Consider the following 288,358-nt stretch of genomic DNA (forward strand, 5'->3'; position numbering starts at 1 on the left):
CTAGATATTACTTCTTCTTAAGATTTATTTTATAATAATTTGAATAAAGTTTATAGAGTTATTTGCCTTGATATATCAAATTTTAGGACCTTTAAATGTAGACAATTAGAAGGGATGAATGTTATATTAATCTAATAATATTATCTTAACTAGCTATAATAATGATATAATAATATTACCTTAACTAGCTATTACTTCTTCTTAAGATTTATTTTATAATTATTTCAATTAATTTAAAGTTTTTTGTATTGATATATCAAATTTTGGGACCTTTAAATATATATATTTTAATAATATTAATTACCATGGATGAAGGTTATCAAGAATATTATATTTTGTTAAAAAAAGTTAAAAGAGTGTATTGGCTTACCTACTAGCATACTTTTATCCACATAAAACAAATATGTATCTTTAGTCCTACTAATGAATAATTGAAATTTATAAATGTGTCATTTTAATAATATTAATTACCATCCTAAACTAAAGATTATGTTATCATTAGTTTATTAAAAAACTATATATTAATGTTAGTTTATTGTAGGGTCATACTCTTAGTTTATTAGTTTATTAATGTGTTTTTAAATGTATACATTTTAATAATTTTAATTGCCATGGATGAATAATAATAACAACTTGATCTAAATAGGCAATACAAATTAGTTGGAAGTTACACAATTATTAGATAGATATGTATCAATAATAAATTAATATGTTAGAATTCTTTTATCAGCTTCTTTTCAAACTATTGAATTTCATCTCATTATGTGTTTTTAATTTTCTATATGCTCATTATTCTAATAACGATCAGATACCTCTTTATTTTGCATGATAGTTGTATGCTAAGTTCTACATAGGGCTCAATGTCAACTACTTAGACATTTCATTATTGCGAACAAAGGCCTGGTTAGATTATAGATCATGACCAGTATTGTAGTGCACAACATCTACTACCTCCAGGTGTGAGATAGTGTGTTGGATAGAGACTTCTTCTAGTGACTCTAGCACTAGCACCTATTGTAGATAGAGTTTTCATTGCTTCCTGGAGGGGAGCAATTAACAGTGTTGGACACGTTGCATCTGCAGCTACTAATATCACATATGATTCCCTTGGTTACTATATTCACACTCGATAGAGTTGTCTAGGTCGACCATCTTCAAAGGCATATAGTAGCACTTTAGAAACCTCCTCTAATGAGGCATATAGACTATTGGAATACAAGTACCATGTGGTGTTCATGCTCTTTTAGGATAGCACACACATATGGATTTAGCATTGTATTTTTTGGAGGATCTTTTGTAGAGTAATAGTTATATTTCTGATACACAGGGGATACTAGTTCACTTAGTGATGGATGCCATTAGATAGCATCAAAGCCCCATAGTTCCATAGGCATAGACCACACCAATGAAAATCACCAGACAACATAGCTCACAACATTCTACACCAAGCTCACGACACTCTACAGATGACTTAGGCATATGAGTTGGAGATGTCAAGATCACAGCGGAGGACCTTGATGATTTTGTTGAGCAGTTATGAGATGCTATCTGAGATTGATACTAGTCTGAGCATGGGATTTTTATTGTACATGGACATGTTATTCCGACCCGGCATTGATTCTACACCATTACCCAGCCACTTACACATGCCACTTCACTCATCATTACTAGTAGTTAGAGATTGTGGCCTCGAGGGTGGTTCGGTAGGTGTTGGAGTTTCATGAGATGATGTTGGTGTATTAGGAAAAAATGTTGACAATAGAGGTGCATCAATAGATGATACGATGGAGTTTGATGATCATCCTCCACCTCCTGAAACCCCGATACATACACACACACATATAATATTTTTAAATTTAAATATATAAAATTAAAAAAATTAGTTTAAATAGATATTTAAAAGTTATAATAAATCATGGAGGCATAGGTCATCGAGCACATGATTACATCTATTGTTGGGTTAGGGCATGTATGTTAGAGAGAGGATTCTACTGAGACACCCAGTAGTACTCAGGTACAAGTTTTAAATAGTTTGTAAAGTTATTTTTGTTTCAAACTATATGCACTCATATTCATGTACACATGTATATATATGTTTAGATAGTTCTAATGTATATATTTGTAGGGCTCAGTTGTTGCACCTTGGCCATAGGATGTATAGGAGACTCGACCAAAGGGTTGTTTTGTTCGTATGCATCTTGAGGGGTCCCTCCAATAACTTAGTAGATTTATATATATTTTGATGCATTTATATATTGGAGACTTTGTATGTTCTAGAGACTTACATACACATGTGTATTTCAGTACCTTGATGACATGTACATTTCACTATTTATTTGACTATTTAGCACTTAAGTAGTTGGATGACATGTATATGACTTTTTATATTTTACTACATACATGTTTATTTGAGACTTACAGTTTGCATATGCATGCATTTCAGTAGAGATATTAGATGTAGATGTTTATTCTTGAGATGTACATGTATGTGTAAATTTTTGTATTTTAGTAGAACATTCTTCATGAATTAGATTATAGATTTTAAACTTTAGATTTTTTTGTGATCATTATAAAATAATCAAATTAACTTCTCTTTACCTACTACAATAGTTAAATATGAAGAAGTTCCAAATTGATCTATGAACCTAATTTATAATTTTGAAAAATAATAATAATATAGGGTGATTGAATTGAATTACAAATTTAAAACACTATATTTATTTTTAATCATTATAAAATAATCAATTAGTAGGACTAAAGATACACATTTGTTAAATCAATTAGTAGGACCACAGATGTAAATTTGTTAAATCAATTAATAGGACCAAAGATACATATTTGTTAAATCAATTAGTAGGGATAAGGATAAATATTTGTTTTATTTGGATAAAAATATGCTAACTAGGTAAATCAATACATTATTTTTTTAAAAAATTACAAAATATAATATTCTTAACAACCTTCATCCATGGTAATTAATATTATTAAAATGTATACATTTAAAAACACATTAATAAACTAATAAACTAAGAGAATGCTCCTACAATAAACTAACATTAATAAACTAATGATAACTAAGAGTATGATCCTAGGTGAGCCCACAATAGTGGGTTACACTTTTTTGCCTAAACTGACACTGAACTCTGAATTTTCAAGAGAATGTTCACTTTCAAATGCAAATTCTTGTTTAACGGTTAGGAATTTGAAGATGAAGTAAACTATAGTCTTTTAGGATTTTGTGTCTAGATTCTAAATATATATTTTATTTTATTTTTTAAATTGAATTTATTGAATTATTTTTTCTCCTACGAAAATTGGTATGATATCAAAAACTTGATTTTTAAAGAGTGACATTGTTTTTGACACACATAACTTTTTTCCTACAATAGATATCAATGTGATTCTTTTGAATTTAGTTTGTTAACATCCATACCTAAATCGTAGAGTTGGTCTTATATCTTTATCGTTAGTATTTCATATTTTATTATAGTTTAAATTTGGCATAACACTAATTTAGACATATGTGGCTTTTGACACATGTAACTTATTATATATTTACCCAATTTTTAAAAAGAAAATTTTTATTGAAAGGTGACTCAAATACAGAGACCGTACTTATTTTTCAAAAAAATTTATTTTTATATTTACTATTTTTCCATGAGTGTCGAATATCTCAATTTATTTTTTTATAATAAACCTATATTTAATCCATGTAAAAAAATATATACCTAAAAAATTTGAAAAGCACCAAATTCATAGTCATTAGAAAGCTAGTTCAAAGCACTTCAATCATGTAAAATTTCAAGTCTTCAGTGCTCCATTTGAACCTGGTAATTTAGCTCTGAAGAAAGGAAATCATTGAAAAAACTTCAAACTATTCATGTGGGCTTCTATCTAGCTAGTTTCAATAGAAACTAAATGCCTTAGTTTCTATAAAAACTATCTGTAGTTTACATGAGTGGTTAGCAAACCACTTTCATAGTTTTGATTGAAACTTCTTAATAGTTTCAATCAAAACTATCAAGGTAGTTTCGTTCAAAACTATAAAAGTGGGATCATGCCTACTCTGCCCATAGGGGTGTTTCTCTAGTTGGCTCCTTGGGGTTTTTCCCTAGTCGGCTAATAAGGAGGTTTTTTTTAAATTAAAAAATTGTATATAAACATGAGTTTCATTTTTTACAATTTGCATTTATGTGAAATCAAGTTATTGACTTTTGAATTGGGAAAAAAGAAATATTTGACAAACTTCAACCTATTTTCAAATTTTGGAGGAAGAATTTATGACATGGGCAATAAAGATAAAAGAGAAAATAAATATGCACGAAGAAGAAATAAGGAAAAATAAGATGAAAATCGTCGAAAAATGCTAGCAAGATACTATCTTAGATCAGGTACATATGCACAATCTTTTTTCCAATGTATTTAATTAGTTTATTTAGTTAGGATTAGGGTTTAAATCCAATTAGGAATATGATATTTATCTTAAATTAGCATTACTAGATTAACTTAATATTAAGAGTTCATTTGAAATTATTTTCATATTTAGGCCATTAGGGTTTATTCAATTATGTCCATATTTAGTCCTTAGGGTAAATATTACATTATGAATAAATTTAAATTATGAATTTATTTAGCATGGGAATTACCTTGTTTATTCAATTATGTTAATAATTTATAGTCCATTAAGGTTTATTAGATTATGATTAAATTTAAATAAATGAATTTATTTAGGACGTAGTCAACCAGGACAACCTACCAACATTGGAAAAGGTTCATCCCAAGTTCAAACAAGTACATGTGCATCTCTTGCAAGTATATAATATAGATCTCTCTAGATTTCTAGGTCTGTATCAAACTTTATATCTTTAATTTTTAAATTTAGTGAGCGATATTTCCCCTTATAAACTTACTTGATTTTATTTGTTATATCGTGCATGTGCAACTCTAGTAGATGATGAAAATGTTGGACATGAGGAAATTGAAGATGAAGCAATGGATATTGAAGAAGGACCATCTGAAGGTTAGATAATTTAATCAAGTACATAATATTTCACTCAAGTTAAACATGTATATATGTATACATATATGTCCCCTAAAGAGATTGTATCTTAAGACTTTGTTTCATTTTTTCTTGTGCAGCCTGAGATCAAACAACAAATGAGAATGTTAATTTAGCTCAAAGATTGAAGAGAAAAATTAATCATAGAAACATAGATCATTTAATTGAAATGGATGTAAAAAAATTGAGAGAATATGCTAATCAACCTACACATACTACGAAGAGGAAATTGAATAAAAAGTCTAAAGACATAATTGCACAATTTGAGAATCTATCAACAGTGGAGAAAACTCAACTATTATCAATTTCACTTCTCAAAGATGAATTAAAAGAGCCACTGAGACTATTGGGTATAGATACAAGTATAAAAAAGAGGAGGACTTCTAAACTAGAAAAAGATATTGTTGAAAGTGTTAAGGAAGGGTTACATTCCATTGGGAAAAAAACTAGATCTACAGATAAATCCATTGCACGAAGAGTGCTACGAACATCTATTTTAAATAAGAAAACATCCCAAAATAGATAGATCTCTTCATTATCATCTCATTTTGGGTATATTCGGAAGACGGTACTACATTATCTAAAAAGGAGAAATAATTTGAATGATAGTACATTAGAAGGCAATTGGGCACTAATGTGTAGAGCTCCTCGATCTGACATGATTGGGGAAATAGTTAAGAACTTAGTTATTCAATTTTGGATTGATAATACTCACCCTTTACCAAATAGAAGAGATATCATCAAGCAGAGGATTGGGCTTATATATTCAACACGCAAAACATTGGTTGGATGTCACTCAACATGAATTGTATCTCTCATTTTGTAATTTAAATCCTAAAATAAAGATTGGACAAACAATGTTTGAAAGATTAAAGCCCTATTTTGTGAAGATAAATAAATCTTTCGAAACATGTTGTTGTCGATATCATGTTGAATTTGATCTATACTATGAAGGATTTTGAAAGATGATAGAAGAAAGTGGTGGAAATTCTAAAAATAATTTTCCTAAATGACCGAGTCAATTCATAACATCAATCTTATGTAACAAACCAAATGATTGTGGAATAGGTGAAATAGATTGCATAAGAGGAACTTTTGAAACATGTGGTAACTTGACTAAATTTCCTTTGACAGAAGAAGATACTAATATGACAAGGATGGTAAAATGTAAGAGATATGAGTACATAAAGTCAAAAACAAAAGCTAGAAAAGAATCAACAAGGTTAGACTATGTAGAGGATGAGATATTGGCTGGAGAATTTATGTCAAATTTTTGTAAATTTATTCAACCATATATATGCCATGCATTTTTTGCTAAGTGGCAAGCAGAACAATTTCAAACACTAAGAGAAACTTTCCCACTCGGAACAATTCTATCTATTGTTGACTTTGCAGAGAATTACTCTTTCGTATCTCAAAAACAACTTCAAGCATAATACTACTATACAGAGTAGGTTACTATTATGGTTCAAGTATCTTATTGACATGCACAAATTGATCTAGAGACAGATCAAGCACGAGTCATTAAAAAATAGTATCACTTTTATATTAGTGATGACAAAGAACATGACACACATTTTGTGGAAAATTGTTTTATGACATTTTTTGAATATTTGAAAAACAAAAACATTAAAATAGAAAAACATTTTGTATGGTCAGATGGATGTGCAGCACAATTTAAATCAGCTAGACCATTTTATGCATTATGTAGATATCATCGATACCTTAATATACCACACATTTGGAGTTTTTTTTAGAGTGGAAATGGAAAGGGTGAGCATGATGGTGCAGGAGCTTGTATCAAATGTGCTTTAAGAAAGTATCAAATGGACTATAAAGGATATCACATTAATAATGCTCATGATGTGGTTGAGTGGTGCAAAACACATTTTTCGGTGCCAACAAATATAGATAACACATCATCACAAGCAGATTGAATCATACCATTTAGAGTGTTTTGGGAGGTATCAGGTATATATAAATTAATTTGTTTATATTTTTTAATTGAATCTTAAATTTATATTTAATATGTTACCTTAGATGATCTTTAAATAAATTATGGACCTTGTGTACATTCAAGTGTTGATAGAAGATCAATGCATGCATGCAAGAGGGCAGAGAAGACACAATCTTTGCATTCAGTTATGAGTACAAATAGTAATGTGTGGTCATTGTACACAAGATAATACTCATGTTTTTGTCCTAATTGTATTGATGAAGACTATGGTGGTTTCATTAATCAAGAACATGGATATGTGGGTGAATGGACTTTGGTGCCACTAGATGTTATTAATACGAATGAGTTTGAGGACGAAAACTATGATGATATTCCATTGATTTCTAGTGATTATAACCATATTTTAGGATTGATCAAAGTTGGTATGTATGAACTATATATATACCTGGATCATGTACATGTATAAATTTTTCATAATTTTGGTTAATTTTTATTATATATATGTACTTATGTACATGACGTGTATCCAAAATTTTGACATATATAAGTTTGTGCAGGAAATGTTTTTGTAGTCATAGCAGAATCAGAAAATGTAGAAGGTGCTAGCTATTATTTATTACGTTGCACCATGGAAAGAGAGAAGCTAACAAAGACTGAAATAAGTGATGAAATTATTTTTCCCACATGTTAGTATATAGTTAAATAATGTATATATGTATGTCAAGTATCTATGTTTTTAATGAATTCAAATTCTTTGACTTAAATTCAAGATTGATGTATTTTTTAAATGTGTACATGTGCAGGTTCTGTTGTTGTACAAGGAACATATTTGAAGAAAATAAAAGTACTTAAAAATGGGATTCATTTCACAAATTATCAACCTAACAATAAGGTATATCAATATAGTAACCATGTTATTGCCACTGGTCTAACTCTTCATCCGGTCAAAGGACTTGGAATACATAAGTGGAGGCACCATATTGATGATCATGAGAAAATATTAAATGTTATCCAAGAACGAGTTGATCCACTTGATATGAGATAGAAACAACTCCTAATTTGAAATGTAACTCAAGAAAAATTTGAAATTTGGTTCAAACTATTTTAAATTTGGTTGAACAATCATTTGATCAATTTGAAATTTGGTGCAATAACTAATTTTCTAAATTGAACTTTTACTCTTTCATTTTTAACTCGATGTCTTGAATTCAAATTGTCATAAAGTAACTAATTATAGAAATTATGAACTTATATGTATGTGTGTACACTAATTACCTGACATGTGCACCTTCAGGGAAAGAAATTCGAACACCACTTTTCTTAAGGGGATGAAATTAGGAGTCCGTAAAATTAATTAAATTGAACTTTCTATTTCACTTAACTTGTCAATTTTAGGACACATGTACGCTTTCAATTTAACTAATTAGGACATGTGCTTTCAATTTCAGGACATGTGAGCTTTCAATTTAACTAATTACCTAACATGTGAGCTTTCAATTTTAGGACATGTGAGCTTTCAAGTTCAAATTGTGATTTGTTTAACTAAATTTTGAACATGTACATGTTTAAAATTGGACTTGAATTAGAACATTGGGCTTAAGGGCCTGATAAAATTCTAGAATATGTGTACAAATTAAAATTTCACGATGATTAAAATTTGAAATGTAACTCAAGAAGAATTTGAAATTTGGTTCAAACTATTTCAAATTTGGTTGAACAATTATTTGATCAAGTTGAAATTTGGTGTCCAATAACTAATTTTCTAAATTGAACTTTTACTCTTTCATTTTTAACTCAATGTCTTGAATTCATTTAACTTTCTATTATATTGAACTTTCTATTTCATTTAACTTGTCAATTTTAGAACACATGTACACTTTCAATTTAACTAATTAGGACATGTGCTTTCAATTCTAGGACATGTGAGCTTTCGATTTAACTAATTACTTGACATGTGACCTTTCAAGTTCAAATTGCAATTTGTTTAAACTAAATTTTGAACATGTACATGTTTTAAGTTGGACTTGAATTTTAGAACATTAGGCTTAAGGGGATAAAATTCTAGGATATGTGTACAAATAAAAGGGATGAGTTCTATAGATTTACTCGAGTTAGGAATTATGTACAACTAATTACCTGATACTTGAAAATTTAATACATGATATATTATTAGACATTTAAATTACATGAACTATATATATATATATATATATATATATATATATCTAAATTTAACCAATATATTAAGCATGTGTACATATCTAAATAAATTACTTACATATCTTAGATAGAAACAATTTATAATATACTAGATCTAGATCTATAATGTACATTAGATTCCACAACATAATGTAACATGTATCAATCATCTCGAGAAGAAATAACAAAAACATGTATCTATCTAGAGATCTATCAGAAGATAATATCAAATATAAATAGTGTGCACACATGTAGACATGTAGATCCAGGTACATCTATATCAAATCAAATATAAATATAACATGCATCATGTGTGCATATAAAGTGTCTATCTAATATATGAATGTCTCTCTAGATGAAAGTCTAGAACAAATAATCTAGATAAAAAAAACTATAGATCATCAGGTGCAGGACTATCATTGTCATGCCTCCTCACAACGCAGTCTAAAGACTGACTAGTATCAAGGTGCTCACTAGGATGTGTTGACCCCTATATAAAAATTCAAGAGAAAGTTATATTGAAATACATGTATACATAATCAAAACATAAATAAACATTACCTGTCCACTACTGACATCATCCAATGATTCTCGATGATGTACACAATCTGGCATCAAAGCTGGAGTAAAAAGAGATATGTCCCCCTACATTGTACATGTGCACGTGCAACACATCAAATTAAAATTTCTCTACATGATTACATTTGAATCTACGTGCATGATATACATACATGTGCACACATGCACATGTCTAAATTAAATTAATTTCAAATGATTGAAATTTTAACATGAACAAAAAAGATTTCACCTATGTAGATGGTGGCATCTGATAATACTCAGACTGCCTAGCATCAATCGTTTCCACTAATGCATCCAGATTTCGCTGGATCACATCAAGGTCAATCTCTGCATCTACGCGGGCCCCATGACTAGTGACTAGCACATGTCCTAGTAATGAAGAGCCAAGTGGACTATGTAGATGAGATGGCATAGAAGTAGAATCATCATGTGTCAACAAGTTCATCCATCCTGTCGTTGACAAGGTCAAATCAACATCATTAAGGCCCACATCTGAACTCTGAGTCTGCACTATAACACTGGTTGAAGGGTTTGTGGTATGTATATGTCTCTCTAGAGAAAAAGAGTGGTCAGTAGGTGGATCATCATGTGCACTACCACCATGACCACTACCTAATCGATGAGAGGAATATGGCTGACCTAGATGTGTCCTAGTACTACCATGGACACGACCTCGAACATCTAATATGGGTATGCCAAGATGCTCTGATAAAAATCTATATGTATCTAATAGACCCTCAACTAGACCAATCATAGTATCTCGTGCCAACACTTGAGTAAGACCCTCTAAGCTAGCCACTAAAGGGATGCCTGCTACAATGTACAAGTCTCCTAAAGATGAAGCATAGGATGATGATCTGGAACGTCGATGAGACATCAAATACTGACCAACCTCATCACTCAAAATAGATCTAACAACTGCTGCAATCTCTCCAACTCCCTGAATGACCCCACGTAACTGAGTGTTATGCATGGCCTCATCAGATGATGGACCTAACACAGGGGAAATAGCAGGTGCCCTCTCTCCGAAAATTGATCTATGTGCCAGTGGGGGATGACCTGGCTGCCTATCAACCAGTCTACCATGCCCCTGTCCTAAATGTCCTGGTAAATCTGTGTAGTTCACTGCCCTGCATAAGCGAACCTCTGCATAAAGTTGTTGGGCAAAATAGAGTGGAATTTGGTTGTTATTTGGATAATGACCATGGGAAACAAGGAAGCATGGGTATATCAATGCAACCATCTATGGATCTGTACACTTAAGGGGAGAATACCCCTTCACATACTTTTGTGAAAGATAATGAGGGAAACATTCCCTCTTCAGGACATCTTTGGGCACCAAGCCCTGCACCTTCTAGAGTGAAAGACTAGAGGAGACCTCTCATCTCTTACTGTCAAGGATAGTCTATATAGTATGTACAGAATATGGGGTAGCGCCATGAATCTCATCTCGAATAAATGTCAGGCTACATAAGATACTCTAGCATGTACCACTATAAACACTAGAGCATGTGCCACTAGTCAGGGATTCCTGAAGTCTATGAATCTCCTGGTTAGTGTGATCATAGAGCTCTTGAGGTGGGATAGGCAGCTGATTACGGGGGACATGATGCTACTCAGGGGGGGATAGGTTGCTACTCAAGGCTCGGGATAGGTTGCTTGGGCCTGGGTATAGGCTGCTCGAGGGGGATAGGCTACTCGGGGGGGATAGAAGGTTGTTGATCAGCCATGTCAATGTATGTAGGTGCATGTATAATGTGTAAACCTGAAAATTAAAATTAAAATGTATGACATTTAATAAACTTGAAATTTATATTAACATATGTATGTACAATTTGACAAAATTAAAAAAACTTGTATCTAAATTTTTTTAATAAAATTAAACATGTGTACATGTGTACATATATATAGAAGTCCTAAAACATAAATGAACATATACCTTAAAAAAACTAAATTTTAAAACACACATGTTGTTATATATAATTGTTGTAACTCAAGGACCTTTTAAGAACTACATGCGTGCAAGTTATATTTCTATCTAAGTTAGATTGAATGTTCAAAGGTTTTAGATATGTGTGCACATAAACTTGTCAAGTGTAATTTAGGTCCACGAAGTAAATATGTGCATAAATATGTATATATAGATATATGTGTATATGTACATGATATGTATATTTGCACATATATCTATCATGCGTGTGTATATATGTGCATATGTGTGCATATATATACACACACGTGCAAATGATATGTGCAAATATACATATCATGACACATATGCATATATAGATCTATATATGTACATATATACATATATATATATATATATATATATATATACACTCTCTAGGATAAAGTTTAGGTTTAGGGTTTTGCATTGAGGTTAAATGGTGTGGTTGTTTAAATCATGGTTAGCAAATTGCAATTAAAAGTTGGAATAAAAATATAGTTAGGTTTGGGGATGGCTAGCATAAGTGTTACTATTAATATTAAGCTTTAGGGTCAAGGTCAGGTTTAACGTCATGATTAAGGTTTGGGCTAGGTTAAATTTTATTAGTGATATAGTTAGGTTTAGAATTATTCTTAGGTTAGAGAAATACATTTCTTAGGATTATTGTTAGTGTAACTTTGGTTATGATTAAGATTGTAGTTAAGGTCATGGTTTATGGTTAAGGCTATAATAAAGGCCAGTGTTAGGATTCATATAATTCACCATGTAGGATTAGAGTTATGGCTTTGATTAGGGATAGGGTTACCACTAGTGTTTATATTATCTCTTAGTTAGGGAGAGAATTAGAATTTGGTTGGGTTGAGGTTTAGATATAGTTTGAAAATATTATTTGAGGTTAAGGTTAGGGTTTACATCATGGTTGGTCACGAATAGGGTTTCGGTTAAAATGACATACCTAGGTTTTATGTTTGGGTTATGGCCAAAGTCAACATTAGGCTTTATAGTTGAGGTTTTACATCACATGGTAAGGGTTTGGATTAGTGATATATAGTTAATTTTAGCATCATCTTAGGTTAGAGAAATAATTATATTGGGGTTTTAAAAAATTAGGGTTAGCATTTCAGTTATGATTAAAATTGGAGTAAAGCTTATAGTTGAAGTTAGAATTAATGTTAGAGATTTTTTTAAAGGTCATGGAAATATGGCTAGTTTTAGAGTTTAGATTAGGTAAAATAGTTAGAGTGTACTTGAATAAACTTTAAATTAAAAGATAATATTATATCTTTAGATCTAATATGGATGAAAAATTATCTTTAAAAAATATTTTATTTGTGCATTAAGAGATCCACAATGACATTAGAGGCTTAAGCATGAACAATAAAATAAAATATACAAAGAAACATATATAAAAAACAATAAAATATACAAAAAAAAATAAAATATACAAAGAAACATATATTTAAATACTAAAATCACATAAATTTTAACTAAAACAACATAGGAAGGGGAAAAAAAAGTGTTTCATACCTTTTTCGGATGGTTGATGAGGCGGATGCCGGTCTCTCTCTGACTTTCGATCGAAATAATGAGAAGACAACTAGTTGTGCCCCTATTTATTCAAGCAGATTAGGGTTTCAATCAAAACTTTGGTCAAGTTTCGATCAAAACTTTGAAACCCACGCAGAAACCCGCGTCTCCAAGTTTTGATCGAAACTTGACCAATGTTTCAATCGAAAATTTGGTATTAAATGGGTTTAAATCAAAACTAACATTCGATTGAAAGTCGAGTTTTTCGATCGAAACTTTTTAAATTAGTTTCGATCGAAACTTCTCAAATGATTTTTGGCCTCCACACTTTTTTGGAGGAATTTCTTCCTCCAAAAAAGTGTAACCCACTATTGTGGGTTCACCCATGTATGGCTAAAAAGCGAGGATAGATCATATTGGTTATAATAGGATCTCTACACTATGTCACTTGATAGCCTCTCATCCTACCCTATGTACCCTCATATGATGGAAACAAATCTCATTTGATAACATCTTTGGGGGCCACCCTCTTGACATCATCAAAAGATGCATCTCCCTAAATCTTAGCTCTAAGCTTCCTAGATATGGCAACTAATAAATCAGGGGTAAATGAATGATGAGGTATAAATCTAGCAATGAGATCCTATAAACTCCTACATATGGTCCCACATATGTCTCTATATAAACCATCATTGGAGGACAATATAGATTGCTCTAATCTAATAACTACCTACTCTACAAATGAAAATAATGCATCGATATCAATGTGTGGAGGTGGTGCAGCAGGTGCAGCAACAGTACCTCCAGCAGGAGCTACACTAGGACCTCCAGCAAGAGTTGCACTAGGAGCTACAATAGGAGCCATAACACGAGCCCCACCACGAGCAACACCATAAGCCGCAGTAGGAACCACAACAAGAGGAGTCACAATAGGAGCCTCATCACCCTTAAGATGATGAGCAAGTTGATCGTGTGAAGTCATATCTACAATGATGGAGCTAATATATATTGTAAATACACATATACAAATACATGTGGTCTAGTACACAAATTTTTATTTAAAAGATTTGTAATTGTACATCATCTAATATATAACACATCAATATATCATACATGAGAGTTGGAGTTAGAGATAGGGTTTGAGTTTTCAGTTAGGATTAGATTAGGGTTTGAGTTAGATTAGGGTTTGATTTAGATTAAAGGGTTTGATTAAGGTTTGATTTCTAGGGTTACGGTTAGATTAGGATTTGATTAGGGTTTTATTTAGATTTGAGTTTTAGTTTTCAATTAGGATTACATTAGAGTTCGAGTTAGATTAGGGTTTGAGTTTTTAGTTAGGATTACATTAGAGTTTGAGTTATATTAGGTTTTGATTAGGGTTTAAGTTTTCAGTTAGGATTACATTAGAGTTTGAGTTAGATTAGGGTTTGAGTTTTCAGCTAGGATGAGATTACGATTTGAGTTAGATTAGGGTTTTAGTTTTTAGTTAGGATTATATTAGGGTTTGAGTTGGATTAGGGTTTGAGTTTGAAGTTAGGATTATATTAGGGTTTAAGTTAGATTAGGGTTTTAGTTTGAGTTAGTGTTAGATTAGGGTTTTAGTTATAGTTAGGGTGAGGTTAGGGTTCTAGTTAGATTAGGCTTGCAGTTAGATTAGGGTTTGATTTAGATTAGGGTTTGAGTTAGATTAAAGGGTTTGGTTAGGGTTTAATTTATAGGGTTACAATTAGATTAGGGTTTGAGTTAGATTAGGGTCTGATTAGGGTTTGATTTAGATTAGGTTTTGAGTTAGATTAGTGTATGGTTAGGGTTTGATTTCTAGCATTACGATTAGATTAAGGTTTGAGTCAAATTAGGATTTGATTTTTCAATTAGGATTAGATTAGGGTTTGATTATGATTTAATTTAGATTAAGCTTTGAGTTAGAGTAGGTTTTGATTAGGGTTTGATTTAGATTAGGGTTTGAGTTAGAGTAGGGTTTGGTTAGGATTTGATTTCTAGGGTTACTAATTGATTAGGGTTTGTGTTAGATTGGGGTTTGATTAGGATTTCATTTAGATTAGGGTTTGAATTAGATTAGAATTTGAGTTTTCAATTAGGATTAGATTAGGGTTTGATTTTTCAGTTACGATTAAATTAGGGTTTGAGTTAGGGTTTGGTTAGGGTTTGATTTCTAGGGTTATGATTAGATTAGGGTTTGAGTTAGATTCTAGGGTTTGATTAGGGTTCCATTTAGATTAGGGTTTGAGTTATATTAGGGTTTGGTTAGGGTTTGATTTCTAGAGTTTCGATTAGATTAGGGTTTGAGTTAGATTAGGGTTCATGATTAGGGTTTGATTTAGATTAGGGTTTGAGTTAGATTAGGGTTTCAATTTTTAGTTAGGACTTGATTAGGATTTGAGTTACAATTTGAGTTCTCAAATTACAGTTTGATTTAGATTAGGGTTTGATTTAGATTAGGGTTTGAGTTAGATTAGGGTTTAGTTAGGGTTTAAATTCTAGGGTTATGGTTAGATTAGGGTTTCAATTAGGGCTAGATTAGGGTTAACATTAGATTCTAGGGAACTAGAGTTTTCAAGCTAGGGTTAGATTACAGTTACAATTCTAGGGTTAGATTAGGGTAACTTTAGTTAGGGTTAGTGTTAAATTAGAGTTTGAGTTTGAGTTAGGGTTAGATTAGGGTTTGAGCTATAGGGTTAAATTAGGGTGTCAATTACAATTAGGGTTAGGCTGGGGTTATCTAGTTAGATTAGGGTTATGGTTCTAGGGTTAGATTAGCGTTTTAGCTATGAAAATCTAGGGTTAGATTAAGTTTAGAGTTTTTAAGTTAGGGTTAGATTAGGGTTAGAGTTTGAGTTAGGGTCAAAAATTATGGTTAGAGTTTGAGTTAGGGTTAGATTAGAGTTTGAGTTAGGGTTATTGTTAGGGTTAGGGTTGGAGATAGAGTTCTAATATTTTCTTATTTTCTACACTAATTTTTTTTTGTTTTTTCTAATGTTTTCTAATATTTTGTAAATGGTTTTCAAATATTTTATAAAAATTTTATAATATTTTGTAATATTTTTTCTAATGTTTTCTAATTTTACACTAGTTTATTTTCTTTAATGTTATACTAATATTTCCTAATGTTATACTAATTTATTTTTCTAATATTGTAGATTAACATTTTTTTAATATTCCAAGTTTAAATCTTTTTCTAATATTCTACACTATTGTTTTTTCTTAATTTTGTAAGGCTTTTCTAATATTTTCTAATTTTCTAAACTAATATTTTTTAATTTATTTTCTAATATTTTTAAATTTTTTTTCTAATATTTTTCTAATATTTTCTAATGTTTTTTCTAATATTTTCTCATGTATTTTTCTAATATTTTCTAGACTAATATGTTTATATTTTCTAATGTTTTTCTAATATTAAATTTAATGTATTTTTAATAATATTTTACTAATATTCTACACTATTATTTTTTTAATGTTTTGTAATGTTTTTCTAATATATTATAATATTTTTTTAATATTTTTTATACTAATATTATTTTAAATTTTTTCTAATGTTTTTCTAATATAAGTGTAATGTTTTTTCTAATGTTTTCCTAATAAAACTAATATTTTTGTAATTTTGTTTCCTAATGTTATACTAATATTTTTCTAATATTCTAGATTAATATTTTTTAATATTTTCTATTATTTTCCTAATATTCTCTAATATTTATCTAATTTAACACTATTTTTTTCTAAATTTATTTCCTAATGCTTAATTAATATTTTTCTAATATTATAACCTTATTTAAACCAAATATGTTCACGCAAACATAGAAGTCTTAGATGTTTGTGTAAACATGCTTACTAGGTTTGCATGAACAAGCATAAAATTGAATATGGAAATTTTCCATCATTTCACGATTTCCTTCGTGCCACAAAAGTGGTACCCAGTATTGTGGGTTCACCCTATTTTATATTCTCATTATGATGATATCTACATAATGCATAAAATGGTCTAGGTGATTTGAACTATATGGCACATCCATCAGACCAACCATAATGTTTATTAACATTTATGTCTCTTTTTTTCAAATAAGAAAAGAACATATTGAAGCAATGTTCTACATAGTGAATATTAGGTTCTTTATCATCACTTATATAAAAGTGTTATTCCTTTTTAATAACTCGTGCTTCAACTGTACTCTGAACACGATCCAAATCTAACTATACATGTCTATAACAAACATGTACCATAATAGTGACTTGCTTAGAAAAGAAATAATCTGATTGAATTGCTTTCTGATGAACAAAGGAATAGTTCTCTGCAAATCAATGACTAATACAATCATTCCAAATAGGAAATTATCTCTCAAAGTTTGAAACTGTTGTGCTTGCCACTTTGCAAAAAATTTGTGAAAAATATAAGGTTGAATCAAATTCTTAAATTTGTCCATAAATGTTACAGTAGGTAACTCCTCTTCAACATATTCCAACATTTTTGTCTCTTTCCCCAACTTTGTTTCATTCTTCACATACTTGTAACTTTTTCAATTCAATTTTTTTGCTACATCAATATTTTCAATTTCCAAAGGAAATAGAGCCGATTCACCACATGTTTCACATAATCCTTTGATGCAATTTATTTGACCAGCTGGATTTTCTATTTTGTCACATAGAATGGATGATATTAACTCACTTCAATTGCTAGCAGGAGCAACATGAAAACCATATGTGTCTTCTACAAACTTTCAAAATACCAGATAGTGGAGATCAAACTCAATATATGATGAGGACAACAATATGTTTCAAACACTATGTTTGACCTCACAAAGTATGGCCTCAATTTTTTAAACAACATTTGCCCAATTTTTACATTAGGATGTTCACTACAAAATGACACATTTAACTCATGTTGTGTTGTATCAAACCAATGTTTTGTATGATGTTCATATTGACCAGATGCAATTCTATACCTGACAACATCTCTACTATTTGATGAAGGATGAGTGTTATCAATCCAAAATGATATGACTAAATTTTTCAATCCCTCGTCAATCCTATCAAAATGAGGTGCTCTACACATGATTGCCCAATTGCCTTCCATAGTACTATCATCCAGAATTAATCTTTTCTTAACATATTTTCTCATTGTTTTCCTACTAAAACCCATTTTAGACAAAATTAAAGATATTTTTCTATTTTGGGTCATATATTTATTTACAATAGACATCAACATCACTTTTCTTTCCATGGACTTATCTTTAGTTTGAGATTGCTTTCCTATGTTTCTCAAACCTTGTTTAACATTTTCAATCACATCAATTTACATGTTAGAAATCCTTCTCTTCTTTGATGTTGTGTCTGTTGGATAGAATTGATTAATTTTGTGTATTGTCTTTGATGTTACGCAAATCTCATATCATTATTAGTTAGTGGGTGACAAGCTTGCTTGGGCATTGAAGATAGTTTACTGTAGCTACTAAGTAACCCAAAGTTTTCCTAGTTTGGAGGGCAGTATCTACCAAGTTCACTCAGGCATCAAAGGGAAGTCTGAAGAAGATGAGTGTTAACTGAGCTCACTTGATTAATGAAGGAAAGTTGGATGGAACCAGTGTCTATTAAGCTCACTCGATTACCAAAGGATCTGTGCAAGTATGCAATGTTGACTGAGCTTTACTTGGTTAACACAAAAAAAATATTTCTAAGTTAATGTCTACCGAGTAGGGTCATCTAACGAATGATTTTCTTATTTTGGCATATTGAGTTTAATTAATTTATCTGATGGTTCTAGCTGACTAAGGATATGAATATTGATTATCGTAAGTTGTATTCTGGCTGACTTGACAATATGAAAGATATATGTAAAAGGTCAAGTTGAGGATTTGAATGTGTATAAGATTGTGAATGCATGGAAGATTTTGAAGATCTAATGATGCAGTAAGAAAGAAAATCAGAAGGATAGCAGAATATCCTTGTGGAGCTGAAAATATATATTCAATTAAGAAGGATCAAGTAAAAGCCAGAATTGAGATTTGTAATCAGCAATTCAATTGCATCCAAATCAGGCCATCTCATTGTTACTCTCTAACCGTTGTAGCAATGATCTAAATCTCTTAACAAGGTAGGCTTAATAGCGATTTGTAAATCCTCTAACAAGGTGATAGTTCTATTGAATTGTTTAAAGACCTCTTATAAAGCCACTCCTAACAGAGTGATTTAATCCTCTAATAGGGTCACACCTAATAGTGTGTTTTATAACCTTTAATAGGGTTGGCTTCTAATAGGGCTCACTTCAGAAGAGTGAAAACAATAACTAGTTGCAATAGGTGGTTTTTCCTAAATTGGATTTCCATGTCAAATCTTGGTGTCAAATGTGTTCATGCTATTTTTTTTTTGTACTTGTAACTAGGTTAAAGTAATGATAATCATAGACAAAATCCTAAGATTTTCATGTTAAGTAGTTATCAAGCATTCTCAGTATTTACCTAGTTACAACATTTCTTTGTTTGCCGAGCATTAGTAGAATTAAGTTTTGACAAAATTATTGTGTACTAACATCTAAAAGATCTGGGATTTATTTTTTTAGTAACTGATTCATCCCTCCCCTCTCAGTTACTCCTCTCATATTTCCAAAAATTGGTATCAGAGCTTTTGGTGCTTGTAGAGAAGGTTTTAAGGACCCAAGCTAAAGATCAGGTTGTCTTACAAAAGCAAGATTCCCAAGTTGAAAAAAGACAATTTTGTAGCATGGAAAGGACTTATGAGGTTACATTTGGCTATCATCAGTGATTCAGGTTGTAAATATCTTGATGCTAAATACAAGACTCTAATTGGAAAATTATCAATTGAAGATATTGTTGAAAAGAAGAATCATAACATCATGATGATTGATATTGCATCTACTCTCAATTATGTTGAATTTGATGAAGTAAAAGACTATAAAATTTCTCATAAAATGTGGACCAAACTGAAAGACATATATCAAGGGGATGACAATGTAAAGAGACAAAGCCGAAAGTCTTAGAGGTCATTTTGATCAAATGAAAATGAGAGAAGATGAAAACATTGCAAAATATGTGGAAAGAATCAAAGCAAGTGTAAGTGCAATCAAAGAATTTGGAGGAGACATTGATGACAAAACTATTATAAGCAAGGTACTCAGAACTCTTCTTCCTGTTTATCCAATTAGAGTGTATGTTTTTCAAGAGATGAGATGTAATCCAAATAATAAAATAATAGTTGGATGCTCTAGTTCGAAGATTGATAGCTTTTGAATTGGATAACTATGATAACTAGGTTCCTAGTTCCAAAAATATTGAGTCTACATTTGAAGCCAAACTCTCACTCAAGGAAAAGAGCAAGAAATCAAAGGCCAATCAATTAGGAAGTGAAGAAGAAACTAAAGAGGTTTCTGACAGTGATCATGAAATTGTTGAAGCCCTACTTGCAAAGAAATACCTCAAAGCCAGAGGAAAGTACAAAGGAAAGATTCCTCTAATCTGCTTTTCTTGTGAAGAAATTGGTCATATTGCTGCTAGGTGTCCAAATAGAGAAAACAAGGATGAGAAGAAAAGTAATAAGTACAAAGACAAGAAGGAATTCAAAAATTACAAAAACTACAAGGACAAAGGTAATAAATCTTGTTTTATGGCTAAAGATTATGATAACAGTGAAGATGAAATGGTATATATTGTTGTAAAAAATGAATCTGATGATGAAGAAGATAACATGGCACTTATCTCTCATGTTAGCAAAAATGATACATGGATTATTAGCGGTGGTTCTTCACATCATATGACTAGAGATAAAACTAAATTTGAACACATGGAACATTATGATGGAGGTAGTGTAAGATTTGGAAATAATGAACTTTGTTGTGTAAAAGGAAAAGGTTGTATCTCTTTGACCAATGAATTTATATGTGATAATGCTTATTAGGTTGAAGGACTAAAGCATAATCTACTAAGTGTGGCATAGTTGAATAACATTGGATTCAAGGTAGAATTCATGGATGGAAAGGCCAAAATGTTGGATAGTAAAGGAAATCTAGTTGGATCTATCAAGCAAACAAAAGGTAATTTATTTTATCTTGATCTCATTGAAAGTTTATGTTTTATTACTCAAGTAGAAAAAAGTTGGTTATGGAAGAAAAGATTATGTCATGTAAACTTTGATAATTTGGTAAAGATAAGAAAACATAGAAGACTAAGAGGTATTCCTAGTTTGAAGAAACCTAATATGGGTTTATGCAAAAATTGTCAAATTTGTAAGATGTGAAAGACTAGTTTCAAAAGCAAGAGCTATCATTCTGAAAAAGTCTTAGAACTTTTACATACAAACTTATGTGGACTTATTGGAATAGATTGTTACAGTACAGAAAAAATTGTAATTCTCTTTGTTGATGATTATTCTATAATGATGATTTTAATCTATCTAAAAGAAAAATCTAAAGCTTTTCCAAAATTTAAGTGGTACTTGGCAAAAGTAGAAAAATATTGAAATGTTTGAGATAAGACAAAGGTAGTGAATTCATCTCCAATGAATTCAATAATTTTTTCATTGAAAGAGGGATTAAAACACAAGTATCAGCCCCTGGTACACCTCAGCAAAATGATATAGCTGAAAGAATGAATAGATTCATCATGGATTGTGCAAGAACATTGATGATAGAAAATAATATTGCAATAAAATACTAGAAGGAAGCAATTAGCACTGCAGTTCATACCTTGAACAGAGTATAGCTAAGAAAAGATTCAAATCAAACTCCTTATCAACTATGGTATGGCTACAAACCTAATGTAAGTTACTTAAAAGTATTTGGTAGCAAATGTTATATCTTGAAAGAATCTAGAAAAGGAAAATTTGATGTCAAAGGTGATGAAGGCATATTTCTAGGATACTCTTGCAAAAGTAAAGCATAAAAATGTTTGAATTTTTCTACTCATAAAATCATAGAAAGTGCACATGTGAGAATTGATGAGTTTGTAGAAAAGAGAGAAGAAGAAAGCAATAAAGAGTCAAAGGATTATAGAAGATTTGTTTACTATGAACCCGATGCCCTGCTAAATGTATCTAAAAGGAAGGAGGCTTCACCTCCCAAGTCCCCAAAATATCCAATGGTTACCAAGTTATAGATAGTGCAACCCGAGTCACAGTCTAAAGGAATCGAGTCACAGTCAGAGGCTACCAAGCTACTTCAAGAAAAAATGAGTTTGATGGACCTGAGTCACAAATAGTGGGGCCTGAGCTTGATACTGAAGCTCATGATGAGATCATTGAAACTCATTCTAAATCCAAAGAACCTATGTTAGCAAGATATGTTAGAAGGCATCATGCACCTAATCAAATCATTGGAGACAAAATAGATGGAACAATAACAAGAAGAAAATTAAAAGGTACATGTTTACTTACTGAATTTGAACCTAGAAATGTTAAAGATGCATTGGATAATGAAAGTTGGGTAGAAGAAATGAATGAAGAAATAGAACAAATAGAAAAGAACAAAACTTGGACTCTTGTTCCTAGACCCAAGGATAAAAATGTAATTGGCACAAAGTGGATGTTTAGAAACAAGCTAAATGAAGATGGAAATGTGTCTAGAAATAAAGCAAGGTTGGTATGTAAAGGTTATTCTCAAGAAGAAGGTATTGATTATGGTGAAAATTTTTCTCTTGTTGCAAGATTAGAAGGTGTTAGAACTCTACTAGCATATGTAGCACACAAAGGATTTAAAGTGTATCAAATGGATGTTAAATCTGCATTCTTGAATGGAATTCTTGATGAGGAAGTCTACATTGAATAGCCAATAAGTTTTGTAGATCCTAACAAAAGAGACATGGTCTGCAAATTACAGGAATTATATGGTCTCAAGCAAGCTCCCTAAGCTTGGCATGAAAGACTTCATAATTACTTGATACAGATTAGTTTATAAAGAACAAATGATAATAGTAGTCTATATATCAAAGAAGAACTAGACAAAAAGATTGTGTTGGCAAAAATAGTTGTTGATGATACCTTATTCATAAGAAATGATGACTTGTACAAAGCATTTTTAGAAGAAATGAGTAAAGAATTTGAGATGTCCATGTTTGAAGAGATAAAATTATTTGTTGGATTATAGATTTAGTAGAAGAAAGATGGCATCTAAATTACTCAATCTAAGTATATTAAGAACGTACTAAAGAAATTTGGAATGGAAGATTCAAGACCTTTTGGAACTCCTATGTCTACTGGACATAGGATTTCCAAGAATGATGATTCCAAAGAGGTAGATAAGACCACATATAGATCAATGATTGGAAAATTGCAATATGTAGTGCATACAAGGCTTGATATTACATTAGTAGTCAGTATGGTGGAAAGAGTCTCAACAAATCCCAAAGAAAATCACATGATGGAAATCAAGAGAATCATGAGATATCTAAAAGGTACTGAAGACTATGTCTTATGGTACAAAAAAAGAGGCAATTTAGACATGAAGGTATTCACTAATGTTGATTGGGCAGGAAGTCTTAATGACAGAAAAAAGCACTAGTGGTGGAGCATTCTTTCTTGGTAAAAGACAAGTGTCTTGGACAAGTAAGAAACAAAATTGTATCTCTTAGTCCATAGCAGAGGCAGAATTTGTGACAACAGAAGTCAATTGTTCTAACATTATTTGGTTCAAACAATTGTTGGAAGGAATGAAGATAGAGATCAGGGATCTAGTAGTCACATATTGTGATAACACTAGTGCAATCAATATATCAAAGAATCCAATGATGCATACCAAAATAAAGCATATTGTGATAAAATATCACTTTTAAGAGAATTGGTGCAAGATAAAGAAGTCATATTGGAATATGTAAACACCAAAGAAAAAATTGCAAATATATTCACCAAGCCATTACCTAAGGATGCATTTCTCTATCTAAGAGGTAAGCTAGGGGTCATTCCCCTATCTGAAGCTCACTAAAAGAAGTTTAGTGATGCATCAATCGGAGCATGTTTAAAATCAATCAGTTCATGCAGTATTGATAAGAGCATATTGCAAATGAATTAGTACTTAAGGTAAATTAACATTCACTGAACATTGTCTTTGGCATGTGTTTTCAAAGAGGGAGAATTTTACTGTCATATTTCATAGAATTTTTTTTTTTAAAAGGAGAATTTTTCTATCAGAAGAAGTTGTTGTAGATAGAAGTTTTTTGACAAATGGAGAAACTAGAGGCAGAAAGAGTTCACACTAGTAGAGAAATTTCTCATGAATGTGAATCACAATGAAATTAAGGGTATGTTCCTTACTTTATTCTTGTTCCAAAAATCTCATTGTGTTATGACATGTTGTGTTGCCATCAATGCCAAAAGAGAGATTATTGGATATAATTGATTAATTGTGTATTGCCTTAGATGTTAGAAAAATTTCATATCATTATCAGTCATTTGGTGACGAGCTCACTCGGGCATTGAAAACAATTTTCTGTGGCTATTGAGAAATTCAGAGTTTTCCTAGTTTAGAAGGAAATGTCTACCAAGTTCACTCAGGCATCAAAGGGAAGTCTGTAGAAGATGAGTGTTAATTAAGCTCACTTGGTTAATGAAGGAAAGTTGGATGGAACCAATTTCTACCGAGCTCACTTGGTTACCAAAGGATTTGTGCAAGTATGAAATGTTGATCGAGCTTTACTTGGTTAACACAGGAAAATTGTTTCTGAGTTAGTGTCTACCAAGAAGGGTTAGCTAACAAAGGATTTTCTTATTTTGGCATATTCAGTTTAATTTAATTTATTTGATGGTTCTAGCTGACTGAGGATATGAATATTGATTATTGTAAGTTGTATTCTAGCCGACTTGAAAATATGAAAGATATAAGTAAAACGTCAAGGATTTGAATGTGTGTAAGAGTGTGAATGCATGGAAGATTTTGAAGATCTAATGATGTAGTAAGAAAGTGAATCAAAAGGATAAGTAGAATATTCTTGTGGGGCTAAAAAGATATATTTGATCAAGAATGATCAAGTACAAGCTAGAATTGAGATCTATAATCAGCAATTCAATTGCATCCAAATCAAGTCATCTCATTATTACTCACTAACCATTATAGTAGTGATCTAAATCTCTTAACAAAGTTGGCTTAATAGTTATTTGTCAATCTTCTAGTGCTTGTTCAAGGTGACAGTTCAATTGAATTTTTTAAAGACCTCTGACAAGGCCACTCCTAACAGAGTGATTAAATCTTCTAATAGGGTCACACCTAACAGTGTGTTTTGTAACCTTTAACAAGGTTGGCTCCTAACAAGGCTCACTTCAGAAGAGTGAAAATAGTAACTAGTTGCAATTGGTGGTTTTTCTCAAATTGGGTTTCCACGTTAAATCTTGGTGTCGAATATGTTCATGCTATTTCTTTTCTATACTTGCAACTAAGTTAAAGTAATGATAATCATAGATAACATCCTAAGATTTTCATGTTAAGTAGTTGTCGAGCATTCTCAAATTTACCAAGTTACAGCATTTCTTTGTTTGCCAAGCATCAATAGAATTAAGTTTTGATAGAATTATTTTGTATTGACATCTAAGGGATCTTGGATTTATTTTTGTAGTAACTGATTCACCCTTCCCCTCTCAGTTACTCCTCTCATATTTCTAACAGTGTCTACACCTAAAAATTTCAATGTCTCTTGCAACTTATTTTGTGTAAGAAAAAGTGAAAGCAACTGATCTTGTTCAAGTGTTTCAATGTTATCAAATTTAGTAATTATTTCTTTTATCTTCTTATTCATTGACCTTTTCTTAGAAAAACTTAAGGGTTGAACAGTAGCTATGAGTTTTCTCAATTTATCTACATCCATTTTAAATAAATGATCTAAATTTTTATGAGAAATTCCATTCTTTATAGATTGGGTAATATTTATGAGTTTTTCCATACTAGTTCCTACACCTAATCCTAACCCTTCTCTGACTTCTATTACTAGAATTTCTACAGGGAGTGATCTTGAGCCTTCTCCAACATTCATTGTTTGAGATTTTGTCGAGAAAGATTCTGACCCTTCTTTGACTTCTATTATTTGAACCTTTGTAGGGAGTGATCTTGAACCTTCTTCAACATTCATTGTTTGAGATTCTGTAGGGAGCATTTGTGACCCTTCTCCCATATTCACTTCTTCCACTTCTGTTGAGCCTCCTTCAACATTTTCTTCACCTTCATCTTTTTGATTGTCTACAACAAATTTACAAATGAATCAAATTAGATTTAAAAAAAAAGATTGATACATATTTAAATTCAAGACCATATATATATATATATATATATATATATATATATATATATATATATATATATATATATATATATATATATATATATATATATATATATATATATATATATATAATTACAGACCTTGTTTAATTTGATGAGATTGTGCAAAAGTCTTCTAAAGATTTCTTTGTTCTACTTCATGAGATCTCTTCCTTGCATTTTTGTTTTGTCTTCCTTTCTTGTTTCCCATCAAAAAATTTCCCTTGCCCTAAAAAATTTGCAGTAACTTTATAAAATTTGGCTTCACTTTCAAACTTTTGTCCTCACTGCAAGTGACATCAACATTTTTTTTTTGGCATGTTCGCATGAACACAAAGTATTTTACATGTTTGTGCAAACACATTAAATTAAATTTCTGGCCACTAGACTATTTACAATTATATTTTTGTGTGAACATGTGTTCACATGAATATATTAAAAGTGTTCGCAAGAACACTTTAATTTACAACATTTTGGTGTTGATTTCTTTATATATAAAAAAAAATTGGCTATTTTGCCCCCCCAAATTTGAGATTGAATGATCTCCTATTCTAAAATTAAAAATGCCAACTTGTGCTACTTAGAGCAAGCTTTCCAATGACTATAATTGTAATACATATTATATTCATTAAGACTTTCAAATATGAGTCTAACTCATTATAGGTTCATTAATGATTGAATGTCAATTGACTTCGACACTTTGGAAAAATTTGTAAATTAGGTCAAAAAATTTTGAAAAATATCTAGGAAATAGGTTATTGAGATAGCTTTCTATTCAAAAATAAAATTAGATTTATGAAAAATTTATTTCAAGTTATCCATGTCAAAATGAACGTATGTCTGAATTATGATTGATGTCACTTCGTAACTTTATAAACTATACAATATTCAACCAAATTGAATCAAACCAAATGCATCCTCTAGATATTGACGTTACAAATCCAACATTAAAAGAATTACCTCATTATCATTTCAAGAAAAAAAATTATGCTTGTCAAAATGACTACCACTCTTTAAAAATATTGATTTTTTCATATGTACCACTTTTTGGAGGAGAAGAAAAATTTGACTTAAATAAAAAAAATCTAAATTAAAAAATATAGTTACAAAATAAGAATAGGTATTAGAAATCACTAGTTTACATCATCTTGAAATTATTCATAATTTTAGAGATATAGTCACTCAAATGTGAGGTTTCTTTAAAAAATATTGATTTCAGTGTCAAAATTGGTCAAAAAGAGGCACCCACTATTTTGGGATCACCCATATCAGTTCTGCATGAAAAAATACTAGAGCAACCATAGTAGCCAAATTGGCTACTATCACTTGAGCTCTAAAGTTTTCTCTCTACATGTTTTTTTTGCTTCCAATGTCAATTGGGAAAGGCATATCTAGCACTACTCTTACAACCTACCTTCCCCTCTTGTAATAACTCAAACTATATCATCACTTTGAATTTCTTCTCACAGCTTGATTAAAACCCAATTAGGATGGAAATACTTAGAATAAAAAAAATAATGGTTAATGATGCGCAATAAAATTCTTAAGGTTTACTCCATGAAATGACATGGTTAGTGAATTCCTAACTACATAACTTGTCTAACCTATTATGCAACAAAAGATTCAATTTTTTAAAACCCCAAAAAAAGCCACACAATTTTAGTGTTCTAGAATTGTTTTTGAAAAAGGAATATCTATTCATGTGACTAAGCTAGAACATAAATTAGTGAACATTCCTACTGCTAGAACTAGAAATGTCAAAATCCCATCCTATTTGTTACAATTTCTAGTGACCTATACAATCATTTCCTTTTACTTTGAGAGAGAGAGTGAGAGAGAGAGAGAGAGAGAGAGAGAGAGAGAGAGAGAGAGAGAGAGAGAGAGAGAGAGAGAGAGAGAGAGAGAGAGAGAGAGAGAGAGATGTTGTTGAATATTCACCTCTCATTCCCCAATTTTCAAGCTTAAGGATGAGAATTTAGTAGCCTTCTTCTTGTCCTTATCCTGATTCATCATTGCTTGAGTGTTTGCATCTCTTTTTCTTGCATCCTTGCTAGGCTCATTGACTGCATTTTCTTCTAAACTATTAGTAGATATCTCTTACATAGACTCCACTGTAGAGATCTCTTACATAGACTCCACTAAATAATTTCTACCAAAGAAGGGTTTTTCTTCAAGGTTAATCTCAGAGGAATAGGCTCCTCTGAATTACTTATACATACACTTCTTCCTTCATGATCAAAGGGTTATAAATTTCCAAAGCAATAGCTCCAATCAAGGTTATCCACTATAGTCCACATTCACATTAGTAGCTAATATAAATTCATTTTAGTTTTCATTCCCCAAGATATTTTCATTGAACATAGTCATGGAAAACAAAATCAAAGACACTTAGAAACTCAAATGAAAGAAAATAAATATCTAGAGCAATAGAAGCTGGAAAACCCATATTTATTTTTCCCTATTCTATTTGAATTAAATTGATATCTAGCTTATTCCATTAATTCTTTTCTATCACTTTTATAGTAAGAAATTTACAACTATCCCAAAGAAATGCCTATTAAATTTATAAATTTATTTACTTTAGATTGCTAGGTAATATGAAACATTGGATTTTCTATTCTTCTAAATGAAGATTACACAATTTGGATACCTGCAAACAATCATGACAATTGTTATAAATTAAAATTACTTTAGTATCAACAAAAGACGCTTTCATGTAACTTTTACAAATATTTCTTCAATTTTGTAGTGTTCTATGATGGTTGTCTAGCTTAAAATATTAAATATTTGACTACTAAAGATGGTGATACTGTATCAATACCCATTATATTTCTCCTTTAATAAAAGTGAAAAGAATTAGGCCAACATAACTTTTCATACTAAGTATCAAATACATACTTTTTCCATAATAGAAAACATTATCTTATGTCAAAGTTGACATTGTAATTGGTGTCATCTTTATTAACTGTTGAACTAAAAATTGTTGACTACTTCAAGGAATTGACATTTACTTGATTGTATAATTCTCAATTCCTATTATTCAATATTAGATTTAGTAAAAGAAAAATTAGTAGAATATTTATTTTTTATTATTTAGACATAGATATAAATATAATAATATGATCAAATAAATAAATAAAGATGTTTCCTTCCTTTTGCTATGGTTTCTTGTGACTCTTGTAGGAAAATATCAAATAGTTCAAACTTTTAATTCTATTCTAGAAATTTAGTCTTTCAATTTTTCTTTTGTAAATAGATAGTTTAATAATATAAATGAAAACATTATTTCATTAAATGATATACAATAATTTAATATAAAAATTTGAATTTAAGTTTAAAAATATTTTCATTCCATTTGACCATATTAATTTATCTATTGACAAATTTAAATATTTTCCAATGGAATGGGAAATATGGTAACCAAAGATGGAAATAGATATGCAATAGAGATAAGAACTATAGTGCCTCTTGTTTTTGTAGTCTATACCTTGTTTATTTTGATTCGAGAGATACTTGATACTCTTATTATTTGTACCTTGAGATGACCTAATTTCAGTACCATAGATGTTGTTGAGATTACAAATGGGAAATGTATACTTCTAAGAGGGGGAGGGTGAATTAGAAGTACTAAACTCTAAACAATTAAACTTTCAACTTTAAAACATTGCATGCTTGAACATATAGAAGTAACATATAAAGCAAATGCATCCATATAAACACTTGACACCATATATGATTACCCAAACACCCTCCAATGAGAAGGTAAAACTAGGGTGGGGATGACACCCGCAATTCTTCACTACTATAGCAATAAAATTCACCTAATAAGGTTACATATTTTGACCATTCTCATGATTTTCCCTGTGAAAGGCCTACCCTATTATAGGCTTACAAAGGATTGTTAGATCCTACACTGTTAAAGGATTTTAACACCTTGTTAGAAGTGTGGTTGGCTAAAGGACTTTAGAACACTCACTTGGAATGTCACCTTGTTAAAGGATTTCACAATGACTTAAATCAACCTTGATACAAGGATTTCATATTGTTGATATAGTTGTTAGAAAGTATACTAGAATGTTTGATCTGATACACTTACAATCTTGTATTTTTGATTTCAAATCCCAATTCATTTCATCTCGATCCTCTCTGATCAAATAGGAAAATGTTGTAACCTTGATCCTCTATTCTGCTAACTAATTCTGCAATGATGTCCTTCTTCTAAGTCACCTCGATTGTATGCTGATCAATTTGCCCCTTTCACTACTATCATCACCTTTTTCATATGCATTCTCTAATGTTCTCTCATACACACTATGAATTATGGGGCTTTATCTTCCTTTTAAAAAGACTTTGGTGGCTTAGGGTTAGGTATGAATCTACAATTGAGATTCATCCAACTTTCTTGCTCAATTCCCTCCATATTTCTAATTGGTAGCACGTAGATCACATAGGGAATCTAAATAGATTCAATCTTATCTTCAAAGCTTCAAAATCTATCCATATGTCAGCTCAAAATGGTTTACATAGTTGTTTGTGCCATCACAAACAATGAGGCCAATTATGTGTTACTCAACACTTGTTAATTACTGATGCTCAACACATACTATAATTCTATCTAGCTTAGCACTTGAACTTGCTTGGTATCTATTTTTCACTTGGCACTTTAAACTTGCTCAGCACTATCTAGTTTCTCAACACTTACCATATTTCTAACTCGACAACTATTGCAACTCGACACTTGTATATATTATTCTTGGCATATATTGCTAGCTCAGCATGAACTTAGAAAATAGCTTAAGTGTTTTGACACTCAATTTTCAAAACCATTCTGAGATCAACAATCTCCCCCTTTGACATGAGTGTCAAAAACACTTATCTATACATGATGAGTCTATCTTCCTTAAGTATAATATAATTACAGTTTGGTATATACACAAAACTTCAAAATTGTTCAAAATTTTGTGAAGGACTATATACCTCAAAATTGTGTCTCCCCCTAAGTTGATGTGCCTTTTTCTTTATATCAAAAATTTTACTCCTTTGAGTGAATTTTCATTATGTTGATACTCTTTGTCTAATATGCCCTATAATTTTCTACTTTTTTTACTCTTTTACATGTCTCCCCTTGCAGATTGTCTCCCCCTTTCTACCTCAAAATTTTGTGTCTCCCCCTTTCTTTTATCTCCCTTTTATTTATCTCCCCCTTTTTGACACTTATGTCAAAGGGTCTATATGATGTATTTAGCTAGAAAGTTCTTATTAACTTTGATGCCAATCTTTACAGTAGCATCCTAGTTTTGTATAGTGACTTCTAGGGATTTAGTTTGTATTGTTGTCTCTGTTGCAAGATGAACTAAGCCATCTAATGTTGAAAGATTAGGATCTTTCTTTAACATTGTCTCAGCATAGGCTAGTTCCTTCTGCAGTATCTCCATGTGTGGGGTAAGGGTGGCTTGTATTTGTACTAGCTTGGCTCTAGTATTAGCCTCTTCTACTATGAATATAGCTATTTCCTTCTATGTGTGTAGGATGGTATTGAAGTGTTTTTCACTCTAAGCTAGGTCTTGTGGAAATTGCATCCTTGATACTTTCAAATTTCTCTCCAAGCTCAGTAACCTTTGGTTGGTCTCTTGTGTGAAGAGTGTGGGGTCACACAATTTAGTGTACAGTGAGAATATATTCTCAAGTACCTTCTTCACTTTTTCAATTTTATTTGCCAGCTCTACTTGAGATAGTGCTATCTCACTAGATATCTTCTCATTGACCTTTTCTTGAAATTTCTTTTCAGACCATTCCATAAGTTTAACATTAGCATTTTGGTCCTCACTTGTCACCTGCTCAACAATATCTGACAATTGTTTTAATATGTTCTTTTCTTGATCAAGTGGCTACAAGCTAAAGGCATCTAAGAAGATGTCCTTAATCTCATGTAATGCTTGTTTTTTTTTATAGTCATTTCTAAGTATCTCCTACTTCTTTTTCTTTTCCAATGCCTCTTGCATGCTATTTATTTGTTCAAGTGTAATATTTTCATAGTCATATTTTGGAATGACTATTTCCTCATCTAATGTAGGGTCTCCATAATGAATTACCCTTGCAACTCTTGTCGAGCTCATGCCCAGTACTGAAATTTGGAGTGGCATAACATCAGTGCTCGGCTTTTGAAGCATTCTTGTAGGAGTCCTAGTAGTTGGTAGATTTACCAATGTTTGAATTGCTTCCTGCTTCTTTTCCTTTGGAATCTCCTTCTCCTCTTTTGATCCTCCTTGATAGATTATAACTATTGATGGTGCACCTTGAGTTTGTGTTGTAGGAACAAATACTTCTACCTATCCTATCTGTTCTTTTGTAGGCTCCTTGGCAGTTATAGCAACTTTAACTATGGTATCAACCTTAGTTGATGTATCTGTTGATGCTTGCTCTTTAGGTTGTCCACTGGTAGTTGTAGGGATGATAGAGAATGTTTATTGTATAGCCACATTGTCCCTAGTTAGGTGATCTACTACTTTTTGCAACTCATCCACAAGGATGTGCAGGATCATGGTGAACCAAACTATGGCCTTAAGTGGTAGTGAAAAACTAGCAAATCAGGGTTATGTCAACTTGACACATAATTTTAAAATGGTTATGGACTTTATATCAAAAAGTTGTAAGAAAATAATATGTAGGAAATTGAATGTAGTTTCTAAACTACTAGGCCTTATATGGAAAAAGAATTAATTGATTGGTCAAAAGTTTGGATTTTAATGCAGTACTAAAAAAATTTTAGGGCGAAAATAAAAAGTAGGTATATGTCTGACCACCTTAATCAAAATCAAATGATATTTTTTTCTAATATAATTATAGATATAAAAACTACACTCATACTCGGATGTGACACATATTTGTGGATATTTTTATTCCAAATAAATAATTAAATATGAATTTTCTGCTAAAACTTTTTCAAAAAAAAAAACTCTCGTTTCTGACCATCTTAACTAATAAAAAAATTTGCCAAATTTTTCTTATACTAGGCGAAGCATAGAATGTGATGCAACTTTTGGATTTAAAAAATGGTATACTGTTTGAAAGTTATAGCTATTTTTCAATCAGTATGTCAATCAACACTTTATAATAATCTTCATTAAAAATTAACTAATAAATACTTATGAAACTCAGAATTTGACAACAATTATATCAATAGAATCTCGAGAGTGATATTAAAAAACCCTTTTCATTTCATTCAGTTTCGATGAAAAAAACATTGTCAGATGGCTACCTGAAGTCTGAGTGTCAGTGAAACCCTTCTCAAACACATTTTTTGCATTGACCGAATAGGCCTTGTAAATACCAAGCCTAATCTGATATCTGATTTGAAATCAAATATCCATTTATGTCTAGAAGCTTTCCACACCAATTTGGAGGGAAATTTGAGAAGGGAGATTTTTTTCAATTTTAAATTTGGAAGGAGGGAAATTTTAAACTGTTTTAGAGGGAAATTTATTTCGAGAAAATGTGGACATTGATATTATTATTATTATTATTATTATTATATTATGGTAATATGTATGATTATTATTATTAAATATAATATAGTTATATATATAATTATTATTATTATAACTAAATATAATATAGTAATATATATTATTATTATTATTATTAAATATATATACTAATATTATGACTAAATTATTATATATAATAATATATATGGTTATTATTATTATTAAATCTATAATCTAGTAACATATATGATTATTATTTTTATATAATCTAATAATATATTATTATCATACTTAAATATATAATATTATTTAATTATTAAATATAATATTGTCATACAATGCATCATTTCAATGCATTTCATGACAACATATGTCCTTAGGGCCCCTAGTGACCCCTTTCAATGCATTCCCAATGGGTCCCTAGGGGTCCTACAGGTCGTAGGGATATACATTATCATGGAATATGTTGAAAGGGGTCATAGGTCATCCTATAACCCCCTTCGACCTATATAAACAACTCTACTATGTCCTTAAGGGGACATATGTCATCATGGAATGTATCGAAAAGGGTCATAGGTCATCCTATGACCACGTTCAACCCATATAAATGACTCTAATATGTTCTTGAAATCCTAGGACCCCCAGGGACATATGTCGTCATGGAATGCGTTGAAAGGGGTCATACGTCATCCTATGACCCCGTTCAACCCATATAAAACAAGTCTAATATGTCCTTAGGGTTCTTAGGACCCCTAGGGACATATGTCATCATGGAATGCATCGAAAGGGGTCATAGGTCCTCCTATGACTCCCTTCAATTCATATAAACAAGTCTAACATGTCCTTAAGGGTCCTAGGACCCCTAGGGACATATGTCATCATGGAATGTGTCGAAAGGGGTCATAGGTCATCCTATTACACCCTTCAACCCATACAAACAATTGTAATATGTCCCTAGGGGTCCTAGGACCCTTATGGACATATGTCATAATAGAATGCGTCGAAAGGACCTATGACCCCCTTCGACCCATAGAAATGATTGTAATATGTCCCTAGGGATCTTAGGACACCTAGAGGGGACATATGTCAGCATGAAATGCATCGAAAGGGGTCATAGTCATCTTATGAACCCCTTCAACCTATATAAACAAGTCTAATATGTCCCTAGGGGTCTTAGGACCCCCAGAGACATATGTCATCATGGAATGCATCAAAAGGGGTCATAGGTCATCCTATGACCCTCTTTGACCCATATAAACAAGTCTAATATGTCCTTAGGGGTCCCAGGACCCCTACGAACATATGTCGTCATGGAATGCATTGAAAGGGGTCATAGGTCATCCTATGATCCCTTCAACCCATATAAATGATTCTAATATGCCCCTAGGGGTCCAAGGACCCCTAGGGACATATGTCATCATGGAATGTGTCAAAAGGGGTCATAAGTCATCCTATGACCTCCTTCGACCCATATAAATGATTCTAATATGTCCCTAGGGGTCTTAGGACCCCTAGGGACATATGTCATCATGAAATTTGTCGAAAGGGATCATAGGTCATCCTATGGCCCCCTTCAACCAATATAAATGATTCTAATATATTCTTAGGGGTCCTAGGACCCCTAGGGGCATATGTAGTCATGGAATGTGTTGAAAGGGGTCATAGGTTGTCCTATAACCCCCTTCAACCTATATAAACGATTGTAATATGTCCCTAAGGGTCCTAGGACCCCTAAGGACATATGTCATCATGGAATGTGTCGAATGGGGTCATAGGTCGTCCTATGACCCCCTTTGACACATATGAATAATTGTAATATGTCCCTAGGGGTCCAAGGACCCCTAGGGACATATGACATTATGGAATGTGTAGAAAGGGGTCATAACTGGTCCTATGAACCCCTTTGACCCATATCAACGATTGTAATATGTCCCTAAGGGTCCTACGACGCCTAAAGACATATGTCATCATGGAATGCATCGAAAGGGGTCATAGGTCATCCTATGACCCCATGACCTATGACCCCCTTTGACCTATATAAATGATTGCAATATTTTCCTAGGGGTCCTAGGACCCATAGGGACATATGTCATCATCAAATGCATCGAAAGGGGCTAATAGGTCATCCTGTGACCCCCTAAGACCCCCTTCAACCCATATAAATGATTGTAATATGTCCCTAGGGGTCCTAAGACCCCTAGGGACATATGTCATCATAGAATGTGTTGAAAGAGATCATAGGTCATCCTGTGACCACCCCTAGGGACATATGTCATCATGGAATGTGTTGAAAGAGATCATAGGTCATCCTGTGACCCCCTTCGGCCCATATAAACGAGTTTAATATGTCATTTGGGGTCCTAGGACCTCTAATGACATATGTCATCATGAAATGTGTCGCAAGAGGTCATAGGTCAGCCTATGACCCCCTTTGACTCATATAAATGATTGTAATATGTCCCTAGGGGTCCTAGGACCACTAAGGACATATGTCATTATGGAATATGTCGAATGGACTCATAGGTCATCCTATGACCCCCTTCGATCTATATAGATGATTGTAATATGTCCCTATGGATCCTAGGACAACTAAAGAAATATGTCATCATGGAATGCATTGAAAGGGGTCATAGGATGACCTATGACGCCCTTCGACCCATATAAATGATTCTAATATGTCCTTAGGGGTCCTAGGACCCCTAGGGACATATGTCATCATGGAATGCACTGAAGAGGGTCATAGGATGACCTATGACCCCCTTCGACCCATATAAACGAATCTAATATGTCCTTAAGGGTCCTAAAACCACTAGGAACATATGTCATCATGGAATGCATTAAAAAGGGTCATAGGTCATCCTATGACCCCCTTCGACCCATATAAATGATTCTAATATGTCCCTAGGGGTCTTAGGACCCCTAGCGACATACGTCGTCATGGAATGTGTTGAAAGGGGTCATAGGTCATTCTATGACCCCCTTCGACCCATATAAATGATTCTAATATGTCCCTAGGGGTCTTAGGACCCCTAGGGAGATATATCATCATGAAATGTGTCGACCTATGACCCCCTTCGACCCATATAAATGATTCTAATATGTCCCCACAGGGACATATGTAGTCATCGAATGTGTGAAAAGGGGTCATAGGTCATCCTATGACCCCATTCGACCTATATAAATGATTGTAATATGTCCCTAGGGGTGACATATGTCATCATGAAATATGTCAAAAGGGGTCATGGGTCGTCTATGACCCCCTTTGACCCATATAAATGATTGTAATATGTCTCTAAGGGTCCTACAACCCTTGGAGATATATGTCATTATGGAATGTGTCAAAATGGGTCATAAGTCATCCAATGACCCCCTTTGACCCATACAAATGATTGTAATATGTCCCTAGGGTTCCTAGCATCCTTAGGGAGATATGTTGTCATGGAATGCGTCAAAAGGGGTCATAGGTCATCCTATGACCCCATGACCTATGACCCCTTTTGACCCATATAAACATTTGTAATACTACCTTAAGGGTCCCATGACCCCTAGGGACATATGTCATCATAAAATTCATCAAAAGGGCTCATAGGTCATCCTGTGACCCCCTACGACCCCCTTCAAACTATATAAACAATTGTAATATGTCCCTAGGGGCCTTAGGACCCCTAGGAACATATGTCATCATGGAATGTGTAGAAAGGGGTCATTGGTCATCTTGTGACCATATTCAACCCATATAAATGAGTCTAATATGTCTTTAGGGGTCCTAGGACACATAGAGACATATGTCATCATGGAATGCGTTGAGAGGGATCATAGGTCATCCTATGACCCCCTTCGACCCATATAAACGAGTATAATATGTCCCTAGGGGTCCTAGGACCCCTAGGGACATATTTCGTCATGGAATGCATCGAAAGGACCTATAACCCCTTTCGACTCATATAAATGAGTCTAATATGTCCCTAGGTGTCCTAGGAACCCTAGAGACATATGTTGTCATGGAATGCATCAAAAGGAGTCATAGGTCATCCTATGACCCCCTTTGACCCATATAAATGATTCTAATGGGTCCTTAAGGGTCCTAGGACACCTAGTGACATATGTCATCATGGAATGCATCGAAAGAGGTCATAGGTCATCCTATGACCCCCTTCGACCCATATAAAGGACTCTAATATGTCCCTAGAGGTCCAATGACCCTTATTGACATATGTCATCATGAAATGTGTCAAAAGGCCTATGACCCCCTTTGACCCATATAAAAAATTCTAATATGTCTGTAAGGTTATTAGAACTCCTAGGGACATATGTAGTCATGGAATGTGTCAAAAGAGGTCAGAGGTCATCCTATGACTTCCTTCGACCCATATAAATGATTGTAATATGTCCCTAGGGGTCCTAGGACCCCTAGGGACATATGTCATATTTGAATGCGTCGAAAGGAGTCATAAGTCATCCTATGACCTCCTTCGACCCATATAAACAATTGTAATGTCTTAAGGGGTCCCAAGAACCCTAGGGACATATGTCATCATGAAATATGTCGAATGGACCTATGACCCCCTTCGACCCATATAAATAATTATAATATGTCCCAAGGGGTTTTAGGACCCCTAGGGACATATGTCATTATGGAATGTGTCAAAAGGGGTCATAGGTCATCCTATGACACCCTTCGACCCATATAAATGATTGTAATATGTCATCATGGAATGCATTGAAAGGGGTCATAGGTCATCCTATCACGCCATGACTTATCACCCCTTTGACCCATATAAATGATTGTAATATGTCTATAGGGGTCATAAGACCCATAGAGACATATGTCATCATGGAATGCGTCGAAGGGGTCATACGTCATAATATGATTCCTTTCTACCCCCTTCGATCCATATATATGATTGCAATATGTCCCTAGGGGTCATACGTCATCTTATGACTCCCTTCTACCCCCTTCGATCCATATATATGATTGCAATATGTCCCTAGGGTTCCTAGGACCCCTAGGGATATATGTCGTCATGGAATGTGTCGAAAGGGAATATAGGTCATCCAATGACCCCTTTAGACCTATATAAATGTTTTTAATATGTCCTTAGGGGTCCTAGGACCCCTAGTGACATATGTCATCATGGAATGCATCGAAAGAGATAATAGGTCATCTTGTGACCCCCTATGACTCATATAAATGATTGTAATATGTCCAAAGATGTCCTACGACCTCTAGGGAAATATGTCATCATGGAATGTGTCAAAAGGGATCATAGGTCACCCTATGACCCCCTTTGACCCATATAAATGATTGTAATATGTCTGTAGGGGTCTTGGGACCCCTAGGGACATGTTGTTATGGAATGTGTCGAAAGGAGTCATAGGTCATCTGATTACCCTCTTCGACCCATATAAATGATTCTAATATGTTATGTCATTATGGAATGTGTGGAAAGGGTTCATAGGTCATCCTATGACCCCCTTCGACACATATAAATGATTTTAATATGTCCCTATGGGTCCTAGGACACCTATGGACTCATGTCGTAATGGAATGTGTCAAAAGGGATCATAGGTTGTCCTATGACCCCCTTCGACCCATATAAATAATTATAATATGTCCCTAAGAGGCCAAGGACCCCTACAAATATATGTCATCATGGAATGTGTCGAAAGGGGTCAGAGGTCATCCTATGACTTGCGTCGACCCATATAAATGATTGTAATATGTCTCTAGGGGTCCTAGGACTCCTAGTGACATATGTCATCATAGAATGCGACGAAAGGGGTCATAGATCATCCTATGACCCCATGACCAATAACCACCTTTGACCCATATAAATGATTGTAATATGTCTCTAGGAGTCCTAGGACCCCTTGGGACATATGTCATCATGGAATGCGTGAAAATGGGTTATAGGTTATCTTATGACCCCCTTTAACCCATTTAAATGATTCTGGTTGTCCTAGGACCCCTAGGGACATATGTCATCATGAAATGCATCGAAAGGGGTCATAAGTCATCCTGTGACTCCCTTCAGCTCATATAAATGAGTCTAATATGTCTGTAGGGGTCCTAGGACCCCTAGGGACATATGTCATCATGGAATGTGTCGAAAGGGGTCATAGGTCATCCTATGACCACTTTCAACTCGTATAAACGATTGTAATATGTCCCTAGGGTTCCTAGTATCCCTAGGAACATATGTCATGATGGAATGAATTGAAAGGGATCATAGGTCATCCTGTGACCCCCTTCGACCCATATAAATAATTCTAATATGTCCCTAGGTGTCCTAGGACCCCTAGCAACATAAGTCATAATGAAATGCGTTGAAAGTGTTCTTATGTCATCTTGTGACCCCCTTCGACCTATATAAATGATTCGAATATGTCTTTAGAGGTCTTAGGACCCCTAGGGACATATGTCATAATGAAATGTGTCGAAAGGGGTCATAGGTCATCCTATGATCCCCTTCAACCCATATAAACGATTGTAATATGTCCCTATGGGTCCTAGGACTCCTAGGGACACATGTCATCATGGAATGCATTGAAATAGGTCAGAGGCCATCTTGTGACCCCCTTTGACCCATATAAATGATTTTATGATGTCCCTAGGGGTTTGAGGACCACTAGAGACATGTCATTATGGAATGTGTCAAAACCTTTGACCCATATAAACAACTCTAATATATCCCTAGGGGTCCTAGGAATCCTAGGGACATATGTCATCATAGAATGCATCGGAAGGGGCCATAGGTCATCCTGTAACCCCTTTCAACCCATATAAATGACTCTAATATGTCCCTAGGGGTCCTACGACCCCTATGAACATATGTCATCATGGAATGCGTCGAAAGGGGTTATAGGTCATTTTGTGACCCCTTTTAATCCATATAAATGACTTTAATATGTTTGTAGGTAGGACCCCTAGGGACATATGTCATCATGGAATGTGTCAAAAGGGTTCATAAATGATCCTATGTCCCCCTTCAACGAATATAAATGATTCTAATATGTCTCTAGGAGTTCTAGGACCCCTAGGGACATATGTCATCATGGAATGCATCGAAAGAGATCATAGGTCATCTTGTAACCCCATTCGACTCATATAAATGATTATCATATGTCCCTAAGAGTCCTAGGACCCCTATAGACATGTGTCATCATGAAATGCGTCAAAATGGGTCACAGGTCATCTTGTGACTTCTTTCGACTCATATAAACGAGTCTAATATGTCCATAGGGGTCCTAGAACCCCTAGTGACATATGTCAAAATGGTATGTGTCAAAAGGGGTCATAATTCATCCTATGACTCCTTTCTATCCATATAAATGATTGTAATATGTCCGTAGGGGTCCTAAGACCCATAGAGACATATGTCATCATTAAATGCATTGAAAAGGGTCATAGATCATCCTGTGACCCCCTTCCACCCATATAATTGATTTTAATATTTCCCTAAGGGTCCTAGGACCTCTAGAGACATATGTCATCATGGAATGCGTCGAAAAGGGTCATATGTCATCCTGTGACCCCCTTTGACTCATATAAATGAGTCTAATATGTCTTTAGGGATCTTAGGACTCCTAAGGACATATGTCATCATAGAATGTGTCAAAACCCCTTTGACCCATATAAACGATTATAATATGTCCCTAGGAGTCTTAGGACCCCTAAGGACATATGTCATCATGGAATGCATTGAAAGGGGTCTAAGGTCATCCTGTGACCCCCTTTGACCCATATAAATTATTCTAATATGTCCCTAAGGGTCTGAGGACCCGTAGAGACTTATGTCATTATGGAATGTGTCGAAAGGGGTCAGAGGTCATCCTGTGACCTGCTTTGACCCATATAAATGATTCTAGGACCCCTAGGGACATATGTCATCATAGAATGTGTCAAAAGGGGTCATAGGTCATCCTGTGACCCCCTTCAACCCATATAAATGACTCTAATATGTCCCTAGGGTCCTAAGACCCCTTGGGACATATGTCATCATAGAATGCATGAAAAGGGGTCATAGGTCATCCTATGACCCCTTCAACCCATTTAAATGATTCTCATATGTCCCTAGGGGTCCTAGGATCCCTAGGGACATATGTCATCATGGAATGAATCGAAATAACCTATGACCCCCTTTGACCCATATAAATGATTCTAATATGTCCTTAGGTAGGGACATATGTCATCATGGAATGTATCGAAAGGACCTATGACCCCTACGACCCATATAAACACTTCTAATATGTCCCTAGGGGTCCTAGGACCCCTAGAGACATATGTTGTCATGGAATGTGTCAAAAGGACCCCTTTGGACCCATATAAACGATTGTAATATGTCCCTAGGGGTCCTAGGGACATATGTCATCCTTTGACCCCCTTCGACCCATATAAATGATTGTAAAGATATAGTAAAAATATAATAATATAGTAAAAATAATAATAATATAGTATAATAATCATATATATATATTATATTTATAGACAATAATAATAATAACATAATATATAATTATATATTAATAACATAGGTCATAATAGTAATAATATATTACAGATTATAATTTATAGATGATAATAATAATATATATTAAAATATATGTATTACATTATTATATTTAATAAAAATATAGTAAAAATAATAATAATATAATATAATAATATATATTATATTTATAGATTATAATAATAATAACATAATATATTATTAGATATTAAAAGATTATATATTATATCTTTATGTTACGTTATTATATATATTATATATTATATAATATATAGATTATATATTATATTATATATAATAGTTACGTTATTATATTATATATTATATCTTTACATATTTCATAACTCAAATTAGTCATATAACTCATAAATTAATTTTTCATTCCAATTTTTTTTGGGCCAGTATCAGATATCCAATATGAAATCAAATATCCAATGTCAAATCGGATATCCAATATTACTGGTATGATTTTTCCAAATATTCCCTGTCACTACAAACCCAACAACATCACTTTTTGGGAGTTCTTTTCAGAAGTTCTACAAAAAAGTCATGGTTTTGGGCCCAACCAATCAAAAAAAGTTTGATAATATAACCCTAGTTTTCTAATATTGTCATTTGAATGGGAAGTAGCAGTCGTTGAAAGGCTAAATGCAAAAGGAAGGTATCCAATGAAGACATTGTGGCAGATAAGGAAAGGGACAAAATGGAACACCAAAGGAAAAGACAAGGTATGTTAAATGTCAATCAAGTAGACGATGAATTAGTCGAACATGAAATCATAGAGTCAGATAATGAATATGTGCAGTTGGGGAATGAAAATGTACCAATTGAAAACAATAATGCCAGAATTGAAAATTTAGAGAATGAAAATTTCGAGGAAAAAATGCTACCAAGTCATAATGTAAATTGCATAATTGACCATGCCAAACATGACAATGCACATGAAACTAATGCATAAGAACCTTACATATCTCTAATTATAATCGACATGAAGGTTCTAGAACACCAAAATGGATAATTGAAATTGATGAAATGATTATTACCAGTTTGGAAGGGAAAAAATGAGAAAGAACCATTTGGTTATGGGCTTCAAGACTATATAAGATATTTTTCGACAACAAGACAATGGTGGAGCAATGTCAGCTTTTCATGCACTTATTAAAGATGCAAAAGATGAGACCTATGCTTTCCAAATTGAAGATTTGTGTCAATAAAAATTTGGAAAGAAATGCCATTATTATGAAGAATCTTTTTAGTGCTCTCAATAGCATTGGAAAAAATAGTAGGGAGAAGGATAACAGAGCTGCTCAAAGGGTTATTACAACCTCTTTGGTAAGTCATCATTTGAGAAAGGGTAGATATATGAGACAAACTTGTATTAATTTGAACCCAGATCATACTACTTTGAGAAGAGCACTTAGTCGACGAGAGAGAATTGATGATGCTCTTCAAAATGAAATATGGGCATTTGGTGGGAGACTTCCACATTTTGTTAAGAAGCTATTCGATGATGTGAAGGAAGAAATTACACAATTTTGGCACTCTAGATCACGAGTATCACTCAATGCTAAAGACATGTTAAAGTTGAGAATTGGCATTAGAGACCGCATGCCATATCCTAAACACTATTTGGAGGTAAGTCAAACTATGTTGTTCAAATAATTTAGAGAGAGTCATCCAAGTCTTCATATATCACAAAGGGTTTTTGAATCTTTGAAGTCATTTTATTATGTGCCACTCAAAATTTGAAATACATGTTGTTGCAAATATCATGTTGAGTTTTCTATGCACCATGAACTATTATGCTCCATCCATTATACTTTGCATAGTAAAGAAATGTTGGAGGATTGTGGTGCTAGTGGGCTTCCAAAATCATCAAGAGACTTGCTAGATCAATTTTTATGTCGTAGAGTTGATGATTGTTTCTTTTATAGAAATGCTTGCTTAAATGAGAAGTGTTCAGAATGTGGTGGCTTATCCAAGTTTGACACATGTTTCCATGAGGGGTACAAACAAGATCTTGGAAAGACAATAGTAAAGAAAAGGTATATGAAATGGTGAAATACACATTGAAGAGTGGGGGTGAGGGCTCTAGATGTGAATTGGTTGGAAAAGATATCAGTGTGGCTAGTTTTATTTCATATTTCAAAGAAAATCTTTTCTACAAGTATGCAAGACATAGTCACAAGTCTCAGTGGTTGGATCAACAATTTAGAATGTGTAAGGAGACTTTTCCCCTTGGCACTATTATATTAGTTGTTGATTTTGCTGAGAACTACATATTGCAACCTCAAAATGAGACACAATCTCAGTATTAGAAGTCCATTTAGATTTTTATTTTCATTCACATAATATATAGACATGCCCCTGATAGAGAGTATCATTTTTATATGAGTAATTATAGATCTCACTCTCACGAGTTTGTGCAACATTGTTTCAAAAATTATTTTGATTTCTTACATGAGCATGCAATTGCTATGGATAGACATATCATTTGGTCAAATAACTGTAAAAGTCAATTCAAGAATGCTCACATGTTTTATTGGTTGTGTAGGATGCACGTAGAGAGGGGTTGCCTCATATTTGGATTCTTTTTGAGTCCGGCCATGGAAAAGGGGAACATGATGGAGCAGGGGCATGTGTGAAGAGAGCTCTAGTTAAGGAGCAACTGAAGATTTCACCAGCAGAGCTTCTTGATGCTCATAGCATTGTCGATTGGTGTAGTTTAGCATTATCACAAGGGGGCACTCTTGATTCAGTGATACACAAGTTCTTTTAGTTGGTTGAGGAAGGATCCATAGGTGATAGATTAGATTGTGCTATAGTGAGAGACTCATCAAAAATGAATTCATTTCAAAGCTTTGATTCTAGTACATGGACCATTGGGACACAACAGCTAGCTTGCTTTTGTCCTAGTTATTTTCAGTGTGATTGGGATCACTGTGAGTCGAGTGAGTGGGTGGAGACATGGGCTTCACATTATCTTACACAATTGTCTATCATACCCTCTATCAGAAATGATGACATGAAAAGTTCACTTGAGCATAACCATCTATCAGATCTACTTCAGCCATGACATGTCTTTGCATTGGTTGCACCGTAGGGGAATGATGAGAAATCCAATTATTGGTTAGCATGTTGTGTAAGAGGTAAACAAAAACTTGCACAACCAATCATAGATGATGATGGATTCACATATCCTACTGGTTCAGTGGTTGACGCTGGTACATGGCTACCGACATACATTCTTAGAAGGAACAAAATTCTTGCATTCGAAGAGTATCAGAAGCACAAAATAATTATCATATATTTGCATCTTATTATGGCAACAAATGTAAAATTGTTGCAGCATTAAGGAAGACCAAAAGTAAAAGAACTTTTTACTATTACTAATGTTGATCATGAATCCCTATTGAAGACCCTAAAATAGAGAGAGGACCCTACTGGAACACTCGACTAGGTATATTTACTTCTTATGTTATTTTCTTCAAAATGATTCAGTGAACCATTGATTATCTTGTTTAATACAATAAGTTACTAATTTTTTTATGATATTGGAATGTAGGTACACCATGAAGAGTGGGGTGGGGGGGGGGGGGGGGGAGGGGGCGAGGGGATGTTGGGGAGAATTCCTAAGATTTATGATGTATTATGATGTAAAATGTGAAGCTTTTTTGCATATGAAATTTGTAATAATGAAAAAGACAAGTTATTCAAAATAACACATACACATCCAAATACATGCAAAAGATTTGAATTATTCTATTTTTATTTATGATGAGTGGTCTAAATTACATGATATAATTAGTACTTTAAAATAAATGATCAATTTAATTTTTCCCATGATTGTCTCTTTTACATCATTGTGATATATTAATTTCATAGAGAGGTGGTTTTTCAATTTTTATAAACTTTCTATAAGATTTTTACTCTTTAGTTACATTTCAGATTTTACCTTTTACATATGAAGGGGTTGGTAGGCCCTTGAAACCATTTATAGTGAGAAGATCCTTAGAACAACAACACAACATAAAAAGAAACTTAGTTGAGGAGGTAGGCCTCCAAAGACAAGTCCAATGGATTTTTGAAAGGAACCTAAAACCTTGTAGGGTTTTGAAAAGTACCCCAAACATTCAATGATTTTTTTAAGGATCCTAAACATTCCAAGTCTACCAAAATTTCCATGTCTTCCCAACCAAAGAAAACATATTTCTAGAAAATGCCCTTTTAAATTATCAACGAGAAGCACGAAAACCTCATTATTTCTCTTCTTTGAGCCAATTTCCTAGTGCAAAAATCATACCATGGAAAAAAAAATGATCTTCAACCATACAACCTCCAGATATCCAAAAAAAATACTATTAAATAAATAGAACACTTCCCACCCTTTAGTAAGATTATCCACCAAAAACAAGCATAAGAAATTTAATCTTCTGAGAAAGATGAGAAATAGAGACACTGTAGAAGAAATGAAGAGTCCTCATAGAGAATCCCCAAAAAGTTCTCAACATTTGCATGGAGAAAAATCAAATGGAGGAGAAAGACACATACTACTACACCATACTTCCTATTAAAGTTGAATCCCAACTACCACAAACATAGACTTTAGAAAAGAATAAACCTTGAAGCACAAAGGGTATTCAAATATCATCACCAAGATAAAGAGAGAGGGGGCCAAAGAAATTGCATAGAATCTTGATCTCTCACAAATTGCCTAACATTATTCTCACATATCAACATAGCCATTTACCATAGGTAAGAAAAGATAATAATCATGAGTAAGAGAGAATAAAGTCACCACTAAGAGAAGAAGCAAGAGATTCAACATAGAGCTAGGTTGTATTAGGAAACAAAAAACCTATCTCAAGCACTCCAACATGAAGACACCCTCCAAGCTAGAAAACTAAACCCTATACAAAAAATTGTGTTGCTTACATAAGCCAAGACCCCAACCTAGTGAACACCAGTGTAATCCAACCTAGCCAAGACCCATGATGGTTCTAAAGACAACTTGATCACAAAGCTAGGGTTGATGTTAACATACATTAAATGTATGAAATATTCTTTTTTCCCTTCTTATAACACCATGCTTTTGTAGCCACGTGTTATACAACTTTCTCTCTAAATGATTATTTGTTATAGAATATGTTTATTTTAAGTAACAATCTCAAGATTTTGTTCTGGCAAATTATAGAATCTTTCTTGTAGTATCACAAGAGATTGATGCAATGCATAAATTTTTTCTAAAGAATTTACAATAGAACATAGTGTGCACAAGCTTCATTAAATAAGATCCTCCATTTTTACTCAAAAATTTTGGCTTTGAATGTTCTTTAACAATAAAAGGGGCATTCATCAAAAGAAACATGCAGAATTCACAAAACATTTGTAGGTATCCAATTATATCAAAAAAATAAAGAAAATTATACTTTTTAATATTAAACATTAGATAATATTAATATTATTAAATCTTTAATTAAAGAGTTGAATTGCTGTCATCAAATTATACTTCTGATGTTTTCTTCATTTCATAAGTAGTTCAAGAAATGGGCATGTGGGAAATGTTTATAGCCCTTGGTAAGTTGTTATAGCCACTGTCTTTATCGATACACCCACCTAAAGAGATATATACATCCATCTAAAGAGATCTATAATATAATATTGAACTGACTAGACTACTTAAGGATTACATTCATACTTATTAGTCTCTATCTTTTAGACATGAGACATTAGTTTCCATGTTTTTGAATTATTCAATTTGCAAAAGTTATTCAATTTCCAAATATACATCCATAAAAGTGCATAAAAATAACATTCTAGCATTAAAGGATCACTAGAGCATAACTTTGAAATCGCTGATCCTGGCATCAAATCGTCAGCACCATTAGCTCCGAGTGGGTAGGTGAACCCTAGTAACACCCTTGTTCTGGCCACAGAGGTCATCCATCATCCACGACCACCCCGTACCGAGGAGTCTCCAAGGTGCTCTAAGTGCATTTTGAGGTCAATCTTCTAAGGGTCATAATTCAGAGCTCGTGAGGGTTATCGATGAACTATCAAATGCTACAAGATAGTGATGCTAAGAACTAAAATAACCTATCTCATTTTTGAAAGATCATATTCTATTTGGATTTGGCATAGTGATCTCGCTCGATGCCAAAACTCGCAGTGTGTCTCAGTTCATAGGTGCACTAGAGTGTAACTTTGAAACCGGTGATCTTGACATTGAATCGTCAGTGCCATTGGCTCTAGGTGGGCTGGTGAACACTAGTGACACCCTTGTTCTAGCCATGAAGACCATCCATCATCCATGACCACCCCGTACTGAGGAGTCTCCAAGGTGCTCTAAGTGCATTTCGAGGTCGATCTTTGGAGGGTCATAACTCAAAGCTCGTGAGGGCTATCGATCAAACATAAAATTCTATAAGACGGTGATGCCAAGGCCTAAAATAGCCTATCTTATTTTCGAGAGATCACCTTCCATTTGGATTCAGCACAACAATCTTGCTCAATGCCAAAACTTGCAATGTGCCTCAATTCATAGGTGCACCAAAGCATAACTTTGAAACCACTAATCGTGGCATTGAATCATCAGCGTCATTAGCTTCAAGTTGGTGGGTGAACCCTAGTGACACCCTTGTTCCAACCATAGAGATCATCCATTATCCGCGGCCACCCCGTATCGAGGAGTCTCCAAGGTGCTCTAAGTGCGTTTGGAGGTTGATTTTATGAGGGTCATAACTCAGAGCTTGTGAGGGCTATTGATGAACTATCAAATGCTATAGGAAAGTGATGCTAAGACCCAAAATAAACTATCTCATTTTTCAGAGATCACATTCCGTTTGGATTAAGCACAAAAATCTTGCTCGATGCCAAAACTTGTAGTGTGCCTCAGTTCATAGGTGCACCACAACGTAACTTTGAAACCATTGATCTTGGCATCGAATCATCAGTGCCATTAGCTCTAGGTGGGTGGGTGGGTGAGTGAACCCTAGTGACACCCTTGTTCTATCCATAAAGATCATCCATCATTTGTGGCCACCCCATATCGAGGAGTCTCCAAGGTGCTCTAAGTGTGTTTCGAGGTCTATCTTCTGAGGGTCATAACTCAAATCTCGCGAGGGCTATCAATGGATTGTTGAATGCTAAAAGATGGTGATGTTGAGACCTAAAATAACCTATCTTATTTTTGAGAGATCACATTCTGTTTGGATTTAGCACAATGATCTTGCTCGATGCCAAAACTCGTAGTGTGCCTCAATTCATAGGTTCACCATAGTGTAACTTTTAAACCATTGATCTTCACATCGAATCGTCAGCACCATTAGCTCCAAGTGGGTGAGTGAACCTTAGTGACACCCTTTTTTTGGCCACGGAGACCATCCATCATCCACAGCCACCTCGTACTGAGGAGTCTCCAAGGTGCTCTAAGTGCATTTCAAGGTTGATCTTCCGAGGGTCATAACTCAGAGCTTGTGAGGGCTATTGATGAACTGTTGAATTCTATAGGATGGTGATGTTGAGGCCTAAAATAACCTATCTCATTTTTTAGCAATCACATTCTATTTGGATTCGGCACAATGATCTCGCTCAATTCCAAAATTCACAATGTGCCTTAGTTCATAGGTGCACCACAATGTAACTTTGAAACCACTAATCTTGGCATCGAATCGTTAGTGCCATTAGCTCTAAGTGGGCAGGTGAACCCTAGTGACACCCTTTTTTTGGCCATGGAAACCATCCATCATCCATAGCCACCTCATACCGAGGAGTCTCCAAGGTGCTCTAAGTGTGTTTCGAGGTCAATCTTTTGAGGGTCATAACTTGGAGCTCATGAGGGCTATCAATGAACTATCAAATGCTATAGGATGATGATGTTGAGCCCTAATATAACCTATCTCATTTTTGAGAGTTCACATTTTGTTTGGATTTGGCACAACAATCTCGGTCAATGCCAAAACTCACAATGTGCATCAGTTCATAGGTGCACCACAGCGTAACTTTGAAACCATTGATCTTGGCATTGAATCATAAGTGCCATTAGCTTCGGGTGGGCAAATGAACCCTAGTGACACCCTTGTTCTAGCCACATAGATCATCCATAATCTACAACCACCCAGTACTAAGGAGTCTCCAAGGTGCTCTAAGTGTGTTTCGAGGTCTATATTCTGAGGGTCATAACTTGGAGCTCGTGAGGGCTATCAATGAACTGTCAAATGTTATAGGATAGTAATGCTGAGACCTAAAATAACCTATCTCATTTTTGAGATATCACTATCCATTTGGATTCAGCACAACGATCTCGCTCGATGCCATAACTCGCAGTGTGCCTCAGTTCATAGTTGCACCATAGTGTAACTTTGAAACCATTGATCTTGGCATCGAATCGTCAACACCATTAGCTCTAGGTGGGTGGGTGAACCTTAGTGACACCCTTGCTCTGGCCACAGAGACCATCTATCATCCGTAGCCACCCCGTACCAAGGAGTCTCCAAGGTGCTCTAAGTGCATTTCGAGGTCGATCTTCCAAGGGTCATAACTTGGAGCTCATGAGGGCTATCGATGAACCGTCAAATGCTACAAGATAGTAATGCTAAGGCCTAAAGTAACTTATCTCATTTTCAAGATATCACATTCCATTTGGATTCGGCATAGCGATCTCACTTGATGCCAAAACTCGCAATGTGCCTTAGTTCATAGGTGCACCATAGCGTAACTTTGAAACTGTTGATCTTGGCATCAAATCGTCAATGCCATTAGCTCCAAGTAGGCAGGTGAACCCTAGTGACACCCTTGTTCTATCCATAGAGATCATCCATCATCTGTGGCCACCCCGTATCGAGGAGTCTCCAAGGTGCTCTAAGTGTGTTTCGAGGTCTATCTTCCAAGGGTCATAACTCAGAGCTCATGAGGGCTATCGGTTAACTATCAAATTCTATAGGATGGTGATGTTGAGACCTAAAATAACCTATCTCATTTTTGAGAGTTCACATTCTATTTGGATTTGGCACAATGATCTCACTCGATGCCAAAACTCATAGTGTGCCTCAGTTCATAGGTGCACCACAGCGTAACTTTGAAACCACTGATCTCTGCATCAAATCATCAGTGCCATTAGCTCTAGGTGGGTAGATGAACCCTAGTGATACCCTTATTCTATCCATGAAGACCATCCATCATCCGTGGCCACCCCATACCAAGGAGTCTCCAAGGTGCTCTAAGTGCATTTCGAGGTCAATCTTCTGAGGGTCATAACTCAGAGCTCGTGAGGGCTACCAATGAACCGTCAAATGCTACAGGACGGTGATGTTAAGGCCTAAAATAACCTATCTAATTTTTGAGAGATAGTAACAAAGTGAAAAAGGTTTGATCCAATCAAGTCTCTTAAGTTGGGATATTTTGAGGTTATCTTTAAATTGAAAAGTTGTAGTATGAGGATAGTAACAAAGTGAAGTTCTAGTTATCAAAGATTATGAGTCTAGGAATGAGTTCATTGTTGGGAATAGAATCCATGGTTGAGGAGTGGAGTTCTTAACTGTGTTGAGATTAGATTTGAAGCCAAGAGTTAGTTTCAAGGTTGAAGGTGGAGTTTAAAATCAGATTTGGGGTTATCTGAACCTTGTGTAGGAGGTTAACAAGTGTGTTTATGTCATGATAGCACTTCAAATTAAACATTGCATCCAAATGTGATAATAAAGGTTGTTAAGTTGTTATTCACAAATTATTGCATTTGAACCAAATATAACAAACATAATCAAAATTAATGATATTCCATAAAAATGAACAATACACATGATCCACGATAAATTGAACAATACTAGACACTAAATTAATATGTATATCATTGTGCACATAAATGACAAAAATACATATCAAAATGCATGTATCAATAGACAAAATTTTACACAAATATATATATCAAAGATCATGTATCTGTATAAAAAGTACTCAAATATATATCAATATACATAGATCCATATACAAAATGTGGCTAATCATGCCATCAGAATGTGTATAATATCAATGTTTCTGTAAACAATGTGGCATATGCCATCTCAAAATATCTCATAATACATCCTATGAAAAGATTACTATCTTAGGGTGCTGGTGGATGATCAAAATGCAGCCTCTTTACTACACTAGGTGGATCGGATGCCTCCTACATAAAAAAAAAAAAAAGGAAAACCCAAAGTTAGACTACTAAATTTATATGATTCTTTGTATCTAACACTGAATTGCTCAAATGCATAATGATCTTTTTGTAATGAATATTTATACTATTAAAATTTCATAATAAATACCTCTCTCATTGACCTCCTACATCGTTCAAGAGTCCTCTTGTATGCCCTTGATAATGCTTCTACCTCGCTAATTATGGGTTGTGTATGCTCAAATACATTTGTCAGATGATTCTACAACTTAAACTATAACATTATAATTCATAGCATGCTAAATTTATAACATATTTAATCATGAACTCAAACTAAAACTTACTATTGTAGTCTCCTCCTTAGGATAGAGTGGCCGCATCATCAAATCTACATAACTCTCCTATTGAACCTCATGTGCACTAGGAGTCTCCTATGAGATACAAAATAGTAGTTGTTAATATCACAGAAATCAGTTTTGAATTTATTTATGAAGATAAGGAAAAAAATTTTAAAATGATACTTATACGTACAATGGGGCTCTTGGTGTGAATGGAAATGCCTGATCATCTACGATGCAGAATCTGTATAGGCTCATCGCTAGTAGTCACCCCCTATTTACAATAAAGAATGTAATTAAATTTTATTACCACAAACATTTTACAAGAATGCATTGATATTTAATCGAATAGAAAGCACCTAATTACCTTTCCTTTTTCAATGTGTGCTTGGTCATCCCTTGCACTTTGTCCCCACCAGACAAGTGGTACCTGCAAGATAAAAGAAAGATTAGCAACCATATATGCTACAATATCAAACAGAAAAAATAATGTGAATACAACACAATGTATCATAGATGTCTCAAGGCCAAATGAAATGGTCGAGAGCATGGCATCATCAATCTATTTGAGCTCCTCCTCGATCATCAACTAAACATGAATGAAGATCGCATACATGTATAAGTCAATATGGCTTAAAAATTAAAATTACTCTATTATAAAAATTAACTTTAAATCGCATATGTCATAACAAAAAAATGTATACACCTGTGATAATTTATCTGAAAGCCACCTTCCTCAACAGTAGCAGGGATACCCTCATTTGGGGGGATTCTTCGAGTGGGCAGTTCACTGTTGCCTCAAGATATTTCTCCATATTGGATAGGATGGAGAAGCCAATTTGGGCTAAAGCCTAGATTTCTGGTCTCACTCCTAAAATCAACATTTTCTTCTAGCTTCTCTTGCAAGACAAAATCCTTACCCTAGACAATTTAGCCAAGAGAGGCCAAATTATCCCCAATAGATGGAGCCTCTGCAAACATGATCTAGAAACAGTTAATCATTTGTTCATTCACTACCCTTTCTCTTCCAAGGTGTGGAACCTCCTAACCATGGACCTTAGTTTCAGTTGGTGCCCCCCAGTTAGTTTCTAGGACTTCTTTAGCCAATGGAAAAGCCACCACTTTGGCATGAATTCACATTTATTTAGCTTATGGATTCTCCCACACTTCTGTTGGGGAATCTGGAAAGAGCATAACAATAGAATATTCAGAGAAAGGGAATCTCCAGAATTCATAATTGCTAAGAAAATTGAAGGTCTCACCTTGGAGAACTATGCTATATTAACCAAGGGTCGAAACATCAAGGAAGGAGGGAACTATAAAGCTAGAAAGGAAGACAGGGATAAGAGGAGATAGGAAGCTAGATGGTCCTTTCCCTCTGAGGACTGGCACAAAGCCAACTTTGATGGGGTAGCAAAAGGGAATCCCAGTCCCGCTGAAAGTGGAGGCATTATTATAAATAGTTCGGGTGGAGGAATTGCCGCTATATCCTTCCCTCTTGGTCACCAAACTAACCACTTTGTTGAAGCCAGTGCGGCTAATGATATTGTTAAACTGGCTTTGGCTTGCAAATTTGAGCATCTTCGGCTTGAGGGGGATTCTTTAAACATCATCAACTATATCAAAGGTCTCACCATGCCATCTTGGACTATTGCCAACATCATTGAGGATATCAAATTTGACCTGGGAAATTTCAAAAAGACTTATGTTAGCCATATTTTCAAGGAGGCCAACCCAGTTGCTGACTGGTTTTCCAATAATACAGTCACAAGAAATTCAATGATGACATGAAGGAAAGGTGACAAATTTCTGGTTCCAATGATTGAATTACTCCACTTGGACCGAATCTAGGGCATGAATATTATCCCTTTTAATTATGACTGGATTTTCCAAATTGCATGTCGGTAGAAGAGTAATAAGAAGTAATGCGAAGCCCTTTTTCAAGATATAATTACGCATACAGAAGGCACGCTTTGAAGGCAAGCTCAAACAGAACCACTAAAAATCATTAAAACATTTTCATTTTTTGCATCCCAACCAATTCTGTGCTCTGTAATACTACTAGTGGTTTCAATTTTACTGAGCCAAAGACAACCATGGTGGGTGAAAGGATTAGAAGAGAGCCTTCGGGGGAGTCAAAGAGTTGGAAGGAGAAAAAGAAGGTTTGGCGTAAGCTCAAAAAAGGTGGAATAACTAGGTTCATGGAGAAGCTACATGGTTTTGACGCTAGGGTAATGAAGGTCATGGTGGACTCTTGGAGCAATGGGAGAGTCAAAATTGATGGTTTAACCCACCAAATCACTGAGGGCTTAATCGTGGAGGTGACAAAAATATCGCTAGAAGGCATAAAATTTTACAAGGACAAAAAGATATCGGCCAATGTTGTAAATGATTTTGTCAAGGATGACAAGGAGAGAGACAAACTCATCAAGATAGACACCTCCTATGATATTGAATCCATCAAGAAATTATGGAGGTATGTTCTTAGAATCCTTGTTGAGTACATTACTCTTGATCCTAGGTTCGACAGGATAAGAACACACCATTTTGCTTTGCTGAACCACTTTAGGCATGGTGTTAAAATTTCTTTTCCCTTCTATATTTAAACTTCCATGTCTAAGGGTATTAAAGGTTTCAAGAAAAAAACTGTTACTAATCCCACCCTCCACGAAGGCCTTCTTCTCCTGGTTTATAAATTTTTGAAAACCCAAACTAGAGGAAAATCCCTTGGTGACCTGAGTAGTGAATCAGACAATACTGCCAATTCAGACTCAGAGGATGTTCAAGTCATTAAAATGGAGGATGCCAAAGCCACCTCTATTTCTTGCAACCCCAGTATGCCTAGTAGAAAGAGTCCTACAAGCCTCCCCCCCCCCTTCCCCCTAAGCCTGAGCTTGAGGAGGAGAAAATTGACAACAGGGAAGAGGAGAAGATGGAAACTGATTCTAAGGAAGAGGACAAGGAGCTGGGGAAAGATAATGTGAGTGAGGAGGAGAAGGGGGGGGATAGTTACAAGGAGGAGGCTACCCCTATTTCCCCTCTGTGTAACCCCAAGAAAAGAAAGGCTAACTAGCCCCCGATTCGAGAAGAAGCCCAGATTCTCGAAACCCATTTCCCTAACTCACCCATATTCTTGCTTGAGGAGATGAATGAAATCATGGTGGAAAGAAGTGGGGAGGTGGTAAGGTAGAATAGGAGGAGGGCTTGGAGAAATTTCAACATGGACATAGCTAGGTTGGGTATATTCAGAGAATTGGTGAACATCTAGGTGTTGGAGGACCTTGATGGCACAACCCACTATGATGAGTTAATTGACCCTGCTATGTTGATCATCTCTGACAACACACAAGAAAATGGCTTTAATTTCTTGAATCATGTGAAGAATAGCTTGGTAGATAATTTTTGCTCTATCAACTGGCTATTTTAGGAAATTGAGGCCCTTAAGGAAAAGAACAGCTAGGACACCAGTCAGAATACTCACAAGGTTCAGGAGACCACAGGAGAGAACACTACCCAGGTTGGTAACTAGAACATCTATGATGGCTAGGACACTAGGGATGAACAAGAGGACAGACTCTCCTTGGTTGAATAGAAAGTCTAGAAGTTCAAATCCATCCACCAGGTGCTGACTAAACAAATTATGGACACCCTACACACTCTAAATGAGAATATTGTCAACTTGGGTGACTCTTTAATGAGAGTCGGCTTAGGTAGGGACACTGCACAGAAGATTGGGAAGGATTTCAGGCAAGTGGAGTTTTCTCAAACTAAAGCCAAGGACCAAGTGAACAAGGCAGACCAGGTGGAGACCCAGAACAAGAACTAGAAAGGAGTGGATAGTCGAAAGGACAACGAAGTTGCAAAAACTCTACAGGACCTGGAGAAGGACAACCAATAGTCTACTTCACTTTTGGTTTTGTTCTCTATTTTGGTTTTTGGCCTTTGCCTCCTAGCCTCAGGCCTTTTGTTGGTTTTTGGCTTTTAGTAGCAGTCTCTTGTTAGCTGGACTTTTTATTTTCCTTTTTGTTATGTTGTAACTTTCGGGTTTCAGGATCCCTGTAAAACCTATTTTACTTAATCAAAAACAAAAAAATGTATACATGTATCGACACTGAAGGAGTCGATGCCTCTGCATTTCCCTCCTCTCTCGCATTAGGCTCTGTAGCCTCTACGTGCGTGTCTGGTGTATCCTCGTCTAATACAAAATGATACTCAGGAAGATCACCTATGGGACCCAGGAAAATATTATTGCATGTAATGCAAGTGTGAGGCACACAAACGTGTGATGAGCTAGCCGATGATGAACTGGCACCAGCATCATCAACACGAGGAGGCAGGACTGACCTAGCCTAAGATATCATTAGGCTACTCAGCCTATGAATGGCTCTAATGGTCTAAGAGCTAGCCTCTACCATAATATCAGGATGTTGCACTCGAGGAGGGGGGAGATATCAATGGGGGGGACAAAAGTGTCAGCTTTCTTCTGCTGGGAAGAGGGTCTATCTTGAGGAGCTCCTAGTCCTACACCCATGTTGGGCTTCATGTTCCAATAGTTCATTTTAAGTTTTAACACAAATTCTACATATAATTTTCTAAGGAAATAAAATGGCATGTCTAAATTGCTATGTGGACGGATATCAAAAACCATCCACCAATGATCCCAAAAGTTTGCACGTATGGCATCATTTGTCCACCATTTAATCGATAGTTTGGATTTTTTTGGGTCGACAAGTATACCCATTTTTAGGTTCGCAAAAAGGCTAGCCAAATCCTCTTTGGTTATATTGAGGACTGCAACCTCATCATAGTCCAAACCATCATCAAACATCTTGTGCATTTCATCACGGCAACAACGAGTGGCATTTTTTTGGTTGGTAAGGGTTTCAATGTTAACCACTATGGTATTTAATGTGGATAACATAGGAGCCAATGTGGGTACATTATTATATGTTCTTTGTAAACCCCTCAATTTGGTGAGATTTTCATTATCAAATCCTCGATTCGAGGAGGGTTTTGAGGGGATAGAGGATCATTTGGTGGACTATTTTGTGTAGGCATTGGATTGTTTGGTGGGGGGTTACGAGGAATATTATTCCCTGCCTCAGTGTCATCATTTTGATTAGCCATTCCTATTAAATTGCAAAACGTAATATATATTAAAAAAACCTTAATTTTAAGATTTTTTTTAAAAAAAACCCTAGATTCAACTAAAACTAACAAAATCATGATAAAATCTATTGAATTTATGTTTAAAATGATTTTTAAAAAAAAACAAAAAAAAAAACTTTATATCGTATATCCAATTTGGTATCCGATATCCAATCGCAGGCTTGAAAATTGGTGTTGAAATGAGCCCGCACGTCTTTTTTTTAATATTGTGTTATAGATATCGGATATCTAATAGCTTCACTGGTTCATATAATGCTAGATATATTATATATTATATTATAATATACTTTTTTCTTATATATTATAGTATAATATATTACTTTTTTATTATTATATTATATTATATTATATTATATTATATTATATTTTATATTATATTATTATAATTTATAATTTATAATACTATTATAATATAATAATAATATTATATTATAGTATTATTATTATTATAATATTATATTATATAATATTACATAATATATTATACTATTATAATATAATATTTTTATATTATACTATTATATAATATATTATACTATTATAATATAATAATAATGTATTATAGTATTATTATTATTATTATATTATTATTATTATATTATATTATATTATAATACATAATATATTATACTATTATAATATAATAATAATATTATTATTATATTATATTATAATTATAATTATTATATTATTATAATATTATTATATTATAGTATAATATATTATATATATTTGTTCGTGTTATCGGATATCCAATATCATATTGGATATCTGATAAGGCTTGGACCTTACTTTCCAGGTTTGGTACCTAAATAGGTGAAAAAAAGTCAAAGCAGATTTTGAAGGGCTTTTAGATGTCTTCAAACTCTATTTTTTCACATCACCAATTTTTGACACACCATGATCTTGCACATACCCCTACACTGACTAATACTGGATTGTCACACAACTTTGCTTGTAAAGTTGATTGGTCAAGGATCTTCTTTAGATCCTCTATAGTGAGTGGGTTGATGTTCTGAATTGAGCTATCAGGAATGTCCTTTACTTTGATTGTCTCTATAGGTGTGTTGCTATCATGTGGAGGACTTGGTGGTGGCAATTATGTGTCTGGCACACTCTGATCTATTTTATGCTCCTCGGTAGTTGTCATATCATCTTATTTTTGTGTTCCCTCCTCCACTGTGTTATCATCTTTTTCTTTCTCAGTTTCCTCTTCTTTATCATTCTCCTCCTCTTCTTCATTATTTCTTCCCTCAAAGGGGTCTTCTTCTCCTTCCTTGATAGTAGTTAACCCATTTATCAATTTCCACATTTGAGTGGACTTCTTGACAACATCTTCGATCTTATTTTGAAGAATGTTGAAGGCCTTTTACCTAGGTGCAAATTTGCTACAATGTTTCTTATTAGCTTTTTGTTATTTGGCCTTTTGATAAATATGGCATCACTTATGCCAATGTGGATTCCCTTATTTCTTTCTCCATGTTTAGGCAATAATGCCATTTATTTTCAATAATGGAATATAAATCCATAGGTATAGTAGTGTCAAATTCAAGTGGGGTGTTCTTGAATTTTTCCATCATGGCATACACTGACTTCTCAATCTTATTCTGATCCTCTCTATTCAATTTATTGAATTCAATTTTTTTCAAACCAGTCAAGTCTACATTATTCTTAATATGTTCACAAATATTATCAATATTGGACTTGGGTGCATGACTTATCACTCTGAACTGGTTGTTGTCATTTGACTCAGTACTTTCTTCATTAGAGTCAGGTTGTGCAACATACTTTCTTCTTAATTTCTTCTTTGCTAAACCTTGCTGCTCGATAGCCTTCTTATTTTCTTACTCCTTAGCCTTTTGAGTTGTGGCCCTTGTGCTAGATCTTGTAGCTAGTGTAGTAGGCTTTACAGGGCTTCGTTTCACAACTTTCTTACCCTTTAGCTAAGTAGTAAGCTGTATCTTTTCCTTTCTCTTCTTGGGCTCTATTTTTTTGGGTGCTTCCTCAGCTTGTTCTTCCTTGACACCTTCTTCTTCTTCAACATATTTTCCCATGCCTTGTGTCAAGGCAAGTGGCTCCTAGCCCTGTACTTTCTTACCCTTTAGCTAAGTAGTAAGCTGTATCTTTTCCTTTCTCTTCTTGGGCTCTATTTTTTTGGGTGCTTCCTCAGCTTGTTCTTCCTTGACACCTTCTTCTTCTTCAACATATTTTCCCATGCCTTGTGTCAAGGCAAGTGGCTCCTAGCCCTGTTCTTCTTCTTCATCTTCATCATCTTCTTCTTCCTGAGCAGTTCCCTCTCCAAATTTGGCCTTGAGTTTCTTTACCAACTTGTCTTTCTTTTTAAGTGTTGATGTTGTTTTCAACTCCATTTCTACTTTTGATTTCACAACATCATAAGTACCAAAAGGTTTTTCTACTTTATCAATTTCCTCTGCTAGCAATGTTGTGATTGTTGTTGATGCTTCATCAATGTTTATTTCATATCCTAGTGGCCTTAGCCATCTAACTCTTGGTACTACTACTTGAATATAGGTGTAATCAATATCAACTAGAAATAAAATATCATTGATGTGTCACTCTACTAGGGAAACTAGAATTCTCAATCTTTGCTTTATGGACTTCTTAAAGTCCTTAGAATAGCTAGTCATTATGGTTTCAAAATTGGCTCCCATCTATTCGATGTACTCATTAATTTGTACAGCTATAGACCTATTGGTCTTCCATCCTATCTTTCCAAATGAGGGAAATTCATTCTAAACATAGAAGAATATACACATCAAAATTGAACCAAACTTACATTGAGCTCCTTTTGATCTCCGTATAGCTCCTAGGTTCTCATTGATTTGCTGCAACTATAGCTCTGCAAGATCATAAGTGTGATCTTTCTTCACAATTTTCTACCCTACATCAACTACAATACATGGTACACTATTTAGTTGGCTTGACTAATAAAATTCATAAGATATGATCCTCACTACAAATTCTAGAAGTGGATCTTTGATGGTGTCAATAGTCATTCCCCTCTTATTCCACTTTGCCCCTGTATTCTTTTCAATTGCTTCTTTAGAATTGCTCCTCGAGGTTTTGGGCCATTCTAGAGTTGGAAATCCTATAACCCTATGCACAATCCTTTTTGACAACTTTATGGGTCCTCCTTCTAACCATAAACATCCATGATGGATTCTGCTTAACACAATTCTTATCCATTCAGCCTTGAAGATAGTGGGGAAATCTAGGGCATGAGTTAAGCCATTCCTCTCAACAATTTGAAATTATTCCTTCAACACTCCATTCTCACATAGTTTTTCATATGCATGTTGAATCTCCATGTTTCCAATTGCTCCAACCTTGTAGTTATAGCATTTTCATAAATCTTGGCCCATTATGACCTTGGGTGGAATGATTGACAATGCTCCTGGTGGGTTGTTCTTATATGCAAATTCAGGAATAGGCCTAAAATCTAGTTGCCATACCTCATTACTAACCAACTAAACCTCATACAATTCCTTATCCTTAGGGTTTTCAGAACTAGAGGCCATTTTGCAAGCTAGGGTTTCAAAGGATATTAAATTTCATAATTGTATAACTCAGCTAGTGAGGAATACCTTGAATTGAAGAAATCGTGTTCGATTGCCATTGGAATTTTCTCAAATGATTTGTTCTTCACTTGAAATTCACTTCTTTTCTCTTCTTACCCTTGCTCTTTATTTGTAATGATGAGAAATGAGTGAAAAAATCTTCCTTGTACACTTTCAATATGTTGCATTTAATGCTTGGTGCTTATATAGCTATAAACTTGGCTCCTATGTAATTTTTGTTTCACTTGGCTTCCATTAGTTTTCCCATCACTCAATAGCTATTAGAATTGCCTTTACTCGGTAGCAACTAACATTAATTTTTCTTGGCAACAACTACTCACTCAGCTCCAACTAGTCTTGGCTAACAACTTGACACACATTATCATTCACTCGGCATGTAAAGGCAATTTTCCTTACTCGGAAACAATGTGAAAAAATTAAAGATTTAACTTTGGATTTTTCTCATAAACTTGCATCTTTATTCATGCTAATTTTTATCCTTTACAATACTAACTTATCTTGGAATTTACGTGTAATGAAGTACTTAAATATCAGTCTCACATACCTCTTGTTGCTTAGTTTGATGAAGTGTGACCACTTGACCTTTCAGGTGAAGTGATCCCTTCATTTGATGTGATGCATCCATCTTTCTTCTTTCACGTCTTGTTCATCTCTCCTCTGATGTGCTCAACACCTACCTTGCCTTTTCCTTTATTTAACTCTAAGTTAGGTGTCTTTTTCCTTGTTAGGTAGTGTTTGCTAATATGACCAATCTTCAAACAACTAAAGCATGTAGTTTGAATCAACCATCTATTGTAGCTAGCTCTGAAATGTGTTCTTATGCAATTCTCAGGGATGTGTCCATGCTCTTGAAAATAATGATAGCTATATCTTGTATTGTAATACCAATTATAGGAATTTTCATGGCTTCCCTTGTTTTATGTCCATGTAGACTTGGATCTGCATTCAAAGGCTTTGTGCCCAAACTTCTGACAATTGTAGCAGTGTCCTTCAAATTTTGGTGCATGCATGGTCCTTGTTCTGCATTCATGTGCCCAATGACCTTATTTGTTGCACTTGTAACAATGGATCATGTTCCTTGGTTTGGCATTCTAGCAAGCATTCTTTCTCTTGCAAACATTAGTTGTGTGTCCTTTCTTTCCACAATGATGACAAGTAGGTTTAGAGTTCTTACCTTTATTGATTTTTTCCTCAGCAGCTTTGGATGATTTTCCTTCTTCAATGCTTGTGTAGCCCAATCCTAATTTGTCTTTGCTGGATCTAGGGAATTTTAGTAATTGTTCAAAGTACTTGATAGATTCATTTGGCTTGTTGAAACTTTTAGAAAACTCCTTTTCTCTTTTCAAATCATTTTGCAGTTGTTCATTCCATAACTTCAATGTAGTTGTCTCAATGTCTTTGACATTCAATTCGTGATGGGCATTCATCATTTGGCTTAGGGTGTCCAACCACATGTTTGAGATTCTAGACAACTCTGCTAGTTTTTCTTTCAATCTGTTTGACAAGATTTTTTTTTCTTCTTCAATCATGGCCTTGTCTTCTATAGCTTTCTTCTTTTGCTCAGTCACCTCACATAGCAGTATTGCTTGTGATTCTTGCTCCAACTTGAGATTTTTGATCTCCTTAGCTTGTGCTCTATTCTTGTCCATGAGATTTGTAATTGCTACATCAAATTCACAAGAGTTACCATCTGTAAATAACTTTTTGGTGTCAATCTCCTTGTACTGAGTGTCATTTTCAACTATGGAAATCTCTTTCGTTCTCTTTAGCGAACTTCTCAAGGAATCTCTGGCTTCATCCAGTTGCTACAGTAAGAGATATATCTCAATCTCCTAATTTTCAATGCTCTTTCCCAACTTGTAAACCTCCATCTCAAGATCTTTTCTCCAAGCTGTAAGGCTTCTCCTATTGAGAACTTAGCTTTGATACTAATTGTTGAGATTCCAAATGGGAAATGTATACTTTTGAGGGGGGGGGGGGGGTGAATCAAAAGTAATAAACTCTAAACAATAAAACTTTCAACTTTAAAACATTGCATGCTTGAACATATAGAAGTAACATATAAAGAAAATGCATTCACATAAACACTTGACACCATATATGATTACCCAGAAACCCTCCAATGAGAAAGTAAAACTGGGGTGGGGATGATACCCACAATTTTTCACTACTGCAACAATAAAGTTCACTTGTTAAGGTTACATATTTTGACCATTCTCATGATTTGCCCTATGAAAGGCCTACCCTATTAAAGGCTTATAAAGGATTGTTAGATCCTACCCTGTTAAAGGATTTTAACACCTTGTTAGAAGTGTGGCTAGCTAAAGGACTTTAGAACACTCACTTGGAATGTCACCCTATTAAAGGATTTCACAATGATTGTTAAATCAACCTTGATACAAGGATTTCATCCTGTTGATATAGTTCTTAGAAAGTACAGTAGAATATTTGATTTGATACACTTACAATCCTATATTGTTGATTTCAAATCTCAATTTAGTTCATCTCGATCCTCTCTAATCTAATATGACAATGTTGTAACCTTGATCCTCTTATCTGCTAACTAATTTTGCAATGTTGTCCTTCTTCTAAGTCACCTCAATTGTATGTTGATCAATTCACCCCTTTCACTACTATCATCACCTTTTTCACATGCATTCTCTAATGCTCTCTCATATACACTTGGAATTATCTGGCTTCATCTTCCTTTTAAAAATACTTTGGTGGCTTGGGGTTAGGTATGAATCTATGATTGAGATTCATCCAACTTTCCCACTCAATTCCTTCCATTTTTCTAATTGGTTGCATGTAGATCATGTAGGGAATCCAAAAAGATTCGATCTTATCTTCAAAGCTTCAAAATCTATCCATATGTTAGCTCAAAAATGGTTTACATAGTTGTTTGTGCCATCACAAACAACTAGGCCAATTCTATGTTACTCGACATTTGTTAATTACTGATGCTTGGCACATGCTCAGCATCTATTGTTCACTTAGCACTTTAAACTTTCTTGGCACTGTTTGGTTGCTAAGCACTTACCATATTTCTGACTCAGCACCTATTGCAACTCGACACTTGTATATATTATACTTGGTATATATTACTAGCTCGGCATGAACTTGGCAAATAGCTTAAATGTGTTGACACTCAATTGTCAAAACCATTCTGAGATCAACAGATGCTTTACTACCATGTTGTTTAGTTTATCATATTTGCATGTTGATGTCATTTTGAGATGATAGTAGGTCTATGATGATATATGGTTGTCTGGTATTTTGGATATATCTATGATTCTATTATATGATGAATTTTATGTTATGGTGATTTAGTTCATTCTTGTTTCATTATGCTTTGTGCAAATGTGAGTGATGTAAATTGATTATTTAGGTATAAATTGAATAAATGGTTAAATTAGTCATTTAATGCATTTATTGCTTGCACTATGATATTATATAAAATTGCACTTGATCATGTGTTTTAGTGTGCATGATTTATATACCTGGCAATGGCACATGGAGTTAGTGATTCAACTATTCATATTTTACCAATGTCGTCCATGTATGGTTGATGTATCCTTATTTAATTATTTAAATTAAAACTTTCAGTGATTATTTAATTCGAATTCATCTACATTATGTGATTAGACCAATGAGTATGTCTATACATTTAGAGGTTTGCATTGTCATGAAAGTTGTTAAGGAGATTTCTGTGATTTTGGGTTTTTTGACTTTAAATTTTATTGAATTTAATTTTTGGCAGCTTTTCCTTAGGTGAATTCCTATTCTGAGGCATAACCTAATTTTCTTTGGGTTGATTCAAAGTTTAGCTAGCCTAACTGGCTATTTTCCCTAATCAATTATTCACTCAAAAAGTGAATAAGTATTGAAAAAGGAATTTGTTTTCTCACTTCTCACTTTTGCAACATACAAATTTGAGAGTTTTTTCTAAGAATCCTCTTGTGGAGGATTTTGTTTCTATTCATTGTGAGAGCTATGAGCATGGGATCTTTGCGAGGTCAATCTCGTTGGATCCAGTTCGAGGAGAGCTTGCTTCTCTGTCACTTTCAGTAGTATCAATGGGTTATTTATTTTATCAAGTTGATTTTAGTTTTTTCCCCTTTTTTTTTCAGGTAGGGCCCTCCCATTTTCTTGTTTCTACTTCATTTTAGCTTTTGTTCTAGTAGCAGTTTGTTAAGAGGCTGAGAACTAGTATTCCCCTCCATTTCTATTTGCTAGTTCTGCCCAGTTGGTTAGGTATTGACATTTTTCCTATTTTCAGGATGGGGGTTTGGGGTTTCATGCCATTACACTAGCCTTTTTTTTTTATAGGTAACTGGTTGAAGCCTAGACTATTTATTATTCATTTTATTATTATTGTTATATTAAATATTTATTATGTCTTAATCTCGAGTTAATTCGAACCCAAGATCTCTCTAATGAGAGGTTCACAATTTACTGATATGTTGTAGGCTCTTGCCTATTATGCTGGTCATTTTTGCATATAGTGTCCGAACCCAAATTTTATTGAATTTTTGAGGTTTTGGTACCCAAAGAACAATTGGGTTTTAATTTCAAAGTTTCCCAAGTTTGGGGTGTTTTACCTCATTTTGCATGCCGCCCTATTTTCTTGGATTTTCTTGGCATGATTTTGGTCATGGACCTGGATCATCCATTTGGATGTCAATCAGACCATTGTTGCACATTTATGTTGTATTGGAATGCATGTCACATCTTCACTCCCGAGTCTATTTTTGATTGAGTGTATTACTGCATTGTGTTCTCATCCAGTCCTTTTGTTATGATCTTTGTGATGGTGGTGCACCACACATGTTTACGTGTGCATACATTTGTTGAGTGACTTGTGAGTCCTAATATTTTGTGGTGTTTCCAAAAGTTATGATCATTAGGGTTGGGTTGAGAATATACATGCCTATGGGCACTCATCATTGGATGAGCATGGGTAGGGTAGGGTAGCATATGGAGGGGGCTTCTATTTGCAACCTAGTGTCTGTGCCTAGAGTTTTGTGTGGGAAGTCTTAAGTAAGTGATAACTAAATAAATATACTGTGTGGTAATAAAGTTAAGATAATTAAAATTGGATTGTGCACCTTTTTTTGGGAAGAGTAGCCTCCAATACTAGCTTGGGCTTTTGAATGCCAAGCAACTCTCCATGATGTTAGCCCCTACATAGTAGCCCATTGAGGGTTTGACCAAGACCTATAGTTTATGCATTGTTTATGTTCTTGGTTTCAGTCATCATACTATCTAGCATGAGTGTTAGCCATGGATGTTTGTTTTATATGTGTTTGTGGTTGGATCATTATCTCCATCAGCATGGTAGGAGTGGACCTATGGGTTCCACGTGGTTGGGAGGCATAACTACCTTCACCACTGTTGAGGACCGATGTACAAAGATGATTCTTTATTCTAGTATGACTGTTGTTGGATGTTTTTACTTGGTTCTTTAGGTTCTAGAGTATGCTTCCTTGTGATTTATGCTTTCATTGGAATTCTTTTATATCATGTTTAAATGATGTTAGTTTTGACACATTTCCTTGTTATGATATTTAGCATATGTTAGATGATAAGTTTGATTTGTAGGATTATCTTATGTTTTACTTTTAGCATGTTAGATTTCCTTCTTTTTATGTTGTAACACATTTTAGTAGTGATGTCCTCATAAGATAGCTCCAACGATCTAGTTGGAAGTTTGGGATGTTATGCGTGGAGGATAGCTAGGACCCACAATGGTTTTATGATGTTATTATGGTTGGAAGGAACTGCATACTTAGTTTGGTTGTTTAGTTTATTGTGATGTTAATTTTGTACATTGTGATGTTGCTTTTAGTTATTTTCCCTTCATTGTTTATTAGATGGTTAGATTTAGCTTACATCCTTCAGTTATTCATTCGAGTGTCTTTTCCTCGATATATGGATTTGGTACTCCCAAGTGTGGAGGAATTCACTTTCTAGCTTTCTTTCCTTAATTTTTTTTGGCTTGTTGTTTTGGATTCTTGCATGAAATTGCAATTTCTCATGTGAGAATGCAAGTTCTCATGTGTTGTGTTGGGTTTTCTCGTACATCTTCTAGCACTTTCTCATGTGAAACCCAACACCAATTTTAGGTGTCTTGGTTGTTGGGCCAAGTACATTCTCATGCCATTTGGTGCACTTCCTCACACGGATGGAAATTTCTTACATGGCATGTTGCACTTCCTCATGCAAGAATCTGTCAGTTTGTTGTCCTCATGCAAAAAATAGAGTGTATCTAGGATTGGCTAAGGAAAATTCAAAAGTTAGTTTTGGACACCCTATTATGTTTTACACCTTCCTAGTTCAAAACATATTTCCTATGGGGTTTAAAAGATATCATCTAATTCCTTATACTTAAGATATATTTTAATATATGTGATGAGTCTTTTGGGATAGGTTCTAGACCTCTGCGAGCTAAGCTAAAGATTCTAGGAAATTTTAGGGCTTCAAAAATTCAAACTTAGCCAAATTGTAGGGCTTCAAGATTTCAGACAACCAATTTTTAGGAGTCGACTTTTTTCTTTCAGCATGTTGTTCAGTAGTTGAGTTGTGCTTCCTTTGCATCCTCAATGTGTGTGAGATTATGGTTGGTCTCTTATGTTTTCTTTTTTATGTTTTGGTCAGTGGTGATGTTTGGAGATCTTTGGTGTTTGGTTGTTGGTTAGTCTTTCATTGCGATCTTCATGGTCCACATAAGATGGTTATCTTGTGCTTTCATACATGTTCAAAAAAAAAATTTGTTTGGCTTTTATCTATCCTTGTTCCAAGGATCTTTGGGTGAGGCATTACATTTGGTATCAAAACCCATGTTGCAACATTGTGATCTCTGTGTTATGCTTCCACTATGGTTTTGTTTTTTGTTTTTGTATTTTCATATTATGGTTTCTATTTTGATATCTTGGTTATTCATGCTTCTGACTCTATGCTTGTGATGTATGTTTCTAACTATGTCTTGTTGCTTTTGTTAGTGATGCCTCTTGAAAGTAGACCTAGTGGTCATGGTGGTACCCATAGAAATAACTATGGAGAAGAACACTAGGAAGAGGGACATCAAGGTGGAGAGGGAGAATAGGGTAATAATAATAATTAGAATGGCATTGGGGCATTGATGCCAGTGCTACAGGAGATTCTTGCTCGATTAGACCATCATGTTGAGGAGTGACAACAAGACCATAATAAGGAAGAAGGATCTCATCATGGAGATTCCCATCAGTCAAACCATAGAGAGGAGGATTGTGAATGGAAATGTTCTCATACACCACCTGGTGGTAGAAGGCACCAATGGAGAGGTCATGGTTATAATGACAATGATGATTTCACTCGGGTCAAAATGATGTGGGAACTTCAAAGGTCCAAACCACTTTTTTTTGATGGCCAAGGACAAGATTCAAGGCTTAGACCTGGTTGCTAGATATGGGGTTTTGTTTCTCCTTACTACCTTACAAGAGCAACATAAAGGATCATTGTACTATCACGTAGCTGAGGGAACATGGTTCTATTTGGTGGGATTCAAAGAGAGATATGCTTGATATCAATGTTGCAGATCTCACTTGGTAGATTTCAAGGAAAGGTTTAGGGAGAAATTCCTATCACCACAATACTATGAGGTTCACATTGATGAATTTCATGAGCTTAAGTAGGGCTTCATGATAGTAGATCAGTATGAGAAGAAGTTCCTTGGGTTGAGATAGTACTTGAGTTATAGGCATGATGAGGCACTCACCACTCAGCATTTTTTCAGGGGCCTTAGAGACTCTATCATTAGGGATGCTCGTGCTCATCAACCAAGGACACTCGCACTTGTCATGGAGAAGGCAAGGATCATAGAGAGAAATGTGACCAAGGGGTTCAATGGTAGATTTGATTCTCATAACCAAATTCATGACCTTTAGGGTAGGATGAACAATATTCTCAGTCTTCTAGAAAGGGCCATGCCCAATTAGTACCCTCTCAAGGTGGTGATGGTCATCATTTTTGGCAAAGGGGAAAAGGAGCTAATGGCCGATAGAATGTAGGCAACTCAAGAAAGAAAGGATATAACTAGAGTTGTGAGAAAAAATCTCAGTAGGATCGCCCTTCTCAGAGTGTTCAGTAAAACTCTAGCAGGGGTAGTGCACATTACCCTAGTACTACACAGGGTGGTCAAGGGATAGGTTCTGACTTTGCAGGGAACTATTATTCTTGTGGTCAGCTCGGCCATAGATCATTTGAGTGTTCTATCAAACCATCAATAGGACTTGGTAAGAGTGTAGCCAAATTGGAGCCTATAGTGGGAGATGCTAGTAGGAATCATCAAGTTTGTAATGCCTCGCCAAGGGATCCAAAAGAATTAACCTAAAATTTTACTACGTTTCCCAAACATTTTTTTTTTTAAACATGAAAGATAAGCCATTCATATCAAACACATAGTAGCAGAAGTAATAACATACATACAACTAAAAATATACATAATAGGTTACATTCCTTAAGGATCCCAAGATGTTGAGTCACATTTGATCTAATTAATACTAAGTCTAACCACTACCACATCCACATGAAAGAATAAATAGAAAGTTCAATGTCCATATTACACATTTGTTTCGAACACCTCTTGGTAATTAAATTCAGAATGCTCAATCATCCACTGTACATGCCATAGGGTACGAAAGGCTTAAAAGAATATACATGTGTGAAAATGAAGTACGTCATCCTATTCTAAGCCATGATGCAAGTGCAATAAAGTAAATGAAACCAAATTCCATACATGATACATCATCATAGAAGATATAAACATCCATCGTAAAGTATAACCATAAATCATAAACACAACACATAATTATCTAAATGCACGGTTCCTCCCAACCGTAAATAGCATCATTAGACCATCATGGGCCCTAGCCATCCCTCCATGCATAACATCCCAAGTCACTAAAGATATCATCGGTATTATCATAGTAGGGACATCACTCCTAAAACATACTACATCATATGCAGAAAGCAATCTAACATGCTACAACATATCCATCAGAAATCTAATCATGCAAAATAAGGCATATGATAAGTAAACAACATCATCTATCATATGCTAATCATCAATATAAGGATACATTTCCATCATCATAATCCAAGAATACAATTAAGATAGATGCCATCAAGGAATGCATCAGCCACGGTGTCTCAGACGGATCTCAAAATGGTAAGAGTGAAAAAGCACTACCACCCGACCACATGGAACCTAAATGGTCCACTCCCACTGTGCTAAGGAGATAATATCAAGTCCCAAATAGGCTATCAAATCACATAGCACAAAAACTCTCTCAGTCCAGGAATCCTAAAAGTATGCTAACTCAAAGGTTCCAACACACAGACCGACATCTAGTTCCCAAAGGCACAACAAAGACATGTAGGAAACCTACTATGCAAGAAAAAAAGTGTCATCGCACAGATCATGCTAGAGTTACCTTGGTAGTCTCTCGATACACCCCATCCCCCTAGTGATCCCTATGTGGCCACTAGTATCCTCTCGTACTAACGAGGCATACTACAAAATGCAAGGTCGCAACCAAGCATTCTCTCTACTCCCATCCTAGTCTGTACTAGCACTCAAGGCATGGGCAAGAACATACAATTATCTTATTAGGTTCATTTAATCCCCATTTAGTGTAAATGTTTTCACTTATCAAAACAACTTACAATGAGTTACCCTAGCAGCCACTTAGGGCCCCGGCCCCATTGCAAGCCACTTCCCGACACTACAAGTAGATAACCTACCCTAAGCTCAAAAAATCACAAATCACAAAATCACCTCATTCCTATACAAGTGACTAAAAAAATACCAAAAGATAATCCACAATAAGAACATCAAATCTCCATGAGCAACTGAAAAGCATCCATTGATAATCATGACCACAACAGTTCGCTATTGGCAACTGAAGGTATCAATGATAATCACAATATTCATCGGTCCTCATTGAGAAACCATATAGTATTCCAAAATAAATTTCAATATCCATATCAATGATAAATCACAAGATCCATCGGTTCTCAACAAGCAACCCTAAGGAATCTCAAAATAAATCATACTGATCGAAGACTCCAAAATGGTCGAGTCAAAACATGTCACAACATGACAACATCAAGAATAAATTGACACTTCAGTCCCATCAAGGCAACCAGAAAGTGATTCAAGTATGATTGATCGATGACTCAAAAATGGTTAAGTCAAGTATCTCAAATACATACACCTCAACTTCACACAAGAAGACTAGAAAGAAATAACAATCAGTAAATACAAACATCTCATAGAGCATACCATCACATTACCATGGTTGGGATTAGAAAGATCGAGATTAAATAAGATCAACATGCCATCACATCTCAAACCCTCGAACCTCTGGTAACAACCTAAGACTGGTCAAAATTAGGACAAACCCCAAAACACATATAGCATAGAGAAACAAGATACAAACACATGTTTTAGTTTTCTTTCGCAATCACATGGTTAAGTCAAGTAGTAGGTTTTATTTTTTTTGTATCAAGTATATTTCAAGTGTATAAGGTTCTTTGTTTAATCTCCAAGTCAACCCATTTGTCTCTTTGAATCAAGCATAGAATTATCTCTCTGTTATTTTAAAACAATTATCTAAAATAATCATAAGATAATTATTTACTTATTTAAATCATTGAACTAGTTCCCATTGACTTTTAGATAAAATCATTCACATTATTCAAAACATTAGAATAATACTTATCAACTTTCAAATAATTAGTTTACAATTTCCTTTAAACACTTCAAGGATAATCATTTATCTTAAAATAATCTTCATTGATTTTAAGTAAAATCAATCTCATTAATAATTCAATTATTTAATTCCACTAAACACTTATTAATTTTTCTTTTAATTTTCCCTCATTTAAAAATCCATTTACTAAAATTGACTAATAATTAATTACACTTCTTCTACTATTAACTGGTGCAGGAGCACTAGGGCCAAGGACAAAAGGCCTAGAGGAACTAGGGTCACTAAATAGATCCTAGGGGTATCAAAGGATGAACATGACCTTGAAGGATCATTTGATTTTAATAAGTCCACAATGGTCACTTAATAATGTTTCATACAATACCAAATTAAATTCTCTACAAAGTCCTAGCTTGCTACCGTAAGAGCACAGTTTGCTTTTTGTATTGAAAAGACTTCTCATTTGGATAAAATCTTGAGTATAAATGTCTTAGATCTATGTTGGTTTAGTTTTTAATTCATTCCATGCTTTGATAGATTATTTTTTTGAAGTTTAAGCACAAAGAACTTCTAGTTATGGAAAATGGAGGAATGACTGTCATTGAATAAAATAGTCTCATTTCGGGGGCCATATCTCCCTATTGAATTGTTGGATTGAGCCAAATTTGAAATATGTTGGAGAGGGATAAGTTGTGCCAAATCTGACTGGAGCGATCAAGTAAATTTGGTCTAGCTAAAAAGTTATGAATGTCTGAGTTCAGGTCTATGTAAGGGGCAACGACAGGGCAATTTGTGATGAATTTCCTTCATAAATAAAACTAGGGTTTCCTAATGTTTTTTTCACAACCAAATAAAAATTAACATACATATCTAGATTCTAATTTCAAGATTGAAGATTCATTCATGGAGTATATTCAGACACATATAATAGACACGATGAAGATAGGAAGAGAAAGAGTGCAAATGGAATATGCAAAAATCACAAGTGCACCTGGATACTGATGCTAATTTGCTATGCTTCAGAAGTCCATAGAAAAATCCCTTCCTTCTCCGGAATTCACCATTCCTCCAAGAATCAAACCAACTGAAACCTCCAAGTGACTAGAAGTGCTTGTAGAAGCATATGAGTATGTACAAGCATATGAGCTTCTCAAATGCATGTAAGCTTGTCCAAACACACTAGGAGAGCCTCTATATAAAGGCCTCTAAGATGCATCTAGAATGTGTCTAGAAAGAACTAGGAGATAAGTATGACAACTAAGCACATAACTTCCATGATAAGAGGATAAACATGACAAGGTTTCTAAAATGTTTTAGACACCATGTGCTCAAATAATGTGCTAACTCCTAAGTGTAGACAACATGTGCATAATGAGAGTGCAAACTCCTATGTTGTCAACATGACAACTCACGAGAGTTCACATACTCCTATGTGAATAAATATTAAAATAATACACATTAATTTATTAAATTTCTTTATTTAATATTCATTTGACTCCTTTTTAAATTAATTTATTAATTTTAAATCTCATGCACTCACTTTATAAAATCCACTTGTTTTATCTTAATATATTTATATTTTAATCACATGCACACATCATGTGATCTAGAATCTTTTAATAATTTTAATATATTTTCCACTTTTAAATTTATTTTTGAAACTTAAATAATAATATTATTTAGCATTTATTTAAAAATGAACTCTAAATATATTAGTATTAAATTAAATAAATATTATCACATTCCAAATCTAAACTTATAACTTTCATCTCCAAATTTAATTCTTTTATTTAATTAATTTTCCAATTAATAAAATATTAAAATACCATAATAATTTTTCATTTAATTAAATCTTTTAATTAGACTTAATTAGTAGAAAATACCCCAAAGACTCATAAAGTAAAATAAAAAAACCCATCATAGCAAAACACATACAAAATCAAACCAAAAGAGTTAATATCATGAATTACGTCATCCGACATATTCGAAGGGTACTCAATTCAAATACTTGTCCTTATTTTCAATTAGGACAAATGGCTTAAAGGGTTGGGATTTGGACTTGAGAATTTATCTCCCCTCTCTTACCATTGAGATAATGCAATAGGGTATGCTCATCCTAGCAATTCAGGGAAGTCGATACCTAGTACCTGCATCCTACATAAAATCCACGCATGTACAAGCACAATATATACTAAGCTAAACAGGCAATGGCAGGAAGTGATGCATCACGTAGATCCCAACTAGCAGGTGACTACGACTCCCTTCTTTAACCACATCAAAAATGCCATACAGAAAGAAAACAAACACGCACACCATACACATGCAAGTATGGGGTAAGTATCCATATGAAAACACACACAAAATAAACCATCTATCTAATCATCATCAATAACTAAAATCACTTGAATAATCATCATGCATACATGAACTATAAAGTACCAAGTAATCTTATCATATAATAAACTGAATCTGAAACAATATCTGATAATCTCAAAATAATGTTACTAATAATCATCAACATAAAACTAGCCCTAAAAGAGTTCAACATTGATAACAAAAATGTGACCTAGGGGCAGGCACTACAAAGTCTTTGTGGTGGTTGATAATTGTTAGGCTAAGCATCAAGGTATAGTAGTTGAGGCTATAGGTACATTGTGTAGCATTTCATCTTTAGTTTTGTTTGACTCTAGTGCTTCAGATTCTTTTATTTCACCATCTCTTGTCCAATGATGTGAGCTAGTGGTAGCACATCAGGTTGATAGGTGGCAGGTTGAGTTAGCCAAGGGTTCCAAAGTGGTTGTTAACTCATTGGTTAGAGGTTGTAGTTTGAATTTGGGAGCCTTCACCACCATAGTGGATCTTTGTATCGTACCTCTAGGATCATATGACATTGTGTTGGGCATGGATTAGTTAGCCACCCATCAAGAGAACATAGATTGTCATTATAAGTTAGTACAGTGTGTTGATGACACAGGTGGGCAAGTGGAACTTTTGGGAGTCCAAAGGAAATCTCACTTTGGATAATCTCAGCTAATCAACTGAAGCAGAGTGTGCAGAACGGTTGTTAGTTGTTTCTTGTGTTTGACAGTGATCTTAAGGAAGCTGAGGGCCATACAGTGACACTTGATGATCACCCACTCCTTCATGAGTATGCAAATGTGTTTCCTAATGAGATACTTGGTATGCCACCATAGCATGACATTGATTTTTGGATTGATCTTGTACCACAAGTGGAGTTGATTTCACAAGCTCCTTATCGCATGACTTCTCAGGAATCGAGTGAGCTCAGATTGCATTTGGAGGAATTGTTGGCCAAGGGTCACATTCATCCTAGTGTATCCCCATGGGGTGCAATAGTCATCTTCATGAAGAAGAAGGATGGTTCATTGCATTTGTGCATTGACTAGCAGTAGTTGAATAAGGTGACGGTGAAGAATTGATATCCTTTACTAAGGATTGATGACTTGTTTGATCAAATGAAGGGGCATGAGTGTTCTCAAAGATTGATCTTAAGTCGAGATACCGTCCACTTTGTATCTAGGAGGCTAACATTCATTGAACAACCTTTTTTATACGGTATGGCCATTATGAATTCGCGGTTGTACCCTTTGGGTTAAACAATGCGCCATCGGTGTTTATATGTTTGATGAATGGAGTATTTAGCACTTACCTCAATCAGTGTGTCATTGTATTCTTGGATGACATATTGATCTATTTGAAGAATGTTAAGGAGCATGAAGTCCATTTATGTCAAGTATTGTAGTGCTTGAGAGACCATCAGTTGTATGGAAACTTGAGTAAATGTGGGTTCTTCTAGTCAAAGGTGAAGTATTTGGGACATATCATCACTAGTGATGGAATTGCAGTGGATTCGGAGAAGATCCATTCTATCATGGACTGGCCAGTACCCACTAATGTCTCTGAAGTTTATAGTTTCATGGGATAGGTAGGTTACTTCTGTCGCTTCATGAAGAATTTCTCAATTGTTGTTCATCCCATCACTTCTCTTCAGTCAAAAGGGAAGAAGTATGTTTGGTCAGATCAGTGTGAGGTAGTATTTAATGCTCTTGAGGAGAGTTTGAACAATGCACTATTCCTTGCAATGCCTAATCCTATAGGGGATTTCATGGTTTTCACAGATGCTTTTTTGGAAGGTGTGGGTGCAGTGTTGATGCAGGATGGTCGAGTGATTGCGTATGAGTCTAGGAAACTCAAGAACCATGAGCTTAACTACCCCACTCATGATTTGGAACTTGCGGCCATGGTGCATGCCCTTTTCCATTGGAGGAATTTTCTTTTGGGACGTAGGTTTGAGTTGCATAGCAATCATGGCAGCTTGTAGTATATCTTAACTTAGCCAAACCTAAATGCACGATAGCTTCACTGGATAGAATTTCTATGTGAATATGACTTTGATGTTCATTAAATTAAAGGGAAGGAGAATGTTGTTGTAGATGCCTTGAGTAGGAGATGACATGAGGTAGTAGTGTTGTCATTGGGAGTAGAGTTTTGAGGTCATATCTTGGAGGCTTTTCCTAGTGACACTTGGTAGCAGGAGGTGAGGGCAGAGATCGAGTCTGGACGTACCCTTGAGGGGAGATTTTTCAGGTTATATGCGTAAGTTTGATGGGCTACTACGACACTTGGGGCATATCTATGTACCCTTGTCTAGTGATCTTCGTACATTGGTTTTGTTGGAAGCACATCATGCACCATATTCTACACATCCCAATGTCAAGAAGATGCATATTGATCTTAAATAGATGTACTTTTGGGCAGGGATGAGGCACAATGTTGTTGATTTTGTTGCTAGGTTCCTTGAGTGCCAGAGAGTGAAGGTAGAACATCAGAACCTGATGATTCTTTTGCAACTGCATACCATTCTAGAGTGGAAATGGATACGATATCCATTGATTTTATCACAGGGTTTCCTATGTCATTAAAAAGACATGATTGTATTATGGTGAGAGTGGAGAAGTTGTCCAAGGTAGCACATTTTTCACCCATGAGAGCATCCTACACAACTTCTTCTATAGCGCATGTTTTCTTGGAGGATATTATTTGTTTGCATGGGATCCCTCAACAGATTATTTCAAATAGATATGTAGTATTTACTTCTGCACTATGGACGTCTCTCCAGCATGCTTTGGGTGTGTAGCTCAATTTTAGTTTGGCTTATCACCCAGAGATCGATGATCAAACGAAGAGAGTGAGCAGGTTTTGGGAGACATGCTTTGCATGTATGGTATGGATATGATGCAGAGCCACACCTTGGAAAGCTCAAGAGGAATACTCACTCAACTGAGTTACTTCAAGGGGCACGACATCAATCAGTCGGGATCGAACTCGAACCAAACTCAAGATTGGATTAATTAGAATATATAAATCTCCATAGTTTATCTTCACTCGCACACCAAGATCTTTAACCCGGAATGTCCTCAAAGAAAATATATTTTCACTTTTACAAGAGAGACCAAGATCGAATTTCTGCCAAACTCCATAGTCGATTATCTATATCCTTTCTAAGGCAAAAACTGAAACTTTCTCTATTACCCAAATTCGAATGCCTCTCTTACATAGCTAGCCGGCTTATTTAAAACTGACTCTCCTTTTCTAATAAAAGGATGAGAAATGTTTTTTCGTCTTCTATCCAAGAAAAGGATAAGAATTCGGAACTGCCTACTACCTATTATTGGAATCTGACAATCATGCAGTAGGCCACATTTTAAATATCCACATTTTTTTCGTCTTCTATCCAAGAAAAGGATAAGAATCCAAAACTGCCTACTACCTATTATTGGATTCTAAAAATCATTAAACACTCCACCTACGAACTAAAAAAAACTATTCTAATTTAAGATCCACACACCTGGTCCTAGGTGGCTATATCTGGAGAGCTTATCAAATTGCTACTCTAGGTATGCCACCACATGTAGGACGTTATTACAAACTTCAAAAACTAAAAGCATTTAAAACATAACATTAAATTCCCTATTACATTTTCAACAATGTTGCCTCCTATAGCATTTCTCTTCTCTACCACTGCAGCAGGATAGGCAGGTGAAGTGGGAGGACTATTTATACCTTGTTGAGTTTGCATACAACAACGAGTATCATAGTTCTCTTAGTATGTCACCTTTTCAAGCTTTTTATGGTAGACCGTGTTGTACCCCATTGAGTTGGGATCGTTTAGAGGAAAAAACTCTTTTGGGTCTAGAGATGCTTCAGGATATGGAGTGGTAGGTTGTTCGGATTAAGGAGCAATTGGTTACTACTTAGGATAGGAAAAAGTATGTAGATGCCCATAGGTTGGATCATCACTTTTCTGTTGGTGATTAGGTGTTTTTGAGAGTGCGGTTGAGGAAGGGCCCCATTTTTTATGGGAAAGGCTTTGAGTTGGTGCCACATTTTGTCAGACCATTTGAGATCCTTGAGAGGATTGGTCATATTGCTTATCGAATAGCATTGCCACCTAGCCTATCACGCATCCACGATGTCTTTCATGTTTATGTTTTGAGGCAGTATATTCTCAATGTGACCCATGTTCTTGAATGGGATTCTTTGCAGGTAGTGGACGGGCAACTTACTTTGGAGCCCATTCATATCCTACAATAATGGAGGCTGACCTCGTGAGGTTGGGACATCGAGTAGGTAAGGGTCCAATGGGACCCGAGTGATGAGAACTCTACGACTTGTGAAGATGCTACATGATTGAGGAGATTGTACCCCTATCTTTTTGTCAGCTTCCAGGATTAAACCTATGCGAGTAAGGGAGGATGTAGTGCCTCTTTTTTTTGTAGTCTATACCTTGTTTATTTTGATTCAAGTGATACTTGATACTCTTATTATTTGTATCTTGAGATGACCTGAGGGCTAGATGTTATACTTTGATTTCAGTACCATAGATTTGCTTTACTGCTATGATGTTCAATTTATCATATTTACATGTTGATGCCATTTTGTGATGACAGTAGGTCTATGATGATATCTGGTTATCTAGTATTTTGGATATATCTCTAATGCTATTATATGATGGATTTTATGCTATGGTGATTTACTTCATTCTTGTATCATTATGCTTTGTGTGAACATGAGTGATGTAAATGGATTATTTAGGTATAAATTGAATAAATGGTTAAATTAGTCATTTAATGCATTTATTGCTTTGGCTATGATATTATATACAATTGCACTTGATTGTGTGTTTTAGTGTGCATGATTTATATCCCTAGTAGTGGCACATGGAGTTAGTGATTCAGCTATTCATATTTTACCAATGTCGTCCTTGTATGGTCAACATATCCTTATTTAATTGTTTAAATTAAACTTTTCAGTGATTATTAAATCCAAAATCATCGACATTATGTGATTAGACTAGTGAGTGTGTCTGTGAATTTATAGGTTTGCAATGTCATGAAAATTGTTAAGGAGATTTCTATGATCTTGGGTTTTTTGACTTTAAATTTTATTGAATTTAATTTATGGCAGCTTTGCCTTAGGTGAATTCCTATTATGGGGGATAACCTATTTTCGTTTGGGTCAATTTGAAGTAACTGGCTATTTTCCCTAATCAATTATTCACTCGAAAAGTGAATAAGTATTGAAAAAGGGAGTTGTTTTCTCACTTCTCACTTTTGCAAAATACAAATTTGAGAGCTTTTTTGAGAATCCTCTTTTGGAGGATTGCATTTTTATTTTTTGTGAGAGCTGTGAGTGTGGGATCTTTGCAAGGTCAATCTTGTTGGATCTGACTCAGGAAGACCTTGCTTTGCTGTCACTTTCGGTAGTATTGACAGGTTATTTATTTTACCAGGTTGATTTTAGTTTTTGCCCCTTTTTCTATTAGGTAGGGCCCTCTCATTTTCTTGTTTCTACTTCATTTCAGCTTCTATTTCTAGTAGCAGTTTGTTAGGAGGTTGAGAACTAGTGTTCCCCTCTATTTTTGTTTGCTGGTTCTGCCCGATTTTTCAAGTATAAACATTTTCACTATTTTCGAGATGGGGGTTTGGGGTTTCGCATCGTTATGCTGGTTATTTTTTGCATACGATATCCGAACCCAAATTTTATTTGATTTTCAAGGCTTTGGTACCCAAAGACCAATTGGGTTTTACTTTCAAAGTTTTCCAGTTTTGGGGTTTTTACCTCATTTTGCGTGCCACTCTATTTTCTTAGGTTTTCTTGGCATGATGTTGGTCATGGATCTAGATGATCTGTTTGGATGTTAGTCAAACCATTGTTGCACTTTTATGTTGCATTGGAATCTGTGTCACATCTTTCCTTCTGAGTCTATTTTTGGTTGAGTGTATTACTGCATTGTGTTCTCATCCAATCCTTGTGTTATGATATTTGTGGTGGTGGTGTACCACACATGATTACATGCGCATATATTTGTCAAGTGACTTGTGAGTCCTGATCTTCCATGGTAATTATAGAAGTTATGGTCATTGGGGTTGGGTTGGGAATATGCATGCCTACGAGCACTCATCGTTGGATGAGCATGGGTAGGGTAGGGTAGCATATGGAGGGGGCTTTTATTTTTGCAACCTGGTGTCTGTGCCTAGAGTGTTGCATGGGAAGTCTTAAGTAAGTGATAACTAAATAAAAATACTAGGTGGTAATAAACGTAAGATAATTAAAACTAGATTGTGCACCTCCCATTAGGGAGAGCAGCCTCCAATACTAGCTTGGGCTTTTGGATGCCAACTGACTCTCCATGATGTTAGCCCCTAAATAGTAGCCCATTGAGTGTTTGACCAGGACCTATAGTTTATGCATTGTCTGTGTTCTTGGTTTTAGTCATCATACTGTTTGGCGTGAGTGTTAGCCATAGACATTTGCTTTGTGTGTGTTTGTAGTTGGATCATTATCTCCATTAGCATGGCGGGAGTGGACCTACAGGTTCCACATGGTTGGGAGGCATAGCCACCTTCACCACTGCTGGGGACCAGTGTACAAAGATGGTTCTTTATTCCAGTATAACCATTGCTAGATGTTTTCACTTAGTACTTCAAGTTCCAAAGTATGCTTCTTTGTGATTTATGCTTTCATTGTAATTGTATATCATGTTTAGATGATGTTAGTTTTGACATATTTCTTTGTTATGATATTTAGCATATGTTAGATGATGAGTTTGATTTGTATGATTATCTTATGCTTTACCTCTAACATGTTAGATTTCATCCTTCTTATGTTGTAGCACATTTTAGTAGTGACATGCTCATAAGACAACTTCGACAATTTCGTCAAAAGTTTGGTGTGTTAGGTGTAGGGGATGGCTAGGACGCATGATGGTCTTATGATGCTATTATGGTTGGGAAGAACCGCGTACTTAGTTTGGTTGTTCAGTTTATTGTGATGTTAATTTTGTACATTGCAATGTTGCTTTTAGTTATTTTCCCTTAATTGTTTGTTAAATGGTTAGATTTAGCTTCTGTCCTTCAATTATTCATTCAAGTGTCTTTTCCTCTATATGTGGATCCGATACTCCTTGGTGTGGAGGAATTCATTTTCTAGCTTTCTTCCCTTAATGTTTTCTGGCTTGTTGTTTGGATTCTCACACAAAATTGTAAGTTCTCACATGGTGTGTTGGGTTTTCTTGCACAACTTATGGCACTTTCTCGCACAAAATGCAACACCAATTTTAGGTTTCTTGGTTGTTGGGCCAAGTAAATTCTTGCACCATTTGGTGCATTTCCTCATGCAGATGGTTGTTTCTCACATGGCATGTTGCACTTCCTCGTGCGAGAATTTGTCAGTCTGATGTCCTCACGCGAAATATAGGGGTTATCTAGACTTGGCTAGGGAAAATTTGAAAGTTGGTTTAGGACACCCTATTATGTTTACACCTTCCTAGTTCAAAACAAATTTTCTATGTGGTTTAAAATATATCATTTATATTTAAAATATATTTTAATAGATGCGACGAGTGTTTTGAGATAGGTTCCAAACCTTTGCAAGCTAAGATAAAGATTCTAGGAAATTTCAGGGCTTCAGAAATTTAGGCTTAGCCAAATTTTACGGCTTCAGGATTTCAGACTTAGCCAATTTTCAGGAGTCAGCTTGTAATGCCTACCCCTAGTTTAGTTTTATCTTTCTTGTAGGTTTCCAGGAGTAAGCCTAAGTCTATGGGGGAGTGGATGTAATGCCTCCCCTAGTTGACTCTTTTGATTTTTTTTGACTAGATTCTTTTAGGCCTGCTCTATTATTATGTTTTATGATTAGCGGTGCTAGATTACTGGAATTGATTTATTGTATTTCGTACTTCTAGTTGATATATGTATGTTCAATTAGTTATTTCAGTTATTTCATTATTGTTTTGATGATGATAGATGTATGTTCATTCAATAATTTCAATTATTTAATGATGTTAGTTAGATGAATAATTTTTATACTATTTCTATGGATACTTACCCCATACTGCATGTGTATGGTGTGCATGTATGTTTTCTTTATGTTTGACGTTTCTGATGTGGTTGAGGAAGGGAGTCGTAGTCACCTACTAGTCGAGATCTACATGATGCACCACTTCCCACCATTATCTGTTTAGTTTAGAATATATGTGTTTGTATATGCATGGATTTTATGCAAATTGCAGGTATCAGGTATCAACTTCCTTGAATTGCCAGGATGAGCATACCCTATCACAGTATTTCAATGGTATAAGTGGGTCACATGGCAGGGCATCACACAAATTTTGTCTTTCAGCATGGTGTTCAGTAGTTGAGTTGTGCTTCCTTTACATCCTCAATGTGTGTGAGATCATGGTTGGTCTCTTATGTTTTCTTGTTTATGTTTTGGTTAGTGGTGATACTTGGAGATCTTCGATGTTTGGTTGCTGGTTAGTCTTCCATTGCGATCTTCATAATTTGTGTATAATGGTTGTCTTGTGCTTTCATACTTGTTCAAAAAAAAATTGTTTGGCTTTTATCTATCCTTGTTCTAAGGATCTCAAGGCAGGGCATTACAAGCACATCGACTATGAAGTTGTGAGAAAAGGAACAATAACCAGCCGCACCAAATGCTTCTAAGATGCATGCACTGAAATACCTTTTTTTGTGCCCTAAAAAGTGTGAGGGTAGCCCTAAAAAATGTAACATAGGAATACAATGATAACAAACAAAAGGTTCACATAGACACATGTGGACAAAGATTTTACTTAAAGGCACGTAGATGCATTTAGACAAAGATCCAACTTCAACTCAGTTGGAAGAAAGAAAGAACGGGGACAAGTTATAGTAGTAAGAAATGCAAGAAATAATGTTTGGCTCTATAGCGGGGAAGCTCAAATAAAAAAGGTGTCCCTCTAAGATCATCTCTTAATAGTAGTTGGATTTGTAGGGCTAACCCTTGGAGAAGGGATCTTAGTTTGGGGCACATAGTAGAGGGATAAGACATAATTATCCTTGTTGGAACTCAAAGGGACATCACATAACTATTCTTGTTGGAACTCATAAGCATGAAGGCTAGAAGGTGCCAAGTTTTAAAAGATCTTGGTTTGGAACAAGGCATGGAGGGGTGACAATTGTAGGAATGAAATCATGGCAAGGAATCATAAAAGTGGAAAAAAATGACCCAAATAATAAATTTATATGGATGAATATCACAGTCTACATGCTTGTTATTACTTTATTTTTTGGATGAATATATATATAAATAATCTACATGTTTGTTATTACTTCGCCTCTTTATGTATCTAAATCTTACGAGAAAAAGAAGCTAGACAAAAGAAATCTCTATTCAGTATTAAAAATGGACACACCATTATATTGCATGGTGAGATCATTCTAATATAGGACTTAATGCTTGAATTGTTTCTCAACAAGGAAGAGGGATTGAACATAAAACTATTATAGCTAGAGGAAGAATATAAATGGCTCTCATGACACTGAAAAATGGGTTAAACATAAAAATGCACCTGAAAATATCTCTCTGTCTTTTCAAGTAAGTGTATTGATTACTTTGACTGAAGAAATTATCACAGAACTTGGCTATTTGCATGTTTTTGACCTTACTCCTACAACAATTGCCATTGAAAGCACTCAATGCATTAATAACCTTGATCTTTACAATCAAACTCTACCAAAAGATATCTCTATAAGATATATATAGTCTAACCATACCCTCGTTCACCATACTTTATTCTTATCACACTGTAAGCAGAACTTTGACACTTAATCCTTTATCTTAATTCATCCTTTGTCATTCTCCCAATGACCCCTCCAGCCAAACTCTTAGAAAAAGACTTCTACAAAGACAAAGCCCGGAGAATGGAGATCACGAGGTAGAGGACATGAGAGGGATATTATAACATCCCAAGGTAGAGGACATGAGAGGGATGTAGTGTTATCATCTTTTTCCGAGCATGACGAGAATTGCTGTTCCCAACTTTTGGGTCCACATATTTCCTAGAGAAGCGACAAAAGTGACGTATCTGGCATCCACAGGAAACGGGTGTCTCTCCCACACAAAATAGAAAGGAATCTCTATACTCCATAGCTTAGGCAAATGTGGCTGCTTCTGATGATCACAGGTCAATTAGTATTTCCCGACCCTTCCCGAGGAGTACCAACTGTTGAGAAACAACCTTAAAAATCCTGTATAGGATACATCAATCCTTGACCAACAACCAATCTGCATCATAGTTAAACAATACACAATACCCAAGAACCGCAACTTTATTAATGAATAATCGGCACTTCAAATAAATAGCCAAGTAATGTGGTGTAGCAGCTGAGCTGAGCTGTTTATTTGGGTTTTACCGTGGCCTCTGGTGTTGTCAGAGGCGAGCACTTCGAAAAAGACACACATTTGCTCAGACCACCATCTTCTTTTCCTCATTTCTCCATGGGAGGAAGAGGAGAAGAGAAGAACTCGTGTCCTCAAGTAGGTAGAGTAGGAGGTGGATCTGCATTTGGGTGTGAAGCCAGGGTTTTTATTGGGTCATTAGTGATATTGGCAAAGTAGCCCTCTGGATTTAGGGCACTTGATTTTCATTGTAGGGTAGCTGAGGAGGAGGAGAATGTGTTAAGTGGGTCATGTATGAAATTGGCAAAGTAGCCCTTTGGTTTTAGGGCACTTGATCTTCATTGCAGGGGGCTGAGAGAATGTGTTAAAGTGGATCGTATATGGAATGGCCAAAGTAGCCTTCTGGTTTTAGGGCACTTGATTTTCAGTGCAGGGTGGCTGAGGAGGAGGAGAATGTGTTAAGTGGGTCATATATGAAATTGGGAAATTAGCTGTCTGGATTTAGGGCACTTGATTCTCATTACAGGGTGGCTGAGGAGGAGGCGAATGTGTTGAGTGGATCGTATATGAAATTGGGAAATTAGCCCTCTGGTTTTAGGGCATTTGAGAATCTGCTAAGTGGGTTATGTATGAATTGGGAAATTAGCCCTCGGGTTTTAGGGCATTTGAGAATGTGCTAAGTGGGTTATGCATGAATTGGGAAATTACCCCTCTAGTTTTAGGGCATTTGCTTTTCATTGCAGTGTGGCTGAAGAGGAGGAGAATGTGTAATGTGGGTCATGTTTAAAATTGAGAAATTAGTCTTGTGGTTTTAGGGTTTCTGATTTTGATTGAAGGTTAGTAGAGGAGGAGGAGGATGTGCTACGTGGGTCAAGTGTGCAAGCTATGCTCATTTCTACTTGTGATTGCAGTGGTGGGTGTTGTAATTTTTGGGTTTGTGTGGCTTGGTCACCATGAACATCACCACTCTCATAGTCCCTCCATGCCTTCATCCGGGGACACCATGCCCTTGCCAGGGGCAGGGGCAGGAACAGGGATAGGGGCAGGGGCAGGTCCGCCACCTCTGAGTAGCACAAGGCCCTTCATTGCAGCAGATTCACCAGTTCACAAATAACTGTGAAACTCTAGGTTATATTTGGTACATGTTTTTCTCTGGATTTCTGAGATTAGATAATCCCCAGTTTGACTTAATATTTATTTGTTACCGTGAGTTTGAGATCATTTGGTTTCAGTTTTCATGGCTGCTTTCTTGCTGCCCTAGTTTAGGATCAATTATTTGGTGCAAATCTGAACATGAATATGTAAATGGAATCTTCTATGTTGCCCTTTACAAAGTGCTGGACTATGTTGTTTATCATAATTTTGGCAATCTCATGGACTTCCATTGAGGAGGCTTTGTGTGGAGTAAATTTTCTTCTTTCTTTTATGGGTTTGTGATTAAATGTGGCCTATTGGGCTGCAAAATCATTATCTCTGAATAAACTAATCATTTTGATTTGGTATGTGAGAATCAATTAATTTGGGATAAAGAGGTCCTGAAAGGATAGAGAGATGAATCAGCAAGGGTACTGAACATAATGGACCGTGAAATGAGTCTCATCTTATTTTGCCCCAATGCAAATTATAGTAAGATCAATAGGCAAGAGTGGTGGGCATCATTGTCAACTATGACTTTTCTGATTGTGCCCTAATAGAAATTAGAGTTGTGATTGTGCGGAGCTAAATTTATCTTTTAACTTGTAAGGTAACAACAAAAGATAGGGGCCACAATAAAGGAAAAGGATAATGCAGGGCAATTTTTTTGATATGCCTAGCGACAAATCATCTCAAAAGTGTAATATTCTCCATTAAATTTATCGAACTATTCCAAAGTTATTATTTCGGACACCATGGATTACTTATTAGCGCACAAAGCACCACAGCACATGGTCCCTTGCATGGAGAAGTTACCTACTCTTATTGCCATTGGAACAAGAATGCCCCGACCCCCAAGCATCTTACAAACAAACTAATAATTCCCACAAAAAATTTCTAATGGTTGAGCCTATGTAAATTTTCAAAATTTGAATTGGGAAAAAAGCTTTATGCTTGTGCTTCTAAATATATTGGTATTTAAGATTGAATAAACAAGTTTAATGGTGAAAAATCACTCTTGTATTATTTTTTTAAGTGTTGTTTATTTTTTCACAATGGTTTCTTAAAAACATTTATATGATTAGAGATGAAGCATGATTTTCGATATTTGGGTGGCTGATTATTTATATTTATGTTTATTTTTTTAAAATTTTACTCAATTCTAGTCCAAATTGCTTAATCTATTTGAAGTTGACCATAATTCCAACCCTAATCCATAATCTAATTCTCATAGAGACAAATGTAATTCCATTATATGGCCCAAGTTATATTAGTGTGCAAAGTCATCATAATAACTTCAATTTCGATCCACTTAGATATAGAATTAAAATCAAAATGTCTAGTCAATTGGCACCATTTCACACTTTGTTATTCGATTGGTAATATCTAGTCTATTACATTCATTTGGATGCATTTCAATGATCATTTTATCATTGAATATCAAATATTTGCATATAAACTCAAATCAACCAAAAAAAAATCTCATTTCATCGATCATTTTATCATTGGATATCAAATTTTGCATATAAACTCAAATCAACTAAAGAATCTAGCATATATTATTGCTCTTATCTTAGTGTGTAGATCACAACAAAATTAATCAACTAAAGAATCTAGCATATCTTATTGCTCTTTCCTTAGTGTGTAGATCACAACAAAATTCAAAGAATTTGTATTGTTCTTAAGGTGTGTGAACCACAACAATTTAATAATTACTCTTAATGCAAACCACAACAATTCAAGAATTCATATGTATGCTTGGAGCTTGATGTTATTTATGAACAATATTTCAAATAAATGAGTTGATGTGGTCCCTTAAATTGGCATCAATGCTTCAAACCTTGTTAGACGGCCTCATACTATTCTTGCTCCAAACACGTGGCCACATTTATGGATTTATGGTTATGACATGTACTTCAACATTGCTATAATATTGACGACTCTCCTTTTGGACATCATGAAGTGTTGCCTCAATATTTCATTCATCATCTTCAACTTTCCATGTACTCCTGTTAAGCCAATTTTCAATGCTTCAAACAAAATTCTACCTTGAATTTGGTTACACCTATTGTTTTGTAACCCTTTAATGCATCCTCTATGCCAATGCAAACAACTCTACAACCATATCATCAATTTTTGATGTTTTTATTAAAAAATTCAAATGTAATTTTCAAGTCAAATTCATTGACCCGCATTTCATGAGTATTGGTGCACAAGAACCAATCTCTCATAAGAATAAATGAAACATTTAACACTCACTACATCTAGGTGATGCTCATAGGGATGAAGCTTTGAGCCTCCATGGGAAGTCACCTGTCCCAAAATCTCTCCAACTCAAGTGTGCTTAACCATGGAGTTTCTTTGAAGATTAAACCCACTTAGCTTGTGGCCCCATTAGCAAAACCTTCCATAAGTGTTTTTGTCTTATGAACATTTCATTATAAAAGCCCATTAACTCATTGATTGATAAGTACAAGACAATTTTGATAGAAAAGCAAGTTGTGATATTATTATCAAAATTCACCCATCTAGTTTTCAAGATCGTCTCATGTTTCACGAGTTCTGGTTCATTAAAACTCATCTCTAGTGAGAATGAATGGAACACTTAACATTCATTGCATCTAGGGGATGCTCACGTGAGTGATGCACCTAGCCTTCCTAGAAGGTAACCCATCCCAATATTTATCTAGCTCAAGTATGTTTAACCATGGAGTTTCCTTCAAGCCCACATAACTTTCTATTTCATTTGCAAATTAAGAAAGTATTTTGTCTTATGAACCATACATGATAGAGCCTCTTTAGATCATCAATTGATAAGTATGAAATATTTTTTATGACAAGTCAAATGTGATATTCCTATCAAGATTTAACCATTTAGTTTTTTAGTAAAATTCATTAACCTGTGTTGTGTGAGTGGTGGTTCACAAGAACCCATATAGCATTAGAATAAATGGAGCATTGACACTTATTATATCTAGGTGACCCTGATAGGGGCAAAGCATTGGGCTTGATCGTAATATTACTCAAGCTCAAGCATTCTTAATCATGGAGTTTCCTTCAAGGAAAATCCCAACTTAGCTTGCTACCCCATTTGTAAATTTTTCAACGAGTGTTTGTGCCTTATGAACCATTCATTATAGAGCCCCTTTAGCTCATCAATTGATAAGACCAATCTATATTTCATAGCAAGTTAAACTGTAATATCGTTATCAAAATTCAAACATTTAATTTTTTTAGTCAAATTTAATCAATCTATGTTTCATGTAACGTACTCACTAAGAGACCTAAAGAGAACACATCTTTTTAGGTTAAAGTGGGATGATTTTTTTTCCTAATAATAATTGGAAGCATAAGGAGTGAATTAAAAATATTATACAATAAGATGTTTTAATAATAAATTAATCACTATTTAAACAAATAGTTGGATCAAAATTTTAAATTTACAATATTGATTCCCTCTAGGTCCTTCTGACGTCATCATGTTAGAACATTTATATTAGTTTACTAACAAGAAACATGATAACAATGATACACCTTTTTAGAATACATATAGATACAATAGTTTCCATAAGAAACATTACATTTCTAATTGAGTGCTACATTATGATTACATTTCTTATTGAGTGTCAAATTATGGTTACTTTGACCATGTGAGGAATGAGCCAGGTGAAAGGACACCCAGTGACTAGAGAGTATGGGCTATGATTTTGAACTTCATGATTGTTGGAGACCAGCAATAGTTCAGATGGGGGGAATGATGAGCCTCTAAAAGGCCATTATTTTGAGAACTTTTTATCTTGATTTTAATAGTTATCTTGCAAGAAATAGTTTATGTCTCTATGGTTTAAGCAAAATAACTTATGTTTTATGAATATGTTATCTATATGTTAAGACATAAAGATTGAAGTATAGATTGATCAGTTATGTTGTGTTTGCTTGAATTTATGGTTTAATGAAGGATATTACATGCTAATAAACATTTCCTCATCCATGCTATGTTTGGGTAGGTTCCTTTCCCATAAGATTTGCAAGAGTGATAATTTTAACATTATACCTTTTCTAACAATGATGATGAAATGAATGCATGTATGTAGAAGTTGTTGCATTTAATGCTTTGTAGGTGTTGCCACACATATTGAAGACAAAATTTCAGCATTGAGTCAAATCCAACCAGATGATTGATGAATCACTACGTAAGCAGATCATGGTGTGGATTCTATTATGGCAGCACATGAAGATAGCTTCGTCAACCTACTATATTCCTGGGGGAGTTAAAACACAGATGATAAGTGTTTCTTTTGTAAACTTTATGATCTATAATTGATCTTTGTTGATGAAGTGATCGTAGGATGAGGAAGTTGTTGAAACTTTCCTTTAAATAATTTCTGTTGAAACCTTGAAAAGGGGATTTTTGATATTTTCCTTGTTTGACAGGAAGGAAATAGAGTAGATTGTTCTGTCTAAGTAGAGTAGAACCTTGTTTTTAAATGTAATTTTCTTATTATGAATGAATAGAATACAAAATTCAAGTTTTCACCTTTAGACTTGATTGTTTTCTATTTACTCATCCAATGGGGCCCACTTGGTGAGTGAACTGCTTTGTTAGAATAGATTTCCTTTCTTAGTTTGTTTCCTTGAAAAAGTATGACTTTTGTTGTTCTTGTAGCCATTGGTAACAGAATCATTGAACTGTTCTTGTAGCATAGATGTTTAAATGGATTTACTATTTGCAACATTACTTTAAGCTTTAAGGCAAACATTGTTTCAGTTCCTAGCTTAATTTCCTGTTGTAGTTATAATGACTTAAAGAGGAATGAGAGCATATACTTTGCAACCACCCTCTCAAGCTTACACTCTTGGGTTGACAAATAAAATGAAGTCAGTATGTTATTCTTAGGAAAATACATGATTATGTCTAGTGATGGAGTCAATGTAGAAGGATGTCCAATCCTTTATTACTAAGGTATTTAGCTGACCAGCCAAGACATACATTTTATATTCAAAGTGATACAAGAAGGTGGATTTATGAGTATTCTAGAAGCCTTCAGAAGAACATTACAGTTTCAAAGCACAGTTTTTGGGTGAACTATCAAGTCTTTTTACCTATTGGGCTCTCCCTCCTTGGTGATTCATGGTAAGGTGGGCATCTTACTGTGTGAGGTAATCACTTTCTCTTTTTCTCTCTTTTTCCTTTCATGCTAGTAGGATTGGATCATGAAGCTATGTTATTTATAGTGTTGCTCGTCTTTCTTATGTAATCATTTATGCTTTTTTATAGCTTTCCAAATATGATATTAGTATAGGAAGCATTTCTTAGCAAGGTTTTCTTTACTAGTTAATTTGGGTTTGTTTTAGTACTAACCCCTCTTTTTGTATCTTTTAGTTTTTTTAGTTTTTCTTTGTTTTTGCACCCTCATGCATGTATGTTGAGTTGGAATCCTTGGCTTGGGGGCTTATGTCCTTAACAAAGTATTATTCTATCTCATTATGAATCCACTTAGATTTTTCTTCTCCTTTACTACGAGCATGTTTGATTTCCATACTCTTGCTAAACTGGGGGCTTAATGTATAGTCTTAAAATGGAAGCACTTCCATGTTAAAAATGTTTAGCCCTCCTTAGGGGTTGTTTTGATTCTTCATCAAGTTGTCCTCTGTTTTCTACCCCCTTCCCATCTTCTATGCTCATTTAGGGCTCTATCTAGGCCTCCCTAGGAAATATTTTTCCCTTTTGGCTCATTTTCTAGCGGTCTTAAACCCCTGGGTCAAGGTCAACCTCAACCTTCACCTAGGTCAAGGGAAACCTCAACCATGACATAGATCAAATTCAACATCGACCTTGACCCAAATCCCCCTTTTCATTAGAAAGTTTTTCGTATGGGGGGAGAAGTTTAAAAGTTTGTTTTCCTGCTTTTGAGTTAGCTATTTTGGGCTTCAGGATGGTAATGTAACACCCTACCAAGGGATCCAAAAGAATTAAACTAAAGTTTTTACTAAGTTTTCCAAACATTTTTTTTTAAAAGAAAGAATAACATACACATCAAACATAAAGTAGCAAAAGCAATTGTTGGAAATGAAGATGGAGTAACCGAGAGAAGGGGGGGGGGGGGGGTGGTGTGAATCAGTTAGCACAAAAACATTCCCACATATCCCTTAGATGTCAACAAAACTTTTTACTGGTGTCACTCAGTAAACATATAGAAAAATGTTGTACCTCGGTAAGTGCAGTGTATGTTATGCTTTTAACAGATCTTAAACATTCACTGTGATTAACATGCAAGCATAAAGAAATAACATGAACACATAAGACACTAGATTTAGCATGGAAACCCAATATGGAAAAAACCACCAAGTAACTAGCTACTGATTTTCACTCTTCTAAAGTGAGCCCTGTTAGGAGCCAACCTGGTTAAAGGTTACAAAACACACTGTTAGGTGTGACCTTGTTAGAGGATTTAATCACCCTGTTAGGAGTGGCCTTACAAAAGGTCTTTAGAACTATTCAATGGAACTGTCACCTTGTTAGAGGATTTGCAACTAGCTATCAAACCAACTCTGTTAAGAGATTTTGGAATCACTGCTACAATGGTAAGAAAGTAACAATGAAATGACCTGAATGAGATGCAATTGAATTGTTGATTATAGATCTTTGTTCCATTTCACACTGGATCCTTCTTGATCGAATATAACTTTTTCACTCCTCAAGGATATTTGACCATCCTTCAAGTTTGCTCACACTTTATTTCTCAAACAATCAATACACTTGTATACTCGCTCATACTTTAGAAACTCAACTTGACCTTTCATATATACCATCTAGATTATCAAGTTGGCTCAATTAGAACTTATAATGACCAATAATCATTACCTCAGTCGACTAGAAAGAATACTTGAATTAATTAAACTTCATAATCCAAAAATAACAAAATCCTTCATTGGTCGATCCTGCACAGTAAACACTGAACCTAAAATGATTTCCTGTCTTAACCATCAGACACTTGGTTAACACTACGAACTTGCAAAAGTCCTTTGTCAACCGAGTGAACTCAGTAGACACTGACTCTGATCATCTTGTCTTTTATTAACCATGAGAGCTCGATTAACATTGCTTTCTACTATAATCTCCTTCGACACCTGAGTGAGCTTGGTAGACACTGCCTTTGCAAAGTAATCTCTAGAAATGCTCGGTAGACAAGAGAAACTATCTTGTTGACCAAGTGAGCTTGGTAAGAACAGACTGACAACTAATATGATATTTGTGTAACATCAAAGACAACACACAATTAACAAATTGTATCCAACAATCTCCCTCTTTGGCATTGATGGCAACACAACATGTCATAGCACAATGAAATTTTAAAAACAAGACTTTCTCTGACAGAAAGTTTCTCCCTCTTAGATTTTATACCACAAACTTCTTTAATGTAGTAATCTCCCTCTATGAAGGAATTACATAGCTTTTTCCTCAAAACAAATTACAATAAACTCTCCCTCATGCAAATTTTAAAAAGATATGACAGTAAACTCTCCCTCTTTGACAACACATGCCAAAGACAACACATACCAAATGAGTATCAATGTACCTTGAGTACTGATTCATATGCAATGTTCTCTTGATTATGCTACATCAACTAATAGATCACCAACTTGGTTCTTGTTGATGCAAAACTTCATTTTAGTGAGCTTCAGATAGGGGAATTACCCCTGACTTACCTCTTAGATACAAGAATGCATACTTAGGTAATGGCTTGGTAAATATGTTTGCAATTTGTTATTTTGTATGGACATATTCCAATCTGATCTCTTTGTCCTACACCAATTCTCTTACAAAATGATATTCTATAGCAATATGCTTGGTATTGGAATGCATCACTGAATTTTTAGATATGTTAATTGCCCTTGCATTATCACAAAACATGACAACTGGTTCCTTGATCTCAACCTTAATGCCTTCCAATAACTATTTAAACCAAACAATATTAGAAAAATTCACTACTATTACGACATATTCTGCCTCTGTTGTAGATTGGGATGTGCAATTTTGCTTTGTACTTGTCCAAGATACCAATCTTTTGCCAAGAAAGAATGCTCCTCCACTTGGACTCTTTCTGTCATCCAGATTTCCAACCCAATCAGCATTGGTGAACACTTTTAGGTCCAGATTTCCTGCAATTTTATACCATAGACCATAATCTTCAGTACCTTTCAAATACCTCAATATTCTTTTGATTGTCATCATATGATTTTCTCTAGGTTTAACTAAGAATCTTGCTACTATAACAACTGCAAGAGCAATATCAGGCCTTGTATGAGCCACATACTATAACTTTCCAATCATTGATCTATATAAGGTCTGATCTACCTCTTTTGAATCATCATCTTTGGCAAGTTTTAATCTAGTACACATGGGGGTTCCAACTAGTTTACAATCTTCCATACCGAACTTCTTGAGTATCTCCTTGATATACTTAGATTGAGTAGTGTAGATACCATTCTTGCTCTGTTTTATTTGTAATCCAAAAAAGAATTTAATCTCACCAAACATAGACATTTCAAACTCTTTGTTCATTTGCTCTAAAAATTCTTTTCATAGATCATCATTCCCTATAAATAAAGTATCATCCACAAATATTTCTGCCAATACAATCTTGTTATCTAGTCCTTCCTTGATGTACAAACTACTATTATCATTTTTTCTCTAGAAACCAATCTATATAAGGTAGTTGTGCAACCTCTCATACCATTCTCTAGGAGCTTGTTTCAGACCATACAATGCTTTGTGTAATTTGCATACCATGTCCCTTCTGTTTGGATCAATAAAACCTTCTGGTTGTTCAATGTAGACTTCTTCATTAAGAATACCATTGAGAAATGTAGATTCAAAATCCATTTGATATACCTTAAATCCTTTATGTGTTGCATATGCAAGTAAGGTCCTAACACCTTCTAATCTTGCAACAGGAGCAAAAGTCTCACCATAATCAATTCCTTCTACTTGAGAATAACCTTTAAATACCAATCTAGCTTTGTTTCTTGATACCTTACCATCTTCATTCAATTTATTCCTGAATACCCATTTTGTTCCAATCACATTTTTATCTTTAGGCCCAGGTACAAGAGTCCAAGTTTTTTTTCTTTTCTATTTTCTCTATTTCTTCATTGATGGCCTCAATCCAACTTTCATTTTCCAATGCATTTTTGACATTTTTAGGTTCAAAATCAGCAAGTAAACATGTACCTTTTAGCTTACTTCTTGTCATAGTACCTTTTGATTTATCTCCAATAATCTGGTATGGTGCATGATGCCTCCTGACATATTTGGCCAATACAGGTTCTTTTCCTTTTGACTGAATTCCACTATCTTCATTTTGAATTTCAACTTCTGGCTCTGGTTGTTTTGTTTGTAGCCGAGGTCCTTTAGAATCGGTAGACATTAGCTCAGTAGTTTCAGATTGTGACTCGATTTGAACTTCTTGTAACTTGGTGATTGAAGACTCGAGAGTTAAAGTCTCCTTATTGACAGATGTGTTGAGCAATGTATCAAGTTTTATGTAAACAAAACTCTTGTAGTCTTCTAGTTCCTTTTTTCTTTCTTCTTCAATCTTTTCTGCAAACTCATCAATTCTCACATGTGCACTTTCTATGATTTTATGAGTAAAAAAATTCAAACATCTATATGCCTTACTTTTGAAAGAATATCCTAAGAATATACCGCTATCACCTTTCACATAAAACTTACCTTTTCTAGATTCTTTCAAGATATAACATTTACTTCCAAATACTTTCAAGTAACTTACATTGGGTTTGTATCCATACCATAGCTCATAGGGAGTTTTAAATGAGTCATTCTTCAACTATACTTAGTTTAAGGTACAAATTGTAGTATTGATAACTTCCTTCCAGTATTTGATAGTAATGTTCTTTTCAATCATTAGAATCCTTGCACAATTAATGATGGATTTGTTCCTCCTTTTAGCTATTCCATTCTACTCAGGAGTTCTAGGGGTTGATACCTATCTTTTGATTCCTCTTTCAATACAAAAGTTATTGAATTCATTGGAGATGAATTTACCACCTCTGTTTGATCTTAAGCATTTTAATCTTTTCCCTATTTCTTTCTCTACTCTTGCCAAATACCATTTGAATTTCTCAAATGCTTCTAATTTTTCTCTACGATACACAACAATCATCATTCTTGAATAGTCATCAACAAATTTTTTTTTTTTTCTCCAATATAGCTTTCTATTCCAATAGGTCCACATAAATCAATATACACAATTTCCAAGATATCTTCAGATTGATAGTTTTTTCTTTTAAAACTAGTATTTTTTTCATTTTGCCAATTTGACAATTCTTACATAAACCAACATTTGGTTTCTTCAAACTAGGAATGCCTCTTACTTTCCTAAATTTGCTTATTTTTGCCATGTTATCAAAATTTACATGACATAACCTTTTGTGCCATAACCAACTTTCTTCAACTTGAGCAATAAAACATGAGCAATCACTAAGATCAAGATAAAATAGGTTACCTTTTATTTGTTTACCTGATCTAATCAATTTTCCTTTGTCATCTAACAATCTTGCCTTGCCATGCATGAATTCCACCTTGAATCCAATGTTGATTAGTTGTGCCACACTTAGAAGATTATGTTTTAGTCCTTCAACCCAATAGGCATTGTCACATACAAGTTCTTTGGTAAGTGAGATTCAACCTCTCCCTTTTATGCAACAAGGTTCATTGTTTACAAATCTTACACTACCACCATCATAGTCTTCAAAGTGTTCAAACTTTGTTTTGTCACTAGTCATATGATGTGAACATCCATTGTCTATGATTCCTGTATCATTTTTGCTCACATGAGAGATAAGTGCTATCTTATCTTCTTCATCATCAGATTCATCTATTACAGCAATGTAAACTATTTCATCTTCACTTCAGAATATTTAATCATAAAACAAGTCTTCTTACCTTTCTCCTTGAATGATTTATGACCTTTGAAATCCTTCTTGCCATTGCACTTGTAACTCTTCTTTTCATCCTTTTCTTTGTTTGGGCATCTAGCAACAATATGACCAACTTCTTTACATGAAAAATAGATTAGGAGAACTTTACCTTTGTATTTTCCTCTGCCTCTAGAATATTTCCTTGCAAGTAGAGCTTCAACAACTTCAAGGTCACTATCAGAACTTTCCTCTGATTCTTCTTCACTTTTCGACTGAATGTCATTTATTTTCTTGCCTTTCTCCTTAAGTGAAAACTTGGCCTCAAATGCAGATTCAATATTCTTGGAAGCTGGAACATAATTGTCATAGTTATCTAGCTCAAAGGTTGTCAATCTTCCCACTAAGGTATCCAAAGTTATCTTATGATTTGTCTCACATCTTCTTTCTTGAATAGCAGATCCTCTAATTGCATAGATAGGAAGCAGTTTTCTAAGAACTTCACTTACAACAGTTTCTTCCTTGATTTCTCCTCCAGATGCTTTGATTACACTAACACTGGTTTTGATTCTTTCTACATATCTGGCAACATTTTCATCTTCTATCATTCTCATCTCATCAAACTATCCTCTAAGGCTTTCTGCTTTGGCTCTCCTTACATTGTCATCACCACCATAGATGTCCTTAAGCTTCTTTCACATTTGAAAAGAAGTTTTGCATTCCTTGATATCATCAGATTCTTCATAGCTAAGAGCAGATGCAATATCTATCATGATGGTGTTATGATTCTTTTTCTTAGTAATGTCTCCAATAGATAATGTACCACTAGGTGTTGTATATTCTTCATCAAGATATTTGCATCCTAAATCACCAATGGAAGCCAGATGAAGTCTCATGAGTCACTGCCATGCTGAAAAGTTTTCTCTATTAAGCTTTGGAATTTCTCTCTTGTAAGACATCTTGATCTTTAGCTTAGGTCCTTAAAACCTTTTCTGTAAGCATCAAAAGCTCTGATACCAATTGTTTGAAATGAAAATGGAGTAACTAGGGGGGGGTGAATTAGTTAGCACAAAAATATTCCCATAGATCCCTTAGATGTCAATAAAACTACTTACTACTGTCACTCGGTAAACATATAGAAAAATGTTGTAACTTGGTAAGTTTAGTGTATGTTATACTTTTAACAGATATTAAACATTCACAGTGATTAACTTGCAAGCATAAAAAAATAACATGAACACATGAGATACCAGATTTAACGTGGAAACTCAATATGGAAAAAACCACCAAGTAACTAGCTACTAATTTCTAGTCTTCTGAAGTGAGCCCTGTTAGGAGCCAACTTGGTTAAAGTTGACAAAACACACTGTTAGGTGTAAGCTTGTTAGAGGATTTAATCACCTAGTTAGGAGTGGCCTTACAAGAGGTCTTTAGAACAATTCAATGAAACTGTCACCTTGTTAGAGGATTTACAACTAGCTATTAAACCAAATCTATTAAGAGATTTTCGAATCACTGCTACAATGGTAAGAAAGTAACAATGAAATGACCTGAATGAGATACAACTAAATTGTTGATTACAGATCTTTGTTCTATTTCACATTAGATCCTTCTTGATCGAATATAAATTTTTTGCTCCTCAAAGATATCTAACCAACCTTCAAGTTCGCTCACACTTTCCTTCTCAAACAATCAATACACTTGCATACTCACTCATACTTTAGAAACTCAACTTGACCTTTCATATATACCATCTAGATTATCAAGCTGATTCAATTACAACTTACAATGACCAATAATCATTACCTCAGTTAGCTAGAAACAATACTTGAATTAATTAAACTTCATAATCCAAAATTAACAAAATCCTTCATTGGCCGACTCTGCTCGATAAACACTGAACCTGAAATGATTTCCTGTCTTAACCAACAGATGCTTGGTTAACACTGCGAACTTGTAAAAATCCTTTGTCAATTGAGTGAACTTAGTAGACACTGATTTTGATAATCTTTTCCATTGTTAACCATGAGAGCTTGGTTAACACTACTTTCTGCTGTAATCTCCTTCGACACCCGAGTGAGCTCGGTAGACACTATCTTCGCAGAGTAATTTTTAGAAATGCTCGGTAGATAAGAGAAACTGTCTTGCTAACCAAGTGAGCTTGGTAAGCAAATACTGACAACTAATATGACATTTGTGTAACATCAAAGACAACATACAATTAGACAATTGTATCCAACAGTAATAACATACAATCATCTACAAGCATGCATAACATGTTACATTCCTTAAGGATCCTAAGACATTGAGTAACATTTAAATATAATTAATACTATCTAATAAATACTACATCCATATGAAAGAATAATTGAAAGTCCAATGTCTATTTAAATAATATACATTTGTTCCGAATACCACTTGGCAATCAAATTTGGAATGCTCAATCATCCATTGTACATGTCACGGGGTATGAAAGGCTAAAAGAATATACATTACATCCTCCTCCTCAGATCCATGATACAAAGTACAATACCATAAATGAAACCATTCATCATAAAAGATATAACCATACATCATAAAAGATATAAACATCCATCATAAGATATAATCATCCATCATAATGATACAAAGATATAATGAAAGGAAATGCAGACAAGGATACTCTAGCCATAGTAGCAATAGATGGATCTCAATGGTAAGAGTAAAAAGCACTACCACTCGACCATGTGATAACCCAAAAAGGCCCACTCCTACCATGCTAAGGAGATAGTCTCAAGTCACAAACAAGACAACAATCCAAATATCAAAAGTACACTCTTAAGTCTAGGAAGTCTTAAAAGTAATCTAACTCAAAGGTTGTAAGATAAATTGACATCTGAACCCAGAGGCACACAAAGACACGTAGGAAACCTACTATGTAAGCGGGCAAGTGTCATCGCATGAATCACGCTAGAGTTACCCTGGCAGTCTCTCAAGACCTTGGCCCCCTAGTGATCCCTATGCGGCACTAGTATCCTCTCGTACTGACAAGGCATACTAACGATGCATGATCACAACCAAGCATTCTCTCTACTCTCATCCTAGTCTATACTAGCACTCAAGCCATGGGCGAGAACATACAAAGATGCTTATTAGGTTCATTTTACTCTCATTTAGTGTAGTGTTTTCACTTATTAAACAACTTACAATGGGTTACCCTCGTAGCCACTTAGGGCCCCGACCTCCATTGCAAGCCACTTCCTGACATTACATATAGATAACATACCCTAGGCTCATAAAAGTACAAATCAAAGAATCATAGTAAATCACCTGAGTCCTATACAAGTGACTAGAAAGGATCAAAAGATAATTCACAATAACACATCAGTTCTCTATGAGCAACTGGAAAGCATCCCCTAAAATATTGATCGAAGACTCAAAATGGTTAAGTCAAATATGTCATAACATGACATCACTAATAACAAATCATACCAAAAACTTTAGTCCTATAAAAGCGAATGAAAAGCAATCCAAATATACTGATCGAAGACTCCAAAATGGTTAAGTCAAGTAGGTCATAACATTCACTTTAGCTTCACACAAGAACACTGAAAAGCAATAACAATCAATAGATCAACACACATCATAGAGCATACCAAACACATTACCATGGTTGAGTATAAAAGATTGAAGCCAAATCATCATAACATCACAAACATAGAACTCCCAAGCCTTTGGTAACATCCTGAGACTGATCAATACTCTAGTCAACCCAAACCCAAAATATAGACAACAGACAAACAATACAGTGTAGGTATCAAAGTTTTGGTTTGATTTTAATGCACATAGTTGAGTTAACAGTAAGGTTTCAATTTTCATTTTATTATAAGTTTTAGAGTAGATAAAATTCACAATTTACCCTTACAAATTAACTCGTTCTTATATTCAAATAAAATGTACAATTACCCCTATTCGATTTTAAGTCAATTATTCAAAAATAATTTAGGGTAATTATTTATTTAAATTATTAAATAATAATTATTAATTTTTAAAATAGAAATAATTTGCAATTTTATTAAAAATCAAGATTATTAATAATTAAATAAATCTTCTTTTTCTATCAAATAACTTCCATTTTAAAATAATTTAATTTAATTAAATCTAATTTAATTAATTAATTAATTATATAATAATTATATTTTAATTTTAACAAGTAAATTAATAAATATAATTATCTTAATGTATACCTAAGTTCTAAGTTTTTTTTCAGAAAACTGAACAAATTATCAAAGAATAGTAGTAGTTATAATGTCCAAGGTATCTATTTATAAATAAGTTTTATGCATTTTATTACTAATCATCCTTTTTTGTTAAGCTAATTACATAGGACTGTATGCTTCGCTTTTATGAAAGGTGACTAGAACACAATGGCTAGAAATGCAAATCGGCCTCAGCTGCTTTTGTATCCATGTTGATTGTATAACTCTATTTTTTATTCCCTTTGGAATCTTAAAATTTGTAATAATTTGACCGGGGTATGCCCCTTTTATGATGTAATAAAAAAAGACTTTGGTCCTAAGCTAGACTAGAGGGTTTTCCTTCTCTATTCTTTCCTACCAGTGCGAATTTGAACGAAGATACTTTGTTGTAAATTTTCAATTTTCTTTAATAAATATACTCAAGGTCTTAGCTATTTACCGATTTAAAAAAATATATATTTTAATTAAATATTAAAATTATAGCATTTAATAAATTTTATTAAAATAATATTAAATTTAATCATAAATAACAATTAAAACTTAATTCAAATTAAATTAAAATTAATAAATTTTTTTATAAACTTTGTAATTTAAGGCTTGCTGGCCATTTGCTTTATGACTGCTGTTGTGACTGTGCAATGACCACAACAGTAATAAATGTTGCTGCCGCAACACTAATATGAGCAGCATTTTCAGTCCTTTATAGCCATGGGGGTTTGGTAAGGTGGTGCTTGGAGCCCGCCTCTCCTCCAATCAAAATTCAATAATATTTTTTTGTAATTATATATATTTTTTATAATTTTTTTAAAATTAAAATTAATAAGATTTGCTATTAAAACAATACCCTTCTAAAAAAATTTAGTAATAAGATTTAATTTAATTTTTTTTTATAAACATATGCAATCTTAGTCTAATAGGAAAAATACAATTAACCATTCAAATTTCTAATTAAAAATTTTCCTTTCTTTCAAAACCCCTCTCAATTTAATTTCCAAATTTTAATTCTACAGAAGGAGGATTGTACTAATATTTTAATCTTCCTGCATACAGATGATAACAACATGCATATCAAAAATTTCAAATTACAACATTGAAAGATTCGTTGCAATAAAACCTAGAAAATCAATTCACAGTCATGAAGAAGATAGGAAAAGAAATAACGTAATTAACTATGCAATTAAATCACAAAAATCTACCTGGACTTTGATGCTAAATCGCTATGCCCAAAAAGATTTGTGAAATAAAATTCTCCTCTCAAAACCTTCTCTCTTCTGAAATTTTCTTCCTCCAAAAATTCGCCCATTTCTTCCCAAAATTTCGATCCTCTAAAAATCAACCCTCAATTGATGATAAGGAGTTCTCTCCTAAAATCAGGGCACTAATTGTGCGATCACTTAAGAGAACTCTCTACTTACCAAACTTTAACTCTTTATTAACATTTCTTTATCTTTTCTTTATCTTTTCCATGCACACTTATTGAATTATAAATAACTTTAGTTAATTTTCACTTGACTTTTTTTTTCAATTAATTTATTAAATTTTAATCTCATGCACACATTATGCAAATTTTGAAACTTTTAATAAATTAATATCTTTTTCACTTCTTAATTTATTTTTGAACATTAAATGATAAAATGTTTATTAACTTAAATAATAATAGTATTTAGCATTTATTTAAAAATGAACTCTAAATATATTATTATTAAATTAAATAAATATTATCACATTTTAAAATTATTCTTATAACTTTTTTCTTCAAATTTAATTCTTTTTTATTTAATTAATCTCTCAATTAATTAAATATAATTAAATATTAAAAATATCATAATAATTTTTCATTAAATTAAATTATTAATTTAATAATTTAATTTGATTTGATTAATAGAAAAATCACCAAAGACTCATAAAAAATAAAATGAAAACCCATCATAGCAAAAACACATACAAGATCAAACTAAAGGGTTATAATCACAAATTAACGTCATCTGACACATTTGGAAGGTAAACAACTCAGATACTTTTTCTAATTTTTTAAGACAGATAGTTTAAAGGTTTAGGATTTGAACTTAAGAATTTATCTCCCCTCTCGTACCATTGAGATAATGTGATAAGGTATGCTCATCCTGGCAATTTAGGAAAGTTAATACACGATACCTGCAATCTGCATAAAATCCACACATGTACAAACACAATATTCTAAACTAAACAAACAATGGCATGAAGTGGTGCATCATGTAGATGCCAACTAGTAGGTGACTACGACTCCCTTAACCACATTAGAAATGCCATACACAAAGAAAACATACATGCACACTATACACATGCAGTATGAGATAAGTATCCATAAGAAAACACATGATAATCCATCTTAACTAATCATCATCAATAATTGAAATCACTGAATAATCATCATGCATACATGAAGTATAGAGTACCAAGTAATCTCATCATATAATCAACTAAATGTGAAACAATATATGATAATCTCAAAACAATACTACTAATAATCAAGCATAAAATTGGCCTAAAAGAGTTTGGCAATAATAACAAAAATGTAAACTAGGGGTAGGCACTACATCCAACCTTAGGCTTACTCCTGGAAACCTAAAAGAATGGTAATACTAAATAACTCATTGTGCAGGTCCCATTGGACCCTTTCCCCCTATAGGAGGATATGAATCCACTAAGAACACTCTCTAGGATCTACCCATGAACCAACTATAGGTTCTGAAGCTGTGGGTCTCTGGCCTGAGAATTGTGATTTCCCTTGAGGACAATGGGATGATTTGTGTCCACGTTGTCCACATGAGAAACACTCTCCATTGAAACTCCTCTACATCCTAGGTGCACTAGATTGATGAACACTAACCCCACTAACATAAGAAGGAACACTCTGAGATGACTGGTCATACTGGTTGTGCTTATTACACTGTGCATTGTGATAGCTACAATATCTCCTAGACCTATGTCTATGCTCAAGTCCTGACTGATGTGCTCCATCCTGATCATGAATAGGAGGTAGGTAATTAATGATGATTTTCACCATTTTCCTAAGGTCAACCTCCTCAAAATTAGCCTGCTACTCTCTATGGTTCTCTTCCTGATGCTCACTGACATACTCTTCCCTATTCTCTTCCTGAATGGGGCCTTCGTGGACAGATTCATGTACATTGATAGCTTTGCCTCGTCCATAGCCTCTACCATGGCCAAGGCTACAACCTCTAACATAAGATCTCATCCCAAATACCATCCTACAATAATATCCAAGATACAAGATACTATAACAATCATAAAACATACTACTATAAAGCATACATAAAAGACACATGTTTGAAAATAGTAAGTTTAATTTTTCAATTTTGCCTAATTTTAGTTTTAAGTATATTTCAATTTTGAAGTTTAAGTGTTCAAGTATGAAAATATACAACTAAAAGTTTAAGTTTTGTTTTAATTCAACTAGTTCAAGTTTAAGTTTGAAATAGATATACATAACAGTTTTAAGTTTCATTTTTTTTCAACTAGTTAACAACTAGTGGCATTCCAATATACCTAGAGCTCCCAATGTAGAAACTTGGGCTCTGAGACCAGATGTAATGCCCCACCAAGGGATCCAAAATAATTAACCTTAAAATTTTACTAAGTTTGCCAAACATTTCTTTTTTAACAAGAAAGAATAACAAACACATCAAACATAAAGTAGCGAAAGCAATAACATACAATCATCTACAAGTATACATAACAGGTTACATTTCTTAAGGATCCCAAGACATTGAATCTTATTTAAATATAATTAATACTAGTCTAATAAGTACCACATCCATATGAAAGAATAATTGAAATTCTAATGTCCATTTAAATAATATACATCTGTTTCGAATGGCACTTGGCAATAAAATTTGGAATGCTCAATCATCCATTGTACATGTCATAGGGTATAAAAGGCTAAAAGAATATACATTACATCATCCTCCTTAGATCCATGATACAAAGTACAATACCATTAATGAAACCATCCATCATAAAAGATATAAACATCCATCATAATGATACAAAGATAGAATGAAAGGAAATGTAGACAAGGATACTCCAACCATGGTAGCAACAGACGGATCTCAATGGTAAGAGTAAAAAGCACTACCACCCGATCACGTGGTAACCCAAAAAGGCCAACTCCCACCACGCTAAGGAGATAGTCTCAAGTCCCAAATAGGATACCAATCCAAATATCAAAAGTACACTCTAAGTCTAGGAAGTCCTAAGAGTAATCTAACTCAAGGGTGATCCCACAATAATGGGTTCCACTTTTTGACCAATTTTGACACTGAAATCAATATTTTTGCAACAAACGTCACGTTCAAGTGACTATATCTCGAAAAATATAAATAATTTCAAGATGACATAAACTAATGATTTTGAGTACTCTGTTCCTAATTTGTAACCATATTTTTTAATCTAAAAAAAAATTTATTTATGTCAATTTTTTCATCTCCTTCGAAAAATGGTAATTAATAAAATTTAATATTTTAAAAGAGTGACAGTCTGTTTGACACACATAACTTTTTTTTAGAAAATGATAATGAAGTAATTCTTTCGGTGTTAGATTCGTAACATCAATATCCAGAGGATGCATTTGGTTTGATTCATTTTGGTTGAATATTGTATAGTTTATGAAGTTTTGAAGTGACACAAATCGTAATTTAGACATACATTCCGTTTGACATAGATAATTTGAAGTCAATTTATCAAAAACCTTTTTTTTTTTTTTTGAATAGAAAGGTATCTCAATAAGCTAGTTCTTACATATTTAAAAAAAAAAATTTGACCTAATTTACTAATTTTCCTAAGGTGTCGAAGTTGGTTGATGTTTAATTGGTAATGAACCTATGATGAGTTAAACTCATATTTGAAAGCCTTAATGATTAAAATATGTATTACAATTATAGTCATTAGAAAGCTTGCTCCGAGAAGCACATTTTGGCATTTTTTTATTTTATAGTAGGAGATCATTTATTTGCAATTATGGGTGTCAAAAGAGAAAAAAAAATTTAAGAAAAAAGGGCCCAAAAAAATGTAATTTTGTATGTTCATGCGAACATCATGTTCGCACGAACATGCAAATATGTTCGCACGAACATACGACCCAAAAAAATTGGGTGAAAAGACGTTTTAAAATGTTGGAAGTCAATGTTTCATATGTTCGTGTGAACATATTTATCACATATGTTTGCACAAACATACGAAATATGTTTGCGCGAACATGATTTAAAAAATAGTTCACGCGAACATAATAAGTATGTTCGCATGAACATATGGTAAACTCAATTTTCCATTTTGCAATTTTTTAAATTTTTGTTCATCCCACTAAAGTGGAACCCATTATTGTGGGTTCACCCTCAAAGGTTCCAAGATAAATCGACATCTAAACCTAGAGGCACACAAAGACACATAGGAAACCTACTATGTAAGCGAGCAAGTGTCATCGCATGAATCATGCTAGAGTTACCCTGGCAGTCTCTCAAGACCTCAGCCCCCTAGTGATCCCTATGCAACACTAGTATCCTCTTGTACTGACAAGCCATACTAATGATGCATGGTCGCAACCAAGCATTCTCTCTACTCCCATCCTAGTTTGTACTAGCACTTAAGGCATGGGCAAGAACATAAAAAGACTTATTAGGTTCATTTTACTCTCATTTAGTGTAGTATTTTCACTTATTAAACAACTTATAATGGGTTACCCTGGCAGCCACTTAGGGCCCCAGCCTCCATTGCAAGCCATGTCCCAACATTACATATAGATAACCTACCCTAGGCTCATAAAAGTACAAATCAAAAAATCATAGTAAATCACCTTAGTCCTATACAAGTGATTGGAAATCATCAAAAGATAATTCACAATAATACATGAGTTCTCTACGAGTAACTAGAAAGCATCCACAAAAATATTGATCGAAGACTCAAAATGGTTAAGTTAAATATGTCATAACATGACATCACCAATAAAATATCATATCAAACACCTTAGTCCTATAAAAGAAATTGGAAAACAATCCAAATATACTGATCAAAGACTCCAAAATGGTTAAGTCAAGTAGGTCATAACATTCACCTCAACTTCACACAAGAACACTGGAAAGCAATAACAATCAATAGATAAACACACATCATAGAGCATACCAGACACATTACCATGATTGAGTATAAAAGATCAAAGTCAAATCATCATAACATCACAAAGTAGAACTCCTAAGCCTCTGGTAACATCCTAAGACTGGTCAACACTCTAATTAACCCAAACCCAAAACATAGACGACAACACAAAAAACAAAGTGTAGGTATCAAACTTTTGGTTTGATTTTAAAGCACATGGTTGAGTTGATAGTAAGGTTTCAATTTTTGTTTCAGTATAAGTTTTTTAGTAGATAAAATTCACAATTACCCCTATTTGATTTTAAGTTAATTATTCAAAAATAATTTAGGGTAATTATTTATTTAAATTATTAAATAATAATTATTAATTTTTAAAATAGAAATAATTTACAATTTTATAAAAATCAAGATTATTAATAATTAAATAAATCATCTTTTTCTATTAAATAACTTCCATTTTAAAATAATTTAATTTAATTAAATCTAATTAAATTATATATATATATATATATAAATATAAAATAATTAAATTTTAATTAAATATTAAAATTATAACATTTAATAATTTTTATTAAAATAATATTAAAATTAATCATAAATAACAATTAAAACTTAATTCAAATTAAGTTAAAATTTAAAAAAAACTTTATAAACTTTGCGATTTAAGGCCTCCCAACCATTTGCTTTGTGACTATTGTTGTGACCGTGCGGTGACCGCAATAGTAATAACTGCTGCTGCTGCAACATTGCCACGAGCAGCAACTGCGGTCCTTTAAAGCCACGGGGGTTTGGGAAGGTGGTACGTGGAGGCTACCTCCCCCCATCAAAATTCAATAATAATAATTTTTAATTATATATATTTTTAATTTTTTTATTTAATTTAAATTAATAAGATTTGCTATTAAAACAGTACCCTTCTAATAAAAATTTACTAATAAAATATTAATTTTTTAAAAAATAAACATATGCAATCTTAGTCTGATAGGAAAAATATAATTAACCATTCAAATTTTTAATTAAAAATTTTCTTTTCTTTCAAAACCCCTATCAATTTAATTTCCAAATTTTAATTCTATGGAAGGAGGATTGTACTAATATTTTAATCTTCCCACATATAGACGATAACAACATGCATATTAGAAATTCCAAATCACAAGATTGAAAAATTCATCTCAATAAAACCTAGACAATCAATTCATAGTCACGAAGAAGATAGGAAAAGAAACAACATAATTAATTGTGCAATTAAATTACAAGAACCTACCTAGACTCTAATGCTAAATCACTACACCCAAAAAGATTTGTGAGAGAAATTTCTCCTCTCAAAACTTTCTCTCTTCTGAAATTTTCTTTCTCCAAAAATTCGCCTGTTTCTTCCCAAAATTTGGGCCCTCTAAAAATGAACCCTCAATTGGTGATAAGGAGTTCTTGTTGGAAATGATTGAAATGATCATAAGAAAAGTTGTTGGAATAATATATGGAACTGGTAAAGAATGTCCTCAATCATTGTTTTGTCATTGATGTCAAACTTGCTACTTGCAGGAATGACAATTGCTTTAGTGATCCAAATACTGTCAATTAGTTGATTGTCAAGGTGGACGCAATCAATAAGATGTAACTAGAACACCTAGAGAAAGGTTGAAGTTATGATGTTGTAATGAAGTACAAGGATTAGCTAAGCCATTGATGAAAAAGTGTATTTGATGACATACTATAAGATACAAAGAATGGGCTCACTAAAACATATCAAAGATTTAAGGTTTTAGCTAAGTCTTTTGTAAAGCTCAACTAAGTTCATTAGAGAGAAGGAGCCGAGAAAGCTAGTAAGAGCCGAGCAAATTTCTAGTAAGTGCCAAGTAAACTTTAGATGCCGAGTAAACTTCAGATGCTGAGTACACTTCAGATGCCGAGTAAACTTTAGATGCTGAGCAAGTTCAGATGTCGAGTGACACAGAGTTTATCAAGTGCCGAGCAGGTATAGGTGCCGAGTAACACAGAGGTGTCGAGCACCAGTAACTCAATAATGCCGAGTTGCTACATTATTTTGAAAATAAAAAATTTGCCAGATCTAAGCCGACAAGGCTGTTATCTAGAAATTTGTGAATTAAAAGGAAGATAAGAATGATGAGCTGGTGGCACAGAACACCATGTAGAACATTTTTTTAAGGATACAACTGGTGAAGTTTCTAGAAGAGAACAAGATATGGGGTAGATACATTGTATCCTACCTAATCCATTTTGAAACCCAAAAATTGGAGAGGGAGAATTGAGCAGCAAAGGCAAATCAGATTTCTATTTAAGAAGACATAAGTTAATGAAAAAAGAGAGAGAGAGGTGGTCAAGCATAAAAGCATGAAGTACTGAAGAAGGTGCTAAGGAGAAGAAAGCACAGGAACTCTATTTGGATAGACGACCATAAGGATGATTACATTGGGAGAATGAGTAAGAAGACTCAAGGAGATGAAGCTTGAGAGGAAGACAAGCAGTCAGAGCTGAAGTGATTGAAGCCAAGCATAAGGATTGAACTGAAAGTGTGATCTAAAATCTACAAAGTATGTTGTAAGTTATATCAGATCAAAAGACCATTATTGTTACATTCTAGCAATTGTAACAATAAGTTTAAATCCTATGAACTTAGGTTGGTTTAATAGCCATAAGATAAATCCTTTAACAGGGTGACATTCCAAGTGAATGTTCTAAAGACCTTTAACCAGGCCCATTCCTAACAGTTTGGTGAAATCCTCTAATAGGGTCACATTTAACAATGTGTTGTAAGCCTTTAACAGGGAAGGATTTTAACAGGGCATCACTTCAGAAGAGTGAGAAACAAGTAGCATGTTACTGGTGGTTTTTCCCAAATTGAGTTTCCACGTAAATCATTGTGTCATGTGTTGATCTTGGATGTTTTATCTTTCCATATTGATTTACTGTAACTTGCTTATATGATTGATTTAAGTTTGGATGGATGAAAAGTTTATGGATTCATTAAAAGTAAGAAAAAGGTATTAATAGGGCATTTGGAACTTGAATAACTGATTCACCCCCCCCACCCTCTCATTTATTCTAAATTATTCTAACAATTGGTATCAGAGCCCGACTGCTGATTCAGTTTAAAGGGACTACAAGCAGAAAAGATCAAAATGCCAATGAGAGAAGTTCCCAAGCTCAACAAAGACAACTTTGTTGCATGGAAAAGTTTGATGAAGCTACATCTTGGATCCATAGGAGATTATGCCCAAAATTCAATTGTCACTGAACATGTAGATCCAACAGGTGCTCCTACTGCATAAGACATGAAAAACAAGCAAGAACACAATCAAACAATGCTGGAAATTGCCTCTGCACTCAGCTATGCTGAATTTGATGATATCAAAGGATGTGAAACTGCATTCAAAATGTGAAAAGCCCTATCAGACATCTATGGAGGAGATCAGAATGTACAAAGAGCAAAAAGAGAAAGTCTCAGAGGAAAGTTTGATGACATGAAAATGGAAGAAAATGAGAATGCTACTCAGTATGGTGCAAGAATAAAGGAAGTGGTAAGTGCAATAAGATGCTTGAGTGGTCAACTGGATGAAGATACTATTAATAGTAAGTTCTTAAGAACCTTGCTCCCTATCTATGCTATTAGAGTATTAGCAATACAAGAGCTAAGATGTATACTAGGAAATAATCTAAGTTTTGAAGGTATAATAGGTAGACTCACTGCATTTGAGTTATCTAACTTTGACAACTACAGACCTAAAAATGTTGAATTTTCTTTTAAGGCCAAGTTATCACTGAAAGATGTTGAACAGGTGAAATCAAAGAAAGGAAGAAAAATGAAGTATGTATCCAGTGACAGTAGCACTGATGAGGAAGATGTGGAACAATTGGAAGCATTGCTCGCTAGAAGATTTCACAGGGGCAAAGAAAAATTCAAAGGTAAGATGCCAATCATTTGTTTCAATTGCAATGAAGTAGGTCATATTGCTGCAAGGTGTCCACAGAAAAAGGATTCCAAGGAAGGCAAAAAATACAAGAACAGAAGAGATGATGACAAGAGAGGTTACAAAGAAAAAGGTAAGAAGTGTTATATTGTTGAAGAAAATTCTGATGACAATGATGATGAAGTTGTTTATGTAGCCATGAAGGACCAATCTGACGAAGAAGAGACCACAGCACTGGTAACATGTATAAACAAGAATGACAGATCGATCATAGACAGTGGATGCTCAAATCACATGACAGGAGACAAAGGTATGTTTGTTAACTTTACTCAGTATGATGGAAATAGTGTTAGATTTGGTAATGATGCTCCATGTCAAATCAAAAGAAAAGGTTCCATTAAGCTCACAGAACAAATTTCATGTGACAATGCATACTATGTTGAAGGATTAAACTACAATTTACTAAGTGTCTCACAGTTAGGCAATATAGGTTGCAAAGTGGAATTTGGAAACAAAATTGCAAAAATCTATAATACTGATGGTAAACCGATAGGAAAAGGAGATCAAACAAAGAGTAATTTGTTTTACCTTGATATGGATAATGTTTCTTGTTTATTTGCAAAATTTGATGATGAATGGTTATGGCATAGAAGATTATGTCATGTCAACTTTGACAATCTAGTTAACATTAGTAAAATGAAAAAAGTCAGAGGTTTAGCAAAATTGAAGAAGCCTGATAATATCATTTGCAAACAATGTCAGCTAGGAAAGATGACAAAGTCAAGTTTCAAAAGCAAAAACTATACATCTAAAGAGATACTTGAGTTAGTTCACACTGACTTATGTGGTCCAATGAAAATACAAAGCTATAGAGGAGATAAATACATAATGCTATTTTTTTATGACTATTCCAGGATGATGACTGTTATGTTCTTAAAAAAAAAATCTGATGCTTTTCAAATGTTTAAGTGGTATGTGGCTAGAGTTGAAAAGGAAACTGGAAAAAATTTGAAATGCCTAAGATCAGATAGAGGTGGTGAATTTACATCAAATGAATTTGAGATATTCTGTAATGATAAAGGAATCAAAAGACAAATGTCAGCTCCTAGAACTCCCCCATAGAATGGAATTGCTAAAAGAAGAAATAGATCTGTGATTGACTGTGCTAGAACATTAATGATGGAAAAGAATGTTGCTCTAAAATATTGGAGAGAAGCTGTAAGTGTAGATGTTCATACATTGAACTGAGTACAAGTCAAGAAAGGTACAAATACAACACCTTTTGAATTATGGTATGGTTACTCACCCAATGTAAAACATTTCAAAGTGTTTGGTTGCAAATGTTTTATCTTTAAAGATGCTAGAAATGGAAAATTTGATGCAAAAAGTGATGAAGGTATATTTCTTGGTTACTCCACTAGAAGTAAGGCATCTAAATGTTTGAATATTAACAGTAAAAAAATTGTGGAAAGTGCAAATATAAATTTTGATGAGCACACAGAAGTCCAAGCTGAAATACCAAAGAAAATGGAAGAATACATAATCTTTGTGTATTCTTATGAAATAATGACTATTGATGAGGATGATGTCAATCAAATTAAAAATCAACAACAAGTATCAGTTTCAGCCGAGTCACAACTAGTGAATGCCGAGTTGCAGAATGAAGACAATGCACAATCTGATTCTGAAGACAGTACACATGATGAAGAAAAACCTAACAACGAAGTGCATAGTGATCCTGAATCCAAAAGATCAAACATGGAAACAAGGACAGAGCCAAGATTATCCAAATATGTAAAAAGACATCGCCCTGGTGAACAGATAATTGGTGACAAAGATGCAAGACCAATGATAATGAACAGACTAAGACATGAATCATGTCTAATCAGAAAATCTGAACCCAAGATAGTATATGGTGCATTACAAGATGATGACTGGTATAAAGCTATGGAAAAAGAAATTGATCAAATAAGAAAAAACAAAACCTGGAGTTTGGTTCTCAGACCAACTGTCAAGAATGTGATTGGCACCAAATGGGTATTCAGAAACAAACTAGATGAGAATGGTGAGATTACTAGAAACAAAGCTAGACTAGTATGTAAGGGTTATGCTCAAGAAGAAGGAATAGACTATGGAGAAACATTTTCTCCTATTGCTAGAATGGAAGGAGTAAGAACTTTACTTGCATATGCTTCCTACAAAGATTTTAAAGTCTATCAGATGGATGTAAAATCTGCCTTCTTAAATGGTATACTAGAAGAAGAAGTCTACATTGAACAACCAGAAGGATTTATTGATGAAAACAACAAGGAAATGGTGTGTAAGCTACATAAAGCACTCTATGGTTTGAAACAAGCACCTAGAGTATGGTATGAGAGACTTCACAAGTATCTAGTGCAAATTGAATTTGAAAGAACTGATGATAACAAAAACATGTACATCAAAGCAGAAGAAGGTAAAGACATTATTGTATCTTAAATCTTTGTGGATGACATAGTGTTTGGTGGTAAGGAAGTACTTTGCAAAGGCTTTGCTAACAAAATGAAACATGAATTTGAGATGTCTATATTTGGAGAAATCAAATTTTTTGTTGGCTTGTAAATACATCAACTCAAACATGGAATATTTGTTACACAATCAAAATACATCAAAGAAATTCTTAAAACGTTTGGATTGGAGGAATCCAAACCAGTCAGCACACCAATGGCAACAGTAAATAAGCTGTCCAAAAATGATGAGTCAGCTGAAGTCAATCAAACAATGTACAGATCCATGATTGGAAAACTACAATATGTTGTACATAGTAGACTAGACATAGCATTAGCAGTTGGAATAGTGACTAGGTTCTCTGCTAATCCTAAAGAAAATCATCTCATAGTAGTAAAAAGAATAATGAGATATCTTAAAAGAACTGATAACTTTGGTCTATACCACAAAAAAAATGGAAAATTTGAGCTCAATGCATATACAGATGCAGACTGGGGAGGAAACATTGATGATAAAAAAGCACAAGTGGAGGTGCATTATTTCTAGGCAAAAGGTTGGTTACCTGGACTAGCAAGAAACAAACATGTACATCTCAGTCCACTGCAGAGTCAGAATATGTGACAGCTGCAGTCAATTGCACAAACATTATATGGCTCACACATCTATTGAATGGAATGAAAGAATAAGTAACAAAACCTGTGATATTGTATTGTGATAATACAAGTGCTATAAACATATCCAAAAATCCATTGATGCATGCAAAAACCAAGCATATTGCAATCAAGTATCATTATGTCAGAGAATTGGTAGAAGACAAACAAGTAAAGTTGGAATACATTCACACAAAGGAACAAACTACAGATATCTTCACCAAACCATTGCCTAAGGATGCCTATGAATATCTTAGAGGCAAGTTGGCAGTAATACCCCTAACTCAAGCAGTTTAAGCAACAAGAAAGTTGCCCTGCATCAACAGGAATAAATCATTGAAATATTAATAGGTTGATGCAAAGGATGACAGCAGGAGCAGAAACTCCAAATCAGTCACAAGCATGGTGACAAAGGGAGAAAATCAACAAGAAGCCAAAGCTTATATTTTGCATGATAAAGATGCTACATCTTTGGCATTTATGTCAAAGAGGGAGAAATATGCAAAAAACTGATCAATACAAAGAAAGAGGGAGATATATATGAAAGAGGGAGATATATAAGATCAGTAGTAAAAATGTAGCAAGACAAAGTATACAATCTTGGTGGTAACTAAGTTGATTAATTGATTAGTTTGGTTTGCCATCAATGCCAAAGAGGGAGATTGTTGGAAATGATTGAAATGATCATAAGAAAAGTTGTTGGAATAATATATGGAACTGGTAAAGAATGTCCTCAATCATTGTTTTGTCATTGATGTCAAACTTGCTACTTGCAGGAATGACAATTGCTTTAGTGATCCAAATACTATCATTTAGTTGATTGTCAAGGTGGAGACAATCAATAAGATGTAACTAGAACACCTAGAGAAAGGTTGAAGTTATGATGTTGTAATGAAGTACAAGGATCAGCTAAGCCATTGATGAAAAAGTGTATTTGATGACATACTATAAGATACAAAGAATGGGCACACTGAAACATATCAAAGATTTAAGGTTTTAGCTAAGTCTTTTGTAAAGCTCAACTAAGTTCATTAGAGAAAATGAGCCAAGCAAGCTAGTAAGAGCCGAGAAAATTCCTAGTTAATGCTGAGTAAACTTCAAATGCCAAGTAAACTTCAGATGCCGAGTAAACTTCAGTTGCCGAGTACACTTCAGATGTCAAGTAAACTTCAGATGCCGAGCAAGTTCAGATGCCGAGTGACACAGAGTTTATCAAGTGCCGAGCAGGTATAGGTGCCAAGTAACATAGAGGTGTCGTGCACCAGTAATTCAATAATGTCGAGTTGCTGCATTATTTTGGAAATCGAAGATTTGCCAGATCTAAGCCGACAAGGTTGTTATCTAGAAATTTGTGAATTAAAAGGAAGATAAGAATGATGAGCTGGTGGCACAGAACATCATGTAGAACATTTTTTTAAGGATACAACTGGTGAAGTTTCTAGAAGAGAACAAGATATGGGGTAGATACATTGTATCCTACCTAATCCATTTTGAAACCCAAAAATTGGAGAGGGAGAATTGAGCAGCAAAGGCAAATCAGATTTCTATTTAAGAAGACGTAAGTTAATGAAAAAAGAGAGAGAGAGGTGGTCAAGCATAAAAGCATGAAGTACTGAAGAAGGTGCTAAGGAGAAGAAAGCACAGGAACTCTATTTGGATAGACGACCATAAGGATGATTACATTGGGAGAATGAGTAAGAAGACTCAAGGAGATGAAGCTTGAGAGGAAGACAAGTAGTCAGAGCTGAAGTGATTGAAGCCAAGCATAAGGATTGAACTGAAAGTGTGATCTAAAATCTACAAAGTATGTTGTAAGTTATATCAGATCAAAAGACCATTATTGTTACATTCTAGCAATTGTAACAATAAGTTTAAATCCTATGGACTTAGGTTGGTTTAATAGCCATAAGATAAATCCTTTAACCAGGTGACATTCCAAGTGAATGTTCTAAAGACCTTTAACCAGGCCCATTCTTAATAGTTTGGTGAAATCCTCTAACAGGGTCACATTTAACAGTGTGTTGTAAGCCTTTAACAGGGAAGGCTTTTAACAGGGCATCACTTCAGAAGAGTGAGAAACAAGTAGCATGTTACTGGTGGTTTTTCCCAAATTGGGTTTCCACGTAAATCATTGTGTCATGTGTTGATCTTGGATGTTTTATCTTTGCATATTGATTTACTGTAACTTGCTTATATGATTGATTTAAGTTTGGATGGATGAAAAGTGTATGGGTTCATTAAAAGTACGAAAAATGTATTAATAGGGCATTTGGACCTTGAATAATTGATTCACCACCCCCCCCTCTCAGTTATTCTAAAGAATTCTAACAGTTCTCTCCTAAAATAGGGGGACTAATTAAGTGATCACTTGAGAGAACTCTCTGCTCACCAGACTTTAACTCTTTATTAACATTTCTTTATCTTTTCTTTATCTTTTCCATGCACGTTTATTGAATTATAAATAACTTTATTTAATTTTCACTTGACTTCTCTTTTCAATTAATTTATTAAATTTTAATCTCACACACACATTATGCAAATTTTGAAACTTTTAATAGATTAATATCTTTTTCACTTCTTAATTTATTTTCAAACATTAAATGATAAAATATTTATTAACTTAAATAATAATAGTATTTAGCATTTATTTAAAAATGAACTCTTAATATATTATTATTAAAACAAATAAATATTATCACATTCTAAAGTTATTCTTATAACTTTTATCTTCAAATTTAATTCTTTTTTATTTAATTAATCTCTCAATTAATTAAATATAATTAAATATTAAAAATACAATAATAATTTTTCATTAAATTAAATTATTAATTTGATAATTTAATTTGACTTGATTAATAGAAAAATCACCAAAGACTCATAAAAAAAAATACGAAAACCCATCATAGAAAAAACACATACAAGATCAAACTAAAGGGTTATAATCACGAATTAACACATTCGAAAGGTAAACAATTCAGATACTTGTCCTAATTTTTTAAGACAAATGGTTTAGGATTTGGACTTAAGAATTTATCTCCCCTCTCTTACCATTGAGATAATGCAATAAGGTACGCTCATCTTGGCAATTCAGGGAAGTTGATACCCAATACTTGCAATCTGCATAAAAATCACGCATGTACAAACACAATATTATAAACTAAATAGACAATGGCAAGAACTAGCAGGTGACTACAACTCCCTTCTTTAACCACATCAGAAATGTCATACATAAAGAAAACATATATGCACACCATACACATGCAGTATGGGGTAGTATCCATAAGAAAACACATGATAATCCATCTAACTAATCATTATCAATAACTGAAATCACTGAATAATCATCATGCATACATGAAGGATAGAGTACTAATTAATCTCATCATATAATCAACTGAATGTGAAACAATATCTAATAATCTCAAAAAAATACTACTAATAATCAATCATAAAACTGGCTTAAAAGAGTTCGACAATAATAACAAAAATGTAAACTAGGGGTAAACTTTTAAATTTTATTTAATCTAGGTCCATTTCTAGGGGTTAAGACTTAACTAGAATTTAATTATCTTATGTCGGCCTCTCTAGAAGTTTGTGCCCTAGATTAGTATAAAAGGAAACCTTCCTCTCTCATTTTCATATCCACTTTTCATGATCATGCATCCGCCTTCCATTGAATTCAAGCAAACAAATCAAGTGACAAAGCAATCACCCATTCAAGCATTAAAGTTCTCCATTGAAGATCAATGATTCAAGCCTTTGAAGAGATTTGGTTCAAGCATTCATCATTCTTCATACAAATCCTAGATCTACCCATCATGGTGGTGTGATCTTCCTTCAAGATCCTTTGTTTATCTTCAAGATCTATTGATTCTTCCTCAAGGTGGATTTCAAGCATACAATCATAAGGTTTTGATTTACATTATTGAGTTCAAGCTTTCATATCAATATACTTGTTTACATTTCAAATACAATTGCATATCTATTGAGTATCATAGCTTCATTGTTATATTTATTTCTACTATTTGCTAGCATTCTCTATTTCAACTCTATTATTAAGGTTGATTCCAAACTAGGGTTTGACCAAGTCAAAATCCTCATCCAAACAACAAAACCTTTTTTTTCTTGTAGATACAAGTGCGGAACAACAAATATCAGTGCAAATCTAGAGACCCTTTTCATTGAACTTTCAGGATCCACAAACATAATTTCTATCGGAGCAGTGTAGGTCAAGGTCAGAAATAAAGGGCTAAGATTGTGCCCTAGAGTAAGATCTTACCCTACATTTGGGTCAAAGTTGATCTGACTCAGAAAAGAAAAATATTTTTGGGTTTTGTAGATCTCACGATTTTGGTGTAGTGTGTGAAAATCAACAATTTCTAAGACTGTTTGATAGGGTTTTCAATAGGTTCTTTTTTTGAGGTAATTATTTTCATTTCTCCATTTTAATATTAGCATTTCCAGATTTATATTTCATCTCCTTACAATTCATATGTATGTATAATAATATGGGTTTAAGGTCTCTTTCATGTGCATTATTCTAAACCCTATTCATCCATATTTTTATATCTTACAAAAATGTTGCCAAAAAGTCCCACCAAACTAGTTAGAAGAAAAAATGACACCAATAGCAAGATCATCCCCAAGCTTAATGATAACCCATTTCTCCATTTGGTCACAAACTGAATTTGAAATGTTATACAAGAAATACAGTTCAAAATGGAGGTATGTCGGACATAACTAGAAATAGCTCTCACACACAAACACATGTACTTGATCTGATGGAAAAAATGAAAACTAGATTTTGAGAGCTTTCCAACAATATATAATAGTTCTATATTTGCTTCAAGATCATGCCTAAGGCATCTAATTGAAGTTGTAGGTTGAAATGAGGAACATAAATTAAAATTTGAAAAAATTTAACTTATGATAAAGTCTCAACTTCATAATGTTATTCATTTTGGATGGGAAAAAAAAGTTTGACTTTGTTTCATCTTTAGTGCATTTTGTCTAACCTCTATCATTCATTTTAATCCTCTAGGTTATTTTAAATTTTAAATTCCTCTTTAATCCCATTGGTTGATGTATTTCATAGGACACACTCAACATCAACCTTTTAATATTTTCACTTGTATGCATATGTTCATTTTTGTGAGGATTTATTTTTTAGCTAATATAGGTTATTTGTGAGAACTTTGTTCCTAGAAATTTAATTTTTGATGGAAATGTTGTGAGTTGGCTGAAAAAGTTGAGTTTGGCCGAAAAATTGTAAATCCTTCTCATTAATTATTTTATCTCCATAACTCATGTTGTGATTTTATTTATTTAACTTTTAATTTTTTAAAATTGATTTAGGTTTTAGTTTTTTAAATTATTTAAATTTATTTTTTTATATTAGTTTAAATTTTTTCTTTAAATATTATTTTTTAGTTTCTATAATTTATTCAGTTAATATAATATTTGTTAGTTCCTGCCATAGATAATAATACTTATGCATTCATGTCAGTGCTAATATGGCATTAACACTGACCAATCAAATAAAAAAATTTAAAAGATTATATGAAACTTCAAATGTTTATATCTTTTTCTAATTTTTCATTATTGTATAAATCACATTTTTCATTCATTCTATTTGTCCATACTATTTTTGGTGGGGGAGAAAATTAATTTTCTTCACCAAAAATACAAATATTTTCTAACAACTTCATCTTGCATTAATGAATGCATTAATTACAACTTTATCTTTTCCACATTTGTGACAAGTTACTAAGATTTTTTTTTCAATCATTTTATCTTCCACCTCACACAACATGTCTAATCAATATTAATTCTGAATAGTAATATAATTTCAATATGTTATATCTTTGTATTTGAATTTCTTATTTTTTTAAAACTTTGATTTTTTTAATAAAATAGTTAAATTATTACTATTATTTTACTTTTGTAAAAATAAATTAAACAATATTATTTTTTAATTATATTTTATAATAGTGTTTGTAATATGTATCATTTATTATTATTAATATTTTATATTTAAATAATTTATCATTTAGTTTAAATATATTTAAAACATAAATATATATTTAATATTAAATTAATAATTATATTTTATATCAAAAAAAATACTAAAGGAAATAACCACAAAAAAGAAATAATTCAATTCTAAAAGATATGTAAATTATTATTAAGTTTTTATAAACAGCTCTGCAAGTTGGATGCGAAAAGGATTGAAGGTGTGACATGGAAAGGGTTTGCGGAGGAGATTTGCTCCTCCACCCGATTTGGCAATCCTCCCCTATTCTACTTTTGTTTTGTTTCATTACTGCATTTATTGTCTCAGTTTTAATGGAAACAGGTTCTGATGGCATTATTTTGGATCCCTTACCTGATGTTTCCAAACTGCATGCTTCTTCGACTAGTTTGAATTCTAACCCTTTCCCTACCCTCATTTGTTAATCTACCTCCTCCTTTGGCTGGTTTGAAGGAGGCCTCATGTGCTAATTTGCCTCCTGGTAGTAGAAACCCTAATTCCTCAACCCAATCACAGGAGAAAACTTTCGCAAAAATGGTGGTGCCTTCTAATCATGGCGTCCCAGTTGCTACAAAATTTGTACAGGTGGTTGGAGGCAAGCGATCATTTGAGGAAGGTAAGGATTCTACCAATGTCTTGACTAAATTTTTTGTTTCTCCTAATGATGCTACACTAAAGGAAATTGCATTGGAGAAGTCTTGGCTCTGTGATACTGCAATTTTCTTCGCATGCGTGGATACTGAAAAATGCCCTCCTAGGAAGTTCTTAGACAATTGGTTTCATAATTTATGGAATTTAAGGCTTGGATTAAAATTTTCATTTTGTAGGCAGGTGCAAAAAGGGCTTTTCATTATATTTTTTAATAATCATGAGGTTCAGGTGGAAGCCCTCAAACAACAATATTGGAATGTAGGCAAAACATCATTTAGGGCTCTTGCTTGGTCTCATGATGCGATCTATGATGAAGTTTTAGCTCTGTCCTCCCCTAGGTTGGCTCATCTTAAAAGAAGTCCCACCCTTTCTGTGGAAATTTCTTGCACAAATGCTTGGTCCTTTTGGCACAATTATTAGGATAGATGAAACTTCTAGATTGGTATCCAACCTTGATGCTAGGGTTTTGGTCTCTCTTAAACTAGGGATTGACATCCCCCAAAAACTTACTTTGAAAATTCATGGTGATGTCTTTTCCTGCCTGGTTGAAATTCTTGAGGGTCTTAATGCCTATTTTCTGTGCAAAAATGAAGGACGCATCTAGAAAAATTGCCTTATTATCAACAAGAAAAATGCAAAAAACTACTTAGGGGAACATACCTAGCAGTCCTAATAATAGAGAACTAGCTATCGTCCTTGCTTCTTTGATCCCTAAATGTAACAATGATAAATCTATGGGTAAGACCTCAAATGAATCTATCATTTCTAATCCTATAGTTAATCAACCTAAATCGAATCAACCCCTTGTTATTTTGAACTAGAAAGATATTTTGAAGGATAGTGAGGGTTTCCAAGTAGTGAAAAATAAGAAACCTAGGAAAAAGAATGCTCAGCAATTAGCCTTAGATCAAATCTATGCCACCACTAAATCTAACTCTTTTGCTACTTTGGCATCTCCTAATCTATTGATTGAAGAGTGCCCCTTTGTGGATACTATAATGCTTAATAAGAACATTTTTGAAGGTCAGGGCCCAAACAATGGTAGGTCTGGTGATGTTACCATGAGTGAGGGCCCTCCATGCATGGTTAGCCGTAAGGATTGCCCTAACCTGAATATACCTCTCCCTTTTGATGGTAACACCATTAGCCCCCCCATCTCTACCTGTAAGGAATTAGATGATGATTATTTTATTGAAGTCATACTTGCTAATAAATTTTTTATAATACTACATCGCAAAAGTTGGTTGCGACTAGTATTATTGAGAATTTTGGAAATTCAGATGGTATGATGACCCAAACACATGATGGATCACATACTATTGGGGATTTTGACATGGTTGGATCTCAATCAAAGTATTCTCATTCTTATAATGGAGAGGATGAGGATGATCCCTTCTTGGGTTCTAATACCTCTAAGAAAAAGGGCAGGCCCTTGGGCTCTAAAAACAAAAAGAAAGGGGAGATTTTGACTCCTATTACTGGCCCTCTCATGCATTCTTCATCATGAAGTGCATATCTTGGAACATAAGAGGCCTCGTATCTCCTAATAGGAAGCATATTATCAAGAGATTTTTATTGGGGCATAAAAATATAGACTTTCTCATGATGCAAGAGCTCAAGGCTATTAATTTTCTTCTTAGTTCTTCTCTGGATTTCATCTAGAGGGATGCCATTAAAATTTGCACCAATCATCCTAAAGGGAAAGGAGGTGCTGCCCTGTTAATTAATCCTTATTGGGGAAAGTATATTAGTTCCTATGGTAGCTCCCCTTGCAATCATGTGGCTTGGGTCTTAATTGATTTTAATGGCTACTCTTTTGGAGTGTGTTATGTTTATGCCCCTAATGAGGTTAAAGACAATTTTTCTTTGGAATTGGCTTTATAACTTACCCAACATACCATGGACTCTAGCTGGAGATTTTAACATGGTTGAGAATCAAGATGATAAGCTTGGTGGTCCTCCCTTTGCCTAGAAACATCAAGATAAATTTTATTGGGAACACTATAAACATAAACTTAACCTGTTCGATCCTTTGGAAGGACGAAGAAAAGATACTTCTGGCCTCTAGTATACATGGTGTAACTTTCAGCAAGGGCATAATAGGATATACTCCAGGCTAGATAGATTTTATGTCAACTTTGATTTTTTCTCATTCTCTCCCAATCATCAGCAATCCCCTATTTTTGCTTCATCTTCTACTCTCTTTGATCATCTTCCTATTGTTGCTCTCATTAATATCAGGAATGCTCTTGCTCCTAGCACTCATCATTATGATAAATTTATTCTTAACACATCTTTACTTAATGATCAAGACACTATTATTTCTTTTAAGATGGTTAGAATGTTCAATCTTGTTAACAACTTCCCTTCCCATGTGGAATGATGGAATAAGAATGTCTCCTCTTGGAGGGTTATATTCCAAACCTTAGGCCAAAGAAAGGCTAAGAATTATAGAAGAGTTGAAAATGAATTAAATGATCACCTACAATCTGCTGAATTGGATGCTCAAGATAATCCTACTTTCATCTCAATTGTTAAATGTGTCTTTGCTACCAGAGACTCTATAAGGAAAAATCAACATGTTAAAACCATTGGAGCCATTGTCAGAGGGTGTCAGCAATGGTTAAAATATGGGGACAAGGGTTCCAAATTCTTTTTTTAATTATAGGTTATAAAATAAAATATTGAATGGTAAAGAATAACAATCGGACATTTGACAATGCCTCACAGTCTTCTCAAATAGTTTTCAATGATTTCTCTTGCCTTTGATGTTTAATCTTGAGTGTGAGGCCATTATTGTACATTTTCAATTGCATAGAGATAATTTAAGAAAGACTCAACCAAGATGAAGGGAAAACTTCCCATTATGCAGCTACTATCCTCCCAAACAAGAGAAAATTGACTTAGCAAAGGAGTTTGCATGAATGCTTGCAAACAACAAGGGAATATAATATTTCTAAAGGTGTGATTCAATGCATTGACATATGTAATTGGTAAAGGTTACACAAACACAAAATTGTTCAAGTGCATAGGCTTTATGACTGCGGCTACCTCATAGTTAAATAAACACTACTACATCTAAGGCCATTTTTTGACCATTATTGGTCAAAATTTCAACCCACTTTTCGACCAAACTTCGACCAATTTTGACCAACTCATTGGTCAAAATTTTTCCGATCAAAAGTTTGACCAACCTTCTGGTTGGTCAAAATTTTGACCAATACTTTGGTCGAAAAACTTCAATATCCATAGTGCAAGTTTTGCCAAGAATTGGTCAAAATTTCAACCAATAAAGGTAGAAATTTTGACCAATAAAGGTCAAAAAGTTTGACCAATGCAGGTAGGAAATGTTGACCAAGAAAGGTAGAAATTTTGACCAATGAAGGTTGAAAAGTTTGACCAATGAAGGTAGAAAATGTTGACCAAGAAAGGTAGAAATTTTGACCAATGATGGTCAAAAAGTTTGACCATTGAAGGTAGGAAATGTTGACCAAAAAAGGTAGAACTTTTGACCAATGAAGGTCAAAAATTTTGACCAATGAAGGTAGAAATTTCAACCAATGAAGGTAGAAATTTCTACCAACGCCTGGGTGTAAATTTCTTTTTTAGGCATTCTATAAAATAGTTCACATGCTTTGCATATGATATGACATTTTGCATGCATCCAGTAGTCTCTCATATGTTGAAGTTGTGATTGTCCTAGTAGACATGCATACAAAATCAACAATATCAGATTTCCACAATTCATTTGTAATGCAAGTTCGTTTTGGATTTGATTGTGTGTTTTTTAGCGTCATCATTCAGATAACTCTCCGTAATCCATCATCAGCCGGATGAGAGAGTGGAGGATGCATGCAAAATGTCATATCATATGGAAGGCATGTGAACTGTTTTATAGAATGCCTGAAAAATATCGACAATAACTAATATGCTTCTTCATTAATATGCCCGATACAATAACCAAACTTGGCAACTATGCACAACAAGTTATACACTAAAAGGAAATCATTTAGGAGATACACAATTTGAACAACCATATGTTAAGATTCTACAATTTGTATCACTTTCTTGAGTCTGACAGTTGAGATTAAGTTCATCATCCTCCCTACAGTATGTTCTGATGGCCTGCACATCCACAAAAGTTCTAGCATCTTGAATTTGTAGAAAAAGAATTGTTTCGTAGCAAATGGACATGATTGACAATAAATCATCATATAAAAAGACTCCCATGTAAAGCATGAATAGCAAAGGAAATGAATATGGGTGATAGGGAAGATAATTCAATAATAGAGGCTTTTAACTTTAGTTATATATAGTCATGATATGGGTAATGCACAACTGCCTCCTGGATTCACGTTCCATCTCACAGATGAAGAGCTCATAACACATTATCGCATTAAAAAGTTTTAGACAGCAATTTCACAGGAAGGGCCATTACTGAAGTGGACCTCAACAAGTGCGAGCGTCAGGGAGGGTTCAATTCCCTCCTTTATTATTTACTATGCGTATAATCCCACACACCCATTTGATCTCGAATGATATGTACTAAATGCTGAGTGTTTGTGCTGAGTGCTCAAAAACCATCCATTTCATGCCTTCATCTATACACAACGTCTTTCTAGTTTCTTTCTACTCCCATGCTCATTTTATTTCATACGATCTTCTGAAAATTGTGTCGCTTTAAGCTCTCAACTATTTCCTCTTGATTGATCATCTCATAATTGTTGAATGAGAGCTTTAGGATAAGCTATAGGCATCCATCAAAGCATAAAGGATTTTTTCAGATAGTGTAGATGAAGTAGTAGCATTTGTCTTGGGAGACATGCTTGCAAAATGGAAGCATAGATAAGTCATGTGAACTGTTTGACAAGATGCCTGAACGTAATGTTCCTACATGATGCTCATGATTTTCCAATTTGAATATTGCCAATTTTTTAAACACAAGTTAACTACAATTCAATCACCTTTGATTACTATATCATCCATATTAAAAGCATCATCTTTATCATATGCTGTTGGTGTTGATCATATGTAGGACTGAACACTTGTGAATAACATTTAGTGGTCAGAATCCACCTTAATGAAGGTTGTACCCAAGATTTTCAAAGTAGATTCAGGCGCTGAGAATGAAAAATCACTAAAACATAGCTATTTAGGAGCTTGGAAAACCTTAGGGATAGTCCATTACAACTTACAAGACCAAACATGACCATCTTCATCCTCATATCTAAGGTTTATCAAGCCAGAAAAAGTGTGTAACTATTGAACAAAATCTGAAATTTTTTTGCTTAAATGGTATACTCTCAATTAAGTATCTAGTTGTTATATGTTGTTAGTTTTTCCTTGGACTAAAAGCTTTAATGGAAAGATAAAACTGAAGCTGACTACAGTATAAATTATTATTACTTTCTTGCATGAACAAGTCTCAAAACATTCTCTTCAAGTACACCCGACTCCCTCTTATATATCTATAATAGCGGCTCCCTCTTACATATATAAGACTTCACAATATAACCAATTCAACCAATTTTTGTTGGGTTGAAAGGTTCCTTGTTAGATGAATTTGAACCAATGGTATCATCTGAGGAACATCCACAAAACTTCTAAGAAACAAAAACCTTGAAGATGGATTAAGTATCTGGCACCAATTTAGAAAGATTCATACCTGTCTAAGCCAGTTGTTGGTTTATCCAGAAACAACAACCTTGGCCTCATTAGAATTTCTAAGGCAATGCTCACTCTTCTCTTTTCTCCACCATTGATTCCCCTCAGGTGCCAAATTCCTATGGGAGTGTTGGCACATTCCTAAAGACCCATTTCCACAAGTGCAGACTCTACTAATGCTGATTTCTTTGACTAGGGCATTTTATCAAGGAGCCCTACACAACTAGAGTATGCTATGCTTTCTCTCACCATCAAGGTCCCAATTAGAGTATCCTCTTGAGTTACATATGCCTACAAGAAAAAAGAGGAGAGGAAAACAACACCCATGTAAGAATATTACATCAAACATCAACAATTCACCCAAAAAAAACTTCTTTGATTAAATTATACAACAGTTCCAAAGGAGAGGTTTTGCTTTTGGCCATTCAGCTTGATAGATCCAAACCGAAATGCATTAGCTACCAATCTACCTAATTTCCACAACACAAATCAAAAATCTAAAAAGCTTCATGAATTGATACTGACAAGAGGAGTCACATGAGTTGATGTTCTTTTTCACATAACAGGAGACCTTGTAGTAATGGAGTCGTGTTTCCCTAGCACACGATCCAATGAACATCATTCAATGCAAGACCCTGACCAAGAAGCTCCTTGTTCCATGACATGTACCCTTCCATCAACGTATCCAATCCAAATTCTTGTTCCTAAAGCACACAAACATCGAATAGAAGTAGATGAATGCATGAATTATTGAATACTTAAGTTATTATTTGTTAAGCTATATAATCTGAGTAGACAACTATGCGAATAGGAGATTGAATACACTAGGTGCTCACAATATAGGCATTTGGGCAAAGATATTAGAGAAACAAAATTAAATAATTAAAAATAGCATTCATATTGAATCAGGTACAAAACTAAATAAACAAAAATTGGACTTACATATTTTACTCAAACTGAACTCAGGTCGGGTTTGGAATTCATGGTATGGTAGTTCTGTATATCAAGATCTCTTCCAATTCCATATCAAAACAACTATCAAGAAAATATTTTAAAAATTAATGTGCCCCCCAAAATAAGTGTACTTTTAAACAAAGAAAGTGTAATAAAATGTAAATAAAATCATTCATTAAACAATTGTATGATAAAACAAACTTCTACCTCCTTTGCTACAGCTGAAGGATATTACTATCTCAAACTTACTTGATTCACAAGAAACACTAACAAAAGCAGCTATTTCAATTCCATAGTCAACAAACAACTTACAATCAATATCACCACTCTCAAGGAGATCTAGTCCAACACCTTGTTCTGCAACACCAACTACACCAACTCCAACAATGGGAGCCCTTTCTTCTAACAGAGGTCTGGTTGAAAACCTTAAGAAGACAAATCAAGTCTTGAGTGAAGAAGTCCTCAAGTTGCAAAGGCAGGTACTTCAATTATTCAATAACATTTTCATTATATAAAAATGTAACTCTGTTCCATAACACTTTGTAATTCAATATGGGGCCTGGAGCACTGGCCTCATTTCGCTATTAGTGCCTAGTAAAGCCATGCAGCTTCAAGATCTTAAAAATCAGCATGCAAAGAAGGCACAAGAAGCCCTATCTTTTGCTACGGCAGAATCTTGTAAATGCAAAGTTGCAAAAGAAGCAATCAAATCCTTGAGTGGACAAGTAGATTCATCTAGAATTCAAGCATATTTTGTAAACTTGGTTTTCACACTGATTTGGTTTTAGAAAATGGTTGGGCACTACTATTATTTGTCACTTAAACTTGTTATAACCCTTTCTTACAAGAACCACTGCAGAGGAAAGAATGTATCTGATAGTATGCTTTTTATTACAATATTTTCTAGATGTTGGACTTGGGATGTTAAAGGCAAGCCCAACTAATTGCAATATGAATATTCTTCATTATAAAAACTATGAGTTTTATGGAAAATTATCTTTTCTGCACTCTGGCCATTCTATTTATAGCAGCTGGCATAGATATTGTTTTTTGTTCCAATTAAGTCTTAATAGTTGAAATATTTCAAGATTTGAATTTTTCGTGAATTCGAAGGGGAAGACTGATTGGCAATTATTCCATTGTATGATTCAACACTACAGATTTAAGTTTCCTTGTGTTGATTGAAATGAAAATTTAACAATGCAACTCAATGCTTCTTACGAGACTATGACTGGCATCTATAGATCATATATTCATCAGGTCATTACACAAATGCTCATATATATGCTTGTAGTCTCTACATATAATATATCTGACCCTGTTCTATGCTAGGATCAAAATGTGATTTGTCTAGTCCATAAGATTGTTTCCTCAACTAATGTGAGAACTAGTTATGCTTCTTACGGCTTTTATGAACAAGTACTATTCTACTCACTACTCATGAAACATGGGTCAATGAGTTTTAATCTTTAGGTGCATTAGAAGTCTAGTGGAAAACTTCTAGGGGAGGGTATGTCATGGTAAAACTTGGATGGTTCATACTTATATAAGGTGTCTTGACCAGCCAGGGATGTATTCCAATGTCCAGGATACTCAAGCTCAGGAAATGGTGAACCAGAACCAGAAACTCCTAGCTTTGGTGATACTAGTTGACTAGCAGGACTGCTTGGATATAGTTGGTATGTAGCTTGAAGATCACTTGTAGCAACATAACCTGATGTTGTATAAGGAGAGCATGCCTTATTGACAATTTTTACATCTAAAGAAGATGCAAGTAATTGAGCAAAAGGCACATCTAGAGATGATGGAGTTGTGAGATGAGCTAATTCAGGTGGGGGAGTTAATGGAGCAGTTGAAGGTTCAGTAGTAAATGTTGAGAAAATAGGAGGTGATACCAATTTAGTCTCATTTGCATATGGTCCTGTAGCAAACATGGTTGATGTTGGTCCACCAGGTGAACAAACATTGGCAGACAAAGACAAGAAAACATTTGGTGACTGAATAGTAGAAGGATTGCCTGAATTTGTAAATGAAGCCGAGGAAGAGGGAGGTGCCAGTAAGGATGGATTTAAACCTATGGGTTGATTAGCAACACCAACTAGTTGAGATCCATTTCCTCGATTAGCTGATGTATTTCCTTCTGGAGTACGTGATGCTGGCACAATCCGACATGCTCGTTTCTATGATCCAAAACATGATAATCCTTTCCAACAACCTATCTTCCATCTTCTATGCTGTTACATGCATGCATAACAGGATTCAGAATGACAAACTTGAAAACATGTGACAACGTAATTTGTGGATCAAATAACCATGAAACTTATCAAACAACTATAAATAGAAACTAAGAACCTAAAAGCCTATCCCTGGTAAGGCAAAGAACAATAGTATTGGGATGACCAAGACCTAGTGACCACAGAACTAACATTCTGGGAAGTTCTACTGGAGAAAAAGAGAAAATGTCTCAAAGAATCCATGAAGTTATAAGTACATTTTCAAAAAATGATTTATAAAATGCCCACATACAACCAACAATACATGAGTTTTTCAAAAAACTAAATACAAAAATAGTGTATTAAAGATACCGTATTTTTAGAATTCATGATATATTGTTGTTTATGTTTATGATAAGATAATGTGTGATTTTTAATCATCTATGTTTAGGATAGCTTTCAATGGTCCATGGTCTGTTATCATAGTGAGAGTTCAAGAATATAAAAGTATCTATGCACATACATCATAGAGAAACATAAAAGACAAAATTAAAATATATTTTTAAAATGATGTTTTAGTTTACTTTTGGATTCAAAAGTTAGAATGTTTTTTCCATGTGAATCTGAAACATTAATTCAAAAAGTAGCACAATTTTATTTTCATAAATGCATATATAAAAAAGTCTTAAATAGTAGGTTGAGTAGAAATATATGCAAAATGATTTTTATTTAATCTTTTAATAAATCTTTAAATAGAGTAGAAATTTCTCAAATAGTGATCAAATGAGATATTTTTAACAATCAGATTTTGCAATAGTTTATAAGGATTTTATGAGTAGTGAGTTCACAAGAATTCATTTCTCATGAATGGAACATATAGCAATCATTGCATCTAAGCAGGGTATACAATATCCAGTGACAAAATCTTGCCTACGTAATACAATAAATGTATGTATGTATGTATGCGTGGTGTGTGTATGCATGTGTTTGTGTGTATGTAGGCTTCTGTAGACATCATTTAAGTACTGATATGCTACTTCATTTTTCATCAACTTGTACAAATACATTACAAAATATAGAAAAACAAGGTTTTACCAGTTCTAGTGGGCATAGATGAGGATGTTTGTATGGCCCTTGTTGCCTACAATGCACTAGGCAATAGTGGACTAGCAACCGAAGGAGGAGTCCACACTTCATCATGAGCTGAAGAATACAATATTGTTAGCAAAGACATTTGCAATGGGTAAAGATCAAATGGGATACTAGCTAGAAATGTCCACAAAAAAAAAGTAAGTGTTATAATGTTGATGAAAAAAAACAAAGTGCTACTCACACGAAGGTTGTGTGCAATGACCATCACCATGTTCACCATGTGATGTCACAAATGGCACAAATGTCTATACAAGTACACATAAAATTAGAGATCAAGATCCATAAGATAGTATAAAATATTCATATCTATTGAACTTCTATTATTGCTTTAGTCAAATTACTGCTTACCTGCAAAGATTGGATTCTACGGCCCAATTCTATTCTCAGTGCCTCTTTCTCCTCACTTTTGTCACCCTCGATGATAATGTTAAGAAGTTCATCAGTGTATCTTTGCTTGATTTGTTGGGTGATGAACACATGGTGAGTACTAAGGGCGATGTTATGTAGATATGAAGCCCATATTTCAGATCACATTTGATCAGCGGTCATTCTAGCTTTTTCCTATCATTTGTGACATTAAATATCAGTAAAATTTCATCAAAACAACTCCAAAGCCAGAAAGAAAAGAACATAATAATATGACATTTGTTTCTATATTAACATTAAAATTTACAATATTTAATGTTTACCTATACTGAAGGTGTCTGAGATGGTGCATCCATATCGCCCTATGAAAAAAATTAGTAAGTCTTAGAAATCAACAGCAAAATTAAAGTAATAGACTTATCAAAAAAAAATATTAATAATAAAGTAGATTGTATATGTAAATCATTTGTCTTAAGTTAAAAATTTAGTGTAACTAATGTGTATATCTAAAAAAATATTTGACATGTTCTACTTAATGTTTATATGTGCACATATGGTTTAGAAAGAAAAGTTTGGTCGTACAAGACCCCATCATAGTTGACATTGATCCTAGCTAGACATTTCATTGATCATCATGATCTTCATCCATGTCATCATCGTCATCGTACTTGTCACTTTGATGTTCATCGTCACCACCACCATCTTCTTCGCCATCATCACCATCTTCATCACCATAATCATCATCTTCATCACCATCATCATCATGACCATCATCGCCATGATCATGATCGTCATCAACATCATCATCATCATTATCACCATTATCGTCAGCATGACCAAAATCATCACCATCTTCTTCATCTTCATCACTAGGTAACTGTTGTTCCTGATAATCATTTACTTCCTCTTCTGCTTCTTCAATTTCTTCTTCTTCAATCACATTATACTTTACCGGCCTTCCTCTCGGGTCATGTCTAACAATAAATGACCAAATTGGTTTCTGTGGAACACCAAAATAAAACACTTTCTCGCACTGGCTTGGAAGAACATAGGGCTCATCTCCGATTGGCTCAAATGACCTTGTATTAATCATAGTAAATCCACTATCATGTTCAATAACAGTCCTATTAGGATCATTTCGATTCAGTTGTAAACTAAACCATTTGACGACAAATAGAACTATTTTGAATGAATTAAAGTTGCACTCAAGTATATCATCCAAAATGCCATAGTATCAATTTTTAGATCGTTGAGGGTGTATGTCAGTTCTAGATGAAATATTGGTGACCGCGAAGACAACACTTATCCCAGAATCACACGTTTTCTTCATTTCATCTAACTTTTTTGTGCAGAATTTATAGCCATGGTAGTACATAACTTTGTGGTGTTTGATGTGCAATTATTCAAACATGTCAAGATTATTTGCATTGATCTGTGAGTTGATATTAAACTTATGTGTAATGATTAGTAATCTTATGCGTACCTTTGTATCTCTTAAGCCATATATTAGATCAAGTACCATTTGTGTAACATTGGGATCTCCATTACAATGAGCTTCTTTAACCAACCATACAACACCATCCCATGTTAATGAACGACCATTTTCTTGAGACTGTTCAATCCATACCATCATCCAATCAAGATTGTTTGCAATATACAAGTGTAGTGCATCCCACTCACGACCAACTATAAAGAAGACAATTACACTAGTTAGAAACAACTTATATATATTGATGATGAATAATAATTATTAAACTACAAAAAAAAACTTCTAATTACCTCTCACCCTCCTTAATCTACCTTTCCCCGTCAGGTACTCCCCTTCGAATTTGTCATTAGAGTTGGGATCCCAAATGCGATCTACATGGATATCTACTGCAAACTTTGGAAGATATTCAGTAATGTACACCATGGTCTGGTATATCATATATCCCTCTATCATAGAACCCTTAGGACGTGCTCTTTGTCGAACCAAGCCCTTCATATATTTCAAGTGCCTCTCAACCATCCACATTGATCTAGCTTGTACAAGTCTACACAATTCAATCTCCTCAACTTGATGTATGAGGTAGTGTTCTTGAGCATTGAAAAAAGTTGGAGGTAAACACTTTTGCATTTCACACATAAGCTGTGGAATTTGTCTCTTCCAATATTTTATATCTTTTTTATCAATTTCTTTAGATGATAACCACCTAAAAGAGATTCAACACACAAAACACATAAACGAGATTTCAAATAAAATTATACAATAGATCTAAGAGAGAAAGCTACAAATCTAAGAAAAAAAACTTCTAACCTCGTGTATTTTCCAATATCATATATAACTTGTTTAATACTGTTGTCAAACTGTTGTGGAAGGGATAGAGGTAGGACGAACTACAATCATTAAAAATGATCATTTCAATATATTATTAAATAATGCAATAGGTCGTACATTCAATCTTATAAATATACTGTAAATAGAGAACATGACTTATCTTGACGAAGGTATGCCAATCATGTGTTTTCAACCCAGGCCCAAAATCACCTTTCTTTGATAGAAGAGTGCTTATATTTGCAACAAATCCTATTGGAAATTTTGTTTTTTTTATGACTTCTTTTAATGCATCACTCTGTTGCTCCGTTAATAACCAAGGAAGGGCACTTGTATTTATGTAGTCTCCATTGCTATTTGATTCAATGGAAGCTTTTAGTGCATGATTGGATTCATGAATGTCGGTACAGATTTTGGCAATTTGTTCTCTATCATTCCTTCCATCCAACATTTTCCATAGTGTCTCTGTTACATTCTTTCCAATATGCATAGCATCAAACAAATGTGCAATTGGGAGATCCTTGTAGTACGGTAACCTACTAAATTAAGTAGGATAACTTTTCATTCCTCTAGGAAGTTGGTAATTGATGCCTTGACGACCTTTACAAGCATCAATTACAATGTTAGTAAATATAAGACAATATCAAAATACAAATTTTAAACTTTGGACGACAAATTGGATATTACCTTAACAATTTAGTTGATCATATTCCAACTTCCATAAATGAGGTGTCATTCTTCATGGCCTTGATGATGTCTCTTCTTTCCCATTGAGAAGATGTTTTTTGGCAATTCGATACCTATGATTATTGTGGAGAAAGTGTCTAAACTCATCAAACACCTGCTTTCTTAAAGTTCTTGAATGACGAGATTTCATCTTTGGACCACAAACTGGACATGCGAATTTTCCCTTTGTCTGAAGACCTACAAGATCATGTAGAAGTGGATCATGTAAAATTATCATGCGCAACTTAAGCACTATAACAGACCAAAAATATGTGATATTAACAATATAACATACCGCAAAAATGAGTTAGCCCAGGGGCATCATGTATTGTCTATACAAGCATTGCATGGAATTAAAATTGTCGATGTCCTATCGGTCTAGAGATGTCATACATAGTGACGCCATTCCATAACTTCAACAACTCATCAATTAGAGGCTCAATATACACGTTCATATCTTTAACTTGGTATTTACCTAGCAATTGAATGAACATAAAAATTACGTTATTATTATGACCATTTTCATGCACTATTCATAAATTAATTTAGATAACTATAAAATGAAAAAAATACCTGGCACAATCATTAACAACATTATGTGCTCCCTCTTTATGGACATCCAAGGAGTAATGTTATTGTTAATAACAAAAATAGGCCACATTGAGTAAACAAATCTCATATCTCCATATGGATTGACACCGTTTGCTGCCAATGAAAGCTTCAGATTATGAGGTTCTTCTTTAAAGTGTGACCATGTTTCTTCTATCTCTTTAAATGCAAAACCATCGGTAGGCATTCGCATAATGTCATCTTGACTTCTATTGTGTGCATGGTAATCCATAAATTGTGCCAAGGTAGCACACTTGAATAACCATTGAAGACATGGAATAATGAGAATGTACCAAAGAACCTTGTGAGGCACTTTTTTTGTTATTTGATCTGACCGATATCTACTACTATGACAATCAGGGCATTCCGCTGCAAATTCATATTGTTTATGATATAGAATGTGATCATTGGGACATGCATGTATTGTTTGATACTTCATTCCAATCTGATCCATAATGTTAGATAATTCTCGGTACGAATGAGGCAAAATGTTTGATGGTGGTAACAAAAACTCACTAATCAACCTACAAAAACAAATATGCATTGTTAATATAATGAATAGTAATTGTATGCTAACATTGAAGATGACAAAAATGACATACCTTAGCATACGTGACATTGCTACATTGGATATACCATTCATAACCTTTAAGTTCACCAACAACACTATAGCCGAGAGTAGAGTTGTTTGGGAGCCTTCATATAAGGGCTCGTGTGCCTTCTCAAGTAAAGGTATATCAAGACCATCTTCATCATCATTATTAGATTCACTAGTACCATCATTGTGAGCCTCTTCATCACCTGCCCCAATACCATCTTCTTCAATCATGTCCTTTGGCACATTATCATCTTCTTCAATGAGAGTGTTATCCTTAGCTTGGATATTCACACCTCCATGTTCCTCTAGTAGGAAATCCACATTCAGCAATGGACAAAAATCATGGTCCCCTTCAACATGACCATGTTGGCTACAATGACTCTAGGCTGTTGTGATTAGAATTCTTCGAGTCTTTAAGCCTTTACACTTCTTGCAAATACAATGACATTTATTAGGTTTTCTTCGAAACTAAGCCCACAATGTAGCCATTGTCTCATTTTGTTCAATGTTCATATTGTCAGGTGTGGTCTTTCTTCACAGGAAAATATATCTGCAAATAAATTGGACATGTTGTGATTAATGTTTATATTTGCACATATGGTTTTTCTTGATTAATGTTTTCAAATGTAACTAAAATGATCCTATAATTTCTAGAAGGCATAGATGTTTGCAAAATGTGCAGTACCACCCTTCTACCAAAAAAACACACCTAGTATACAATAATGGATAAGATCAAGACAACAATAATACTGGTCCTTCTATTGATACACCTTTTGAAGGTTGAATAAGGTCCTGATTTTGCTAACCCACTCTGTTTTATTTGCTATACTTTCTGCTTTCAGCACAATTGCACTATGTGCTGGAATAGAAAGCCATGAAACAAAGATCAACAACCATTTGAGCATAGAAGGTGCCAATATAATATACAAATATGTGCACTTGCAGTTTGAAACTTGAACCCCAAAAATACACACACCTTTTAGTACTATTTTGTATGAAACCTTGTTGTTGATTTTGAATGTAAGACTTATAGCTACAACATCAGGACCATTTGCCTTTTTTGAGTTTTTAGAACTTGATTTAGCTGGAACTGGAAAATCAGAAGTACCACCATTAATTCATTAAAAAGTTTTGTGGTGCCTACTAGATAATCAAGAAAACCAAATACTCCATATAAAATTACACAATGGATAAACAAACAGAAATAGTCAATCTCATTTTTTCGTTACTTGATTTAGAAGTTTAAAGGTTCCAATTACAAAACAATTTTTGTATCCTTTAGGGAACTTTTGAAAAAGACCAAAAGCCTTTACAATCACAAGAGATCAACTTATAGTATACTTAAATGTTAGTAAAGATCTGCATTGTAAAGTTTCCTGGAAGTGACTGGCGCACATTACAATTACTATGCCACTTAGGCACCACGATATTGCTACATAGGCACTATGATAAACTTAACCATTTCTATTGGTTGGAGAGGCTATGGTGAATTAAAGTATATTGTTGTGAAGGAAGAAGGTATGCTCATCAAAACCTTATTAGAGTAGCTGGAAATATATTAGTAAAGTTTGCAATAAATCCTCATGTGAGAATCTTTTCCATGAAGAGTTGGGCTGCTAATAACTTCATAGTCCACATGTTCAGTTGATGGTATAAAGAGCTATGTAGTTCATACTTCTAGCCATCTTAAGCTAGGCATTACTTTCTTATGTCAATCATATTGCCTGAATTGGGCATAGCAAGTCAGCAAGAACAAGGCGCATCAAAATCCTTTAAGAGCACTCAAAAGTCTTGGCACTAATTGGTGGATACTCACTGTAACAACTTGGTCATCCATTGCTATCTGGGATCTTGGTCATCCATTACTATTTTATGAAAGATATTGGCAAATGTTGTAGTTTGATGTGCACCAATATGAGGAATTAGAAGATAAGGAATCATATTAAGAAGTCAAATGATATGAAGGTATCATGTCGATACTAATGATAAATGAATTCAACCAAATAAAACATATTCATATGGGATTATTGAGTAAGACCACTCTTAAAGAGGAGAGATCCACTTTTAGAGTAGGCCTCCAGTGTTCATCATTTACCTTGACATCCTAGTAGGTGCTTCCAGGTCTACCAAGACACAAACAAATATTTTGCCATGCATCCTCTTTTGAATAGGGCAGCCATAACCATATGTCTATAAAGGGATTTCACAAGCCCACATCTTTGGTATATGAGATATTTAGGACTTCCATTTGGCCTGTAAGTCAAGCATGCTTAACACATAAAGAAGGATGCCTAATCACTTGAAGAAGAACAGATACATATATACTTGAAGGTGCTTTCCCATGATTAGCTTCTATGAGAATGCTCCCACATGCATGGCTAGAAAATCTCCCCAAAGTGTTGGAAGCATTTAGTTGAATAGAAGCATGTTGTGTATTAATTGATTCAAAGGTCTTTCTTTTCTTCTAATTTTCTCCATAAGTTGATATTCCTTGTAAGGATGGAATTGACTACACAATATCTGAAAGGCAATGCTTTTGACTACTTATTTTTGGAGTTATGTTAGATGTGTTACCATGACAAGTTAAAGAATCTAATGTTTGACCTATAAGATGTATACCTCACGCATTACCTAGATGATATTCAATTAAAAATAGAAGGCATACAATTGACATGCCCAACCCAACATGCTACCATTTTCCATCTCAAAAGTATAGTGAATTAGAAATAGAAACTTGCATGCTGGGGGGATCATGTGAAATCTAGTTGCAAAGTGTTTGAATACAATTGATGTTTGACCACCAGTTGAAGTCTTAACAAGAGAAGACCTTAACTGTTGAATGGAATTCCTATGCACTAATGATATTCTTGTTGTATATGACGAACTAGTTTTCCAATGAGTAGAATGTGATGGGAGCCCCTCCTTTGGAGAATCCATTACTTTTCTTAGATGATTATCCTCCATTGATGGATAACCTAAAGTGTCTCCCATATGTAATGGAGACTTTGAAGAAGTGAGATCATGGTTAAAATAATACTTTGTAGCTGATGATAGTTTATTAAAAGATTGGATCCTTGTAGGGTTGAGTGTGGATGTATTGACTCCATAATTGTGTCCACCAGCTAGGGGGCTTGAGCCAATCTGCCATACATTCTTATGATTTGGTTTAGACATCAACCTAGTGTTAAAAGTTGAGCTTCCAATAGAATTTTTTCTAGTATTATTAATTAAGGACAATTGAGAGTTCCTATCCCATGTAGTTGATGGACCATACTTTCCTCCTTGTTGAATACCCTACACAACACTTAGATGATTTGATGGTGAAGATTCAACAAGAAAATTATGTTTTGGTAAATATCAAGATAATGGCATTCCCTTGTCAAACTCAAATACATCATCTACTAGAGATGAAAATCTTGACTGCAAGCACCCTTGGCCCTGAAGATCAGAATCTATAAATGCATCAAGATTAGACACAGATTCTGACATTAAATTTGAAATTTTTGTTATCTCTTTCTCTAGAGATGATTGCCCATTGTCTAAAAGGCTCAAGTTCACCTCATGAATCACCATTTTCATTCTTCTAATATCAATCTTGTTGAAATGAAACATGTGGATGGAACTGGAAAGAAGACCAGATCTACTTGTTGTGTAATGCCCTGCCCGAAGATCCTCGGAAACAAGGATTCAAATCAAGCCAAGATTTTTTTTTTTTTTTTACAAGTATGAATGCACATGACAACATCATATAGGGATCACAAAGATTACAATGGAAGACTTCAACATAATCCTGGAAACCAACGAATCTCCAAACACCACTACCAAACTGACACACCCAAACAAAACCAACAACCACCACAAACAAGATGAGGGCACAAGAAACAACCACTCATCAACAAAACACCAAGCTGGGGTAAAATGTAAGAACCTAAAATTTGGCTAAGCCTAAAATCCTGAAGCCCTAAAATATCCTAAAATCCATAACTTATCTCCGAGAGGTCTGAAACATATCTCAAAAGATTCATCGCATATATTAAAATATATCTTAAGTATAAGAGATTAAATATACATCAACTTATACTTAAGCGATATATTTTAAACCCCAAGAGACTAAAACAGAAACACGAAAAAAACATTCAAGAGAAACCAATAGAATTAAAAATGCAACAACATAGGGTCGAAGAACGCCCAAAAGGGTATCCAAGACCACTCTCAAAAAGTTCAAAACATGAAGAAAAGTGCCCGCTGCCAGCCCGCACAAGTTTTTCACAAAAATCGTGCGACACTTTTTACTAAGGGAGGTCGACACTTCTCCTTAAGGCGCACAACACTCTTCTAGTATTGTACGACATATCTCAAGAAGGCATGCAACACTTTTTAGCATCGTACGACATTTCTCAAGAAGGCATGTGACACTCTTCCAGTGTCGTACGACATTTCTCAAGAAGGCGTCCGATACTTTATAGTGTCGTATGACATAGTTTGCATGGGCATGTGATACTTTTTAAAGTGTCGCACCATGCTGAACAAATGTCGCCCATAGAAACACGAAAATACTCCCAGAAGCAAAAAGGACCAAAAATAGAGCAAAGAACCTCCACACCAGGGAGTACCCAATCCACAAAGGCTCAAGAAAAGAACACTCGAGTGCAAGAATAACACAGAAAGAAGAACATCTATCCATCTAAACTATAGCAGCAAAGAACACACTGAAATAAACATCGCAGTGAAAAGAAATATATATCAGAACTAAACAACCAAATTAAGTGCACGGTTCCTCCCAACCATCAATAGCATCATAAGACCATTGTGGGTCCTAGCCATCCCCCACACGTAACATCCCAAGCCACCGACCAAATCGTCAGTACTATCGTTATAGGGATGTCACTACTAAAATATGCAACAATATAAGCATAAGGAAATCTAACATGCTAGTGATAATGCATAAGATAATCCTACAGTAGATAACATCACCTATCACATGCTAAACAACAATAAGCAATAGATATGCTAATACAACAATTCACATCATCTAATCATATGCTAAACATCATAATAAGGGAATGTGTCAAATAAAATAACATCATCTAAACATGATATACAAGCATCCCAATGAAAGCACAAATCACAAGAAAGCATACTCTGGAACTCGAAGTACCAAGTGAAGACATCCAGCAATCGTTGCACTAGGACAAAAGATTGCCTTTGTACACTGATCCCTAACAGTGGTGAAGGTAGCTACGCCTCCCAACCACGTGGAACCCATAGGTCCACACCCGTCGTGCTGATGAAGATAAAGATCCAACCACAAACACACAAAAATCACAACATCCATGGCTAACACTCATGCCAGATAGTATAATGGTTGAACCAAGAACCTAAGACAATGCAAGGAGTACAGGTCTTGGTTAGACACTCAATAGGCTACTATGTAGGGACTAACATCATGGAGAGTCGCTTGGCATCAAAAAGCCCAAGCTAGGACTTGTGCAGATTCAACATCCCTCAACAGAAAGGCTCTAGCACCCCAAAATTTTTTATTATCTTAAGTTTTATTATCATTCACACATTTTATTTAATTATCACTTATATAAAGCTTCCTCTACCAACCCATGATGCCATGATTGTCGGGCTGCGAGATAGAAGCCCCCTCCATATGCTACCCTACCCTACCCATGCTCATCCTATGACAAGTGCTCGTGGGCATGCATACTCCCATCCCAACCCTAATGATCATAACTTCCAAAAGTACCATGGAAGATCGAGCTTCGCAAGTCACTCGACAAATGTACGCAGACGTACTCATGTGTGGCGCACCACAATCACGAAGATCATAACACAAGGATAGGAATGAGAACACAATGCAAAGAAAACACCCAACTGAAAGCAACATAGGAAGGATGGATTCTACACGAATCCCAAAGCCAAAAAAAACCATACATCATTAAATCACTCAATCGGTCTCAATCCAAGAGTATGGATTCTACACAAATTCCAGTGATGCAACAAGACCAAACATCATGAACTCACTCAATCGACCTCAATTAGAGAGTATGGATTCTACATAAATCCTAGCATTCATGAAACAAAAGCAAAGGTCCAAAAGAAACCATAATAGGTAACAAATCACTCAACCGAACACAAAGTTGGGAATACGGGTGTGACATGCATCCCAATGCAACATAAGAGTGCAGAAGTAGTCTGATTGATATCCAAACAGATCATCCAAGTCCACGACCCACATTGTGCCAAGAAAACTCGAGAAAATAGGGTGGCACATTAAATGAGGTAAAAACCCCAAATTTTAGAAAAAATTGAAAATTAAAACCCATTTGGTCTTTGGGTTCAAAAACTGCACAAATTCAAAAATAAATGGAATCAGACATCGTATGCAAAAACAGCCACCATAACGGTGCAAAACTCCAAACCCTCACTCCAAAAATAGGGAAAACATTCATACCCGACCAACCGAGTAGAACTAGCAAATAGAAACGGAGGGGAACACTAGTTCTCAGCCTCCAAAAAAATGGCTACCAAAAATAGAAGCAGAAACAGAGCAGAAACAATAAAACAGGAAAGCCCTACCTCACAACCAAGAGGGCAAAACAAGAATCTGAACCATAAAATAAATATCTCGTAGAAGTAGCTGAAAATCATGGCAATCCAAGGTTTCCCCAAGCTGGATCCAACGAGCCCAACCTCGCGACAATCCCACTCCCGTAGCTCCCACAACGAACAAAACAGTAAATCCTCATGAAGAGGATTTTGGGTTTTACTCTCCAACTTTCCAATTTCAAAGTGAGAAGTGAGGAATTAAATTCCTCTTTGGATACTTATTCACTTTTCGGGTGAATAATCGATTAGGGCAAATAACCAGCCAACCTAGTTAAACCCCGAATCAACCCAAACAAAAATAGGCTATTCTTATAAATAGGAATTCATCTATGGCAAAGCTTCCAGAAATTAAAATAAATCAATTAAAAAAGAAGCCTGAAAATCCAAAAACACATAAATCTCCTTAAAAACTTTCGCGACAATGTGAACCTCTAAATGCACAGACACGCTTACTAGTTTAATCACATGATGGAAATGAGTTCAGATTAAATAGTCACCAAGAGGTTTAATTTAAACATTAATAAAGGATACGTCGACCATATAAGGATGACATTGGTAAAATATGAAAGGCTAAATCACTAACTCCATGTGCCACTGCCAGGGATATAAATCCTGCACACTAAACAACACGATCAAGTGCAATTGCATATAATAACATAGCCAAAGAAATAAATGCATTAAATCACCTAATGTAACCATGTAATTAATTATATTAAAATAATCTATTTACATCACTCACATTCGCATAAAGCATAACAACGCAAGAATGAAGTAAATAACCATAGCATTAAATCCATCATATAACAAAATTAGAGGTATGTCCAAATACCAGATAACCAGATATCATCATAAAACACAATGTCATCTCAAAATGGCATCATCATGCAATATGATTAACTAAACAACTTAGTAGTCTAAAATCCATGATACTAGAATCAAAGTGTAACATCTGACCCTCGGGTCCTCTCAAATGTAAACATAACATGAGTAACAAATATCTCTCTAATAAGAAATATAACAAGGTAATGTCCGCAACACATAACCAAATAATCCAACAAGAACAACCCATTTAATTACTTACGCATTTAATAATGATTGATTACTCTGCATTAAAAAGGCACTAAAAACACATAAGCAAACACAGTAAAAAACATGACTAACCACTGCTATAGGAACCTAGTCCTGTGTAGCATGGTAATAGAACATAGTGCAATCTCTACACACATATCAGGGTAATCACAGAACAACCTCATGATACCACATTGATCCTGGTAACCACTGGCACAAACCTCAGTGAACCAAAAATCACAAGGTTCCACAGACTTTCATCAGGGACACAATCATGTAATGTCTGCATACCAACTCACGAGATGGTAACATGTGTCCAACGATACCATGTCCCTCTAGCACCATGCTAGGAAAACTACACCCAAACTACCACTAAACTCAATCTCCAGCCTCAAGTCAATGATTTAAGAGAAAGCTTGACTGAGACAATCCACATGAAGATATAAGCTTAGGCAGAAGGATACTATAGAGTATTAGGATTGAGAGGGAGTCACTCTCAACCTCTACACTAAATCATCCCAAGATGCATTAGGGAACTCACAATTCCACCAACCATGAACATACTCACAAGAAAACACTAACTAAGCTAGTGGAAAAACCACACTAGCCTACTCTCACAAGAGAGAAAATGATATGGAGATGTGCCCAAGACAACATCCAAAAAGGAGAATCTAGACTCATCAAGGAACTGAGTCACTCCCAAACAACATGGCAACATCATCCACAACAAGGAACGCTCACAAACCACACTACACCACACAAGGGTGGTTCAGTGCAATAGGAAACACAAAAAATCAAGCACGACCTCCAGCAAGTACCTAGTAGATTATGAAGACAAGACAACTCTTCCATTATGAATAACATGAAGAGTTAAACTTCTCCAATGGCCATAAATATGATATGTCATGATTGAATTGGCCTCTACTCAAAAAGGTACTCGAAACATCAATCAGAAACTCCAGAAGCCATAGCTTGCACGTCCGGACTCAGATTGAGTCCATTTGAAAACCGTCGAAAAGATAACGACAAAACTACAACAAGATGGAGCTAAGAGAGACCTAAGACCTATGATCTGAGACACCACTCAAGACAAAACCACAAAGGCAAAAACAATAGTCTTGGCCACCAAGACAAATGACGGACAAAACGTCCAAATCCACACAAGAGCACACATGCCTAAAATAACATAAGACAAGGAATGAAAGGTAATTCACATAGTGAAACCATCATTACTCTTCTTTCATAATTTCATTAATTAAACATAATATAAGCACTAATGCACAATGAAGCTGAAAGATTTTCAAGCAAGGGTCCAAGAGTCACCATAAAACAAGTACATACCTTTCAAGAATTAACATTAAGTTTAATCACCATTTAAACCATTCAATTAAAATAACAACTTTAAATCTAACAAAGACACACTAGCATGTTCTCCATGATATTATCCCTTGAATGTACTACCAGAGGTTCGAGATGAACATGATAGAGTCACAACACACAACTGGGCATCAGTAAAACACATCCAAAATAGTCATCATGAAACATAATCAAAAAGCCCAAATGGGAGAATTATCAATTCCAACAGTAAGTACCAAAAAGAGCTCACTTCAACAATAAGTCAAATGTGACAACTGTCACAAAGAGAGCGATAGATAAAATTTGATGACTACTCCAAGAGAGGAAAATACTGAAAACCAATGCTAACCCAAAAACATGAGGAAAGTACCTCCAGCCAAATAAAATAAGGCATCAAACAAATCACATTACAAGTGATGACTGAGTACAATCACACAAGAGGAATAAATCACCACACAATGCTAAGGAATACATCATCCTAGCACCATTAAAGAACACACTCACACACATCAAACAATATACCATTAGTAATTTCATGCATATGCAGAAAACAATAATTTCCTTAATTATTTTCCATGCAATGCAACATTCACATATTCATCAATTTAATACAAATTTCCATAAGCTTAAGAAGTAATCAGATTGGGGACTTAAGTCATTAACCCAAATATATAATGCAAACCTACTACTTTGCACTGATTCACAATAAACACTCATTTTCAATGAAAGGAACCATTTTATTCTTATAATCAACAAAATAAAGAATCACAATTAAGATTCATCTATTAACTTAATATAGGAGAAAACAGGGAAACAATGCACCTACTCCACAAGGAGAAACAAAAAGAGGCACTCAAAGCTAGCACATGGACACCAATCAGTGGTTGCATCCAAAAAGGGTCACACAAGCAACCAACCAAACAAGGCACATCGATACCGCTTACCAAACCAGGAAGACTGACTTCCTTCTCCATAAACTACTCTAGTTGCATCTATTGGACCAACAAATCCATCACGAGTAGATACCAAACCAACAAGATCACAAGTTCTCACCAAGACGCTTGCACTCAACCAACACAGCAACAACCACAAGGGCAACATAAACACAGAGATCTCAATGTTTGAACATGGGCTCTAATACCAGATGTAATGCCCCGCCCAGAGATCCTTGGAAACAAAGATTCAAATCAAGCCAAGATTTTTTTATTTTTTTTAGAAGTATGAATGCACATGACAACATCATACATGGATCACAAAGATTACAACAGAAGACTTCAACACAATCCTGGCAATCAACGAATCTCCAAATGCCACTACCAAACTGACACACCCAAACAAAACCAACAACCACCACAAACAAGATGAGGGCACAAGAAACAACCAATCATCAACAAAACACCAAGCTGGGGTAAAATGCAGGAACTTGAAATATGGCTAAGCCTGAAATCTTGAAGCCCTGAAAATTGGCTAAGTCTAGATTTGTAAAGCCCTGAAATTTCCTAGAATCCATAACTTATCTCCGAGAGGTCTGAAACCTATCTCAAAAGATTCATCACATATATTAAAATATATCTTAAGTATAAGAAATTAAATATACGTCAAAATATACTTTACAGTGTCGTACGACATAGTTTGCATGGGCGTGCGATACTTTTTAAAGTGTCACACCATGCTGAACAAATGTCGCCCATAGAAACATGAAAACACTCCCAGAAGCAAAAAGCACCAAAAATAGAGCAAAGAACCTCCACACCAGGGAGTACTGGATCCACAAAGGCTCGAGGAAAGAACACTCGAGTGCAAGAATAACATAGAAAGAAGAACATCTATCCATCTAAACTACAACAACAAAGAACACACTGAAATAAACATCGCAGTGAACAGAAATATATATTAGAACTAAACAACCAAATTAAGTGTGCGGTTCCTCCAAACCATCATAAGACCATCATGGGTCCTAGCCATCCCCCGCGCGTAACATCCCAAGCCATCGACCAAATCGTTAGTACTGTCATAATAGGGATGTCACTACTAAAATATGCAACAATATAAGCATAAGGAAATCTAACATGCTAGTGATAACGCATAAGATAATCCTACAGTAGATAACATCACCTATCACATGCTAAATAACAATAAGCAACATATATGCTAATACAACAATTCAAAGCATCTAATCATATGCTAAACATCATAATAAGGGAATGCGTCAAATAAAATAACATCATCTAAACATGATATACAAGCATCCCAATGAAAGAACAAATCACAAGAAAGCATACTCCAAAACTCGAAGTACCAAGTGAAGACATCCAGCAACGGTCGCACTAGGACAAAAGATCATCTCTGTACACCAATCCCTAGCAGTGGTGAAGGTAGCTACGCCTCCCAACCACGTGGAACCCGTAGGTCCACACCCGCCATGCTAATGGAGATAAAGATCCAACCAAAAACACACAAAAATCACATCCATGGCTAACACTCACGCCAGATAGTGTGATGGTTGAACCAAGAACCTAAGACAATGCAAGGAGTACAGGTCCTGGTCAGACACTCAATAGGCTACTATGTAGGGACTAACATCATGGAGAGTCGCTTGGCATCAAAAAGCCCAAGCTAGGACTTGTGCAGATTCAACATCCCTCAACGGAAAGGCTCTAGCACCCCAAACTTTTTTATTATCTTAAGTTTTATTATCATTCACACATTTTATTTAATTATCACTTATATAAAGCTTCCTCTGCCAACCCATGACACCATGATCATCGGGCTGCGAGATAGAAGCCCCCTCCATATGCTACCCTACCCTACCCATGCTCATCCTCTGACAAGTGCCCGTGGGCATGCATACTCCCATCCCAACCCTAATGATCATAACTTTCAGAAGTACCATGGAAGATTGAGCCTCGCAAGTCACTCGACACATGTACACGGACATACTTGTGTGTGGTGCACCACCATCACGAAGATCATAACACAAGGATAGGAATGAGAACACAATGCAAAAAAAACACCCAACTGAAAGAAACACAGGAAGGATGGATTCTACATGAATCCAAGAGCCAAAAAAAACCATACATCATTAAATCACTCAATCGGCCTCAATCCGAGAGTATGGATTCTACACGAATCCCAATGATGCAACAAGACCAAACATCATGAACTCACTCAACCGGCCTCAATCTGAGAGTATGGATTCTACACGAATCCTAGCATTCACGAAAGAAAAGCAAAGGTCCAAAAGAAACCATAACAGGTAACAAATCACTCAACCGAACACAAAGTCAGGAGTACGGGTGTGACATGCATCCCAATGCAACATAAGAGTGCAGAAGTGGTCTAACAGATATCCAAATGGAGCATCCAAGTCCACGACCCACATTGTGCCAAGAAAACTTGAGAAAATAGGGTGGCACACAAAACGAGGTAAAAACCCCAAATTTTAAAAAAATTTCAAAATTAAAACCCATTTTTCCTTTGGGTTCAAAAACCACAAAAATCCAAAAATAAATGGAATCGGACACCGTATGCAAAAACGGCCAGCATAACGGTACAAAACTCCAAACCCTCACTCCAAAAATAGGGAAAACGTTCATACCCGACCAACCGGGTAGAACTAGCAAACAAAAATGGAGGGGAACACTAGTTCTCAGCCTCCAAACAAATGGCTACCAAAAAAAGAAGTAGAAATGGAGCAGAAACAATAAAACAGGAAAGCCCTACCTCACAGCCAAGAGGGCAAAACGGGAATCTGAACCATAAAATAAATATCCTGCAGAAGTAGCTGAAAATTGCGATAATCCAAGGTTTCCCTGAGCTGGATCGAACGAGCCCAACTTCGCGATGATCCCACACCCGTAGATCCCACAACGAACAAAATAGTAAATCCTCATGAAGAGGATTTTGGGTTTTACTCTCCAACTTTCCAATTTGAAAGTGAGAAGTGAGGAATTAAATTCCTCTTTGGATACTTATTCACTTTTCGGGTGAATAATCGATTAGGGAAAATAACCAGCCAACCTAGTTAAACCTCGAATCGACCCAAAATAGGAATTCATCTATGGCAAAGCTGCCAGAAATTAAAATAAATCAATTAAAAAAAGCCCAAAAACCTAAAAACACATAAATCTCCTTAAAAACTTTCGCGACAATGCGAACCTCTAAATGCACAGACACGCTTACTAGTCTAATCACATGATGCAAATGAGTTCAGATTAAATAATCACTAAAAGATTTAATTTAAACATTAATAAAGGATACGTCGACCATATAAGGACGACATTGGTAAAATATGAAACGTTGAATCACTAACTCCATGTGCCACTGCCAGGGATATAAATCCTGCACACTAAAGAAGACGATCAAGTGCAATTGCATATAATAACATAGCCGAAGCAATAAATGCATTAAATCACCTAATGTAACCATGTAATTAATTATATTAAAATAATCTATTTACATCACTCACGTTCGCATAAAGCATAATAACACAAGAATGAAGTAAATAACCATAGCATTAAATCCATCATATAACAAAATCAGAGGTATGTCCAAATACCAGATAACCAGATAACCAGATATCATCATAAAACACATTGTCATCTCAAAATGGCATCATCATGCAATATGATTAACTGAACAACTTAGTAGTCTAAAATCCATGATACTAGAATCAAAGTGTAACATCTGACCCTTGGGTCCTCTCAAATGTAAACATAACATGAGTAACAAATATCTCTCTAATAAAAAATATAACAAGGTAATGTCCGCAGCACATAACCAAATAATTGAACAAGAACAACCCATTTAATTACTTACACATTTAATAATGATTGATTACTCTGCATTAAAAAGGCACTAAAAATACATAAGCAAACACAGTAAAAAACATGACTAACCACTGCTACAAGAACCTAGTCCTGTGTAGCATGGTAATAGAACATAGTGCAATCTCTGCACACATATAAGGGTAATCACAGAACAACCTCATGATACCACATCGATCTTGGTAACCACTAGCACAAACCTCAGTGAACCAAAAATCACATCATAATCTCATAGATCAGTCAAAAGCATAATCAAAGCAACTGATACACAAACATAAATCCAAACACCTCAATGGTGTAGACCACTCAGGGTCACAATCATGATCCCATCACAATAAAAGATCAGCAAGGTTGCATCCATTAGGATGACTTACAAAAGTCAAATGGGAGAGGCGCTACATGTTGAGTCTTGCTTGGACTCCAAAAGGGTAAAAAGAGGCTTGAAATCCATATCCAATTGTATTAGGAGGTAATAAGAATTTCCATAGTTTAGAAAACCCATGAGTAGTAAGTTTGAGCCTTTAATTATTGATTTAGGAAGATTAACTGTAGCCACACCTTTTTCATACACCTGTAATAGGAAATATCGATAAACCAAAGCCATTAAAAAGCATGTCAAAAGATTTTAGTATGATTCTATTTCAAAAAACATCTATACACTTTTCATACAGAAATAATGGCAAAAACTAGATAAGAAATAAGTCCATAAATGCTCTGTCTTGCTAAAAATTATTGGCAGGCATACAAAAAATTAAAAATATGGTTTCTTAGATAAAATATTAGAAGTGCATTTAATGGACTAAATGGAACATTATGTTTCAATAAAAGAATATTTCATAGGTATTCAACAAGTCTCAGAAACCCAATGCACATCTCTATACCCAATTTGGATCTTGCATCCCTATAGAGCCCATATCCACTCCTCAAGATGAACATACATGTATACCATGTTCCTTGAAATCAACCTCGAAGAAAATTCTATCTTTAAATGGAAGTGTATTATAAGGGTTACTGGTCAACGCATGATCTTTCCAATGAATGAGAACCATGTACTTGTCTATTATCTAGATACTAGAAACAGAAGTACATTACCTTGCTCCCCACAAAGATGGCTTGCTTCAAAGTTACTCTAGACTTCTAGAATTGCATTGTGAGACTAAAGCATCCCTAGGTTAATAATATTTTGCATTGCCCTTCCATCTCTACCTAGTGCAAGTTCCTTTGGACTGAAGTTACACTGATGAATGAATCACACAATACACTCACTCTTCACAAGATTAGTTAATGTCAATGCCAAGTAGTGGTCATTCTATTCAAGTCAAACACTGAATAAATTTTTTGATATGATGCTAAGCTTGAAAGGAAAAAATAATGTTAGTTCAGATTTGTTGAGGAATTGTTGGATTTTTCTTTGTTAAATTGCACCTCGCTGGCTCAGCTAAACAGGGGGGAAAGACTTCTTTTGAAGGCATGGAAGACTGGATAATCATAAGATAACCATAGTAAGTTCTGGCCTAAGATATAAGACAGTTCTAATATGCATAAAGGGAGCATAGGAATTAAGGAAGGATTGATGGAAGAAGGGAGGGGAAGATAGTAAGGAAGTACCTTCATTTGGTCAACAATGATGAAGAGTTTGACCTTATTTGAAGGGTGGTAATTGTGAAAGGCTGTGACCAATGCAAGGGGCACATGTGGTGAAGAGAAGTGACTCTTACATTGTAAGATATAAAGAAGAGGTTTCGTTCGAGGAGGGCATCCAAGGGAGATAAAGTTGGGGAATAAAATATTAATCTAAAGTGGTGATTCAATTTTTATGACAGGTGTTGAACCTTCCACGAATAATATATAAAAGAAGAAATTTTTTTATGATCATTTACCAATCATCACTTCCAAATACATTAAATCAACACACAATCATCACTCCTCAATTTATGAATTACAACATTCATTTAGTCATCATTCACTAACTATAAAATTGTCAAATCAAAGGAAATCATTCTATCATTCATCAAACATCAGTTGGGAATCAAATAGACTTGCAATCAATTCTTCAATTAATTCAATTAGTCTATATTAATCATTCAATCATCCTGAGTAAATAAAGGAATATAAAAGACAAGAAGACCATATGATTTAGATTATTGGGTATTCTTATTTGGTCTTTAGCTATAAACTCATGTTTTGTTGAAATCTTAACTAGTGCTATGTTTATGCCTATTCTTGGCTTGATTTTGTTGATAAATTTTTAACTAGGGTATTGGAGAAAGAAGAGTTGATCAAATTTTAGAACTGCGAGAAACTTCCCTGAAGGGCTTGAAGGAGGTAGTTATATCTTTGAATGTATTTAAAAGTATTTTTTGACAAATGAATTTTTGTGGGAAGATCTTTGCTAAGTAATACACTAATTTTTTTTTGCAGCTCCGTGATCTGCAGATACAAAACATGTTCAAGAGTATGGCTCAACAAGTCTTTGGTTGAAACAAAAAGAGTTGTTCCTTGTGTTAGGCCTTATTTTCTGTAATATATGACCTCTTCTATACCAAAAATTGGCATTCATTCTCAAAGTATGAGGAAAAGCTTATTTTTCCCTTAAAATGGTAGATAGAGGATATAACTTCTAAAATTCAGGAAGTGTGAGATACTCATCCTCTAATCATATGAGCAACATGAGTTGTGTATTTTTAGATAACTCTTGACACTTCTTGGAAGCTCATTCCACATAATTTCCATGAGCTAGAGGGTTCTCTGAAGTCCAATTGTATATGAGAATTATTCTTAAAAGATATTGTGTTCTCTTTGAACTTTGGAGCTTTAAGTGGTAGCTGAGAAATTGTCAAAAATTACTAATTCAGTTCCATGGACTAAGAAGGTGTTGAGTTCTAGATTGGGAAAGAAGACTAGGCACAAGGTCTACATGGAATACCTAATAAAATGGAAGGGAAAGCTAGATATTGAAGCTACATGGATACTAGTGACTGATTTCAAGAAGAAGGGAATAGATCTCAACTTGATTTCTCCCACAGGCCCATGAGGACTTCTTTTGTTGGGGAGAATGGTGTAGTAGCACTCTAGGACATGTCAAGGTCCTATTGAAATTTTTTTGTGTTTGGCTCTTTGATGGGCCATGGTATCTAATAATAGATAAATGAAATATCAAAGTGATATCCAAGTGAATCTTGGCACGTTTTCTAAGTCAAAATTCAAAAGTTGTGGAAAAAGACGTAAAGTTGCATTCCCTAGGTAAAAAGTTGTCAATGGGTCCAATTGTCTCTAGGAGTATAGTATATGATCCAAGGTGTAGAATGGCTTGGAATAGAGTCCAGAATCATGTGAGATTGGGGAACCATTTGGTAAGGTTCTACAAACCTAGGCTGAACGGAACCAAACATTTCCAAAAGTTGTCAAGAAATTGAAAAGTTGTCAAGGTGCAAGTTTGACAACTTTATGTGAAACTTTTGTAACTTGGTTCAATGTTTTACCAATTAGTCACCCACTCCCAAAATTCAGTTTGGGGAAGGTTTAGGAAGGCTATTTAAGCCCATCCAAACTAGTTTGTATGGTTGGATGTTGTGTTTTTCAACTAGAAGCAATTGAAAGCTGAGCAATTTTGACTGTACAACTATGCAATGGTGAACATCCACGAACATAGTGATTGAAATTTGAGTTATTTTAAAGTTAGTAGTTAGATTATGTGTTCTTGATATTTTGTACATAATTGTGTGTATTCTTGATTAGTTTTGTTGGGTTAATACTTATTATTTTGTACTCTGCTAGTCACTGGACAAACCCAATTAGTTTCAAAAGAATGGAGTCTAGATTCATTTCTTGTGGTTAAAAATGCATGGAATTATGGGAAATGAAAGAAGACTCTATATACATTATGTCATTTTTTATTGGAATGGAGGAGTTGCAGTTTTCTATTGTTACCAGCCATCCTTAGGCATGCCCTACAACAACCTGGCCAGGTGGTTGATAGAGAAATGTGCTTGGACATTGCAGGAGTGGATTGAACTTCAAAAAATTAATTTGGATTGTGTTAGGGGAATGTATAAGGAGTATGAAATATCCTTGGTAGGAATTGATCAAACCATTTGAAGGGGTATTAAAAGCCTAATTCAAGACTGGTTTGTGTAGACCTACAAACCCATGGAAACCATCACCTTTGTGTTTGATGTATATGTTTCCTACCTTGTAGGATAGAAAAGTCTTCTAATGAGCCTATTCAACATAATTTCTTTCTATTGTGAGATTTTCAAGATTTTAATAAAATTGACATTTCATGTTATTTTTCGGCATGCTATAATGTTGTACATTATACCCAGCAGAATGAAAACTTCTCTATTATTTTCTTCATGTAAATAAAGCCACGACAATTTGTGTATTGTTCATCAGTATAGATTTTATCTTGTGAAACATCTGCATAACATCATGAATTTGATTTTGCTTTCTTGTAATGTCTTCCAAAGGCTACCAATAATAGAAACCATTAAACTTTTTTTTTTTCAATTGGCCCTTTAAGCATTTAGAGGGCTGAAGACTCTATTATTGATGAAGTTTAATATTCTAATAACTTGTTCACCTTTTCTCATCCCTAAGAACCCTAACGTTGGCATGATACCCTCAAACTATCTAGCATAGTTGGCTCGATTGCATAGTAATAGATTTGTAGGTTATTCTAGTAGTTGATTTTATTATTTTGAAGCAAAATTTTTCTAAGCTTCATCTAGATTGATCTAGTAAGATGCATACATGTGTATAGAATGAATGTTGTAAGTATGGATAAGTTTGTAATTATACATGGGGATAGTAGATGCAAATTAGATAGGGATACTCAACTTTGTTATAATAGATATTCTTTTTGACAATTTTGGAATTTGAATTGTCTAGAGTTTAGAAATGATAGGGGTAATACCTTGGATTTCATCTAAGGGTTATTATTGGAGGGCCTTTTTGTGTCCATTGATTAGATCTTTGATAGTTTTGTGTTCTATTTTTTGACTCATCAAATTTGTTTACCTTGCTTTTGGATTATTGGTATTTATGAATATCTTAGGAGGTTGTTATAAGCACTAGTTTGAAAACTCAAGTTAGGGAACAAAGCAAATGAGAAATGTCTAGTCCAAAAAAAGGCAAACATTGTATAGGGCATATAAATATATTCAAAACAAGGCAAGAAAGCAAGCAATCAAAGCGCAAATTACAATGACTAATGATTTTGTAGAAATGGGGTGGATTATTAAGAGTATGATGAGATCAAATGTCAATCTATAAAAAAAAACTTGAACTCACCTTTGTAACGTTAGGAAGGAGACTCTTCAATGTTTCCAGCTATTATTTAATCCTTTCACGCTACCTTCTTTCTGAAATCTCTTTCAATGGATCAACTTTTAAGCATTCACTAGCTCTCCTCTGCTACAATCAACCACCAAAGAACCCGAGATGTCAAACCCTATTGGTTCTGACGCTATAAAACCCTTTTGGCACATACTCCTGGCCATAGAACGCAGTGATAGAAAATGGTTCAGTGCACGAGCTATCTTCTGGGTCGTGTAACAATAAGATTAGGGCGGCAAATGACACTTTTTTCAATTTTTACATAGTCATGAGCTCGTGTTGGTCAAAATTTTGACCAACACGGGCTCATGATTTAACAATAGTCATCACAATTCAACCAAATGTACCCCAATTTATCATATGGTCGAAAGTTTTGGTCAAAAATTTGGCTCAAATGTACTAGTGAAAGATGAAAGTTACAACATTTTCGACAATTTATTTGGCAAGTGAATACCAAATCCTAATTGGAAGCATAACAATCAATGAAATAGCCCAAAATAAATAGAACCTAGTTTAACAAAGGTTTCCAACCCTTGAATCCTAAATCTTTCTCCCAATCCTCTTGTATCCTCTTAGTGTTGAGCTGATATCTTGCTTCCAGGTCTGATGGACTATTGCCTATTATAGACAATACCCAAAATCTTTTGACTAAAAGATATCCAATTTTCTTTCCCTTCTCCCAAATCCACTTATCATTGTTATTTTAGGTATCAAGAATACAGAACATGTTCTCATTGATTGAAATGAGAAATATCATCCTATCTTGATTGATTGCAGCAGGTTGCCAGTGTTAGAGTAAATAATTAATTTTTAATTATTTATTCTATTACTTAAGCTTACTTAGGTAAATGCATTCATTAATTAGTTGTAGCCTAGGAGTTTGTTATAAGTTGTTAAAAATAAAGGAGTTTGTTCTCTCCTAAGTCATACTTACTTTCCACCTCATGTGGATGTATTCTTAGTTGTCACACTTATCTCCTAGCATCTTCTAGCTTGTTCTAGGAGATTTCTTGAGCTCTTTATATTCGAGCTCCCTCATTGTATTTCATATCACATTTTGCATATTGTAAATACATATTTTCTTGTGTTTGCATATTTTCTCTCTCATGTCCATTTAGGGTTTTTCCCTTGCTCCACGCTCTTCCTTCCTTGGCTTCTCTTTGACAGGTTTTTGCATGCAAGTGATCTTGGGCATCTTCGGAGTTGGATTTCAACAACTCCAACATGGTATCAAAGCCTTCCTACTGCTGCTTAGTTGAAGGATTTTTGAAGCCGTGATTTGAAGCCACAAACCCTAGTTTGTTTGTGCATTTGTTTTCAAATCAGGGGAACAATGAATTTTCGAAGCACATTGGGCCCAAAAAAATGGTGCCATTGGATTTAGAAGGTGCTTTTCAGCTAGGATCCATATAAAATTCATCAATTTTGGAGACAAGGCTCTGAGAGGCAATTTTTTGTTTTGTTTCAAGCATTCTGTACATACTGTATGGATGCAGGGTCAAAAAATAATTTTAAAAAATCAAATTGCGCAGTGCCATTGCAGGGCCGCTGCCTCACTGCCCGCGTGCAGCTCGCAGTGGCTGCAGCCGGCAGTACCATCCTTCCTACGTCGTGACTCAGCCTCAGACCACTCTCCACCTAAGTGCTACCTCCTCTTGGTGGCAACACCATTTCTCTTCGCTCAGCCGGTGTTCTCCACCGGTGCACAACTCCTCCTCCACCTGGCTACGTGGAGACAGTTAATAGCCACTTCAGCAGTAGTCACCCAGTCTATGGGTGACACGTGGCATTTTTCCACGTGGCCCCTACCATGTCATCTTATTTGCCACATGGCTTCCATTTTTTCCTTGATGGGTCGTAGGCTGTTAAATTTAATGACGTTCTCTACTGATGCCAGCATGATGTCATTGCATCTTAGCCCTTGCACCTCTCCAGGGTCAATTTTGGACCTACTTGCAATTTTTTGGCCATAACTTGAGCATATGGAGGTATTTTTCCAATCCGAAAGAAGCACTGAAAAGATGGTTCCAAGACAGAGACATTGGTGTACGTATTTTTAGGTTTTGGTGCATATGCACTGACTTGTGGTGCCAAAAAGGTGACAAGGAAATTTTATTTTCCTATTTTAAAAAGCGCGCACGCGCTATAGTGCGTACGCGCTTTTTTAAAAATAAAAAGTGTATATGATGGGCTGCAAACCTGCAACCCATCATTTTCATCAGCATTTTCTTCTACTCCTACAGTGAGCAACGCATACGCGAGTTGAAGACTCAACATTTGCACCACCATTTGCCAAAATGCCTCCTCGTCGACGAAATCCAAGACCACAAGCGCACCCACGATGACGCCGTAAGTGATATAAACCTAACTCTACATTTTTTGATATATTTTTCATATTGTTTTGTAAGTTTTTTATATTCTTTTGTAGGGTTTTTACAAATTTCATTTAGATTTGTTTATTTATTTGAATTTCAATTGATTTTTTATCAGGAAATGTTCATAATCAACCAAAAAATCCACAAGAACATCAAAACCCTCAAGAACCCCAAAACCAAAACCCTCATCAAGAAGAAGAACAAATTCCACAACCCGAACCAATTGCAAGACCTCCACCAGGCACACAAGAAAATATAAGAAATGAAATAGAGAGAGGCAAAACTCAATTAGAAGGAATCATTGCTCGGTTGAAAGAATTCGGACAAACCAATCCAGTGAGGGCTCAATTAGCATCATCCCTTGAATCCATTAACACTCAAATAGCCTCAGTTAGTGGTTAGTTAGATATTTGGCGGGCTAAGAGGGATGAACAAAAAAGATTTTATGCAAATAAATTGTCATATGAAGATGTTAGAAAAAAGGAAATACCAAAAGGTAGTATATGTGCATTATTTAGAAAACCCAGTGAGAAAAATACTATTAGAGAGGGTACTAAACAATTCCCCATCCATTGGTGCATACATGATGCTATTAGAAATAATTTTTGGGATAGATGGTGGATGGTTTTTGATGCCCCTCCTTGCAACAATCACGAGGCCCCCATGTATTTTTTGAAGAAATTATATTGTGAGTTTGTCCTTGGGGAAATCCCCAATTATTTTGATATGTTAGACTCCCAGGGTAGAGGTGGGGGGTCATCATTTGAGAGGCCCGGAGCACGTCGTGACCCTAATGTAGTTAGGGCACCCGTGGTCCATCCACAATGTGAGCATGTGATTATTCCTTCAGTTGTGAAGGAACATGCAGGGGCCAACACTCTAGGGACCATTAATTCTTTGACGCATACCCTCATCCATTCCACGAGCCCATTAGTTGAGGGGGAGCCTTCTATATGTCATGGTCACATGTGCACTTCATGCGGATCCCTATGCACATTTGGCACTCATGTCGAAGATGGTGCAGATGATGGGCTTGTCACCGATCAGTTCCTAAATGAGACATTTGGCATTGACACACAAGTAAATTACTAATTTGATCACATTTCATACATATAGTGAATGATTAATTAATTAGGATTTATTGACATTGTTCAAAATTTAGGGTCAAAGTGTTCCTAGGCCTAGCAGCAATCCTCTAGGCCCATTTTTTGTCCCTTCGACGAGTCCTGAGGTATGTATCAATTTAATCATTTTAATTAATACATATATTTATTACGTAATCATATTAAGGATTGACCAAAAAAATATGCATGTGCATCAGTTCTCCATAGGACCCTCAACCTTTACCACAGACGCAGAGCAGAGACATCATACGAGCTTCACACAAGTACAGTTGTTTCATGTTAATTTAATTAATTTGATTATATTTATTCCATGTTTCATGTTAGATATAACATGTATTGTATGACATGTAGCTCACGATGTCAGACACACCTCCTCATCTGCGACAGTTTGTTGATAGTGGAGTGGCCGCAGTTGTGGCTAGCTCACAGCCACTGACAGAGGTATGAAAGAATTTTCTTCGTTTTACTTGTTGTTTATAATAGTTAATCTCAAAATTTCTAATGTTATTTATAAGTGATTATATTTATTGAATTTTTGTACGGTCTTGTTACGCCTGATCGTCCACGAGCATTTGAGGTGGACTTACAGAGTGACTATTTGTTGGCGGTAAGAAAATAATTGATTTTGTGAGTACATATATTTGATTTCAATGTATAATAAATATTGATTCATATCTACTTTCTTTGTATCAGTTGGACCGGGAGAAGAGCCTCAACAAGAGGTCAAGTGAGTGTGTCAGGAGGGCCCTATCATCTCCACTGTCTCCCTCCACATGACGGTAGAGGACGTCGAGAGACTTGTTTCCTTCCCCTCATGGGAAGGAAAAGATGTAGTTGAGATATTTGATACATACATACATATATATATATATATATATATATATATATATATATATATATATATATATATATAGATAGATAGATAGATAGATAGATAGATAGATAGATAGATAGATAGATAGATAGATAGATAGATAGATAGATAGATAGATAGATAGATAGATAGATAGATAGATAGATAGATAGATAGAGAGAGAGAGAGAGAGAGAGAGAGAGAGAGAGAGAGAGAGAGAGAGAGAGAGAGAGAGAGAGACTTGTTTCCTTCCCCATGTATATATATAGGCATCTGACAAACATATTTGATACACATTTGATGTACATATGACATTCTATATTTGATGTATGACATTATTGGTTAATATATGATATGTTTGTTCATATACGACATTATTGGTTATCATAATATATTATGTGTTTGTTAATGTATATGACATTATTGGTTATCATTTTATATTATATGTTTGTTCATGTATGACGTTAAATTATATATGTTCGTGTATGACATTAAATTAGATATGTGCATGTATTAAATTAAATTCAATTGCTAGAGAGTTGCCATTATGTCTACCAACTAGTAGATGTTCTTTTTTGCTTTATTAGTATTTCTCAAAAATTGCAAAGAAGCTATTTCTGGTGAATAGTTGTAAACAATTGTGATCATCGACTTCATATACTCATGGCTTTGGTTGCAAACACTTGTAACTTTGGCTATAATCATCCATGGCTTTGGCTATGTGCACTAGTGGCTTTGACTGTGAGCATTTATGGCTTTGGTTGTAGGCACAATATAGCCTTGGCTGTAGGTTGTCTTTCTTGCTGCATGTCGAAGTTACCTTCAAGAATATCATTAGTCTAAGATCATTACAATTAAAATACTATGACATAATACCTTGGAAATAATAGTTTTTAACCCATTACTTTATTTGTTAAAACATCATGTAGTATCTACTGTAGTCCTTCTACTCAAATATGTTTTCAAAAATACTTAGTATGGCAAAGAAATGTCTATGGAAAGCTTTTCAAATAGGATATTGAAGAACTAAATATGGATAGTCATTAGTACCCATCAATAAGAACACGAACATCTTTCTCAAGCAAGCCATATGACATTAGCAAGTAATTTATAAATTTCCTTTGCAAATAACTAGAAGATGCTATGAATCTTAATACAGAGTTAATCACGAACTCATTATTCCATCCAAGAAGCATATATCACCCTAAGCCAATTAACCGACAGGATAAACATTAATTCAATTTCAACAAAATTTTGAGTATAACAAGCATCTTAGGGATTCTTACAAGAATTAACACGATGTTCACAAGAGCATTACAAGTTCTTGTAATGCTATTTCACATATTGTAATCATATTCAGTTTTGAATGGCCATTTGTGTTACAAGCATAAATGTTCTTTAAGGTCTTTTAATTCTAGACATGAATTTTATTATGAAGCTTTTTTATGACAACCCACTCAATGCATATATTGTTGTTCCACATTATACTAATTTGACTTTCATTGGTTGATTTGGGTCTAGACATGACATTATTCACTGCCTTTTTTATATATTATTTTTTTGTAGTGAGGTTCTGGCCTGAATGAATGTATTAATCATCGAAGTTGTGAACCTTGGTCGAGATCCTTACAAATATATTTTCAAATTGGACCTCAAATAGTTTTCTCAGTCACCCCCTGTACATAGATACTAAAATTGTAGTTAATTACAAAATTAATACTGAATTAACACAAGTTTAATTGAGAAGTATTATGTACCTCAATAGGCTAGATTATTATTGACCGGGAAGCTTTATCTTAGAGCAGTTGGTTTCCTAAATCTTTAGCGCAATGACAGTCTTATGGAATGTGGAATTAGGTCTGCTAGCTAAGGAACGTTCTTTAAAAGGTAGAGGAAACTCAAGACTCACATGTTTCCAATCAATATAAATGTTTAAATCGCTTCTCTAATTTTTTCTATTTATGATCTTCTTAAAACTTAACTTTCTAAATGCATTGATGGGGAAATAAAGATCTTCTAGGAACTAAAGGCTAGTCATGTTTAATACTTACAATTCTCTATTTTTATCTAATAATTTAAAAAAGATTGTACAAGTGTTTTCAAAGAGCAACACTTGTTAGTAACATATAAGAAGGAATATCCAAGGAGTCTTACCACTGATCCCCCACCACCAAATTCAAGAGAAAACAAAATTCCACTACTAAAGAGATAGTAACAATGATCATCCCTAGTCTCTCCCTTATCACAAAATGATTACCATCAAAATTTGCATTTCCAATTGCGTCATGTGCGTTGAAGCGATAGTAACATTTTCACTCTCTTACCTAATGTCTCCCATTTCTGAAACTCCTGGGGAAGGGCAAGGCCATCTTCTCAGTACCTCAAAATACAACGAGTTCCATTTTTTCACATATTGATAATCGTTGACTTAAAGTATAGTTGAAGTATTGACAGCCCATAGATATGCCCCGTCAAAGATCGCAGCTCTATGGCATTTAGTGACCCTTAGGGACATTCTGGTTCAGCGTGCCTGAGAACGTTCGAGCACTGAAGGGGATAGGAAGAGGTTGGGGATAGGGTTTCCCTAGCCACTCAGAGCTAATGGAGCAGACAGTTTGATCCCACGACAAAAGATGAGAGAGATTTGGTAGTTGGCAACTTTGTACTGGCCAACACTACAAGTTTTAGCATCACCTGAGATGGCATTGTAGAATGTAAATGGAATGTGATCTCCAAAAAGAGAGAGATTTTATTGTAGGTCTTTGCAACATAGTCCTGTAGGAATTGGAATCTCATCCATATCTCGCACGAGCTCCGAGATATGACCCGTCAAAGATCGCAGCCTTGTGGCATTTAGTGACCCTTAGGGACATTTTGGTTCGGTGTGCCTGAGAACATTTGGGCACTGAAGGGGACAAGAAGAGGTTGGGGATAGAGTTTATCCGGCCACTCGGAGCTAATGGAGTAGACAGTTTGATCCCACAACGAAAGATGAGAGAGATTTGGTAGTTGGCAACTTTGTACTGGCCAACACTACAAGTTTCAACATCACCCGAGATGGCATTGTAGAATGAAAATGGAATGTGATCTCCAAAAAGTGAGAGAGCTTATTGTAGGTCTCTGCAACAAAGTTATGTAGGAATTGGAATCTCATCCATATCTCACACGAGCTCCGAGATATGCCCCGTCAAAGATCACAACCCTGTGGCATTTAGTGACCCTTAGGGACATTCTCGTTCGGCATGCTTGAGAACGTTTGAGCACTGAAGGGGACAAGAAAAGGTTGGGGATAGGGTTTACTCAGCCGCTCGGAGCTAATGGAGCGGACAGTTTGATCCCACGATGAAAGATGAGAGAGATTTGGCAGTTGGCAACTTTGTACTGGCCAACACTACAAGTTTCAGCATCACCCGAGATGGCATTGTAGAATGAAAATGGAATGTGATCTCCAAAAAGTGAGAGAGGTTATTTTAGGTCTCTGCAACATGGTCCTATAGGAACTAGAATCGCATCCATACCTCGCACGAGCTTTGAGATATGCCCCATCAAAGATCACAACCCTATGGCATTTAGTGACCCTTAGGGGCATTCTGGTTCAGTGTGCCTAAGAACGTTCGAGCACTAAAGGGGACAGGAAGAGGTTGGGGATAGGGTTTACCCGGCCACCTAGAGCTAATGGAGCAGACAGTTTGATCCCACAACGAAAGATGAGAGAGATTTGGCAGTTGGCAACTTTGTACTGGCCAACACTACACGTTTCATCATCACCCGAGATGGCATTATAGAATGAAAATGGAATGTGATCTCCAAAAAGTGAGAGAGGTTATTGTAGGTCTCCGCAACATGATTTTGTAGGAACTAGAATCACATCCATACCTCGTACAAGCTCTAAGATATGCCCCGTCAAAGATCACAGCCCTATGGCATTTAGTGACCCTTCGAGACATTCCGGATTGGCGTGCCTGAGAACGTTCGAGCACTGAAGGGGATAGGATGAGGTTGGGGATAGGGTTTACCTGGCCACCCAGAGCTAACGGAGCAGACAGTTCGATCCCATGAGGAAAGGTGAGAGAGATTTGGCAGTTGGCAACTTTGTACTGGCCCACATTGCAAGTTTCAGCATCACCCGAGATGGCGTTGTAAAACAAAAATGGAGTGTGATCTCCAAAAAGTGAGAGAATTTATTGTAGGTCTCTGCAACATGGTCCTGTAGGAACTAGAATCACATCCATACCTCGCACGAGCTTCGAGATATGCCCCGTCAAAGATCGCAGCCCTATGGCATTTAGTGACCCTTGGGGACATTCTGGATTGGCGTGCCTGAGAATGTTTGAGCACTGAAGGGGATAGGAAAAGGTTGGGGATAGGGTTTACCTGACCATGTGGAGCTAACAGAGCAGACAGTTCGATCCCACGAGGAAAGGTGAGAGAGATTTGGCAGTTGGCAACTTTGTACTAGACGACATTGCAAGTTTCAGCATCACCCGAGATGGCGTCGTAAAATGAAAATGGAGTGTGATCTCCAAAAAGTGAGAGAGGTTATTGTAGGTCTCCAAAAAGAGTGTTTAAAAATGCAAAAACAATGGGGGGTCCTTTGTATGGTTTGGGAGTTTGACCATTAAAACTAGAAATTGTCCTAGTAGTAAGTGCTGGTAACAGTTTTGAAATTTGATTGTTGAGTGTTGAGAAACCTCAAGTTTGGGATTTTTCTTGTTGGTTTGAGTCTATAATAACCATTTCCATCTGAAAAGTTGAGTGTTGAAACCATTTAAGAAGTATTTACATAGTTTTCCCTAAAATTTGAGTGCATAAAAAGGGGTATGTGATTGCTCCCAAGGTGTATTTAGTGTTTTCTCCAAACAAGAGTTGCATTTTATGTTTGAAGTCATCTAATATAACCAAAGTGAAGGTGTTTGAACCATTTTGGGGTTCTAGAGACGTTGCAAAGTAAGAGTTCTAGAAAGCCCTAGGGTAAAGGGGTTAGAAAGGAGGGTTTTGTAAAAACCATTGTAAAGTTGATCATGAGACCAAAAAAATAGAAGAATCCTTGCATTTGAGTCTTGTCTTAAGAATTTTTTGGGTCATGGGAGTTCCAAAAGTCAAGGGATTGTGAGTTGCTTTGTAAATGGCCTCAAACTAGGCCTAGTTGGCAGATTGAAATAGCCAGTTTTGAGTGATATTTTACAAAACAAGTTTAGTTGGTTTTGGAGTATATTTTAGAGTGAGGAAAAGGGTATTTTAATCACCCAATAGTTTAGGAAGTTCTATGGAAAATTTTGGAGAAAAAAACAAATTAGTGACAGGCAAGGGCTAGTTGGAACAAGCCTAGAAGAGGCAAAATTGAGAAAGTGTAAGAGATGAGTTGCTGAGAGTGTGCAAGGAGTTGGAACATGTTAGATGAGATGTTTTGAGATGATCCAAGGTGTTGAGGCCATGATATGATGCCAAGGACGAGTTTTGGTACTTGCATAGGGTGTTCCAACCAAGCTACAAATGCATAGGATAGGACCTTGTAAGGTACTTGCAAATTATGGTTCTAATGCCAAAAAAATAGAACTCCCACCAAACTTGGAAATTTACCTTATCTTTAATGTCAAGGACTAAGTTCAATATAAAGGGCCTACATTCATAGAAGGAAAAACAAAATCAAAGGTTGAAGAAGTCACTATCCCATTATAATCTCAGCCAAAAGCTGAAAAGGTTATGGATTCAAGAATCAAGAAGAAGATTTGTCATGGCACCTATATGGAGCATCTTATCAAATGGAAGGATCAACCATAATCTGAAGTAACATGGATAGATGAGAGTGATTTTGGAAAGAAAGGTATTCCTACAAAATTCCTTCAGATTTATCCACCATGAGTTCTTTGTCACGTAGTCAATTGGTGTGCATAGATCCTAGGGAAGGGGATAGTTGGGAGATATCCTCTTGGGAATAGGGTCAAGAAGAAACCCTATAGGATCAGAAGAAGTCATTGGTTAGTTTGGGCATAGTGGCCTAAACTAGCAGGGTGGGTCTCCTTACATTACTGTTGGTGAGAGAATTCCAATTTTTATTTTTTCAAGGCTAAGAGACATATAAAAAACTACATTTTCAATTATGATATTAGATTAAGCTTGCTAATACAAGATTCACAACCAGATTGGTTGTAGGAGGTTGTCACAAACCTTGGGTAACCAAATACTTGTGGGGATGAAAATTTTTCCCTTTTAATTTCATCCCCACCACATGTTGACCCCAAGGACGTCATCTAATGCTTTGCAAATGGTGGCAACCATGATGAAATAAATAGTTAACAATTTTTTGATACCCAGGCCCAAAATGACTATGATGGAGATGTTGATTTTATACGTTACATGCCACTAGACAAAAAACAACATAGTGGTTTACCTAGTAGATTCCTATAGCTACCAAAGAAAAGGATAAAAAATTCTAAGGAACAAGAGAGACTAAGAAGTTATTTGAGGCTAATGCACTTTACATGAAGGAGAAGATCAGGGATAGGAAAGATGGGAGAGAGGAAAAGATTGCAAGAAATGAGATCTTAGATGCTATAGAGAGGGGAAAATGAGTTGCAGAGAAGGTTGCACTAAAGGAATAGAAGAGGAAAGAAAGAGAGGATAATCTAAATGTTTGAAAGAGATATAGACCAAATATTGGAGGTGCACCTTCAACAACTATAGAAATTATATTTACAACACTAGTGGAAGGAGATGTAATTGCACTAGCCCTAGAATCAATTAGTATGCCCAACATACCTCTTCTCCCATAACATAAATCACATTATGATATGTTCAATGCTCTAATCCCTAGATTAGGAAATATTCTTACTTAATAAGTGTAACCCCAAGCATTGTCACCATAGTTGGCAACAAATGGTGAGAGTCCCAATAAACTAGTGAAAGAAATGACTAAGTTGATGGAGCTGAATCCTACATTACACACATCTCCTAGTAGTGGACAGGAGGATGTTGGGATTGGGAGCATAGCACCTATTCCCTTTCCCAGTTTTATGGACAATTGATGGGAACTCAAGTAGATGGGAGAAATTCCAATTTTTTTGAAGCGATAAAGTTTTGTGATGTATTTAGAATATCTAAGATAGACTTATTTTTTATGTGAACTAAACCATTCTTACATTACCATTTAAATGTATTTGTATTGTTATAATAGTTTGATTGTTGGTCATGGTGTAAAATATGTAAAGTTTAGAAATATAAATAGTTCATCATAGAGATATTATATAATTAATTTATTTTAAATAATAGAAATAATCATAACAAATAGATAGAAATAAAAAATAATAATTTTATACAAAAAGTTTTAATTTATTTTAAATAATTAAATAATAGAAACACCGTAGAATTAATAATTCAGTATAATCATAACAAATAGACACTAAACAATCCCAAATTCAAACATACGAAGGTCCAACTAGAATAATGACTTTAAATAATCAAATACCAAAGCCAAACAAAGGAAATGGGACTTTTACCTTAAATGAATAAATTACATGAAGAAGGGTGGCTGGCTGTTTGGAAATCTACTTATTTTTCTTCTCTCCCTCTTGTCATCCAAGAGAACATGCAATGAAAGAAAAATATCATCACAATAAGAAAATATGAAAAATATTGTTCTAGCTTTAAAAAAATTGGAGACATCAAAACATAAAATCTAGATTCTAAACAAATCAAAAAATAAAATCTATGATTTAAACTAAATCTTATCACTTACGCATCATAGCAATACGGTCTACCTTAGTCATGTGGACGGTCTTGGGGAAGAGGTTGCAACAATGTATTTGGATCCAGTTGATCACTCTTTCTCTCTCTCCCTCTCTCTATATTCAATCTAATGAGCCAACTGGATTTGCTCGACATTTTAATGTCTCAAGTATTGCCTCATGGTCTGACTCGCGAACTCTCCAAAGATTCTTATTATGTGGTTTTCCACCATATTTTATCAAGTGGACATTTGATGTGACAACAAGATTTGAATAATGAAGAGTCTTCCTCTCTATTTGCCAATCCTCGAATAACCACAAGTTAGGGTTCTTCATAGAATATCGTCTAAGCCATGTGCCGGTTACAACCACCGCACCGACATGGCACTCTAAAACTTCACCATTTATAACTGAGTGATCCAATTTTTGTTTGGCTTGAACACAACGACAAAAATAATAATCTATCCCTTCTTAATTGTCTTTAGGTGCAATAATAGCAAAAACATGGCCTGCAGTGACAAATGTACAAAATGCGGTCATTAATTCAAAAAATACTTGCGTAAAAGTTATAAAGTTACATATTGAAATTAGAAAGATATATAAATATATATATTACTGGGTTGCACTAGATCAGACAAGCGGTCAAAGTCAATAGATGATTCCATCTGTACCATTTTCAGTGCTTGTGGGGGACGATAGGTGTCGATTGGGTCCAAAATCCGTATATCCCATTTGTCCACCCATTCAGTCGACTCACAGTCATCCCAATTTTCCTCTGCACATGATGGACAATAGCATGCCATTTTTCATGTGTGGATACTCCATGAACCTACATCAGAGCTTCTAAAAGAGTGCAACTCACTGGATCCTGTTAGTGTGCAATAATCCTGATATGGTGCAATGTTAGTATTATCTATCAACCAAAAAAATCTACGAACCGTAGACTCACCTTCCTTACCTGGACCCATTGTAGCGTTACACCACTGGACGATGGATTTTGCATTTGTCAATATTGCTCCATCTTTGTACTTTAGTTCTTCATGAGCTAAGGCTCTTTTGATGCATGCACCTACACCATCGTGCTCTCCCTTTCCATGACCAGCCTTTGTGAAATTCCACATGTATTGAATTCTACACAACTTGTGCATCTTGCTCAACCAATAGAACATCCATGCATTCTTGAATTGAGATGCACAATTGTCTGACCAAATAATGTGCTGATGATATGTGATGCCCCTATTAGCCAAATCTCCATAAAATAGTTGAAAACAACCATGTACGAACTTCGTAGAATGTGATTGATCATCGCTGATGTAAAAATGGTACTCCCTCAAAATATTCCTATCATTCTCTGTACTTGTAGGTGAATGCATGAATGTTATGTGAACAAATATGGAAACCTGTTGAGAAGTATAATACTTTGCTTGTACCTCATTTTGTGGTTGTAGTGTGTAGTTCTCTACGAAATCTACAACCAAAACAATGGTATCCAGTGGAAACGTATCCTTGCACAACTTGAATTGCAAATCTAGCCATCAAGCTCTATGGTTATGCCTTGCATACTCGTAAATAATGTTTTCATGAAAAATCTTCATGAACTCATACACTGGAATCTTTTCAATGACTAAATCACATCTTTTACCTTGTTTCCCATCTTTTAGAGCATATGTCACTATCTTAAATTTTCCATAATCTACTATTTCATTTCCAATTGCATGTGTACTATCCATATGTTGACAAGTTGATAAAAGTTGCAAAGAACCACAAAATAAGCACGTACCATCCAAGCATGATGTCTTGTAAAATTGTTAGCCGTCCCTTATTTCACATAAAATGTTGGATATGAATTCCCTTGAAGATCTTGGTGGCTCATTTATGTCACAATCCTGCAAAACAAACTGAGAATGCAAAATTACACATATATGCCTAAAAACATCAAAATGGTTAGAAAATTCAATATGTATCCTACAACAACAAGTTGTGCGTGTGTGATTTATCTTCACATAAAAAGGTTTAGCCATCTCAAAAAATCTTTGATTTATTCGAATTTGAGGATACATACCAATAAATTTTGCAAAAAATTGTGTCTGAGTTGTGTCCAAAAAATGTTTCGCATGTGGCTTACGATTTTGGCTACCAATCCTCCTTCTTACAACATCTCTTTGATTAGGGGAAACACGTGTGTTATTTTTTCAAAAATCTTCGATCAATGATTTCAAGGCTCCACTAATTTTGTTATCCTTTCACAGTAGTCTACCGCTAAATGTCCATAACTCATTTTTTGTTGGATCTTCCAATCGCTCATGCCTTAGCACGGCTCTCCTTAGAGTACCTCTATCAATTTTTAATGTTTTGCTTGTCTTTCTCATGAGTCGAGCTTTCTTCATTTGGCTACTTACTATTGTCGATGTAAGTACTCGTCTTGCGATATTACTATCTTTGGTGCGTGATTTAGAACCCAATTTGTCATAAGCATTCATTAGATTTTTTACAATGTATTTTTCATTTGAATCATCCATCATTCTTAGCCCAAGAATCTTCATGATAGGCCTAAATTTTAAATTCCTCATCATTTCAACAAATAATTGGTATTGATCTGTAATATTTAATTCATCAAAAAATAATCTCCACATATGATTAATTTTTCTTTGACAAGTACGCTTGCTAATCGTGTCAGGCATTGATTTCAAAATGTTACTATCAATATCAATCAAATATTTTGGTCTTCTAAAACGAATTCTAGAAGGTGTTATAATCTCTTTAATTCTCTCAACATTTTGAACATCAACATAAGGTTGAGTGTATTGCATACCTTGAACCAAAGATGATGTATCTTGGAAATAAGATGCAAAAGATGGAATATCACCTACTTGATGTGTTGATGTTGTGCCTTCAACATGACATGATGGAGTGCGTATATCGTCGGATCTACAAATCGGTGTCTCTTCAACATGAGAGGACGATATGACTTCAACATTGGAAGATGGTGTAGTAGACAATATGACTCCAACATTAGAAGATGGTGTAGCTTCACAATTCAATTGTCTTCTTGAGCGTAACAGTCTCATTCGTTCTCTTTGTCTTTCCAATTCTTCCTCTTTGTTTTTTGGTACCGGTGGTTCTTGATCCTCTTCAAAAGTCAATTATTCATTATTGCTTTGCAATTTTCTTTGCTCGCGTAGTAATTTCATTTTATCTCTTTTAATTGCCAAATCTCTCTCCCTATCTTCATTTGTTTGATTTTTTGGTTTCTTCCTTGGCATGATGATGATTTCTACATGTCAAATTATTCAAACATTTGACTTACTTAAAATGTGTAAATTACAAATTATTTAAATACATATAAAAATTATAATTATTTTAATGAATACACAATATATATATAAAATGACTTGTCAAATTTCTAACCATTTCGAAATAACATTTCATTGAAACATACAAATTTCAATGAATTCACTATATATTAAACAACATGTCAAATTATAATCAAATTTGTATCTATATATCAACAAACAATATTTAAAATAGATTGCACTAACCTTTTCTATACAAGGAATATTCAAAAAGTCTTCAAATCATGTATCCAATGATTGAATTTGGTGTTTGCTAGCTTCCAAAAGTGTTTTCCACCTTGAAATAGTGTTTGTTAGCTTGAAATAGTGTTTTCCACCTTGAAAGAGTGTTTGCTGTGTTGAAACTTGTGATTTCTGTCGGGATAATAGAGTGCAGAACAGAACAAAAGTAGAGAATGAATGAAATGGGCCCCAAAGTTTCTTTTTGACAATTTTTAGGTGATTTCACATAGTGCGTACGCGCTATAGCACGTACGCACTATATGAGAACACATCACTCTCCACCCTCCCTACTCTCTCTCTCTCTCCCTACTCTCTCTCTCTTCCTACTCTCTCTCCCCTCTCCCATCCCCTACACTCTCTCTCTCTCCCCTCTCCCATCCTTTACTCTCTCTCGCTCTCCCTCTCCCACTGCCTACTCTCTCTATCTCTCTCACCCTCTCTCCTCTCCCATCCCCTACTCTTTAGATCTCTCACACACACTCCCATCCTCCCTCTCCCACTTCTTACTCTCTCTCTCTCTGCCACCTCCTACTCTCTCCCACACTCTCTCCCATCCCCTACTCTCTCTTACACACACTCCCATCTGCCCCTCTCTCCCATCTGCTACTCTCTCTCTCTCTCTCTTGGGCTACTCTCTCTCTCTCTCCCCTCTCCCATCCCCTAAACTCTCCCTTTTGCAGATACACACTCCCATCCCCCTCTCTCTCTCCCCTCTCCCATCCCTTACTCTCTAGATCGCTCACACGCACTCCCATCCCTCTCTCTCCTCCTCTCCCACTCCCTCTCCCACCACCTACTATCTCTCTCTCTCTCTCTCAAGTTCTCTCTCTCCCTCTCTCTCTCTCTCTCTATCTCTCCCATCCCCTACTCTTACTCTCTCTCTCTCTCTCTCCAATCCCCAACTCTCTCTCACACTCTCTCCCATCCCCTACTCTCTCTGACACTCTCTCTCATCCTTTCACTCTATCTTTCTCATCTCGTACTCTCTCTCTCTCTCTACCACCTCCTACTCTCTCTCACACTCTTTCCCATCCTTTCACTCTATCTCTCCCATCTCGTACTCTCTCTTTGCCACCCCCTACTCTCTCTCACACTCTCTCTTATCCCCTACTCTCTCTCTTTCACACACACACACACACACACACACACACACACACACACACACTCACACACACACACACACTCACACTCCCATCCCCCCTCTCTCTTCTCTCCCATCCCCTACTCTCTAGATTTGTCACACACACTCCCATCCCTCTCTCTCCTCCTCTCCCACTCCCTCTCCCAGGTCACCTACTATTTCTCTCTCTCAAGTTCTCTCTCTCCCTCTCTACTCTCTCTCCCCCATCCCTACTCTTACTCTCTCTCACTCTCTCCCATCCCCTACTCTCTCTCACACTCTCTCCCATCCTTTCACTCTGTCTCTCCCATCCCATACTCTCTCTCTCTTTGCTGCCCCCTACTCTCTCTCTCTCACTCTCTCCCATCCTTTCACTCTATCTCTCCCATCCTTTCACTCTTTCTCTCCCATCCCGTACTCTCTCTCTGCCACCCCCTGATGCAGAGCCACACCTTGGGAAAATTAGGAGGAATCAGTCACTCAACTGAGTTGCTTTAAGGGGCATCTACAACCTTCAGGATCACATACTAAAATTAGATTCAATAAACAAAACTTTGAAAATAAAATCCCTCAAAAATATCTTCTTGCTGCCTTCGGATAGACCCGCACTCAGACATGAATAACTTTTGAACCAGAAAATATTTACTCAATCCAACCGTTGAGATTTGGCGTAACTAGGTTTCAAACAACATATAATTTTTTTAGAGATTTCCAATGGTTCAAACCTGAGATATTGACCACGCATCAGAGTACATTTTTCTGCAAAACATTGCTTCTTGCTGTCTCTAGATAGACCCGTGAACAGACATGTATAACTTTTGAACCAGACAATATTTTCTCAATTCAACTATTGATAGTTTGCATAACTAGGTTTCAAAAAACATATAAAAATTTGAAAAAAATCCAACGGTTCAAACTTGAGATATTGACCCCGCATCAGAGTACATTTTTTTGCAAAACATTGCTTCTTGTTGTCTCTAGATAGGCCTGCACTCAGACATGAATAACTCTTGAACTAGATCAAAACTCTTCAATCGCTCTAGTGAAGATGGGCGTAATTAGGCCTATAATAACATATCCAAAGCTCATGAAAATCCAACAGTGTGTTTGGGAGATATTACCCATGCACTGAGACTAATTTTCTGCAAACATACCGAATTCGACCCAAAACTAAAACTTTTTTAATCTTCTGCAAACTATCAACTTATTTCCAGTGAGAAGATAAGAAAAATCCGTTCAAAACTCAAACCATCGAAAACTTGCACAAAGAAAAAATAAAAAAACATTCCATATCTCTCCAAATTCGATTCCTCTGTCTTACATAGCCGACTGGCTCTCTTTTAAAACTGATTTTCTTTTCCTAATTAAAGGATGTGAAACGTTTTCTTTCTATCTAGAAAAAAAAACGTCTTCTATCCAAAAAAAGGATAAGAATCTGAAACGTTCTTTTCCTACCAATATTAGACAGTCTAAATCAGGAATATTCCAAAAAAATTCCTACTACCTATTATTGGATTCTAAAAATCATTAAACACTCCACCTACGAACTAAAATAAACTATCCACACACCTGGTCCTAGGTGGCTATATCTGGAGAGCTTATCGAACTGCTACTCTAGGTATGCCACCACATGTAGGACGTTATTACAAATTTCAAAAACTAAAAGCATTTAAAACATAACATTAAATTCCCTATTACATTTTCAACAATGTTTCCTCCTATAGAGTTTCTCTTCTCTGCCACTGCAGCACCCCCTACTCTCTCTCACACTCTCACACTCTCTCCCATCCCCTACTCTCTCTCTTTCACAGACACACTCTCTTATCCCCCCACTCTCTTCTCTCCCATCCCCTACTCTCTACATCTGTCACGCACACTCCCATCCCCCCTATCTCTCTCCCTCTCCCTCTCCTACCACCTACTAGATCTCTCTCTCTCAAGTTCTCTCTCTCCCTCTCTACTCTCTCTCTCTCTCTCCCATCCCATCCCTTACTCTCACTCTCTCTCTCTCCCATCCCCTACTCTCTCAAACACTCCCATCCCCTAATCTCACTCTCTCTCTCCCATCCCATATGAGATCTCTCCGCAACCACCTACTCTCTCTCACAATCTCACACTCTCTCCCATCCCCTACTCTGTCTCTCTTACACACATTCTCATTCCCCCCCTCTCTCTCTCCCTCTCCCACTCCCTCTCCCACTTCCTACTTTCTCTCCCCCATCCCCTACTCTCTCTCTCCCCTCTCCCATCCTCTACTCTCTCTCTTTCATAGACACACACACCCATCACCCCCCTCTCTCTCCTCTCCCATCCCCTACTCTCTAGATTTGTCACACACACTCCCATCCCCCCTCTCTCTCCCTCTCCCACTCCCTCTTGCACCACCTACTATCTCTCTCTCTCTCTCTCAAGTACTCTCTTTCCCTCTTTACTTTCTCTCTCCCATCCCCTACTCTCACTCTCTCTCTTCCATCCCCTACCCTCTCTCACACTCTCTCCCATCCCCTACTCTCTCTCTCTCTCTCTCTCACCCCCATCCTGTACAAGCTCTCTCTACCACCCCCTACTCTCTCTCAAACTCTCACACTCTCTCCCATCCCCAACTCTATCTCTCTTATACACATTCCCATTCCCCCCCCTCTCTCTCTCTCACACACACTCCCTCTCCCATTGCCTACTCTCTCCCATCCCCAACTCTATCTCTCTTACACACTTCCATTCCCCCTCTCTCTCTCCCTCCCACTCCCTCTCCCATCGCCTACTCTCTCTCTCTCTCTCCCTCTCTCTCCCATCCCCTACTCTCACTCTCTCTCTTTGCCACCCCTACTCTCTCTCACACTCTCACACTCTCTCCCATGCCCTACTTTCTCACTTACACACACTTCCATCCCCCCTCTCTCTCCCTCTCCCACTCCCTCTGCCATTGCCTAATATCTTTCTCTTCCATCCACCCTCTCTCTCCCTCTCCCACTCCCTCTGCCATTGCCTACTCTCTTTCTATCCCATCCCCTACTCTCTCTATCTCTCTCTCCCCTCTCTCATTCCCTACTCTCTCTCTTTCACACACACCAATCCCCCCTCTCCTCTCTCCCATCCTCTACTTTTTCTCTCACTCACTCTCCCTCTCCCACTACCTACTCTCACTCTCTCTCACACACTCTCTCTCTCTCTCTACTCTCTCTGCTACCCCCTACCCTCTCTCACATTTTCACACTCTCTCTCTTTCTCTCTTACACACATTTCCATCCCCCCTCTCTCTCTCCCTCTCCCACTCTCTCTTCCATCCCCTACTCTCTCTTCCATCCCCTACTCTCTCTCAAGCTACTCTATCTTCCCCCTCTCCCATTCCCTACTCTCTCTCTCTTTCACACACATGCACTCCCATCCTCCTCTCTCTCGCTCTTCCTCTCCCACTCCGTCTCCCACCACCTACTCTCTCTCTCCCCCATCCCCTCCTCTCAATTTCTCTCTCACACTTCCTCTCTCTCCCATCCCCTACTTTCAATCTCTCTCCCCCATCCCGTACTCTCTCTTTTCCACCTCTACTCTCTCTCTCACACTTCCTCTCTCTTGCATCTTGTACTCTCTTTGCCACCCCTACTCTCTCACATTTCCTCTATCTCCCATCCTATACTCTCTCTGCCACCCCTACTCTTTCTCACTTCCTCTCTCCCCTCTCCCATTCCCTACTTTCTCTCTATCTCTCTCACACACACAAATAGCCATTCCCTCGCCCCACCCCCCTAGCTCTCTCTTGGTTTTGGTTTGCAATTTAGGTCTCAATAGTGCGTGTGCACTACCTCGAATTCACTAGCATTTTAATAGCGCGTGCGCGCTATAGGGTGCACGTGCTATTCAAAGCTTTGCATTAAAATCAAGCCTAAGGCTTGGTTTTTCCTTGGAGATCCAACCCAAAGGTTTGGAGTTTATAAATAGGTCTGAGACGTGTTTTCCAGCAAACATACAAAAAATGATTGATTTTTCTTGTGTGCTCCCCTTCAAGATTCCTCGTGGTTGGGTATCAATAAGATTAGGTTACATAACATTATAGGTCTCTGTGTTAGCTATCTAACTATATAATTTATTTTTAATTTGAACTATTTTAAGTCTTTCCTCTATAATTTCTTTTGAATGTATGCTCATTTTTTGTCAGAAACCATCATGTACTAATTGGGCTGTAGATTTTAGCTCATTCATCGAATTTTGTAACAACTTAGTTTTTTTGAAACTAGACTCCATTCTACACACTTTGAAAAAAAGAAGTTTTGATTTTAGATTAGTTTTCAATCATTTCTAGGGGGAGCACACAAATATTTCACATTTTTGGGATGGGTCTAATTTAAAAATTCATTAAAAAAAAAATACACATTATAAAATTATCCGAAAAATCTGGGATAAACTACATAGTGTTAGGTAACTTTTGACCAGAGCGATTAAAGAATTTCAAAAAAAAAGTTAAAATTTTAGGGGGGCCACACTTTGTACTATGTTATGTTTTTTTTTGGAATAAACAGTACCACTTTCTGTGGGCCCCTTTTTTGAGGACCTAAAACTAAACCATTTTGAAAAAAAATTAGCAGTTTAGAAACTAGATTCAAAGGACTACGACTTTTGTTTTTGTCATATTTTAAAATTTTGAGCGTAACTATCTTCAAATTCTTGTTGAAGTCCAGAATTTGCTGATTTCAGGAAAAAGGTGTCCACTTATACCCCCCTTTTGGCACCACAACTTGGTGCACTTACCCTTTGATTCATTTTTATTGCCCATTTTTTAGTCAAATTTTGAAGTCTTATTTTTGACTCCGATATGCATATCTTTTGCATCCCATGTCAATTTTTTGAAAACTTTATATTTTTGGAAAGCTGATTTTGTTACCTTTTCAGAAATGAGTCATTTTCCTTAGATTTTGGCCCGTGCTCTTTCTATCATATTTTTGGCATTTTTTTCTATATGGTGGATATCTTGAGTGTTTTAGATCTGAGGATCTTTTTTCTGGCATAGTTTCTTTTGTTTTGGGTTATCCTTTCTTTTGTGTCAGCTTGTTTTTGGTTTTGATAATTGTAACTATCATTTTGAAGCACTTTTATGTATCGCACTAAGATAAAGTGCCACTCTTGCATTATGGGGGTCATGAATGTTGTTTTGAGTCAATTGTACATGCACTATTTTCATAAAGCACCATGGGGGGAATAATAGTTGTCATGTTTGTGTCATCTTCCTTTGTCAAGTGAGTGTCCCTTCCATGACATTAGCCCCATGCAGAGTCAGTTTGACTGTCTTTATAGGTGTTTGTACTTCTTTCTCTCTCATTGTTCTTGGTTCGTCTACAGGAGATATTTGGCTCACCTTCTCAGTTGCCTGTCATCTCACCCATCTGCATTAAGGGGGGGTTATGCTGTTGTTCTAATGCATCTGTGGTTTGATGGTTCGATAGTGTGAGCTATGTATTCAATGGTTGATCCTATATACAAGGTGATTGCAGTAGCTGACTACCTATGCATTTCGGTGAGATGGATCATCTACCATATAGACACACTCGGTTAATGCCTTCTTTTTCCATGGATGTTCTTCATATCAACAATTTTCTTTTAGATGGCAAATTTGTGGCTTCTTCTTGCTTCAGTGATGCTCTTCATGATCACTCCTTGTTCCTGTTTTATGGGGACATTCCTCTAGTTGGAGGCTTTTTCAATTCTTCACTAGGTTCTTACCTCTTTTTGGGGGAGGGTTTTTCCCACGTGATTTTCTCTCTTTCCCCATTTTCAGAGGTTGCATTTTGTTGCATTATTCATAGGTACCTAGCATGGCCTCATTGCCGAGACCCACTCTACATTTCATCTTAGTTTTTTGAGCTTAAGGCATTTTCCTAAGTTGCACTTAAGGGGGGTGTTAGAGTAAATAATTAATAATTATTTATTTATTCTATTACTTAAGCTTACTTAAGTAAATGCATTCATTAATTAGTTGTAGCCTAAGGGTTTGTTATAAGTTGTTGACAATATGAGAGTTTGTTCTCTCCTAAGTCATACTTATCCTCTCACCTTGTTCGAGGACTTTCCACCTCATGTGGGTGTATGATTAGTTGTCACACTTATCTCCTAGCGTCTTCTAGCTTGTTCTAGGAGATTTCTTGAGCTGTTTATATTCGAGCTCCCTCATTGTATTTCATATCACATTTTGCATATTGTAAATACATATTTTTTTGTGTTTGCATATTTTCTCTTTCATGTCCGATTAAGGTTTTTCTCTTGCTCCACGCTTTTCCTTCCTTGGCTTCTCTTTGACAGGTTTTCGCATGCAGGTGATCTTGAGCGTCTTCGGAGTTGGATTTCATCAACTCCAACAACCAGATGGACTAAACATATGGAAGAGCAATAAGCAATACATATGAAAGCATTCTCTTGTATGTAAATATGTGGTAAGAATCACATGATATTCTATGCCCTTCACGTAACTATCAGTCCGCCAACTACACAAGAATGTTGTGGTAAAAGGGTCGGTGACCTAACTAAATACCTTCCCTCCCACTTCATGAAACGGTCTCAAATTTTTAATTAAGATGTTTCAATTAAATTGGTAACCAATTCTGTAATTTCCTCTCAAGAATTATTCCCGACGAGATTCCCATTTAATTTTAAATTCACAAATTTAAGAATATATCCAGGTGGCAGAAGGGAGAGTATTATATTTGGCAAGGCAAATTGGGTTGTGATACTCATTTGGTGATTTCAAACTCACACGAAGGCTTCTTGTGTTAACATTAGAAGCATGAAAAACAAAAACAAAAAACATTTTAGTGCGGATTCTGCTCTATCTATAATCACTCCCCGTCTCATACATATTTTCTTGGAAATGCAACGTGCCCGTTATTAAAATTGGAGACTTCTACGCAAATTAGTAATGCTCCTCCACATGCGCAAACAACTTCAAAATATTTGGTTATAGTTATTGCAACAATGGATGTACACTTACCTTTGTTTTGATTCTATCCGATGGATGAAAGACCTTTAACACATTATTTCATGCAAAAGCTTCAGAAAGTAGTTCCATTTGCTTGATGAAGCAAAGCGTTTCCAGTAGAACACACACAAAAAAGCAACTCCACCATCATCATCGACCCAAGATTACAAGGAAAAAGTCTATCACAGGCATGCCATTTTCAATGTTCGATCTTTACCAATGTTCATATACATTTGGTACTCAATAGTATTTCAAATCTTACCAATTAAAAAAATTCAGGCCTTATCGCTGTGTGCGCACTACCAATCTGATGTATGGTATATAAGAAATAAAATCTTTATTCACTAAATCCTACTCATCCATGATCCTCTCGTTGTGCAATATCTTTTGAGCCACCGTGAAGTCAACATAATATTTCTTTGTAACTCACATCCCTTAATATGGTCTGGTTTCACATTTTCCCTAATGTTATGAGTAAAAGCCATTAATTGAAATACATGGACACCCCATATTTAAATAATTATACAATTAAATTTTCAATCATATCACTCTTCCTCGTACTCTATAGGTCTTCAATTTATCCACTCATATATGATCTTCAATATGTTTCACAAGATAACACTCTCTTCGATTGACATAGCATATAAGAAACTTCATCCAGAGATATAATGAGTTATGGTCATCTCTAATTAATTGCATCAAACAATTAGGATTATCACTTAATGGACACATCTTCGAATTTATAAATATCAATCTTGATTAGACCAAAGAAAATGAGAAATTAGTTGGGTCCAAAGTAGACCCGACTAAATTCTTTTGAATTCAAACAACTGGTCCATTAACAATGTTCCAACTAATCACTTGCACTGATTGGAATTTAAATTAATTCCTAATTGAATATTTTAAAACTTATTTTCACCCTTTCTTGAGAATTGTCCATTTTGTGCCAACAGGCTTTAAAACTAGCTTTCAAAACTGATGAAAACACCTAACCATGAGCTGTAACTTTTCATTCATGTTCTCTAGTGTAAACTCTTTCAGTCTATAGATTTTTATCCCATGATGATATCTGGGTCAAAAATATTGACCATCAAAGTTTCTCACTTCAAACTATCATGCAAGTAAACAAGTTAGAAACAAATAATTGCATTTGGTTTTGGCTTTGAAAACTGGTCAAACGACCACTTGGGGATATCAAACCTAAGACATTAGTAGACTCTTATATAGAGAGTATGAATGTGCATTTTAGATTTACGATGAATAACCAAGTAAACTTGGCAAGCGTGCAAATGCAACTACTTGGAATTGCAAAACTAGATAAACTGGTAAAATAGAGTTTTTTACAAATGGAATGGATCTAGCAAAGTGTGTAGATAGATTCATCAAAACTTGCAAACTAACACACTTGAAGTATTTTTAGTTTAGAACATAGTGGTGAATTATTTTTGGCTTCATCTCTCATGGTTTCAAAGTTATAACATCCCAAACATGCTTCTTGACCAATTTGCGCAACTGATCTACATAAACATGTTAGTAATTGCAAACATAATCATATTTTAAAACTAGTCAAATGGATTCATCATAGGCTCAAATATGAAACATAACATGTCTTTGATCCCTAGAATCCAATGAAAAAATAATTTTCTCAATATGGTCAAGTCGGTCAAAGTTATGATCCGTCAAACAAACCTTCTTAGATTTATGGATAAAGTGCATCAGCATGACAATAATAAGCAACCAAATTTGGAGAGTTAAAAACTTTATCAAAACATATCAAAATAACTTGAAATATAGAACATAGGTTCTTTGATATACATACTAAGAACTCCCAAAGTGGCAAGTCATGAAACTTTATCAGGTGCAAGATATTTAGATGCAAACTAGCCTTCTGACCTTTGTTTGACACTTGGAAGAAAAATGCAAATTTGACAAATGCTCAAAATGCCACTTCACAAAATGATTTAGGATGGAAAGATATCATTATGAAACACATACATATGTTGAAATCAAGGTGAGGAATATATGAAACTCATCATAGGCCTCAAACTGACAGTCGAACACATATGCATGAAAAACATTTATAGGGGCTCGATTAGCAAAGTTCTTGAATATGGTACTCAAAATCCTGTTGTAGTTTTGAGTTCCAATAATTCCTCTAGTTCAAATGATCAACAACTTAAGCTAATAGATCATGTCAAACTAGTTAGGGCTCATAATAACATGAGAATAATTTCTCTTCCTAAATGTCAATACCTGTCTTAATTAATCATTTAGCAATGCTCAATGTTTCGAGCTTGAATATACCATCAAAAGTAAAGGTGTGAAATGAATCACTCGTACACTATTTATCATCATGAAATAGATGTTTTAGTCACCAATGGTTTAAAATCTACCTTTACCAATGGTAGGAATAATTTCTTGTCCCTAGTTAACAAATACTTATCAATTAGTGCTTCTTCAATGGTTGTGATTCGATAAAACTAAACATATCTTACTAAATATTTTAAGCATTAAATACATGAATAGTCAAAATTTCCAAATTATTTTTTAAAAAATACATACCTTTGCACCATACCTTGCACTACACTTGATATCGACCTCCCCCATTGGCATTGATGGAAATATACTTGAGATCAATTGATCTTGAACTTCCTTTGCATCCACACTCACCATATTGTTATCTAAAATTCATCTCATCTTCTCCCAAATATACTAATATTGATATTGTATCTTTGAACTTCTCCTTTTATCTTCATCTTCCTGTCTTGTTTCTCAACTTCTCCCCTTTTCCATTACTTCCTTTTGATCTATCAACTTCTCCCCCTTTGATAATAATACCAAATGTGTAATCTCTAATAGTTAGACAATGATTTATAATCTATCAAAGATAACCCTTATAGTTGATCTTTTCCAACTCAATTGATGTTTCCTAGGTCTTCTTCAAGTCACTTAATGCAATGACCTATTCATGTATCTTGCTTGTTGTCTCATCCAAACTGTTAAATGAATATACATCTTCCAATGCCAATGCTTCCTCTACTATCTTCAAATTCTTCTACATTACCTCCAATATAGGGGATAAAGATTATTGAAGTTCAAGTATACTCATCATTTTACTATCTTGTTTTTCTTGTATCTATCTCATTATGTGTAATATCTTTTTCACTTCTTCACTTAATGTAGTAATGAGACTTGATATTAGATCAAGTTGACTATCTATAATTTTAATCTCCTTCAGTGCCTCACCTTTCTGTTCTTCCAAATCGTTTACAGATTTTAAATATTTAATGTCTTGGTGAATATACTCGCTTCTTTTGTCAAAGATTTTTTGATTTACCTCACCAAATCCATTATCTTTCCTCTTATTTCATTAAACTTCTCAACCAATTTATAGTCATTTTCTTCTCCATACTTTCCTCAACAATATTAATTATTTTGTTCTATAAGTTTGTCTCTTTGTCATAGATAAATTTGATCAATGAATCTAGCTGATCAATTATGGGATCTTTTGAGCTGTATTCTACCTTAGGTACCAACTCAAGTAAGATATAAATATTACTTGTCTCAACACCTATTTCTTCTTCCTTTTACCACTCATTGATTTTATTTTCACCTATTTTGAACATTTTGTTAACTCTTTTGGTTTCATCTTATCAACATTTATCAACGTGGGAATAATTTATTCCTCTCCTAAATCTTCTTTTTCTTCTTCTATTCTAGCTCTCATCTATTTATGCTTCTTTTGCACATGTGGATAAAGACTTAACTTTATCCTTACTTTATATTCTTCTTTAGTTTGTTCTTATCTATCTTCTTGTTGGCTTTCTTCATGTAATTCATCCTTATTCTCTTGTGCTCCTATTTTTTCCTATTCATTGGGTGATTCTTGTTGAATCTCTTATACCTAACTAGGAAAATCTTTGACAACATTTCCAATGATTTCTTCAACTATAGATGTGTCATGAATTTGAATAGATGATAAGTGTCCTTGTGTTTCCTCATCAAGTTTCATATTTTTTCTCCACATATCAATTATTTCATCATGAAAACTCTATATATCTTCTTTGAGAAATATATTTTCTCTACTTTTTATTGCAAATTCTTTTTGTTATCTTTATGTATGACTTTTGCATCTTCAATTATTAGATCATGTTGTATCTCTATTAGGGATTTCTCTATAATCTATTTATCTATTTGCAAATAAGATGACCATATGGAACCTATAATCTATTGCAACTCACTGGGAATCATAGAATGTAGTTCTACAAGTGATCTCTTGAACTTATGAAGATGTTGGATTATTGCAATTTTAATTTTCTTCATGTCATCATCACTCCCAATGTTGTAACTTCTATTAGCCACTAAATAGCCACCAATATCTATATTATGTTGGAATACTTTAGAATAACTAGGGGTGGGGTGTGAATCAGTTATCCAAGGTCCAGATGTATAAGTAAAACTTTTCATAGCTTAGTGAACCCATAAAACATTTATACTCATGCATGCATCCATAAGATTATGCAATCACTAAATTTTTTTAGGCTATTATCAAATCAACTTGCAAAAATGTAAAGCATGAAATATAATAGATTCATCAACACACTTGACACAATGATTTATGTGGAAACCCAATTTGGGAAAAACTACTAGTAACATGCTACTGTTTTCACTCTTCTGAAGTGATGCCCTATGAAAGGCCAACCCTATTAAAGGTTACAATATAAACTATTAAATGTGACCCTATTAAAGGATTTTAATCACCTTGTTAGAAGTGAGCCTTGTTAGAGAACTTTAGACTATTCACTTGGAATATCACCCGGTTAAAGGACTTAAAAATGATTGTTAGGTCAACCTTAATCCAAAGGATTTAACCTAGACTGATACAATTGTTAGAGAGTAACAGTAAGGCTTTGATTTGATACAACTTACAACTTCACTTGCAGATTACTGATCTCTGTTTAGTCCTCAATTCTACTTGGCCTTCAAACTTTGCAGCTTTGATAGCTTGTTCACCCTTCAAGCATTCATCTCCTTAAGCCTTCTTGCTTAACATTCCATTGCAGACTCTTCTCTTAGGTAACTTGATGAAGCAAAACCCTTGACTCGTTGTCTCCCTTAGGTTCTCATACATAAAAACCTTGCTTCATGACCAACCATTCTTATAAATAGGAAATTAAGATATTTTGCCACTCATTCCCCATTGTCTAATTTAGGGTTTGGATGGATTAGGTAGGATACAATGTATCTACCCCATATCTCATATCTCTTCTAGAAACTTCTCCTAGAATCCACTTTGAATTCACCTAAAAATGGTTTACCTTGAATTCTATGCCACCAGCTCATCAACCTTATCTTCCACTTGGTTCACATAATCCATGAAAATAAACTTTTCAGCTCAGATTCATCGAATTCATGATCTTTTAAATAATGCAACAACTCAGCATTATCAAGCTTCTGATGCTCAACACATACTGCATTTCTCAGCATCCACTATGACATTACTCAACACGAACTAAAGTTTACTAGTGCTCGGCATCAACTAAACTTTACTCAGCATCAACTTTTCTACTCAGAATACACTAAAATGAACTTTTACTTGGCTCCAACTAATTTTTTTCTTGGCTTGCACTGACTTTGCTCAACACCTACTATTCACTCTATCAAGCTTGGCAAATAAACTTTGTGTAACTTGTTCTTCTAATCTTTCTTAATGTAACCAGCCTTTGTAACCTTAAGTAGATTATTAATACATCATGTCATCACTATCTTAACTGATCCTTGTACATCATTAGATTATCATAACTCAACCTTTCCTCTAGTTTCTATTGTTACATCTTTGATCAAATCCTCTTCATCAATCAAACAAGTGATAGTACTTGAATCTTATAAGCATTTGTCTTACCAACAAATAGTAGGTTTGAAATCAGTAACAAATCAATGATTGAAACACATAGTCTTCTTCAAAAATCTCCCTCTTTCAATAATCTCTCTCAACAATGATCTTTTCAATCCATTTTCAACAATCTCCCTCTTTGGCATTGATGGAAAACTAAACTATTGACCAAATCAATCAAACTAACTAGGTTAAAATAGCAAGACAATACAAAAAATAGAACTTGTATTGAAATATCTCCCTCTATTAGAAACTTCCATCTTTTGATTACATTACAAAACTCTTTCTTATAACTCCTTACTATATCTCCCTCTAACTAGGTAAATATTAGGATTTCTCTTTCTTTCTTTCTTTGCTCTCTTGATCAACAACTATCTCATTCAACAATTATCTCCCTCTTAGGATTAGTAAATTCTTCCCCTTTAACAATAATTTCTTGATATAATCTCTCTCTGTAGATTATTTCCCTCAACATTTGTACTAGCTTGATCAAAAGATTATCCCTCTTTGACAACAATTCCAAAAACATATGCCAAAAACTTGTCATCTTTAACATGCAAATATAAATTTTGTCAAGTTCTTTTAGTTTCTCCCTCTGTCACCTTACTTGTGACTAATTTAAAGTTTCATCTCTGTGATTACTTTAGGAAACTCCGAAAGTAATATCTTCAACATCAATGTGTAACATATGAATACCGACTTGTTTGATGTATGACACTCCTCTTGTTACTTAGATAGCCTTTGATAGATGTATCACCCCTAGTTTACCTCTAAGATACTCATGAACATCCTTAGGTAATGTTTTTGTGAAGATATCAACAATTTGTTCCTTTGTGCTAACATATTCCATCTTCACCTCTTTATCTTGAACTAACTCTCTCAAGTAATGATACTTGATTGTAATGTGCTTTGTCTTTGTGTGCATTATTGGATTCTTTGATATATTGATAGCACTAGTATTATCACAATAAAATATCACAGGTTTTGTGATCTCTTCCTTCATTCCTTTGAGTAGTTGTTTGATCCATACACTATTTGTGCAATTTACAACAACAATAGCATATTCAGCTTCAATAGTAGATTGTGAGGTGCAATTTTGTTTCTTGCTAGTCCATGTAACTAGTCTCTTTCCTAAGAAAAATGTTCCTCCACTGGTGCTCTTTTTGTCATCAATGTTTCCAGCCTAATCAACATCAGTGTAGGCTCTCAATTCAAAATTTTCATTCTTCTTATAATATAGACCAAACTTTTCTATTCCTTTTAGATATCTCATTATTCTCTTCACAACCATTAAATGATTCTCCCTGAGATTAGCAGAGAATCTTGTAACTATCCCTAGAGATAATGTAATATCAGGTCTACTACGTACTACATATTGCAATTTTTCAATCATAGACCTATACAATGTTTGATTTACCTCAACCGAATCATCATTCTTTGATAGCTTGTGTCCTATCACCATAGGTGTACTTACTAGTTTGGAATTCTCCAATCCAAAAGTGTTCAATATTTCCTTGACATATTTTAACTGGGTGATGTATATACCATATTTCATCTGATATACTTGCAAACTTACAAAAAATTTGATCTCTCCAAACATAGACATCTCAAATTATTGCTTCATTTGATTTGTGAAATTCTTACATAAAGCATCTTGACCTCCAAATATGATATCATCAACAAATATTTCAGATAACAAAATACCTTTTCCTTTATCTGTCTTCATGTACAGATTGTTGTTATCATCAATCTTTTCAAATCCAATCTTTACAAGATAATTATGAAGTCTCCCATACCATGCTTTTGGTGCTTATGTCAAACCATATAAAGCCTTGTGTAGTTTACATACCATGTTCTTATTGTTAACATCAACAAAACCTACTGGCTTTTCTATGTAAACTTCTTCCTCTAATATACTATTCAAAAATGCAGATTTAACATCCATTTGATAAAATTTAAAACCTTTGTATGCAAAATAAGCAAGTAGAGTTCTTACTCCTTCCAATCTAGCAACATGGGTACATGTCTCTCCATAGTCAATTCCTTTTTCTTGTGCATATCCCTTGCAAACTAATCTTTCTTTGTTCCTTGTGACTTCAACATTTTCATCTAGGTTGTTTCTAAATACCCACTTGGTACCAATCACATTTTTGTCTTTTGGTTTAGTAACTAGACTTCATGTTTTGTTCTTCTCTATTTGTTCAATCTCTTCTTCCATGGATTTATTCCAATCAACATCTTCTAATGCATATCTTACTGATTTGGGTTCCTTTATGCTTAGCAAACATGTATCACTTCTTAATTTGTTTCTTTTAATTGGTCTAGCATCTTTATATCCAATGATTTGAGCAACAGGATGATGTCTCTTGACATATTTGGATAATCTTGGCTTAGCTCTAGTTTCTTCATTTTGTCTTTCAGCTTCAAAATCATTGTGTTCACCTCTGTCAGGTATCTTAACATCTCTTTCATGTACACTAATATTAGAATCAAAATGTGCATCCACTTCATTATGTAATTTGGCATCTGAATGTAGCTCGGTTCCTGAATGCAACTTTGCATTCATGGGGTGTGACTTGATAGTCACTAAAACTTGATGTGGCTTTGTAGCTTGATTTGTAACATCTTCTTTAGTAGGTATACCTTCATAAAAGTATACAAATGATTTGTATTCTTTTGGTTCTTTCATAGGTTCAGCCTCATACACTTATGTATATTCATCAAAATTCACATTTGAACTTTTCACAATTTTGTTAGTGTTAGTATTAAAACACTTATAAGCTCTACTTCTTGTGAAGCATCCTAGGAATATACCTTCTTCACTTTTTGCATCAAACTTTCCATTCCTAACATCTTTAAGAATGTAACACTTACTTCCAAATACCTTAAAATATTTTACATTGGGTGAGTATCCATACTATAATTAAAAAGGTGTTGAATGAGTACCTTTCTTGATTTGCACATGGTTCAAGGTATAGACAGTTGTACTTACAACTTCTCTCTAGTATTTCAAAGCAACATTCCTCTCCATCATGAGTATTCTAGCACAATCCATTATAGATCTATTCCTCCTTTAAGCTATTCCATTTTGTGGAGGTGTTCTAGGGGAAAATGTCTGTCTTTTGATTCCTCTATCATTAGATAACATCTCAAATTCATTTGATGTGAATTCTTCTCCTTTGTCAGATCTCAAACACTTCAGATTTTTACCTGTTTCCTTTTCAACTCTTGCTAAGTACCACTTAAACATTTGAAAGGCATCAGATTTCTATTTCAGAAACATAACTATTACCATCATATAATAGTCATCCACAAATAGCATAATGTACTTATCTCCTTTGTAGCTTTGCACATCAATTGGTCCACACAAGTTAGTATGAACAATCTCTACTATTCCTTTAGAGGTATAAGTTTTACTCTTAAAATTTGAGTTTGTCATTTTACCTATTTGACATTATCTGTACATTAGATTATCAGGCTTCTTCAACTTAGGAAAACCTCTAACTTTCTTCGTGTTACTAATACTAGCCAAGTTATCAAAATTAACATGACATAACCTCTTGTGCCATAACCATACATCATCAAATTTTACAAGACAAGTAGCATCCTCTATGTCAAGATAGAATAGATTACTTCTAGTTTGATCACCCTTTCCAATCAATTTCCCATTTGTGTCATATATCTTAGCAATCTTGTTTTCAAATTCAACCTTACATTCCAAATTGTTCAGTTGTGACACACTCAACAAATTATAGTTAAGTCCTTCAACATAGTAAGCATTGTCACATAAAATCTTATCTGTGAGTTTCATAGAGTGTTTTCCTTTTATCAAACAATGTGCATCATTACCAAATCTTACACTATTTCCATCATAACAATTCAGGGTAATGAACTTACTTTTGTCTACAGTCATGTGATGTGAACATCCACTGTCAATGATCCATCTATCATTCTTGTTCACACAAGGGTATGTGCAGGATCATGGTGTGCCAAAAAGTGGCAATGTGAAAAACATGTAGTTTTAAAATGCCTAAAAGCATTTCAAAATGCGCTTTGACTTTTATCCCACCCATCTTGGTACCAAACCAAAAATTTAATACCTTGTCTAATCAGGTATTTGATTTGAGAATAGGTATTTGATTTGGGAATAGGTATTTGATTTGAGAATGGGTACCCGATCTATGTTCCCAAATTCAAATGTAAAGGGAGTGGGGACAAATTATTAAGATAAATATTGATTTTTATTTACCAAACTCAAAGGGGTGACCAATTTTTAAGTTATATCAGGTCCTAGTATAATATAGTTATAACATAATTGTGGGGGGGACCAATTATTATATATAGCTAATAAAATTTATTATATAGTATTAAATAGTAATAATAATTTATTATATAATTATTTTATATATAGTTATTACTTATTATATATAAAAATATTATTTATTATATAATTATTTTATATCTAGTTATTACTTATTATATATATATACATATATATATATATATACATATATATATATATATATATATATTACTAACCTAAGTTAATAAACTATATGATGATGTATGTATCTACGGTCCCCCTAGGGACATACATGTGTTCCAATGAGGCCAAATGGGTCAAGGGATACCCTAATTATATATCATATATATTATTATTATATATTTTATATATTAGTAACCTAAGTTAATAAACTATATGATGATATATGTTCCTACGACTCCCACAGGGGACATACATGTGTTCCAATGAGTCCAAATGGGTCATTTTTGGATACCATATGACCCATTTTGACCCATTATATGACAACATATCTTCTTAAGGGTCAAAGGATGCCTAGGGACATATATCTTGTGTTTCAATGGGTAGAAAGGGGTGATGGAGTATCCTATGACCCCTTTTGACCTAATACATGATAACATATGTTTCCAGGGGTCCTAGGACCCTTATAGACATATATATTGTGTTCTAATGGGTTGAAAGGGTTCATAGAGTATCCTATGACCCTTTCAAGCCATTACATGACAACATACATTCCTAGGGGTCATAGGACCCTTGGGAACATATGTTGTCATGTAATGGGCTAAAAGGGGTAATAGGGTATCTAATGACCCCTTTTGACCCATTAGAACACATGTATGGCCCTAGGATATTAGACCCCTAGAAACATATGTTATAATGTAATGGGTCAAAATTTAACCCATTGGAGCACAACACACATGATGATAAGGGTCCTAGGACCCCTAGCAACATATGTTCTCATGTAATGTGTCAAAATGGGTCATAGAATACCCTATGACCCCTTTCTACCCATTTGAATATAAGAGGTATGCCCCTAGGGGTCATATGATACCCTATTACCCTTTTCTATCCATTGGAACACAACATATATGTCCCTAAGGGCCCTAGGATCCCTAGGAACATAACTTGTCATGTATTTAATTGAAATGGATCATAGGTTATCCTATGACCCCTTTCAACCCATTTCAACACAACATGCTTGTCCTTAGAGGTCGTAGGACCCACAAGAACATATTGTGTCATGTAAAGGGTTGAAAGGGGTCATAAGATATCATTTAAACTAATTCAACATATTGGAACACAACATGTATGTCCCTATGGGTCCTACAAAACCTTATGAATGTATTTTGTCATGTCATAGGTCAAAATGTGTCATGGCATGCCCTATGACCCCTTTTTACCCATTATAACACATCATGTATGTCCCTAGGGGTCCTAGGCCCCTTAGTAACATACATCATGTGTTCGAATGGACCAAAAAGGGTCATAGGGTTCCTATGACCCCTTTTGGCCCATTAAATGATAACATATGTTGATAGGGGTCCTAGAACACCTAGGAAAATATATCATGTGTTCAAATTAGTCGAAAGGGGTCATAGAGTACCCCATGACCCCGTTCGATACATTATATGATAATATATGTTCTTAGGGGTCCTGGGACCCATAGAGACATAAATCATGTGTTTAAATGTGTTCAAAGGGGTCATAGGGTAATGTATGACCTATTTTGACCCATTAAATGACAACATATGTCTTTAGGGGTCCTAGGACCCCTAGGGACATATTATAGGATAACCTATGACCTCTTTCAACACATTTCATTACAACATATGTCTCTAGGGGTCCTAGGACCCCTAGGGACATATTATAATCATTTATATGGGTCAAAAAGGGTCATAGGATAACATATGATCCCTTTCGACATATGTGATTACAACATATGTCTCTAGGGGTCATAAGACCCCTAGGGACATCTTATAATCATTTCTATGGTTTGAAAGGGGTCATAGTATAACCTATGACCCCTTTTGACACATTTCATGGCAACATATGTCTCTAGGGGTCCTAAAACCCCTAGCGACATATTATAATTGTTTATATGGGTCGAAAGGGGTCATAAGATAATCTATTACCCATTTCAACACATTTCATGACAACATATGTCTCTAGGGGTCCCAAGACCCCTAGGGACATATTAGAATTGTTTATATGGGTCAAAAGGTGTCATAGGATAACCTATTACCCCTTTCCACACATTTCATTACAACATATGTCTCTAGGGGTCCCAAGACCCCTAGATACATATTATAATAGTTTATATTGGTTGAAAGGGGTCATAGGATAACCTATGATCCCTTTCGACACATTTCATTACAACATATGTCTCTAGGGGTCCCAAGACCCCTAGGGACATATTATAATCATTTATATGGGTTGAAAGGGGTCATAGGATAACCTGTGACCCCTTTCAACACATTTCATTACAACATATGTCTCTAGGGGTTCCAAGACCCCTAGGGACATATTATAATTATTTATATGGGTCAAAAGGGGTCATAGGATAACTTGTGACCCCTTTGGACACATGTCATTAAAACATGTCTTTGTGGTTCCTAGGACTCCTAGGGACATATTATAATTGCTCATGTGGGTTAAAAGGAGTCATAGGATAACCTATCACCCCTTTCGATATGTTTCATTACAACATATGTCTCTATGGTTCTTAGGACCCCTAGGGACATATTATAATCATTTATGTGGGTTGAAATGGGTCATAGGATAACCAATGACTCCTTTCAACACATTTCATTACAACATATGTCTCTAGGGGTCCTAGGACCCCTAGGGACATATTATAATCATTTATATGGGTTGAAAGGGGTCATAGGATAACCTATGATCCCTTTCAACATATTTCATTACAACATATGTCCTAGGGGTATCACAAATTATATTTAACCATTCATTCTTTATTATATCTTGCCTGTATCAACTCACATTTGATTTCCACCTTTGAAAAGTTTCCAACTCCATAAGTAGTTTTGATCAAATACATTGAACTTATTAAATAATCCTCCTCAATGTACTAACTTGGTCAATATGTAATCAAATCCTTCCACCAATCACACATACACCTTCTAGATCTTTGAAAATAATCATCAATCCAAATAAAAATTTGAATCTTATGATCTCTCCTTAAATATTTAGAAACTATTATTCTTTACCTATTCATCTATATGTTTGGTTATCTTAATTGACTAGCTAACCTATTTGTCTATTCGTTCATGTTTAACTTATATTTGTCTAGTTCACCTCTTTAACTATTTTCATGTCAACATAACTTAATTACATCATCATGAAATCATAATTAGTCATATCCAATGATCAATCTGACTAATTTATTACCAATCTAAAGTAATATAAATATATCATTTATGTATTATTGACTAACTATTCTTCTGATTACTTGATTTGATTCTATCACACATAACTTACTTAGTTCTTCACATAAATATGTTCTATCATAGACATAACATTATGCCTCACATAACAAACAAACAAAGTTTGGGAAGATAATCGGGATGAGTGGGAAAGGGATCAGGCCTAGAGTTTTCAAACGGAGGGTTCCCTGTAGATGCGGATAAACTGCAGGGGCATTTGATATTGGAGAGGGAGAAGGGAGTGATGAAGATGAGGATGATGTGAAGCTTGGTGTTGAGGGAATCAGGTTTTATGGGCTTTTGGAGGACTTTTTCCAATTGGATCTGGCGGTCTTGTTGTCTTAGCGCTCTCTTGTTGTTGGTCAGAAAACATGGGGTCAGATTGCTCGTGTGTGGTGTAGTTCAGCTATGAGTTTTTTCCTTTGGGGTGGAACTCCTCTTGGCTGTGGCCTTTTTCTGAGAATGATATGCAGGGATCGGGATTGGGTATTCAGTACCTTTCCTACTAGTGACAATGTTGAGAGGTTCCTTTTGGGTGTTGCTCCTGGCTGGAGACAACTTTCTTCAGAGGGTTATTTTTTGGTTTTTGAGAAAGCTAGCTCTGGCCTTCTATGTTTTTGGGGTGAGAGGTGTTCCCCTAGATGCATAGCTGATTGTGATGGTAACATGGGCAAAGGTGGGAGCTTGGGGTTCCAAGGCTTGGTCCAAAGCTCTCATTCTCTTTGGCTCATCTTACCTTGGAATGACTTTTTTTTTGGATCAAGGCTTTTAGATCCTCTATCTTCCCAAGTGCTGGTGTGGAGATTTACTATCTGCATGACTCTCCTTGCTATTATGTTGGTAATGGCTGGGGTGGAAGGTTTCCTCTCCCCCTCCATTTGCTAGATATTAGGACAGGTTGCTACTCTTGGGGCAATCTTAGGTTGTGGAGGCTTATGTAGCTAGCTTCTCTTGGACACTACCAGTTTCATGCATTAGGCTCTTGTGTCCTAATGTTGGTTTACCATGCTTGGGCTCCACCACAAGTGGGTGGTTGGTTCTTGGCTGGGAGGGCTATTCTTTGTCCTCTCACTATGAACAAAATATGGTTACAGAGGTGGTGGGCTTGGTTTTTTGTCTCTACTCTGTCTCGCATGGCTTCTATGGATAGGTTGGAGGGTTGGTGGTTCCACCTTCCTAACCTTGATATTTGGACTGTTGGTGGGAGGACTCCCCTTTGTCCTCTCATTATGAGAAAAATGTTGTTACAATGATGGTGGGCTTGGATTCATGTCTCTGCTCCTTCTTGCATGGCTTCTATGGAGGTGAAGCTATCTCCTATTGAGTTGGAGATCTGGTGTGAGTTGTGGGAGACTCCTAGTGAGGGAGACAATTTCCTTGTTGCTTCTGCTGATAGGTGTGGGGGTTGGTGGTTCCATCTTCCCAAATTTGTTATTTTGATCTTCCATTTTTGTGCTCCTGTTGTGGGGGACCCTTTCACTATTGAGGTGGGAAATGAGACTGCTATGAGTTGGAAGATCTTTGAAGGTGCTAGCCTAAGAATTGGCCCAAGATGGGTCTGGATCTCTAATTTAGAGAAGAAAAGGCAGGTAGCTTGCTGCCTTTTTTTTTTGTTCATGTGCTAATGTTAAAAGGACCTACTACTTCCTGGTCCTGGTTTTCCTTTGTTTGGAGGTACGCTGGAAGTTTTAAACGGCACTTCCAAACCATTGGTTATTGTGTTTGGATGAATGCTGGAAGTTTTAAAGGGCTCATCCAGGTCCTTGGTTCTTATTTTTTCTTTTGTTTCATAGTTGTTTGGGAGCTTTTCCCAAGGTGTGTTATTCTCTGACCTCTATCATTGATGGAGGTAAGTTAATTTTGTAGATCCTTGGTGATCTTGGATTTGGCACTTGAGACTATTAATCGCATTTAGCAGTATAGTGCGAGTTGTTTGTACCACGGGCCAGCACCCTCTTGCTGCTTAACTTAATCAAAAACATTATGCCTCATATATTTAACTTCTTTTAGGAAATGAATTCCTTGATATTTCAACTTATCATTTTCTCCATTAAATATGTGGTAACATGCTAAAACATAGTCAAAAAGTTGACACCAATGATAACCATATAACTAATGTTTATGTCATTAAGTCTTGTCTCGATCTGAATCAACTCATCACTAATTACATCCAACTATCCTCCTATTAAATTAAATCATCATTTATGCCAAAAAAAATCTTCATTGATCATTTATTCCAACTATCTTCCATTTTGACATTGATGGCAACATACTTTTGATCCTTGATCACTATAGATAGAAGTGGAAACATTTTTCCTTTCATCATTTTGTGTGAAATTCACCTTAGTCAATACATTATCTCTTATTTCATCTTCTTCTATAATAAGTCCCTATTTGATCTATGTATTAGCTTTTCACTCCTTATGAAAATCTAATTTTTTGTCAACATACTTCTCTCTCTTTGATCATTCTCTACTTATTATCTTTATTCATTGATATTTTTTACTTATACTGATTCACATTTTTTTTGTCTATGGTTATTACTCCCCCTGTTAGAATTCTTTAGAATAACTGAGAGGGGGGGTGAATTAGTTATTCCAAGGTCCAAAATGCCCTATTAATACCTTTTTAATGAATCCATACCCTTTTCATCTATTCAAACTTAAATCATTCATATAAGCAAATTACTGTAAATCAACATGCAAAGATAAAACATTCAAGATCAACACATGACACAATGATTTACGTGGAAACCCAATTTGGGAAAAACCACTAGTAACATGCTACTTGATTCTCACTCTTCTGAAGTGATGCCTTGTTAAAAGCCTGTCCTGTTAAAGGCTTACAACACACTGTTAAATGTGACCTTGTTAGAGGATTTCACCAAACTGTTAGGAATGGGCCTGGTTAAAGGTCTTTAGAACATCCACTTGGAATGTCACCCTGTTAAAGGATTTATCTAATGGCTGTTAAACCAACCTAAGTCCATAGGATTTATCTTACTGTTACAATTGCTAGAAAGTAACTATAATGGCCTTTTGATCTGACATAACTTACAACATACTTTACAGATTTCAGATCACTCTTTCTGTTCAATCCTTATGCTTGGCTTTAATCACTTCAGCTCTGACTACTTGTCTCCCTCTCAAGCTTCGTCTCCTTGAGTCTTCCTACTCATTCTACCAATGCAATCATCCTTGTGGTTTTCTATCCAAACAAAGTTCCTGTGTTATCTTCTCCTTAGCTTATTCTTCAGCATTTCATGCTTTCATGCTTGACCACGGCTCTCTCTCTCACTATCCCCTCTATTCCACACTTTTTTTTCATTAACTTATGTCTTTATATACAAGTCTGATTTGCCTTTGCCGCTCAATTCTCCCTCTCCAATTTTAGGGTTTCAAAATGGATTAGGTAGGATACAATGTATCTACCCCATATCTTGTTTTCTTCTTGAAACTTTGCCAGTTGTATCTTAAAAATGTTCTACATGGTGTTCTATGCCACCAACTCATCATTCTTATCTTCCTTTTAATTCACAAATTTCTAGATAACAACTTTGTCGGCTTAGATCTGACAAATCTTCAATTTTCTAAACAATGCACCAACTCAGCATTATTGAGTTAGTGGTGCTCGACACCTCTGTGTTACTCAGCATCATTGAGTTACTAGTGCTCGGCACCTCTGTGTTGCTCGGCACCTATACCTGCTTGGCACTTGGTTCTGCTCGGCACTTGAACTTGCTCGGCTCTTACTAGCTTGCTCGACACTTACTAGTGAACTTAGTTTGAGCTTTACAAAAGACTTAGCTAAAACCTTAGATTTTTGATATGTTTCAGTGTGCTCATTCTTTGTATCTTTTAGTACATCATCCAATACACTGTTTCATTAATGGCTTGACTGATCCTTGTACTTAATTACAACATCATAACTTCAACCTTTCTCTAGGTGTTCTAGTTACATCTTATTGATTGCCTCCACCTTGAAAATCAACTAATTGATAGTATTTGGATCACTAAAGCAATTGTCATCCCTGCAAGTAGCAAGTTTGACATCAATGAAAAAAAAATGATTGAGGACATTCTATACCAGTTCCATATATTATTCCAACAATTGTTCTTATGATCATTTCAATCATTTCCAACAATCTCCCTCTTTGGCATTGATGGAAAACCAAACTGATTAAGTAATCAATTCAGTTACCACCAAGATTGTATTCATTTGCTGCATTTTCACTATTGATCACATATATCTCCCTCTTTCATATATATCTCCCTCTTTCTTTGCATTGATCAGTTTTTTGCATATTTCTCCCCCTTTGACATAAATGCCAAAGATGTAGCATCTTTATCATGCAAAATATAAGCTTTGGCTTCTTGTTGTCTTTCTCCCTCTGTCACCATGCTTGTGACTGATTTGGAGTTTCTATTCCTGTTGTCATCCTTTGCATCAACCTATTAATATTTCAATGATTTATTCCTATTGATGCAAGGCAGCTTCCTTGTTGCCTTAAACTGCTTGAGTTAGGGGTATAACCCCCAGCTTGCCTCTAAGATATTCATAGGCATCCTTGGGCAATGGTTTGGTGAAGATATCTACTGTTTGTTCCTTTGTGTGAATGTATTCCAACTTCACTTGTTTGTCTTCTACCAATTCTCTGACATAATGATACTTGATTGCAATGTGCTTGGTTTTTGCATGCATCACTAGATTTTTGGATATGTTTATAGCACTTGTATTATCACAATACAATATCACCGGTTTTGTTACTTCTTCTTTCATTCCATTTAATAGATGTGTGAGCCATACAATGTTTATACAATTGACTGTAGCTGCCACATATTCTGATTCTGTAGTGGACTGGGATATACATATTTGTTTCTTGCTAGTCTAGGTAACTAGCCTTTTGCCTAAAAATAATGCACCTTCACTTGTGTTTTTTCTGTCATCAATGTTTCCTCCCCAGTCTACATCTGTATATGCATTGAGTTAAAATTTTTCATTCTTTTTGTAGTATAGACCAAAATCATCAGTCCCTTTGAGATATCTCATTATTCTTTTTACTGCTATTAGATGATTTTCTTTAGGATTAGCAAAGAACCTAGCCACTATTCCAACTGCTAATGCTATGTCTAGTCTAATATGTACAAAATATTGTAGTTTTCCAATCATGGATCTGTACATTGTTTGGTTGACTTCAGCTAACTCATCATTTTTGGATAGCTTATTTCCTATGGCCATTGGTGTGCTGACTAGTTTGGATTCCTCCAATCCAAATGTTTTAAGAATTTCTTTGATGGATTTTGATTGTATAATAAATATTCCATGTTTGAGTTGATGAAATTGCAATCCAACAAAAAATTTGATTTCTCCAAACATAGACATTTCAAATTCATATTTCATTTTGTCAGCAAAGCCTTTGCAAAGTACTTCCTTACCAACAAATACTATGTCATCCACAAAAATTTTAGATACAATAATGTCTTTGCCTTCTTCAGCTTTGATGTACATGTTGTTGTTATCATTAGTTCTTTCAAATCCAATTTGCACTAGATACTTGTGAAGTCTCTCATACCATGCTCTAGGTGCTTGTTTCAAACCATAGAGTGCTTTATGTAACTTACACACCATATCCCTATTGTTTTCATCAACAAATCCTTTTGGTTGTTCAATGTAGACTTCTTCTTCTAGTATACCATTTAAGAAGGCGGATTTTACATCCATCTGATAGACTTTGAAATTTTTGTAGGCAGCATATGCAAGTAAAGTTCTTACTCCTTCCATTCTTGCAACAGGAGTGAATGTTTCTCCATAGTCTATTCCTTCTTCTTGAGCATAACCCTTGCATACTAATCTGGCTTTATTTCTGGTAATCTCACCATTCCCATCTAGTTTGTTTCTGAATACCCATTTGGTGCCAATCACATTCTTGTCAGTTGGTTTGGGGATCAAACTCCAGGTTTTATTTTTTCTTATTTGATCAATTTCTTTTTCCATAGCTTTATACCAGTCACCATCTTGTAATGCACAATATACTGTCTTGGGTTCAAATTTGCTGATTAGACATGATTCATGTCTTAGTCTGTTTCTTGTCATTGGTCTTGCATCTTTGTCACCAATTATTTGTTCAGCAGGGTGATGTCTTTTTACAAATTTGGATAATCTTGGCTTTGTCCTTGTTTCTATGTTTGATCTTTTGGATTCAGGATCGCTATGCTCTTCATTGTCAGGTTGTTCTTCATCATGTATGCTGTCTTCTGAATCAGATTGTGCATTTTCTTCATTCTATAACTCAACTTCTGAATGCAACTTGGCATTCACTGGTTGTGAATCGGCTGAAACTGACACTTGTTGTTGACTTTCAATTTGATTGACATCATCCTCATCAGTAGTCATTCCTTCATAAGAATATACAAAGGTTTTTTATTCTTCCATTTTCTTTGGTTCTTCAGCTTGGACTTCTATGTGCTCATCAAAGTTTACATTTGCACTTTCCACAATTTTGTTAGTGTTAACATTCAAACACTTATATTCCTTACTTCTTGTGGAGTAACCAAGAAATATACCTTCATCACTTTTTGCATCAAATTTTCCATTTCTAACATCTTTAAGAATAAAACATTTGCAACCAAACACTTTGAAATGTTTTACATTTGGTGAGTAACCATACCATAATTCAAAAGGTGTTGTATTTGTACCTTTCTTTACTTGTACTTGATTCAATGTATGAATAGCTACACTTACAGCTTCTCTCCAGTATTTTAGAGCAACATTCTTTTCCATCATTAATGTTTTGCCACAGTCAATTACAGATCTATTTCTTCTTTCAACAATTCCATTCTGTGGGGGAGTTCTAGGAGCTGATGTCTGTCTTTTGATTCCTTTGTCATTACAAAATATCTTGAATTCATTTGATGTAAATTCACCACCTCTATCTAATCTTATAAATTTTAATCTTTTTCCAGTTTCCTTTTCAACTCTGGCCACATACCACTTAAACATTTGAAAAGCATCAAATTTTTGTTTTAAGAACATAACAGTCATCATCCTGGAATAGTCATCAACAAATAACATTATGTATTTATCTCCTCTATAGCTTTGTATTTCCATTGGACCACATAAGTTAGTGTGAACTAACTCAAGTATCTCTTTAGATGCATAGTTTTTGCTTTTGAAACTTGACTTTGTCATCTTTCCTAGCTGACATTGTTTACACATGACATTATCAGGCTTCTTCAATTTTGGTAGACCTCTGAATTTCTTCATTTTACTGATTTTGACCAGATTGTCAAAGTTGACATGACATAATCTTCTATGCCATAACCATTCATCATCAAATTTTGCAAATAGACAAGAAGCATCATCCATATCAAGGTAAAACAAATTACTCTTTGTTTGATCTCCTTTTCCTATTAGTTTACCATCATTTTCATAGATTTTTGCAGTTTTTTTTTCAAGTTCCACTTTGCAACCTATATTGCCTAATTGTGAGACACTCAATAAATTGTAGTTTAATCCTTCAACATAGTATGCATTGTCACATGAAATTTGGTTTGTGAGCTTAATGGAACCTTTTCCTCTGATTTGACATGGAGCATCATTACCAAATCTAACACTATTTCTATCATACTGAGTAAAGTTAACAAACTTACTTTTGTCTCCTATCATGTGATGTGAGCATCCACTGTCTATGATCCATCTGTCATTCTTGTTTATGCATGTCACCAGTGTTGTGGCTTCTTCTTCATCAGATTGGTCCTTCATGGCTAAATATACAACTTCATCATCATTGTCATTAGAATTTTCTTCAACAATATAACACTTCTTACCTTTTTCTTTGTAGTCTCTCTTGTCATCATCTCTTCTGTTCTTGTATTTGTTGCCTTCCTTGGAATCCTTTTTCTGTGGACATCTTGCAACAATATGACCTACTTCATTGCAATTGAAACAAATGATAGGCATCTTACCTTTGAATTTTCCTTTGCCCCAGTGAAATCTTCTAGCGAGCAATGCTTCCAATTGTTCCACATCTTCCTCATCAGTGCTACTGTCACTAGATACATACTTCATTTTTCTTCCTTTCCTTGATTTCACCTGTTCGGCATCTTTTAGTGATAACTTGGCCTTAAAAGCCGATTCAACATTTTCAAGTTTGTAGTTGTCAAAATTAGATAACTCAAATGCAATGAGTCTACCTATTATACCTTCAAAGCTTAGATTATTTCCTGGTATACATCTTAGCTCTTGTATTGCTGATACTCTAATAGCATAGATAGGAAGCAAGGTTCTTAAGAACTTACTATTAATAGTATCTTCATCTAGTTGACCATTCAAGCATCTTATTGCACTTACCACTTCCTTTATTCTTGCACCATACTGAGCAACATTCTCATTTTCTTCCATTTTCATGTCATCAAATTTTCTTCTGAGACTTTCTCTTTTTTCTCTTTGTACATTCTGATCTCCTCCATAGATGTCTGATAGCGCTTTCCACATTTTGAATGCAGTGTCACATCCTTTGATATCATCAAATTCAGCATAGCTGAGTGCAGAGGCAATTTCTAGCATTGTCTGGGTGTGTTCTTGTTTGTTTTTCATGTCTTTGGAAGTAGGAGCACCTGTTGGATCTACATGTTCAGTGACAATTGAATTTTGAGCATAATCTCCTATGGATCCAAGATGTAGCTTCATCAAACTTTTCCATGGAAAAAAATTGTCTTTGTTGAGCTTGGGAACTTCTCTCTTTGGCATTTTGATCTTTTCTGCTAGTAGTCCCTTTAAAACTAAATCAACAGTTAGGCTCTGATACCAATTGTTAGAATTCTTTAGAATAACTGAGAGGGGGGGTGAATAAGTTATTCAAGGTCCAAAATGCCCTATTAATACCTTTTTAATGAATCCATACCCTTTTCATCTGTTCAAACTTAAATCATTCATATAAGCAAATTAATGTAAATCAACATGCAAAGATAAAACATTCAAGATCAACACATGACACAATGATTTACGTGGAAACCCAATTTGGGAAAAACCACCAGTAACATTCTACTTGATTCTCACTCTTCTAAAGTGATGCCCTGTTAAAAGCCTGTCCTATTAAAGGCTTACAACACACTATTAAATGTGACCTTGTTAGAGGATTTCACCAAACTGTTAGGAATGGGCCTGGTTAAAGGTCTTTAGAACATCCACTTGGAATGTCACCCTGTTAAAGGATTTATCTAATGGCTGTTAAACCAACCTAAGTCCATAGGATTTATTTTACTGTTACAATTACTAGAAAGTAACTATAATGGTCTTTTGATTTTACATAACTTACAACATACTTTGTAGATTTTAGATCACTCTTTTTGTTCAATCCTTATGCTTGGCTTTAATCACTTCAGCTCTGACTGCTTGTCTCCCTCTCAAGCTTCGTCTCCTTGAGTCTTCCTACTCATTCTACCAATGCAATCATCCTTGTGGTCGTCTATCCAAACAGAGTTCCTATGTTATCTTCTCCTTAGCTTATTCTTCAGCATTTCATGCTTTCATGCTTGACAATGGCTCTCTCTCTCACTATCCCCTCTATTCCACACTTTTTCTTCATTAACTTATGTCTTTATATACAAGTCTGATTTGCCTTTGTCGCTCAATTCTTCTCTCCAATTTTAGGGTTTCAAAATGGATTAGGTAGGATACAATGTATCTACCCTATATCTTGTTTTCTTCTTGAAACTTTTCTAGTTGTATCTTAAAAATGTTCTACATGGTGTTCTGTGCCACCAACTCATCATTCTTATTTTCCTTCTAATTCATAGATTTCTAGATAACAACTTTGTTGGCTTAGATCTGACGAATCTTCGATTTTCTAAATAATGCAGCAACTCGGCATTATTGAGTTACTGGTGCTCAACACCTCTTTGTTACTCGGCATCATTGAGTTACTGGTGCTCGACACCTCTATGTTTCTCGACACCTATACCTGCTCGGCACTTGGTTCTGCTCGGCACTTGAACTTGCTTGGCACTTGAACTTGCTCGGCACTTGAACTTGCTCGACTCTTACTAGCTTGCTCGGCACTTACTAGTGAACTTAGTTTGAGCTTTACAAAAAACTTAGCTAAAACCTTAGATCTTTGATATGTTTCAGTGTGCTCATTCTTTGTATCTTTTAGTACGTCATCCAATACACTGTTTCATTAATGGCTTGATTGATCCTTGTACTTCATTACAACATCATAACTTCAACCTTTCTCTAGGTGTTCTAGTTACATCTTATTGATTGCCTCCACCTTGACAATCAACTAATTGATAGTGTTTGGATCACTAAAGCAATTGTCATCCTTGCAAGTAGCAAGTTTGACATCAATGAAAAAACAATGATTGAGGACATTCTTTACCAGTTCCATATATTATTCCAACAATTGTTCTTATGATCATTTCAATCATTTCCAACACCCCCTTTGAATACTCATCTTCTCTTTTTCATCTATTGTTATCACTCCCCCTTTGAAAACAATTCCAAAGAGGATAAACCATTTAACTTTTTACATTTGTGCTCACCCCCTTTTTACAATAATCACTCTTGACTTGTTCTTGCTTGACCTTTCTCATCATCATCCTACAATGACTTCTCCCTCAATAAATTATTCCACATCTACACCAATTAGTACATATGATTTTTTTATTGACTCATATGAACTAATGCAATATTTAATTTTTATTATAGTTAATTGATGATAGGGGAATGCCCCCTAATCTACCTCTGAGATATTCAAAACTCTCCTTAGGTAGTGGCTTGATAAATATGTTAGTAACTTTCTCTTTTGTAGAAATTTACTCAAGTATGATTGATTTCTCCTATACTCTCTCCTTCAAAAAATGACACCTGATGGAAATGTGCTTGGTCTTTGAATGCATCACTTTAAGATATTAATTACACTACTATTGTCACAATGTATCACAACTTGTTATGTTGCCTTGACATGGATACCTTCAAGAATTCATTTTATCTAGGTTACCTATTGAAAATTAATATTAGCAACCATATATTCTACCTCTATAGTATATTTTTAAATGTAATTCTACTTCTTTCCAAGAAAGAAACCTCCCCCATTAGTACTTTTTCAGTCATCTGCATTACCAACCCAATAAACATCAATAACCACATTTTGAATAAAATCTCCTTGTTTTCTATACCATAGTCCATAGTGTTCTATTTATTTAGGATATATAAATATCCTCTTCACTTCTATCATATGTGACTCTTTTGGATTTGATGAAAGCTTTCTTTATTTCTTATCACCTCTACTTTCTAATTCAACTTGTTCCCAAAAATCCACTTAGTACCTATAACATTTTCATCATTAGGTATAGGTACCAAAGTTAATATTTTTTTCATTTCGATATGATCAATATTCTCTTTATCTAATCATAATATCTGAATGCATCTTTAACTACTCTAGGTTCTACTTCATATAACAAATAGGTGGTTTCCTTTTCCATACTTCTTGTTATGACACCAACATTGCTATCTCCAGTAATTTCATTTTCATAATGATTAATCTTTACATCCTTGGAAGTACATGTTCAAAATTATGTTTTCCTTCATCTTCATTGGCATTGTCATTCATCAGTTAAACATTGTTTTCTCCTTCATTCATATATAGTATTATATTAGGTTCCACTATTTCATAATAGATGATCTTAGTATAATCTTCAGGATTTTTCTTTCTATATTATTTATTCTTCTCAAAAAAATCATCAGCTATGACATTTTCCCTCTCTATGATCTTTTTAGTCCTCTTATTTAAACATTTGTATGCTTTTATTCTAGAGGTGTAACCAAGAAATATGCATGCATCTCCTTTAGTATTAAACTTTTCATTCATTTTGTTATTCTTAATGTAAATTTTTCTTCCAAAGATTTTGAAGTAACTAAGATTAGGTGTGTGACCGTACCATAATTCTTAAGGTCTCTTATTTGTAGATTTCTTGAGTTGTACCCTATTCAAAGAGTAAAATATATTTTTCATCACTTCTCTCCAAAATGTGTGTGCCAAACCTTTTTTCTTTAATATTATTCTTCCACATTCCATTGTGGACTTGTTCCTCATTTTTACAACTCCATTCTTTGGCATTATCCTATGTGCTATCAACCACCTCTTAATTCCATTCTCATCGTAGAATGTAGTGAAACCATGTGAAGTGAATTCTCCCCCTTTATTAGATCTAAGACATTTGAGATTTTACCTATCTCCTTTTCAACTCTATCTTTGTACATTTTGAACAAAGTGATAAACTTCATGGTTTAAAGTTATTTATTTCTAATGTTTCCTTATCAAATATAAAGATGATTATAATTACTAGTTCATAGATTCAAGGGCATCAATCCAAATATCATGTCATAAAAATTGGTTTAAAAAATTCATGAGAAAAATGATGGTAGTAATGTATATTTAGGAGATGATAGGTCTCATGACGTCAATGGATATGGTGATATAAGTTGACAATTTACCAATAGAAATATAAAGAAACTTGAAAATGAAATGTATGTGCCATGGATTTAAAATAAACTAATATCACTTCTTCCATTATTGATCATGGTTTAAAGGTTGAGTCCTTGAAGATAGGGAGTCAAGTAGGAGATATGAAAGATCACTATAATGTAATAGTCAAAGGAACCAAAGTTGGCGGTTTGTATAAAATTGACGTTAATTTAGAATGTCATCATGCAATGGATTCTACATGTGTAATGACTAAAGAACTATGGAACAAAAGATATTGTCATATAAACATTTACGATATTATTTCTTTATAAAGAAAAAAATATGGTGCAAGATCTTCCAACTTTAACGATTGAATAAATTATTTTTGATGGTTGTGCATTAGGTAAACAACATAGAAAGTACATTTATTTATAATAGTTCTACATATACTTGGGTCTATTTTTTAAGTCGTTAGAGTGAATTATTTGATTGTTTCAAATAATTAAAATTTATGATGGAAAACCAAACTATTCACAATATTTATTCTTTAATAGCAGATCAAGGGAGGAGGGAAATATACTTTAGAAATATTTGTTAAATATTGTAAGAATAATGGTATATCAAGAAATATACAACTCATAGTTCAAAAGAAAATGGTGTGGCTAAAAGGAAAAAAAATATAACAATAGTTGAGTGTGCTTATAGGAGTATGATCAAAGAAAATAATCTTCCTAATTATTTGTGGGATGAAGAATTTAGTAAAACTATCTATTTGTTGAATTGTAGAACAACCAAGTATCTATGAAACTTTAATAGGTACTAAGCTATTGTTAGCAATTTAATAATTTTTTGAAGTGAGGTTAGTTACAAAACTTGCTAGGATTTTTCTTATCATGCACTCCTCTCCTTGTGCTAAAAAAACTTGTTACTTTGTGAATGATTGTATTTGACAACCTATGTGGTCAACCACATGAAATGATCATGGACTTGACTACATACAGATCTTATCTAGTCTAGATAAAGTTCAGTAAGAATGTCTACTGCATAGGTCAAAATTTTTATCTATAGATGCTTATGTCCATCCTTCAACATTCCATATGAACACATCTTCTCATAACCTTTCTTGATCATTTCAACTCCTAATTATTAAATCTTGTCTTGGATATAAGATTGAACAATCTCTAAAATTAGTACTCCTAATGGTATATAAGACAATAAACTAGACATTTCCACTTGAACTTCCTACCCACTTGGGATGTGTAAACTTGTCAAGATTCTTCCTTATTTCTAGTCAAAGAAAGTGTTTTAGCATTATTTTCCATTATTCCTTCAACCCAGATGATCAATAAATTAAACTAACATCTCATGATAGACTAGTTAGGACTCACAATAGCATGATATAAAATTGTCTTCATAAATACCAATACCTATCTTAATGAATTGTTTGGTAATGCTCAATGTTTCTCTTCTATACACAGTCCAAAGTAAAGATGAGAAATTAATAACTGTCACATTATTTATCACCATGAAATAGACACTTTAATCACAAATATTTTAAACTCTACCTTTTCCAATGATATGAATAGTGTCTTTCCCTTGGCTAACAAATTCTTATCAATTAATGCTTCTTCAATGGTTATGACTAGTTACAACTAAATGTGTCTTATGAAATCTTTCAAGCATTCAATACATGACTAGTAAAACTTTCCAAATTATTTTGTAGAACAACACATAATTATTTTAAAGAAAAACACATACCTTTATGCCATACCTTGCAATACATTTGAGATAAATCTCCCTTTTTGATATTGATGGAAATAAACTTATGATCATTGAGCCTAAAATCCCCTTGAATCCATACTAACCATACTATTATCTATGATCCATCTTGATGTAACACTAGTCTTTCTTCTACCCCAACCTCACTCTATGGTCTCCTTAGGTCTTTCTCTTGATCTAGTAGTGTTTCTCACTACCCCACGCTCCTTAGGATCCTATTTATGAGGTCCTACTCCCTTCAACTAGTGAACACCAATAAGATAGAACATCGATTCCACACACTGCTTCCTAGGCATGTAATACCCCTAAATGCTTCCTTTGGACCAATTCCACAATTTGCCCCAAGATTTATAAATACCATCTCATATAAATATGTTACCATCTAGGGAGGCATTTGAACCCATTTCTAAAACTTGCAATCACATTCTGCATTGAAACCCTAATTGAGTTGCAAGAAACACAATTGTTGCTTCCAAAATAAGACTACAAGAAAATTAGGCCTCTATTTAATGAAAATCTTGAATAATTTGGAAAATTCCTTAACAAGGGGGAAAACTAAGCTTTGATAAAAACACCCTTTTCAAAGACCTAAAACATTCTTGAGGTCTTTGGCTTCCAAACAATCTATATAGTACGACCTACAATTATGCCTAAAAATTAGGGTTTAAAGGCATTGGAGCTTGTCTAAAAAAATGTATGTTTTCCCCTCAAGTAATTCTTCACCAATACCTCCAATTAAAGTTGGGACTTAAAAAATCATGTATCTAGTACTTCCCAAGATTTTATTGAAGTTGTCAATACCTTTAATCCCTCCTAACACCTCTGCAACTAACTGTGATCCCTAGCCATACAACTCTGGCTCATGTAGGGCATCACCTTAAAAATGTGTTCCTTTTTTTTTTCCAGGGACCATACTTCACTTTAAAATATGTACATGGAATCACCTCCTTAATCAAAAAATCCCATGTAAAGTCCATGGCAGGAAGAGGATCTATGACCCCATCTTTGTCAATTGCCTAGTTCAGGACAATAAACTGACAAGAAATAAAATAATTTTAACAACTAACTCCAAATCCACAAAACCCTAATATAACACCACATAAAACCTTAAAATGAACTACTCTAACACTTTTATTGCTTACCACACTTCATCTAATCCATTAAAATGCCAAAATGCATAGAAAACAAGAACTGTGTCTATTGTTACTATGGTCCAGCCCGTACATACACCTTTACTATTAAGCCAAGCCATTCAATAGGTCAAGTATGGCATTAAATATTTGACCAAGGTCCAAAATCAACATTTTTAGATAGTTATGAAACCCAAAGCATGAATTTTCTCTTATGCAAAAAAATATTGTCAATGTTGTCAATGACAACATTGACAACGTTTTAGCAACTTTTATAGCTCATTCAAACTTGATGAATTTCACCAAAAGCCTAGATAAGGTTTTAAAACATTGAAAAAGGAAATCAAGTCCCTTTTTTGGTAAACTTATCACCAAAGTCCTAAAAATACCTTATTAAATGACCTAATAAGGGAATACTTGCAACTAAGACAACTAAGGCCTATTAAAGCTTCCTATTCTAACACACTTTGATTTAGAAACAAGCTATTCCCTTTTTTACTGTAGTGGTGTGGCTGGTACCACTACAAGCCAAAATAACTTAGGAACCCTAGGTCTTCCACGAGTCCTACCTAGGCACCCCTACACCATACTCCCCCCACAAAGAAAAAACTATCACTCATGTAGACAATAGGTCTTTGGAGATGTCCACTTTGTTGAAGTCTACCTCAGCAATCCAAGTTGCCTCTAAATCTAGGTTGTATCTTGACTTGATGAGGTGTTCCATGTACACTTTCTATCTTCTAGTCTTCTTGACTCTAGAGTCCAACATCTTTTCAGCTTCCAACTTGATTGGTAAATGAACCATTATAGGGTCCATATCAATATTGACTCCCTGATTGTTGTAAGAAATCCTAGGCTATGGACCTTTGAATTAAACTAAGTCTTTCATATTGAAGATAAGAGAAATGCCCAAGTCTAATGAAAAATCAACCTTATATGCATTGGCTCCATATTTGGAAATGATTTGAAAAGGTCCCATTCTCTTCATTTGTAGTTTCATTGGTACACCCTTCTACAATCTGGATTTGTTCAAGTGCACCATGACATAATCGCCTATAGAAATTTCAATGTCTCTTCTCTTCTCGTCTACCTTGTCTTTCAACTTTTGTGTTCTATCTTAGATAGTCTTGGTTTTATTTCATATTTTGAGTGAAATCCTTAGTATGACCACTCCTATATTCCATGCCTCCAAGATCTCCTAAGTCACATACACCCCTTGGATGCATTCCATAAAAATCTCAAATGGGCTTCTTCCTATAGTTCTTTCTTACTATCATTACATAAGCATATTCTTCTTGAGGAATGATAGCATCCCATTTTTTCCCATATTCCTTAGCTAGGCATCTTAAGATATTACCCATCACTCTATTGACCACCTCAATTTGGCCATATGTTTGAGGATGCTAGGTCAAACCAAATGAAAGGTTTTTACTAACTCTACTCCACAAGGTCTTCCAAAAATGGCTCATGAGCTTCACATCTCTATCTAAAATAATACTCAATGGAAGTCCATGAATCCTCACAACATCCTTATGAAATGTCCCATTTTGTTGAATCTGTCAATCACTACATAAATAATGTCATATACCTACTTGGTCTTGGGAAGACCTACTATTAAGTCCATACTTACACACTCCCATGCCCTATTTGGAGCTGGTAAGGGTTGGTATAAACCTACATTACTCATTTCATCGTTGGCTTTCATACACACCATGCATTGTTCAACATACCTAGTCACATCCCTGACTAGTTTTGGCCAATAGTATATTCTTTGGACCAACTCTAGAGTTTTTTCACACAAAAGTGACCACTTAGGCTCCCATTATACTTTTTTTGAATGAGATTTTCCCTTATTGATCCTCTTGGGACACATAGCTAATTTCCCTTAAATAAAAATCCATTTTGCAAAGTAAATTTAGAGAGCTTGTTGTGGAAATGGTTCTCAAAATTAGAACATACCTTGTATGCTTCTAAAACATCTTCATCCTCCTTATAGAGATCCTTAAAACTCTCTATCCTAATGCTATGTAACTAAACTTCTTGGACAATTAACAATCTCTTGCACAATGCATCTACTACCTTCACTAATAGAATTGGCCTCACTTTTTGACAAAAAATGGTCAAGTTTTTTACTCATGTTGGTCAAATGTTCTACAAATTATTTTATCACTATTTTTCTCATTGAAACTTTGACCAATTCTTGTAAGTGTTAGAATTTTGATGAAGCATTTGGTCAAAAATGGCCTCCCTTGTTAATGAGAATGGTCATCGAACTTTCGACCAAGTTTGGTCAAACTTTCAACCACTGCTAGAACTCAACTGACCAAGATACCATACCCACAATGATATCCTGGTCAATGCATTGGTCATAATTTCAACCAAACTTGATCAAAAGTTTGATAAATTCTAGTAAGCATTTGTCAAACTTTCGACCAACATGTTGTGTTTAGAAAAAAGATAAAATATCCAAAGTAATCATCGATGACATCCTAGTTGGTGTTTAGTTTGGATATTTATCTTTAGGTCTCTGGTGGGTCTACCACCACCTTGAGATGAGATTTCATGGACCTATATTGATAGTAGTTATAGAGAGATGAGATTCTAGTATGGCATCATTCCATCTCCTAATTGTGAGATGTTGGGAGTTGACCATTAAATTAGTAAACATCTATTAGATCCTATATATTCTCATACCTGGGGAACAAGTTGTGATAGATAAACCCTTGATAGCTGAAATATATGATTCATGCATCTATAATGTTATGGTAGGTTAGTGGATGATAAAGGACATCTCTACTTGTGGTTGCTTGAGTAAGGATGGCACCGAATTCTATTAATGTGGTAAATTTTGATGACCATAGTGGCTACAGATGGATGAGGTTCCCATCATTAACCCTTGGATTCATGAAGCTTGTTAAGCATGTATAAGTTAGCATAACATTAATAAGAATAGAAAATTTAAATAGATTAATGTCTACAAATTTTTGGAAAATAGGGAAAATTGGACTATGTTTGTTCCTAACAATCAAATTGGACCAAAAAATTGTCCCAATATTGTTAAGTAAATTAGAATTTGAAAACATTATAACTACACTCATAATGTTGACTATCTAGGTGAGCTATTGAGCCATAAACTTGAATTCCCATATCATTACACAAATATGCTTAATACATTAAATTTGAGCTTGATACCAAGTGGTAAGGTTTGCAAAGTTATATATCAATGATCAAGCAACATATATTCAAACTGTGAAAGGACTTAGCATATATATATATATATATATATATATATATATATAAATTCATGAACCCAAATGGGAAATTTTTTTCCCTAAACCCACAAACCTAAATCCATACTAGAACTTTGAACTCAAATCAACAACTTAGCATAATACTAATATTTGTGATGCTCAATAGTTTATTTTTATCTTGCAATATCATTCCAACCCTATCTTGGCTCTACCTCAACATAAAAACACTATTATTGAAAGCTATTTTATTACGAGAATAACATCAACTCTCTTGATGAATCAATGCCATGTTACCATATGCCTTGTTAGAAGAATCTGTAGCTCACTATGTTTTTACTAGCAATGTTAGTTTTATATGTTCAGGTTATTCCACTTATGTCCTCTTCAACATCTTTCTATTATGTTTCTCCTCTAGCACTGCTAGAGTAAAGATGCATGCTTTAATTCTAGGAGTAATAAAAATTGCAATTAATTCTACATCTCTTATTGACTCTAGAGCATAGTCAAATGTCATTACATAATAGTCCTATTAAGAATTTATTGCTGCTGAAATTTGTATAGAGTTAAAGAAGTATCTCTCTTAGGAAACTTGTAAGAAAATTATTTTTCTTTAAATTTTGAGTGTTTGAGGAGAAAGCATAGGAAATTTAATGTCAATGTGAATTAACTATTGAAGTTATTTTTTGTGAAAAATATATTGTTAGAGGCATCTAATTTTATAGGACCATTCAAGAAATTATACATTAGTAATTACCATATAGGATGATGTGAATCATCTTTTAAGGCCAAAATTGTGAGATACCATGAACAGTGGTATTTGTGTAAAATCAAATTAAACCCTGGGAGGCAAAACTATTTTTTTGGTCCTAGATGCCTATACTACTGAAAATGGTAAAGGTGACAAACTATACTTCTAAAGTTAAAATTATTAAGAGGGCACACATAAGGAATTTGATTATACAGGTACTTTTGGTTACAAACAAAACTTTTTAATTTTTTTTAGGTATGAATAAAATGGTTATTAATCATCTGGACAAGATTTTTGTGACAAATGATGTGGCTACTATAGTTAAAGAACTCAAGGTACAACATCATACAATAAATCTCCTAGTACTGGTAGCTATCGCTCAATAGGAAGAGATTGGAGATGGTGCCAATTTGACTATATCATTTATAGGAGAGCTTCTTCAAGGAGCTGAAGAGCTCATTAGAATGGGATTGCATCCCATTAAGACAATCAACGGCTACATAGAAGTCATAGAAAAGGTAGATATTTTTCTTGCATGCAATCATATAAAAAATAAAACCCCAAGATATTTTATTTCTTTGGATTTTCTTTTTGTCAAAAATTAATAATACCTATTTACTTTGTTTCTAGTATTGTTTGTTGGTAATATTTTTCTTGTTTGTTTAGGCATTTGATCTTTTAGATGAATTGGTAAAACCAGGTTCAAAAAAAGATGGATGTTAAGAATAAAGAGCAAGTGACCCTTAGGATGAAAGCTCCTGTTGCCAGCAAAAAATTTGGACTAGAAAGCATTTTGTGTTCCCTTATTGTAGATGTATGAGATATATTTCAACATTTCTAATTTTTGTTTATGGTGACAAAAACATCATTCTAATGAGATCTTTCTTCCAGGCCTATATTCAAGTTTGCCCCAAGAATCCAGTGAATTTCAATGTGGATAATGTGCAACTTACTAAACTACTGAGGGGGAGGACTGCATGACTACAATGTGATTCAAGGTATGGTACTAAAAAATGATGTTGTTGGAACCATCAAGCATGTGGAGAAAGTCAAGTTGTGGTTCTAAGTGGATGTAATTTCCATAATTCAAATACAACTTTAGATCTTAATATTCTCTCTAATTGAACATGGTTGCATGTCATTGTACACAATTCTCTTTGGTTTATGTGTAATCACTAATGTTTATAACTTTCAAAAGAGCATGTTGTCTTTCTTTTTCAATTAGTGTTTGTTTTTTATTTTTTTTGACTTTTTCCCATTTGATTAAGCCTTAGATTAAACTTCTCCAACATAAACAAAGTACACAGTAATATGCTTGGTGGTACACGACTATAAACAAAGTACATCATAATAGGTATCCATCATGTCCTTGACACTATCAATAAATTATGTCAACCACATTAAACCTCAAATGCCCATTCAAATAGTCTACATGAAACACCTACTAATTAACCTCCAACTTAAGGTACATTATACTGAGGAAATGGGGAGAGTTTGCAAAATAGATAGAAGTTTCAGAAACACCACTCCAAAAAACACAATTATAACATAAGAAAGAGTACCATATTTTCATGAATGTATATTGATAAGTAAAAATAAGAGAAAAATAATTATCAAGTTTCAATAATCATAGCTATAAGTTAAAATTATTCAAACAAATGAAATCAATTCATACAAAATGTCAAAATATAAGTGAGAACAAAAATTTGCCCCTGTACAAAATTTTATATTTCAAATTCAAATTTTAAGATATCTTATCATGCTACAAAAAATTATCTTGGTGAAATTTACCCAAATATTGAAAGAAATTGTGTGTTATATCCCAAACACTTTATTATATCTCTAAATAGTTGAGATGAATGAAATAAAAATCAAAGAAAAATCTCAAGACAAGAAATTGACACTCTCAAACATCAAGGAAAGGTGACAATGATAATAAACAATAATGTCATCTACTATGTTGAATGGGAAAACACATACTACCTGGAAAGTTATTATGGGGAATATCTATAGCTAAGAAAGATAAGCTAGAGAATTTTAAGAGGAACGGGAGATGAAAAGTACTTCACTTAGAATGTCTCATATCACCAAAAACCAATTGGCCCCTAAAGGCACAATTTTTTTTTAAAAGTCTTAAACTACCAGGAAAGGCTGGTTAGAAGGCACTCTATGTCAGGAGGATATAAATACACAAAACCTAGAATTATAGTAAGCAAGTTAGAATGCCCTATTAGCTAAGTAGGTACTCTTACTGACCTCTCCCCATTTTTGTCAATTGACACTCTGTCAAGGGTGCTTAATGCCTTCAAAATTCAATATTAGTTACAACCTTCAAGAAGGGAGTAATCAACTAGGTAGTTCTAGAGATTCTTTGTAATATCACCTGAAAGTGACAACTTCTTGGACAAAACATACCAAACAACTTTGAATAGGGGTTAACAATAGAAAGTGCAAAGGGAAATGCCATAGTGTTTGAACAAAACAATTCCTGCCATAAATATCATAGAAGTCTAGGACACATTAGATAAAATATTATAATGTTATTTTGTATCAATCTCCTAGAAGGTAACAAAATGAAAAATCTTCTTAGTAAATAGAATACAGTGATCCATCTAGACTTGAAATAGTAGAACACTGACAACCCAAAGAAGATGCTCACAAGTGATTGGATCATCCATAGTGTGTATGAAATGTGCAACATTCATAATCTAACATGGGAATGAGAGGCTCCATGGAAGAGATCTATGTCACATGAATGTGTGGGAAGTACATGTACTCTCATAATATTAAATGATCGCATGTTTGAAATTAAGGAAAAAAGGGGTCATTAAAAAAACATGTGAATGGTGGAAGAAAATCAATGTGCATATTGAAAAATTGAGAACCAAATCTGGCCTCCTAATACCAACACCGTTGATGCCCAATGACTGAGTGAGACACAAACAGACAAATCCCTTTAAAAAAAGGTCCAAAATATGATCATCTTTCATGACTAAAAAGTGATCTAAAACAAATTCAAGGGAGCTAGCCAGAAAATCTTCATGGAATGCATAAATGAATCAACTTCATGTGATGGATCAACATTGAAGAATAATAGTCTAAACCCTCTTGAAATAATAATGGTGAAGTGAACTCTTATTGGGTCCCAGTTAAAGAAAGAAGGGGAAATTTTAGATGATGTATAACTTGCCATTTTCTGTGTATACAATGAATATGCATTTGAATTTATCAGAAAAATAATAATTTAAGGAACTAGATATAAATGGATAGTATACCACATTTTTTTCTTAACATGTTAACATTTTGTTGTGCTAAAAGAAGCTTTACATTTTCCCATGAAGTTTCCTTTTGTCCAGTGTGTCATATTTGTGGTGCCTACATCCTTTCACTTTAATTGATATTGTTGTCTTTTTCAAAAAAATGTGTTTTCTTCTTGTTTCTCAATTAGATGTGCATTGCCTTATCCCACAAAAAATTCAAAGTATTTTCCATGCAGAGAAACACTTTAGCATATGGGAAACTACTAAAAAATTTTAAAACATCTATGAAATCTCTTAAGGTTAGAAAGTACTCTCCTAGTACCTCTTGAAGTCTCACAAAGACAAAGATAGTAAAACCAAACATAATCATATCAAGTACACTGAACATTGATTTGATTTTACTATAGTGATAAGAAGATATACAAAAAAAAGAAGTTAAGGTGCTAGTGAACTAACTTAAAATGCCCTAGTGAAAGACCACCTTAGCAAATTAGTCATAAGCCTTGGAATGACAACAACCAAAAGATGCAGAGATGACTTGTATTTTTCAATCAGCCTAAAAAACAAATATCAAAAGTCAAAATTATGTTTGATATATAAAGAAAAGGAGATATAATATTGAAATTATGCTCAATTTCTAAGAAAAACTTATAGCAATCATTCAAAAAGTAGAAAAATTATGGGTACCTTGCAGCTCGTCCTGATGATGTGAAAACTACAATAAAAAATGTCTTCACTTTGATTGTTGCACATACCTACAAATTATATATTCCAACATTCATATCCTTGGATTAGTGATTAAGGTCTCGAAGATAATAAGAAACAAAATAATGAGAACAAATAACATGCCACACCATAAGTTGCATAAAAGAAAAACTCATTGCACTCTAATAGATAACTTGATAATGGAAAATTCAATAATGATGGAACAAAATCATACCGCTGATGATTCTATAGATTCCAAATGAGCCATTGGTTCACCAATATATTTGAGAGTTTTTTAATATAAAAAAAATAGCTTGGTTGTAAACTTTCTCTACCTGTATTCATTTGAAAAGTCAAATAAGTCTACAATTCATTAGAAGACAATTTAATGGACTGTATTTGTAGCATAAAAGAATACAAGTTCAAATTTTCATTATGATAAACCATAAAGCTATTCTTTTTTATTTTGATTTTTTTGGTGGGTTTCTTTTAGATTTCACACTTTCTTAGATAACATCTTGGTTTTTGAGTCATTCTCCACAAAATGAATAAAGTTATTTCCATCCAAAGGAATCCATAAATCTAATAATTGATAAATATGATAACTTACTTCTGCAAAAATTCTACCCACTATTGTTATGGTCTTAACAGTGTACAAACCCTGAAGAGTTTATGCTCCTCACAAGATTCCATCTATGCCTGTGACAATCAAGGTCTTAGACTAGTTAACCAAATATAAAAAGAGAAAGAATTTTATTACCTTAAAAATGTAATGTCAAAAAATTCTTGCAAAAAAAGTGATCAATGTAACTACATTCCCCAACAAATAAAGTCAAAAGATGGAATTGGAATATTTGAAAGCCATCACTCATCCATACATACCATCAAGGATAATATTTGCCACGTTAGTTTCTTCAGCACAAGTTATCCTTAGATTATCAATCATACTGTCAACCACACAAGTGATAATTGAAGGCTTCCCGACCATGTTACACTTGTAAATAAAAAACTTTTTGAAACAAAAAGACTTGATATGCATACATAAATGTTTAGAATGTTTATTCATCTTAGTTATTAACTTAAAACAATATAGAGAAATATTTTGATTTTTTGATGTAACTTTTAGTTTCATTCCTTTTCTCCTCAGCCTTAGGATTGTAATCATATTTAACTTAAAATGGTATTAACATAATGTTAATTTACAACAACTTTTGATTACATTTATCCTTTTACAATTTTTGTATTTGCATAGATCATTTCAATGGAAAATGAAGATAGTTTTCTCACAACTTTAGATCTTGATTCCAAAGAGAGTGTTTGACTCCAAAGAAAATAATATTTGTTCCTAGTTAATTAAGCTTGAGATTGATCTTGGTGATCTCAAAAAATCTTGGATTCAATGAAAATCATGAAAAGAGGGCTTTTCTTGCTCTAGAGAAGTCACCTAGATTTATACTACTTCTATTTGACACTATAACTTGTCAAAAAAAAAAAAAAAGGGTTTTGAAAGAGCAAATACAATTGAACAGAACCCATAGAGAAGGCTTAATCAAATGGGACAAAGTCAGAAAAACAATCAAGCCTAAGTTTTTTTTTCATTTGGTTTTAGTCTTTATTTTTTTAGAAAGAGAGTGATTCATTCCAAAGAAAAGAAGATTCTTCCCTAGTTGATTAAGCGTGAGATTGATCTTGGTGGTATCAACAAAACTTGGAGTAAATGAATCATGACAAGAGGGCTTTTCTTACTCTGGAGAAGTCACTTGGATTTATACTACTTCCATTCAACACTTCAAATGGGACGAATTTAGAAAAAAAAATAAAGCCTAAGATTGTTTTTCATTTGGTGCTAGTCTTGCTTTAAACAAAAGAGTGATTGATTCCAAAGAAAAGGAGATTCTTTCCTAGTTGATTAAGCTTGAGATTGATCTTGGTGATCTCAAAAAAGCTTGGACTAAATGAATCATGACAAGAGGGCTTTTCTTTCTTTGAAGAAGTCACCTAGATTTATACTGCTTCCATTCAACACTATAACATGTCATAAAAATAAGGTTTTCAAAGAGCAAATACAACTAAATAGAACCCACAAAGAAGCTAAATGATAATGAGATGAACAGTAATAGGCAAATAGACCATGTTGAGATGATCTATGGTGTTGGAATCAAGGTATGAAGTCTAGTTGACCTAGGAAGGAGTTGGTACTAGAAGGCATTGGAACATAGAAACAAAGAAGTGAACTTGAGGAGTATGGTAGTGGGAGTGACTTAAAAAATCAGGGAAATCTACTAGATTCTTGAGTGAGGTTAACTCCTTGAGTGGATTCCAAGTTTCTTGTTGAGTCCTCGAGTTGATTTGGTCTCCTTAAAAGGGAAGTGGAGTGCTCTGCATCAAGCATCTTTTCTTACATAGTTAGAGATTTCTAATGAAGATAAAGTTGATAGAAATATCACATAATATTTACTGTCTATGGGTAAAGGTAATAAATGCATACTATAGTTAGAGAATTATAATAGATACAAGTGAGTACAATGTAACATTAGAGAACTGTCATATCTCTCATTAATTTTGCATAACAATAGTGATACTAATGATAAAGTATATTGATTTGGAAATGTTACAAACTAATACACAATAAGTGTGTCCTATTCAAAATATAAACACTTGAATTGGATCAAGTAGTTAGACACTTGAATTAAAAAAAGAAATTTAATACAAAATATAATACAAATCGTGAAAACTCACTTTACATGAATAAACTATTCAAGACTAGGTTGATCATTTATGAAGGTCTCTTAAACTTGGCAGAATCTTAGCTTCCAAGTAAGCCTTGTTGTTGCCAATGCCTACAAAAAAATCATGTGATTTTGCATCAAATACTTTTAAGCTACTAGTCTTATAGAAAGAAATTTATTGACCTACATAAAAACAATTTGAGGGATGAATTTCTAAAATAGCCCATTTATGAGAGGATGATGCACATATCTCAACATCATGTGATAATTGCACAAATGATCAGAGTTAGGGATAAGTCTTTAGATTCCTAAGATTAAAAATAGAAAGAAATTCCTTTCTTAAGTCTTCCAAATCAAGCAATTGAAACTCAATTGATCAAATCAAACATTGTAGGAACATAAAAAATAGTTAACATCCTCAAGCCGAACCTTGATAGCATCAATTATATGCTAATTGATCTTGTGAATAATGGAAATTTTGGAATTCATGTTAACATTTTTGTTAATTGTTGAGATAAATGAATATTTTTATAATTTAATTTGAATTAAATTTATAGTTTAATAAAATAGTAACATTTGTACTTTTATCTGAAGAGTTACAAAATTGATTACAGATACAACTTGAAACAATGGAAAACAAAAAAAAATAAATTGTGAAAAAATAGAAAACTAAGAAAATTGTAACTAGAAACTAGAAGTTATCTAAGTGCCAAGCCAAGTCCAAGGATTTATTGCCAACATCAAATCAAATGCTAGAGAACTAGAGAATCCAACACATGTTTGATTAGATTCAAATTCATTTTGATTTTTAAATTATTTTTAAAAATGTTGTACATGCAAAGTATGAACAATGTTTAATTTATTTTCCTTTTTGCTTATATTCCTTTTGTGTCCTGTTAAATCTATGGAAAAAATAAAAGTGGGCATCTATTATAGGTCTTTCACATTTCCTTCATATTCTATTTAATGTTTTGACAAAATAGGAAATATGAGCAATTATTTTATATAGACTTACACCGTTTGTCACTATCTACCGCTTTAGATGGAGGTACTAGTATATTTTCTATTAACTTATATAGCAAGTGAATCACTTAGATAAGTCTATGATGTGATCAACTTCTTCCTTAATCATTGGTTTTATTCTCAAGTGACATCTCATTAACTCTGCATTAGAAATCTTTATGTTTAATCATGAATTGAGTGATTATCTTTCTCTGCCTACCCAAAAGGTGTCAAATAGAGACCATTGAAGTAGGTAACTAAAAGCATTAGATGAGTTGTAATGCTCTCGTAAATAACCTATCTATTGTACTCAATGAGTGCACTTTCTTACAAGGACTTATCAAGATAGATGAAGAATCCATCATGTTTTCTTTATTGGGGTTAGGTGTCTTTGATCTCTAAAGGATAAATGAGGCCCAAATTACGTGCCAAATAGATTATAATGGATTAGTTGATTTACAGCCCACTAATAAATCACAACAATTCTACAAGGGGTTAGAGCTAATAAAAAAAAGAATAAGCATAGATGGAGGGAAAGGTAGAAAAGCTAGAGCTACCTGGTGCCATTGGGATTATGGGAGAACCAACCATAATCCTTCATTTTTGTCCATAAATAGTTAGGAACATTACCTTCATATTAGTTCTATCCCTTTCTCTAGCAGCTCTGCTTCACACATTGATCTCATCACCTCTTTTCGCTAAACTCATTTGTGATGAATTGAACACTCTAACAAGTGAAGATGTGAATGAAGGAGGCGAATCCCATTTCCAATTGCCACAATTTGTTGTCTGTGAGATATCCTATGGAGTTTTAGTTTATACACTATTAGGCCTTTTGATAATAGGAAACATAAACCTTCTTTAGCAAGGCTAATGAAAATTCTTCAAATGACATTTAAAAGAAAGTTTATAACATCCCTCTAGGTTTTCTTTTTATTGGTTTTGAATGCATTTTCCCTTGCTTTGGCTACGAATTTCAATCATTTCATTGTATCTTCCACTGGATCATTTATTGTTGCCTTGATATTAATTATTATAGTTTTTGTACGTATGTAGGTGAATATCATTATTCTGTAGAAATTAGCTTACATAGTGTATGTTGTGGAGGGGCTAAAGAAAAGCTTGCAACTCGTCAATGGGAAGGATAATAGTGCCTTGTTGCTTATGTTCATGGGCTTACCAAGTTTGAGCTTGCAAATTTTACTATTTAGACTATTTACCATAGTGAGCTTACCAACAAGAATGAAAATTAAAAAACCCAATACCTATCAAAATGTCAGTGTTGGTGCAAATAAGTATTTACTTATTACACTTTACTTAAGTTTACTTAGGTCAATGAATTATTTTATTATTTCTTAGGTGAGAAACTTAGGAGTATGCGTACTCTTATGAGTTGTCATGTTGACAACACTAGAGTAAGAAACTCTAATTCAACACATGGTGTCTACAACTCTAGAGTTTGCATAATTAAATGAGTTATCATGTAGACAACACAGTTATGAACACTCTTAATTAAGCACATGGTGTCAACAACATAATTTTGCATGCTACACCTTTGTAGGCTTATCTTCTCGTCATCACATTTACTCTTGTGCTTAATGGATGATAATCCACTCCCAGTGGATATGTGCTTGGTTGTAAGACTTATTAGTATGCTAATTCCTAGGCATCCTAGAAACATTCTAGAGGCCTTAATGTATAGACACTCCTACTATACTTTCACAATGAATTGAATACTATATTGTTATTTTGATCATACTCTTTTGGTCTATTCTTGTGCTTGTGCTAGTGTTCCTTGATCTTGGGTGAATTTTTCCCTAAGGAAAATTCTTACATTGTATTAGAGCTAAGGGATATTCTCTCCACGTAGCAATTTGAGACCATTCTTGCTTCACCTCTCAGAGGACACCTCGATCTAGATCTAGATTATCCGCAAATATTGGGAGCATCTCGAGCCAAAGCGGACCTTGCCATTGTATCTGAAACATCAATTCGGTCAAAAATGATAATAAATTCACCTATATTGGGCTAAAGTCAATTTTGAGGCAAATTTTGTTTTGCAAACTAGTACTCGATGGCCCAATTTGCAAATCTGGTACGATCTATTAGATCTATACATTTAATTTGTTCAAATTTGTAATTAATTGTTTCTTTGTAATTATTTTCAATTTTTTGTATTTTTTGGATAAAAAAAAAATTTGGCTAGTAGGGTGTGTAGAGATTTTTTTGTAGGAACCTGCTAGTAACACCTTGGCCCTGTACAAAATATTCCATTATTGGATCCTAGCATATTCCTTCAAACATTCATCATCAAATCTATAACTTTTGGCATACATTTCTGGCTAAGACCACTGATCAAATGAATCACATTCTGGCCAGCCCGAGGAGCAACACACAACCCTTATCACTGGTGGCGTTGCTTTTGTTTCTACTTTGGTAGACCTTTGCATTTATATAATTATTTGAACCACAATGGGGTGTATGTGGGATTAACTTCCCACCCCATCATTGAAAAACTCCTTTTATGAGCATTGTCAATTGTTGCACTTCACCGGCAGTGGTGTTTAAAACAAGGCTGACAAACCATATTTCTGGAAACCTTTAACTCAGTGATGGTCATGATTGTTTTAAAACCCAACTGCACTTTTTGATCAAACTTCTAGCATCGGCAATTAAAAGATTTTTCGATGACAGAGATCTACCACCTCAATGCTAGAAAATACCGAACTTTGCTTCCAGCTTCTCACTATTATTTTTCTAGCCTGCCTTCTGTTCAGACACATGTCTACCAAAGACACTGCCACATGGCCCTAAGGCCACCTTAGTCACCACATGGCTAGATAACTGTGTTAAAGCTCCATGTTAGCATTTGCAACATAGTCATCACTGACACATAGACCAGTCACATCAGCACCTAGTCACTCGGCCACATGTCCTTTTCCATACATCATTTGTACATTCGTATGGCCAGTCAACTACCACATTAGCCAAGGGGCCAAATTTTGCTGACATCATTATTTTTTTGTCTTAAAATTAATGGCCATCTACCTATCATCTAGAGGCCAAATAGAACTACTGTGATGACTATTTGACCATCAAATTTATCCTCATCTTTTGCTGATCAAACCCCTCTCTAGATTCATTTTTGATTTGATAGTTTGACTTTGGGAGGCCATATCTTAGTCATCTGGGCTCTAAATTAGGTGCATTTTTTTTAATTTTGGCTAGAATTTCCTAAACTTTTTAGTGGTGTAGTGTTTTTCTAGTTTTAGTGCATGGATTTGTTAGAAATTGTGTCTTTTAGCAACTGTACCTATCCAATCCTACATTTTGCAACTTCAATTGCTTCGTATAGGCTCATCTAGACTCAAAAATAGGTTCTATTTTTTGAAAGTCTGTAATTTTTCATCTACTTTCTAGATCTACAATCATATTATAGGCTTGTGTGGACAAAAATGTTACTTTCAAAATTAGGTCCTTTTTTGCATTGTAATACTTTGATATAACTTCAGACTTGTTGTATATTTGAGATACATTATAATGTTCTAGTTTTGAACTCCAAAAGGAGGTTGTAAATAGCAAATAAGAAGACCACTAAGGCCAAAATTGACAAGTGGCTATTGTAATCATACTAAGTATAAAGTGCCAAAATCTTTCATTTAGGGGGGTTTCTTGATTGAGTAAGTAGGGTGGGTGTCTCTTGGTGTTGTGTTCCTCTTTTTTGGCTTTATCTTTCATTTCTCGCATCATGGGAAATCTTAAGTTTCTAAAATTAACACCGAATAACTATGCTACATGGTCTATTAAAATGTGGTGTTAGTTAATGCATAGTGAAGTTTCTCAAGATGTTGATGGTTCCCTTCCTAAACCAATAGGTGATCAAGTATCTAAAACTAAAATTAATGCTTGGGAATATGTAGATAGGAAAGCCCTAGGTGATATTTTGTTGGGGGTTGAAGACAAATCCTCTATCAGATCGAGAAGTATAAGACATCCAAGGATGCTTGGGATGCCCTCAAAAACTTGTATGATAAAGTGTCTGAGGAGGATGTTTACAAAATTGAAGATGAGATTGTCTCCCTAGATCCTAAGATATTTGGTTCTATATAGGATTTCATTGTTAAGTTGAATTAATTAAGAATGAAGCTTGATGATAGTGGTAATCTTATTAAAGATGACCAATTAATCTATCTCATTCATAAGAAGTTTCCATCTAAGTACCCCACATTTGTTTCTTCTTACAACACCACAAAAACTACATTAGGGGCTGCCTATCAGAAAGTCATTTTTTATTGTTATGCTCAACTATTGGATGATGAAGAAAAGAAGTTGCAGTCAATGGGGATTCTCTAGTCATCCAAGTCCAAGGCTCTTCAAATAAAGGAAAGAGCAAGAAGAAGAAGTGGAAAAATAACACACAAGAGGATACAAAAAAGACAACACTACCATCAAATCAAAAAGGCAAGTCTTCCTTGAATTCAAACAAGAAGGGGGTCACTAATAAAGAGAAGAAAAAGTGTGCCTATTGCAAGAAGATGGGTCATGATGAACATGAGTGTTATCATAAAAAGATTGATGAGTTGACGAACATCATGAAGAAACACAACGTTCCACTACTGAATGCTTATAAGGAGAAAAGAACTTCATCTTCATATTCAAAGGGTAAAGGGCAAGCACTTATAGAAAATTCAAGTTCTTCAGCGGAATGGATTCTTGACTCAGTTGCCTCATATCATATGGGTTCTTCAAAAGGAGATTTTTCTTCATTGAAGCAGTCTAAGGTACCACACATCTTTGTAGGAGATGATACAAAAATGGAATTTGAAGGGAAAGGACATGTGGAGATGGAAAATGGAGAGTTCAAAGATGTTCTCTATGTTCCTAATCTAAGCTCTAATCTCCTCCCAATTTACCAAATCACTCACTATGGAGATGGAAATAAAGTTGAGCTCCTTCTTGATTTTGTATAGGTACACAATCTTAAAGATGATTCATTGGTTGTGGTGGGGAAACTTAATCATAACACAAGGTTGTATTCTTTCTCCCACTTTGTACCTAAGTCTCCTTCACATGCCTTGCTTACTCAATCTCATTCACAAAGTAGATTATGGGATAAGCGGTATGGCCATCTTGTCTTTCACTATCTTCATCAAATTTTCTCAAACAATATGGTCAAAGATCTACCTACAATCAACTTTTCCAAAGTTGAATGTTCAACATATTCATTGGATATGCATCTAGAGGAGAAGTTTGATAAAGGGAAGTCTTCAAGAGCACCAATTGTTCTTTAGTTGGTTCACATGGTACTAGTAGGTCCTTTTGCAGTGACATCAGTTAACCAAGGTCACCACATCCTCTCTTTAATTGATGACTTTTCATGCTACACTTGGGTCTACTTTCTTCATCACAAGAACAAAGTGTTGGGCAAGTTTCTATCCTTCAAGACTCATGTTGAAAAGAAATCAAGGAAAGCCATCAAAGTTCTTTAGATGGACAATGAAAGTAGATATGTGAACACAAGACTTAAAGGATTTTTCAAACTTAAGGGTATTGATCTTTAGAATCCACCAGCATCAGTCCACACAAGAAAGACATTGCAACACTAAGGATACAAACTCTTAAGTTAATGGCAAGTTGAATGATACAAGCCAAGTCTCTAGATCCTAAACTTGAAGTCAAAGTTATAAGCAGTGCCAATCACATACTTAATAGGTCCCTCATAATGCCTTAGATGGAAAGGCTCCTTTTGAGGCATGGTACAACAAAAAACTAGTTGTGAGACACTTCAAAGCCTTTAGTTGTCTAGCATGGGCAAACATATCTTCTAGGGGATGCAAGGAACTAACACTGAGGCCTTGTACTTTCATTAGAGTGTTAAGGCATATAGACTTATGGATCCTAAGACTCATGAGATTTTCATAGAGATGAATGCACACTTTAAGGAAAGTTCACCCAGCTTATCCTCTAATCCTCTCCACACTTCATACATTGTGGAAACTGATAGTGACACCAGCGATAGTGATTTGACAAATTTAGATATGTGGGATCCTATTGATAGTTGCAGTCTATAGTCACATCATCAGCATATTCTACATGCATATATTGCCACAGTGATAGGTCTAGTATAAAAGGGTACACCTAGCCTTCCAGCTCCAGCATCAGTGGATGACTTCTTGACAAATATTTCAAGTTTGTTTATGGAGTCACACATAGCAGATTTGGGAGACATCATTGATGATATACATCTTCTCTTTGATGAAGAAGATCCTTCTTTAGTTGTTGTGAGGGCTCACTCTAACCCTTCTGGCCATTCTATGTATGATCTATCTTCACATGTTGATATGATTGTGGATTCTTATGTACAACAGATGCAAGAGGTCTCTTTATCAATTGAGGAGACAGTTGGTTCTTTCGGATAGGTTCTACATCCAACCTTGCTAGATCTGACATTGTTCTTTTCAACAGCATTGGAAGGGGTGATAGTTAGTATCGACACAAGGATAGTTGAGTAGGTTTTAGAGGCATCATTGATCATCAGGATTCTTTCTACACATAGGGGAAACATCTCATATGTACCTATGATATTGTTTCTTCCATAGAGGAAGAACATTATTCAGCAATCATGGATCAACTTCTACATTGAAGCAGCTATCACTGATCAACATTCTACATTTTTTTCTTTGGGGGGGGGGGGGGGGGTCTACCTTGTCTCCTTTATTCTTCTCTCTCTTGTGGGGGGACTTTGTCCTCCTTTGGGATTGTGTTCTTCTCATACTTCTCTATTGTATATACTTGGTGTATGTCATAATTGGGGGGGGGGGGCGGTGGGTGGGTCTTGATTACTCAATCCTTCTATGCATCATGTTTTTTCATCTCTCTTTTTGGGGGAGGGTTTTCCCCAAGAGGTTTTCCCTCTTTCCCTGCTTTATGAGAGATTGCATTGCACTTTTGTACATGGGTACTTAGAATGGCCTAGTAGTCAGGGCCCATTATGCATTTCATCCTTGCTTTCATAAGCTTAAGTGCATTCCCCTAAGTTGCACTTCAAAGGGGGTGTTGGTGTAAATAAGTATTTACTTATTACACTTTACTTAAGTTTACTTAGGTCAATGCATTATTTTATTATTTCTTAGGTGAGACACTTAGGAGTTTGCATACTCTTATGAGTTGTCATGTTGACAACATTGGAGTAAGCAACTCTAATTCAACACATGGTGTCTACAACACTAGAGTTTGCATAATTAACTAAGTTTCCATGTAGACAACATAATTATTAGTATTCTTAATTAAGCACATGGTGTCTACAACATAATTTTGCTCGTCACACATTTGTAGGCTTATCCTCTCATCACTGCACTTACTCTTGTGCTTAATGGAGGATAATCCACTCTTGGTGGACATGTGCTTTGTTGTAAGACTTATCAGTATGTTGATTCCTAGGCATTCTAGAAGCATTCTAGAGGCCTTTATATACAGACACTCCTAGTGTACTTTCACAACGAATTGAATACTCTATTGTTATTTTGATCATACTCTTTTGGTCTATTCTTGTGCTTGTGCTTGAGTTCCTTGATCCTGGGTAAATTTTTCCCTAAGAAAAATTCTTATAGTTAGGTTCCAATTGCATCAAACTCATCTATAAAGAGGACACAAGGGGGTTTCTCTTTTGCAAGCTGAATGCATCTCGAACAAGTTTTGCAACATTTTTGATAAACACCTAAATTGCAAATATGTAGACAAGAATTTGCATTATCCACTCTTATAAAGAAAATACAGATTGAGGAATTTTTATGTAACTAAAATCCAATGATGATCAAGCAAGGACTTTTTAAAGCTTGAAAATTTTATAAAACTAAAAAACATCATTAGCCACTCTTATAAAGAAAATATAGATTGAGGAGTTTTTATGTAACTAAAATCCAATGATGATCAAGAAAGGGCTTTTTAAATTAATTTAAATCAATTCATTTGATGATATTGAAAAATTTATAAAACTCTAAAACATCATTACTTTTGGTTACAATGAGAATCATTAGTATAAATCATACCTCATTATGACAAATAAAGCCAAATGTGTTCTACTTGATTTCAAGAAACTATGTCATAAAAAGTGCAAATTTAAACTGATTCTGTCATGTTTACTTTAAATTAAAACCTTAAAAATTTCTAGTATATTGTATTAGATATACCTAGGAAAATTTTAGTAGAAGATAGAGAATGCCAACAAACAAAGCTATGTAGAGAAGTGCAACTTGTGGAGAAGAGTCACAACCATCAGCAATACAGAACCTCAAGAACACAAAATCTCAACCAACAGATAGAAGTATCTTGTTCAATTGTTTGGAACTCATGAAATGTAATGTTGGTTGATTAGAGTCCCAAATGTCAAAATTTGCTAAGTTGGCAAGAAGTTTCTCCAATGGATCTAGGAGAAAACAAATGGCAAATTGGTTACAAGGGGGTCAAATTGTGCCTAAACACCTCTATTGAACTTGTTTGGTTCCATTCAAAAATGTTTCAAGGGTCTTGAAGAAAAAAATGCAAATTGCAATGTGGTCTACAACTTTAAAAAGTTGCTTCACAACATTTTTGTGCAACTTTTTAGTTATGGTGTTGAAGGAAGGCAATATGGTTGGTTTAACTAAATGCATGCCTTGGGAGGTCCTATAAGACCTAAAAGAAGACAAATCTACTAGTTGGATTTTGGATATTTGGCTAGGGAATTACAATGCTGATATGAAGAGTTTGGGGGTTTGAATGTAGATAAGAGTTCAAACCAAATTTGGAGAAGGAAAGTTAGGGTTAAGTAAAGAACCCTATTTGGTTGAGTGGAAGCCTAAGAAAGTCCTAAGCACCTAGCCCTTCAAATTTCAAAATTTAAATATTGCATTCAATTTTTCTTAGTTATACATGATTGAGTATATTTCATATGTATTAAGAGCTAGACATACATCTTGAAGACAATGGATATAGTCATATTCCAATAAAGACAACCAACCCTATCTATTTTATTATGAAAATTACAATGTGAATTTTCACATAGTAGTTACGTTCTTGTCTCTTTTATTTTACTCAACACTTTTTTTTTTCATATCTATATCATAGAGTATCATCCCATAATTCTAGACCTATAATGAATGAAATTGATTAATTAATGTAGGTATGTTAGTTTGAGCTTCACTAGGTTTTGAGAACACTTTAATATTCTCTACTTAAAAAGGCCAACCACATGAAGGTGGAAGCTCATCTGACCTCACCCCCATCTCCCTAACATCAATATAAATTTTCCATTAACATCTAATTACATAAACATCATTCATTCATTCATCCATTTATGATCGATAACATTCAGTCAATACAATCACATAACATTCATCAATATGATATAGAATTCATTAATATGCAATACTAATCAAGACTTTATTAACACATTAGAATAATCATTAGTATGACATGAAAATCAATATTAATACACAACATTCATATATAATTACTTTAAAAAACATTCTTTCACTATCCAACAAATTTTATCAGACAAGGTTGATCAAAGAGCATTTTTAAAAAATCATTTCTTCTTTTTGTTTTGCTTAACTTTATTAAGGAAAGGCTGATAGAAGCATCAATATCTTCCTCATTCTCCTCCTCTTGTGGGACATGTAATGTCAAATTATGATGTCTCTTCCTATTTTGAGGAGCACGAGGTTGCTACACTAAATGGGGCTCTATTGCAATAACAAGTAAATAGGGTAAATTGGCATACTCTTTAAAAAAATTTAAAAAAAAACTATTACAAGTATTTCATTAACTAGTAGAACATAATATAAATTTTTCTTACCTAACAATATTGCATCATGTACAATAACATTTTGATTCGATTCCACCTCAGCATGTTGAACACTTTGAACACGCTCCACTCATTCACCATGATGTTCAACATGCTCTAAAATATTTTTAAAAAGTTTTAGATCATATTACAATTGAAAATGCTAAATTCTATTCATAATTGCATAATTAATTTCTAATATAAAATTAATACCTCCACTACTATGATGCACATCATGGACTTCATCACACACAGGTTCTATGATAGGATTTGAAGGCTGTAGTGAAATGTTATGCACATTGTTATCATTTTTAGATATATAAAATAGAAATAGTCAATTTATGTTGGAAACTAACACCAAAAATGAAATTTCTCAACTATTCAATTTGATTTTCTTTTCATTTGACTAATTTACCTGTGTCTCATCTGGTGCACTAGATTCTTAGCTTTGTCTTTCAAATTCTTGGCATAGGCATGTAACCACAACTTTATAGCCTTCCTTAAAGGTAACTTTTTATCTTCATCCATGGGCTCTACATTGAATTTCATGCCTTGTATTTTTTGCTTAATATCATCAGTTTTGCATGTATGATTTGTTAAACAAAATTATTTGCAACATTATATATTTTTTTAATATGAAATTCCATTGCTCCTACTTACAAGTCAAGAATGCAAATTCATATAGCCACCAGAGCCAAGTTTTTGTTGGCCAACCTTTTGTAGTCTCACTTTTGTAGCTTTTGATGTGTCCTATAGTCTATGAAAATTTTGAAACATGTTAGATAATATAAATAAAATGATCACTAATTAGTGCATGATCACATTCTATTTAATACTATCATGACATACCTTCTTTTGGCCTCTTATGGTTCAATTCCTCTTCCCTATAGCCTTTTCTCTTTTGCATCTTCCATTATTTCAGTCCACTCCATTAGTGTAATCATAGAAGCATGCTTATACTTTGGGTTAACCTTTAGAGCCCTTCTTTATTGGTCCCTCATAGTCTTTATATGTTTGGATTCTCTTTTACGAAGTAGGGCACTATCAAAACTTTTTTTTTCAAAGAGGTCCTCAAAAGATATAAGGCACTGATTTTTTAATTCAGGACCTTGTTTAGTCCACCTTTTTTTGAAAAAAAAAAAAATTAGATAAAAAACTTTAATATATTACAATAAATGGAAGAAAAGAAAATATTGTAGCAATGATATGAAACTATGTACCTTTTACGTATGCTAGGTCCAAATAGCTTCAATATCATTTTAAAAAGAGTATCGTAGAAAATTTCATTTCCTACAAAAAAATCATGGGACTATCAATCCAAAATGAATTATATATAAGTAAATTGCAATCAGACTATAAATAATAACAATTTTAAAGCACCTGGAAGCTTTGGTAATTTTAACAGAAACATAGTTTTCTTGTTCAGCAACAATGTCCCCACAAATGAACTAGTACTAGTCACATGGGGTTCTCCAAGAAATGGTTGAGCTTCACTAGTAGTGGTTTCTATTGTTCTATCAATTGTATGTGTATCTATTAGTACACAAAATAAGTCCATAGTATAAAATCCACCCAACAAAAAAAACATTCATGATTAGCACATAACAAAATGTAGCAAAACAAGGTTTTAGCAGTTGTACTTGGTATAGTTGAAGATGCATGCAAGCTCCTTATTGATGAAAATGCAATCAACAATATTAGAGCAGTGACTAAAGGAGGCATTTTCACTTCATCATGAGTTGAATAACACATTGTTAGCAAAAAATTTTACGATGGATAAAGATCAAATGGGATACTAGCTAGTAGAATCTATAAGTTTAAATGAATGGTTAAAGGTTTAAGGATTATTTAAATGAAGTTTGTGCACTACAACCCTCACCATATTGACCATAGGGTCTCACAGGTGTCACAAAATCCTATAAGTATAACACATAATATTTTATATCATGATCCATAAGATACTATAAAATATAAACATCTAATAAACTTTTATTATTGCTTAAGATTAATTATTGCTTACCTGCAAAGAATTGACTCTAAGTATCAATTCATCTTTTAGTAACTCTGTCTCCTCAGTTTTGTTCTAGTCGAGGAAAAGGTTAATAATTTCATCACTATATTTTTTTATAAGCTTATAGGCCATGAAGACAGGGTCAAAACTACACCCGATGTCATCTAAAAATGATGCTTGAATTTCAAATCGCATTTGATCTTCTCTCATTTGCACTTTTCCCTATCAATAAGTATAAAGTTGTGACATCAATATCAGTGAAATTACATCAAAATAACTCCAAAAAAATAAAGAAAAGAACATAATAATATGAAATTTGTTTCTATATAATTTGTACAATTACACTAATTAAGGTTTACCTTTCCTGAAGAAGGTGTGTGAGGTACATCTCCACTTGTGTCTTGTGGTGTATCCATGTCACCCCATGAAAAAGATTAGTAATTCTTACCAATCAATAGTGAAATGAAATTAATAGACTTACCAAAAAAATTATCAATAGAATAGTAGATTGTATATTAGAGTCAATATTAATTGGAGGCAATTGGTTTAAATGGCATACTTACCAGTCCCATGATAGGGATTTTTTTAATCTACATGATTCAAATTGTAATCTATCAGAAACTCTTCTCCTACACTTATTGATCTTATCACACATACAAGAACATGATTTCCCTTGTGTGCCTCAAATATACAATTTGACCACTTATTAGTTTACATAGGTCAAGAACTGTTTATAAATCCTACAATATTCACTAGTTCTTTTGGCCTTCCATCAATATACATAGTGATCCTTTTACTTTGATCATTTTCTTTGCATTGTATATAATTTGGTGACAATACATAGCTATGGATACTTTTTTTTTATTGCACAATTGGCATCCAATTTTTGTAATTGTAACAAGATCCTACATACTTCACCAATTCAAAAAAAATATTATAACTGACCTTTATTCCATCCATGGAAAATAGGGCCAAACCATGTAATGAAGATAGAGCTATGTGATATATCCTTTCATTAATAAAAAAATCAGTGTTAACTGGAGGTAGTTCCTTGGGTACCCATTCTTCTGAAGATGTGTGTAGTGTGTACCTTAAGAGAACTTTCCTATCACCTTCACTCTCATTATTGTAAGAACACAACCCCCCCCTATGAAGAAAAAATTGCATTTTTTTATTGAATTATCTTCTAATCTTTTGACCTCTAGTTGATCTCCTTATTTTAGACCTACTAGATGTCTCACTTTTGTCTTTTATTCTTTCATTTTCTTCACTCAAGGAAGACAGATCAGACAAATGTCTATTTGGTGATACCTACAATCCATAAAATGAGAGACATACTAGGACTAAAGTTGATGTTGATGGTAAAGAGAAGATATGAAAATAAAAAATTGTATCTATAGGGTTTATTGACTTATACCTATCAATCCATGTCACTGTGCATCATACTAGTCAAAGGCATTAAATAGATTGCTATGTAAATCATTTATCTTAAGTTAGCCAAAAACTACATGATACATGCACTAAAAATTTGGTGTAATTAATGTGTATATCTGCAAAGCTATTGGACATGTTGTGTTTAATGCTTATATCTACACACATGGTTTTGAAAGAAAAATTTGGTCTAATTAATGTGTATATCTACAAAAATATTGGACATGTTGTACTTAATGTTTATATTTGCACATATGGTTTTGAAAGAAAAATTTGGTCATCTCGCTCAAATTCACCCATATTATAATCCATGAAAATTTGACTGCTTACAATGATCTTTGTTAATATCCTCCTTTGTGTCACTTCATTCTTAATTCTTCTTCAAGATGTAAATTCTTAAATATTTTTTATTTCATCAGTTTCTAAACTTCATCACTAAAACACTTAATTCTTGGTTTATTAGTGTTTTGGTGTTCAATAATGGAAAACATGTTTTTTACACCTTAGAAATACATTTCCTACCATTTCAAAAGGTTTGGGATCAGTTGGGGTCCCTTAGGATAAAAAATGCAAAAAGTTGTCATATTTGACAAGAAATTGCAAATATGCAAAAATACAAATTTAGAAAAGTTTTCAAAAATGTCTTTTCAACCTCCCAACATTCATAACCATAAAAATTTGGTTTGAATTTATTGGATGAATGTATTTAAGACTCATTGTGTTAATTTTATAACTGATCATCAAGTTGTATAGAAGAATCAACATTTTATGAAGGGAAAAACCTATTTTCTAGAGCAAATTTATTTTGTATGGCTTTGTACGGATTGGTATGGAAAGATGATGCACATGTGAAGTTGGATGCCTATGTTACCTTTAATTTTAATTTTATTTGGCTGAATTTGATTGAGTTTGGAGGTAGTTATAGGAAATTTTTTGATTGTGGGTTTGAAACCCTCATTTCAAGGGTTTGAAGCCAAGAAATGGCCATAACTTGCAATTTAACTGTTGGAAATTGATGCCCTTTGGTGAAATGAAATTATTTAGGATTAAGTTTTATACTTTAAAGGCTTGTGATAGGAAAATATCATTAGACACTTCAAACTTGATACCCTAGGCTAAATATGACTATGTATTTCATATTAGAATGCACTGTTTGAGCACGTAATCAGCAAGGGAAGATTGTGGGTCAAATTTTCTAGATAGAATAGTTCATTATTTGTCTATATGAGGTCACAAAACCAATAGATAAGTTTTATGCACCCAATTTTTTGGAAATACAACAAGGAAAGTAAACTCTGAGTGGAAGGGAGGGGGGTGGGTGTGGTGAATCGGTCCTTCAAAACTTTAACTCATAAAATATTCACCACACATCCATCTCACAATTTGCATGTAAACTAAAATACCAAATTAAGCATATACATTCAAAGCATGAAAATAATAAGTGTTCAACACATATATGACACAAGATATTTGGTTACTTAGAAACCCTCCAATGAGAAGGTAAAACTGGGGTGGGGATGACACCCGCAAATCTTCACTACCATAGTAATAAAGTGTATCCAATGAAGGCTACAATGTTTGATCATAAACTATGATCTACCTAGTGAAAGGTCTACCCTATTAAAGGCTTAGAAGATTGTTAAATCTTACCCTATTAAAGGATTTCAACACCCTATTAGAAGTGTGTCTGATTAAACAACTTAAACTTACAATGACATAAGCACCATGTTAAAGGATTTACAATAGCCTATGAGGACTACACTGTTAAGAGATTTAACCAATTCACCTATTCAAATGCCTTAGCAATGATCCTATAGTTAGCACTTTGTTTCTAGATAACATATCACCTCTTTGCATGTATCCTCAATCCTCTCTAATCAAATGTATTAATTCTATCCTCTAATCTCTTTCCTCTATTCTACTCTAATTGATTCTACAATGTATCTCAATTCAAAACTCCTTAGCCACCATGAATACTCTACTTGTGCAAGAAAACTTCACTCTTTGCTCCTTCCACTCTTACAATATTTTAGGGTTTTTCCTCCTTAAGAAGACTTGGGTGACTTAGAGTTAGGTATGAATCAATGATTGTGATTCACCCATTTTTCCACTTAGAACATCCCTTCAACTGATTGGTTATATGTACTGCATAGAGATTCTTAATTTTCCACTGGAAATATCTTCTAGAATCACAAAAAAATCCTTAAGTTGGATAAAAAATAATTTACATAGTAGTTTGTGCCATTATAAACAACTATATCAAAACTATCTTACTTAGCACTTGAAGTGTCTGATGCTTGACATCCAGTCTCTTCAATGTTGTAACTCAACTTCTAAATGACTCAACATCCATTGATTTTCTCGGCATCTGAATCACTCGACATCATCTATCTTCTCAACACTTGAGTGACTCAACACTTACTACTTACCTGACATATACTAAATATCTCCCACTTAGCATACACTATCTGATGACTTATGCTTAGCACACACTACTTGTTTGGCATGAACTAAGAAAATGACTTAAGTGTATTGTCACTCATATGTCAAAACCAATCTGAGATTAACAACATCCCCCTTTAACATGAGTGGCAAAAAAACTTGGTCATGCACAAATAACCTTAACTTAGAGCACAACTAAGATAATCTCTTCAATGCTCGACCTACATACAAAATTTCAAAATTTTGCAAAACTTGACTTATCAGTCATTTTCAAAATTTGATAACTCCCCTTGAGTTAATTGTTCTATTCTGAATCTGAAAACTAAGTACTCCTACTGAGTAGATCTATTGTGTTATTTCTATATATAGTAACTCTTTAGATTTGTGTGTTGTTTCTATATGTAGTAACTCCTTTTTTTGGTCTCCCCCAAAACTTATTCATTCTCTCCCTTCATTTACATTTTCCCTTTCCTCATTCACTCCCCCTTTTTGACACTTATGTCATGGGTGGTACAAAAATCATGTGTTTGTCCAAGAAAGCTTTATGGAACTCCAGTATGATCTTTAGTGTTGCATCCCAATTGTCACATGCTACCTCCAAAGATTTGATCTGAATATCCAACTTGGTAGTAAGGGTGACTAAGCCTTCATGAGTAGAAAGATGGGAATCTTTCTTCATCAATGTTTCTACAAAGGCTAGTTCCTTGTGTAACACTTCCATGTGAGCATTCAACATGGACTAGATGTTGATCAGTTTAGCCCTTATGTTGGCATCTTGTGCTTTTAAAGATGCTAACTGACCTTTTGCTAATAATAAATTTCTGAAATGAGACTGACCTTGAGTAGGAGATTGTTGGAGAATGTTACCTATTTTCTTCAAAACTCCCTCCAAATGGTCAATGTGTCTTTGCACTTCTTGTGTGAATAGGGGAACATCACACAACTTGTAAAGAGAGAAAATGTTCTCCAACATCTTCTTCTTCTTTATCTTCTCCCTGTTCACCAAATCTCTCTTTAAGCTTCTTCACCATTTTATTTTTATTTCTGACTATTGAAGCTATCTTCAAATCTATAGTGATTCTAGATTTGACATCCCCATAGTTTCCAAATGAGGTTACACTCCTATCAACTTCCTCTAATAATAATGTTATGATGGTTGCCAATGCCTCATCAACATTGATTTCATAAGGTAGTGTCCTAATCTGTCTAACCCTAGGAATAGATACTTGAACATAAGTAAAATCAATATCAACAAGAAAACAAACATCATCATAGTATTTTTCCACAAGTGACATAGGTATTCTCATTCTGTCCTTCATAGACTTCTTAAAGCCTTCAAAATAGCTGGTCATAATTGACTCAAAATTGTCACCAAGTTGTTAAATGTACTCTCCAATTTGTACCACAATAGACCTATTGGTCTTCCAAGAAACTTTTCCAAATGAAGGAAAAGTATTTTGCACATAAAATAATATGAAAACTAGTAATGAACTGAATTTACATTGTGAAATCTTAATCTTTCTTATGGCTCCCAAGTTTTTGGATAACTGTTGGAGTTGTAACTCAACAAGGTCATAAGAATGATCCTTCTTTACTATCTTATATCCCAAATCCATAGCCATGCATGAGACACTATTTTATTTGCTAGATTGAAATAATTTGTGAGAAATAATTCTCATTGCAAATGCAATTAGAGGATCTAAGATTGTGCCTATTATCATCCCTCATTTGTTCCATATAGCCTCTATTTTCTTTTCAATGACTTCCTTTGCATCACTTTGCATGGTCTTAAGTCTATCTAGGGTAGGATGTCTTGTTACTCTTTGAATGATTCTTTTGGTAATTCTTGTAGGGCCATATTCCAACCATATAGAGTGATCATGTATTCTTCTCAACACTATTTTAATCCATTCTATTTTGAATATGGTCGGGAAATCTAGGGCACGGGTTAACCCTTTTCTATCAAATTTTTTGTTTTGTTCCTTCAACACTCCATTTTCACACACTTTTCCATATAGGTCTCTTATTTCCATATCATTAACACTTTTGGTGGTATCATAGATAACGCACCATTTGGATCATCTTTGTATGCAATCTCAGGAATAGCTATAAAAAGATGGTTGCTTGACTTCATTTCTTATCAATTGAACATTCAAAACTTCCTTTCCTTCCTCCCTAATAGAAGTGAAAGAATTAGACACCATTTAAAATATGGAGTTTGCAATAATTCAAACATCATAACTCGACACATGATAAATACTTTTGAATCTAATGATTGGTGATGAGTAGCGGTTGAATCTAGTTCACAAACACTTGAATCCTTCAACTCAGTTCACCTTCAGTTCTTCATGCTTTCTCTAGTCTCAAATGATTGAAAATGAGTCAAAAATTGACCATATAGCCCTTGAAACTTTTCAATAAATTATCAGTGCTCACACAACTATAAGATTGACTCTAATAGAAATTTTGACTCACTTGACTTCCATGTAGTTTCTATCATACTTGGTAAACACAATGAGCTTGACCAATACTATCACTTATGATAGCTCAACATTAACTAAATTTTCACTCAACAACAATAGTGAAACTTCTCATGCTAGATACTAACATGAAAACTAACAAAACTTGTAGATTTCTTCTAGGTTCTAATCAATACTTTGCATCTTACTTCATGCATATATGATATTTTCAAAATTGATTCCTTGGAACTGATGTATAGTTGAACTTTGAAACACTAGTCCCACACACACCTCTTGATTGCCTAGTTGGAGGTAGTGTGATCACCTAATCCATTGGATGAAGTGATTCCATCTAAGCTTGATGTTCTGCAATCTTCTTTTCTCTTCCATGTCTTGTTCATCTCTTCTTTGACATTCTCAACATAAACCTTTCCTTTTCCTTTATTGAATTCACTACTAGTTGCTTTTGACCTTGTTGAATAATTTATTATTATATCCAGTCTTCAAATAATTAAAACATGTAGTTTGACTCAACCATCTGTTGTAATCACATTTGAAATGTGTTCTAATGCAATTTTTAGAAGAATTTCCATACTCTTGAAAATAGTGACAACTATACCTTGTATTGTAATCCCAATTATAAGAGTTGTCAATATGGTTTACCTTGGCTTGCTTATTTAATGACCAGTAAGGCTTGGATATACATTCATATGCTCTATGTCTATACTTCTTATACTTGTAACAGTAACCTTCAAACCTTTTTGTGTTCATGACCTTGGTCTTGCATTCATGTGCATGATATCTTTGCTTATTGCACTTATGATAGTTACCCATGGATTTCTTCTTAGGGTTTTGATTTTCTTTGTTGCTCCTACAAACATTTGTTGTATGACCTAATTTTCCACAATTATGACAAGTGGGTTTGTAATTCTTACCTTTGTTGTTCCTTTGTTCACCACTTTTAAATGATTCTCCTTCCTCAGTGCTAGAGTATCCCAATCCAATAGTGTCATCATTAGATCTAGGAGATCTCATCAACTTCTCAAAGTAGTTGATGGATTCACTAGGTTCATTGAAATGTTCAAAAAATTCCTTTTCCCTTTTAAGATCATTCCTCAATTTTTCATTTTGTAACTTCAGTATTGTGATCTCAATGTCTTTACCATTCAATTCATGATTGGAAATCATTAGTTGATTCATTATATTATGTTGCATGCTATAAATCCTTTGAACCTCTGATATCTTCTCTTCTATTATGCTGGTCAATATCCTTTTGTCATCTTTAATCATGACTTTGTCTTCTTCATATTTCTCTTTTTCCTTGGTCACCTCACATAGTAATATTGATTGGACTTCTTGTTCTATCTTAAGATTTATGAACTCTTTAATTAGGGAATCATTCTTTTTCATCAGATCTACAACTATTGCATCATATTTACTTGAGTTTCCATCTACAAATAATTTAGTAGTGTCTACCTCTTTTTAGTGTGTGTCATTCTCTTCAATAGCTATATCTTTCCTTCTCTTTAATGAAAATTTTAACTCATCTCTTACTTCATTCAACTAATGTAATGCAAGCTATATTTCAATCATCTGGTTCTCACTGACATTTTCCTAACTTGTATATTTCCATATTCAAGATCTTTCCACAAAGTTGTAGGCTTTCCTTTCTAGAGAACTAGGCTATGATACCAATTATTGGAAATAAAATGGGAAAAGTAAACTCTGAGATGGGGGGGTGGTGAATTAGTCCTTCAAATCTTCAACCCATAAAATATTCACCACACATCCATCTCACAATTTGCATATAAACTGAAATACCAAATTAAGAATATAAAGGCATAGCATGAACATAGTAAACATTCAATACATATATGATACAAGATATTTGGTTACCCAAAAACCCTCCAATGAGAAGGTAAAAATAGGGTTGGGATGACACCCAAAAATCTTCAGTACTACAATAATAAAGTGTATCTAATGAAGGCTACAAGGTTTGGTCATAAACTATGATCTACCTAGTGAAAGTCCTACACTGTTAAAGGCTTACAAGATTATTTTTTATTAGATAAAAAAGTTTTACAGGGACACTGAAACCCAAGAGTTAAAAAAATAACAAGGCTGATAATAAGCATGAAAAGCCCAACCAAAATAGTTCAAGTTCAAAGGCTGATAATAAGCCCAAGGACCAGCCTAAAAATGAAGATCATAGAAAAGACTAGGAACATAAACTACTTACAAACGAAAAAGGAAAAAGCCCTGAAAAAAAGCCAAAAAATAGATTGAGACAAAAGAATAGGCAGTGGATTAGTCCTTGTTATTTCTCTCTAGGTCTTGCATGGCCTGAGCAGCCTCGTAGGCCATCTAGTTCTCCTTAGCCTCTTGCTGGTGTGCCCTTTGATCCTCTTGGTCCTAACCATTGTTGATGTTGTCCTTTGCAGTGTTGACTACCAGTTTGGGTTTTTCCCTATCTTTTCCTTCCTCTCTTCCTTCATAACTATATTTTTGATCCAACCAGTTAAAGAAATAATGTTGTTGTTAATGGATCTTAGCGGCAAAATCATCTAGTTCGAGAGATTATGATTGTAGATTTCAAGATTGTTAATCCTTCTCTCTGCCAGAGTAAGCCTCTCACCATTGCTATCTCTATTATCAGAATCCACTCCCTTCTTGTTATCCTCCATATGACCCACCTACTCTTTGACCTCCTCTAGCTCATGGAAAGCCACTTGATTGATCTAAAGTTATTAATCATACTATTGCGGGTATTCTTCAAGAGGTTCAACCTAGATTCCCTTGCATTATTCGAAATAGCCACAATTGTCAGGTCTATAAGTTCTTCAAGCTGCTCCTCTTCTTGGTTTTCCACAAAGACTTGTAGGTTCATGGCCTCTCTAAAAATGCCCATTTTTGAGGTCCTAACATTAAATTTTTTCCAAGCTTTCCTCCTTTCTTTAACCTGCACCTCCCCATCCTCAGTCTCAAAATCTATTTTTTGCTCCTCAGGTTGGGCTTGAGTATGGATAGGAGAAAGAGGCAATGAAGACATATCCCATTCTTGCTACAATCTCTCATCCTCCAGACCCTCCCTCTTGCATTTCTTCCCTCCCTAGTCTTCCTTATTTTCCTCCTACATCTCCTTTTCCTCCTCTTTCATCTCCACATCCTCCTCATCATCACTGTCAACCTCCACATCCTTCACAAGTTGCTTCTGCCCATGAGCCGTAGGGCTTTTCCTACTTGGGGTAATGGAAGAAGGAAAATTCTTGAGCTGAAGGGTGGCAATTTTATCAGCAGAAGAAATCCCACCATCCTCAGAGGTAAAGCTTTGAATAATATATGAGTCTAAAGAGTAGCTAGAGCTTTTAGAGGTCACATTCTCAGTCCGAGGGGGGGAATTTCTTATAGTATGAGCCTTAAAGTGCTCATAAATGAGCAGCAAGAGCCCCTCATGTAGAGTAGGGTCATCAGTGGGTTTTTTTTTGAAGCTAACCACCACCTTGCTCATAGAAGTTAACAAGTAAAAAGGAAAAGAAATTTTATAGCTATTCTGAAAATGATTCAAAAGAAGAAAGTGGTGGGTACAAGCCCACTCAAACCTAGGGTCCAAAGTAATGTACTCAATTATAGCTCTTAGAACATACCTCCACATTTTCTTCATGGTATCAGGAACATAGTACGTGTCAATCTTCTTTAGGGCTTTTAGTTCCTTCGTATCCTTCACAAAATCTCACACAGCATTAGCCAAGAGCTTCTTGTCCCTAAAAAACTTAAAACCCTCAGTCAGGATTTCAAAAATGGTCGATATCACCTCCTCAGTGATCATGAAAGAAACCCCATTCACCTTAACTCTGTTGTCCTTCCATGAACCAACCATACTATTGGTCAACTCCTAATCAAAACCATGTAGTTTCACAATGTATCTTGTAATCCAGCCCTGATCCAGCTGCTCCCAAACTTTTTCCCTACTCCTCCATTTCTCCATTTCACCAACCAGCTCCTTTTTGCACCTTTCGTCTACCATATCTACACTCTGCGCACCCTCAATTCTCATATGAATCTCACACTGTGACTGATAGGAACCTCTTTGTTTAAGTAGAATATAGAAAGAAATAACCTTTCTGTTTCTCCTATTACAAATGCAAAAAAAGACCCAAAAAGCATGTCAAAAAGTCTGTAATAAATTATAGTAATTACAATTTCCCATGCTACCTTTTTGGGAAGTATGCTTTCCCCTTGATCCATTCATACTCATAATTGCACATTGATCTTCTCCATACTTCCTTAGATCTTGTCCAGTTCGATCATGCTTTTGACATCCGTTGGCAAAATATTTTTAGGATGCCATGTCATAATTTTGTTTGTGCTGACCCCTATATTAGCAAACCTGTCAGCAATCGAGTTAGCTTCCCAGAAAATATGAGTGATGTGGGCTCTACCAAATTTGGCAAGAGTCTCACGAGTCTCATCAATAAGATTTGCAATCGACCATGATGGCTGAGAGTTTCCATTAATACAATTTATAATGTTGTTTGAATCCCCTTCAAGCAAAAGGTTAGTAACTCCAATTTCAAACGCCATTTTGACAACATTATATGCCGCATTTGCTTCCGCAAAGTGGTTAGTTTGAAATCTTAGTAGTAGGGAAAAAGATGCAATACCATCCCCATTTTCATTCCTTATTATGTCTCCACTTCCCGAGGAGCTAGGATTTCCCTTGGACGCTCCATCAAAGTTGGCTTTATGCCATCCTTCCGGAGGGAGAAGCCATTTGGCTTCCTATCTTTTCATCTTTCTATCTTTTGCCTTCTCCTTTTTTTTGCCACCTAATTCTATATCTCCCTCATTCCTTACTAAATAGTTTTCCTCAATGTTTGCAAATATTATCTTTCCTATCACTATAGCCGGCTCCTCTTTATTTTTGAAGATTCTATTATTTCTCTCCTTCCAGATGCTCTAGCAGAAATGGCGTAGGTTCTAGGAACTTAATTCCTACAAATCAGACCTATTGAACATGCATTTCCATTGATAGAAGAAATCTAGAAGGTTAAAAGGCACACACCAGTTGAAGCCCAAGTCCTAGGTTAGAAAACTCAAACCTCCTTGGAGAAAGAGCAATGAATGAACAAATGATTGCCAGTCTCCGTGTGATCTTTACATAACACACATCTGCTGGGCATAATATGACCTCTTTTAATGAGGTTATCCTGGGTAAGGATTTTGACCTATAGAGCCAGCCAATAGAACATATTAATTTTTGGAATGAGGCTAGGAAGCCAAGCCCTTGACCAAGGAGGAATCTCATTTGATCTCCAAAGGGCGGAATACCTAAAGGCAACAGTATATAGCCCATTGGCATTATCTCCCTAGACCAATTCATCCGTGTTGTTATTTAGGGCCATAGAGTTTAGCATTATCATGATAAGATTAAGATCTTTAGAGATTATTGATAGGTCTATCCATCCTTGGTCGTTCCTATAGTTACTAACTTTCTGCCCAAAATGGTTGATGCAGTCATTCACCCAGACTTCATAGCTGAGGTTATTCATAAGAGGGCCCTAAATAAGCCAACTATTAGACCAGAACTGGATATCCTCCCCATTTCCCAATTTCCAAGAGACTCTAGAGTTTTCCAAGTCCCTGGCTTTTAAAAAACCATTCCAAATAGTGAAACCTCTTGGGATGTCTTTGTTGAAGAGGGTAAATTGTTTAGAGGGCCTCTTTATATACTTGTTTTCCATAAAATCTCTCCATTCCCCTATGCTACTGAAGATACACCATATTTTCTTAGCCAAAAGAGCCTTGTTGAGGTGAGTAAGCTTCGTAATGCCTAGACCTCCATATTTCTTGGGGAGGTAGAATTTTTCCCAAGCAATGAGAGAATACCTTTTATTCTTTTCAGCCCCCATCCATAAGAAGTCTCTCTGAACTTGTTTCCATCCTCTCAACAAATTTCTTAGGAATTTAAAAAAGGCTCAAAGCATAAATAGGAAAGTTCTGAAGGGTGGATTTAACCAATTGGCATTTTTTAGCTTGGCTAAGAGAGGCCCCTTTCCAACCAACCAGCTTCTTACTGAATCTATCCATAATGTCATTCCAGAAAGAATCAGGAGGATTCGTTCCCAAAGGAATCCCAAGATAGGTGGAGGGAAGCTTCCCCACACTACATCCCAGAATTTTGGAGATTTTTTTCTATCTATCCTCAGCAGTATTGATAAAGAAAACATAACTCTTTTCCCAGTTGATGGACTATCCTGACCCTCTAGAGTATATATCCAAGATGTCCTTCATTGCCTTTGCCTCCTTAACAGAAACCTCTCCTCCCATTATAGTATCATCAACAAATTGTTGATGCGTAAAACGGGCACTTTTAGAAGAAGGTTTAAAACCTTTAATTCTCCCTTCCTTCTTATTCTTCTCTATAAGTATGCATGTACATTCCACCAATATTATGAATAGAATAGGCGAGAGAGGATCCCCCTGACAAAGACCACAAGAAGGTTTGAAAAAATTGGAGGGGGATCCATTGACTAAGACAACAAGTGAGGAAGTAGTAACCAACTGAGAGATTAGCTTACAAGTTTTGTCATCAAACCCAAAAGCCTCAAGCACCATATCTAGGAAAGACTAGTCAACCCTATCATAGGCTTTTGAGAGGTCCAATTTAAGTAACATCCCTTCCCTTTTTCCAGCTTCCATAGAGTGAATCACTTCATGCACCATCATTATGGAGTCTAAAATTTGTCTGCCTAGGAAAAAACCAGTTTTCTATTGAGAAATAACCAAAGGGAGGAGTTTGAGCAACCTGGAAGTAAGAACCTTCGAAACGATCTTGTAAAAAGAATTGCAAAGACTAATAGGTAAAAAATTTGTCCAAGGAATTGGCTCTAGGAATTTTAGGAATGAGAACTAAAAAAGTAGAGTTAATCTCCTTGAGAATGCTTCTAGCCCCAAAGAATTCCTGAACAACCTTCAACACATCCTTCATCAAAATAAACCAAAATAATTGGAGAAAGAAAGAAGGGAAACCATCAGGGCCAAGAGATTTATCTACTGACAGAGAGAAGAGAGCTTCTTCAACTTCCAAAGTAGAGAGAATGGCTTGAAGTAGTTTATTATGCTAAGGGAGGATGGTCTGAGGGATGCAGAAAACAATGTCATCCTAATCCACTTTGGATAGCATAGGATCCCAAGACAATAGGGAGGAGAAGAAAGAAATAGCCTTAGTTGAGATTTCCTCATCCTTGGTCAGCATTCCCTAACCTTTATTTAAACCTGTGATTCTATTATTAGCACAATGTTTTAGAGTAGTAAGATAAAAAAACTTGGTATTCTGGTCTCCCTCTTTGAGCGAGTTAACCCTTGATCTTTGTCTCCAAAAATTATCCTCTTTACTGATAATATTGTGTAAATCTAAAAGGATAGACAACTCAGCCTCCCTATTTAACTCATCATACCCATCCTCCTGAATTGAGGCTTGGATAGAAGAAAGATTGTCAGATAGGACTTCCTTCTCAAAAAATATGTGGCCAAAATCAAACTTGTTCCAAGCTTTAACCATCCTTTTAACATTGCTAAGTTTTCTAGCTACCCTATACATAGCTGTGCCTTCCACATCAATACTCCACTAGAGCTTAATCTTTTCTAAAAGATTAGGGTGGGAGGTCCAATTTTTTTCAAAATGAAAAGGGGGAGGCCTTTTGGGGCCTAAAGGAACAAATGAAAGGGAAATAGGGGAGTGGTCAAAACCCACTCTGGGCAAAAGAGCTGATTTGCAAGAGGAAGACTACAGCCAGTTGGGAGCAATAAGAGCTCTATACAATCTGACCTAAATACACTCCTGACCAATGCATTTATTTGACCAAGCAAAGGAACCTCCCATGAGGTCCATATCTAGAAAAGCTAGACCATTAATGAAGTTTGAAAGGTCATTTTTACTTTCCCAGTCTGGAGGTAGACCTCCCTTCTTCTCCTCATCCAATAGAGGAGTATTTAAGTCACCCATAATAATTCCTTTCTTTAAATTTCTACTCTGCACTAGACTCCAAGCTCTAGTCCAGTAATTCTTTTTTTCTCTCTTATTGTTGGGAGCATATAAATTCAGCAAGAGCTGGCTATCATTGGAAGGAATATGAAAAACTTTACACAAAATAATATTACTTTCATTGTAAGCAGATTCCATTCTAAAATTTTTGGTGTTAAAATGGGTCAACAGTCCCCCAGAGGCACCATCAGAGTTTGAAGCCTCCCCACTCATCAAGTTGCTAAACTTAATCTTCTCCAAAAAGTCCTTTTTCATCTTAGTTTCCTGGATCATCAAAATGTCTGATCTCTGATCTCTGATTAGGTTCCTGATAATTTCTTTCTTATGGGCTCCATTAAGGCCCCTAATATTCCATGATATTATCTTCATGATTAATCTTGGAACACTCCTGAAGATTTCTCTAGTGCCCATTCACCAAGCTTCTTTTGATCTTCTCCTCTTTGGCTTCCTTCTCTATTTTTTTGCCTCTTTTGGCCACTGAGCCCACATCCAATTTGTAGCTACTTCTAGTCTCCACTAGAGAAGCCAAAGAAGGTTCTCTCACATTTTTCTTCCTGGGATTAGGAGATAGAAGAAATTCACTCTCCATGCCAAAATTCAATGACCTAGAAGCCTTAAGAGAAATCTTTGGGTTGGTTGGAAGATCCTCCCACTGGTTCTGTTCCTTCACCAAAACATCCAATTTTCCTATGCTAGTCCCTCCAGCAATAGAGGAAAGAATATTTTCCTCTAGGTCTTGATAGATGATAATATCCCTATTAACTCTATCCTTCTCCACCTCAGTGGAAGCCAGGTCAAGCCGACCCATAGAAAGTGGTGAGCTTAACATCACAACCTCCTGAACAACCTACTGTGAGGCTTCCTTGCCTTCCTCATCTCCTAAAATCACTTGAGGATCCAACCTTCCCTCAACCAAAGCACCCTTAGTCAGTTGGGGTTGGACATTAATCATTTTTCGCTCCCTAATGACTAGAGAGGAGTTCGGGGCTGTCTCCAACAACTCAACCTAAGGAAAAATCTTTCCTTCCATGCCCAAAGGCAGAGTGGAATTAGAGGGTTGCAATTGATTTGCCTTCTTTGAATCTTTTGCTACCTTCTGATTCATTGAAAGAGGACCCTTTTGGCCCTGGTTGGTGGTCTTTATTTTCCATACTTTCTTGACTCTGAAGAGAGAAGCAACAGAGGGATTCTTTTTCTTTTGAACTGACTTTTCTTTTGGGCGTTGAAAAGCCTTATGACCTATCTTAAAACAATGAAAACATCCAAAAGGGACACTCTCATATTCCAACTGCTGAATATGCGTGCCAAGTTTTGACTAAAAGCTCACCACTTCAGGCACACATCCCCTTCCCTTACCCCTATACAGATCCTTGCATAGGTCAACCTACTCTTACAAGCATTAGTTGGGTCTATGGAGAGAATCTCTCCAAAAGTACTGGCCACACCCATAAAAACATCCTCACTCTAGAATTCCAAGGGTACCTCAGGGAGTCTTACAGATATTAAAGCTTTCTGATAGAAAGATCATTTAAATCCAATTTAGAAGACCATTTTTGCAGCATTAAGGTAGCCCTTCCAATGATCCAGGGTCCTTTACAGAAGATGTCAGCCATATCCTCTTTATAGGTGAATTCAAAAGAAATAAATCCCTTTACCATAGCAGTAACACTGACCTACCCTTTTAGACTCCATTTCTTCAATGTGAAGGATCAAACAACATCGGTGTTCAATCTTTGACCCATAAACTTCCCCACAAGTGTGGAAGCCATCATAGTAATACTGTGGTCAACAATTTTGTCTGGAATGGCAATCGTGCAAAATCCCTTTTCTAGACCTGACACAACCTTAACCAGAGTGAAAGAGGACTTACCCGAAGGCTTAACACCAAAGAGTGAGGCCCATTTCACTAGGAGATTCCCTAGTTTGTCCACCTTGGACTATGTTTCTGGCTTTTGCTAGGTTCCACCGTCTACACATGGGTCCCCATCCCCAAACTCTGTCTCTCCACAGTCAGCCTAGATTCCATCCTATGTACCTAGTTTTTGAGATCCACCCCCCTGAGATTTCCCACCCGGTGCCAGGTTTGAAATTTGAACATGCACTTCCCGATCTCTCCCTTGCTCGCTCCCCTTCATCACTTGCACTATGCTTGCAATTGTTTATCCTTACTATGTTGGATAATTCTTCAGCCACTTGGGGTTTTTTCAACAAGATATAAGGCTTACAAGATTGCTAGATCTTACCCTATTAAAGCATTTCAATACCCTGTTAGAAGTGTGCTTGATTAAAGGACTTAAACTTACAATGAATGAGCACCCTATTAAAGGATTTAGAACTGCTTGTTAGGGCTATTCTATTAAGAGATTTAACTAATTTACCTATTATAATGTCTCAACAATGATCCTATAATCAGTACTCTCTTGCTAGATAATAGATCAATTCTTTGCATGTATCATTGATCCGATTTGACCAAATGTATCAATTTTGTCCTCTATTCTTCTCTAACTAATTTTGCAATGTATCTCAATTCACAACTCCTTACCCACCATAAATAATTTTTTTTCTCAAGAAAACTTCACTCTTTTCTCCTTTCACTCCTATAGTATTTTATGGTTTTTCCTCCTTAAGAAGAATTAGGTGATTTAGGGTTAGGTATGAATCAACGATTGTGATTCACCCATTTTTCAACTTAAAACATCCCTTCAACTAATTGGTTGCATGTACTGCATAGGGATTCTCTAATTTCCATTGAAAATATCTTCTAGAATTGCAAAGAAATCCTTAAGTTGGCTCAAAAATGGTTTACATAGTAGTTTGTTCCATTACAAACAACTATGTCAAAATTGTCTTACTTGTCACTTAAAGTGTCTGATGCTCGACATCCATTGTATCTTCAATGTTGTAACTCAACTTCTGAATGACTTGACATCTGAATCACTTGACATCATTATCTACTTGACACTTGAGTGATTGGATAATTATTGCTTACTCCACATATACTGAATATCTCTCACTTGGCATACACTATTGGACAACTTATGCTCGACATATACTACTTATTCTAGCAAGCCCTAGCCTAATTTGATCACCTAGGTTAGAGTGTTGTTTGTAGTTACTTGTATTGCTAGAGTGAAACTAATTGTTGTTGTTTTGGGAAAAGTAAGGATTGTATCTAGACTTTTCAAGTCCATCTTAGGAAGCCTTGAAACCAAAATCTCATCCTTTTTTGAAGAGAAGTCACTAGGAGAGACTTAGTCTACAAGTAGACTAAAGGCCACAAATCTGATATATAGTAGTCAACCTTTAGATGTAAGGTTGGGTGATTGAAACAAGTGTAAAATCCTTCTTTTAAACCAATATAGGATACCTCAAGTATTGGGTCAACATATTGAGACTCATAGTGCCTTGGAGGGAAGTAGGAACTAAGAAATAAACTAGGAATCTTGAAGAAGGAAGAGTACAAGTTTGAGTTGATAATGCATCAATTCTTTAATCAACATTCATACTTTGGATTGAGAGTAAACTCTATTATGTAATTTTGCATCATAAATGTCCAAGAAGGAAAATCATAGGAAATTTATTATCTTGAAACAACCCTCTCACAATCATATTTTATCATAAACAAATTCCATGTGAAGTAACAAGGAAAATCCTCTTTAAACAAACTTGAAAAGACATTTTTATGTCAGACATTAATTTATAACACAATCTTTGATGAGGGGTTATGTTCATGAAAATATCATATTAGAATAATTCCTTCTCAATATAATTGTGATCTTAAAAATAAAATAGATAATTATAGTTTACAATTCCTTATCAATTTGATTGATATAGCTGCCACAATGATTTTGGAATCAAATTGTAACACTAGTAGTCTTTGACTTGTTTGATTCACTTGATCATGTCACATAGATATGTTTCATCATTCAAGTTTTTTCTCTTTAATTCATGTCATATGAAATGATATATCTATTATATGTGTTCATCTTTTCCTATAATCAATAGTAATGGGGTCATATAATACAAATTTAGTATTTTTCTCTCATGACCTCAAAAAGTAAAAAATTTGTGGTTAATTATGATAAGTGAGAAGAGATGCAGCTACTAGTGCTTGGTGAAAGAGATGCTACTATGGAAACTATGTATCTATAATATCTCTATGTGATTTTTGTGTATATATATGGTAGCGGAATGTGTTTGAATAATTTTGTTTAGTATAAAAATATTTATGCATCCATTACTCTATGTTAAGGGAAAGATTTTCGGTGAATCCGCAGAGAGGAGATAAGTAGGTATTTCCTTCTCATCGTTACGGAAGGGTTAATTTCCTTATAGTATGAAGTGTCCATTTCTTGCAAGAAAAAAGTAGTTCAATTCTCATACATCCATATATACCACTTTCATGTGGTAGGAAAACTCTTTTCTTTTGTTATGGCTGGTTGATTCCTTTTTTGATATTTGCCTTTGCTTTGTGTATAAGAAAGTGCATGAGAGCTTCCAAAAAAAATCACTTGGATAAATTTAAGAAGTTTTTATTGTTTTTTTGTATTGATACCATAGTGTTGAGAAAGTGGTTTTTCTTGAGCTAGTAAGATATCATTTGGTCCAAATCAAAAATGACAAGACTCATTTTTACAGTGAATTGTAGAAACTCACTAGGATCACTATAAGAAATAATTGAATTCATAAAAATGCCCAAAATCAGCTTTGAGGAAGAAAATAAGAGGCTATAATGGAGGGATTTTGAGGATGGAAGGAAGAAGAAAATAAGAAGGATTTTAGTCATATCCATTATAAGCCAAAATATCTTGATCAAGTCTTCCCTCTGCTGTTGTTGAGGTAGAAACTCAATATGTAGCTCACTGACTCTTTTCTTTTACACACCATTCAAATCCTTGATAATTCAATAGTTCTATTGATGCCACTAAGATCATTCTTGATCTTCTTACATTGTATTTAAAAATTGGCTACTAAGTGGCATGCCACTATAGCCAATATTTGTAGAAGATATTAATTTCCTCCACACATGTTTTGACCTAACTGATAGCAAGGGACCATACCTATAATATATTGTTATACTTCTTATCCATTTCTTTCTCAACCCACTAATAATAAATGTCATATTATAACAACTATTTCTCAATACCTAAACCAAATCACTAGACTCCACTCTCCAAATATGAGATACCACCACATCATTATCAATCATATGATCAACAACTAATAACAATAGATGTGTTATGTTGATTAGAGAACATTCATCACACAGACTACTAATTCTATCAAGCTTTCCAATAATAATAAAACTTCTAACAACATCAAGATCAAGTACATGTGATCCATTCAATAAAGTTTCAAAGACATTTCCTCCTTCTTCACCTTTGGAAGTATGAGCTTCACTATCAATACCAACATCACTCTCATAAACTAAAATCACTTGTGCTTCCTTTCATTTCTCACTTACCATTAAAATCTTGGGTTTAGAGGGTGATATGTCAATATCCACTTCCAAATTACCATGTTTCAAGTTGGAACTAACAATAGTTTTTGCTATTGGGGAAGTATTGATAAACACAAACCCAAAGCTAAGCATATCCTAAATTGATAGAAAATATGCCTTATAAGCATCATCTTTGTAATCCAATTCTTCCAAATATCTATATATTTACCTTCTAATAGGAATTTTGGTCTACCAAACTATATTTTTCGTTGTTTGACAAATAATTCATGAAGTAGAAAACCAAGTATATAAACAATGAATTGAAATGTAAATAGTAACCTTCTTATTTTGACATTTTGATATTTAATAACATTTTATTTAACAACTTCCTGCACACATCTATTTTGACATCCTCATTTACCATCTTACATGCTATGAGCATAGCTACAATTGAGGTTCAACCTTTATAATTTCTAAATTATACTTTATAAGAGATGTCATAAGTAACATACCTTATAATGGGATCATCAATGGAGTAAATAGTGAAAGCACGTCAATCTTTTTTCAATTTTTGTTAGGATCTATATATCCTCATAGATTTCATATTTCTTCATTTGAATTCATTAAGACTCCATAATTATCCTTGTAGTACTACTGTGGTCCATCTGTAGAGTGGGGAGCCTCATAGTTATAATGTCATCCAACTCTTGCCAGCAAGAGAACCAAGGGAGATTAGTATTAAAAAAAACTCTACAATCTGCCCCACCAGCACCCCCATGGGGCCTTGGGGAAGGGTTTGGTAGCTAATTCTATTCCAAATAATGAGTTTGGGTATAAACCTAATGATAGGATTAGGGTGCCCTACAATTTTATGGTTCTTAGTATGATCCTATCTCCCTAGCATGGGCCTTATGATCATGGGAAAATACGTGCCTTGGGGTGAGGTGTTTTTTTTAAGGAGGAGGGAGCTAAACCATTAACCCCAACTCAAGCAAGTCTTTTAGCTAAACCAACAATAGAAAGTGTCATTAAGCATAAAAGTGTGCACTACTAGTAAAGGTTTTCAAATATTGATTGGGAAATTCATGCATACTTTATCAAGTCTTTTGAATCCATTCCTTTCACTTTCACTACTAGAAAGAGGATTTCAAGATTCATCCTAAAGTATATCATATGTCATTATGGAATACCCTTGGCTATTATTTATGATCATGGTAGTTCATTTCAAAACAAGGATATTGATAAGCTTTGAAATTGCAACATCTACCATGGATAATCTAGTATTTACCATCCATGGGGAAATGTCCAAGGAAAATCATCTGATAAGACCATTGTCAAAATCCTCTAAAAGAGTATTAATGACTCTGGTTGAGACAAGCACCTATAGCTAAACATATCTCTTTGGGTCTACAAAATAAGTGTACATGCTACCACTGGTGCCACACCATACTCTCTAGTCTATGGAAATAAGGTCATACATGCTATTGAAATTGAAATTACATCATTGAGAGTATCCCTACAAGACATTGTTAATGATGAAAACTATAGATTATCTAGACAACAAGAACTTGAAATGCTAAATAAGAAGAGATGAGTTTCCTTGACACATCTACAAGCTTATCAAAATTGATTCAAAAGGATTTATATGAAGAAATTATGAGGTCATCATTTTGAGGTGGGTGATTTGGTCTTGAAAATAAACTACAAGACTCAACAACATACAGAGAAACAAGGCAAATTTGAACCAAATTGGGAAGGACCCTATGTAGTCAGTATAGCATTTAGGTCTGGAGTATATTAGCCTGCAAATCCAGAGGGTGAACTACTACATTTATCCATCAACAACATGCATTTTTGCAAGTACTACACTTGATTCCATCTACAAGTCCTAAAAAATAGCAAGTCTTGTAATTTCCCTCTTGTAAGACATCCTGATCTTTAGCTTAGATTCTTGAAATATTTTCCTACAAGCACCAAAAGCTCTGATACCAATTGTTGGAAATATAGATGAAGTAACTGAGAGGGGGGGTGAATTAGTTACCACAAAATAAATCTCCTGATCTCTTAGATGTCTTAAAAAACTAGTTATTGTTGTCACTCGGTAAACACATCACATAATGCTATAACTCGGTAGATTAACTTGTTGCTTATTTTTAAGCATTCATAATTATTAGCAAGCATGCAAAAGTATATAACATGATCACAAGAGACACTAGATTTAACGTGAAAACCCAATATGGGAAAAACCACCAAGTAACTAGTTACCAATTTTCACTCTTCTGAAGTGAGCCTTGTTAGGAGCCAACCCTGTTAAAGGTTACAATACACTCCGTTAGGTGTGACCTTGTTAGAGGATGTAATCACCCTATTAAGAGTGGCCTTGCTAGAGGTCTTTAGAACAATTGAACTGAACTATCACCTTGTTAGAGGATTTAGAAAATGGCTGTTAAACCAACTCTATTAAGAGATTTAAAATCATTGCTACAATGGTTAGAAAGTAACAATGAATTGACCTAAATATAATGCAACTAAATTTTTTGATAACAAATCTCTATTCTACACTATTAGATCCTCCTTGATCAAAAATAGCTTTTTTATTCCTCAATGATATCTGATCATCCTTCAAAATTTGATCTCATAATATAATTAGTCCTCCTTCACATTCACATTATATCAAATCTATCACACACACACTAAGAAATCACAATTTGACCTCTTATATATACCATTTAAATTATCAAGTCAGCTCATTCACAAGTTACATTTTACCAATAAACCATACATTAGTCAGCTAAATATTACATTAAACAAATAAACTTTATTCCTCAAAACAATGGAATCCTTCATTGGCCAACCCTGCTTGATAAACACTACTTTGAGAAATAATTTCCTTAGTTAACCATCTCAACTCGGTTAACATTGCAAAATATGCAAAATCCTTTGGCTACCAAGTTAACTCAGTAAGAACTAAATTTCCTTCACTGTCCATGAGAGCTCGGTAAGAACTATTTCCTACATTATTTCCCTTTCATGATCAAGTGAGCTCGATAACAACTAAATTTCCTTCGCTAACCTTGAAAGATCGGTAAAGCCTAAGAATGGTTGGTAGACACTATAAACCTTCTTTGCTAACCTTCTCAGCTCAATAGACTCTATCTTTTTCCTTGTTAGCCAATTGAGCTTGGTAGACTCTATCTGATGACATATATGACATTTGTATAACATCAAAGAAAACACTCAATTGGACAATTGTGTCCAACAATCTCCCTCTTTAGCATTGATGGCAACAAAACATGTCATAGCAGAATGAAATTTGGAAACAAGTCTTTTTTGATAGCATACTTCAGCCTCTTATACAAAAATCCTCAAATATAGTAATCTCCCTCTTTCATAATAATCTCTCCTTCTTACATAAACTCTCCCTCTTTGACAACACATGCCAAAGAAAACATAAATCAAATGAATAGCAATGTACCTTATGTATTGATTCATATGCAATATCTTCATTACTTTACTGCATCAACTGATAGATCTTCAATTCTATTTCTATTGATGCATCACTAAAATTGTATTTTAGTGAGCTTCAGATAGGGGAATGACCCCTAACTTACCTCTTAGATACAAGAATGCATCCTTAGGTAAAGGCTTTGTGAATATGTCAGCAATTTTTTCCTTTATATGGACATATTCCAATCTGATTTCCTTATCATGCACCAATTCTCTAACAAAGTGATACTTTATAGAAATATGCTTGGTTTTTGAATGTATCACTGGATTCTTGGATATGTTAATTGCACTTGTATTGTCACAAAACATAACAACATGTTCTTTGATTTCTTGCTTCATGCCTTCCAATAATTGTTTGAACCAAACAATGTTTGAGCAATTCACTGCTACTGCAACATATTCAACCTCTACTATAGACTAAGATGTATAGTTCTACTTTTTACTTGTCCAAGAAACCAACCTCTTTTTAGGAAAGAAAGTTCCTCCACTTGTACTCTTTCTGTCATCAACATTCCCTACCCAATCTGCATCAGTGAACACTTTTAAATCCAAATTTCCTCCAAGTTTATACCATAATCCATAATCTTCAGTTCCTTTCAAATATCTCATGTTCCTTTTGATTTCCATCATGTGATTTTCTTTTGGTTTTGCTGCTAGTCTTGTGTGCACTACATATTACAACTTTCCAATCATAGATTTATACAATGTCTGATCCACTTCCTTTGATTCATCATCCTTGGTAAGTTTCAATCCAATACACATAGGGGTCCCAACTGGTTTGCAGTTTTCCATACCAAACTTTTTCAGTATCTCCTTGATGTATTTGGATTGAGTGATGTAGATGCCATTCTTACTTTGATGAATTTGAAGACCAAAAAAGAATTTGATCTCACCAAACATTGACATTTCAAATTCCCTGTTCATTTTTTCTAAAAATTCTTTACAAAGATCATCATTTCTTGTGAACAAAGTATCATCTACAAATATTTCAGCTAAAACAATCTTGTTATCTAGTCCTTCCTTGATGTACATGCTACTATTATCATTAGTTCTTTGAAAACCAATCTAAATAAGAAAGTTATGCAATATTTCGTACCATGCTCTAGGGGCTTGTTTCAAACCATACAATGCTTTATGCAATTTGCAGACCATGTCCTTCTTGTCTAGATCAATAAAACCTTCAGACCATTCAATGTAAACCTCTTCATCCACTATACCATTGAGAAATGCTGACTTGACATCAATCTGATAAACTTTTAATCCTTTGTATGTAGCATATGCAAGTAAGGTTTTGACACCTTCCAATCTTGCAACATGAGAAAAAGTCTCTCCATAGTCTACACCTTCTTCTTCAGAGTATCCTTTGCATACTAATCTAGCTTTGTTCCTTGAAACCTTACCATCTTCATTTAACTTGTTTTTGAATACCCAGTTAGTTTCAATCACATTTTTGTCTTTAGGCCTAGATACAAGAGTCCATGTTTTATTTTCTCTATCTATTCTATTTCTTCATTCATAGCTTCAATCCAAGTTTCATTTTCTAATGCATCTTTGAAATTTCTAGGTTCAAAATCAGCAAGTAAACAAGTGCCTTTCAACTTATTTCTTGTCATTGTTCCTTTAGATTTGTCTCCAATGATTTGATCTGGTGCATGATGCTTTATGACATATTTGGCTAGCACATGTTCCTTGCCTTTTGAATGACTTGCATTGATATCCTTTTGTGTTTCAACTTATGGTTATGGTTGCTCGAGCTTAGTAGCTATTGTTTCGGTAGCTTCTATTTGCAACTCGAGTCCTTGCAGCTCGGTAGGCATTAGCTCAGTTTGAACTTCCTGCGACTCGGTTACAAAAGATTCTGGAGTAGAAGATTTTTGATTGATAGGTGTGCTTGGCACTGTATCAGGTTCAATGAAAACAAATCTGCTATAGTCTTTGGGTTCCCTTTTTCTTTCTTCTTCAGTTCTTTCTACAAACTCATCAACTTTTACATGTGCACTTTCTATGACTTTGTGAGTAGACAAATTCAAACATCTATATGCTTTACTTTTGTAAGAATATTCCAAAAATATTCCTTCATCATCCTTCACATCAAATTTACCTTGTATTGATTCTTTCAAAATGTAACATTTTCTTTCAAATACCTTTAGGTAACTTACATTGGGTTTGTAAGCATACCATAACTCATAGGGGGTTTTGAATGAGTCCTTTTTCAGTTGTACATAGTTCAAAGTATGAATTGTAGTGCTGATAGCTTCCTTCTAGTATTTGATAGCAATGCTCTTTTCAATCATTAAGGATTTTCAATAGTCCATGATAGATCTGTTCCTTCTTTTAGCTATTCCATTTTCTTCACTAGTTCCAAGTGCTAAAACTTGTCTTTTGATTCCCATTTCAATGCAAAAGTTATTGAACTCATGTGAAATGAATTCACCTCCTCTGTTTGACCTTAAACATTTCAGTCTTTTGCCTATTTCTTTTTCTACTTTGGCTAAATACCATTTGAACTTTTCAAATGCTTTTGATTTCTCTCTTAGGTACATGATAGTCATCATTCTTGAGTAATCATCAACAAAAAGAATGAAGAAATTTTCACCAGTATAACTTTCAATGCCTAAAGGTCCACACAAATCAGTATGCACAATTTCTAAAATTTCTTCAGACTGGTAGTTCTTGCTTTTAAAGCTAGTCTTTTCCATCTTGCCAATTTGACAATTCTTGCATAGACCAACCTCAGGTTTCTTTATATTAGGAATTCCTCTTACCTTCCTGAACTTACTTATTTTTACCAAGTTATCAAAGTTTACATGACAAAATCTTCTATGCCATAGCCAACTTTCTTCAAATTGAGCAATAAAACATGAACATTCACCAAGTTCAAGATAAAACAAGTTACCTTTTGTTTGAGTGCCTAATCCAATCAGTTTTCCTTTGCCATCTAGAAATCTTGCTTTTCCATGCATGAATTCCACTTTGAATCCATTATTGAGTAGTTGTGCCACACTCAATAGATTGTGTTTTAGTCCTTCTACCCAATATGCATTATCACATACAAGTTCTTTGGTTAGTGAGATTCTTCCTTTTTCTTTTATGCAACAAGGTTCATTATTACCAAGTCTCACACTACCACCAGCATAGTCTTCAAAATGTTCAAACTTAGTTTTATCACCAGTCATGTGATGAGAAAAACCATTATCTATAATCCATGTATCATTTTTTCTCTTATGAAAAATGAGTGCCATTTCTTCATCATTATCAAACTCATCCTTTACAACAATGTAAACAATTTCATCTTCTTCTTCATCATCAGAATCATTAGAATCTTTAGCCATGAAACATGTTTTCTTACCTTTATCCTTGAATGATTTGAATTCTTTCTTGCTATTGCACTTGTGACCTTTCCTCTAATCCTTGTTCTATTTATTTGGGCACCTAGTAGCAATATGTCCAATTTCTTCACAAGAAAAATAGATTAGAGGAACCTTACCTTTATATTTCCCTTTGCATGTTGAATATTTCCTTGGTATTAGAGCTTCAACTACCTCAAGATCACTATTTGAACTCTATTATGAATCTTCATCACTATCTAATTGAGGATCCTTTGTCTTCTTTCCTTTCTCCTTGAGTGAAAGCTTGGCTTCAAATGTTGATTCAATGTTTTTTCCAGTTGGAACATAATTATCATAGTTGTCTAGCTTGAATGTAGTCAATCTTCCAATTATGGCCTCTAGATTTATCTTATGATTTGCTTCACATCTTCTTTCTTGAATTGTAGAAACTCTAATTACATAAGTAGGAAGTAGAGTTCTAAGAACTTTACTTATAATTGTCTCCTCCTTGATATCTCCTCCAGATGCTTTGATTGCACTAACGCTTGCTTTAACTCTTTCAACATATTTTGCTATGTTTTCATCCTCTCTCATCCTCATTTGATCAAATTGTCCTCTCAAACTTTCTGCCTTGGCTCTTCTTACATTATCATCACCTCCATAGATCTCTTTCAGCTTGTTCCACATATCAAAAGTAGTTTTACAATCCTTGATGTGATCAAATTCTTCATAACTTAGAGTAAATGCAATATCTATCATCATGTTGTTGTGAGTTTTCTTTTTAGCAATATCATTGATAGATAATGTACCAATAGGTTTTGCATATTTTTCATCAAGGTACTTCAGCCCTAAATCACCAATAGAAGCCAGATGCAATCTCATCAATCCCTGCCATGCTAAGAAGTTGTCTCTGTTAAGTCTTGGAATTTCCCTCTTGTAAGACATCCTGATCTTTAGCTTAGATCCTTGAAATATTTTCCTACAAGTACCAAAAGCTATGATACCAATTGTTGGAAATATAGATGAATTAACTGGGGGGGGGGGGGGGGGGGGTGAATCAATTACCACAAAACAAATCTCCTAATCCCTTAGATGTCTTAAATAACTAGTTACTGTTGTCACTCGGTAAACACATCACAGAATGTTGTAACTTGATAGATTAACTTGTTGCTAATTTTTAAGAATTTATAATTATTAGTAAGCATGCAAAAGTAAATAACATGATCACAAGAGACACCAAATTTAACGTGGAAACCCAATATGGGAAAAACCACCAAGTAACTAGTTACCAATTTTCACTCTTCTGAAGTGAGCCTTGTTAGGAGCCAACCCTATTAAAGGTTACAATACATGCTGTTAGAGGATTTAATCACCTTGTTAGGAGTGGCCTTGCTAGAGGTCTTTAGAACAATTCAACTAAACTATCACCTTATTAGAGGATTTATAAAATGGTCGTTAAACCAACTCTATTAAGAGATTTGAAATCACTACTACAATGGTTAGAAAGTAACAATGAAGTGACCTGAATATAATGCAATTAAATTTTTTGATTACATATCTCTATTCTACATGATTAGATCCTCCTCAATCAAAAATAGCTTTGCTATTCCCTAATGATCTCTGATCATCCTTCAAAATTCACTCTCACAATAATCAGTCCTCTTCACATTCGCATTATATCAAATCCATCACACACACACACACACACACACAGAAATCGTAGCTTGACCTCTTATATATACCATTTAGATTATCAAGTCGGCTCATTCACAAGTTACATTTTACCAATAAACCATACATCAATCGGCTAAATATTGCATTAAAAAAATAAACTTTATTCCTCAAAACAATGAAATCCTTCATTGGCCGACCCTTCTTGGTAAGCACTACTTCCAGAAATAATTTTCTGAGTTAACCATCTCAACTCAGTTAACACTAAAAAATTTGCAAAATCATTTGGCTTCCAAGTTAACTTGGTAAGAACTAAATTTCCTTCACTTTCCATGAGAGCTCGGTAAGAACTATTTCTTGCACTATTTCCCTTTGATGACCGAGTGAGCTCGGTAACAACTAAATTTCCTTCTCTAACCTTGAAAGCTCGGTAACAACTATCTACACAAGGTAAAGCCTAAGAATGGTTAGTAGACACTGTAAACCTTCTTTGCTAACCTTCTAAGCTCGGTAGACTTTGTCTTTTGCCTTGCTGACCAACTGAGCTTTGTAGACTATGTTTGATGATAGATATGACATTTGTGTAACATCAAAGAAAACACTCAATTGAACAATTATGTCCAACAAATAGACCCTATTAGGAGTTTGTAACAATATTTAGTACATTTGAGTCCACATTAAGAGACTTTGAACCCTTGTTAGAAGATTCCAACCCTATTAGTAGTTGTGCCAACCTTGTTAGGAGTTGTGGAAGATAGATGGACCCACTACCCAAGTAGCTTCAAGGATAAGTCTAATGAACCCACTATCCAAATTATCTTTGTATTATTCCTTACAGAATAATAGAATTGAATTGTACTCTCTTCCTCTATCTCTATCTCTATCCTATCAACCATACTTTTTGTTCTTTAGATCTTGCAACTAGATCACGAACAATGCATCCAATAATCCCTTGGATTTCTTACATGCATTTAGTGAGCACTCTACTCCTTTTCACACTTCACACTTCTTGCAACAATCACATTAATTTTTACACACTCCATATATTTTCCAATGAAGGAAAACATCTTTCCTTTATACCATATCTTCATAATAATTCCTTGAGTCATCCTTGAGGCTTTCCCAATTAATTAAAATAAGATATTTAATTAATTACAATTACAATAAAACTGTCAAATCACAATCCATACATAACTTTACATCTACGATACAAAGACTTGCACACTCTCTGACATCATCACTAGACTATCCTCTATCACTACCTAACTATGCATCTTCTTACTGCATCTCATATGTAATCTAGCAAACAAACATTAGGAATTGTTTCCCAATACTCTATCTTTGAACTGCTCTATATAAATTAGGCACAACTTTGTACATCTTTGACTCAAGCTCTATGCACTTAACCCCATCATTAGGACACTATGTTGTACATGCCCATAATTGTGCATGACTAGACAATCAAACTATTATCCATACCATCAAGATCTTTGTCTGCTACTCTACCAATCTTTATAGAAACCATGCTATGTTGACATCAATGATAGACACGTTCATGAATGCAACATATCAAAACACTCCAATGCTTAGGATACTCCCCCAATGTAGTATCATCAACATTTATGCTAATAATATCTCCCTCTAGCATTGATGGAAAAATAGATGAAAAACATCCAAGTTCCAAGAATACCAAATAGTGTTCTGTTGTTGCTACACACTAGCATTAGTTGTCCACCTGCCAAAAAGAAACTCAATACAAGAGGTGCATATTCCTTCTTAAACATCAATTTTTGACTTTACACTAAAAAATTTATAATACATTAGATGTGCATTCTTGCTTTGTTACATGAATCTTTCTAAATGTCTCTTAAAGAAATATTACTCATACATGCTCTCCCCCATGCCTTAGGAGATTTTTTCCATGCATATCTCTCCCCCATTGACATCAATGTCAAAGATGTCAATCTCAATACCAATTGTTACATACTAATTACTAATCAACTGCTCCAAGTCATCAACTAGCTCAAGTGTCCTAAGACATTGTTTAATACCAAATACCAAATACCAAACACCAAGAGTCCTCAATGATTCAGTTTATTCTAGATACTCCCCCATACAGGAATCATCATCATCTAGTCCAATCAAATAATAATGATGTATACCAGTAGACTGATGCACATTCTGCATCATCTATTCCGAAGTAGACAAGGGCATAATCCCAAACATACCACTCAAGTACTCAAAAGTATCTTTAGGAAAATGCTTCATAAAGATATATGCAATCTAATCCTTAGTAATTACATGCTCCAATCTGATCTCCTTTTATGTTTCTTTCTCTCTTAGAACATGATACTTATTAGATATATGCTTTGTCTTAGAATGCAATACATGATTCTTAGACATACTCATTGTACTTGTGTTGTCACAGTAAATGATAACAGGTTCTTCAATCTCAATTTCGATATCCTTCAACATTTTCTTTATCCACATAACTTGATTACAATTTTTTGTTGTTGCAACATACTATGCCTTAGTAGTGCTTTGTGAAATGCAATCTTTCTTCTTGCTTAACCAAGAAACCAATCTTCCTCAAAGAAAGAATGCTTTACCACTGGTGCTCTTTCTATCATACATACTACTTGCCCAATCAACATCTGTACATGCACACAAACTGAAATCATTTGATCTATCACACCAAATTCCATAATCAAATGTCCCTTTCAAATATTTGAATATTCTCTTTACTACTACAAAATGATATTCCTTAGGATTAGCTTGGAATCTAGCTACAATCCCAACTACAGTTTTTATATCTGGTCTGGTGTGAGTTAGATACTATAAACCTCTAATCATTGATTTGTACTTCTTTTTTTCTACTATAGGTTTCATCTTTGCTAGATAACTTGTGACTAGTTATCATGGGTGTGCTAATAGGTTTACAACTTTCCAAACCAAACATTTTCAAAAAATCTTTTAGGTCCTTCATTTTTAAAATGAATATGTCATCATTATTCTGCACAATTTGTAATCCTTTGAAAAACTTCATTTGTCCTATCATGCTCATTTCAAATTCATTCTTCATCTCTTCAACAAATTTATCAATAGCTTCGTCATTGCCTCCAAAAATGATGTCATCAACAAATATTACAATGATCAATAAACCATCTTCAATTTCTTTCAAATACAAGTTACTATCTATTGTACCTTTAGCAAATCCAAGCTTTTCCAAGTAGTTGTCCAATCTTGTATACCAAGTTCTTGGTGCTTGCTTCAGACCATAAAGAGATCTCATCAATTTGAATACCATTTCTTTATCTTCTGATAAAGGAAATCCTTTAGGATGCTCAATATAAACCTCTTCTTCTAATTCTCCATTTAGAAAGGTTGATTTAACATCCATCTAATAAACCTTAAATTTCTTGTTTGCTACATAAGCTAGGAACATCTTACTGCTTCTGTTCTTCCTATAGGTGCATATGTTTCCTCATAATCAATGCCTCCTTGTTGTGAATAAGATTTACAAACAAGTCTAGCCTTATTTCTCACAACTTCTCCTTTCTCATTCATCTTATTCCTGAAAACCCATTTAGTTCTTATCACATTCTTGTCTTTTTGTCTAGGAACCAATTCCCATATATCATTCTTTATTATCTGATCCAATTCTTCCTTCACTACTTGGATCTAATGATTGTCTTTGACTACTTTTTCTGCACACTTAGGTTCAACTTGAGATATCAAGCATATCTCCTCATTTACTTTGTTCCTCGTCATTATGCCTTTTTCTTTACTTCTGATTACCTTCTCAATAGGGTGAGTCCTTGTTAAATTCTTGTTAGGAGTAGGAGTTGACATCTCAACTCTTATCTCTTCTCTAGGTCTAGAATTCTATTCTCCTCTATGCACAAAAGTTAGCACATCATTCTACAAGTTATTGTTAGTCTTAAACAAAACTTCAACATTTTTTCTAACAATTCTAGAGTTATAATCTTCATATAAATTATAATCTACCATATTTTCTTTGGTTCCAAACTTCTCATCAATCCTTACATTTATGTATTCAACTAGTGTCTTAGTTCTTTAGTTGAAACATCTATAAGCCTTACTTTTCAATGCATAGCCAAGAAACATATCTTCATTGCTTCTTTAATCAAACTTACCAATGCCATCATCTCTCTTAATATAACACTTTCTCCCAAATATCTTGAACTATTTGACTAATGGTGAATGTCCAAACCATAGCTCATAAGGTGTCTTGTCCATACCTTTTCTAGTTTGTACTCTATTTAGAGTATATACTATCGTATTCACTATTTCTCTCTAGAATGTCTTAGAAACATCATTCTCAAATAGTATTACTCTAGCTACCTCTACTATAGATTATTTCTTCTCTCAACATTCTCATTTTGCTTAAGTATTCTAGGTGTAGATAGTTGTCTTTTGATTCCATTTTACTTATAGAATACAATAAATTCTCTAGAATTAAATTCTCCTCTATCATATCTTAAACACTTACTCTTAACACTAGATTCATTGGATTAATCTTTACACTTAAAAAAAAAAAAAAAATCTTTACACAATCGAATCTAGAAATATATCAGTTTATTTTTGCTATGGATTATGGAAATTTGATCTCTTTACTAGATTCATTCTCAACTCTATTCTTAAATATCTTAAAATTTTCAAAAGCTTCAAATTTCTCTTTAAGAAATGCTACCCACATCATTCTAGTGAAATCATCAACCAAAATCATAAAATACCTTTCACCATAGAATCCTCTTGTTCTAGAAGAACCACTTAGATCTGTGTGAATGATCTCCAACTTCTCTGTGGTAGTGAACTTCTTTCTAGCGAATGATACTTTCTTTAGTTTACCCAAAATACATTCCTTACACACTACATTAGTACGCTTAACAATATTAGGCAAGTCTTTGACTTTAAAAGTGCTAGTAATCTTCACAATATTATCAAAATTTATGTGAAATAATCTTCTATGTCACAACTAACTATTATCCACTTTAGCTACCAAACATGTCATCTCAATAGGATTCAACTAAAATACATTAACTTCATATCTAATGCCAGTTCTAATCATCTTACCATATTTGTCTCTGATAGTGCAGGTCTTCTTAATAAACTGCAACTAATAAACTTTGTTCACCAACTGTCTAATACTCAACAAGTTATTCTTCAATCCATCAACAAAATAAACATCATCAATGTTAGTTTTACCATCAAGAGCAATTGATCCAATTCCTATTATATGGTAGGCTACATTGTTACCAACTCTAACAATTCCTCCATCATGATTCTTGAACTTAACAAACTTATTCATATCAGCAGTCACGTGATGTGAACAACCATTGTCCATTATCCAATCAGACTTCTTTTCAACTTGGTAACTAGAGCTCTTTCTTCACTAATTTCTCTATCAAGATCATCTTTCTTGATAGCCACAAATCCTAATTCATCATCACTTTCACTTTGACCTTTCTCATTACATTCCTCATCTTCATTTGCATACAAACAATTTCTATCTCTATCTCTTCTAGGGTTGAACCTTCCCTTAGACTTCTTTTCTCTTTTAGGACACAATGACCAAATTCATTAAAAGTCCAATACTTAAAGATTTTCTTACCATCTTTTTCTCTTCTGACTAGAAGGGATATTCCTTCCTCAATCTTCTTGTCTTCATCAACTCTTCTGCTGCTAGAAAAATCTCTACGGGTGCTTGCACTTCTTGTCAAATTAGGTCAGATGTTCAAGGCACTAAAAGCTATTTTGACTCTTGCAAGTTCTCCAAATTTTCTTAGATCTACTTCTATTGATTCTAATCTTCCAATCAGTGTTTCCTTAGTGAAATCCTTAGGGCAAGCCATTACTAGCTAAATCGTCTGAGCTATAGGCTTGAATGGTGGTGTCAAAATTTTCAAGATCTTCCATATGACTTCATCATCTTCTTTGGTTCCACCATGAGATCAAATTCCTACAACCATTTCTAATATTTTTCCAATATAACTTCTTATAGATTCATCTTCCATCATTCTAGCATCTTGAAATGCACATATCCAATTTTGTAATCTCATTCTCTTTGCGTGATCATCACCTTCAAAAGTAGATTCTAATGCTTTCCAAATTTCATGAGCTATTGCAAATGACTTTACCTAACTATATTCATTCTATAGAAGAGTTGTCAGTAGGGCTTCTCTTGCTCTCATGTTACATATGAATAGATCTCTCTCTTCTTCACTTCAACCTTCAAGGTTTTCTTCTTTAACAATTGTCTTCTAATTTTTCGTCAACAAAAAATATCCTGGACACAAGTACAATAGATAAGTCTTCATCTTCTCCATCAAACTTTCATAGTTGGACCCATCAAATCTAGGAATATCCTTTCTAAAAAGATTCACCATCAATCTCCCAAAGTTGTTAAGCTTATCCTTCAAGGACTTGATGCTCTGATACCAATTGTTATAATATATTATCCATTGATATAACTGAGAGGGGGGTAGGGGGAGTGGGGGGGGGGGAGAGATGAATCAAATATCTAATTAGTATCATCAATAAAAACTTTAAATAATCTTAACCATGTGAGTACCATAAACTGAAACCACAACAAGATACTCATGCATAATAACACCATATATGTTAACTAGGGAAACCCTTGATCAAAAGGAAAACCTCGGTGGGGTTGATACCCACAAAATGATGTACTAATATAAATATTCTTTGTTAGAGGATAGACCCTATTAGGAGTCTATAACAACATTTAGTACATATGAGTCCTTGTTAGGAGACTTTGAATCCTTGTTAGAAGATTCCAACCCTATTAGGAGGGATGGAAGAAAGCTAGACCCATTGCCCAAACAACTTCAAGGTAAGACCAATGAACCCACTGTCCAAATGATCTTTATATTATTCCTTGTAGAATAATAGAACTGAATTGTACTCTCTTCCTCTATCTTTTTCTTGTTAGTTGGACTTCTGCTTCTTTTTAGATCTTGTAACTAGATCATGAACTACACATCCAATAATCCCTTGGATCACTTACATGCATTTAGTGAGCACTCTGCTCCTTTTCAAACTTCACACTTCTTACAATGATCACATTACTTTTTACACACTTGATATATTTTCCAATGAAGGAAAACATCTTTCTTTTATACCATATCTTAATAATAATTTCTTGAGTTGGCCTTGAGGCTTTACCAATTAATTAAAATAAGATAATTAATTAATTACAATTACAATAGCACTCTCGACTCATAGGCTATACAAAAATTTACACGTACAATACAAAGACTTGCACACTCTCTAATGTCATCACTGGACTATCCTCTATCACTTCTTGACTATGCATCTTCTTACTGCATCTTTGATGTAATCTAGAAAATAAACATTAAGAACTACTTTTCCAATATTCTATCTCTGAATTTCTCTTTATAAATTCGGTACAACTTTCACATATGTTCAACTCAAGCTCTACACACTTAACTACGTCATCAAGATACTATGATGTACATGTTCATACCTACACATGACCAAAAAATCAAACTATTGTTTGTACCATCAAGATATCTATCTGCTACTCTTCTAGTCTTTATAGAAACCATGTTATATTAACATCAATGACAAAATCAGTCATGAATGCAATATATCAATATACTACAATGCTCGCAATACTCCCCCAACGTAGTATCATCAGCATTCATGCCAACATTATAAATAATTATTCTAGATAATCACCCCTTTTTCTTAAAAACTTGCACATTCATAGACCGAAACTCAAAGCACCACCCTTCAATGAAAATCACACCTTAACCTACTATTTGAGAAAGGTGAACTAGCAAATTAGTCTAGCTTTTCATGATGATCATATCCACCAAACCAACAATCAAACCTATCACATTGCCAATCTACTAAAATACAAAGACACTTAAAAACAAGTAATAATGGATGAGAATAGCTAGTGGCTCATGTTGTTTAGTGAGTGATTTATTTTTGCTTTATTTTTCTTTGATCATGTTCTGATGCCACTCAATATATATACTAATTTATGAGAGTGGTTAGAATGGTTCATGGTCATCTTTTGTTTTCTATCTATTGAAAGTCCATTTGATAGTCTAGGGCATGAATATATACCTCATGAGGGATAAGGTCATTCTCTATCTGCATCATGGTTGTTTACACAAAAGGCTTGCACTTGGTGCTCTAGCCTTTTATGGCCATGATGCATTACATTCCATTTTCCATATCAAAATAAAGCTCCTTTGACATATAGTGTAGTTTATGAAAGAAAAAATCCTCATCTCATTGCCTCTATCTTCCAACATCCATCTCGTTCACTTCCATCATGGTCCATGAACTTTGATACACCAAAAATATCTTCACCTTCCATTCTTGCATCTGTCAAAAGTCCAAAAAACCCAAAGAAATGCATGCATACATACATACATACATACATACATACATATATATGACATCCACATCATTTTACATTTGATTTGCATTCATTTTATGAGAAAATCATGTCATTCACATTTTAAATTTCATATGCATTCATTTAAGGAGAAAAGCATGTGGAAAAAACACTGATATCATTTCCTAAGCATAATATATAATAAACCAACACATTTTCATCATATAAAGTCCACATAGAAAACCAGAAATGCATCCATATAAAGCATATAAACATGTGCATAATGTATCTCATATAGGAATCATAACATAGGTACATTTCATAAATATCTCAAAAAGTATTAGAGTACATGATCATGGTTTGCATCAATACTAATTGCTAGTAGGCGTGAACCATGAAAGAGCATAACAAAAACAAAAGAAGTCCCTCTGCACAAGAGTGTGTTTATGTCAATGTTTATTGTCCTTGGGCTCGCAATCTCTATCCAACCTTGATGATGACCCCTTGCCTGTCTATGGTGGCCTCATCAGTCCCATCACACCTCCACTAAGTTGTGTCCTTTGTGTCTTCTGGGAATGAGATCTCATTGCCCAATATCTCTCTACCCTCTACTCCTATGGCACTACTAGGTAAAAGTACAAAATTGTGTCATCTTTCAGGATGACTTACTAGAATGATTAAATTTGAGTATTTCTATCTAAAAAGTAATTTTGTTCAAACATATGATCTAGATAAATTCATTATAGCTAATTTATAAATGGTCTCATGCTTTTCCAATTAGTAATCTCTATTAATTTTATGTTTTATACTGGTTTGTATCCAATTACTAAAGAATTGAAATTATTTCAGAAAAGTGGCATTTCAATAAATCTTACTATATTTTATGATATTTTTTTAATAACATATAAACATTATTTTATAGAGCTCAAAGTCAAGAATATTCTCATATAGAGTTTATAATGTTTTAATTAGATATAGTCTATTGTAATTAACAAATTCTACAAGCATGTATTTTAACATTTGAAAAGATGTCAGTTTTGAGAAAGAAAAAATATTAAATCATATAATTTTTTTAAAAAGATTATATGACATTCTTGAGTGTTGAGATAATGGGTTTTGCATTGCATAATATTGCTATATTGTATTATTTTATTTTATTATGTAATGTTTCACCTAGATAGACGTGCAACATGTAAAGATTCCCATGGGATATACTTGATGAGTTGTATTGCAACATTGTGATAATATTTCATATAATTATTTAATATTGGGAAAAAGAATTAAATTTCCAATATTAAATGTGGGGTCAGTGGGTTAGGTAGCACATGGTTTATATAATACCACTTGGTGGTTTTGTGCAAATTCCTATCCTATAAGTATCCATAAGGGTAGTTGTTGAGGTGAAAAAATAGAAGGCAAAAAAAAAGGAAAGAGTCAAGCAGGACAAGGCTTAACAGGTTAGCCAAGGGAACATTTGTGAAGGTTGGAAGCATGGCATGGGATGTGTGGATTCATGCTTGTTCACATAGATTTCTTGGTAGTGGCTATGGTTTTGAAGGCTTCCATGGTTGTATTGCAATGGTATTTTTGCTAAATAATACATGGTGATGGATGCTTTTGCAGGCTAAGTTTTTCCCTCAATGAGGGTTTTCCAAGGTATATCTTGTGTCACAATTTTAGTGGGTATGTTGTCTATTCTCTTGCATGTGGATTTTAATTGCATACTTATTTCAGATCTATTATGGGTTATGTGGAAACAATCATATTCTTTCTTGCAAGTTTCCTTACAAGTGGTATTAGAGTTATGGTTTTATTATTGTAAGCCTAGATTGAATCCATTGGAATACATGAGAGGATAAAAGAAAGAGAAAGATATATGAGTTGTTTATTACAGATCTGAGGGTTTTGGGTTTGTTGTTATAATGGGATGTTGGTAGATTTTGGGCATGTTAAGTTGTTGGACAAAAGAGGTATTTAGATGTTTCATTTAAATTAGGGTTTTAGGGGGAGCTTGCAGAATCGACCTCCTGGGTAAAAACATACCTCACCATTGGATTTGGGTCGATGTTTTCATAAATTTTGATATATAATATGCCCTATTATGCCCAAGTTCAAAGGAAATGAAAGATTTTTTTAGTTTTAGCCCATGATGACTGTCAAATTTAATCCCATTAGAATTTTGGTCACAAAAAACAATTTAAGAAAATTGTAGTGAAAATGGTAAAAAGATTGTCCTAGTAAAACACTATAACTTTTTCTTAGGATATCAAATTTTAGATTTCTTATAGGTCTTGGAAAGCTAATTTAGAGTACTACAACTTGGTGTATGTTTGATTCTATGATTTTGACATTTTGTGAGGTTTTAAGAGCTTAAAAGTTAGATGTTCTATGTTTTAATCACAAATTAGGGCATTACTTGGGCATACAGAGTCAAATTTTGGACTTTGAGTAGTCAACCGAAAGCTCTTGGAGAGTTCTACACATTGGTTTAGATTCGATATTAGTTTTACATGGTTTATTTGGTGATATATTAATTTGAATAGTTTAAGGTATATAATGACATTGGTAAAATTGTGAGTTTATGGAATTATATATGTTAGAGATTTAAGCTTTGATGTCATTGTGTACTTAGATTATATTTCAAATTGGTCTCATGATGATATGGTTATCAGTATTTAGTTTGGATGTGTATGATGACTTGATGGGTCTACAAGTTGTGCAATATTGTAAGTGGTCTATACTTACATGTTGCATTTAGATCTTGTTATGGGTTGTCTTTGCCCATTGATCTTTCATTATTGATGCATATTTAGATTGGTGGCTTGGATTTGGGTTGTCTATGCCCTAAGTCACATGATTTTCTAATTTTTCTTCATGTAGAAGGGATGAGATATTGCTACTAGGTACAGTCATAGTGGAGAATTATGATTGATTGTTTTATGTTGATAGGTTGGACATATTGAGACTCAGATGCTTGGTTCATGGATGTGATCATGGTTTCATAGATTTTGGCATGACATGATTGGATATATAGGTACATCATTGATGTTCATTGGTTTGGATTTCTTATTTGGTTATGGTGGTATATCTTCTTGATTGAGGATCATGGTTATTTAGTTTTGAGGAGCTCATGATGTGCACTTTGAGTTCTTTGATGGTTTGATGCCTTGGATGATTCTAATGGTTAGAGGATGGTTTTTCATCATGATGTCATTGATAGCTTCGATACACAGTTTAGTGGGAGCTTGCGACAGTCATGGGGTGATAGTGCATGATTAGTTCCTAGTTCGGTTTGTATCTTGGTTGTGTGGGTGTATACCTAGAGGATCTTCATGCAGGAGATGTATTTTATGATGTCATAGATGAATTGGTACCATGATTGAGTGGGATCTTGTTGCTATAGAAGTGTTTTTGAAATTTGCACGGTGCACTTGGTTATCTTCATGGTGTGTGAAGATGGTTGGATCTTGAGGACTTTTGGAGTTCTTGGTTTTCTTCATGGTATGTGGAGATGGTTTTTCTTCATGGTGTGTGGAGAAGGTTTCATCTTGAGGACTTATTGGGTTCTTGGTAAAGGTATGGCTTATGCTTTCATTTGACATGTTATCCTTGGTGTGAGGATGGTTACAGTATTATGTAATGGTATACTCTTGATATATGTTTAAAGTTTTGACAAGTTATATTATGTTCATATGGAGCATGTTATCTCTTTGGTTGAGATGGTTAGACCATGTGTGTCATGTTTATGTTCCTAAGGCCATGGTTGGAACTTTGACATTGATCTTGGTTTAGTTTCTTGGTATTGAGTACACTGATCATAAGTCAGATACTTCATGATATTGCTATGTTGCATTTGGATTTGGTATGGATTGATTGGTTATAGGTGCTCATGGATACTTAGAGACAATGGTGATGTTGATTTCTATTGGATTAGAGAAATATTTTTTGGGATAGTTGACAGTTTCAACAAGAAGTCCGAGGGGCATTCACTTGATATGGACTTGAGAGGAGATTGTTCTTAGATGAGTCTTGGTTAGAGACTTGGATATCTTGATGAGCATTCTCATTCCCCACTCTTTCTCTACTTGACAGTTTTCCACTTGAGAGGTATAGCCCATTGTTTCTCTTAGGTGCATTATGTTCATGCTTGTCTTTCATGGATGTGGATCTTGAGCTATGGTACATAAGTTAGTTCTAGAGGGTTCATTTGAGAGATGGTTTAGCATTGGTTATCTCCATTTGCATATGTTTTTATGTTGGTTGAGTTTGGAAGATGGTTTATATTGGGCATATTCCTTGGATTAGGAATGTTTTATGAGTTTGAACTTCTTGTGAGAGGCTTACATCCATGATTAGTTATATGGTATGGTTTGGGTGTTGTTGTGGCTTCTTAGTTGGGGTTTTATGGAGGAGACCATACTTGCACAATTTACATCTAGAAGTTTGTGTAGAAGGACATGATACATGTTATGATTTGCATGGTTTCTCTTTGGTCTTGGATTATCTTCCTGAATGTTTAGTTTTTCTTACATTGGATTTGAGATTGGTTAGAGATCACTAGTTTGTGCTCAAGTATGTCATGTGAGAGATGACATAGTTATTCCTTTATCTCTTTCCTCTATTGGTTGTGGAGATCTTGGGACAGCATTGGAAATTTTTTATGAGATATTTTCTTGCAGGTTATTAGTTTATGTATTATGGATGTCCTTGATACTACATGGATTCACTTCTTTGAGATGTTGTGAGTAGATTGGTTATAGATTTGACATTATCTTTTTTAGTGGGAGCTTCTTGGTATATATGTGGCAGGTATTTCTCTTGAGGCTTGTGATTGCAATTGACAGATTGGATATGTTGATGATGTGAGATTCACTTGGTATACCTTTGGAGGTATGGATAGTTGGATGGGTTTGACACTTGTTGTGAGTGTTATTTCAGCTATGGATATTTTGACAACTACAGATACATGTGATTACCTTTGGATCAGGTTTTTGTGCTTGAAATTTCACTTGGTACAATATTTTATGATCTTCTAATGTGATAGGTTGGGTGGCTTTCTCTTTGGATGACTTCTATATATGTCCAGTGGCAGTGGCATAATAGGAGGTGAGCTCATTCATGTTTGAGATGTTGGATACTTTAATTTTGTTGTGGGTAACAAGATGGAGAGATTTGTGTACTTTGGTCCATGATGGTGGATGTGCTAGGAGGGATTGTTCCCTTGTTCATTCCTGTGGCTATAGATTGACCCTATGCAATGTATACAACAAGTGGGAGATTGTTGAGACAATGGGTGTTGCACACATTGCATAATATAGGAGAGGGAGAGAGTCATCTTCTAGAATGTATAATTTTTCTCCTGGTTAGAATAGATTTGTTTTGAAAAATATGGTGGGAGATGAAAACTATCAATTTTAGGTGAGTCAAAATTTGAATCATTATAAGAGAAAAAATATAGGTTTAAAGCCAATTTTTTTTTTTGGTTTTTCTAGCTATATATGTTATCTATAATAAAGTATGAAATCAAAGGAAAATAATTTTATTTCCATATAGCTTTGTGGTGGGAACTAGAACCCTAATTTTCAGCATTTTTTAGCAGCTAAAAAATTGTCTATAAAAATTAGGAAAATATATCAATTCTTATTCCAAAAAATTATTAAAAATTATAATATTAAAATTTATCAATTTCTACACATTTCATTAGTTTGCTTTATTTTTAAATTCAAAATAATAATACCAATTTTATGTCATTGAAGGTGAATAGTTATACTTTTGTTAGCCTTTTCCTTTACAAAAGGGTTATACAAGTTTGTGCTTTTACCCTACCATCTCATAATGCACTCTCCAATATTGTGTCTCTCTATGTTCCTCACCCATCATCATGACCAACTTTTAAAAATATTCATCCTTGATGCTACTAAAAAAGTCTCGATACTCTAGGACTTCTCTCTCTATGCTCTATACTATTATATCTCAAGCGACTATCACAACACCCCTTTATGTCATAGCCTAATCAATTACTGCCTTTAACTCCTATAACTACCTCCAAAGTGCTCTAATCACCTCCATCACCTACATATCTAACTCATTAGGCCCTATTTTTATTGGCACTAGCATCCCCTCTGTGCCATCTACTAGGTCCTCCTCTATATCAATCACCACAACATCCACACCTCTATCCTCCCCTCCATCTGATTCACTTATGTCCTCCCCTCCATCTAACTCCCCTATATCATCCTCATCCTCCTCTCCCTCATAATCATCCCCATTGCTATCTGACTCCCTCCTATCCTCCCCATCATCCTCTTCCCCATCATCATCACCACCCCCACTGTCTCCACCCTCCTCCTCATCATCCCCCTCATCATCATCTCCCCTTTCTTGATCATCCTACCAATCATCCTCATCATCCTCCCATTGTCCTCACTTCCTCCCTCCCAATTTGTCTCCTCCTCACCATCACCCTCCTTATCTTCCTCATCCTCCTCCTCTCCACCTTGATCTTTTCATGGTCTCACCTTTGGTATTGGAACTATCAGATCTATCAACGACCTTGGTCAATGCTTAGAAAACCATCAGTCATATGTTGTCATTCCTACATCTATTAGATAAATTATTTCTCCACATAACCTAGGTTGAATCTCTTCTAACTATGTGTAGGATACTTGTGTCCTAATAGGTACCCTCCACTCTTTAACCTTTTCTATAGATCAAGAAAATAGAGAAAGACCTATAGGCACATCTTGCCTCTCGCCAAACTACTGACATACTCTGGCAACTACATGTCAATAGCTAGGTGTCCAATAAAAGCAAGACCAATTAGATAGAACTCCTATCTACAATAAGGAGGGTGGATCCCATCATCACCCCACCTTGGGAAATCTATGTAAGATCTCCATATAAATTATGTCATAATGTCCAACTAGTGCTTGAATAATAAGGTGTATCCTAGTGGTCCACATACCAATGCCCCTCTATAGTTTAATGTGTATGTCATGTCATCAACCAACTCCCTCTCCACAAGAGGTTTGAATATGGAAATGTGCTTATAAGTCCAAATTTGTAGCAATGTACCTCTTGTGTAGAAGAAAAAACCACATCTATACACAACCTAGTGAAAATAATAGTACAACATCACTAGCATATAGGGGCCCCATGCAAACATAGTAAACCTCCCATGAACCAATATATCACTAGTATTAGATGCTCATATTGTGTCACTAATACCTCCCATCCTATCTCATAATCTCTGATACCCATCTCCTCATATCCACAACCAAACATCTAGTGTAGTATGGCCCGCCCTATCACAAGATCATATACTACTAGCTCTCCATGGATCAGAATCTAACAAATGCACCATACATCCTTCAAGGTCATAATGGCCTCCCTAGTTGGTAATGGAAGGAGCTAGTCTCTAAATGCCACCTCTCTATCATAGTTGTCAGCAACCCCCTATTACCTCTAATCTCTAGCATGAAGGTGATATGGTAAAGCCAAGACTTGCCAAGATCTCCTACCTTTTGGTAGTCCTCATATGACTTAGGGATAGGCTCTGGGGTCTATCTCCCCTCATCCACAATAACGAAAGGTCCTCCTTCATAGTCATACATTGTCTATCAATCTTCTATGGTTTTCTATGAGATCTAGCTTGAGTTTGACCCAACTTTAACCAAATTTGACCTATGTTTGACCAATTATATCTATTTATGACCATGTTTGATTGGGTTGACCTATTTCTTTCATCTTTCTAAGGTTTTGAGTAGGTATACCAAATTTTGGGTCATTTCAAGTTCATTTGTATTATTTTCGACCCTCTACATAACTCCTTATTAACCTTCTACTAATTTGACCTAAATCTAGCCTAGGATTGACCACATTTTGAACACCCTTGACTATTTTTGATTGGGTTGACCTATTCTTTGACCTTATAGTAGGTTTTTTGGCATGCAAAAAGAGTTTCAGACTATTTGAGGCCCATTTTCACTATTTTCGGGCCCCCATAGCATCCTAGGGTACAGTTGGGCTTCCCAACTACACTTAGTGTGCACTTGGTCTTCCCAACTATGCTTACTATGCACTTGGTCTTTCCAACTACACTTAGTATGCACTTGATCATGCCAAGTGTGCTCAGTGTGCACTTGCCCATGCCAAGTGCACTTAGTGTACACTTTGGTGTGTTTTGAGTGGACATCAGGATGCCCTAAACTACCCTTGGAGCCCGATTGGGCCCTATTTGACTCTTACCTAGCCTATAAATGTGTGAAATGCATAAAATCCATAGAGGGACCTTAATGTACTTATGGGTAGTCCTGCATCTTCCCATTGTCAATAGGTAAAAACTCATTCTTTGTGATGTTGTTCCCAAGGTAGCATGTCCATCTTCCTTGCTCCAGAGCTCTTTTCTTCCATATGAGAGAGTGAAAATGACCTTCAAACCCCTCTCCAAGCCCTTTTATAGCCTATATGGATGTGAAAGAGGAATTTTATGTGTTGGTTGCGATGCCTTTTGTACTCCAGACCCCATAACATTTGCATTTGAGATCTGATTTGCAATCTATCACTTGCTATAGATTCATCTTCTCTTTGTCAAAAAATAGACCTATTATATGTTTTTTTTGTCAAATTATTGAGGATGAACCCATATATACTAACCCTACTTAGGCATTCTTTTATGGCTTTTTCATCAGTACTCTTTGACACAACACTCTAAATCACATTGTATTAAAGAGAGGCAAAATGTAGATGTTCAAAAATAGTTTGTTTATACTGTTTAACCACATTTTCATACTAACGCATCTCATTTTATCATTTCATTAATTTTTATCTTTTATCCAATTTGATTATCATTCAAGCATATTGCAACAATATTATTCATCACTCACACCCCCTTTCAAATCAACTGTAGATCATTTCAAAATTGATTCTTGTTTTATCTAAACTTTCCAAAATTGACTATGAATCTTTTCAACATCATCAAAAATCTCATCCAATCAACCCTAGACCACTTCAATATCATTAGAATCCTTTTGATCAACCCAAAATCATCCGACCAACCCAAACTCATCCCAAATGAATTCAAAACTATCCCAAATCAACCCTAATCAACCCAAAACATGTCAAAAATCCCAATTAAAAATCATCTTCCCAAACCATCATGTCCCTCAATACCTTGGAAATCTATCAAACCTATCAAATCCAACCTTAGCATTGTCATGTCCCTCATCACTAGGTCAATCTATCATTTTTATTGTTTGATCATGGGTATTGTCAAATCCCTTAGTGTTATATCATGGCTTTATCCAGTCAATTTAATAACATTGACAATGTCCATTGATGTTATTATGATCAATTTTATCATTTTCAATCATGTGGCCTTTACAATGTCTATTAAATTTCACATGTATTTAATACATGTCATATGTTCTTGGCATGCAACCAATCCTAACCACTCAATTAATTTGATCATGTGTTTGATTTACCCACCATTATCCTAGTCAATCCACATAATCATCACATTTGATCAAAAAGACAATCCTAAATTTATCTAATCAAATTGGCCAATCATTAACTAATTTACCCTATAGGATTATATAACCCATAATCTATTCCTATGTCATTTCATTCAAGTTCATCCCACATTACTAATTATTCTTACCAACCAACATTCTTAATTAATTACTATTTATTAATTAGTTGATTCAGCTTTGACAACGATGGGAATTATCAATTTCCTAAGTCCTATTTTCTACTTTTAATTTCTACTTACTAATTTCCATTTGTGTGGAATTACAAATTTTTTATTCAAATATTCCACCTAGTCTTGACACATGGACATCATACATCATAGATCCTCTCTCTATACTTGGATGACATGTGTCATATTTGACATACATTATTCCTTGCGCATGACTGTAGTAAGTCACATTTGTCATAGATTCCTATCTACAAGTTGCTATGATGTGTCATATGCACATCAAAGATTCTTCTCCAAATTTAGCCATGTTGAATTTTATGTGTCATAGAATCTTACATTTAGCATATTGTGTCATATTTGTCATAGATATTGTAAAGAATATCATGCCAAGTTACACATTCAAATTTACAAGTGTCCATCTCCTCATTCATGTCTCAACTCTTCCATTTTGGTTATAAATTGATCCATCTTACACTCATCTTCAATCCTTAGGGTCTTCAACCCCTATCCTTAACATCATGCCCAAACCACACTTCTAGTACTCTCAATAACATTCATCCTATCATTGTTTCATTTTCTTTCAATTATGCACACTATAGGAATTGGAGCTACATTAAAATGGAGAAGAAAGAAGGACACGTGAACTACAATTGAAGAGGGGCTTTTACTTGTGTTTTCTTCCTTTATTTTAATTTGTTTTCATGGTAGATTAGAAGAGTTTAGTGTATGTTGATTGAGTTTGTGGTTTCTCATAGCATGCTAAGTTCTAACCCATTTTCTAGTCCTACAAAGAAAATATACAACTGGATCTTTTGTGAATATAGAAACATGTGGATCTCTAAAGTAATCCCAAATAATGGTCAAAAACATGTGTAGGAAATTAATTTAGTCAAGAATGGACCTAACTTTAGAATAGTAAGGACCCATAGTGTAAGCAATCAATCCTATAATATCTAACTGTTAGTCATTAGATGATTTTGACATTTGAGTGTCAATACACTTAATCACTGTCTACATTGAAGCCGAGTACACTATGTATGTCATGTAGTATATACGTGCCGAGTGACATATAGGTGCTGAGTCATAATTGATGTCGAGCAAGTCAGAGTGCTTCATATGCCAAGAAATCCAAGATCAAACATGTGCCGAGTAACACAGAATCAACATATGAGTTTGTGCCCTTACAAACCCAAATGTAAACCATTTTTGGAGCCGAAATAGAAGGATTCCAAAGAAGAAAAAGGATAAGATTGAATCTTTTACATTTCCTATGCGATCAACATGCAGCCAATAAAAAAAATGGAGAAGGCATGCAACCAATGAGAAAAATGCAAGGAATGAGAGGGAACTTGAGATTTACTATGGATCACAGATCCATACCTAACCCCAAGTCTTCGCAATCTTTAAAAGGAGGTCAAAAAATCCATTAGGCATGAGGATGAGAATAGTGTATGGGGAGATTATAGTGAAATTTAGTGTGAGGTGAGTAAGACTTAGAGGAACATACTAGCAATTATACAGCTAGTTGAATAGAAGAGTATAAGAGACAAGGGAAATGATAAGATATTAGATCTCAGAGGATCAAGATCAGAGAGAGAGTAGATCCAGTGCCTGAATGCAGTAATCAAAGATTGCATACTATCAGCTTCATTGTTCTAATACTTTCTTGCCATTGTATTAGAAGTTGAAATTCCTATATTGATAGGTTAGCTTAACAATTAGTTAGGAACCTTTGGAGAGGGTGATTGAAAATCCTATTCTATTAGGTGGGTTTAACAACCTATCGTAAATCCTTTAACAGTGTAATAGTTCATGTAAAGTGTTTGTAAATCCTCTAACCAGGTCACTATTGACATAGTGTAAAGCCTTTAATAGTGTAGGCCTTTCATAGGGTAGACCAACAAAAGTGGTTAAACATTTATTGCTATAGTAATATTTGTGGGTATCATCCCCACCCCAGTTTTACCTTCTTATTCCTAGAGGGTTTCTGGGTTACCAAATCTAGTGTTATGTGTTATTGCATGTGTTTACTTAATGTTCATTTATATGTTTATATGCATGCAGTTTACTTTTTAGTTATATGTTTAAAGGATTGAAAAAGGTTAAAAGTGTGGTACTTCTGGTTCACACCCCCTCTTAGAAGTACTCTTCCCATTTTGAACATTCTAACAATTGGTATTAGAGCATAGGTTCTCACAAAGAGAAGCATAACAACTTAGAGAAAATATCTGAAGATGGAAGTCTTCAAACTTGGGAAGATCATAGACAATCAGGTGATTGATGTACACCTCACTCTACACAAATTGGATGAAGCTAGAGAAGAATTGAGAAAATCCTTAAAAAAGGAAAGGAGATAGCCATAGCTTAAAATGACATACACTGTAAGGAGATTGATACCACACAATTTTTTTCCAATGTAGATTCCAAGGAATTTGATGCAGCAATGGCATAACTAATGGAGAAAAATAGAGCACAAGCTAAAGAAATTAGATTACTCAAGCTTGAACAAGAATCACAAGCCATAATGCTTTTTGAAGTAACTGAACAAAAGAAGTGAGCCATTGAAGAAAAGGCCATGAAAGAAGATGACAAGAAAAATCTTACCAATAGATTGGAGGAGAAGACAATTGATTTTGAAAGGATCTCAAACATGTATTTGGGCACCTTAAGTCAAATGATAAATGCTCATCATGAACTGAATATGAAGGACATTAAGATTTCCACCTTGAAGATGTAGAATGAACAATTGCAGAATGAATTGAAAAGAGAGAAAGAGATAGCAAAAAGCTATAACAAACCCAATGAGGCTATCCAGTACTTTAAGCAATCACTAAAATCACCAAGGGCTAGTAATGACACTTTAGGACTTGGCTACACCAGCAATGAACAAGGAGAATCATCCAAGACTGCAGAAGAAAAGAAAAATAAAGTTAAGAATACTAAACCTACTTGTTATTTTTGTGGTAAAAAGGGACATACCTCTAATGAGTGCAGGAGCAAGAACAATCATTAGCATGATAAGCCTACCAATGCAAGCTTTTGTCACAAGTGCAAAAAGTAAGGACATCAGGCACATGAATGTAGAACCAAGACTATGAGGACACCAAAATATGAAGGTCACTGCTACAGTTGCAAAAAAATGGACATAGAGCATTTGAATGCAGATCAAAGCCTATGTGGACACCTAATCAGTTTACAAGAGGAAATAACCATGGCCATCACTACAATTGGGATTATAACACCAGGTATAGTTGTCACTATTGTTAAGAGTATGGACATATTTCTAAAAATTTCATAAGGACACATTTTAGAGGGAATTGCAATAGATGGCTAAGCCAAACTACATGTTTCAATTGCTTGAAAACTAGTCATATCAACAGGAATTGCCCAACAAAGTCAAAAGCACCCAAGATAGAAGTTAACAAAGAAAAAGAGAAGGTTGATGTTGAACAAATAAGAGGGAAAATGAACAAGACTTGGAAGAAGAAAGGTGAATGCATCACATCAAATGGAGAGATCACTTCACCCAAGAGGTCAAGTGATCACACTTCATCCAACTAAGAAAAAGGAAGATGCATGGGACTAATATACAAAGTCAAATCATACATTAGTTCCAAGGACAAAGAAGTACTACAAGGAAGAAATCAGCATGAGAAAAGATGCCAAGCAAAATTTGAAGAAGCTGCTGAGTTACCCTCAAATGTCGAGTAAAGCTCTAATGGATGTCGAGTGAAGTTGAAGCCAAGTAAACAAAATACAATGAGAGCCAAATCATGGTGAAACCTTCAAATGCCGAGTGTATAGTTGTTCGTACTAAGCATTTAATGCTAGGTTTGGAAAGGTATAAGAACAAGTTTTTCTCATTTTCACATCATTTGAACATAGAGAAAGAACAAGAAGAGTGCAAGAGCAATCATACAAAAATCTTGAAGCCATTTACATCGATCTCAATAGCAATTTAGCATACATTTCGACAATCTAAGGTATTTATCAAGTGTCGAGCTACGTAGTGTTAAAGTTTTTAATATAGTAAACCCTAGTTTGATATAATGGCTTCTAGTTCAAGGAACCCCAAAGGAAAGGAGAGTCATGAGGTCCAATTAGTTAGTAATGAGGTCAAGCAACCCGAGTTTAGGCCAATCCTTGATGTCGTCTATAGAAACGACCCTGCTGGCACATTGTCCATTATCCCACTGAAGGTTGTTATGGTACAAGATGTAAGAAAGTGTTATAACTAAAAAATAGGAGTAGTAGGTCATCTTGAAATATTCCAAGCTTATGAAAAACTATGTGAGAACACAATTCTAAAAAAGGAATTCGAGATAGTTGAGAAAAAGGGTTTGACCAATGTCATAGTCTACACAACAGGTTTCAAAATTAAATGGATATAGATTGTTTTAAGAAGAATTCATAATGGATTTTTTTGACTGGAGATAGGACCTATAAAAATTACAAAAAGGATAGTACATAGGGTTACAGGTTTTCCAACCCTAGAACGACCCAAAACCCTGCGAAGTGACTCCAAAGAGGTAATTGAAAAGAACATAGGAGCTAAATGGAATAAAAGAGGCATGTCAATTAACATGATCACAGATCCCCTTTTGGACTTTGCTGTGAGAGTCATTTCTCACAAGTTCTACCACTCCAATAGATTAAATAGTGTACCATGTATTGTTGTGGATGTAGCTAATAAGCTTATGAAGAGAGATCACACATATGATCTGTTAGAGCTAATGTCACAACAAATAAATGAAACCTTGGGAGCAATAAGAAGATCAAAAGGTCCCCAATGCAAGTTTGGTTTGGTTCTTATGTGCATATTCTTTTATGTCATGGAAGAGTTTCCATATATTGGAATGGTGAATTGGAACCCTAACAAAATTGCAATTACACAAATCAATGAGTTCATTGATCAGATGGGTGATAATTTTGAGGCACAAATGACAAGTTACTTTGAATATTTTAAGAAATCCATGAAGCTAAGGGTTAGAATACCAGTTTCCCTACTGGAAAAACACATCAATGAAATATGCTTTTTGGTTGACATTGACAATACCTATATCTAGGCAACAAGACCAAGAGTAAGATGGCTAAGGCCATTTGATTATGAACTTGATGTAGATGAAGCCTCAACAACAATCATGGCACTTCTTTCAGAAGAGATTGATAAGGATGCTTCTCATTTTGGCATGTATGATATTGTCAAATCCAAGGTTGAAATTGAATTAAAGATAGCTTCTATTATTAAAAAGAAAGATAAAATAAAAAGGAAGATAAAGAAAAAAATTGGAGTAAGCATTGAAGGAGAAGCAGGTGAAGAAGAAGTAGAAGAAGTAGAAGGAGATAGTGAAGAAGAAGAACAAGGGCAAGGACCAATAGAGTTGAACCAAGGCACAAAAGAAGATAAGGAAGAAGGAACATAAGAGGTAGGAGTCAAGTCAAAGAAGAGAAAGGCTAAAAATCAGTCTTCAACTTAGCCCAAGCCAAAGAAGGTCACTAAGCTAGCACAAGCCAAGCCATCTCCAACAACAAGGGCTATTACAAGAGCATCCACTCAAAAAGAAAAAAAAGGCATCAAACAAGAAAAAGAAAGCTACTAAACAACCTATTGAAGAACCAAAGAAGAGAAGAAGGTATGTGGCACAACTAGATACAGATGATGAAGAAAGAATAGAATCAGAAGATATCAACCAATTTAGAGTGGTAAGGAACCCCCCTAAGTCTACAATTGAAAAACTTTGTGAGAATATTAAGAATGCCGATATGAATGATTTGAAAAATATTGATTTCAACAAGCTAAGTAGAGAAGAGCAAGATCAAATAGAGGAATTTGTGTATGCCATGATGGCAAAATTTAAATACACACCTCTAGAACTTGACAATACTATTCCCAAGGAGCTATATGAGATAGTTGAAAATAAATGGCATTATTGTCTAAAAATGGAAAAGGAGATCATAGAATCTACCTTGGCTCAAGTAAAGCCTGACATGACAAAGAATCAAATAAAAAAGGCAAATAAGAAACATTGTGTCAAATTTGTGCCAAAGTATAGAGCTTCTAGCATCTTGCAAAATAAGATAGAGGATGTAGTAAATAAATCCACACAAATGTGGAAAACAATTTATAAGATAACTAATGATAAGGATGAGGAAACAAATAAGGCAAAAACTAGTGCCAAGGAAAAGATAAAGGAAAAGAGAACAAAATAAAAGAAAGGAGAGGAAGAGAAGTAAGAGGAAGAGAAGGAAGCAAAGGAAATAGAGAAAAAGGAAGAAGAGAAGAAAGAAGAAGAAGAAAAGATAGAGGAAGAAGACAAAGAAAAAGGTGAGGAGGAAGAATCACATGAAGGAGGAGACATGACAATAGTTCAATATTACCAAGAAGAAGAACAAAGTGTGCAAGACATACAAATGCCACCTCCTAGCCCTCCATAGGTAACCATCACACCTGTAGATACAATAACTATCAAGGAGGTTCCTGACAATTCAACCTAGAACATTAATCCCCTAAATGTAGAGGATCTCTCCAACATCCCTCACCAATCCACTCTATAGGCACAATTATGCACAAGCCCTGTATTGGTGAGTGTAGATGAATTACAAAAGGCAGTAGTAGAACCACAAAGGGAAAAGGTGAAAATACAAGAACCACCTTTCACTTACACATCTACTCATACTAAATTTTTGATGCTTCCACCACCTCAAACAACAAGTCACAAAATTTAGAAGCCCATCATGGAAGAAGGGAAATTAGATAAGAAGGAGGATACCTCAAAAGAAAAGGAGCAAGACACCATACATAAATTGGTAGAATTACCAAAGAGTAGCACTCCTACAAAGACCATTTAGAAGTCGAGCACTAAAACCATTCTTTTGCAATTCTCAACTCCAAGCTCAAGCTCAACTAGAGTGGCTAGGGTACTTCACTATGGAGATGTTGAGTTAGATGAAGAGATAATCATTCCTTCTTATGATTCCAAGACCATTACAATGGCACAAATGAAAGAAATGAAAAATGCATTAGACAAAAGGATAAGGCAGGAAATACTTAGGAAAGAGTATAAACATAAGAAAGAACTTCATGAGATTAAGGACTTATTTATGGATGCCTTCAACTTGTAGTCACCAGATGAGTCAAGGCCCATAATGAAACAATTATCTAATATAGTTGACCAGGTGACTAGTGAAGACCAGTATACAAGTGTTAAACTTATGGAATGGTCTGAAAGGAAATTTCAAGGAAAAGTAAATGAGAAGATATCAAGTGGAATATCACTTGAACAAGTAGAGTTGGCCAAGAAAACAGACAAGGTCAAAGTTGTACTTGAGAACATTTTCTCATTATATAGAAAGCTATGTGATTTTTCCAATTTCACACAAGAAACAAATCAGAGAATAATGAGCTTGGAAAAAAATTTGAAAATTTCTAGCATGCAATTACCAAAGGATCTAGGTCAAAGTGAGAAGCATTCTGCACAATTACTTCACACTCAAAGGGAGTTAGTTGTACTGACAGCAGAGGAAGCTAATATTAAAGCTAAATTGATGCAAATTCAGTCCTCTATCACACAACATTTGGAAGTCCTCCACAAGGAGCAAGTGTATGCTGAAACAGTTTTAAAGAAAGATCCAAATCTTTCTACACTTGATGGACTTGTACATCTTGCTACAGAGATTTCCATTTAGCATGAGTCACTTGATATTACTTTAGAGAATTGGGATGCAGTTCTAAAAACAATAATGGAGGTAAATAGTAATTTTTTGGCTAAGTATGGTATTATTCCTTAGAGCCCTTTGACATAAGTGTCAAAAAGGGGGAGAAATAATAATAAGGAAGATAGGGGAGAAAGAGCAGTAAGGAAAATACATCTAAGGGGGAGAATACTTACTAAATTTTGGTTACATTCTTTCATGAGGAGCTATATAATGTTTTGAGGGAGATATAGATCAGATACAGATCACAAGTATATCAGGCACATTCAACACAAAATTTTGGTTGCAAGAATGTCAAGGCACAATCAGCTCAGGGGGAGTTATAAGGTATTTTGAACAATTTTTGAACAATTTTTGAAATTTTGAGGATAAGGTACTCATAAGGACAGATTAGTAATGTTTAGTTAAGTTTTTTTGACACTCATGTCAAATAGGGAGATTGTTAGTCCTCAGATGGTTTTGACATTTGAGTGTCAATAGACTTAACCACTTTCTACATTGAAGCCTAGTACACTATGTATGTTGAGTAGTATATAAGTGTCGAGCGACATATAGGTGCCGAGTCACACTTGGTGTTGAGCAAGTCAAAGTGCTTCATATGTCGAGCAATCTAGGATCAAACATGTGCCAAGAACTAGTAGTCCAGTATGTGCCAAGTAACATAGAATCAACATATGAGTTTGTGCCCTCATAAACTCATAAGTTAACCAGTTTTGGAGCAGACATAGAAGGATTCTGAAGAAGAAAAAGGATACAATTGAATCTTTTACATTTCCTATGCGATCAACATGCAACCAATCAGAAAAATGGAGAAGGCATGCAACCAATGAAAAAAATGAAAGGAATGAGAGGGAACTTGAGATTCAATATAGATCGCAGATCTATACCTAACCCTAAGTCTTCAAAATCTTTAAAAGGAGGTCAAAAACACCATTAGGCATGAGGATGAGAATAGTGTATGGGGAGATTAAAGTGAAATTTAGTGTGAGGTGAGTAAGACTCAGAGGAATAGAGCAACAATTAGAGATCTAGTTGAACATAATAGTATAAGAGAGAAGGGACATGATTAGATATCAGATCTCAAAGGATCAAGATCAGAGAGAGAGAAAATCCAATGCTTGAATCCAACAATTAGAGATTGCAAACTATTAGGTTCATTATTCTAATACTTTCTTGCCATTGTATTAGAAGTTCAAAATCCTATATTGATAGGTTAGCTTAAAATCTAGGTAGGAGAACCTTTGGAAAGGGTGATTGAAAATCCTATTGTATTAGGTGGGTTTAACAACCTATCATAAATCCTTTAACATGGTAACACTTTTTGTAAAGTGTTTGTAAATCCTCTAACTAGGTCACTATTGACATAGTGTAAAGCCTTTAACAAGGTAGGCCTTTCACATGGCAAACCATTAGAAGTGGTTAAACATTTATTGTTGTAGTAATCTTTGTGGGTATCATCCCCACCCCAGTTTTACCTTCTTATTCCTGGAGAGTTTTTGGGTTACCAAATTTGGTGTTATGTGTTATTGCATGTGTTTACTTAATGTTCATTTATATGTCTATATGCATGCAGTTTACTTTTTAGTTATATGTTTAAAGGATTGAAAAAGGTTAAAAGTGTGGTACTTTTGATTCACCCACCCATCCCCCCCCCTCAAAAGTACTCTTCCCATTTTGAACATTCCAACACTAACTTCCTTTTCTTGCAACAAAGCTTTTTATTCTTGGAATTTGGCTTAGAAATAAGTCTATAATGATTAGGCAATATTTTTATCCATCTACAATATGTGATGATTCCTTTTTCCCATGATGTATAATTATCTTCAATAAAAAATATAACTACAATATTAATGGTATATCCATTTACTTTACCCATGATGTGCTTCTTGTTAGGATTAACCACAGACATAATATAACAATTATATGAAAATATAACCAATATCATAAAATAATAAATCATACAAAAGAGAACACAAGAAACAAAGATTTAACACGGTTCACCCAATCCCTAGGCTATGTCCACCAAACAATGAGTCCAATATTTTTATTATTTAGTGATTACAACCTAATTACAATATGTCATCCCTTACAACTCAATGCCACTGCAAGAAGAAATTTTTGCATTATGCTTTAAGAAATTTTTGCATTATGCTTTATGAAAAACCCCTAACCCTAAGCCAATTTATACAATTATTTTTGCCTCTTTATGATTAAATTAAGTTACAACATGTCTGGCCAAAAATCTCAAGGGAATATGGAGTACATACACTACTTCCTTGATCAGTTGTCACAAACTAACACTTTTCTAGTCATGAAGAAAATTGAGATAAAATTTATTGTGCCCTCCAAAATTCAATAAATCAAAGAGGAACCCCCCTCCCCCCCCCGTCCCGCCGCAATAGATAATTTTGACACTTTATATGTAAAGTGAGTATGATTGCCACTTGTCAAAATAGACCAAAGTAGACTTTTGATTTTGCTAGTTACAAAAGTAAATTTGAAGCTATAGAATAATCAAAAGAATAAGACACAAGGTCTCTCAATGATGTAATTAATTACAAGTTCCAAACTAGGAAAAAATTGACCAAATGTTGAAAGTGACATAATTTCTCTTAATTGATACCAGATCTAGAAAGTAGATGAAAAATCA

Source organism: Cupressus sempervirens, chromosome 7, assembly GCF_028749045.1.
Source record: "Cupressus sempervirens isolate cs-2001-9-10 chromosome 7, ASM2874904v1, whole genome shotgun sequence".
NCBI lineage: Eukaryota > Viridiplantae > Streptophyta > Pinopsida > Cupressales > Cupressaceae > Cupressus > Cupressus sempervirens.